Source organism: Platalea leucorodia (assembly GCF_965183815.1).
Source record: "Platalea leucorodia genome assembly, chromosome: 3".
Classification (NCBI taxonomy): Eukaryota; Metazoa; Chordata; class Aves; order Pelecaniformes; family Threskiornithidae; genus Platalea; species Platalea leucorodia.
Window position 1 is genome coordinate 15,972,057 of NC_138825.1, and position 283,948 is coordinate 16,256,004.

A 283,948-nucleotide genomic window follows, 5' to 3' on the forward strand; every position below is an offset into this window, starting at 1 on the left:
AAGAAAGAGCTGGAAGCCCCTGACTAAATTATACCAAACCGAAGGTATATTTTTGGGCTCAGCCACAGGTGCTATCCAAACCTGTGCTGTTTTATGGAGCCACGCTTTCTTTTTTCTTTTTTTCTTTTAAACTCCTCCATAGAGGGAGCAGAACGAACTTGATCCAAACTAAATCAGACACCATAAAGCAGTATGTTGGTTTCAAAGCAGGTAGTAGGCTAGCATTAAACAGGAACCTTAAACTTTTTAACCTTTTTTTATACCAGTGAATCAGACTCTTGGGGCATTTTCCCACACTGAACAGTCTTAGGAAACTTTTTAAGTAACAGCAAAGCAACATTAAACGCAAGAAACAGATAGGGAATGAGAATCCCTTAACTGATGGGGAAGACTTGTACAGCCTTACCTAAAAGAAGTTAAGGTGCTGCAAGCAGTAAGTGCACACGATCTGTCCACTGAGTGCTGACAAGAAGCTAAAGCGTCAGCAGAGCAGCACTCACAATGCATTTCCATCTGCCTAGGACTCCACCACCCTCTCTTGCAGAAAGTGACCTTGCAATTCCACTGCCAAGTAAAACAGACCCACAGAAGAGAGCACCGAAAGTCATTTAAACCGACACGTTTCACTGCATTGGAGTGGAGGCAGAACAGTCACACTAGCAGCTACCACGTCTCCACAGAAGAGCAGTAAACCGCAGCCAAGGGACAGCCAAACTAAAATCACAAACACTCATTTGACTGCTTCCAACAGCAGCGGATCGAGACAGCGGGAGCCCTGGAGTGGAATTTCAGATCCAAGTTAAATTTCTGGCTCTGACAAAAATTCCCTGTGGAACGACAGGCAAGTCACCTTTTCCATGCTCTACCTGAATCCCCTCCCCTGTAAAACAGGCACCGTTCTTGCTTGTCTGTTCAAGTTACAGAGCAGTCCTAGCAGGGATTATTTTTAGCACGCAAGCATGAAAACCCAGCTGAGCTGGACTCTGATCTCAGCTGGGCCTTCTCATTGGCTTCGTAATATAAAACGTAAACAAAAAGCAAGGCTGAGCCCCCACCAGAGCTCGGCCACTGAACAGCATTTTGATAGCAGAGGACCCACAATTTTCAGAAAAGAGTGAGCTGCAGGTCCAAAGTTGGAGCCAGGCAACAACCTGAGGGATTAAAATGGATCACCAGTGCCTGTATTCATTCACTGGCAACCAGCGAGCTGCAAGCAGACAGGTTTCAAATCCATTTCAGATATTCCACCATCACTAAGCGATGACACAGGTGTGTCTTAAGAGCACAAGTTGAAATAACTCATAACTGTGCTCTCAGACATAGCAGCAAGTGCTGGGATAGCAGGAAAGTACTGAAAGCTACATCCACGAATGGGAACTCTACAGAGCTCTTTGCTTCACAGCATAAACAAGCAGCTCCTCCCAATCTTTTGAGAGAGACTGCAAGTGCCAGAAACTATTAATACCTGCCGAGAAAACCCTCCCAGCTCCCTGTTTTGAGAAATTCACATTTGCTGCTATCAGAAGTGTAGCATAAGGCCACAAAACTGCTAGGGGTCAGGGCCTCAGATCAGAGCTCCCCTACAGAGTGGGCAGTCAAGAAGAAACAGGATGGAGAGGAGCTGAATAAATTGGGAGCATGTTAAAAAACGAAACAAACCAAAACCAAGTCATGATGAATCTCTAACTAAAACATCAGTAATTGTCCCCAGATATGTCAGACTGCAGCTGAATTTCTGTTGTGAGTCAGGCTGGGGTGTTTAGCAGAGAACCGCTGTGGGGGGCACAGGCCCAGCAACAGCGAGCATAAAGAGCCCATGCTCACAGCTCTTCCAGGCTTTCTGTGCCCCAGAGGCACAGGAACAGTTCTCCACTTGGTTTACCAGCCTTAGCATCAATGATGTGTCTTCCTAGAACCATGAGTACTCACATAAACAAGAGCAAACCAGCTCTTTCTTGGAGTACGCTCAACCCTTAATCATTCCCTTTCTATGGCTACAAAACCCTGTTTTATGGCACCACCCGGAATCACAATCTTGTGCAACAGGACACATTTATGAGCCTCTCTTAGGCGACCAGGTTGGTTCCCATCTGCAGTTTTCCAATATCCAGATACTGCCAACTCCCTAAGTACAATCGCCACCTGTTTCACCCACCCTGAAGATGCTCTCATTTTAGTACGCCTTACCCGCCGCAAACACCATGCCAAGACTGCAGCCTTCCGCATCCAGCTAGCCTGCTGCTACCCTCTCCTGGGTTTGCACTGCAATCCAGATCCACTGCTCTGTACCCATCTTAACCGTTAGCTCTGCTGCGCTGGACACAGCCAGCCAGATACCTGCAGCACCATGGACTTGGTTCTAGCCCACCTTGGCCGCACCATCCCAACAGTCATCGTCGCTTCTCTGTAAGCGGAGACGTGCTGCTGCTGTCCGAGGACACGAATCACCTCCTTACTCTCTAATGCTGAGCACACAGCTGGATTCCTCAGGATCCATGTTTCTGTTGGGAGGAGAAAACCCACCTTTTCCTCCCCAAGATGGAAGAGAAAAAGCTAGACTCCAAGCTTTCCGTGTGGAGAGGGAGCACTGTATCCTGTAACACCCTACGCAGCCCAGCGGCTGCGTGCCAGCAGAAACGTTCTTCCTTGGAGGGCAGTTTCTGTACGTTATCTCCCGTAACGCAGGCCACAAGCACAGCACCAAGGTACAAGGGGATGCGCCTCTGCTACCAGCTCTGTTAAGAGAACATATCCTCGACTCCAGGCTAGAGATTTGTACCTGCTGAGCTGCTACTGGGAGAGCCCCTAGCCCACTTCAGGCAACGCAAGCTGGATTAGCAGAGACCTGCTATTTAAATTCTTGGAGGGAGCGTGGCTGGAAGGGATTGCACAGAACTAACCTGAGCACTTGTGCTGCAGGCCGGTGGCATGCTTACCTCCAGGTCACAACAGCATCTGCCTTCATCAACAACACTAGAGCTGGATGTCTAACAAACCTTAGCAAACTTGAACAAACTTTAGTTTTCCCTCTGACCTCATCCAAATGGACGGAGAGGAACTGACATCTGATGTGAAAAGCCACATACCACAGTTACCACCACAGTGATGAGGCTTGTGCCTGTTCTCCAAAGCCAGTTTGCAATCCATAAACCAGAGCAACAAGCTCTTAAAGGTAAACTGCTTTACAGATGTGATCATGACGTCTATGCTAGAGTCAATCTACGAAACTCTGCTCTCATCCCCTCCAACCAGCCTTTTCAATTAAGTCTCAGCAGTATTTCTAAAAAACTTATTTTCACATTGATGATAACCTGCCTTATCACACTGACTTGCCTGTGCTGATCTTTGTTCTGCTAAGGCTTTATTCCAGGCCCTGCTGCAAGGGAAGTCAGGTCCAGTCATATTACATTAGTTAAAGAAAGATTTCTGTCCTTCCTTATGAGCAGACTGCTCACATACGCAACTAATTTCTCTTATATATCAACATATGTCCAGCTGCCAGGTAGGAAACTGGGGCATGCAGCAGCCTTTCCAGTACTTCATTACGACTCAGTCTGAGGGTAAAGGTATTAGTTACGAGCAGCTGTCCCAGCCTGCCACCCAGTGGCCTCCAGGAACGTGATCTGTGCTGTGACTAGTATTTTCCAAGTCAACAGGTTTGAAACATTGAAGCTGACTGCAATGCACTCTACTGGCATGGCTGACACAAAACAGCTTCCCTCAGAGCAACAGTGTCATTGGCAGAGACTTCTTTATAGCTACCATTTCTTGCAGTTATAACTATAACTACAATAACATCATCAGTATAAAGTCATAATTATATCCACTCAAAGTCTTTTGCATACTTTTAATCTGATCGGATTAATACTTTAATCCACGTCAAGCTATGTCAAGAATTCAGAGTGCAAACATCTCATAGAAAAGCCCTAAAAATTCTTAAAAAAAAAAAAGTGTCTCACTTAAAGCTTCAAACACTATTACTGGCAGTGCATGAAGCCCACAATAGTCTAGACTGCTTCTGGAGGAGACACAAAGTGTTGTTTGTCATGTTGATAGCAGCTACAGCCTTTCTCTGGGGAAAATAAGAAAGGCCTTTGAACTGAGTTGAAGTAGCTTAGGATAGACACAGTCAGAGCTCAACTTCTTCAGACTCAGCCCAAAGGCAGTTAGGTATAGGCTGCAAGTATCCTGGCTACTGACTTTGATTCACAAAGACCACCCAGCTACTAGAGCTAGGTTCAGAAGGACCCAGCATATAACAGTATTTTACTGCAAAACAGCATAAGCAAGATGGTACTTCTATGCCATAGGCAAGAGGTGCGAAAGGGCATGAAGCAACCACGGTGCCCGAGAGCCACGGCACACCAGGAGAAGCTCATCCTGGCACAGCTGGCACACCAGCAGAGCCTAGGATGAAGCAGCCAGAAGCAAGGGCAAGAGGCACAGCATGCATTTTTTGGAAAAGCCAAACCTTTGCCAGCATGAATTGCCCAGCTTGGGGCCACTAGTTGCCCCAGGACAAGTGGCTAGGAGTTTATACAACATCTCTGTCATAGGTGACAGCAACGCTACCCATCAGCTCTCTTCTATAGAGGGGCCACATATCCACAAGCAATATACTTATGTGGCTGCTGCTGGAACTGAGTTATTTAGGCAGAAGCTGAGCATGAACTCCAGAAACCTTAATCAACCACAAGTTGAAACTGTTCCTGTCGAACAAAGGTAAAAGGAGACTGAATTCAGACATTTTTCAGCTGGACTGCTGCAGGATTGTGTGGCTGGGAAGAGCTGCACAGTTTTCATGGGGTACCAAAACCAAAAAGCAATAGGTCATGGAAAAAGTAAACTATTGAACAATCCTTAGATACTGCTGCTGAGCTGCCCATTCTCAGAGCTTCCCTGGTTGAAGCTGCTTCAGGCAGTCTGCCCAGAGCATAGCCACATAGTCTACTTTGAGCACGGCTAGAAGTTTAGTCACAAGAAATTAAGCAAGGCTCAGATACCCTTCTTACTCAGAAAGCTGCCTTTAGAAGGGTATGGCTTGCTGACCTATATCCACATATGCCAAATGATAGCCAACCCATAGAAAGATGACCCTGGGGTTTATAGGCTGAGTTGCCTCAGCTACAGCAGTGTACGCCCAGTTGGCCATACTAAGTTTAAAGAGGTTTATCTTACACAAGACTGGCAAGGGCTGCGCTTCCAGAAGCCCTGAAGTTTTAAATAGCCTCTTGTTGCTAGCAGAAGGTGTAAAGATTTGCAAAATATGAAGCATTGTAAAGTAGCCTGAAGAAGTCTAAGCCACCTATACATATCAATGCTTTTGAAAGGCTCGGTTTTCTTGGTGTGCAGCATGTAGGAACTAAAAGTTTGAGAGCTACTCAAACAGCAACATGACATGAAGTTCTCACATTTCATGTCAACACCCATTCCAAGAACAATCCTATTGAGTCAAATATTTATCTCTAGTGCTCTGAATGAAGAGCTCCAAGTGATGAGTAATTTCTGATAGGTCCATGCCTGAAACCTCAGTTTGTCATTTTATATCCCACAAAAAGTCTTGCCATACAACAGCTTGTTGTATCAGACATCTTTATTTGCTGTATTGCCCAAGTGTACAAATACTGAATGTAGTTATAGAAATTCAAAATATATTGTAGTAGAAATCTGTCTGGGAAGTGGAATGTTAAGATATTTACTTTATAAAATTACTACACTTATAGAAGTCACTCCCACTTGCAAGTTTTAAATATATCAGGGCTATGAAGAGACAGATTACTTTATGATCCTGCAAAAAAGGAGTTCTTCTCAGAAAACATTTTCTGCTAGATGAAGTCAGTCAATAGCAAATCAATTTCTTACATTTGACTCATTTTGAGTTATCAGCCAACAGGATGTTAGCTACATCCAGACAATTCATACACAATTCAGCTCTCATTTATACCAAGAAAGTCAATGTATCACTATCAACATATTTAAGTATTAGTCAAACAGAATCTCAGTGACAATATTTATTTTAAGCTAATGAAGTCAAGCCAATAAGTTGCCCCTGGCCATTGAGTGCAATTGATGCTTTTTTCACATTTTCAGAATAAGGCGCCTTAGTTCTTGAACATGTCAATACAGCTTTGCAGGAGAGAGACATTGTTCTGGAAAGGAAGAGAATTAGTTTCAGATGAGTATGACTGATAATTTAAATCCTGCCTTCCACAATGAGGTAGCTTCCAAAATAGTAGATCCATCCCAGGATTTTGTAGCCTATGACAATGCTGAAGAGCTTATACTGCAAAGACAAGCATCTAAGCAGTAAAGCATCAAAACCAGATCATACCGTCTGCAATCTGCCTCTTCCTGCAGGCCTGCAACCATGACTCAGTTTGTGGGAAAGAGAGGGGCAAGAGACAGAATAGTAAGTTTTTAAAGTGGGCCAAACTGAGCAGCATTGTCAAGCCTTTTGTGTGTCACATTCAAGCTCAGCAATGAAGTAGCTACCTGTGATGAAGTCCAGGACTCTCAGAGTGGCAGATTAGACTTTCCTTCTTCAAAAGAAGCAGAGGATGGACAGTTACCTCTTCCTGAGGCTTACTGCTTTGTTCTATACACTAAATTAGCACACCCTGTAACCTGTGTCCACTTTCCTGGCTTAAGCTGGCAGTACATGGTGTGGTCTCCGCAGCAGACTTCAAGCCTGCTCAGTAAAGCTTGGCAGAGGCTGCTACAAAGCCAGTGTCCCCCTTCACTGACAAGCCAAGTGAGAAAGGTTGACAGCTAGATCACAAGCTGCAGGATGTGCTCTCACAGCGCTCAGGAACACCTGAAGCAGCAGCTGCCTCTAGATGCAGGAGGGATCAAACCCTGTGGGCTGAGGCTGCTTCATGGGAAGTCAGGTGAGCTGTTGTGTACTACGTGCAAAACTGAGGCTTCTCACTTGCAGTGTGATAGGCTGGTGTCCTAGGAGTGACCAGCTGAAAACAGGCTTTCTGCATGGGACAGGTAAGACTGCCAGCATTTGTTTTTTGTATGTACTACACCTACACCTTCACACTTCTCTCCTTCTCCTCTTCAGATCTCAGCTAAAGGGCCCAGCTGTTCTATTTCACACTTCCTAGTTTTAAAGGGAACCCAGAAAATCCTCCAAGCTACACAGTACTCACTTCTCTCAAGCTATGCCTGTTAAATTCCAAAAAGAACACACCTTTGCGTGTTTTATTTCCAGTTCTGCCATTTCAATTAGGTTTTTGCGGAATGCTGCTATTCTCTTCTGTTTGAAGCTCATCAGTTCTGCAGGAAAGAAAGAACAAACAAAGATAAGATAGATGTACAAAGTGTGACTGAATTTTCAGTAATGCCCCTTACGTTTCATGAATTCTGTTGTACAGCTCTAGTTACAGTATTTGACCACAAAAAGGTTCAAGAGTTAGTCTTGCTGTTTCTAGCCAGAAGATGCATTCATTGCATGACACTAACTGACATCTTGGTGAGGAAATGGACACCTTGTCTAAGACAGAAAGGCTTTACAGGAAGACAACTGGTATAAAACAGAAGCAAGCCACACAAGCTCTGTGAGAACACAGAACATTTAAAAACCAAGAACATTAAAGGAGTAGTGTGTGTACCATGAAAGCATGTTTCCTCTGTTTTATATTGTTCAAAGGCATCTACTAAGAACCAGTATTTGAAACTCTGTATGAGGCACTCAGCTGTACTGGAACAGAGCAAAAGCCTGTTTACACACTAACTGAGATAATCAGAAGCCTGAGTAGTTACCTTCAGGTGGAGGCTGAGAAGAAGAGTGCAGTCTGGAAGACAAATACTAGGGGCTTATAACGAAGGCTGGTCTAGTACTGACATTGCTCTGCTTCAGACAATCATTCTTAAAAATATTTAGATGCATTAGTTTTACAGGCATCTATACTGCCCTTGGGATGTCCAGACTACTTGCTTCAGGAAAACACTTCAGAAGCCTTCAGTAGCTGAAGGTCATATTGCATTGCACCTGGACTGCATTAAGATCTCCCTTCAGCATAAATACAGCAAAGCTTGTTTTACCTTGTTTTGCAGATTCTGAAATCTTTTCAAACTTCTGACAACAATCCTGTTGGTGTGCCTCAGCCAGCCTGACGTCCTTGCTCTTTAGTCTGGCTTTATCTAGAGCTTTGTTCGAGTTTTCATAGTCAACAAGAGCCCTTGTACGTCTGTACAGAAGATCCTGAAAGTAGATAGGAATAGTGCATCAAAGCCTTAAGAGGACTACTTCCCAAATTGAGGTTACAACTACCTTAGCAGCAGGGGGTTTCACTTCTTTCAGCACCAGATTCTGCTTTTGCCAACAAGCTATTATAACCTGCTATGCTGTTAGCATAGCAACCGGAGCCTTTCACCAGTGCAGTATCAAGTATTCAGGACTGTCACTTGTGCCTTAGTCAAGGAAGTCTGAGGGCTACTGTAGGCATCGCTTCTTCCCTTAAAGTAGCTTTATCCTTCTATAAGGTGGGCCTCTCCACTAAGGAGTAATAGCACTTCCCAAATTCCCTCAGTCTACTTCCAGTAAGGGATACACTATCATTTAATTGATTGGAGATCTGACAGTTTGACTGAAGCACTGTACTAACCCAGACGTGAGAAGCAGTACAGGTCTCTGTGCCAATTCCCTTCTAATTAGCAGCAGTATAGTCTTGATATCTAAATAGCAGTACACCACACAAAGGGAGCCTGTAGTGAACGTTCCAGGGTACGTGACATCAGAGGTATGACACTAGATGAAGAGGCCCATCAAGTTATACCTAGATACCACTTCTCAGCATAGTCACCCCCTTGCCAAGTCAAGTATTGGCTAGAAAAAGAGTGGCTGGCAAGGCTTTTGCAGTCACATCAGTTTAGCAAACCCCTCTTGGAAGTCCAGACTCCAATAGCCTGCACATGTTACCACATATTCATGATAAAGTACTTTAGTAGTTGGGATTTACTTCAGGATTTTTAATTAGTTATCATTGGTTTTACTGACAAGTCATGACAACTCAGGCAGGGGAAGGGTTAGAATGCTGCTGCAGACTCAAATTCAGTTTGCACTAACTTACAGAAATCTAATGAGTTCTTCCTCTCTACATGCCAAAGAAAAACTGGTTGGAGATCTTAAACAGCCCTTCTGTAGGCGGGCTGGACTGCAGCTAGCCAATATTTAGTTTCTGTATTCTGCTGTGGTTTAGGAGTGCCAGGTTTCTCAGGCAAAAAACAAGGGTCCAGCTTCCTGTCTTCTTAAAGCACAAAGAATACCATGAGTGAGTCATGGTGCCCGTAATAAAACTAAGCTTCAAAAAGAAAACTGTTCTCACCTTAGCAGCTTCTATATTGAGCATGTAGTACCTCAACAGTTCAGAGAGCTTTAAGTCTTCATCAGACGAAACTCTATTCTCTACCTTCTACAGAAAAAAAATCAGATAGTTGGTATGTAACAGGAAGCAGCAACATCTAGATTCAGAGATTCTCCCCCCCCCGCCCCCCAAGCTTCTCTTACCCTGAGTTTCTCAAAGAGCTCAGCAACTTTCAACAAGTACCTAGGGGAAAAATTGCATAAATAAGTTTCAGATACTTCTTAGTCTGATAAATGCCAGGATCAACTGACAGGAAACCAAAAAGCTGAAGGCTGGAGTTTACTCCTCCATAGAGATGCAGACAACAGCTTGAAAAGAACTCAGGTCTAGGCAAACACCCAGACAAAAGGTTCAATGCAAGAGGTGCCGATTCCAGCCTAACAGACTAGTACAGTTGAGCAGCTAGACATCATTTAAAATAACAAAGCTGATCTCTAGATCAGAAAAGTCTTGTGGAGAATTTCCCCACTGTTACTCTCCAAGTGGGGTGAACAGTCTTGTTTATTCAGCTATATAATCTGTTTTAACAAGGTCTTGGTAAATTGATAGCCAAGTTTAGAGAGGTGGAAGAATTCACCTCTGAAAAGGTGACTAGGCTTTCATAGCTTAAAAAAACCTTATGATTCTGGAACTTCAAAGGTCCAGAAGATCATACAGGCATAGTACAAGTTGTGGTTGTATTTAACAGCACATTAGAACACAGATGCATAACCCTTTCTCCCATATTCTCTGGGAATTTGTGACCTGAAAAAAATTCAAGGAGACTTCTGTTTAGAAGGAGCTTTGATGACCAGCATGATTCAGCTCTAGGGCACACCTGGCAAAAGATCAGCTAGTTAAGAGTCAGATGCAATTGACAATTTTAGGTCTGTCACACCAGGAGCATCAGAGAAAAGAAAGTTTCAATGCCACTTGCTTGAAATTCAAGAAACTCAAACCAGCTATGACTCAGTCCCCTGGATTTTACAGAAGGAATTTGATATTCCCAGACTCAGGATATGTTTATGAACAGTTAGAATTGCTTACCTTTTGATAACTGTAGGTTCTTCTAATGCCAGGCTGTTCAAGCAAGCTGAAGTATAAATATAGTCATCTGCAACATCTGCAAGAACAAGACAAGGTTTTCAGGCTGAAATCGGCAAGACTGCCAGGTCTTTACAAAGGTCTTTGAAAAGATTCACTTTTGTGAGATCTTGTCATCTTATCTGCTTTTGCACATGCATCCTTGATTCTGTTGTAGTAGTTTACAAGAAAAGTCTTCTCTTGCTCAAAAAAGTCTTCTACTTCCTGAAAGAGAGTATGACCTGTTAAGTCGGTTACATTACTACAGAATACAAGCTCTTCCCTGTTTTGGGAAGGGCCCAAGAAATAACCATAGCCACCTGAGCATTATGCCCATCAATCTCTACTGAAGAGCAGAGTTTGAGACAAGGTCCTGAGCCAAGGGTTTGACAAACCAAGCCATTTGGCAAGTTTCTTCATGATGAAGTGAAGATGGACTTGACACTCAACTATTCAATGCTGCAGGTTGTCCAAAGCAACCAGTAAGTTGGCATTAGAGGGCTACCAACTGTTGGAATTTTATTTCCTGGACCTGCTGCAACGCAGTAGCTAAGCAGCAAGCAGTTTACAAGCTTGCTTCACATGCACACCAAACATTATGTGTACTGTGATGTTTCAGGACATTGTGTTTAGGACAGCAAGTCTACTAGAAAGAGCTACCATGGTAACATGACAGAAAAGCTGAAGCTGGACCAGTTACAGGAGTCTTTGGTATTTGATCTCATCTAGTGCAAGCAGAAACCCATAAATCATGTTTGTTCAGAGCTCCAAAGTAGACAAAAGCCACAAGCACATTTGCTGAAGGTGTAATTCCTTCCTTCCCACTAGTATCAGGTGTTAAGGCAACTCTTGTTCATCCACCAGAAACTTTAAATATACACTTAAATTTTTAACAGCCTATAGCTTCAATGCCTTTTTCTATAGAAGTCAAAATTAATATAGGCTACTCCACCCAACTCAAGACAGCAGTAACAAGGAAGGTTAGCATTAGTAACTGAGCCTCACACACATCAAGCCTGAAGCAGACATAACTAACTTCCCTGGAGCAGGAAGCAAGAAACAATCAAGACTAGGCTAAGTCAGAGGTAAACCAACTACCTTACCTTGACTCCAGAGAAGAGGACTTCATCAGCACTCTTTACTACACTTTTTAAAAAGCCACCAAACATCTCTTTTGTGTTTTTCCTCCGAACACTCAGCTGCAACAGAGAGAGCAGGACAGCTTTAAACTCATCCCGAGGGGGGTAAAAAGTGACTATTTTGACACTTGCAGTGTTGTAACATCATTTATATCTAGCATATGACGGAGCAGGCTGATTTCCAAGCTCTCCGTAATACCCGAATAAGCTGTACAAAGATGGCTCATGTAACAAATGGCTTGACTTGAACTTGTTCAACTACTCTGTGCCACAGATTTTTCCCATTCCCAGAAACAGCTCAGTTTCTCCTTACATATCTTGGATCACCATCCATCACTCATAATTAGGTATAACAAAACAGATGCAGTACTAACTTTAATACACCTCTATCCTTCCATTTTAGGACCATGCCACACACAGGACAGGTACAGCTGAACCATACTTGTTCCTAAAATGTCAAGACATACAAAGTTGGGTTCCTAACCAACTTGACTAGGATTAAGAAACACTATGAGATTTATAGCAGAAAAAGGTCTAAAGGTCAGGCTTTTCATCCTTTAACCATCTCGCAGAAATACTGGCAATATCTGCTTGCTTACGCTGCACATAGATTTACATAACATCCTGACTGTGCCCAGAGAAGTGACAGCACTCCTAATACCTTGCCTCACTCTGAAAGGAGAAAAAAAAAATGTGTCTTACATCCTGGTCATACTCCAGGAAAACATGAAAATTGCGATCTTTGCTGAGCACAGGATGAGAAGAAATCCGCTGAAGGAAGATTTCGTGTGATGATACAGTCTTCTTGAAGACAGCGAGGTATTCACTGAAAGGAAAGAACAGACTGAGATCCCCTCTGGTACTGCCTTCTTCAATATACAAAGAATTGCTTTAAGTTTATTCACTGAAAATATTCAACAGCCTGCTTCTGAAATAGCTAGCTAGTGATAGAGATGCTATTTTCAGTCCTTTTAGCTAGGAAGTTTTCCAGTTTGAGAGAAACTTTTGGCAACACCACAGCTCCAGGACTTTAAAGATTATGCAGCAGCAGACACCCTTCAAAACAGTCACACTCAAGATCAGTTCCCACCAAATAAGTTGCTCTCCCAGAAGGCTTCTCTAAGTGCAGCTTTTGGCAGTAGATTAATTCTACTTACGCTTCTAGCTCTTGCTTCATTTTGGCAAACTCTTCTTTTGTCATAGACACTTCTCCTTCCCCTAACTTCTGCATCTTCTCTCTGGGACCATCAAAGTCAGGCTTTGAAGGTGCTGGAGGTATCTAGCCAAGGAATTGGTTAGCGATAGATGCTAGCAAATAAAGTTTTCCAAAATCACTTCTAGCATTCTCTGGAAGGAGGCCCTTTTGCCTGGTCATGGCAAGCCAGCAAGGCTCTGCACACAGGAATTTAGAGGCACATTGATGTCTAGGACCCTGTTTGCGCCTCCCAGCTCTGTGCTACCCCTGCCCCAGGAGGGAAACCAACCGAGAGGAACAGCCTCTATAATCCACCCTGTAGCCAGCCATCTCCTGTGGCCCACAGGGCCTACTAAAGAGTCATGACAGAAAAGAAAGAGTATATTTAATAGAGTATTTCACTGTGTTATCTTCAGGCAGATATTAATACCACCATAGAATCAGGAATTCTCAAAGCATCGAGCTATTTTTGCTGCCCCAAGCTATACGGAAAGTGCACACAGAGCCATACCACTGAAGTTGTTTGGAAATTAAGGCAAAAGGAAGCATAGGGAATACCAGAGTCATGAAACACTGGTAACACTGGTAAAGCAGACTTCATGCCCTTACTAGTATGCACTTTATATCACCATAGTCTTTAGTTTAGAATTACATTTTTTGGGAAGTACTTACAATGAGTCCTGCATACTCTTCGGTTTCAGTCAGTGTATCATGGAGCCACACAAAGTCTTCATGCTGCCTTGTAACTGAAAACTCAGAGCTTTGAAAAGCTGGCAGTGTAGTCTGGAAGAGAAGATATAGAAGCCCTACTGTTTTGTAAATTAGTGCTTTTAGAAACAGTTTTGTCTGTTTCCAAAGGAAGCTATTTTGCCTAGTAAGAGCCTTTTGCCTACTCCCTTTTAGCTGAGCTGGCACTCATTTGAGAGCCTTACTATTAAGGAGACTATTTAAAGAAAATGCACTGTTGTGGAACAGCATTAATGCAGTTTATTTTGTGAAGCTTCACAGTAGCTGGTTTCCTCACCCCTACCCCCCAGCCTTCTGGTGTCAAGCTAGGATTCCTCAGCAAAGCCAATCTACTGTATCAGCTAACTTGTCTCTATTTAGAGAGTGTTCAAGTCTTAGGAAATCTTAAGTTTCACACACACACACACACCCCCCCTCAGGCCACCTTTAAGTGGAAAAGCTCCATCTAATTAGATTTCCTTCATTGCCAAGACCATCTTTACAGGTATGTGTATTGCAAATACACATATTACTTGCATAACATTTATGAAGACCACTTTCTACTCCATGATCTTACCTTAGTATGCACAGTGAACTTCACTCTGTCCTTTTCACTTAGGGCATCAGGTATATCAATTTGAAGAGAGGGATCAACGTTCAGGTCTACAGATACAGACCTCAGCTGCAACAGAATTCACAGTATAAGCCTTAGTCAAGCATCAAGTAGGTTTAGTGAAGTTAAACTGGCTGTCAACAAGAGCCACATTGCACTAAACCACTGCCTCCAGGAACAGCACATATGGACAAGCGTGACAGCCTCAACACTACCTGCACATCACTGTGACAAGCCTTCCCTTCCAAACACAGGAAAGGAAAAAGCCTTGTTAGCTTGAAGTCTGAAGAACCGATTGTCAGAGCTCACACTAGAGGTATTTGGGAAGTCTTCTCTGAAAAGAAGCATCCTCCTTCCAGTATTGTCCAGCTTGTTTACTTGGAGCATATTAAGCCAAAGCCTATTATGCCAGTTCAAAGATAGCAACAACCCTCGTAGTTCTCCATTACCCTGTGCCTCCACAATATGTGGCAGAACAGCTGACCTTTGGGAAAAGTGGGGCATGAAACCTCTTTAGGCTCCCATAAAGAGCCCTAAGATGCTCTAAGAGCCAACTGTCTGCCAGAAACAGGACCAAAACCCAAGAACATTGTGGCACTAACACTACACCTGTTTAATCTTATTTTCAGGATACCTGTCATCATGTTATTCACTGCTGCTAGAATGCACATTTGCTGTTAAAAGAAAAAGCCCCAGTAAGCTGGTACAAGAACCAGCCCCAAAGATATCTGAACTTTGCTTTGCAAAAAGTTATGTATTGCTTGTAACTGCAAGTCTCTTCCCCTCCTAAATCCAGGTCTTGTCTTATACTTTCTGGACAGAGCTTTGTGTCTGGCAACATTTTAATGCTATTTGTTTCCACTTAGCATGCTCAGAAACCTCTTCTGAGCTGCTCTATGTGAGGAACCCTTTACAGGAGGCCTCAGAGCATACCAGGTTCAATAAAGACCAGACTTGCCTTCCCGGTACTTCAGACACCTTAAACAGAGACAGCATCTTCCTTTGGGGACTTATTTCTTCATTCCAACAGCCTACATGCAGAAGACAATTTCAACCATACTTAAACTTTTCTAGAGCAGTGAAATAGCCTTCTCAGTGGAAGATGCTCTAGGTTATACACCCCTAACATCCTCAAGTCATAGTCCTACTGAAATTCCTTACAAGGACAGCGCTTTCTGACTCAGAGCAGACGAGGCCTTGATGCTCAGCATGCCATCCTGTTCTGGGAAGCCAGGGAAGTGGCCAGGCTGCACTCAAGAGCAGTAAGATTCAGCATAGCCCCCAGCCCATTTCTCCCTCTGGTTTACGATTTAAACTTCCTTTACCAACTTGTACTTCACTGCTTGTACCCAACCATTGAAGACAAATGGCTTCAATTCCCTACAGTACCTCAGAAGCAAGCAAAAAATGTTTAGGCACATCCAGCATAGATTACTAAGATTAATGCATACATCCAGTTCTTACATCAAGTACAATCATATATTTAGATACCAAGGAATCGACTTTTGCAAGCTATTAGGCACTACTGATCACCAGCTTCAGTCATCTGTATTCCAGAAGCATGCAGGAACCTTAGCCTATCACATTATGGTGGTTCCTGTGCTATGAAACCAGCCTTCTAAGAGGCCCTCCCTTCAGTGCTGCAGCCTAACAAATCATTCTTATTTTCTACATAAGGGAGAAACCGCCAGAGATCAAGGTCACAACACAGGAAGTTTGCTGAAGAGCCACCGTCAGAGCCAGGCTGAATCCCAAGGTTATCCTTTATAGAGATAATTCCGAATGCCTTCCCAGGAAAGCAAGCCAGAGAACTGGGCCACAGCTGATGTTGTTTCACCACCCTGCAGCATACTAGGGTACAGACAGACCCCACCAGCCAGGAGCTTGCCCCAACCACCCACTAAGCGCAAGTTTCAGCGCCAAAGCCCACAAGCAAACCGTGCCAGACAGCATCTGAGCAATCCTGACGTATCACAGATAGCTTGAACGCTGCCTTAAGCTTCTGCAAAGCTGCACAAGAACTGTTGAGAGGTTGCCCTTTAAAAAGGTAAAGCTTTGCTTCCAAAAGCTTTGGAAACTCCCTCCCCCTAGTCTGGCCATCTGCGTACTGCAGCCCAGGTCTGGTAGCCCTCAAGTCTCTCTGGCTGCCTGCAGAGGACACAGCTGTCAGGCTAGCAGGCATTTGCCTCTATCCAGCCTGCCCCCGCCTAGAGTCCCTCTACCACTGATGGTTACTGCTATCATCTACGACCAGGCTCTCGTGCATCAGTGAGGGACACCCCAGTCACTGTACCCTCATCCTTCCAGCCTCGCTAAAAAGACTTCTACCTGCTGCACACTAGCTGTTAGCTAGATTTAGAAGGAGGTAGGTAAGAGATACCTTAGGTAAGAGCCTTTTTAAGCTTTATGACTATGGAAAGGCCTTGTATGCAGCACACTGAGCTTCCCATTCCGACTTCCGCAGGACAGGCGGCTTTTATCCCATTCTGAGTATTGCCTTGGCAGCAAGCGAGGACGTTGAGCTTACAGAGCACGCCCTGGAACACAGTTCTTAACAGTCCCAGCACTGCTTACGTGCAAATGGACATAGCGGGACTCCAAACACTACAGGGACTCCAACAGGACAGTTGCTTCTCTCCAGCTACCTTATGGGACAGATTATTATATCCCCCTACAGGTATGTGATTCTGGGACTCGCTAGGAAGGCACAGACCAAACAGCACAAAGGTGCATGGTTCAGGGGTCACTGACACTGTTTGGGCAGACGCTACCCCACTCAAGCACTAGAGGAAGGATAGGTAGAAGGCCACCATTCAGACATTAGTTTCACTGAGAGCAAGGCTCACTGTCTGTTGCCAACTGAATGAAAAGCAAGTTGGTCCGTGCTTCCCAGCCAAATAACACTAGCAGCCAAAGCAGCGAGATGCAGACCCCAGTGTTTTGCATCCTGCTTACTTATCTTTACTGTCCAAACAGGATCAGCAGTGCTAACAACAAGAACTGCTGAGTCTGGAAAGTATGATAAGCCAAAGGAAACCGCTTCCTCTCAGCTAAGCTAAGGAAAGGATTACACAAATCAGCCACTCCTGAATTTGTGAACTTTCTTATTAAGTGTTGTGGAGAAAGTAACCCGTGATTAGATGCTGTCCGCACACCCCTCCATGCCTAGTAGTTGCCTGCACAAGAGATGGGGAGGTATGGACACAACGTGGTACTGCTTTGTCTGATTAAAGCAGTTCACATGTCACGAGTGTTTCTCCCCTGGACTAGCACCATAAACTGCAAGGCAACGGGGCAAGAACACGTAACCTACAGCTTCAACAATCCCCAGGAATGCTACTGCAGGAGAGCTTATTGCCCCAGCAGGGCCTTATTTACACAGAAGCAACTGGGAGTCAGCAGCAGTGCTCAGCTGTGCACTTTAGAGCAGTTTGTACTATACATAGGGCCTGAAGCACGAGATCAGCCCTGAAACAGGACAAGAATCAAGAACACCCCTATATACAGTGGTGGGATTCTGCCCCTCAGGACTACATGAAGCCACTTGCTAAAAAAGTCATGTACCTCTCCTACCGTAAACATCTACTGTAAATTTACATGATGCAACCTATACTTAAAGGCCACTGCAGGCTCAAACATCAAGCATATGACTGTTTGAAGACAGCACAGGATTATCACCTCTACCCTTCAGGAGTCTGGTCTTCAGTGAAGGACCTGGAGCCACATGAAATAAGGGATTATAAAACCACTGGTCTGCTCTAGTCCTGTGAAGGTCACTGTGGGCTCCTAACTCCAGGCCAGAGACCTTTAGAATTGCACAATCACAGCAGCAAGGCTCAGACTACAAAGAGAGCATTCACACTGTCTGACTTGAGGGGGACAGAGCGCTTTGTTTCCCTACAGAAAGTGCTGGGGCAGCATTGCTCCAATGAACTGGAAGCAAGAAGCCCCCCCCTCTTGTTACCACAGCTCTATAAGGCATTAACCCAGTGCACCCAGAGCAGATGTTCCACACCAACCCTTGATCACCACAAGCACTTGCTCCTGCAGCATTTAGCAGCTCATCATTCAGGACCTTTCATTCCACCATCCCTCCTATACCCATCCTACAAGTAGGAATGAGGACCAACTTGCTTATGGTCACATGAAAGCTGTGCAGAGCAGAAGAATTAAACTTTCATCTCCAGGCCCCAGACTTTTTCCTTTAGCACAGCAGGCACCCAACCCAAGACCTTCCCAGGAAACTACTCCGTTTTAGCTCTCTATCCTGCTGTGCCTGGTAGCTCCTTTGTATCTGGAGGCATTTCTTTGCTAGGACATCATTGCTTCCTCCCTGCACTCAAGGCAGCGGGCAAGACAACTGAAGTTTCCCTACCCCAGTTACCAGAAACCAGTCTATCCCCCAGCACCCTCAGGGCAGGTGGGGAATATAATCCAAGCTCAGCAGCTGGTGAGAGATTCTTCCTCACTTGCAGCATATGCCCAAAGAGGCACAGAGGATGGTGACTCCTGGAGCAGCACAGCAGGGAAAAAGTTGGGTTGGGCTGCAAACTGAAACACTTGCCCAAACCCAGCACTTTCACCTCTCATTTCCCTTTCTCAGAAACAGCTTAGAGACTTCTGGTTTGCAATGACGAAGCAACTGTTACAGCTGCTCTGATGCCCTCCACTTCTAGGCTCAGGCCTCTTCAGTGACTTGTATTGGGATCCCCAGGGTTTTGTGAGGATTCAAGAAAAAAAAAAAAAAAACAAAAACTTTTCCCTGTTCAGAAAAGATACTGTCCACCACAACTGTCTGACCTGGAAATTAGAACAAGACATCAAGCAGAGCCCTCCAGCATAACAGTCAGTCATCATATTGATTAATGTTTCTAGCTTTGGGACCAGAAGACTAAAAATAGCTATTATGGTACTAATTAGGGCAGTATGACACTCACCTGATCTGGAAGCTCAAGAGAAGAGACTGTACAGAGCATTACTCTGACCAATCCAGGTAGAGTTTTACAGCACTTCCTTTTTTTTTATTGCTTAGAGATGTTACAAACCTCCCCCCGCCAAACAAAAGAGCTGGATTATTTAAATACACTTCAGCGATGACTATCAGCTAACCAGGCTTCAACTTGATAGACATAAGTTTGAGCAGATGTCACCCAATGCAAACACATCTTCATGCTTGCAAGCATCCAGTGGAAGGCAATGCCCTCAGCCACTGAAGCCCCTTAGTTCTGTTGAGTGGCTTGAACTGCTGCTTTTAAAATTACACCCTTTGCAGTTTTAGCATCAGTTCTAGATGACTCAATGTTACTTCTGCATTCTAACAAAAGAATCTGCCAGTGCAAGCAACTGTGTACAACATCCGATTCCTAGCAAAATAAGAATCCATATTTGTTCTCAAAGTCAGATTAATCCAGGGGTTTTCCACATAGCCAGGCTCCCAGAAGGAGCAAGGAGCCCTTCCACACGAGTTTACATGTCACAGAGCTTTCTGCTTATTGTCAGCTACCTTATAAAAAACTCCTCCTCTTACTCATCACCTCCCTGCTGTCATTCAAGTGACAGCCACAAACAAGACTTCAGTGGTAATTACATCTGCCACTACCCAGCATCCATTACTTTTTACAGAGTAGTCTTTCTAATTAAACCAGTTTAAGTGCTCTCCAGAGAGCGCTAAAAGATCATGATGTTTTCTGGCAGTTTATAGAGTCCTCAGTTCCAGAGGGCCTTGTTTCAACACCCAGGGGTTAACCAGCAGACTTCCAGATTATCTGGCCAGCAGATATTAGTGGCATTAGTTGCTGGAACTACATTTCAGTCATATTCAGCACAAGTAGCTTAAGTTTCCCTTTAATCAAGATACTAAAAATATGTCTGAAAGTACCCTGCATGCATGCAGCAGTAAAGAGCTAATACAGTAGATGTGAAGCTTTGATTTTGCAGCCTTCGTGATAGACTTGCTGTTAGCTCTCTGACATTCAGCTGTAACAGTCCTGAAGTAGTCCAAGTTACACATAACCAGGAAAACTGAACCAGTTTTCTTGCTAACAGTCTTCATGTTGCTACTGATGCTATAGCAAATTTGTGTCTTTGACTGTAGAACTCCAGTGATGCAATGGTTTAATTATTTTGCTTAAAATAAAGATAAAGAGGGAATAATAGCTCAATTTAGTCACATTGAAACAGCATCCCTCACCAAGTGCAGTGCTTGCCAAGTAAGCAGAAGGCAGCCTCTATAGCCAGAGCACCTGTTGCCACTGGCTGTGCAATAAGCTGTCTTGATCACTTAGCTCTCCTGTCAGAGGGATCTCTGCATCGCTCTCTGCGGAAACCAAGCGGTCACACATCTCCTTACAGAGGGAGGGAGCCGTGGGAAGGACACTATCACCATTCAAGGATCCCATATTCTGAGCAAAAGCCTCTCTAGCTCACCTTGTTCCACCTAGCAGCACACAGGACAGCTCCACCTAACCCACTGCTTCCTCAGCTCGAGGGGTCGAGCAACACCTCTGGTAGTTTAAGTCAAATCCACCCTGCTGCGTCTGCCTACAGAGCACAGTCTATAGCTAAGCGCTTTTAGCCCACATGCCATCTGTAACATGAAGCATGCCCAGCTAAGGTGAAAGTTGTGCAACAGAAGCAAACCCCTAAGCCGCAGTCAGTAGCTACAAGAATGTTTTGCTAGCCTCCCGCAGCAAGGCCAGAGCTGGTGGCAGGGAGTCTCAGCAATACAGCCTCACCGTGCTCTCTTCACCTCCCATGGATTTGAAATTGTGTCATCAGCCCAAACTGCTAGGCCAGCTCCATGGAGGCTATATACCCTTCACAGTACATTATCCTTATCCAGTAGCTTTCCCCTTGCTAGCAGTTCATCTCCCTACTTGCTTTTGGGCGCAGCAGCATGCAGAAGCAGTTTTCTTGCAAAGCATAAGATCTAGTAGGCCCTCATTCTTTCCAGAACATGTAGAGAAGTTGTCTAGCACCAAGAACCACTGTTCAGGAGTGGTAACAGCAAGTCATTTTGTCTTCCACTGACTGTTCTGAGAAAGAGGGGCTACAATACTCACTCTCAGTATTTTGATCTAGAACAGTTCAACTGCAGACTGGAGCCTTTAAAATATTATCAAGCCATTGACATTAAGAAATACCAGGTTATTTGCACAAGCTTGGCTTGGCAGTCCCAGTACTCGTTTTACTTTCTGAAATGCCTTTTCTTCCCCATGACAGATTACACCATCTTTCCCACTGCACTTCCAATCACCCTTATCCTACCCTCCCTTCCTCTTCCTACATATCCTGATCCCCTCCTGCTTTGCCACCTCAGGGTCAGTTTTTAGTTTATACTTACCAATGATTCCTATTCAAGGTTAATACCTAATGAAGCTTCCTTTATAGGCATAGGCTTTATCTACTGGCCACATACCAGTTCCATGTTGCTGTTTCCTTACCTAAACAGGAACAGACAAGATAAAAGTATTTCTATCCTCCCCCCTGCTGCTGGAATCCCAAGACAGCCCTACTACCTGAAACAAGCTAGTTAATCTTTGTCTATTTAGCATTAGAGTGTAAAGCTACTCCAGCCCTCACCGTGGGAACATTTCCCCTCCCCCCAATATTCCTGCCTGCTAAGTTAGAAAGGGCGTATAAACACTCGCAGTTACCAATTGCTGCGAGACAGTTGATATTTTACCTTCCCCTCCACCCACCACCTGCAGGTCCTGCGAGCCTTTTATCTATAAAGCCTATAAAGACTTTTACTCAGTATTCTCAAATGGCAGACACTTTAATACTAACAGTTTCACATGCAGCAGAGGAAGGTGAAAGCACTGGCTAGTTCACAGCTCAAAGCAAATAACTAGAGAACACTTGTTCAACAAACTTTTGCCTGTTCTACTGGATCAAGAGTGTTTTAAAAGATTCATATGCAAAAGAAGCAGATGAGAGCAAGTTATCTAAAAAAAGTTATTCAAGGCAGGTGTATTTCTAGCCCTCAAGTCAGCTAATATACACCTTCCAAAAGGCTAGAGAAGACATAGACTGAAAGGACTTAAGCACCCTTAACAGCTTAAAACACAAGTCATCCTCCTGCAAGTTTAAGCTTAGTCACAATGTGAGACTACATTCAGATGCAACAGTATTAAAGTCAAATAGGCAGCTCACAGACTGTTAAAGGGCTGTCTTACCTTCTGTTCAAGGTGTGTTGGGGGTGGTTTTTAAACCAGGTAGACTAGGTAGGTTAAGCCAGGCAGCTTGTCCAGTATGCAAAACAACTCCAAGCACTGATTACACACACACACACGAATACACAAAGTTCCTGTTTTAGCATTTAATTTGCATTTCCTCTGAGAAGTTGAGAGTCTTAACATTGGGTAACACCCCATGCTCCCTCAAAGACCAGACATAAGCCTCCTTGGCACTTAAAGCTTCAACACTGCTACAAAGAAAAGAAAACCAAGTCAGCTACTGATGTGACAACCAAAGGAACGAGGCGTCGTAGCTGAAGTGACAGCTGACAGACTAATTAACACAGGCCACACAACCAGGAAGGCCGGCCACAGAGGCACAAGGCAGACCCCCTGAGGAAGACCAAGTTTGAACGCCTCTAGCAGAAGCACCTACAGCACTTCACAGCCAGTGCCCAGCCGCAGGTCCTGGCCAGCGGCTCCAGCTCCAGCATCCCCCCAGCAGGCCCAGCTCCTGCAGCTCCAAGGCCGTGCTTGTCACCCTGCTCCCGCCACAAATCAGGTGCTCCGCTCACAGCCCGCGCTGCCTTGTGGCAGCTGCAGAGCCCTCTCCTTCTCCTCCTTCCCAGCCTGGTTTTCTTTTCCTTTTTTTCCCCCTTTTTATCTCTCTCTAGGCACCTCTTCCTTCAGGGCAGCACCCCGCGCTCACCCTGGGCAGATGCGCCCTGATCACCTGCCCTCGGAGGACCCTGGGTGCAGGGAGCAAGCAGCGCAAGGACTAAGAACCCTAATAACTGAAACACAAACCTTAACAAAAATAAAAGCCTGTCGCTGCCCCGGTGCTACCGGCGGGGGGGGGAAGAGAGGGCGGGAAGCTCCCTCACACCCCGCAGGGCCAGCCCGGGGCTGAGCGCGGCCCTCAGCCCGGCGGGGCACGGCCGCACCCCCTCAGCCCGCCTCAGCCGGACCCGGGCCGCCGCCCTCACCTTGCTCTGCGCGTCCTCCCGGAGCAAAGCCATGTCGCCCAACGCGGCCAGCCGCTCACCGCCCTCTTCGCCACCGCCGCCGCCGCCGCCTCATATAGCCCGGGGCGGAGCCGCGGCCGCCTCACGCCGCCAGCGCCACGCCCCCGCCCTCCCGGCGGTCCCCGCTCCCGACGGAGGCCGCGGCGCCCGCCCCCTCGGGGCGGCGGCCATCTTGGGTGAGGGCAGGGTGCTGCTTGCCTTCATCCAGGATGGTGGCGTAATGGTTTAATCTTTTTTTTCCTTTTTTTCCTTGCTTTTAAAGATTAGAGGTTTTTCAAAGAACGCTCAAAAAAAGCGAAAGAGAGAAGGCACGCTCCCCTCACCGCCGCTCTCGGGGGCTCCAGCGCCGAGCTCCCGCAGGCCGCAGCGCGGGGAAGCGGCCGGGGCCGGCGGCGGGGAGGGGCGGAGAACTACAAATCCCGTCAGGCCGCGGGGCGCGGCGCAGGGAGGGCGCTGGCGGCGGCCGGAGCGCGCCTGCGCAGAGTCGGCCGCGGCGGTGGCGGGAAGCGCGGCGCTGAGGTAACGGTGGCCCCGGGTTTCCCGCTCCGGGGGTGCTGTTCGTAAGGGGGCTGGGGCCGCCTCGGTGGGCACCTGCCCCGCTCCGCAGCGTGGGGCGGGGAGGGGAAGGCGGGCTGGGGCTGTCCGGCCGCTGGTAGCTGTGGTGGTGAGGCGAAAGGGCGCTTCCTCAACGCCGGCCTGTCCGCCAGGCCTGGGTTAGCTGAGGGAGAGCCGCAGCCTGCCCCACCTGCTGAGCCTCCAGCTCCCTCCTCCCGTGGCTTACCCCTGCACCCCAGCCAGGCAAAAGTGTGCCCAGCCCTTCCCCCGGGTCTGTAACCGATCGGGCCTCATGGCAGGGCTGCCCGGGGCTGGGTGGGCATGCCCGCTGAGGCAGTGGGGCAGGCCGGCGTCCAGGAGGGCTTCTTGTCCAGAATGACTTACCTCTGAGGGAGTGAGAGGGAAGCCCCGCACAAGCGTAGGCTGTCCAGCGCTATCCGGGATTTTCAGGCACCTGGTGCCTCTGCAGAAAGGCTGTCTGTCTGCTGGAGGGCACTTGCTGGTCACCAATATAAGGCTAGTGCTTTCACAGATTGCTTTGCCAAAACCGCTGACTTTGTGTTACAACCCTGTTTCCCTGCAATTCCCTTCCCAGTGCTGAAGCTTCTTGTCCCTTTGGTCTAGTGTAGCTCTGTGGGTTTCTGCTTTAAAGTGGGTTGCTAAATTTAAATCTCCTTTTTCTCCCCATGCCCTCAACTTCCCAAAAGAGGGAAGTGTATTTTTAACCTGGATAGGTTCAGCGATTTAGCTTACAAACTGCAAGGAACCAAGGAAGAGAGGTTGGGGGCAGGAAATGGGCAAATGTGCAAAGTCCTAAAAGTGTTACAGCTGTCAAAGCCCTGCATTATTAAGCTGTAACCAGAAAAAAGAGACAGTGATCATTCCGACCAAGAAGGTAGGTTACTGTTGTCTTTCTGCATCAAATAGTAATACTTCTTCCCAGAGAAAAGCCTGTGATGTTAACTTAAAATTACACCTTCGTCAGTGGATTTGCTCCCCTCAAATTAGGGACACAGGGCAACAGATCTTTACCTATGTTTAGCAGTGCTCTTTCTTATTATCTCTGAAATAAACTAGGGCTTTTGTTTGCTTGATAGGTGACAGTAGAGAAAGATCTATACTTGTTATTGCCTGAAATCATAGTTGGAGGAAGCTTTTTATGGATGTGAACATGTTCTTAAATGACCCTTTTTGTTTCCCTCACTTAGGCCACTCATTCCTATCCTGGAAAAACTTCCTCAGTTGTGTTAGTGCAGTTGTTGTTGGAGCTGCAAAGTCAACTAGCTTGGAGAACTTGAGAGAAGTCCTCTTTTTTTTTTTTTCCTCCCCCAGGTTGTTTTATTTTTGTTCAGTTCTTCAGTGTGGCTCATCATGCAATACTTGAAGCAATTTTACCAGTCTTTGAACACAAACTGTTTCAGAGAGAAAGGAGAAACTTCACCTGAGAGAAATATCAATTAAATTCTGTTCTTCATATATGAGAGTAGATCCAGACCACTCCAACTCCGTTTCTTTCTTGTAAGTTATTTGTACAGAAATGACACTGATTTATTGAAAAACACATGATTCTTTATTCTGCTAGATACAAGCGTTCTCTATTTCTTAGCAATCCTAGAACCTCTTTCCTTTTGTAGAACAGGACAGCAGCTGACAAACTCTCCCTTTCCCAGTGGTTCAGTTCAGAGTGCACAAATGTTTCCACAGATATTACTCCAGAACAAAATAGGCTCTTAATTTAAAATTCATACTAGACACTACTGAAACACTGCATCAGTGTTATAGTAAATTAGCTCTAGGGCTCGTAATATTGCATATTTTAATAGCCCTATGATTCAAAGCACTGACCTGGTATAAATTTATTCCTTAAAAAATATTGAGGGGGCAGCTTACTAGAAGTGAACTTTATACTCGATCAGGTATCATCTTACTTCCTGCAGCTGACACAAAGCCAGAATAAACTTTTTCTTTTGTGCTCTGGCTAATGTAACAAATACACAGTCATTGACCCAGCATTTATTCTGTTCTTATTAATGCACTTGGGTAAGCATATTAATGGTCATCAAACAATAGCCTGAGAAACTACAAGCTTGGATACTATTACACTGGAATGAGAGGTTTTTTTTTTCCTGTTTTATTTTAAATTCCAGCTTCAGCAGCTCTATTTAGAGGTAAACCCCAAGAGAGGAGAGATTAATTTTTCTGCACTGCTTTTTATGATGAAAAAATACGGTGAAGCAATTTGCTTATGGTATTAAAGACTGACCTTTATGTATCCCTTGCTGCTTTTACTGTTTTTGTGTAACTTCCTGCAGCAAACTGACACCTGTGGTAATGGGCTAACATTGTTCATTATTTCTTTTTCAGCAAGGGGCAGATTCTATCAGGTAACTGACCCCATTCCAACAGCAAAAAATCTATTAAAAAATGTGATTGTCTTCTGAGAAGAATGAGTTACTGTAAATGCTGGCATAGCAGCTTTGCAGAAGTGAGCTGCTTTATGATAGTCAAATGACAAAACATGGGGACCTTCTTAAAAGTAAATTTATTAGAACAATTGGTAGTAATAGTGAAGATGTACAAAACTTGCTGACTGAAAACCCAAGGAGAACTGAAAAATTGAAACATGTATACTTCATAAAAAGTACCTCTTTATGCTGTTACAAATTTCTAGCAAGCTGTAGAAACAGCTTTTTGACACCATATAAGAAATGAGAGGTAACATAAAATTTGGTTGTTTCACCTAAATTTGTAAAACTTCCTCACATATTCACGAAGTGAAGCAGGGCAGAAATTAACTTCACTTACAGAACATAGGTTACAAAGCAGCAAGAAATTGAACTGTCTGTCTAAAGCAGGTTGTTCTGTTTTTTTTTTTTTGGCAAAACTCGCATACTTTTGTGGCATTAAATTGGTAGAAATTGTCTGGCTTGTCCTTTTGTAATGCACCCGACTGCGCTTTTCTCATGTGGAGGCAGGAGAGTAGTTTTGACAGGAATCTGAAGGTCAGAGGATGCTCAGTGTGAGAGTCATGTCCGTTCTTGCTGTTGAACACTGGAAAATGAGAAAGCAAGTGCAACTCCACCTAGCCCAGTTCTGCTGGATAAGGAAAGCAGATTTAGATTTGGTTCGATATTAAGTATAATGTAATGATTAAAAAAGGGAAGTGACACATTCAAAGTATCATAAATGGTAAGGTTTCCCTTGTAAGGGGCTTGCTTTATATCTAATCAGACTGTTAAAAAAATCAGTAGCAGAATTAACCGGTTGGTACTTTCATTGTTTTCCACTATTACTCTCTTAGGGACCATGAAGCAGTTTTAAAATCATTAACTAGTTTGATTGATATACATTGTAATTGTAGGAAACTCTTACTAAAGACGGAGTGAGACCATCTGACAAATAGCAAATCTGGCTGTAGGGCATCTGGTACTGGGTCCGAAATGCCACTGCTGTGTGATGCAAAGTTCTGATCCAACCTAAGTGTGTTTTTCTGGTTCAGATTTGCTTTTCACACGTTAATTTTGTATCAGTTACATGCCATCAGGTTACAGAACAGTTACTATTTGCCCAAACCGTGCAAAGTCAGCGTGAAAATGTAAAGCCAGTAAAGAAGAAAAGCAGTGTATCTGCCTGCTCCTGATTAAACGTCTACAGATGGAGGGTTTTGTCCTTCACAGATGAAGAACAATATTTACGGAACCCGAGTCCAAGGTCACAGCCTCCTGTTACAAGATGCCTTGATCTCATCAGCCGCAGCCGATCCAGCCCCATTTTTGCAAACTGTTCTGTGTGACAGATGCCTGCACCCGCACATTGGTGTCACTGCAGTTCTGCATGAGCGCAGGATCTGTCCGTACAAAATAACTCCTCCTCCTACATTTTTGTTTTCTGTGTCGCCTACGGTTTGGGCAGTGTATGAAGTGCTGCGTAAGGAGTGTGGGGAAAGAAAAGAGTAACGTTGAAGTATTTTCATGAACAAAATGCTGATGTTAGTTGGCAGTGTGCATTGCCTGTATTCTTTGTTTGCAGTGGATGGAAGGGAACTTTGTAATGGTAAGCAGATAACTTTCAGTAGGAGAATTGGGCCTCAATTCTGCAAGTATTTAGTGTTGATTTAAGTGCCACTATTCAAGTGCTTGCATTTTATCCATGTGCATAAACTTTCCTAGGACTCAGCACTGCAGTTACAATGGAATTTTGAAAGCTATGCTGTGAACAGTAACTGGTATACTGGTTTTGCTTTTAAACTTCCTAAGTGTCTTAGAACACAGCTATGTTTGAAACTCAGTTTAGAAAAATACTCTTATATTTTACTCTGATCTTTAAAAGATTTATTTGAATCTGAAGGTACTTGCAGTACATCTGGTTTCTCTTTGGCTTTCCCAGTCTCGGGTCTCCCAATTTCAGAATGCATATGCTGCTGCTGTCTGCTTTGTCCTAGGTATACAGAAGAAAAATATGTTTTTAGTCTCCAAAAAGTACTTTGTTCCTACAGTCCCCTTAAGTTGGGCATCCACTATAAACTTACATGTTTTTAATACCTCACAACAATGGATTTGCTTCATTCTCTTCTGCATAGCCTTTTTTTTTTTTTTTTCTTCATTTCCCCCTCTTTTGGGGGGGTTGTTTGTTGCACATCATTTTTTTGTGTCTACTTTCATGACAGTTCTGATCCTGTTGCTGCAAGAGCATCCTCTGCTGCAGCTTTTGCTACTTGCAACATCTTTATGCGTTTGCCCCATTTCAGATTTTGCGGACCAGCACCGAGTCTTTTTAGGATCATTTCCCCTTTTCACTGCTTATTGGTTCTTTCTTTTATTGTATTATTTATCTAAAGGAGTTTTGGTGGCATAAAGTGTATGAAGACACTTCATGACTGTAGCAGTTCTTTCTTTGGCAAAGGGCAAAAATGGTTGATGGTAGAGTTTTATGACTCTAGAAATCACAAACGTCTTTTTCCACAGGGGGAAAATATGGTAACCTACAGACTGTTCCTAACAGAAGAAAGAAAATTCTAACTACCCACAAATGCTTCTTGTCAGAATGAAATTCCTACAGCTACTGTCCAGGAAACCAGGGAAACTGGAAATGCTTTTTCAAATACCTTTTTGCCAAAAGCAATTCCCATATATGTGTCTGGCTACGTCTGCGTGTCTTTACAGCAAGAAGAAAAAAGTGAACAGTTATGAACAAGTTGACCAAGAAAAATACAAGAACTTGGTCTACTCTGTTACATCTTACAAAACCAGTGCCCAAACACCAGAGACAATATTTGAAGAAGACAATTTGTTATATGGGCCACCGGATAAACACAGCCCTCCAGTTAAAGCTGAAACAAAAGCTCCCAAGAACTGGGTTCCTTTAATAAACCCCAACAAGAGAATTCCCCTTCTCAACAGCGATTCAAACCTCCCCGTGAAAATCGCTTTACAAAAAACAAAAATGCCCAGTGTTACCCGTATTCTTCAACAGACCATTTCTCCGCAGCAAGCCTTTTATCTAGAAAGATGGAAGCAGAAAATGATACTGGAACTTGGAAAAGATGGTTTTGCAGAGTATACTAAAAGTAAGTCTAACCACAATGTGATTGCAAAGTAGAAGCGATAGTCTGGATAGCTGGCTGGGACGTGCTAGCATAGCTGCAGTATCTGGCCCTACAAGTCAAGTGTTTTGGAAATCCATCGAGTTGTTTCCATTTCAAGGGGTGAGAGCGTATTATGAGCGCACCTGTTAGCAATGAATCTAAGCTCTGATATTTGTTCTAGGACCGCTAAAATGGATTCAGAAATGTGTGGGAAACAAGAATTAGACTGTAGACATTCTTTGCTCTATCCTATCTGCCTCTCCTTTATTTCTCTGTTTGCTAGTATCTATTTACAAGTAGATATTTTCCAGCTGATGTTATTGAGCCTGTTTGCAGATACAAAGCTACTTTGTAACGAGATGGAAATACGCATTTTGAAATCATATCATCTTGAGTGTTTAAACACCTGTGTGTCTTGCTGTTTATGTTGTTCTTCAGTGACTATTTTGTTTATCCAGTATATATAGCCTCTTCTATGAAATTGCCATGCATTTAGACGTTTTTGTTTCCTAAGACCTGCAAACGTGACTTCCTCCAAGCTGCAGGACTGAAGGGGATTTGGGAGGACCTGGGGGATAGTAGGTAGCCTCTTGTAGCAAGGTTGCTAAACACCCAAGCGCTCCTTACATGAATTACTATGCTTTTAAAACTAAATATCCCATGTTTATGCTTTTTGAGTTACTAAGCACATCAGTGAATAAGGCGGCATAACAAACCTTGCATAACTATTTAAAATTTATCTTTCTTGGAATCATTTCTGAGATAAGCCCTTACTCCTAGAATATGCCCACCCATTCAGGAGGAGATTAGTTCCATTCAAATGAACCAATAGAGCAAAAGAAGCAAATGCAGCCTAGAATAGTATTTTTAATTCATAGAAATTCACAAATGCCTGTGAATAAACAATAAATTAAAAATCATATTTTGTTTCTGAGTAATTAGTGAGACCAAAAAAGTAAAGTAAGCATTAATATAAGAGATACTAATTTCACTGTTGACAATTTATTTTTCTGTCTCATTCCCGTCTCCTCGCCACATCCTCAAGCTTTCAGTACAAAAAACAGGACTGGTTTAAGAGCTATGTTGTGTAATATCTAGAACACCAGTCCCTCAGGTATTATGAGTAGTGTCTAAAATGTGGGGTTTTTTTTCACATTTTTCTTAGATCTTTTCCTCCAAGGAGAGCTCTTTCATGCAGCTTTGGAATCTATATTCCTGTCTGAAGAGATGGCAACTAAGGAGCAGAGAGAAGACGTCGCTATTTCTGGCTACTTATCAAGTGTGCAGCACGTCTTAGAAGATATCAGCGAAGTGAAAGCTCTGGAAAGTGCCGTTCAGCATGAGGCTCTTCAGTACCTGGGCCTGGTAGACTGCGTGGCTAAGTATCGGTGAGGTACTGGTTCTCTAAGAAACCTGGTAATGCCCGCGTTGGGTGGCGCTCCGTGGCGCATGGGAGGCTGCATCCCAGGCTGGGGCAGGTGTGTTGCTGAGCTGTTGGGGGGAAGCTGGACAGATCTTTAAGGGCGGCAAAACGGACTCGGAGGTGAACGCAGTGACAGAAGTTCTGGTGTTTCTTGTGGAGAATTCCTTAATGGAGCAGGGCGTGAGCGGGGCAGGGTTAAGCGCTCCTCAGCAGTTACCAGGATCTGCAGCAGGCATTAGTAAGTCTTGATTTTTTGAGATCTAAACTACCAGTGTGGGAGAGACTTACTTAGATGTAATAATGAGCAACATGACATCAGGGTGAAACAGGCTGAAAGTGATACGATTTTCTTTGCTGTCCCATCCCTTGTTTCTTACTATGGCTAAACTGAAGTTTAAAACATTGTCCTGTCTTGTTCTCTTATGCAGAGGCCAGTTGTGTGTGATTGACTGGAAAACTTCAGAGAAACCAAAGCCGTCTCTGAAGAATACTTTTGACAACCCATTACAGGTTGCAGCATATATTGGAGCCATAAATCACGATGCCAATTATGACTTCCAGGTCAGTAGGCCTGCTACCTGCCAAGACAAGCAGCAGTGCCCACGTTATTTTCATTTCTCCTCACCTACTGCCTTTAGCACCTGCTGTCCAGCATGTTACTGTTGGTAGGATTTGTAACAAAACAGCCCAGTCTTAAATCAGGTTAAGCTGAGATACTGTGCAATAACTCCACTACTCTCGCTAATCCTGCTGCCTTTGCCTGTCAGCAGTATATTTTCAGTGGTTTTCAGGAACTGCTCAGTGGGACCCAGGGATGCTCAGCATCTTAGGAGGTCAGATGAACTCACAGTGACTTGGCATCTGGGCAGCCCCCAGTGCTTTGTTCTGTGTGGTTTTTGCTTGTGTCGAGTAGGAAGAGGGAGGAGAGGGAGTAAAGGAAAAGAGCGTGCAAACGGGGAAATGGGGTGAGAGGGCGTTGCTCACATCATGTGTTGCTGTATCCCACTAGCGAACGAGGGACTAAGTGATTTACTTAGAGTGTTTGGAAGCTGTACAGTGTTTCCTCAGAGGAAAGCAGTGTGTTGTCAGTCGCTTAATCAGAAGACAGTGGAATAATGTTTTTAAAGACTCCAAACGCAATTCTAGCCAGTCCTGCTTGGCCTGAAGGACTGTTATTTCAATACAAAGCATTGAAGGGGGGAAAATAGAAAGCAGAAGAGAGCAGGGTAATTAGGTTCTTCAGAGGACTTTCTAGCATATTATAAAGATCACTAAACACAAGCACTTAACAGACATGGTCTTTACAGAGTGAAATATAGGCAGTAGTTCTAGGATTCTGCTATTAGCCTCCTGTCCACCACCACTTTCTCTTCACCCCAGCAGCTGTGTGGGGTTTGGATCAGAGCTGTTTGTCAGGTATGAAAGATGCCAGAACACACCTAAGTAACCATTTCCATTTAGGCTGATGCTGGAGAATGGCATCAGTCTGGTTATATGACCCCAGGCAAAACCTCGTCAGTCTCTGGGAATTTTACCAGCATCTGGAAGGTTTAAATAGACCCTATCACTCTGATACGCAGAGTTTGAGTCCTCCATTTTTCACCAGTCAGTCAGAGCTTTGAACTCTCAGCATTAGAATGTTAGTCTCCAAGTATTTTATGGTAAATTATTGCTCTTTTTGTTCCCTGTTTCTTGTTTAAGCTACATACGTGTTAAGGATGATGTTTTGCAGTGAGGTTTAGCGTTCAGAATTGCTGACTGAAGTTGCCCTGTTAACATTGAATTTCTGGCAGCCTTCTGTTTTTAACTGTAGGTTAGCTGTGGACTCATTGTGGTTGCCTATAAGAATGGCTCCCCTGCACATCCGCATTTCATGGATCCCGGTCTGTGCTCGCAGTACTGGAATAAATGGCTTTTGCGCCTTGAAGAGTACATGGACAGAAACGACCCAAACTAAGCTACGCAGAGGCAAGTGGTCTGAGCACAGCGCCAAAGCAAGAATCCTTTGTTTAAGTCTTCTATTTTAATACATATTCTTTTTTGAGTAACTTTGGTTAATTTCTTAATATCAGGGGTTTCCCCCTCCCCAAAAAAAAGAAAGAAAAATCGGAGTGGGGAATGTGTGTTTGGTTATGTTGTAGGTGACTTAAGTGGACCTCGCAGGACAAAGCCAACTTAATTAATCTCTGTTTTTCCCCACATTGTTTATACAACCTGAGGTTGATAGGAAAGTTTCTATTATCAAGTAAGACTGTTCAATTAAATCATCCTTCTTCTGTCATTTTAGAGAAGAAAACTGTTGCAGAACTGAGACTTTGAAAATGAAGTTGGTGAACTAAAGCAAAACGACCTCTGCATTGTCTGAGCTGAGAGAAATGCAAACGATAAACAAATGAATATAGTAGACTGGGTTTCAGTCAGCTTAGTTCTTGCTCATCTCAAAGGTATCTATTAACAGGCTTGTTACTATTTGTGGTTTTTCTTACAGCAACAACTGGAAAAACTGCGCTAAGAATTATAACCAAAGTTCTCATAAGCACTTATTTAAAATGCTACGGCAAAGTGATCATTTAACAGAAGTGGCTTAGCAAAAGAGGAGCAGAATTGCAACGGATGCACTTAGAAATTTCCAGCAAGTGTTCTGAAAGGTGGGAAGTTTGACAACTTCTAGTGGCTCCTCCTGCAGGTTTCTTAACAGGCTGCGCGGCCCGCGTAAGGGAACTGTGAGAGTGTAAAGGGGCTTTGTACCTTGGGTCGTGAGGCTCTGTGCAGGCCAGGTCTGCAACCGTCTTGGGCTCTCCTGACTCTGCTGTGGGTCTGAGCCCACAGGGAGCCTGCCCACATGGAACCATCTCGTGTTGAGTTACAGCCTTTGCCAGGGCGAGGAAGTGTCTTTATAAAAGGCTTGTGACTTTGAAGCCGGGCCTTCTGAGGAATGAAGAACTGCGGACTGGGGTTTGGGGGTTTTTTTTAGGTGTGGGGTTGTTGTTGTTTTGTTTTTTTTTTTTTTAAATAAGTTTGTGAATAAATGTTCACAGAAGAGTTATTTTTGAAGCTTGTTTCTCTGTCTATAGACTTGTTTTTATGAATAAGCCCTGATGATGTCAGGCGATATCGCTTTGTGTGTTGCACACCTGGAAAGCTTTTTTCCTCATTCTCTTTGTTTTCTGTGAATTGTATGTATGAGCTTTCATAACAACACTGCAGATTACAAATAAAAATACGACCAACCCATAAGCTTCAAGAACATCAGCCAGAACCATACATAAAAAAACCAATGTGCAGGCTTGCTGCTGAAGAAACTTAAACCTCTATAGTGCTTAATCTCTGCTCCTTCAGGGTACTGAACTGTGGAAACCTGTGCAGTAAAACTTAGTTATAGTGGTACTTGCTTATTCAAACTTAGTCTGGTGATGGTATGATTACTCTGTGCTTAATTAGATTTCTATCTAAAAAGACAAACAGAGAGACTGAGAAACTGGGTTCAGAGATGACTAACCACGATGGCGCTGCGTGAGCGCTCAGAAGTTCTACCTGTTTTACAAGTATCTTCCCACATCACAGAATTTTAGCGAGTGGGTGGTTCAACGTCACTGAACACGGTCAATTTTCTGTGAAAGATAGGTCCGTGGATACAAAGAGGTTGGGCATAAGCAAGAGGTAAGATGCCCTGGGCAGAAGCAGGAGGTGATGAAATGTAGCGAATTCCCTGTGTTGATTGGGATTGGATAAATCGAGAGAGTGTAGAACAGCTGGGCAGCGTTTGGGTGGGATTGCCGCCTTCATCGGCACATCATACAGCCATTAGATGTCTCTGAACCACGTAAGGTGTCAGCCTCGTCCTGCCTCTGAGTGAATAAGGACAAGGCTGGAGCCTGGGCAGCGCGGGCGCCTGTTGGCTCTCCCTGTGTTCATTTGTTTAACAAAAGCCTTGTGTCTGAGGAAGGCTGCCAGCGTCACTAGCAATCTTAGTTTGTAAACCTGGCTTTAAGTCTCGGACGAGCCTGTACCATCGGAGCGCCAGCAGAAGGCAGGCAGCCTTCAAAGAGTAGCGGTGGAAGCTACTGGTGCCTGGCACGTCTGAAAGTCTGGCTGCCTCCGGCATCCCTGCGTCAGCTCTGCAACGCTTCTGCACAGGCATGCGCTAGGGCCAGTTTTGTCCCGTACCAGAACTGGCCGTTGCCAACATCACGCAAACTCAAACCCACTTTGTGACCAGTTTAAACTAACTTGCCAGACTGTTAAATTGACATGCCCAAGGCATCTGCTACAGGGCAGATCTGTCCTCTGCAGAAAAACCAGCCAGACAATCAGGGCAGTTACCCCAGCTACAGCATCCAGCTTGTCAGACCTTTGCTCTCCATCCAGAGTGTTTTTTCTTCTGCGTACTGTTACCTGCTTCTTTTCTCTGATGCAGTGAACGCTTTCTCTGACTGAGGTCGCATAGATGGACCACCTTAACGTGTCTGCGGTTTTTTTCAGCAGGGACATGCTTTGGCAGTGATATTGGAGGGAAATCAAAAGCAATGCGAGCTACAGGATGGGGGAAAAAAAAAACCAACATGCACGCACACGCACAAAATGTGTCTCCAGCTAGATAGGGAGGGTTCCGCTGCAGCCCCACGGCTCCAGCGCAAGGGCTGAGGTTTCAGCGGAGCTGAGCACGCGAGCCCTGGGCAGTCAGGGGAACGCTAGTCGCTTTGCTCCGATGGACTCTACAACAGTCCCACCTCCGCGCTGAGCTCCAGAGCTCAGTTCCACGACGGAGCCCTCGCTGCGCGGGTCACGGGGGAGCGTCGCCAGCGCAATGGGCTGATCCAGCTGTTAACGCTTTTCTTCGCCAGGCAAGTGTGTCGATGTATTTGTGAGCACGCAAGCTGTGCGCAGAGTGAGCGACCTTCTGCTTATCCTCTTCAGTTTTAATGGCACGATCTCAGAATGACTGGGGATCGCTGCGTGGGCTTTAGCTCTTTTTGCAAAGTAAGGATCTCTTTTATCTACCTCAGATGTTTTCTCCATGGACTTCCCATTTATTAAAGTATTCTGCAAACTTTCCCGTTATATAGGATGACAAGTTTGTTCTTTACGCAGTAGCGTCACTTTATTATCCTCGTTTTCAAGGTCCCAAGCACCAACAGTTGTGCTGAATAAAGTATTAATATTATTAGAAATGCTTTAAAACCCCTGGAAGCTTTTCCCCACAAAAACCCAAGCAGATGCCTGCACAAAACTGAGGCAGACTGAGAAGATTTTTACGATTCTTGCAGAGACGCTCAGAATCTGTCATTTTAGTAGTAATGACTATGAAGGTCCTGGCTACGACTCTGTATTTTAGGTGGGTTACTTTTCGGCTGTTGTTTCAACGTGTATAGAAAACAGCGCATCCTCCCCAAACGTACAGCTTTATTTTGAGCACAAAATGAATTTTTGGAGTCTACAAATGAAATCCATTAATCGCTATGCATTTAAATTGATGTAAAACCTGTTTAGCGGCCGTGTCCATTCAGTTAAGAGACAGATGAATAACCCGCGCGTGGACCAGAGCACCTTCTGGTTGCCGGGGAAGTTACCACCCCGCCCTGTCGCTCCTAAGGTAGACACCCAAGGGCCCAGGGACGGCTGCAGCAGCTTCTGAAGAGTCTTAAAGTGTGGTTTCAGCGACACGAGTTATATGGGCATCCCTCTCCCCCTTTTTTTTTTTTAAATCCCTATATTTACACTCGCTAGTCCCTATAGGCTACCCGCTCAGTTGTCCTGGGTCAACAGGAGCTGGAGCAGGATAGAGGGGGGGTCCTAAATGCACAGAGACGTAGTACCAGTCCCTCATCATCATCATTGCCACCTCCTTCCCTTGCAGCATCAGTCTCGCGAGGAGCCTTCCACACTGACAGTGGTTGCAGACCCGAGGCCACGTTCGTGCCCACCGCTTTGCGCTGGTCTCAAGAGGCAGAGACAGGCTAAGTCCCCCCCCTTCACTGCATTGCACCGCTCGGTTGTGTTAGTGAACAGGCACTTGATCATTAAAGAGAAAATAAATCCCTAAGTGAACACACACGCACACATACACACCATAAAAATACACAAAACACTGCATTTCATCATGACAGAAAAATACATATCTTCAAGTCATTAAAGTGTTTTCCTTGTGTTTCTGGGTTGCTAGTGATGTATGTTAAAAGGATGTAGTAATAATCCCCAAAGTGAGCGTGACAAATCCAGGAACATCAGAGTTAAGGTTCCACTTAAATCTAAACATGATAAAATAAGTTCACAGCTTAAAGTACCTAAAACACAACCGTAAGTCTGCCCTGGAGTAATGCCATTCGCTAGTAAAGAAAGTTTGAGAGGAAAAAGTTCTGCATCCTTTAAAAAAAGTTTCAGCTCGCCTTGGATCACGCTTCCATAAATCGTTAGTTTACTGCACGGGGGGGCAGAGTTAAGGTTATTTGCACATTTTATCTTATTTACCGATACAGCGTACTCCCGCTCTTAAGACCATTTTAATTCATTTTGCATAGAACAATGTACTAGTAGCTGCTCTTACACGGCACTTTTCACGCAAACCTCTCAAAAATAATTTGTACGGGTGGTAATGGTTATTATCTTTACAAAATACACTGGGGAAAGGTGAACTTATTTGTAAGTGGCCACTGGGATGTGTGGTGGAGCTGAAACAGAAAACAGGTTGCCCAATTGTCAGTTCAGTAAATACTCTATCCAAGAGGTGATGCCTCTTCCAAGCTTTCCTTTTTTTTTTTTGGCCAGATTAAAAAAAAAAAAAGTCTGATGTTTGCATCATGTATGGGAATATTTCTTTCAAGTTGAGGTTCTACCGACATGAAGAGAGTCCCGTTAACAAAAGCATCCCTTTCATTTCAGGGATTTCTTTCAAAATTGTTTTTAAAAAAATAATATATATATAGTCCTACATGTAAACTTCATTCCTTTCGACCGCTGTAATCCACCGTGTTACTCATCTTTGTCGTCATCTTTGGAGTTCCTCTGCAGGACAGGGCTCAGTTTGTTTTGCAAAACCGCTGCGAGTTTTTTTGAGGTTTTTTTCAGGAAAGCGCTTCCGGGGTGAACGTTGCTAACGTGTAGGTACAGGTCCTCCTGCGTGGGGCCCGTGTAGCCGCAGTCTTCGCACACGTAAAGTTTATCTCGCCTCTGTTTGTAGGCGTACTGCTGCTGCACGCCGTGAATCTTCTTAAGGTGGGACTCCAGGGAGCAGCGCTGGGTGAAGGCTTTGTTGCAAACCTCACATTTGTAAGGGCGAATTCCTGCAAGGTTAAAAGACAGCGATTACCGTTCGGATTTGCGTTTCTTACAGCCGGCTAAGGGACTGGCTAACAGCAAGGCTCTGGCCTATCGAGCAAATACCTAGCAGCAGACAGCTACTAGCCCGAGGAACTGTCTAAGTAAAACATCTTACTCTTGGGCTAAAATTTTCAGGAATGGGTTGATATATTTAGGAATAGAAAACCTAGAAACATTTTGAGGAGATGTAGGCAGATGCTGAGGATAACAGGTGCCCATTGGCGCTTTGGTCCTAAAGAAGCAGCTCTTTGCAGCTCTTTTCAGCTCTTGCAAAACTGACTCCTTTAGAGCCCCGACTTTTTGAAGTCCTGTGATTAAGTAAAACTATGGGTTTTAGCCAACCTTTCCTTTTGGCTTTGATAAGGAATGAAATCTTGTATCTCAGTTAATTTTTCTCTTTTAGTGAGCAAAGCTTAGCGAGGCTTCAGTGAACGGCAGCCCAACGCGAACATAGAGCAACCACAGTACTTCAGACGAGTGGGAGCGTTTTCACAGAATGCAGATGGGACGACTGAGATCACAAGCTCGAGTTCTAGAAGAGAAGTGCATCAAGACGAAAGAAATAGGTATTACCTGTGTCCCCAAAGGGGGGAGAAGGGGCTGGCATGTGATTGGAATGCCCAAGCAGTTTCGGTCAGTACAGACAACCAACATTATAAAAATACTGAGCCGTAAAGAGTACCCATTTTCCCATCCATCAGCGCTGATTTAACAACAACAGCCTCCCAGTACTTGAACGACAGATAGCTGAGGGTTTATCGACACTTGAAAAAAACTAAAAAAGTTGTGATTTTACTTACTAGACTGGCTCCATAAGTTTTCAGGCAAAGGCCAGCCTTAAAACTGAGTTACCTAAACCCCTCTCTTTTCCCAATGAAAGGTGAAACGCGAGTGTGTGGAGGATTGGACCTATGGCGAGTAACAGCCCGGCAAAAAGGGGCAAAGCGCCCGTGTTCATGCAGACAGCTGTACCTTTGTGACCGGATTGGGTCAAGTTCACCTCTCGGTCGCTGATCTTTCTAGCAGAAATCCAAACTGATTAGAAGTTCCCATAAGCAGCATCTCGATTGCATTTTTGCAAGTCTTGTAAAAAGCGGTTATCCCAGGGCACTGGCTTAAACTGGCAAGACTAAGGTTTCCTAACGCCTACTGCTGTGAGGCTGCTTCAGTTACGTTAAACTGCAATTGGAAGGAAACTCCAAATCTCCATACGAATTCACACACAAAAACGTACCTTTTGCAAACAGTATTTTGGGTGCCGTTTCATGCTCATCTGAAGGCAATTTAAACCTTCACCGTCCTTGGTTTCTGATGCCCACAGTGCTCCACAGGCGCGAGTGCGAGCGCAAGAGGGGTAGTGCCAGGGTGGCACAGCCCATCGGGGCTGCGGGAACTTCTTCGTTACTCAGGAATCATTTTAAAATCTGATATTACTGTGCATATTAGTTACTTTTTAATGTTTAAGTCTGCTCATGCCGTGAAGCTAGACTGGGACGTTTGGCTTTCACTCTGCCTGACACTACCCTGCTGTTGCACAGTCTGGTTACAAACACTGCACGACAATTTCCACTGGAACACCGCAATTCAGTAAAGCACATGTAGATGAGCACCCGTAGCTACAAAATAAAGCCAACGCTACCACTTCCAGCTTATTTGTTTTCTTTTTAACATTCAAATATAGCCCAGCTTTCCTGACAGCAATCCACTTTGACATAAAAAAGGCCACCGCTTTTAGAGATGCCATATTTCAGCCTGGAAAAGATACATGCCAAAACGCTATCTGTACCGCTGCTGCAGCCAGCCTTCATCCCCGCTATGACCCAAGGCACCAGGCAAATACAATATATGTGAGAGGAGAAATAGTGACGCCAGATTTCTTCTAGTAAATTTGGGGACAATCTAACCATAAGATTCACACTTCCAGGACAGTATTTTTTCACTCCTGTCCAGTACAAAGATCTTTCCTCCCTTCCAGAGTTTTGCAAAATTGGCTCCACTCCTGCATAACAAGTTCAACCCTACCTGCCGCAGTGCAGATATATTTTTAGCTTCTGAACAGAGACCCCTTTGGCGTTAGATTCTGAATCTCAAAGGATGAGGGGACAGGTTGAAAAATGACTTCTTTCCGAAGCACCGACTCCACACTTCAGCCATACCCCAGCGGCAGCTCCCTGCTCGCAGCCAGCGGCTTTCCTTTCCGCATGAAAGCTTTGCAAACAAACCAAAACAGTCCAAAACCTTGGCTCCGGCCAACGCTTTCCCATCGAAACGGGCAGCATTGTTTTTGTGAGCTCTACTGCTAAGAAACAACTCCTGCCCACCAACATACTTGCGTCACCTCTAGCAGGGCACCTGGTTAGCGGTGCCTAAGCCAAAAATGGGACGTTGCAGAGCGAGCCCAAATAATCGGCAGGTCCCGCAGGCGACACAAATGTGGAAAGCTGGAACATGCCCAGCAGATGCAGTGGATGCATCTTCTGGGTGCCTGACAGCGCAAATTCAGAGCCTCCCAAGCACAGCCAGCTTGGCCTGCCAGAAAGCGTCTTGCTTGGTGAGGACGCGGTTGGTAGGTATTTAAGCCATCACTTCCATTAAGAAGAAGAAACAGGAACAAAAAGGTGGCCTTCTCCCTGCTCCAGGTTAGGATAAGCACTGGTTCTGTGACCAGTAAGCTGGACCTGAGGCAACCGGTCCGATTCAAAGAAACACAACCGCTGCTGTTTGGGGTGGGCTCAGGAACCAACCCCACTGCAGAGCGGCCACGGAAAGTGCATCCCCCTGGCCCGGGGCAGCAACTGGGGAGCAAGAGTGCGCAGGGAAGGGAAAGGGATGATTTTTCTTTCTTCCAGTGCCATCCCGGGCTTAAATCACAGTGCTCTCGGTTTATGCCTGTACATCTGGTGTAGATGCAAGCAGAGAGCAGCCCAGGTTACAGGCAACTTTTTTACTCCACCTCAATCCAGAGCAGGAACCACCGTCAGGAGATTTTCAACCCATGCTGTGACCTGCACGGTAAGTGAGCAGAGACGGTTTAGCCCGGTGGCCAAACTGATCTGGGTGGCTGGATATGCAGAGGGAGACAGCTCCAAAAGGGGAGCTGGTAGCCCGAAGCAGGCGGGAATGCAGCAGGCAGGGTTAGCAGAAGTCAGATGTGTTGCCTAGTTTTCCTAAAGAAACCAGAGGCACAGCACAAACCACGCTCTGGTTTCTCCAGACAGTGCCAAAATCAAGCCATAACCCCATCCCGTGGGATGGCCAGCGGGGAAGGTTCGCAAAAAACCCAAGAAACTGCTGCTCATTGCCTCTAGAGGGCAAAGCATTTTCATCCACGGCCCGCCCGCGCTCGCCGGTACACGCTGGACTCGCAATAACGTGCGGCGAGTTATCCCGGGTGGGTTATCCCGGGTGAGTCACCCCGGCGGGTCTCCCCGTCCCCGCTGACCCAGGCACAGCAGCATTCGTCCACATCTCCACCGGCCCTGCATGGCAGCTCACGCACCCACGCTGCCTCACACGGATTTCATTAGTTCTCCTCAGATTTCATTAGTCCCAGGGCTTTTATCTGTCCACACTCACGTTTTTCCCTTTCCTCCAGCGCTATTTTTTGCAAATCCACGCTGTTTTTTTGCAAATGTCGTTTACCTGGGCTTTATATTATTGTCTTGCCGGGTTACCCTCCGCCCCGTCCCCATCCCGTCTCACCCCTTCTCCCACCTCCCGCTACCCAGAGCCATCCACAAGCCGCCGGGGAGCGCGTCCTCACCGGTATGGGTCCGGACGTGTCTTTTCAGATCAAAGGTGTCGTTGAAGCCTTTTCCGCAGAAGGTGCACAAGTGTCTCTTCACCTGGCTGTGACACTTGATGTGACGGTTGAGCATCCGCTGCAAGCGAAAGCCTTTGCCGCACAGCTCGCAGCTATGCACCGTAGCGTCATTACAGGTGCCGGTGGTGAACTGAGGAATGGAAGAGGACAGGGCGAGTAGGCATCGAGACGACAAAGACCAACAGAAAACAAACAAAATAAGGAGGGATGGCTTACTGTGGCATTAAAAAATTCTTGGGATGTATTCAAAACGAAAAGTGAAAGCGTTTGGGAGATTCTTGCTGGGTGAAACCTTCACGCTTCCCTTGCAATCAAGTGGGTGACTTAACGCGCACGGTTTGGGACTGCTGCAACGCTGGCCAGCTTGGCTCCAGGAGTTAAACCAAAGCCTGTGCGCTGGATATACCTCCCAGAGGCAGGGACCCTCGTCCAGCTGCACCCACAAGCACACACAGAAGGCTACGAGCACCTCTCCGTGGGGCCGCACGTGTGTTTGCTCCTGCACTCAGACTCCTTGTCAGAGGCGGGAGGCCCTCCCTGGCACGAGAAAAGTCATACCCACGCGGTGCCTTCGCTAATCGTGCTTCCAGCTGCTGTGCATCCCTCAAAAACCAGCCAGCGGTGAAAAAAAAGGTAGGTTTGGCCAGATAAACCAAGGCGCATTGCGCTGACTCAGCAGAGACTGAAACAATGGCACTAATCTCCTCCCGCTGGTCTCCCGGGCTCGTTAATTTACGGCAGAGTGTCATTAGGGGTTAATCTCCTCATTCCCGCTCCTAACACCAAAAATATTGCACCAACACCATGACCTAACTTGACTAAGGGAGACACTGATGATTCAGCTCTTGGGAAGAGCGTTCCTCAGAAGGCAGGCTTAATGTCTGGAAGATGCAAATACTTCGCTATTAGTTTAATTATTGGCGGGGAAGCAGACGTGCTCGCCACTAGCCGCTCGGGCCGGAGGAGAGCCAGCAGAGCAGGCGGCCCCGCGCGCGCACGTCCATCGGCTCTCGTGGTGCTTTTGGGGAGTTTCTGTGGCACACTGAGAAAACCCAACTCTGCCGAAACGAGGTTTCGCTGTGACTGTTGCTAATGGCCCAGGTTAAATTATACAAAGTAGGTTAAGGTCAAACAGCAGCGGGGCAAGCTCTTCATAAAGAGAAGAATACGTTTGGGGTTTCTTTTTCCCCCGAAGAGCCACTCATTTTTCCCGTCCTCCTCCTTCACTTACTACTGAAGCAACGCTACCTGAAATTGTAAAGAAAGGTTTAAAAAAAAAGCAGCTGCGAAACTACAAGGTGTGAAACTAGAGGGGGAGCCGGCTGGGAAGTATCTGTTGGGCAACAGGTAGGGCTCCACCTCATGTGGCGGCATATAAGCAGGGTGAAAACCCAGCGTTAATCATGAGATTAATAACACGGTGGCCAAAAGGCTGTCATCCCAGCAGAGACGGTGGGAGTTTTTACAGCTCCATCCGGCAAAGCAACAGCCAGGGTTTAACGAGGTGTTAACTAGCCACCGGTAAACACATCTCCTCCTTCCTAGCACTGGGGTGGCCTGGCTCCACCTCTGCTGAGGGGAACCCTGGATGTTCAGAGATGGATGTGGTCCTCCCACCCCATCTGCATCACCACCAAGCTTTGGGAGCTCGGTCTTGGGTTCTCCAGTACCCGGAGAAGCCCATGAGCGATTCCTCTTCTCAGCCCGGGGACTGAAACCACTGCTCTGCTCTGCTCTGCTGGGGGTCACCCAGTCAGTACGAGCTCCTGCCTCTGCAGCAGAGAGGCTCTTCAGCCAAGTTAATGGACAGATAACTGCTTCATTTCACCCAGGCCTGCAGGCCCATCTCAAGGTGGCAATGGCCTGTCACAACTCTGGAGAAGGACCTTTTCCTAGCTGCTATCTCGATAAGTGGCGAGGGCAGGGGGGCGTCGGGAAGATTCACCACAGCCCCCCTTGGCGAAGGCTCTGACTACAGCCTAGAAGGCGGCCTTTTAAGGAGGCCCCACGTTAAGGAACGAGATCCACCCACGCACCGTGGGGCATGACTCCTTGCTGCCAGGGCTGGTCCTTCTTGGCTGGGTTCAGAGCTCCTGCGGGACTCGAGCCAAGCAGGTCAGGGGCAGCATGTCCCAGGCGGGGATAAGGGAAGGCAAAGGGCACTGGAAGATTACGGTACATCGCTTATGAGGCTTGCCCTGCCGCTGCCATCCCACCGCCAGCCGCTCTCGCGGGCCTCCGTCTCGGCCTGTGGGACAGGAGCTGTCACCTCCAGCAGAGAGAGCCCCAGGGGCTGTTGTCACCCGCCGTCCCCAGCCGTGCCCTCGACGTGGGGTCACCCCATCCCCGGGGAAGAGAACGCAGGGGCGCGGGCCGTTACCTTGATTTTCGACCTGACCACGGGCCGCTTGACGGCCAGGTCCAGCAGCATCCCCCCGGCCGCCCCCAGGTCGCCGGGGGCGGGCTGGGGCGTCGGGGGGTCGCTGGGCTCCGCGTCCCGGGTGCCGCTGCTCCCGCTGCTCTCCAGGCTGCAGCTGTCCTCGTAGCCCAGCAGCACGCAGCCGATCCCGCCTGCAGCGGGGAGGGGGATGCGATCAAGGGGGGGGGCCGGGAGCCGCGGCCCGGGGAGGGGAGGCGGCGGCGGCGGGAGGCGGCGAGCCCCGGTGTTTAACCTGCGGGCGGGCCGCGGCGGCGGGGGAGGATCCCCCGGCTCCCGCTGCAATCGGAAACTCAAACACGAACGGTCCCAAAGTTCAAACAAGCCAGCTCCGCCGCCTTCCCGTTATACCCCGGGCAAGGGCAGGAGGAGGGAGGAGGAGGAGGAGGCCAGGAGGGCATCACCCCCCCGCCCCGGGTCCTGTCTTCTCCTCCCCCCCGCCACCTTTCTCATGCAAACGAGGTTTCCCACCTTCCCCGCCACACGCACACGCACACACACGCACACACACGCACGCCCACCCCCGGGGTGTGAGATGGTGCCAGGCACCGGGGCGGCATCGCCCGGACCCGGCGCCCCCGCCGCCGGCCGGGGAGGCTCCCCCCGCCCTCCCCGTCCCGCCGCCCGCCCCCTCGGGGCTCCCCGGGCCCGGCACAGCCCCCCCCCAGCCCGCCCCCTCCGCAGCCCGCGGGGAGCGGGGCGAGGGCTGGGGTCCGCCGGGGACCCCCTTCCTTCGCTCCCTTCTCCCTTCTCCCTGCCGGCGGCGAGCGGTGCCGGGGGAGGGAGCCCGTCGGTGCCGTACCTGGGATGTAGGTGTCGGCTCTCTCCTCGTCGGGCAGCCCATCCCAGCTGCGCACCGCCGGCTGCGGGCTCCGGCGCTTCACCAGGAAGGCTCTGGGCATGGCGAGGGCAGGGGGGGCACGGCTGGGCACGGAGCGGCTGGGCGCGGAGCGGAGCGGAGCGGAGCGGCGGCTCACCCCGCCGGCCGCCCGCAGCCCGGCGGGGCGCTGGGCTGGCGTCCGCGGGGAGCGGGACCGCAAGGCACCGGGCAGAGCCGCCGAGGAGCGGGGAGGGGAAGGGGAGGGGAGGGGAAGGGGCGTGGGGGGGGAGGAAAGTTTCATAAGGTGGAATAGAAAAATGCACCAGGAAACTTGGGAAGGAGCATGCGTGCTGCAAACATAACGGTGTCAACAAGTCTGCTTACCTGTCCGACCGGTTGGAGCAGCTGAGCTTTGTTCCAGCCCTTCCTAAGGCATGAATGTTTGCAAAAGAATTTAACGTCTGAAAATTAAAAAAAAAAAAAAAAAAAAAATAGAGGAGGGGAGCCCCGCCGCCGCCGCCGCCGCCCCGCTGGCGGGGACCCCGGCGGGGCCCGGGCCGCCCCCCGCCGCCGCCGCCGCCGCCCGGGGGTGCCGGGGGTGCTCCCCACCCGCGGGTGCGGGTCCCGCCGCCCGCGGGGGGCTGCGCTGAGGGCCCCCGGGGCGCCGGGGAAGAGGCTGAGCTGCCCTCGGGGCAGCAGCAGGCAGAGAAAGTTGTGGTGGTTGTTGTTATTTTTCTTAATGACAAGCCTTTCTTCTGTTAAAAAAAGGGATTTATTCTGTTTCAGTCATTTATTTAAAATGAAAAACGTGTCACGGCCTCAGCCTTTTCTCTCCCCCTCCTTTTTTTTTTCTTAATTTGCCTCTTGTCCTCTCCCCCTCTTCCCGAAGTGGAAATGAAACAAAAGAGAAGAGGACGGGGTGGGGGGAAAGGAAGCAAAAGAAACAGAAGAAAACCCACAAAACTGCATTCGGTCTCCGAGCACAGCGTGGCGTGTCCTCGGGTATTTAGCAGCGTTCAGGGGTGCCTTCTCCTGCCTCGCGCCTGCTATTCAGTCTGCTTTTTTATTAAACGCAGCGGAAGCGCGCTGGGTGCCTTCCTCCCGGCGCACATCCTCGCAGGGGAGCCGGCACCGGGCTGGGGCAGTTGTGGGGCTGAGCACCAAGAGCTGTTTCCCCGCCTGAAGAGGCCTTTCAAATGGCATCGCTTGTCCCTACGGCCACCACTTTCCTCCCAAAGAGCAAAGTGCAGGCCAGGAGGAATTGATGGGAGTTTCACCGTCGATTTCATCAAGACGAAGATTTAACTTCAGGGGACAGACCTGGAGCTTCCGGAAGGGACGCGCCTTCAAACACAGCAGCCAAAGGAAAGAGCTCGGCTTAACGCACGTCCCCAGTTATTCCACCTGGGCTCTCCGGGCCAAGGACAACCAGTGTGGGGCTGTTGGGGGCTTTATCCAGGGTCAAACTGGTGCGAGCTCTTGAGGGGGTCTGAGCCCTGGGGGCGTGGGAGCGGCTGGAGCCCCAGGAGGGTGTTGGAAGGGAGGAGCCCCAGCCCCGAGCCCTGCATCAGGTGCCGCACCGCTGGAGGGGTCCTCCAGGCTGAGCATCCCAAAGCGATCCGTGTTTCCAGCCAGGAAATCCCAGCCGGGAGCCGCAGCAGCCCTACCCGCTGTCCCCCATTTCGGTAGGGCCTAGCGGAGCGATGCCCGGGCGCAGACATCTCCATCCCATAGGCTGAAGCAGCGGAGGAGTTATCCCACCAGCCAGCGCTTGGTCCTCCGGGAAGGCTTTTCAGCCCTGACCGCTCACCCACGGGACAGGCCCCGGGAGCGACGGCGAGGGCCGGGGCACCCACTCGCTCCCACTGCTCCTGCGGGGAGGTTACAGTCTCCGCAGGTACCGGGGGAGAAGCCACCTCAGCGCAGCTTCGGGCAATACCTCAGCAATACCACACGTAAAACCTTCTCTTTCTTTCTTTCTCTTTAAGGCTATGTAATTCCTCTGTTATGTCTGAGATTTTGCTCCGGGTCAAAATGCAGCTACATGGGTTTTAATTGATTTTTTGCAATGCTTTCAACTTGAGGTTTCTTTTATTTTAACCACTCCTTGTCTTTTAAGCCAAAAGAGGTAGCAAATGACATTAATCACAACACTCCTGAACCAAGAGTTTGCTGTGACTACTTTAATGTCTCCTTGGCTTTTTCAAATCCTGCTTTGAGGTTCCCATTTAGCGAGGTCCTGGAGCACACACTTCACTTTAATTGGGCGCTCCAAGTCAGACGTGCACTTACACGCACAGCTGAATCAGGAACTAAATTATTATTATTATCAGCTCTGGAGGCCTGACACGAGTGGTCAGGGCTGTGGCGTGCCCAGCGCCGTCGGAGGCACAGGGTGAAGAGGAGGTCCTGCAGCCTCCGGCGAGGCACGAGGAGCTGGATGGACAGGCACCACCTACGCAAAGCAGAGCATCTCAGCAGTGGCGGGCTGCCTTCCCCTTGAGCTAGCGGGTGGAAATACAGACTGCTGACCAAGCCTTGGTGTTGCTTGGCCATAGTCCGGAAGAAAACGATGCTGCCTTTCCTAAAAATACCATTCCTTGGTATTTTTTAACCCGAAGGAGCATGCTCACAGCATGGCCCCACCAACACGGTTGCAAGGAGCCGCACGCGGCGCCGTGAAGCGGCGTCCTTGGGGCCACCCCGTCGTCAGTGAGGCAGCCCACGGACACGTCACCGGGCGGCCGGCGTCCTTCTCCATCCACCCGCCGGAGCAATGCTGCACGTACAGCCCGAGCGCTGTAATTACTCAACAAATAACAACGCTAACGAGATAATGGCACACAAACCTTTCTGTAGGATCTTGTTTAATTTGCAGCGTTAGTTGGGTGTGGGAGAAAATCAGTACGTTAAATTAACATTTTGGGTGTAAATCAAATTAAATGTACAAAATGCCCTGTAGGGTCAAAGCACAATGGGACCCACCCTTACAGATTTGACTACTAAAATGTGTTTCATTTGACTCGAACCATTTGGGGGAGGGATTGGATCAAACAGTGCATCAGCCCTGTGTCGCTGTCGCAGTCGCACCCTCCCCGCTTCCCCAACCCACCCCAGGTGGGGGACGGATCGATGGCCACGTGTGAGGGGCACGGGGGACTCGTCCCTTCCGGAGGACACCCTCTCACCGCCAGCCTCACCCCGGTTGATACAGCACCTAGCAGGGAGTGGGGAAAGCGTGCTGGGGGGCAAGACCTGGGCGTAGGGAGCGAGGGAAGGAGCTGGGCTTGAGAACAGAGCGGAGGAAGAGATGCTCAGTAAAGGAGGTGTAAGCAAAGGCATATGTCCACTGCTCAGGGGACGGCGACTCAACTTTTTCTGTGACCAGGGAATATTTTAGCTGCCCAGTGACCCCGGGGAGCCATGCCATTTCTTCTTCTTGCCTGGGCTACATTTCACCTCGATCTGCACCGTGCGGCTGCAGAAGCAGGCACGTGCCCGCGTGGTGGAGGGACGTGGCCTGGGCAGGGACGAGGGTTTGATCGTACAGCCAGGCAGAGCTGAACACTGCTGAAAGGCACAGTCCCTCGGCAATGCCGTGGTGATGTCTTGGAGCTGTGGCTTTAGCATTGAGTCCAGCGAAGGGACCTTCACGCTCGGCCCCCCATGGGACCTTGCCCGCAGCCATCACCCCTCTGGCACGGAAGCGGAGGGACAGGGGCAGGTACAGCTGCAGGGGCTGCACGGGGATGCTCTGCCCACAAGGCTGAGAGCGCAGTCACCCAGCGCCCCTTTTCCAGTGATTTCTCACAATTTTGAGCCAAACTGGGCTGGATGGAGATGAGAGCCTGGCTGGTACAGGAGCCCCGCAATGCAACAGCACAGCCTTTGGTCTCTGGCTCCCAGCAGAGCTCAGATGGGGGGATTTATCTGAGTTTACTGACCTTGCAAGAGAAGCCACAGCTTCATATCCTTGGGAAGATGAACCTTCATCTTCTGGGGTCTGCGGTGTGCCTGAAACACCAGGGCTGGGACATCTGGGCTGCTGCAAGTCACCCAAACGCCCAGCTGACACCCCCCGGCTGGCAAACCCCCACGCTGCTCCCAGAGGCGTTTTGGGAGAGTCAGGGAAGAGGCTGGGTGTCAAAACATTACCCAGTCTTCTGCAAGAGGCATCCCATTTTGACAGCCCTTCCATGAAAAGATCCACGTTTCCCCACGTGAGGTGGGATGGTGAGCACGGAGCCTGCGCCAGCACCCAGGAACAGGTGCCACAAGGCCACCAGGAGCCCCGGGCTCGCATCCCAGCCACATTACAGGGTGAGGGTTTGCAGAAGGAAGATGCTCCCATTGCAGCCAAGGCAACGTGGGAAGAAGGGAGGGTATCTCCTCTGCAGCCTTTCCCAACCTGCTGCCTTCCTGGATTATCTGGTGGAGGTCCGGCATGCCGTAGGGTCTTCCCAGAAGGATTGTGGGGACCTCTGAGGACCACGGCTTGAAAGCTCGCAGTGGAGCACAGAGGAAAAGTCCCCTGCTTTAAAAAAAAGCACCTCACCCAGGGCACGTTTCTTCCAGCCCCAACCTTCCCTCTACCCAGACGTCTGCCCTTGGTCTCCCTGCCCAGCATCTGCCTGCGAAGAGTGGACGTGCTCTCGGGGGATGCTCCCTCCACCCCGCCCCGCGCCCCATAGCACACCTGCAGCACCAGGGGTGACTCAGCTGGGTTTCGGCAGCCGCCTGCACGCACACACTGTGTGTTGCCGGAGGGGTTGCCATTGCCCCCGAGGGCAGGTTCCCACCCAAAACGTGGCATCTCCAGTGCCGACATTTGGGTGAATACCAGCCCATGGTCCCCTGGTGGAGCGGGGGATGTGAGAACGGCTGCGGGTGGCACAGGCTGCCAGAGCAAAGCTACTGCCCTGGTCACGCCTGCGCAACACCCCCTGTGCCGCCGGCCGTGGGACCAAGCCCAACCGCCAGAAAGCTCTGCTTCCAAGCCGGGTTTTGGCAGCTCTCCTGGTTAGATGAGGAACCACTTCACCACAGCGGATGGAGCCAGGGTGGCTCCATGCCAGCGTTAGCTCAGAAGGAGAGAGCAGCTCCGCAAGCTGCCCTGGTTTGGAGGGCGATCTGCTTTCCTTGGCTGAGGAGGGAAGGAGGGATGGAGAAGGTGCCAGCCGGGGGAAGATGGCTCCCCAGGCTGCAGCAGAACCTGCCCTGCCTGTGCTTCCCTGCCGGGTTTCAAAGCACCCCACCAGGCTGACTCACCGGGCTCCCGTCTCCCTGCCTCCCACGGCCCCCGCCACTCCCAGCGTCTCCCTGTCTTTCTCCACCGATCCCTCCGCTTCCTTCCCGCTCCCCCCCGCCAGTTCGGCGCTGTCTCTCCAGCCGCCCACTCGCCGCGGCTCCGCTCCCTCGGGGCTCCCGGCGTCACCCCAGGTTGCCTGGCTGCTCGTCAGCGAGCCTTCGAGTCCTGCTCCCCTCCCCGTGGAAGTGGCACCCAGCTGTGCCCGCGAAGCCCATGCCAGGAGTCAGACCCCAGCAGCACCCCCCGAGCATCCTTCTCGGTGGCACCCATGTCCCCGAGGCTTGGAGGAAGAGGCTGGCACAGGACCCGCGCCCACCACATCCCCGCCACATGGTCCAGCACCACTCTGGGAGGACAGGGTGACCCCCTTGGAGAGGCGTCCGCTCTCACAAAGTGGTCAGCAGAGCCCTGAGCTCGTAGAGTCTGCTGCAGAAACACGACTGTGTGAGCATGTGTCTCTGGAGGCCCTCTGAAGCCCCTTCCCCAGTTTTGCCTGCGCTGCCTAACATTTTTTTGTTGCTTGGTTTCCTGCGATCCCACTGTCTGCCCAGTGTTTCCTCCCCGGGAACTTCAGTGCGTTCTACCAAACCTGATACAGCAGCAGAGGTTGCAAAGGTAATGAAATCCCAGGAGTTTCCTGCAAATCAGTAGCTAAATAGAGGACAGAAAGCTACTCCCTTTTAATATTCCTGCTGCGTTTCAAAATACATCACATGCACAATCTGTATTAGACACCAGTGAATCCACATGGGCTCTAACCTCTAAAAGCCACATCCACGCAAGTCAGAGCCCCTCCAGCTCCTCCAGCAACCAGTCGCTGGTGGTGGCGGTCCTCAAACCCCGGAGTTTCTCTGATGTTTTCACAAGAGACATCTCTCTACGCACCAAACCCAACAGCTGCGTGAACAGCGAAGAAACGGGGCGGCAGCCACTCGTCCTTTTTGACCGGCAGTTTGGATCCTGGGTTCCCTCTGGCAGGAGGTCGCGGAAAGCTTCGGCCAGGTGGGTCCAGCCAGAGCGCGTGTTGATACCCACGAAGACGAGCAGCTTCCCCGTCTGAGCCTGATTCCATCTCCCGAGGGGACACCAACGGCTCGAATGCAGTGGGAAGGCTACCGAGGGTGGTCTGCCGAAACCCCACGCCCTGGCTTTATCCTTGAGAGAGACGTTTTCCCTCCCCGCGTTATGCTCGACTCTCAGCATCAACACATCTCCATGTTCCCATTTTGCTGCCCAGCCGGCGCCTGCTTCGGTGGGGTGACCCATGCAAACGCGAGGCATCGCCCCGGAAAAGACGCATTTTCCCTGCCATTGGGATGCGCTGCACGTTGGGATGTGCTGCTGTCAGGATGCGCTGCACATTGGGATGCGCTGCTGTTGGGATGCGCTGGACACCAGGATGTGCTGCACGTGCTCACGGAGGCTGAGAGTTCAAGCAAGGAGCGCGAAGCCCGGCTGCCGCGCAAGGCCAGCCTGTCCCGTGAGCTGCCTGGGACCACAGCCTTTTATCGGGGCTTGGGGAGCCAGCAGTCACCCAGCTCGCTTGGGAAAGCTCTCCCCGAAAAAGCAGGTGTCGGCTGGTGCTGGGCGAAAAAAGCTGGAGGAGCCACAACTGGGGTCTCACCCAGTCAGTCCCTTCCCAGGTTCCTAAAAACAACGAGAGCGCTTTCGAAACACCTTTAAAATCCCCGCTTCCCGCAGCTGGCCCAGGCCGATAAGCTGCTGCAGCGGCCGGGGGCGGCCGGGGGCTGCGCTTCCCCCCTCCCGCAAGCCCTGCCAGCTCTGCCGTCCGCCTCCGAGCTTAAACCTCAGTGGCAGAAAATCCCCTGTCCCCTCCCCAAGGACAAATGGCACCTCTGGGGCCCCCGAGGCTTCCTCATTCCTGCCAGATGACCGCCGCCATAAACCCCATTGTATGCGTACGGGGTTACGCATTTCTTTACCATTTCAAGAGGCAATGGTAAAGAGAGGGGCAGGCTGGTTGGTAGGTGCTGTCCCTGCCATCCCTCTCCTTTTAGGGGGGAATGGGAAGATTAATAGCGTGAGGGAGCAGTGGTAAGGGCGTAGGGGCTCAGCGATGAGCTGGAGGAAGGAATAACTGTCTCAAGCTGGGTGCTCGGGGACGGTCCCGCCACTGCCACCCCTGGCCAAGCACCCTTGCGGTGCAGCTCCCTGGGGGTTTTGGCAGCAGCAGAAAGAGAAGATGAGGTCCATCTAGTCTCCTCTTGGCTCCTCTCCAACAAGGAGGACTGCCAGGACAGCCTCGGCCATCGGCACTGCTGATGCCAGCCCGAGCACAAGTCTGCTGCAAGCCAGGCCAGGGGACGGGTCAGGATGTCCCCAAGCCCTCTTCAAACGCTGCCATGTTAGCGATGGACCTTTCCCGCTCCCCGTCCTGGTGCTGCGGGTGCACGGGGAGGGCTGGCTCCCAGCGGGGACCCAGTGCCCCTGCCGTCCCTGCCCGCCCCGCCTGCGCCGAGGCAGCGCATGTGCTCCAACAGGCCCAGGGTGAGTTAAGCATCAGGATACGCGCCCGCTGCCTACGAAATCGCCCAGGGAGCTCAGCGGTGCCGCTTCCAGCCGGGCTCCTTTCCCTACAGCTGCGGTCTGACGGCCGGGGGGGCTCAGTGCTGGCTGCAGCACCCGTGGGTGCCTCTGTCCCCTCCCCACACACCCAGCGGAGGCCAAACCCCGACTTTAGCCCTCCTCTCCCTGCTCCCCACACGGCTGCACTGCCACAGCCCAAGAAGCCCTCATCCTCCTCCTCGGGGAGCCCCAGGAGGGTGGGAGCCGGGGATGCAGCACCCTGCAGGGCTCACCCCGCTGTGGGGGCCGGGGACCCACACACCACTCCCTGCCTTGCAGCGGCCCCGGTGCTGGGGTAGGGTTACCTTTGCCATGCAAGCTGTGGGGTGATTGCTTGCAGAATTGCTCTGCCAACGTTTTTTTTTTTTTTTTTGCACAAGGGTTTTTATCTCCTGGTGCCTTTTACAATGTTTGCCAGGAAAAAAAAAAAACCAACCCCCACACCCATAAGTGTCTCTGCCCTGGACTCCTAACTGCACTGCCTCCCGCCATCCGCGGGCAAGGGTCTGTGTGATTGCCGCCAAAATAATTATAAAGTGCTGGGTTTACATCCTCCTCTTGCTGCCGCGCGGGTAGACTTTGGCCTCCGCCTGCATTTCAACCGCCTGTCCCCGCTCAGGGGAAGCGTGGGAGGGAGGGAGCCGGGGTGCAGCTCCCCGGGTCGGGTACCCGCTGCGGTGCCCCAAAACAAAGGACACGGACAAGCCATGCCGTGGGAAAAGCAGGACGAGATGTGGGGGGCAGGCAGCACCCAGACCGCCCTCCTCACTTTCCCCCTGTCCCAGGGATGCTGGGGAAGGAGCCCGGGGTGGCTAGGGCCACGGGAGGCCCCTTCACACCCTCTGGCCGGGGCAAAACGAGGCCACGATGGGGCGAACGGCGGCGGCGGAGCCCACACCCTAGTTTATTTACCTGGAGGTGACCCGCTGGCGCGGCCGCCCCCCGGGCTGGCTGGCTAACGTGTAACCACACATCGCCCCGCTATAAAACCGTCAGGGCTCGAGAAGGCTGCCCCGCGTTTCTGCCCTCCCCGCTGGAAGGAGGAAGTGCACCGGGAAATTAAAATCAAAAGTAACTGTTTTGCAGGCTGCCCTGCAAAGGGGAGGGAAGCTTCCTTGCTCCCTTGCTGGCAAGGGAGTAAAAGAAGGGTTCCCCCTCCCCAGTTTTCCCTTTTCTCCATCCTTAAAATTTCAGGAGGATCAGAGTCACTTCCCTCCGGCTCCCTGAGAAGATCTGTTGGGGACCCAGGGCTTGTCCGCAGGGGACGAGCAGCAGAATTCATCTGAATTGATGGTGAGAGCAGGTCAGAGGCTTGTGAAGCCCATGTACAAACGTTGCGGGGATGAGCTATGGGGGCTTTCACGTCATTCGTGCCTGGCAGAAAAAAAAAATCGCTCAAGTCAGGCATACCTCCGCCTGCCTGGCAAGGAGGCTAACCCAGTTGAAATAAGGCATTTTGAATACATACATTTCATTAATTTGAATTATTTTTTGAGCCCCTGCACGCAGAGAAGCCCTCAGCGACCCTACCTCTTAATTACAGAGGGGGGACACAAAAACTTTAACACATTTCCATTTTTGCCTCTGCATTTTTCAAGTTTTTGAATACCAACACCAAGACATCCCCCCAGCAAACCCAACCGATAGAAACATTTGCTGCCTGGCCGGGGCGGCTGCACCTGGACAATGCCTACGCTGCCACAAGCAGGTCTGCAGCTATCGTGGGGGGGGATAATTACGTTTCTCAAAGTGGAAAAAGCATCACGGTGAGAAAAAAGTGCCGGCAAGACAGCAATGATATTTTTTTTTTGCTGCTATTATTAGCGCTGCCATAAGAAGAAAATCAATGCTAGTAACACCAGGCACAGCGTGCTCCCCTCCTCGGCAGGCTCTCCCGCGTGCTCAGCTCCGTATCTACCCCGAGACCGCTGGCCGAGGGCGTGCAGGCACACGCACGCACACCCGCGCTCGCCGGCCGCGCGCCCAGATCCCCCCCGAGCCCGGGGCCAAGCGTGCGAGAGAGGGTGGCCGGGCGCCAGGCGCAGCTCCCCTCGCAGCGCCCGGGGAGGACTGGGCTGGGCTGGGATCTCCCGGGCGAATTCCTAACAGCAGCGCCGGCAACCTCCTCCAGCGGCTTCGCGGAGCAGATGGGAGCTTGGTTTAGGTTGGGTCCAGGGTTTGGGTTTTTTTTGGTCTTCTTTCCAGTTGAGGTAGCCGAGCCGTTGTGTCTGGGTGGAGCGCTCCGGGTGTGTGCAAACTCACCCGTGCGAGCACACGCGCCCGCATGTGCGCGCCCGCCCGGGAGGGAGCAAGAGCTGGCTCTGCCAAGAGGGAAGGACAGCTAGCTCACCAAAACCCCTGGAAAAAAACCCTGAAAGCTTTCCAAAAACACACCTTTGGGATTTTTTTTTTTTTTTAATTATTTGTTTGTTTGCAGTTTGATAAGAGAGATTGGTTCCTCACGTTACACGGGAGAAATGGAGCGGGAGAGGGGCTGTGGTTCAGGCCATGAACCTGGAAATGGGCTCAGTTCAAACTTTATCTCCATCCCCTGCCATACTTTGCAGGGTTTTCCTTAGGCTTTGGTGCTACTGGTGACCCTCTAAGGCACGCCACGACTGAGCGCCCTGTTTTGTGGATTCTCTGGTGGCTAATATAGGCTTGAGCTGACACTGCCACCCCTTCCCTTCATGGGATGCTGGCCTTGCTCAGTGTAACCACCCATTACACAAAGCTTAGCCAGAACTCCTCCATGTCCATCAAAATAGTTGGAATGGGCAAATAAACGTAGAAGTCTTACTGAGACAGGACCTGCAATGAAGCCCTAGCAAGGTGGCTGGCAAATGCCCGTGTAAGGGCACGGAGGGGAGGGAAGGGGTGGATGAAACACAGAGGTTGCACAGGCTTCATTTTCTTCGGAAACCAGGATAAAAATGCCCCCTAAGCATTGACTTCAGACATGTTATCCAAGATCACCACAGAGATCTGAGCGGTTTGCCCTGGGGAAAAATGGCCTTCAGCTTTCCAGTCTGCTTCACGCGTGAGCCAGCCCCTCCTTGACTGCTGCTCAGCCCCGCCTCCATGAGACGACGCGTGCCGCTACACCCAGGCCAGCAAAGGAGGAACCAAGGCACGGGAAAGAGGCCATCAAAGAAAGGTATGGGCATAGCACACCAGGAACCAGCTACTGGCAGCCAAGGCGATTGTTTGAGGAAACCTCACGTGGAGAGCAACCAGCAGAGCCAGCAGAAGAGGCCCTCCTGAGTCACGTTTCCCTCAGCACAAGCTCATCCTCTGCCTCACTCTCTGTTTGAGAGCGTCAGCAACGCAGCTCGTCTCCTTGCAAGGAGTTACCATCGCTTCGCCAGCCACACACACACCCCGTCGGCCCCATGAGACGCCTCTGCAACGGGGATGGGGCGGTCAAGGCTGTGTTCCTCGGGGGGAACTCTGAAATCTCCTTCTCTCGTCCTTCTGCCAACCGCCAGCCAAACAGGCTTTCCCCAGCGGTATCAGCGCCGGGCACCCCTGCTTCCCTCCTCCACCACCCCCACCTCCCGGCCTCTGCAGCGTGCCTCTGGCTTACCCCACCCAACTAGAAATATCTCTCAAAAAAAGGAAAATGGGCTTTTCTACATTGTTGCTGCAGGGTTTTAAGCCAGACCTGGCTGCTAACCTGGTCCATGGCTGGGCTTCCCAGAAGGTTGCCTCACTGAATGAGCACGGGACGGGGCAACCACCCAAAGCCGGAGAAGAGCAGGGCCACGGCAGGGAAGGCGAGCACTTCAGCAAGACCTAGCCCTCGGGAGGGCAGGGGGGACAGCGGGCACACCTGAACTACCATGGAAGAAACTGGGGCTGTGAAAGCGCAGCCTGAACGTTCCCCGCCCAGGGTTTTAGTCCCTCAAGTGATTAATGCCAGGCTCGGGTAGAGGCGCTCGGCTCCCAGCCGGGGTGAGCTGCGCCCTTCCACAGTGCCGAGGGCGCTGCGCTGGCTCACATCCGCCCTGCATCTGGCCCGACCCTGTTCTTGGCACTCCAGTGGCCTTGGACGCGTTACAAGCACTTATGCATAGTCTTAATAACAGTAAACACACCGATGTGAGCAAAACTATTAGACTCAATTGAAATATTATCATTCCCACTAATTTTGCCTTTCATTTTAATCACATTCATTCAGCAGATGAAAAAGATTATAACGAGCAGGGACCGGCTTCACACGTTTGGTTTTCCTCTTTCACTCTGGACGGGGCTGGGGATGCGACCCCGCCATCCTCTCTCAGCAACGGCTCTGTAACTCATCTATGCTCTACCTGGAAAGATCCAAGCCTGGTTTTGAGACAGGGACTGTGGTACCTGCTGAGGCTGGGATTCCTTGTGCCCCACCACCCTGCCTGGCAGCGAGCTGTGGCAGATGCTTGGAGAAAAAAAGTACAGGAAGGAGCCGGGAATAAGCCTACACCTTTCACAACAAACCTCCCACCTGCCCATTCATTTGTGGTTTAAGGAGTTCATGAGACAAGAGCAGCATCCAGACATCAAGGGCACTCTGGGAATTTGAAAAGTTCCTTTCTGAATCCACAGGTAAGTTCAGCTCCTGTAGCACCAGGGGCAATGACTGCCACAACTCGCTCGCATGTGGTGCGACCTTCTTTTTGCTTGGTTTAAGCTTGCTTCCCACACGCCTGCCGGTTACCCCTGGACTGTGGGAAACAGTGAATGATAGTTCCCTGACCTCCCTCAGGGTTTTATAGACCTCGGGGTATATCCCACCTCCCCACCAGACATCCTTTTGTTTGATACATTCGTAAGTCAGTCTTCTGCACCTCTGATGTGCTCACTCGGGTGGTAACGCAGCAGATGATAGTGACTGCTGACAAGTTCCCTGCTTTTCAGGAGCGCGACTTGAGCCTCTGTTGGCTCCACAGTAGCCAGGGGGAAGTTTGCTTTAAAGTGTTACAGGGTGAAAGTGCCCTGAAAGGCTGAAGTCCTCCAACTGAAGCCTGAAGCGCATCCGAACATGGCGGATCAAAGTCATTCACGATAGCCATCTGTTGCCCTCACACGGGAGCACTGGGAACATAAATTTTTCTCTGCCTGTAAAGCACTCGGATACTCTAGTGAGGAGGTGCCAGGGAAAAGCCCCCAGGGAGAGGAATAATGCTGTCTTCGGAGCACGAAAAACTGCCAAACACGAGGCTAAGGCCACACACTGAACAATGAGAAGAAACCAAACAATTGAAGAGCTGCTTTCTCCAACTGCTTGTCCTGTGCAATCTGGGTTTTCTGGGCAAGGAAAGTGCAGAACTGGAGGTCTTCATGCAACAAAAGCAAAAATCTTTCTTCAACTCAGAAGAAATCGCCTTTTGTTTGCTTTTCAGAGCTGCAACCGCACTGGAAGCGCAAGCGCGGGCCGGCAGCAAGCCCTGGCGAGCAGCCCCTGCGGAAAGGCGGGCACCGGCCCGGCCGGCCGCGCTCCCCGCTGCGGGGGGCTCTCCCCAGTAGCGGCGTCGATGGGGCAAAGCCCCCTTTTCAGCCGCCCGCCGGGGCGCTTCTGGCGGGAAGGGGGCGAGGGCCCGGCCACGGCGGGCTGGCGACCCGCCGTCGAGAGCCCGGCCAGCCGGCGAGGGGCGGCTCGGGCGAGCGCTGGCTGCGGGGCGCCGCTCCCGCCGTCGTCCGGCCGCGACGAGGCCGAGGTGCCGCTGCCCGTCCCTCAGGCGGGCGGCAGGAGGCCGCGGCCTGCTCCCCGGTCCTGGGCCCGGCGCTCAGCCCGTGAGGCGCCGGGGCACCCCGAACCCCGGCGGGAAAAGCCGGGGAGCCCCGGGGGCCGCTCCACGTGCGGGGCAGGCGCCCGGGAGCGGCCGCTTTCCCCTCTCCCACCGCCCCGGGGCGCGGCGCGGCCCTTCCCCTCCCGCCCGCCCGGCGGGGACGGGGGCGCCGCTCGGCCCAGCCCCGCATCGGCGGTCCGTTGCTCCGGCCTGGCTCGACGCGCTCGGCGCTCGGCTGGGGGCGGGGCGCGCCTCCTCTCCCCCCCCGCCCGTCCCGGCCCTTCCCCCCGCGGCGAGCAGGCGGCTCCGGCACGCGCTGCCCGCCCCGCCGGCGGCGATGTCGAGGAGCTCCCGGGCGGTGCTGGCCGCCTCCGCCCTGCTCTCCGCCGCCACCGTGGTGGCCGTGCACGTCCAGCAGCGGCGGGAGCGGGAGGTGAGTGGCCCGGGGCGGGGGGTGGGGGGAGGGGGCGAGCGGGGCCCCGCCCCGCCTCCACGGCGGCCCCGGCGCCCGCCGCCGCGCCCACCGGCAGGGCAGGCCCCGCCCCCGCGCCCGAGGCCCCGCCCCTGGCGGCCCCAGCCCCGCCCCCTCACCTGCAGGCCTGGCCCGCGGCGCCGGGCTAAGGCCCCGCCCCTCACCTGCGGGCTCGGGCCGGAGCCCCGCCCCTCTCCTGGCGCCCCGCCCCTGCCTGCCTCAAGCCCCGCCCCTTGCCCCGAGCCCGCTCCCGACCCCGCAGCTTCGCCGCGTGTCTCTGCCTCCTGCCCGCACCCCTGCCCGCACCCCTGCCCGCACCTGCCCGCCCCTGGAGACGGGCCTCTTGTGCCCGGCAGCGAGCCGGGTCCCCAGCGCCTTGGCACCTCCCGAGCCCCTGCCTGAAGCGGCCAGAGCCCTGCCCAGCCCTGCCCGCCCTGCCCTCCGTGTTTCTCTCTCCACCAGCTGCCCCGTCCCCGCTTTTCCCCGCCTTTCCGTGCTCCCGTGGGGCAGGCAGCAGGTGGGAGCTGCAGGGAGAGGCGGGGCAGGCTCAGCGGGGAGGCTTCCTCCCCCCCTGCAGCAGCCGGGGGTGGTGGGCTGCGGGAAGGGTGTCGTCCCGCACCCTCCCGGCCCCAGCGCGCCGCCCTGGCTGCGCTCCCAGGGCTCTCCCCGCCCCGGCCCCGCTGCCCCGCTGGCGCTTGTCCCTCTGGCAGCGCACCTGCCCCCTGGCAGTGCCGCTGCTCTGCTTTTCCTGGGCTCCACAAACGCCTCCCGCTGCAGGGCCGGCGGCGCTGCTCTGTGCCGTGCAGCCAGCCCCGGCTCCCTTCTCCTCCTGAGGGGACAGGCAGAGCGCACGCTAACAGAAATACCATGCGATAATTAAACAGGGAAGTTTTCTGCACTGCCTTTACAAAAATCAGGTAATTCCTGGCAGGCACCCTGTGTGTAAGAGAGCCCCGCAGCCAAAAGTGTCAGGTCAGACGATGGTGAGTCCGTATACAAAGAAATCCTGCCCGGGATGAAAAGTCGTGTGATTGCAGAACGGGTAAGTTGTGCATGGCAGAATTTTGGGCAGTGAGTGTGCAGGTTGAGACCCTGCTGATGAGCCCAATGGGTACTGATACGAGGGCACACATCTGATTTTTTCCCCCTTATTTACAAGAAAATGCACACAAAAAAAGCCTATGTTAAATGACCGTTGTTAAAGGTCTGAAGTGGTCAGAAGTTACAGAACACCAGGGTTCAAGTTGCTGGTCCATACCTCAGCTCAGTTGCCTGTTGCATGGGCTTTACGATGCAGTCCGTAATTACAGGATTACATTTTTTTCCCTCGAGGGATTTTCTCTGTCAGTGCTTGAGAATGATGGATCTTGGAGGATGAGACTGATCTGGCTAAGGAAAGAGGCAGGTTAATTTGCTGCAGAAGTTGGAAACCACAGTGAATGGCACGGGCAGTAGCAAGAAGAGGAAGGCTGCTCTCTTGGCCTGGCAATGGGTAATGGCTCTGCATTTGCCAGAGCTGACATACGTGCTGGGTAGATCACTTAAGCTCAGATTTTGGTAGGTGGTTGCTAGCTAATTGAGTGTGCCTGCCTTGAGCCACCGAAGGCCTGGCAGGAATATGTGCTAAATGCCTCTAAACTACAGCTGAAATAAACGGGAGCTGTACTTTGAACATGTGCTGCAGGACAACGCGTGCTCTGAAAAAAAGCACCCTTGGGTGTTTCAGTGAGACACCTAAACTTAATGGGTGGTTTTGACCTTGGTCTTTGGCTAATATCTCTCCTTCATCTCATAGAGAGACTGTGAAAATAAATTAGCGTTTACAAAACGTTCATATTCTATAGGGACAACAGGCATAGAACAGTCTACATGTAAATGAGTAATGCCACCGCCGGAGCGGGATCTGTGTATCATGAAGTAAGTAACGCCTTGGGCAACAGGCTGAGCAAGGAATGTGAAACTAAACACTGAGTACCCAGTCAGGATCCGTGCTGAGCACTGAGCAAGACAGCGGTTCCCTGGTATGTAGAGACCGCATCATAACTCATGTGCAAAACACGGGTAAATTAAGGGCACAACTGCAAGTTTACGGTGTATGAAATATGTCTCTAGTAAAAGGAGCGGTGGATCAGCCAGTGAGCCAATGGTTAATGCCCTCTGGTTGTTTCATATATTTCTAATGATAACGGGAAGAAAAATAGGGACTTGCTGTCTTTTGCCTGTTCCTGTTGCTCTGCTGTAGTTGTTGCTTGGTTTGCAAAATAATGTTAAATTGCTTTGGTTGTCACACCCGAGGTCGCTGCTGCAAGCTTCTGCCTGGGGAGATCCCAGGTTTCCCAAATGAGACAACGGGGGGCAGCTTTCTCCCCCTGGGTCTGTTTTAACTTATTTTTCCACAGTTGGAAGCGACCACTGCTGTGGAGGGCATCAGTGTCACTGCTGTCAGGCTGCCGGTAGATGGGCAGTTTTACTGAGTGTCCTAGAGGTGGAGGGGTCAAAGGATCCAGTTGGTCAGCAACAAAACCTTTTGGGGGTTTTGGGGGACAAATCCAGTGTCTACTCTTTGCTATCCATCCTAACACCCAGGTGTGAGCAGAGCCTGAGAACGCTGCGTAGGGAACTCATGACTTCAGAGGTGCCTGGACCTGTACATATGGGGATGGGTTCGCAAACCAGTCCTCTAGAATTAGAAGTGATCTCCCCAAAAGCTGGATTTGATGCTAGTCTGTATATGTTTGCAGGGATATTAGCATTCCTCAAGATGCTGCTGCTGCAGAAGCAAAGCCAAAATGATCAATTCTTTTTTTCCAGCAGCTTAACTCGCTATTCAGAAGCACTAAGGCTCAAAGCTTATCTGTTATAACTGAAATCTGAGATTTTCTCTTTATAATTCATCTTCAACTCAGGGAATAATGGCTTCAGGTTTAAGGAACCCAGTTATTTAGATAATGTAATGGAAATAAGTAACGTGGATATTCTGCAGTCCCAGCGTAGGGATTATTTCACATTTATCTTTATGCAAATTAATAAACCTTTGACTTTTATAAATTGATATGCCAGGCACAAAGTGACATGAGGTTGCGCACATTTATCTAAACTGATGCAGCAGACAAGCAGGCCTAACTTCTGAGAACAGAGGAAGGTGAGATGATGAACTTTTTCATAGCTCTTTGTCACTCGTGGTACTCAAATTATAAAGGTCTCTTTTGCAAACTGTGCATTTTCGAAGTAAATGCATTCACCATCTGAGAGATTGCAGAATAGCTGTGTTTTGTGAAGGAAAAAGAATCACATTCTTGATGTAATTGTTCAATTACTGTGCATCTCCCTACATCATAGTTACGAACTTTGTCTTTAGTGATTACTAATTTGTAACCTGAGTTCAGTTTGAAGCCAATGGGAAGGAACTGGTTTTATTAGATTGATTTCCAGAGAGAGTTTTGATTATTGGCTGACATGTGTCTGTGCATTTCCTTAACAAGATAAATTATTTCTTAAACAAAACCTTACTATTTTAATCTTGACAGGAGAAATAATGGCCTTTGAAATGTGCAGTTATTGGCATTCTAGATGAAGAATAAAACCCTGTGAGAACTTGTCAAATAATAATCACAAGCATCTTCTAAAATGGCTTCAGGGTCAGCTTTCAAATAAATTATTTGCAGGTGCATTTTAGCATCATTCAAACAGGTCAAATAAATTATTCATCTTTTTTGCCATTAGGCTAAATAATTTATTCATATCTCCAGTATCCAATGGCTAACCTTGGTACCTGTGAAACTTTCTCATTCTTGAGTCCATGCTGAGCATGAGTTGGTAAATGAGGCAGGTGGATAACACTTTAACTAAACCTTAACTTCAGCTAAAGATTCTAATCTTTAATTGGGCTAAACCACGACTGCGATCACATGGCTCGATTTAGATGTGAGCCAGGGTTGGCTCTCAACAATAATTTCATGGGTTTTACTAATTTATAATATTTTTGCCCTCATGCATCATATTTCCTGATAAGCTTTTGACTATTGCTTTGAAATCTAGTAAGTGCCTGAGTATCTAAAAGCGTATCGCCTGCCCCAGGAGTTCAAGCCAAACCGCCGAAGTGGGCTGGGCGTCCCATGTTCTCCTTTCCACTGGCACTGTATCTCAGCTCAACTGTCTCTCTCTATCAGCTGTATCTCACATGCACAACCGATTAAATGCTTCACGTGGTCCCCGTTTCCTTCCAGAGTTAGCGTCAGCCTTGCCATCTCCTCCATCCCGTGTCTGATCTCATCACCCCGCCGCTCACATCGCTCTGCTGCCTCACCTGTCCCCAGAGGTGCACATCTGGAGTAGAGCAGCTGGTTCCCAGCTAGTCCCTCCCCTCTCTTTCCATATCCCAATCCGTGTCACCAGTTTTGGTTTCACTTATTTTGTGTTCCCCTGGTGAGAGGTAAAGGTTAAACATTTCACCTAATGATCGGAGTGAAAAAACCTTCCAGGTAGCAGAGAGAGAGAGAGAAGGGTAAGGAGGAAACAAAAGCCAGCTGGGATTATCTTAAGGCTTTTTACACCCATTAAGGGGCTTACCCACCAGTCTGAAAACTGCTGGTTTGCGTTGCACGTCTTATTTATAATGAACATTTTAGGTAAAGGGGATGTTTTTTGAATGAAGTGCCTTGCTTTTTAAGAGCTTGGCATAAGTAGGCTGTGGGACTTTGTCAGCCTTGCAGCAAGAGTTTACAAGGTGTTTTTTTTAAGAGTAAGACATGAGCAGAAAGAAGCAGATGAAGACACATGGCAGTTTTTCTTAAAATCATTTCCAATTCGCCACCAAATTCTCTCCAAGCAGAGGAGAAGTTTGGGGGAGATTAGTTTGATTTAGTAAAGATTTAGGGTAGAGGTAATAGGATTTTATAGATCATGTCCATCCTGCACAGCACGGGAGTTACGGGCGCGTAGCATTTATTTGCTCGATAGCTTTACCTCTTAGTAAAGCCACCCATCTGAAGTGAGTACAAATAAAGCGCTTTTTGGTGCAGTACAGTTAGCTTACCGGTATTGGATATCAGCTCTTGTCAGTTTAGATTCAAACCATGTTAAGTGGCTGTGGCTACAGGTGGTGGCAGAGGACTTGCAAAGGCAGCATGGTGAACAGCCCTGCGGGAGGGATTACAGCTGGGTGGGTGTTAGTGGCATTCAGCATCCAACAGGCTGTGGTGAACGCTGTCCCTTGTGTTTCCAGAGGCTGCACAGTGGAGTTCTCAGAGATCTTGAGCGTCAAAATCAGAAAAAGGAGAACATTCGCCTGCTAGAAGAGCAGATTGCTTTGACAAAGCAGCTTATGGAAGAAAGAGACAAGGCGCTAATGGAAAAAGGGTCCCAGCAGTCCTAGGCACAGCCCTGAGTCGCTAGAGGTTTGATTAAAGACGTTTGGAGGTCATCGGTATCTAACTACTTGCAAGTGTTTCAGCTAACAGAGGTAATCTGTGAAAGACTGTTTCTTTTGTACAGGTTATAATCCAGTCCCAGAAGCTGTAGGGCGGACACAAAATATTTCCTCTGTCATCGGTACTTTGACTGTGAAGACTTGGCCAGCACATCCAGTGTGGATGGACTTGTCAATGTGGGGAGGAGTAGCTCCTTGTTATGCAAACGCCATCTAGGATGGCTAATAACGTTCACATGAGTGGGCTGCTGAGCCGCCACGATGACGAAGCCACCAGGACCTCCACCTCGGAGGGCCTGGAGGAGGGCGAGGTGGAAGGGGAGACCCTCCTGATCGTCGAGTCTGAGGATCAGGCTTCGGTGGATTTATCGCACGACCAGAGCGGGGACTCTCTGAACAGCGACGAAGGTGACGCATCCTGGATGGAGGAGATGTCCTATTACTGCGAGAAGTGCCAGAAGTGGATTCCAGCAAGTAAGCCTGCCGGTTGTGTTGTGTTGTTTGCAAGGTGGTTGCAAGGTCTTGCATACCTGTTTTACGGGGCAGCCCATGTTTAGCTGTATCCCATCCTATGTTGGAGGAGAAAGGCTGTCTCGGTGCTGCCTGATGCCAGCGGCGTGCGTTAGGCACTTTGATCCATGAACTGTATGGGTGTCCGAAGCTGGCATTCCCCGTAAAGAAATGGGACTGTCTTTAGTTAGTAAAGAACAAGGGTATGACTTCAGAAACATGCACGCCCTCCCGAGTCTTGCTGGTGTGTTTAGGGGACTTTGGCCAAGCAGCTTGGCCTCTCTGCTCACTCAGATAAAGATAACGACCCTTGCTGTAAAGCTCTTCCTGTGCAGGAAAAGGGCTTTGGGATAGTGTTACTTTTTTTATTTTTTTTTTTTTTTCCTGGTCAGTTTGTCACATCTGTAGAGCATATGGCTAAATCTCGACCTTAGTGGTTTCCTGATAATGTGAATTTAATTTAGCTTTCACAGAAGCGTGCCCAGCCTGTAGCAGCTAGCTCTGGGAGGCATTTGGAGCAAGCTGCAGAACTTGATCTCTCTGCTACTGCTGCTCGACATAAGATACATGCTGTTAGCAACATAACAGACTAGACTTTACTTTCTAAATTCTGGATTATCGGATCTGTTATTAGATCCAAAAGCTAGATATTGCTAAGCACTGGTTGGTTTTTGTTTTTTTAATTTGGGTTTTTGGTTTTTTGGTTTTTTTTTTTGTTTGTGGCTAGAAATAGTGAACTCTTCAGGTGGCACCTGCCTTGCAGATATGTCAGAGCTGCCCTTTTTGCCATCTTAGAATTTGCCACAAGTTACGCTGTAGAAATCTCCTCTCAAGGCATGTTAGTGAGTGTTTTGATGTTAATGTAATGGAACCAGCATCGTACTATTAAGGTAGTATGCAGTTAAAGGGACATATTAACTTGAAATGTATTACTAAAAAAAAAAGGAGCTGACTTAAAGGTAGCATGAGCTATCTCATCTTAGGGCACTTCATTTAACATTCAGTTTGTTTTATTTTACAAAGATGTTCCTTTCTCTCGTTGCTGTGGAACAAATCCAAAAAGCAGAAAAGGCCAATCACAGAGCAACAGTAACTAGATATAGATGTGCAAAGTAAACGAGCTGGAAAAGGGAAATGCCGCTTTTTGCTAACTGTTCAGTTGTACGGATATCAGTTGTCACTTATGAAAGTCACCCACATGCTCAGACAAATGATCACTTTTTACATTTAGTTGCCATCTAGAAATTCTGTTCATCTACTAAGTGTGGGGAGTGTTCCCCATCAGACGTAGGTGCAACATTAATAGCTAGGTTCTGCAGTTCACTACGGAAGCAGAGCATCCATATACAGCAAATGCTTGATCTGGTGTTGTTATACAGTAAAAGAGATGTCATACTTTTAGAGAAAGACCTTTTGTGTGTGAAGTTGCAGAAATGCTGTAGTCTTAACTGTTTCCCTGTCCTGTGATTTTATTTTTAAATTTTTCATACTTGTGTAAATGAACCTCTGGTGAGTTTAGAAGTCCCGATTCATATGACTTTTTTTTTTTTTTTTTCTCTGCTGCAGAAACACAGAATTAGAGTCTGTAACTTTGGATGCGTGGGGTTTTACAGGTGGCTCTATCCCAGCAGATTGCTTTTGTTCAGACAAACATTTATGCAGGGTTAGCTTTACACAGCAAAGCATATGCTGAAGTGCTTTGCTGATTTGGGATCTAATGCATCAACTGCAGTAAAGAAGTGTTTCCTGATAACGTTGGCCCGCTCTTTTGGCTCTCAGTCTCAAGGAAAGAAGATCTTCCCCTAATAGGAGAAATAAATACCTTAAAGCTTCAGACCATGTCTGCTGTAAACAGGGACTGACAACCTTACTTTAGTGACAGTTTGTGGGCAGGGAAAGAGAGAGCTGTAACGACATGTAGCAGTGAGTGGAAAGATGACATGGAAGATATACATCATTGTATATTCTGATAGCCTTTGCAGTAGCATACCTTTTTTTAACAGGTCAGCTTTTTTTTAAAGTAGAGTGGGAAAACAGTTATTTATTGAAGTATATAGGTTATCCTGGGGAAGGAAGAAGGAATGAGAAATGCAGAGGAAACAAGGAAATCTTTTCATTTGGTCATTGATGGCTGCTGCAACCGTGAAATGAATCTGTGCTTTCCATCACAGTGAGTTCTGACGCTTCCTGGGAAATGTCTGGGTCTCTGGACTCTGGGGGAAAAAGGCAAAAAGGACTTTTCTGCCTGATACTGTAGGAAATCCAAATTTCCTTTGCAGTACTTTTTCCTGTAAAAGAACCAAGGAATTGATTTTTGCCTATTCATTTTAGGTCAACTGAGAGAACAGCTCAGCTACCTCAAAGGAGATAACTTTTTCAGATTTACTTGCTCCGATTGCTCAGAAGATGGGAAGGAGCAATTTGAACGGCTGAGATTAACGTGGCAACAAGTAAGTAAAATGTTTGTGCCAGCAGAACAACCACAGGACTTTCTAAAATTGTTGTTTGTTGTTTATGTCCTACCTAGAAAAGGAGGATCAGGTACAGGTAACAAAGAAACGTATACATGAATTTCAGAAATTAATTAGCTAAGGATTGCCTGCATATTAAAACTTCGGCATTTGGCAGGTAAATTGAAAGATAATCATACAAACCACATTCCTTTTTTTTTTTTTTTTTTTTGACTTTTTATGTTACTCATGAATTCATGGCTTCAGGCAGGTTTGGAAAAGCAAAATGAATGCAATTTGGCTGCTAGGCATGAACAGTTTTTTGTGTATATGAGCAAATGTAAAACTAGTGAGGTGGCAACACACACACAGAAAGCTTGCCAGCTCCCTGAACGCAAAGCTCCAACTGGCTGCTTACTCACTAGCAACAGTCCTTGCTGGAATTTGCTATTTCAGTCACTTGCACACCTGAGCAATCAAAATAATTTGCATTATATGGCAACCACCATATGGGTAGACTGATGCACATCGTCTTGCTCTAAGCAGGGCGCTGGAGGGGCAGGCAGGCAGTGCTGGCTGCCTCTGCATAAAATGAGTTTGATCAGGCGGTAGCTGTTGCTCAGCATTAAGTGTTTCCACATGCTGAGCATGGGGCAGTATGTGCGAGACATCTATTTGCATCCTTTGGGACAGTAGTGGTGTGTTGTCTCATAATAGATAATTTAAAACATCAGTTGTAACTCCGACAGTGCTTTCTCATGGTGCCCAGTGCAGGGCTGTGCAGGAGAAAAGGTTGCCGTAGCAGCCTGTGGCTCGCAGACCGGCAGTTTCAGCAAGTTACAGGTCTGGAGAGCAAAGGCTGCTAGCGTTGCACCCAGGTCTCTTCAGAGTGGCATGGGGAAGGGACAGACAAAATCAAAATGGGTGAGGAATAAAGTTGACTAGTGAAGAGACTATCTCCCTGGGCTTCTAGCAGCCAGAGCTGCTGCTGCTGCTGGGTAAGTCGAATTGAGGGAAGTGGTCAAATCAACTCATCTGAAGTAGGAAAAACAGGGACAGTGATTTCTGGATTTTTTTTGGAGTATGCGGCCTCAACAGATCCTTATCTTTAGCCAGCTGAAAAGAGAATTGTTTTTGAAGTCCTGAGACACTGTCCCACCTGACTTAAAAAACAGAAAACCCTATATAAATAGTTATCAAGCTAAGAGGAGTTGCAAGGCAGAAATAGGGTAGAGGGGACATTAAGGCTGTCTGTACTTCCTCAGTTTGGCATCTTCAGCAATACATTCCAGAAAGCTATGGCCCACTGCGAGGAGACCCATCTCCCTAAGAAAAATACATTTCAAACTTCTCTGACAGTGAAGATCAAGTCCCTATTGGAAGTAGTATCCGACCAAGGCTGTGTGATTGTTGAAAGATGGTCCCAGCCCAGCTGATTTTAGGTGTATTCAAATGAATTGGGTAAATGTAATTAACAGTTGTTCACCTAGGATTTACTTACAAAGAGGTGCGATATTTTTCGAACCTGCCCTTTAGTTTAGGCATGTCATAGGTCAGACTGAATTTGGTTGTGAAGCATGTGAATGAGCTGTAAATGGATTGTGTTTAATGAAGATCACCTGGAGACAAACTTAATTCTTGTATACCCAGAACAATTAGTAGATATTATGTAATTTTACAGAGAGATTAGTCTGTTCAGTTTGAAATGTAACAGTAAGTATTTAGAAGAAGCATTGTCACTAGATGGATTAGATAGTGGCATTACTTATGACCATTTTTTTGAAAGACTTTTTCCCTACCTCCACACTACATTGAGATCCCAGTTGTGATATAATTCACTTGTACAACTGCTGCAAAAGCTTGTATCATCTCAGCATAAACCTGCATAACGAGGCAGCTTGTTATTCCCCTGGGATGGAGAAATCTCTGGGAGAATGTGCATCTAACAATAGAAAGACGAGAATGGGCAGTGTGAAAGCAGGAAGATGGATTGCAGAAGTTGCCTATGAGACGTTGCAAAAACAAGATATTTATGAGGGAGCAAAGATTTGTGTGTGTGTGGTGGCTGTGGGGGGCAGTTCAGATGAAACAGAAAAGATTCACTTGTATCCAACACTTTCTGTTCCAGGTTGTCATGCTGGCAATGTACAATTTGTCTCTGGAAGGAACGGGCCGTCAGGGGTACTTCAGATGGAAAGAAGATATTTGTGCTTTTATTGAGAAACACTGGACTTTCTTATTAGGGAACAGGTAAAGGTGTGATGTTTCCCTGAAGGTCTGGTTGGGGAGCCAAAGGAATTAAAACCTATTATGCAGATGGACAAGAATCCTGGTTCATTTGGTGATGTCTCTATTGAGCCTCACTAGTGAGAAAATTGAAGAATTTAATACTGAGAACCTGAATATAGGCATGAGGGGTACTCTTGAGAAAGAATAAGCATTTCTTAGCAGGGAAAAACAACCCCAAGACTGTCACACAAAAGCAATGTAAATGCATATATTTTGGGTTATTTCTTATCTTCCTGTAGGTAGCGTATGAACCTGCAAAGCCTTTGGGTATTTCTAAATAGACACAACGGACAGGCTAGTCCTGATGTCACTGGGCTTTAAAGAAAAAAAAAAAAAAAAAAAAAAGAAAAAGAAAAAGAGGTCCAGCAAAGTACCATGTTACTTGGCTATAACTTGCATGGACCCAGTTCTCCAAAAAGGAAAATTGTGCCTTGTCTGTTAGCTTGTTTTGGATCTTAATAAAATAGCTTTTACATAGCAGGCACTACAAACCACTGAAATGTTTTTCAGTGTGTGTAAAGAAAGAAGCTGTCAGAGTAAGAACCTTTCATGTAAAGGGCAGCCTTCGTGGCACGATGAGTTGTGTACTGTATAGGCGAATGGTGCATTTTTTATGAGCGCGCTGAAGCTGTCAAACCCAAGTCTCTCTGTTAACGCATGTGCTACGGAGGCAGGAAAGGAACTGAGCAAGCCTCCAAAGCTGTAGATTTGATTGACTTCACAGCTTCTTTTCTTCCCCGGGGATTTCTCTGTTGTGGGATCTGGCCTTTCCCCCTAACCAGATTTGCTCTTTGGCTTTGCTTTCATTGCTTGTCTGTGCCTCCTTGCTCTGTTCTCAGACATGTTAGTATTTGTCCCCTCGGGAAGCAACGGGAGACCCTGACAGGAAGGCAGCTGATGGCCCATTGTCCCTCGCTCAGGGAGCCATCACCTCCCAGGGTTTGCTGCTGCCTTTTGAGACCTGCCCTGGGAACTGGGCACTCCTTGTTCTGATTAAATTCAGATGAAGTGGTTACTGGCCTCAGACGTAGTCTCCCCACTTGCCTGGACAAGCCACTGATGGAGCAGGGACAGCTGAACCGTGTGTGTAGCGGTTCACGGTGTGACGTGCTTTACTTCCTTGGCATATTAAAGCACAGCTTATCCAGACTTACTGTAACGCTCCGGACTCTGATCTGGGGCACTTGAGTTTAATCCCCCACATCTGAGGGTCAGTACCCTGAGGTGTGTAATGGGCAACCCTCGGACAGCGGTGAATACCTGCTTGGCCAAGCCTAGCCCGACGACTGAAGTTTTTGCAAGTTGGAGGTGTGCAAAGGCAAGAAGGAGTCCCGAGATCCTGTGCAAATAAGGGTTTAGACTCTGTGCCATGAACCTGATTCTCCAGAAGCCAAGCGAGTACCTCAGTTATTGGCTACAGGGGCAATTTTTTAATATTTCTTCTCACTTCTTCCCTAAACAACATTTTAGTTAACCCTGTGACCAGTTCTTAGAGGAACAAAAAGTGCTCAGATGCCCAGTAGAGTACATTGCCCTGCAGAGTGAAAGGCTTAAATGCAGCTCCCTGCCTCCAAGTGGCCAAAAATGTGCTTCAAAAATAGTTCAGTAAGTGTGGCTGACTCGTATGTTGATTAGTAGGGATCCTCTTCCCCATGCTGCAGGAGAAGTTTTATGGCAGAAATCCCGAAGCAGAGAGAGGGCTCCAGCATATATTGCATGCATGTGTCTGTGGCACAAGCATACATGCTCTGTTACCTTGCTGCTTCCTGCAGCTCCGTTGTCCTCGGTGATTTATTTCTCGGACCCCTAACGCTGCTTCTCTGCAGTGCCTGGCAAGGCTGCAGCTATGGAGGGCAGAGTGGTCAGATCCCGACTCTTTATGAATTCAGCCTTAGGGATCCTGTCCTACAGCTCTGGGAGCACGCTTTGCTAAATGAAATCTCAAAGTAGTCAAGGCAGGCAATTTAAATTAAGTTTGTCTTTCCTTCTGTGTGAAGTGACACCTTTATCACTACCTTTCCCTTGCCTCTCCCATCCTGTACACCCAGAGTCCTGTTTGCCATCTTCAGTAATGGAGTATGGCTCTGCAGTGTCAGGTCAACACAGCTATCACTGGGATCCTGTTCCCGTTCTTGTATCGTCAGATTGCTAACGAAGGTAGCCACATCAGCATTTGAAAGCTTGGGTGTTCCAGTGGCAGGGTAGACCTCTCCTCTGTAGGCTCGGCATATGGCGGCTCATTGACAAAAGAAAAATTGTGTCTCGCCGTGCTGCATTTGCATTTATGGAGCATATGTACGCAGCGCTTTGTGCATCAGAGCTCACCAGCACATTGTAGCTTGCCCTTCAGAGCGGTTCTCTGTTTGAGAAGAAATCAATTAATCTTTAGCCTCTTTGAGGATGGGGGTGTAGGGAGGACATCACCCCCCTGCATCAGTGCCAGAAGCACTCTGCCCTTTCCATCTCGGTGGAGGGAGGAGGCTTCAGGATGAAAGCACAGCTGGCGAGTCGGGACCTAACACTTGTTTTTCCCTCTCCCACCATAGGAAAAAGACCTCAACATGGTGGAGCACCGTTGCTGGCTGTCTCTCTGTGGGGAGCCCCTTGTTTTTCCGCTCAGGGGCACAGGAATTCGGAGAACCGGGGTGGTGGAAACTGGTTCATAATAAACCCCCAACAATGAAACCTGAAGGAGAGAAGTTGTCTGCCTCTGCACTAAAGGCAAAAGGTAACTCTTTCCCCAGTGGTGTGTAGGTTCCCATCTGGGCCAGAGCTGACAGAGCTGGAAGACATGAGAAAAGTTTACTTAAAACAATGTGGTTGTGTGTATGGACAGTTACAGGGCATGCATTTTTTTTTTTCTTAGTTTAGCTCTGCTGTAATGCTTGATTTAAGAGGACTATGTTGCATATGCTGTAGTATGAGAAGCCTGTTATATTTTATTGCCTTTTTGCATTGTGCTAACCGATTTAAAGGCTTTTGAGATTTGTTCAGTTTTTTTTGTATCTGAAATCTACAATTTCTCTGCTCCTCTTTACCTCAGGGAGGGTTGTTTTATGTTTTGTTCACACTAGATGCAAATACCCTTCTGTGCAGAGGAGCAAAACTGGGGCTTAAATGAGGCTTTAGTGGTGCATTGGCTACATGTCCTGGAGTGAATTTCTTGTATATTTTGAAAATACATCTTCTAAGACTTGTAGTCAATGCGTTTTTCTGACTGCATAGTATGTGTCCAGTGACTGCAGGAGCTCAGTGTCCGTTAGAATAAGCAAACTACTTCTTTAGCAGCTTCAAAGCCGCCTCTGGATCCCATCATTACTGTGGAAGGACTCAGGAAGCGGGTAAGCCGCAATCCAGTCGAATCGGCCATGGAGCTGAAGGAGAAGAGATCTCGCACTCAGGAAGCCAAGGATATTCGGAGAGCCCAGAAGGAGGCAGCCGGCTTCCTGGACCGGAGTACTTCCTCCACTCCCGTTAAATTCACCAGTCGAGGCCGTCGTCCCGATATCGTCCTTGAGAAAGGAGAGGTGATTGACTTCTCCTCCTTGAGCTCTTCAGATCGCACTCCTCTGACAAGCCCTTCTCCTTCCCCATCTCTGGACTTCTCTGCTCCTGGCACTCCAGCCTCACATTCAGCTACTCCCAGCCTGCTCTCAGAAGCAGATCTTATCCCAGATGTCATGCCGCCACAGGCTCTGTTTCATGGTAAGAGATGCCATGTTTTTTCTTTAATAATAAGCCATACATAGTTGTTAAGGAAGATGTTTAAAAAAAAAACCCAATGAGCTGCAGGATCTTTTCAAGATAAGATGGAAAGTAACTGGTAAAATTCTGTTTGTCTTAGTTGCGTGTAAATCTTGATTAGTTTTCCATAGTTGTATTGCCAGCTTCTAAGGCCAGAAGGAACCACCATTATCATCTTCTGAGGGATCCTGAATAAACAGTGGGTAGAAGATTTCACCTAGCAACTACTGCAACACTCAGTATAAACACTTCACTGCAACACAGATTACGCTGTTAGATAGCAACTCTAATTTTGCCTCAGCTGTTTCTTAAATGGGAGAAATTTAATGCTCGTGGTAATGTTCCAGTAGTTCTATAAGTTCAGATATCCCAATTAACAAATGTTACATTTCAGTCAGGTTGCAAAGCAGTGATGCAGGCTGAATGCCTTTAGCTCCTTAAGGAGCCAGACCTCAATCTAATGAGGGAAGTTGAGAATAAAGCACTTCTTGTTGAAAGGAAGGACAGTCAGATTCTGTAGAGGGACAAATCCTGTGCTTCTGTGACTCCTAACTGTTCCCTTAGTTTAAACCGAACTTCTCCAGGGTGTGCTAGCTGCAGATATAGCTCACCAGCTTGACCATTTGATCCCCAGTCTTCAGGAATTTTCAACAATTGAACACTTGTCAAAGAGCATGAGCTTGCAGCTCGCGAGTGCTGTGTTTTTGGATGCCAAACTGCAAGACACCTTAGGAGCAGGATTGATTCTGTGTCCTGAAATTGGACTCCTTACTGCCTCTCCTTACTCCTCTCCTGTCAAAAATGAGGGGGTCCAGAAGTATACAGAAAATGGAGTGTGTTGGGTAAACCCGCATTATTTCTCCTTAGCAGAAAAGTCCTGTGACAACCCTTCTTGAAATGGGGTTTTGATGTTTACATTTTTTTCCTGGATTATTTTGATCTGTTGAACAGATGATGAGGAGATGGAAGGAGATGGAGTCATAGACCCAGGAATAGAGTATGTGCCCCCTCCCAGTGGGACAGCCGGTGCTGGCACTGTGATAGCAAGTAGAAAAAAAGTGAAGACAGCTGAGCAGATCAAGCAAGAGGTGGAGAGTGAAGAGGAAAAAACAGAAAGGATGGAAGGTGACAGTGAAGATCCTGAAGAGTCAAACGCATCACTGCAGGTGAGGGGGCGAGACAAGAGGAAGCCACAGTTGGAGAAGGATGCTAAATCCAGAGCTCCCAAGCATACCTCTGTTAGCATCTATGAGGAAAAGCTGCTGCTGAAGAGGCTGGAAGCCTGTCCTAATGCCATGAGCATGACCCCCGAGGCCCGGAGACTGAGGCGCAAGCTGATAGTCAGGCAGGCCAAGAGGGAAAGAGGACTGCCGCTCTTTGACTTGGACCAAGTTGTGAATGCTGCATTGCTCTTGGTTGATGGGATTTATGGAGCCAAAGAAGGAGGTGTTTCCAGGTCCCCAGTAGGGCAAGCAACATACAGAACTACTAGCCAGGACTTCAGGATCTTGGACAGATACCAGGTGAGCATTTCCAAATCTAAGTGAGCTTTTGGCACTGAGTATTTTAGAGCTTTTCCTGCAGACAGCGGTGTCATGCTGAGGTTATCTGACTCCCAAAGTGAGAAGGATTATGTGAACAAGACTCATTTTGACTTGGGGCTGTGTCCCCACCAATGCCCTCACAAGCCCATTTCTTCTTGGGACATGCTCATACAGCACAGCTGTCTATCAGTGTCAGCAGCACAAATGTCTATGTATTTGTACTCCAGCCCTGCCCAAACACTGATGGTGGAGGCCTGGAAGTACCCAAATAGGCGGCTGCTCTTTCATGCTATGTAGGAGGGAGATCACCTGCAGCACTTTTCTGAGTGATATGTGTGGCTCATAGCTTTGGGCACTAAATCTGACAGTGCACAGCAGAGTCCTCTGAGGTGGGACCGTCATGCTGCACGTCCAGTCCATCCTGTCAGATTGAAAGGCCCTTATTCTGCCTCTGTTGATATGATTCCCCTGTGTTAAGTCATTGACTAATCTTCCTGAAATGTTCTTCATTTTTTGTACATATAGACAATGCTGCCTGCCATGAAGGGATATCGACAGCAGACAACGAAGTTTCTGTATCGACTGGTAGGCTCAGAAGACCTGCTGACAGACCACAGCATTGTCAGTCCTTACACATCCCGTGTCCTGAAACCTTACATCAGGTACACACGGTCAGAGGTTGAATTTTCTCTTGGCTTGTGAACCGACAGCCCACGGAGAGGACACCTTTCTTGGGCAGTGCTCCTCACTCATCCTTGAAGTACAACCCAGTGTACTGTGGTAACCCTGAAGGGACAGTGTTTTATTTAGCTGAGTAGTTAAACTGGCTCTGCATTGGGAAGGGGAATCTCCAAGACAGGGCAGGGCAGAGAGGGAATCACCGTAGTCATTCAATGCAAGTTGCACCTGCTCTTGGGTCAGAACCGTGATTTCCTTGCTCCCGCTGTAAGGAGAGGTTGGCTTGGCATGCTGTGGATCCGGGAAGCGTCCTGGCCCCTGACACAAGGGTGTTTTTGCTGAGCTGCGTGCTGTTTTCCCACATGAATGGAAGACTCTGTTCTTTCGTTCCAAGATGAGCATGTCAGAAAATATTTCATGGGCAGTACCCATTCAGCTGCAGCGGCAGTTATTGTTGCTCACTTGCCTTTTGTGTTTGCTTTTCATGTTACTGGCAGGCGTGATTATGAGACAAAGCCCCCAAAACTCAGGCTGCTGGCAGAAATCCGGGCGTATCCACACAGGAATGATCTCAACTGGAAGGCTGAGCCAGAAGCACCCATTGATTACTGCTACGTTCGCCCTAATCACATCCCCACTATAAACTCCATGTGCCATGAATTCTTCTGGCCTGGTAAGATTGCTTCAGCGCTTGGTTTTCTAAGAAGGAAGTGGTTTTGTTCAGAAAAAAATATTCTTGGGCCAGATTTTTCTTCAGTTGGTGTCTGGCTCGGTTCTTAGAAAACCATTATCTGATGTCATAGGAATGCAGTTGAGATGGAGACATGGGTTTGGTGTCTTTGTCTTTTGAGATCATGTAGAACTGGGCAATTAGGCCCTAATTAGCACAGCGCTTAAAGAAGTAGGTTGTTTTGGGTAACACCATTGATGCCAATAGGAGCTACTAAAATTAAGCATCCAGTTTTCTAGAATCAGGGACTGAAGTAAACAGTTTTATACCAGAGATCTACTGCTCATTAGATTCATGAGAAAGTTTCTTCCTAGCAGCGATAAGCTGGATATGTTGGAGTGAAATTTGGGAATTACAATTACAACAGCAAGCTTCACTGTGATGTCTTATTTCTTCAAGCCTTAGTATTTGCAAGGTATGGGAAAGCTTGGGTATCAATTTTTATGTATCATTTCTTGAACTGTAGGCTCTTTGTGGACAGTGGCTGCCCTTTAAGCGGGCAGTTACGAGGTTGTAGTCTTTAGTTCTTCTGAAACAATAATAATAGCGGTGTTAGTCTACTGCATAGATCAGCTTCTGATCAGCAAACAACGCAGCATACTAATTTAGAAAAGCCCAGTACGAACAGTACACACCTTTATTCCAAGTAACTGTTTGCTTTATGTTTTGATTTGCAGATAGTGATTCAACAGGGTTTGTAGTTCAGCAGTGCTCATATGCTGCAGTCAGGATCAGAGCTCTTTGTGCGACTCATTGTCCAAATTGTACCATTCAGGGGGGAGATAACGTGGCATACCTTCCCTTTCACAAGCTGTTTTGGAGCTCATGAGAGACACTTGCAGTCCCAACAGAGGATGAACCCCTTTGTCCTCTTCTGATAATGCATTTGAAGTTCTGGCCAAGTTGGGTCACACCTTCATTAAGTTCTTCAGGACTCACCCTGTTCTATTTAACCTAAGGAGCGTGGGTGTGTTCCACCCGACTGTGAACTGCTCATCATGAAATCAGAAAGCTGACACTCCCATCAGTCTCCAAAACAGGAATCAAAATCTCTTCCATGGTGTAAATTTTCTGAGGCTGGGATTAGAGGATTTATTGCACCTTGCTTTTGTTTTAGCAGGAGAGGTAAGCGAGGAGGTGATACTTCAGGAGATAAAGCGCAGTGTCTCTGTGGATGCAAAGGGTTTAGCTTCAGAACAGGCTGGTACAGCTGAGGAGGGGGTGGGATATGCGGCTGGGAAGGCATCATTAAGCTAGCACTGTTGCTCAAAGAAATAGCTGTAATTCCACCTAAGTTTAAGCATCCGAAGCATGTGTGCTTGGGGGATGCTATCATCAGTAAATGCCATCTTAGGTGTGCTCAGTTGCCTTCTAATAGCGATGCTCTCATTGACTGAATTCTTAAGTTTTAGGCACTTCACTGGGTGGGGTGAGCCCAGGCCCTAGTTCTTCCGCCTCTCCAAATCCTTACCATCAGAGCTCTTGTTTCTCACAAGGCAGAAACAAGTTTGCAGGTAGTTACCGCAAATGAGCCAAGATTCGCAAATGTGAAGCAAGATTCCCCCTTGTTGCCTCTCACGGTATCTTGTGCCTTCATGTCCTAACGGGAAACATCTCCTGAGCAGACGAGTGGTAAACCATACTGAGCTAAGCATCTTCCTACAGGAATAACTGCATGCTGAGGGGACGGCACCATTTCATCGACGCCAGTGTGCTCAGGGCAACGTAGCGTTCCTGCACAGACATGCTGTAAGGCACTTCACAGTCAATTGCAGCCTTGAGATAATTAACGCGGCTCCCTATTGCCAATCGATTCCTCCCACGTCTTACTCCACCCAGCTTACTCTCGAGCAAGAAAATAATTCACCCGTTTATTTATGCCTGGTGCCTTATGAAGTCTTGCATCTCATCAAGAGTGATAAACATTACTGGAACACATACATTGCTATTTTGTTATCCCACGTTCCAAACATATCTGCGATTGCCAATTTGAGGCTGAAACTAATGTTTATGGCACAGCTCCGTTATGTCTTGCACCTCATTTAGGGCCTGTCCACACAAATTACCAAGCAGTCTTCTGTGCCTTGAACGGCACTGCTTGGCCCTAACACGCTGTGTGGATCCTCTTAGGCTGCAGCAGCAACGCGATTAGGCAAGGTAACAAACTCCACTCAGAAGTCACCAGCCTCAGGCGTTTCTGTCCAGCCTCTGACTCACAGAAGCACCACTGCCTGAGAGGCTGCTTCACGCCCCAGATTAGGGAATTTGCATGCTAAAAGCAAATGTTCTGTTGAAAGCTGTGGTCAGGTTGGCAGCGCAGCTCCACAAACAGCTGAGTAAGCACAAGAGGAAGTGGCAGGAGCTCAAGGCCAGGTGGAGAAAAGAGATAGGAACCTTAGGCAGGTAAGGCTACCAAAGCTGAAGCCCAGTTTCATGTTTGCTGCATCTGGAGAGAGTTTGCAGGAAGAACGGGATGGTTCGTCCAGTGTATCAGGCTGATACACTCTAAACTGCCCCCCTTCGCTTGTCTGCAGGCAGGTCCTTGGCATTTGCTGACTGGAATCGGAATGGTGTACGCCAACCTGGTGCTGGCCCAGCCTAGGTGAAATGAAGCAAACACTTACCCGTTAACGTTACTGCAGCCCTTAGGAGCCCTGGGCAAGGGGCGCAAACTTACTAGGACCCAATCCAGCAAACATTTGCACATGCAAGTATCTTTATCCACACGCATATTTAGACGCAGAGTCTGCTGATACGGCTCAGAATACAAACCAAGGAAAGATTAGCTGGGTGCTGAGATCATGTGATTTTTTTTTTTTTTTAACCCATCCTGTTTTAGAGAACATGCTTTTTGAGTTTTAGTTTCATCCTCGAGTCATCTGGGAGGGAATCAGCTTTGTTAATTTCTCCATGCAAGAATCCCCACTCGTAAGGAGGTCTCGTTTTGTCTGTGTGTTTTGTTGAAGCATCTCTCGATATCAGAGCTTTGAAATAAAGGTAAAAGGAAGGGATCAAGTCAGTGTTTCTAAAAGGCCTTAAAATTCTGAATTTCTGTGCAAGTGTGACACTTTTGTTTTGGTTTGCAGTGCTTTCAACTGCTGTTTCTTTCTTTCTCCATAGGAATTGATTTGTCAGAATGCCTGCAGTATCCAGACTTCAGCGTTGTCGTCCTTTACAAGAAAGTTATTATTGCCTTTGGCTTTATGGTGCCAGACGTGAAATACAATGAAGCATACATCTCTTTTCTGTTAGTTCACCCTGAGTGGAGAAGAGCTGGGATTGCAACCTTCATGATTTATCATCTTATCCAGGTAATGAAAAAAATCCCATGTCTCTGCTAAAGAACTAGCTCTCCCTTCTTCCTTGTGTGCACATATGCAAATATTAGAAAGTGAGTAGTGTTGTGTTCCTCCTGTGTCTTTCCCCTTGTCCTTTCTTTGCTTACACACCTGCACAGATTGTCAGCAGCCTGTGTGAGCCTTTATGGGGGGAAATCACTTCAAAAGCAGAAACTAAAATGTATTTAGAAGAATAACCATACTGGACAGGTCCCCAGAATTAGCAAGGTGCTGTAGACTTTGAATGTCCTGGGATTAACTTTGCGTTCTTCAGTGGTTGATAGTTCACATAACAGTAATACTGTAAATTTGGGGTTTAAAGGAGAAAATGAGATAATAGTGGGGAGGTTCAGTTAGAATCTATTGCAGCTTTCTTGGCTACACCTGGAGGCTTATGCTGTGACCGGGGCCGTTGCATTAAATCACTTGCTGATCTTAATCATTCTCTTTCACTTTTAATACTCTGGTTCAAATCCAGCTGAGTTGAAGATAAAGAATAAGTGTTTGCAACCTCATTCAAATTTGTTCAAACTAGCTTGTACTGGGCTTTGTTCCACAGGGACACTTGGGAAAATTAATCTGAGCTAACTAAACGGGTGGTATTAAAGTAGTTAAACTTCATTAAATCTCTGAATGAATACTGTTATTCAGGTGGCCTTAATTCCATTTGCTTTCTTGAATTAAATTGCAGGGAAGCCAGCTTAATTTTGAGTAAGGATGCAGACAGATGTCCTTTTCAGAGCCCAACTGTGCCTCTTCAGGGCCCACAGTTTTACCACTCCCTGAACTCTCTTGGCAGAGCTGCCGATGTGAAACATTTCTTAACTTGTTTTAGTCAAGATGAGCTGCACTAGCAAAAACTCGCCATTGAAACTCTTTTTCCTCATACTGATTTGGCTGAAGAGAAGTAGGGAGTGCTGGCAGAGCCTTGGGAACAGTGATCTGTGCCTTGGAAAAGCAGTTTCCACTGAGGCTAGCTCTTCTGGGCCACCCGAGGGTAACTCCTCTACCTACACAGCTCTCTGCAGTGTCCACCTCTCTTTGGTCTACGGGTTGACACAGGCCACTAACCAATCTACTTTAAATTCACCCCTTACATTTCCCAAGCGTCTCTGTGTAAAGTGTTTAAGTAAATTGCCCTGAAGTCTGTCAACGTGAGATGTCAACGCCTAGTGAGAACAGGCGCAAGCCATGCGCCAAGGTTTGCAGGGATCCAGCAGCTGGACTCGTGTTTCTCCAGCAGAGCTGGGATGTGTTGGCAAGTCAACTGTAGAAAATCATCACAGCTTTTTGTAGGATATATCACAGCCAATTAATCTAATTCTGCTTGCAGGTAGACTAGCGTAAAATTATCATGTTGAGGAGAGCCAGGCAGGTTTGAGGCTGATTAGGCTTGCTAGCAATGAGAGATCACCAGTGTATTGTCGGCTCATGTTAGATTTATTTTTCCGTTGCCAAGTATCTGTCAGTGGTAGAAGTCATTTAGTCATGGAAGAGAAGAAATGGTGGTTGTGACCTTCCGTTCCTCAGTCGCCAGGTTGTATGTGCTGCTTCGCAGCCTGCCTGGGCTGACACCAGGGTCTGCTCCCTGTAGCTAGAGCCACTTTCATACACTGTTTGGATCAACGGTAATTCTCTGTCTCTTGGATCAGCGTGCTGAGTCTGGGGATGGATTCTTGGAAACAACATAATCTAACTGAAAATGTGTTGATGCAAATGATGCCATGATGACGGGTTTGTTTTCAGAAGTTACCCTCTAATGCATCCGACCCAGAGGACCAAACTGCATCTTCTTAATATCTCATTCCAACTTTCTCTTCCCAAAAATGAATCCAGATTATTTTACTTTTTTTTTTCCTTAAATCCCTGTGAGAGCTTTCCCTTTGAATCATCTACCATGGAAATTTCCTAAAGGGTGTTACTGTTCCCATTTAGAGTCACAATACATTCAGTGTAAATAGAATGCTATGAAAACAGTAGATGAAAGCAAGAAAAAATTATATGGGCACCTTTATCAGAGAGCTGCTGGTTAGAATAATCTAGGATCTTTAAGGTAACTTCAGCTGTGCCATTTGCTGTCTGAACCGAGTTCCCCGTCTTCTCAGGAGGCGAGTGCTGTGCCCTGAAGGATGGGAGAGGAGCTGGGTGGGATAGACAGGAATTCCAGCCTGACAGCCCAGAGGTGCGCTGGAGCTGCTCGCTGGGTCCCAGAGAGCTCAGCTGTGTTTGCTGACGGGGAGGAGCATGGTGCCTGATCCTCTGGCATGTTTTATCTTTTCTTCAGGCCATTGTTAACAAGTATTTGAGATCAGTGCTGTACACCAAGATTATTTTTAATTAACAATTACTTAGCAATTGGCAATGGAAAGCTGACAAATTATAATCCCAAACCTGCTTTCATTGTCAGAGAGTCCATGTTTCCCAGAAACAAAGGCTCAGAGAAACAGCAGCGTTCCCTTCGCCTTTCAGCTGTTGCTATGTGTGGTAACTTCTGTGTCGAGGGCTGTGATTTTCTCACATTTCCTCAGTAACTTGAATACCTGAACTGATGAATCTCTTCACCTCCGCATTTCCCCCAGAGGCTGTCTCATTCTTTTGCTGTGATAATTTTTCCCCCCCCCCTCCCTTGGCAGACCTGCATGGGCAAAGACGTAACCCTTCACGTCTCTGCAAGCAACCCTGCTATGCTGCTCTACCAAAAGTTTGGATTTAAGACTGAAGAATACATTTTGGATTTTTATGACAAGTATTATCCCTTGGACAGCAAGGAGTGCAAGCACGCATTCTTTCTCAGGCTGCGGCGCTGATCCGTTGGAGTTGTCTGGGGCTCTGCAAAAAGCCCAAACTGTCAAGCAAAGAACTACCACGGCTTTCAGCGGAGGATGTTGGCTGCCACGTGAGAGCTGGAACGCGCCGATGCCTTCATCCCTAGGACTTTGAATGTCACCAGTGCTATGTTGTGTGCTGAAACTGCAATCCAAGAGGATTGATTCCTACGCTCCAAGGGGAGAGGCCTGGAAATGACAACTGGGACATGCTGAAACCACTGGAAGACTGAAATTCTTTATGGGGAGTTTTCCTGCCACTGTTACTTTAGAGGGCCTCATTGACAAACAAACAAACAAAAAACCCCAAATGAAAAAATACTTGTAACTTCAGAGGGGCCCCATGGATTTCAAATTTTGAAACCTATCCAAAAAATGTCACAGGTTGTTTGTTTCTTGTTTTGTTTATGGGAAATGAACATCTAAACTTAAATCATCCACAGTGTGTCTGTGATTTGATTGCTTTGTTAGGAACCACGTCTTGAATCTGTGAAGGGAAATAAGATATTGGTACATCTAGCTGGATGCTAATGTTATGAAAGCTCTACACATGCCAGAACAGCAATACTGGAACCATGTTTTAGGAATAACGAAGAGCGTGTGACCTCATGTGATCCCAAATACAAGGCTCAGAGGAGACGTCTTTCTTCTGCTCCTTCCCTACTGCCTTCCTTTCCCCTCGTTGACCTTATGCTCAATGTGAAGTTCTTGTAGTGCGCAGTGTTTTGTGTTCAGGAACAAGATGTCAAGTGGGTTTGTAGCTAGGCGAGGTAGGACACAGCAGCTGCCAAATTAGCTCTTTGAAATCTTACAACTTACCTGCTAGTTGTTGATGCTGCAGATCAGCCCTTTGGGCACACCTCTAACCACAGAGGCAGCCTCGCAGGCTCCAGCATCCACCTCCTCCTGCTACAGATGCTCTGGCTAGAAGAAACGCAGAACAAAAGTCAGTGGTGATGTTTGAAATGCAGGCTCTGGTTTGTAGAAGCAATCTGTTTGCAGCTTGGAGGGAGGAGAGGGTAGAGGTGGGCCAGTTCCAGTTCTTGGAAGCATCTAGGCTGTGATTTCATGGCTCTAAGTATAAGTAAAGAGGAGAGCAAAGAATAAATAGAAATAACCAAGAATTAAAAAAAATACAAACCCCAAACAGTTTCTCTGGTAGTGGGGTCTAGTCCTTTTATGCAGTTCAGCAGCTTCTCTCTCTCCCTGACTTTTATTGCAGATGAACAGTAAGCTGGCAGTTTGCTGCCTGGCCGAAGGTCAGTCAGTCCTTGCATTTTAAATACGAATCACATCCACTGTGCTGTTCCTTACACATCAAGCCCCACGCGGCGCTACACAACAAATGTGACTTCTTTGTTCTTAATCCGCTGTGTATACCTGTTGGGTACCTGGCTATAGTAGTAGTTGCCTTAACGGAGTCTTCATTTTGGTAACAGCAGAGAGATGGGCACAAAGTATGTTTTTGTGTAGCCAATGCACATCGTCACCAAAACAAAAACAGTGTTACTGGGAGGGAAAAAGAACCCATCCAAGCGCTGTCTGCACTAAAATCCATGTGCATTTCTGCCTGCTTTATGACTATGTGAAAATTTTTGATGTTACTGATGTTATGAGTTAGCTGTACTTGGAAAGAAAAAAATATCTGTCTTTATGAATGGAATTAAAGCCCTTCCCTTGGAAAAGCGTACCTGTAGTCATACTGTTTGTTAAGGTGTCTCTCTATCATCTTATTCCATTGAAATCTAGCAAACTCAAGTATGGCCGATAGAGGATGCAAAGCCTGTGTGTGGGAAGCAAGAAACTCCTTATTTCTCTACTGGGCATCCACACAGAAGCCGCACGCATGCAGGCCCTAGCAGGCTGTTTCCTTGCCAGCCAGAATTAGGAGACAAAAGATAGTCTGAAGAAGATGACCAATTCTGTATCATGTTCTCAAAGGTGGCCGTGAAGATTTTGAGGAGCTGCTTGTTCTGTTCTTATGCCTCTGTGGCTTTGTCCCTCAGAGGGAGGATGCCAAGTGAAGAAGGTGTTAGAGCAGCCCTGGGATTCCTGCTGTGCTGCAGACGACTTGTATCCAGGTGGTTCATTTACCCCCAGATCCTCAAAGGCAATGAAGTGCCTTTGAGCCTTTGCACCTCAGCCACTTTGGATCTGTCTGTCACCTGGAAAGGTAGAAATACCAACATTTGCCTTCTTCAGGGAGACTGGTAAGAATGAGCTCATTAAAGGTTACAGGGGATGGAGATCAATATTGCTGCTCTGCAGGCTGCAGAAACACAAAATCGTTTTGCAGCTTCACAGGTTCACCAGCATTTACGTGGACATGGCTTGTTACTTGCTAATTTGTGCATCTTTCTTGGAAAATCAGGCAGTTGACTGCTATACCTATTATATCCCTGCACTCCCTGGACTATAGACTTAAGTTTTGATCTCTTGATGTTATGTGGAGGATGCTCCATGCCCTGTTCCTTAGTGCTGCCTGTGAAAATCTGGCATGGCTTTGAACTGCTTTCTGTGAGATCCTTCCTTCCCTGTTGATCCTAATGGCTTTGGTGAGAACAGGGTGCAAGCATGGCTGGCTCGAGGATCACTTTGTTGATGGTCTGGGCAAAGATGAATAGCCATGACTCAAGAAGACCCTCCTGGCTCACAAAGGGATCCCAGCAAACCAGATCTGAGGACACTGGTGAAGCCTACAGTATCTGTGCATTATTTCCTCTTGGCAACTCAAGCTATCTGTAAGAGTTTCTTTTACTCTGCTGGCTATATGGGTGAGAACAGAGGCGCTGTTTGGTGAGCAGGAATTCACCCCCCACTTTCAGCAAGAGTCTTCTGAGGACAGGAGGTTGAGGCCAGCCTGGTAACAGGCACTACGTGAAATCAGGAGCGCAATCTGATAGGGGCTGGCAGCCCTGGGGAAACGCACCAGGGTTGCCAGGGAGCTCTACCTGCCCTCACTAGGTCAGCACCAGAATTAGGCAGCCTTTGAAGCAGCCATAAAATAGCTGCTGCAGCTCCATCTCTTTTGTGGCTGCACAGGGATCACTTCCAGCCTCCTCTCAACAGAACGTTTCCTCTCCAAAATGTTGAATAATGAGAAGCCCGAATGGCTCGTAGCAGCTTAAGGCCACTGCTTGAGTGGTCACGCACAGGTGGCTTTCCCTGCCACCAATGAGGCTCCTCCAAGGCACGCGATGAAACAAACTGTGTGTGCTTTTAGTCCCTCTGCTTGCCTCTTTGTGCCTTGGAGACCAGTGTGATGAGTTATGTTAGCTGTGATTAGAAAGCCAGCATCCACCCTGCTTAATGACACAATTACTCCACGCTTCCCTGAGCTGCGTGGTGACTGTAGCGGTGATTGTGGTTGCCAAACGCAGCCCAGTTCAACAGAACAAAGTTTTCCTGGAGAATAAAGGTGGAACCTCACCCTTTTCTAATAGAGCAGTAAAGCCCGAACCTTTCCACGTGCCTGTCTGAGCTTTGATACTTCACAACCAGGAAGCTGCCCACTGTGGTCAGCTTATTGTGCCTGTTTATCTACAGTGGCTGAGCTGGGTAAATACTGGGATCATTCTGCATAGTAGTCAGTAATTTTGTAGAAGTAATACTTTGCAGTTTACTTTGAAAGAGAAGTCTCTTTCCTGAGAGTCCTGATGCTGCAGATATACGTGCTGAATGCTTCTTTCCAGGTTTGAGATTCGGTCTGGGGGAAGAAGCCAAAGTCTGCCTGGTCCGTTCGTTGCCACCTATGCTGTGAGGATGTGCTTTGCAGACCCACCTGCCTGTGATGATAAGCTCTTAGCAAGTGATTGAGCTAAGCTGTCTTTATCCCTTGTCTCTTGGCTATTTTGCTTACATCAGCTTGTTCCAGGAGGTAACCGGGTACACAGGGTTGCTTCCCTCTAGCCCTTGCATTTTTTTTGGAGAAGACTGAGCAAACGTTGCCTGCGACATCAGGCAGTGCGGGAAACAGCCCCTGCCCCTGCGATGGATGAGTAGCTGGTTCTTCCCTGTAAAACCAGCTGCCTCCTGCCCCTGTGGCAGCCAGCCAGATTGCCGGGTCCCGCTTCCTTCTCCAGGCAGGCAGCGTTAGTCAGGCAGAGACGGCGAGTTCAGCCGCTCCTGCTGCCTGCGGGAGGGGAAGGGCAGCTGCCTGTGGCAACAGCAGGCGGCCATTGCCACAGAGCAGCGGGAGCATCTCTGTGCGGGTCCCGCCTTAACAGGGCCCTTCCCGCTGCGTTTCTCTACCAGCTCTGTCAACACGGAAACCCCTGGCACCTTCTTATGGGTGTCATTAAAAAAAAAAGGGTCAAACTGGCAAACTTGTCTTCCTTCCCCTTGGATTTAAATAAAAAAGCATCTTTTTTCCTGCGGTACCTCAAGCTCCTCGGGAATTACAAAGGAGCTCCTCGCCTGCCCTCGCTGGCACTGCTGCGAGGGCTGCGCCCCGGCTGATGCCCCTTTGTGTGGGGTGCCGTGGTGGGGGGGCTCGGCCCCCCTTCGCAGGGAGGGAAGGGGAGCCCAGGGACGCCGGGAGCAAGGCTCGCACGTCAGACCCGGGTCCGGCGAGGCGCAAGGCCCTGAGGGCGGTTTGGGCCGGCGCGGTTCCTCTGACGGCGGGGACGTGAGGGGAGGCCGGGGCCCCGCCCGGGACTGCGGCTCCCGCCGGCCCCCGCGGCCGCCCCGCTCCCGCCCTGCCCCGCGCGCCCAACCGCCGCCGTTTGAACCCAGCCATGGCGGCCGGCGCGCAGGAGGCGGCGGCGCTGCCCGAGGAATGGCGGCTCTACCTCGTCCCCACCCGCGCCGCCACCTTCCGCAACTGGCCCTTCACCGAGGGCTGCGCCTGCACGCCCGAGCGGGTGAGCCCGGCGGGGGAGCGGGGCCCGGGGGAGCGGGGCCGGGCCGGGGGCGGTTGGCGCTGACGGGCCCTCCCGCCCTCCCTCTGCCCGCAGATGGCGGCGGCGGGTTTCGTGCACCGCCCCAGCGAGAACGGCCCCGACGTGGCGCAGTGCTTCTTCTGCTTCAAGGAGCTGGAGGGCTGGGAGCCCGACGACGACCCGCTGTGAGTGGCGGGGGGTTCCCCCGGCCCCCTCCCCGACCGGCTGGGCGGCAGCGACAGAGGCCGAGCCGCTGCTGCCCACCGAGGTGCTCGGCAGGGAGGAACGGCTGCGTGTGTCTCGTCGTGAGCGGCTTTTCTTTCTATTTTGTTTTTTCTTGTCCCTCTTTTCAGGGAGGAACACAAAAAACACTCTGCAGGCTGCGCTTTTCTCTCCCTTCAGAAAGATCCCACTAACCTGACGCTGCAGGAGTTCCTGAAGCTGGACAAAGAACGAATGAAAAATGTAATTGTACGTATACGTCAGTGCTCTGATGTTCTCCTACACCCCCGTGACTCTGGAAGAGTTATTTCATTTCTAGTCTTGGGATTGTTTAGCTCGCCTCTTGGTGCCTTCTCACAGTGCTGCCAAAGTGGTTTGTTGCTTCCTGACTCCTGGTTCTCAGCCTTTGCCTTGCAGGAGATGTAGCCCGCTTTCCCCTTGAAGCTGAACAATGCTCAACTTAGTGGTAGACGTTAATGTATTATTTTTATTCTTTGCAGAAAAAAGAAATTTCTCAGAAAGTGACGGAGGTTGAAGATGCAGCCAAGAGTGTGCGTCATGAAATAGAGAATCTGGTCTCCTAGGCTACTGTAGCTTCTTACTTGCCGGTGACATCTGTCTTGTACGTGTGCACTGGCACTGCCAGTTTGACTGAATGACTGTGTTTCCTGAGACTGCTTTCAGAATGGCCGTCTCTGGGAGAAGCAGACTGAATTCTCCTTCGCTCACCTGAGTCTGTCCGGGAAGTACCTGGGGTTTGATGCACTGCCTATATAATCTTTTTTCTGCAGGGATTCTCCTGTTCTTCCTGTTGGTTTAATTAAGGATTACTACTTGTGGGTTTGTTTGTTTGTTTTTTTTTAAACCTAGCTGTTTCCATTTTGGAGATGCTGGTAGCTCTGGTGCAAGAACTTGTGTTTTTTGCAAGAGCTGGCAGGCACTTCCATTTTTATACTGAATATACCAATGCTTTTGGATACTTTTGGAAATAAAAAGGGGAAGGAGTTTTAAAGCTCCTTCAGGGATTTAGAATTGTGGCTAATAATGTCTAATTATACCAAATCTTAGTGTGCCTGGTATCCTTGTAAACTTCTATTTGTAGTTGTCTGCTGCCTCATGTTGGTGCATTTATAAATAAAAGTGAAGGCAAAACATCAAAGTAATTTTAGTCAGTTTTCTGGAGGAAAAGAATCTGACCTTTAATGCAATGAGCTGCACTGAATGCAGTTTTAACTTCAAAATGGAAAATAAGCTCATCAAAGTACAGCTTGTAGTGCTATTGCTCAAGCGTCAAACTGTCTTAAGCAGTGTTCGTCAGGTCTCCTTAAAATGTCCTTGTGCCTTGGAAGGTTTGGTTGGTCCCTCTCCTTGCACAGGTTTGGAAAGGAAAAGAAATCTTGCAGAACAGAGCGCAGACAGTGAAGAACTGTGCTCTGAACTGCTGGGAAGGAATGGGGGAATCTTGTACACCATAGTTGGCTGTTACGGGGCCCGAGTTGATTGTACGGGGTTGTGAAGTCTGCAGGCAGAACTGGACGCGTGCGCTTAGGTGCTCCCAAGCTCAAACAACCTCCAGCTCCATCTTGGGGAAAAGGCAGTTGCGATCACACACTGATGAGCCCAGCGTTCCTGGGTTTTGTAAGTTTGTCCAGTGTGCCCTGTCCAAGCTTACTTGTGAACAATGAAATAACTTCGTTGTTTCCAGCTGTACCAGCCAAATCATATGCTGATTGCCCTTTTGCATTCTTCTTCTTTATGCTTGCATCGCAGCTGTAAATAAAGAACAGAGTGTTTTAAGCTACTTAAATTCATTCCAAATTACTGGAATTACTGAAGTGGCTTGCAGGTAAACGTTGATGCAGAGTAACTTCAGAATTTCTGGGCGCGTCTTCCTGCAGGGACACAACTGTGAGGTAAGAGCGCCGAGCAGTATTGCCAGCTAGATCTGTGCAAGCAGGCTGCGGGTGGCCTGTAGCTGAGCCGGAGGCCCAGCTGCAGTACTTACCCTAACAGGGCTCGGATGCACTCCTCTCCCTCCGATCCGAGCAGAACTGCCTCATGGAGAGCAGTGTTGTTGTGCCTGCATAGAGGAAGGAGCGATGTACTTATTACCTAAGGAAACTGTGCTGGTACACGGAGAAGTGGTCTAGCAAATTAAACTAAGGAATATGAATAGCAGGATATAGAATACACTAGGAGTCACGGTGATTTTTTTTTTTTGTAGGCATTAGTGTGGTTTATGGTATTAAGTTGAAGTGGATGGGGGAAGGAATTGAATAGAACAGCTTTTTTCCTAGCAGAAATTATGAGAAATCTTCAAAGCTGGCAACTGAAAGAAGGACTGTGAATACTATTATCTTTGCTCAGTTGCAGGTTGTTTGTTTTTTTAAAATTTGGCTTTGAAAGGAGCTCCTCAACTACAGATTTGTGCATCAGGGGTAGGAGGTTAGTCCTCTCTAAAATTGGAGCACAAGTGCTTTTTTGGTAAAACTTCAAAAGACCTGAGGCAGAGAATCGGTGCTCACTTACGGCCCTGACTGCTGGTCAACGTCAGCACCTTTCTGCACAAGAAGGGAGATCGCTTCCGCGCGCTTGTTAAGGACAGCAACCGTGAGAGCAGGGCGGTCCTCGTCGCTGATGCAGTTTGGGTCAGCTCCCTAGAACGCACAGGAGGGGGAAGGTGAGCTGTTAAAAGCCATAAAGATTCTTCAGCTTCCACCTTGCTTTAATATTATGCCCATTTAAGTTGGCAAATGGACTTCATGCTCAAGACAGAGAAATGTTCAAATGGTGTGGTATTGTTCCTTCATGTTTCTTCTGAAAATGTCGTCTCCTAGCTCAAAGCAAGAGTAAATTTATATAACAAGAGCAGTCAAACTAGATCCCACAGTCAGGAGGCACCTTACCACACAGCAAAAAGGTAGAGCTTGCTTTTGCTATACAGAGGACTTGACCCTGAACTATAAAATGAATATGTTTTTCTTTCTGGATGGTCTTGACCAACCCAGAGGAGAATGCCTTACACACTGGCCAAATAGAAATTTGCGGAGAACTTATATAAATTTAAAATAGGCTGTTTCTTCTTTAAAATGCTCTTTCAATCTGAAAACAGTCAGTTCTATTGCAAGGATGTTGTCTCCTAAGCATAAAGTTGAAGTCACATTCCAGGCTAATATTCATGCAGTAAATGGTCAAAGAATTGGAAAGGGAAACTTCAGCAAGCAATAACTTACTTCACAGAGCAATTGTTCTACCAAGATGATTCTTCCTTTCCCATTTGGACCCAGTTCGTCCAGTAGTTGTCTGGACTCTGGCTGTGAAACACAGAAAATAGCCAGTAACATTTCACATAGTGAAAATACAAGTAGGTGGGCTGTATTCTGCCTTTGAGTAAAGGTGGAAAATGCACACAGTGGCATGAACGCAGTGTAGCTGAGCCTCAGTGTTACTAATCCATGACCCTTCTGTGGGAATGTCTTTCTGAATGTGAGCAAGTGTTGGATAACCCAGGCTAATATCTCACTACTGAGGTCTTGCTTCAGCAAATGTATCTGCAAATTATTAGCTTTACATCAATGCAGCTCTTCATGGCTGTACAAAGATCTGCTCACCACAGTAAAATTAGACATGGGCACAAGTTCTTTGCTATAGGATTGAAGTTTGAAGCTTCGAGAACTTGTGGAAGTAATTTATTTAAAAAATGAATATGTTTTGCCTCGCTAAAGTTAGTTTACTAAATCTTAAAACAACAAAGAAACAACAAAACCTAAAACCTTTTCCTTTTATTTCTTCCCAGCCTTCCACCTCCTTCCTCTCCCTTTTTGAAAGCCCAATCACTTGACCAAGCATTTTTGTCTCTGGACTCATCACAAAGCTCTATATCTTCTTCCACCTGTTGAGTTGGCTAACTGATCCAAGCTTAGATTAATGCATGTTTCCCTTTTGAAATTTTCCATGCTGTTACTGACAATCCATTTAGTAGGCAGTGCTTCCAGGATATTTGGTCTCTAGTGGAATTAAAGCCTGGCTTCTTGCATCAAGCTAGCCCTCAGTTGTGCTGACATCTCAGCTTGATGGGAAAACTGAGTTGACTTAAAAGCTCGTTGTGTAGCTCACCTTCCCCTGTCTAGTTCGCAGTCTGACTGTGCGAACAGCGGTTCTAGCACAGCCAAGGGTACGTCCTATGGAGTCAAACCAAGTAGCAAGGGGCAAGGGAAGACACTAATGCCTACCTCTGGTGTTGCTTCTGAGAAAAACCTGTAACAAAATCAGTCTGCAACAGTCTTTAGGCCTAATGCTGTGTCAGTAAAACAGAATGGGTCCAAAAATGCGAGCAACAATCTAATTAAGCTCTTAGGAGCAACAATGTTTGGTTATTTCCAGTTCTGTAATAAATGTCAGCTACCAATTTTCAAGTTTTATATTAAGCTGGACTTTTGTCCCCTTTCCCCCCCCACACCCCAATCAGTGTTAAAAGCTTTCTATTTTTACCCTTGGGTGCCCTTCTTCATGTTAGTGCTACTCTGTAGGTAGTTTTTCCTGTACTGGCAGAAGATACGTACGGGGAGCTTGTCTTCTTTTTCTGTAAGTGTTCTTGATTTTGTTCTTTTTATTTTGCCTCTCGAATGGAAAAGATTATGATCTTCTTTGCCTACCAGAAAGGGAAACAAGTGTTAATTCAAAGCAAAGTCAGTATCCTAACAAGAACTTGGGGGAGAGATCTGGAAATAATTTATCCACAAAAATATTTTATTTTGTGTTGAAATGAAAGCAATATTTATCAATTTTCTACAAGAGAAAGTGATGAAATATTTGTTGCACATCAGACTGGTTTTAACAAAAGGTTTACACTCAGGCAGACTTAAAAACTTGCTATTTTGAAATGAAGATTCAATGAAATGTGGAGTTTGGGCGTTTGAGTCTTTTTTTTTAACTAGCTGCAGCTATTCAACAGGCTTGACTCGGATTCCTTAATTGTTTTGACTATAAACCTTACAATTTTTCAATGCTCTTTAGCTCCCAAATACTTAAGGACAAGACTAGAGGACCTTGAGTAGATATGCGCATGCGTTATTTTTAAGAGACGTAATCTACCGATGTGCAGGAGGGCCGATAAGGAAATTGCGCAGCATGTGGGGACCCTTTGAGCTGGTGCTGCTGGAGTGCCTGGAATCACAGCCACATTATTGACGCTCCTGAAAACCAGCCCCTGGTGCTGTGGCTGCCACTTGCCAAGTCCCAGATTAGAAGCACAAACTGGCAGAAACCTATACGTGAATTGAAGTATGTCAAATTATACTATAGGAATTTCTGAATTCTAATGCTGACTTTACGACTAGTTGATTTAATGAAAACCGAAGTCCAATACGAGATGCCTAAAACGTTACTGACACCAATGGGAGATGCAAGTGAAGCATCTCTGAAAACTAGGTCTAGAATTAATGTATGTCATAATTTCTTATCTTTGCCAAATGTGCCAAAGCTGAAGTCCCTGGCACAGCTCAAAAGTAGAGATAATATTGACATTTATAGCTCCTGTTGTAAAAGAATATGCGAAGCATCTAAAGTTGTATCACTATAATAAAGACACTGCTGTGAGCTGTGGCTGCAGTTTACTGGCCTCTCCAGCTGTCCTCTAGGGGTGAAGCGTTCCCAGGAGCTTTTGACAGAGTCTGTACATTGCTTGAATCTCAACTCAGCCACGTTTTGAGACTCAAAGATCAACTTAAGTAGGTGCAGAATGTGCCAGTATATTCGTTTGCCTGTCTCAGTGTCTGACCTTCCAAGCACTACTTCTGTATTCTTGACTATTATATTTATGGTCTATCATAAAGATGGGGGGAAAAAAAATCTCACCCAAACTAGTCTGACTGCCATTGTGTCCACCTCCGACTTCTGTTACTGTATTCAGGTAATGCCTGCTGAACTTCACTGGTTTATTAGTATGAATATCCTGTAAAATCATCAAATGTAGGCAGTTAATCAGATTAGCATGTAATGCTGTTATAATCTTAGTAGCACAAAGCAGTGGTATTGCATATGAAAAAATATAGAGGCTTTTAATATCAGTCTCAAATTCGCACAAGACAAATTATATGTAATTGGACTCTGTTTTGAGGCAAAATAATGTAGCATTTTTTCCTAAACCTTGTTTTAGTTTTTTTTTTTATTTAAAAAAAGAAAAAAGTGAAATAACCTCACTTAATGAAATGAAGATTCTCATCCAAATAAAGTGCGTCTACCACTTGAGAGATCACATTAACTCCTCACCTGTGAAATGATGTGATACACCCTTTCAGGCACCACTTGGCAAGGTAAGCTTTTAAAGATTCTACACAAGAGATACAGTTTGAATTTTGGATCTTTGAAATGGTAGACTTCCATCTTTGAAAAGCTGGAAATGAATACGTGGGTGGTTTTTGGAACATGGTAATTCTGGAGGCAGGGATTTCAAGTGTTTGAATACAGTTAACAGGAGCTCTGGCAAACGTTATCTCCGAACTATTGAAAATTACTAAGCTTGTTTCTTAGGAGCACAATATGCAGACTGAAGAAAAGGAGGCTCTAAGGTCCAGAGCTAATGGGTGCTAGAACGATCAAACAATATCAGCTGGAAGAAGAATGTTAGTATTAATAGCAAACTAATGAAATACAAGATGATAGCAACATAACCATGAAGTCTGGCTTAATCAGATAAAGGTACCTGTTCAGCCAGCTCCAACAGAAAAAGAAAAAGATTGCTTACTCTGAAGTGATGATTTAACACCCTCTGAACAAAAGAATTTCTTGTTTAGACCTGAATTTAAAATATATCAGCATTACACTGACTGGTCTAGCGACAGCTTTAGACCAGCTGCCTAACAGCGGGCCTCATCCCCTGAACTGACCTTGTTAATAGCAAGGGCGTAATTCAATGTAATAGTGACTTCATAGTCATCCTCATGGATGGTAGCAGAATTAATCTAGAGGGAAAGAGCAGCCGTTAGTATCTCTTGCAAAAAGTACACAGAAATAGTTTTAGGAATAAGTCTTGCTGATGTTGTTTATTATGGAGCCAATACACAAAATCACACATGTGGCCTTTGCCTACTTGTGATATTGTACCAACACTTCCCATCTAACTCAGCAACAGGCAGGTGGTATTTTGAGTAACTGGAAATATCAGAATCACTGAAATGCCAAATGAATCCAAAAGATGTAATAATGCTACTTTTCATGAAAGTTCAGTCATTCTCCACCCAGATTTTGCAACTGCCTGAAAGGCTGTGTTGTCCTTAGGACTCCCTACTCCAGGAGAACTGGTTGCTGCTTTAGTTGTACCAGTCTGTAGAAGCACAGGCTGTAGTAAAACATGGGCACCACGTATCAATTCGTTGAGACAGCAGTGCTGGCAAGAAGGCTATTGAAGTTACGCATAAATAAGTGCACAGGGGATTATAAAGAAGTGGAATGCGGCTGACAGGGTTATATTGCAGCGGGTTGAGAATTTTGAGATAAGGTTAATTATATTTCTAATCGGCAGGAAAACTGAAAGAGCAGCATTAAACCCAGATAGTTGGCATCTACTTTGAATCACTTCTGTTACTTTTGGGGGCAGCGGTTTCAAGACAATAGGATGACAAAAGGCCAAGAAGCAGCAGGAATAGCCTCCTCTAGGCAATTTAATATTTTTTCAGGCATATATTTTTGAATCCTTTAGCAAAGGAAACAAGTTGCAGTGGACCTGTACTTCATCTCCATCAATATCTTTTGTATTTATACTTGTACTACAGCTTCTGAACATGTTGGTGGACCCAATAGGTTCCAAATACCTCCCAAAAGTGTGATCTGCCAAATGACAATTAGATTCCTGACCCCCAGTATTCATGAACTTTTCTGTAGTTGTTTCTGTGTGCTAAAACTGTTTTTTTTTTGACTGTATGTCACAGCAGTCAGGACAGGCTAAGAAGTAGTGAGCTTGAACTGTAACAAGGGAGACTTAGGTCAGACACTGGGAAAAAGCTTCCCAGTAGCTATGCCAGTTCAAGGAGTTCCCAGCCCTACTTCTGCCTGCATCCCACTTCCAGCTGCTCACTGCCAACCTACTTTTCTACTAGCACTGATACCCTTTTTTCACTCCAGAGCTATTTTTAGCCTGGGTCGGTCACCAATCCAGTCCACAGAACATTGCCACAAGCAGTTGTGCTGGCAGCACCTAGGAAGCAGCATGAGGGGATGCAACTCCTTAACCCAGCAGGACTGCCAAAGACAGCAATACAGTACTGCAGCTGAACAGCAAGGATAATTGAGTGCAGAAATGGGCTGCCTGGGGCAATTGTGAAATCTCCATTGTTGGTGAGTTTGAAAAGCTTCAAGGCAAGCATCTGTCAGGAACAGTTTAGGCAGAGTTGATCCTCCCTCAGGACAGGGACCAAATGATCTCTCAGTCATACCAGCCCTATCTTCTTGGACTCTTTAGGAAGAATCTCCAGTTTCCACCTTCTTGCTGTCACCCCTTTAATCATTTTAATGCAGTTTGGTGACATCCTGAAGACTACATCTCCAGTAAGAAAAGCAGTACCCTGTTCCTATCATACTGGTATAGTTTATACTAGAAGTAGACTATGTAGCCAAAGAGAATTGCTGCTATCTGCTGGTATAATCCAGCCTGGAGCAGAGGCAAGCATATCATTACATCCCATTTCTAGCAGGGCTTATTTAACTGACCAACTACACAGATGTCAGTGATCTCTTCTCTTTCTTGATTGCCTGTTGGGGGATGCTATAAAAGCAGCTGAGCAAGAGCTTTCTGGCTTCTATCGCTTCTCTTACAGCTGTGAGGTGAGAGAAGAATAGAAACTGCCACAGGAAAGAAAGCAGAAAAAAGTCTTCAGTAAAAGACTGAGCAAAAAATGAAACAACGAAACAAAACAAATTACACACACAAACAGGTCAAGGTATAACAAAAAGGGAGACATTTATTTTTCCAGTGTTTATCTAGCAGCCACAATAATCTTTTCATCAAGCTGCATAAGAAGATATTACTCACAAGCTCCTTCCTACCTTTCCCATTCGAGGTTCTCCAATAAGTGTTCTGAATTCAACGTTGTTCTGAGCATAGCTTCTAAGGTGAGCGCAGACATGATCCAGCTGTTTCCTCCAGTAACCTGATCAGAGAGAGTTAAGCAGGAGAAAAATCCCTGAAACTGTGATTAACGTTTCTTCTGCTCACGTGATAGATGATTTAAAAGATAGCATATTTTCACTGAGACAAAAAAAAAATTGAATTTTTCTTTCGAAAATTCATCTGATCAAGAAAAGGAGAAGCAAGTTATACCCTAAAAAAAGGTGAAATGCTTTCTTATCCATAGGTTATAAGTCATTCTTAGGGCACCTCTATTCACAACAAGACCATGTCTCAGAATTGTCCTTTGGAATCAAAATGGCCCCGTGTGAAGGCGAATCTCGCACTATTCCAGATCATAAAAAACCCCCCACAATATCACAACTAAGCAATTGTGCATTATTGAACTGATTTTCAGTTGATTTGAGATCACTGACAGGTTACAATAAGCCAAATCTGAAAAGTGCAGGCATAGTAACTCAACCTGTACAGCATTCTGGTCTGTGTAAATTATTCCCTAAATAAATGCCTTTCAGTTATATATGGGAGAGCATATTAAAAGCTTAAGCATTCCTGTTCTTTTGCCTGTCAGGATCTCTGGGAGAGAGTCACAATTCCTTTATGCTGATACAGGGCATGAAACATGAGGGGCTCAATGCGCCTGGATTCAAAACTCATCTTAAGCCATTTAGAGTTTTTGCAGTATTTCTAAGTATTTCCGAAGCAATGTTGTATTTTCATCAGAGAAAGAAACAAAAGGACTTGTTCTCATTCTTAAGTGATTGTTATCAGGATCTGGCTAATTTTATTTTTGAGCATAGTTATGGAAAGTACAGAGTATGATTTATTTTGTTGTAAATAAATTGTGTAGGCTTGGTAACCTTGTTTAACTTGCACAATGAAGTTGCTCTGACCTTATCCTTCCCTTCATGTTAAGTGAAGCTCAAAACAGTGAAAAGAAGCCAAGTCAGAAGAAAAGTGCTGCTCTGACTTTTACAAGAAAAGGCAAGTGCACAAGGATTTTTGTGCTTGGAGGACTCTTCCAAGATCGAACTGGCAGAAAATACGACAAACTAAAACAGCAACTCGTATTTGTTAGGTAGCTTTAAAGGAATATAAAAAGAAGGATCTCCAGAGCAACATAAATTGTTCCCTGCTATGGTCTTACATGCAAAAACTAATACAAATTGAAAATAGTAATTAAAAAATCTAAGCTAGACTACTACTTGGTGAGTGATCCCTCCAGAGAAGTTGGTATAACTAGCCTAGATCCCCAGATTTTATTTCAAAAAAATCCAGATGTCTGGGAACATATTCTTGCATGTTTGACATTTTATTATATCTAAAAGGATTTTTGGCAGCACTGATGGAATACTTGAATTCATGCTGTCAATAGTTGATTACACCTATATCCCACTAATTTACTGTTTGTTACAGTAGAAAAGGAAGGCTTCTGTCTAAATTTTACCTGGTAAATGACTTGGCTTCTGTTCAAAACACACTGAAAGTACAGCAAAAAAAGAAATACAGTACACATCAGAGGATTAGTATTTTGGTACTGCTGTTACTTCCCCCTATCCTAACTGTTTTTTTTTTTAATCTTCACAAAAGAAAAGAAGGTTAGTTAATGGCTGATAGGTCAAGAAATGAAAAACAAACAAACAAACAACTTATTTAATCACTTATATTTAAAAACTTTAATATCAAGTGTCTGATACTATTTGAATTGAAATAATGGACGTTTGGCATATATAAACAGGATTTTCCTGGGTGATAGCATATGGTCTTGTTGATACACGTAGTTTCAAGCCATATATACAGCTCAGCATCAAGGAAAGGGAACAGCATGAAAGACTTGACTGTAACAGACATTTATTGATTTATAGAATGAAATATGTTCCTCAGTCCTTGGCAGGGTCTAAAGGAGAATACATTACACAGTGCAACTTCAACAAAGTTACCTCTGCCAAATGGATGAAAATTAACATAGTTCAGAAGCAGTTCGGAATTTCTTCCCACCCTTTCCCAGTGAAAGGAGCTCTCACTCACAAGTCAAGAGCTGTACTTCTGATAGAGATATATGAATGTTCAGTGTAACTTTTTTTTTTTTCCCCAGCACTATTCCAGGCCAATCCTTTATTATCTCTGACTAAATGAAGCTCCCTGACATGTTGAGTCAAGTGGTGTATTTCCTACAGTGATGTCTAAGACAACACACCACATTTCAGAGCAAAGGAGTAGGAAAACAGATTTCCCTAGTGATAATTTAAAAAAAAAAGGTGCATCATCTGGATATTTATACACAGAGTCAAACCAGGAAATTCTAACATTCATTAGTGACTTTTTCTGCCCAATAGATAAATAACTGATAACAGCCTGAGGGGTTGACCCTCTGATTGTAGAAAAGAGCTCGAGATGGGAAAGCAGATCAAAACAAGTAACCATGGTTTGATGCTGTAGTGATTTAGAATTAACTTATTCTCTGGACTGCCCTGTGAGATTAAAGACAATTTTGCAAATTCGGCCATTTATTACGTCCCTAATTAATACTGGTGGACTGTCTTCAAGGGTTTGGGATCTGGAAAGCTGAAGTTGGAGTTTTCCCAGAATAGTAAAACTAAAATCTCTAAAAATTGCAGACTTTTTAATGACAGCAAACAGTCAAGTGATTCCACAAAGAGCTAGCTGACCAAACCAGGAACTGTGAAACAAAATCATTTGTAGTACTGATACAGCAGTCTGTGCATGGACGGTCTCTGCAATGAGCGATGTAGATGTACTGATACCTTTGCGGGGCTGGAAGATGGGGCCTACAAGAGCTCTCAAGGTTTCTACCAACCCTATTTTTTGTAATCCTGTTAATACCTTTCTCTAGTTTAGTTTCCTTTGCTTCCGAAGCTTCTATAATTTATTCCACAACAGCACCCCAAACAAGTTCTTCACGTAGACAAGCCTCATCATATTTTTTAAGAGCTACGATCCCCTGTGTCTCAGAGTTTTGTTTAACAATACTCCCAGCAGGCACTACCGCAGTACTAACTGAGCTTTACATTGCAGGGGGTGGGGAGATGGGGTGGCTGTTCACTGGTTTCCAAGTCAAATATAGGACACCTGCCCCTGATCTTGTAGGATCTGAGGAAATCAAACTACTAGCAAATTAGTAAGGCTGCACAGGGGTCAGTAACCATAATTTTTATATTGCTGATAGGCTTTCTTTTAGCTATTGATGGAGATCAGTGATCTGAATTCTAAGGCACTTCATTTACAAGTGACTGGTGGGAAGAGAGACTTGTAAAGATGTACATCAGTGTCCTACTGATGCCACATTCCACAGACTATAATTTTTTTCAAGAAAAAGCAAGGTCATACATTGCAGCTTTGTTTAGAAAACATAAAATCAAACCTCCTAACCTTTTCCAGGACTAATGGCTGTCAGGAGAGGCTTATGATCGCTCATCTTTTCCAGCTTTTCTTTTTGTGAAATCAGCTCAAGCTCCTTCTTTTCCAACAGTTTGCTAGATGGGTAGAAAAGTCCAATAGTTTGGGTTCCTTTATCTTCTCTTTCTTTTAGTTCTGCCCTTGATTTGGGCAAAGAAATAGGAAGAGGCTGCCAGGCAGCTTGAGCTTGAAATCGTTTAGCCTGTGTAAGTAATATAATTAGATATCATTAAATGGCTTACAAGCAGAAATTAACTAGAACAGTATACAAAATTGTAAAGGAATGAAAAAGCTGGTGGGAAGAATCAATAACAATTCTTGATTTTATTTACCAGTCTGTAACAATGAAGCAACTTATCACAAATATTCAAGCAAAAGCAAAACTCTTCATGATTGCCAGCAGAATGATATGTACGATTTTGTAGGACAAAAGCTGGCCTTGCTAAGTATTATGGTCTTTCTTAAAACAGAGTTTTCAAAGCACTGTTACATATGCATGGAAGAATGCCTTGTATCAGCAGGACACAAATAATTCACAAGTAATAAGATAAAAGTACTTAAAGAGCTAAGACTTTTGAAAAGCTGACTGTTTCTCACTTTCCTATTTAGAATAAGGCTGGATTAAAGCCTTTGGCTAAGGCTACTTTTTGGCAGAAAGCAGTTCTCAGAATAAACATAACCTCGGTTTTGCCCTCAGCATGCTCACAGACCACAACATTGCCTCAAAGAGGAAATGAATGGAGTTGTGCCGATCTGTACCCACACTGGACTAGCCTTTTAGCTCTGTTCAAGCCCGGCTTTGTAATACTGCGTGTCGTACCTCAGAAAATCCCAGTGAGTCCCCAGCATCCGTGAGACTGCCGTTCTGAGAAGCCACCCTTGATGGGGGCTCTATGTAAACACCACAGGACCCACAGAAGCGAGCGTATGGACGGTTGCTTGTACCACACTTGACGCAAGTAAAGTAGGATGGAGGAGGTCCAGGCTGGAAAGTTGAATGAAACACTTGTCACTACAGCAAGATATGATGCATGGTTCAGGAAAGATAAAAGCAGTGGCATGAATTAAAAGGAAGTAAGGTAGCACTACCTAAAGCTATTAGATTAGAAATATTCACCAGGATACCACACTGCTAACACACAGGCAGATGCAAGACAGTAAATCTTCAGCTATCTCAGCACTGTGCTATGGAGGCAAACATTTTTTTCAGACAGATCTAGCATTTTGGTATGTTATTTTTTTAATGTACGCTTTTGAAAATATTTCTTTTCTTTGGCAAAGCCCTGTCATTACTAGTGTGTGCTCCGATATTGAATATTGACTGCAATTCTTTCCTGTTCAATTCTAACACTTCCCCCACCACCCCAAGTCCCCTGGTACGGTACAGGACCAATGGTTATGTATGCATGTAGGGGAGTGTTTAAAATTTTATGTAGACTCAGCTCACAGAAAAAAAAAAAAATTCTCCCCAAGTGTGGTCTTAGCTTGAAACACTATACTTATAAAAGTATATGCCAGAGGAAATCGTTTACATTGATTGTACCATGCAAAAGCTCTACCAAGCAGCAGCTAAGAGAAAGTACTTGTCTTCAGTGAAGTTAATGAGGACTTCAGCCAAAAAAATTGCATGCAGCATCTCATCTCTGGTGATTACCTGTATAGGTGATCATAGCCCAGAGTAGATATGGGAAAACTTGCATTAGGTTAGCCTACACTTTAACCTTTGATGGATAAGTTACTTTGGCAGAGTACATAGCTATTGCATCTCAACTGATGCAATGAGCTGATGCTTATTGACCCATGGTAATTTGTTCACATCTCTAAACCCTTAAGTCACTGACTGACGTGGGGTCAGGATGTCACCTAAGCCTTTAACTTTTCTTTATATATAATCCTATATGCTCTAAGCAAGTATTTTGATAATAATAAGCTGTGTACTAACTGACAAGAGTTTTGCAAAGACAAGTTTGAAATTGCTGCAGGTCACAGATGAGTAAAACCAGATTTGTCAACACAAACACCGAGAGCACGTGCCTTGGCTCCACACCAGTCACAGAAACGGGCATCGCGTTGGTTAACACGATTGCATTTTGAGCACGAAACTGTTTTCCTTTGCTGGCTGGGATAAAGCAGGGGGGTGTCTCCTCCAAACATGGGCTAATAAAACAAAAAAAGCATTAGGGAGAAAATACTTCCTATGAAGAAAGTTTCACAAGCTAAATAAGGTGAAAGAGGAAAGCAAGCTACTTTGATAACATAAAGTAATATTCAGCCTAAAAGAATTATTTCAACTTAGAATAAGCAACAGACTGACTTGGATCTAACCTGTAGGGTTTTTTTATTACAAAACCACAGTAAAATGTGGCATTAATTAATTTTTAAATATTTTTAGCAGAACTGAGTGCAAAAAAAAAAATTTCCTTATCAATCATGTCCTCTTACACTGACTATTTATTAATATGGCCCCATGTATAAATACACTTAAAGTTAAGAGGGAGGTTTCTCTGCTGATAAACTTATATTTTCAAATTCAGAACACAAAAGCTATTTTTCTTTGTACCTTTCTTTGTAGTAGTATGGCAGGGAGAGTGTGTTCAGACAATGAGTTTTCTCTCAGTTTGATATTTGCTACGTAAATATTTTGCTGCACTCTTACCTCATACAAGTTATATATTACCTACCTTTCCTGCTACAATTAACTTGTATGGGTATGCAAAAGAAAACAGATTTTTCAGCTGAAACTTCTAGAGGTTGATTATAGATCCTAGTTAGGACAAATAGGTCTTAAAATGTTTTGTTAGGTTTTGCCTCAGGGCTTATGCAGTTTATTTTCTCTACAAGTCAGGAATATGGATAAGGAACAGAACCTGAGGAAAATTATTTTGATTACAGACACCACAACAGCACGTAAGCAAACAGGAGATAGCCCTATTTTCATCTATGGCCTGCATTGCAATTTGAGTGATGTAACTTGGGGGTTCATTTGGAAGATAAAATTTACAAGAGCACAAGTCTAAACACATTTAAAATCTAAATTATTTAATAACTATTAATAGTAACATCAGCATTATTACTAATTATTATTTATTCAGGAATTACTATTGTTATCACTAATTAATCAGTATTATTAGTGACATTTCTGATTATTATTAATAATAATTCAGTAAGCATTTGACTTTATCTCTTAGCTACTACAGGTCTCACCATTCAAGTCATATGTCTAACTACATATGCAGCCACATATTAATATCTACATTCAGTGAAGCAGTTAAACATATGTTCATCTTAGGTGAGTACAGATTCCTGCTGAAATTCACTTTGAAATGACACATCAGTGGCTATACAAGAGACCTTTGCCTCTAGCTATTGACAGTATTAGAACTTAGGATGTTGCCAATATAATCAGAAGATTTTAACTTGCAAATCATTATTCTTCTCTCATTTCTGTATTTCTCATAACCTGGAGAAGTGAAATGTACCATAAGGTTTTCATACAAGACTTTTCTCTTCAGAAGTGAAAGTAAAATTCTTCTAAGGAACCAAATGAGAATGCTAAATGGGGAGTTGAAACAGACAGCAATATTAGGGGGAACATTTACTGTTGCTTTTCTCACCTCTGTGCAGAGTCTCAGCCAAATACAAGCATAGTAGCTGTATGCACATAGAGGAAGCAGCAAATGGAGACAAGAAAAATAATGTAACAGAATATTTTATTTTCACAAAATAATTGAAATTAACAAGGATGATCTTCCTGGTGTATATACTCAAGTTTTCTATTGCAATTTAAAATAACCTGAACACAAACAAGACTCCCTTGGAGCCAAGACTACCCGTTTTCTCAGAGCCTTCTGAGCTTTCACAGCGGCATTTGCAATCCTGACCTCCACAGGAGAAACGTGAAGGTATACATACACTTATGTTTAGCTGGACATTTGTGATGGAGCATCTGTAGGAGTACTGGGCTTGAATATGGCATGGGGGAGGGATTCTCTGCTTTTGTAACATAGGCACACAGGGATATGACTTCAGTTTTCCAAAGAAAAAGAATGTTATGCTTTGATTTGGTTAACTCTAGTGTGATTGATGCAAGCCTTACCATCTCTATTTCAGGCAGTTTGCTTTCACAAGTCACACAGTGTTTATGGTGAAGAGGATTTCCTGTGCCACACGCCTGACAAATTACTTTACCCTTTTAAATAGAGAAAGAATATATTTTACATTCGAAAACTGTGACCAACAATAAGAAGAAGAGGACTTGATCTTACAAAGTGCTGTGGTTATTCAGCCCTGCAGATAGAAGAGATCCTTCAAGTCTGTGCTGTGGGCTTCAGACTTTAGTTAGGCCATATTACTTGGTCGTCATAAATCTACATATCTTGGTGACAATTTTTTTTAAACTATGGTACAGTTCCCTCATGGGATCCAGCATCAATACCTCCAGATCTTTTTATGTATTAGTGTCAGTTTGCTTAGTCACTGCACTCGCACAAAACAGATAGTCCTGTATCTGCAAGGAATAATAATAATAATAATAATAATACCACCACCACCATGAGGGTGACCTGAAAGACCTTAGCACAGTCACTATCAACAAGTGAGATTCCACCAGGGCTAAGAATAATGAGTCTGATATTTTGATTGTTGGCACCAATTAGTTCAGGTTTGTCTTTGCACCTACGTGAAGGTTATCATAAGACATCAAATTTGGGCCAATGTGTATAACCTACTTTGACATCAAGCTGATAACTGCTTCAGATTATGAATCTCCTTTGTTATCTGATAGTCCTCAGTCAATAGTTTCCTTTCAGCATCCTTCTTTTTCCAAAAACGTTCCCTTGCAATTAGCACAGAACCACAGAATGGCTGAGGTTGGAAGGGACCTCTGGAGGTCCAACCCCACCCTGCTCTAGCAGGACCATCCAGAACAGATGGTTTTTTAATATCTCCAAGGATGGAGACTCCACAACTTCCCTAGGCTAGACAGTCCCAGCTCTCTCAGTCTTTCCACCAGATGCTCCAGTTCCTTAATCATCTTAGCATCTCTTTGTTGGGCTCTCTCTAGTATGTCCATGTCTCTCTTGTACTGGGGAGCCCAGAACTGGACACTGTACTGGAGACACAGCCTCACTAGTGCTGAGTAGAGGGGAAGGATCACCTCCCTTTACCTGTTGGCACCACACTTCCGAAATGCAGCCCAAGATATCATTAGACCTTTTCAAGCAGATCCCTGAAGAGGCCAAAGTCTGCTCTCCTAAAGTCCAGGGCATGACCTTGCTTTTTGCCCCTGCTCCTTCCCCTCAGGGTCCTGAACTCCACCATCTCATGGTCATTGCAGCCAAGGCCGTCTTTGACCTTCATATCCCCCAGAAGCCCTTCCTTCTCTGTAAGCATGAGACCCAGCAGAGCACCCTTCCTCACTGGCTCCTCTATCACTTGTATCAAGCAGTTGTCATCAATGCTTTCCAGGAACCTCTGGATTGCTTATGCCCTGCAGCATTGTTCCTCCAGCAGATATCGGGGTGCGTAAAGTCCCCCATGAGGACCAGGACTTGCAAAAATGGTTCTGCTTCTAGCTGTCTGCAAAAGGCCTCATCCACTGTTCTTCCTGGTCAGGTGGTCTACAGCATGAGAGCCATCCCTCCATGTCCCTGTGGTCCCATCAAGATCATAGCCCTGCAACTGCACACAGATCTCTAATTCCTTGAGCTTGCTCCCCATACTGCCTGTGTTAGTGTACAGGCGCTTCAGAGAGGGACCCCAGCATGCTGATTTCACAGAAAGGGTCTGGGGGGGGGGGTTTCCCCATCATGCTGCCTGTCCTGGTTTCAGCTGGGATGGAGTTGATTTTTTTCTTCCTAGTAGCTGGTATAGTGCTGTGTTTTGGATTTAGGATGAGAATAATGTTGATAACACACTGATGTTTTAGTTCTTGCTAAGTAGTGCTTACACCAGTCAAGGACTTTTCGGCTTCCCATGCTCTGCCAGGTGCACAAGACGCTGGGAGGGAGCACAGCCAGAACAGATGACCCAAATTGGCCAAAGGGCTATTCCATACCATATGACGTCATGCTCAGTATATAAACTGAGGGGAGTTGGCCGGGGGGCAGCGATTGCTGCTCAGGGATGGGCTGGGCATAGATCGGCGGGTGGTGAGCAATTGTGTCGTGTATCACTTGCTTTGTATATTATTATTGTATATTATTATTATTATTATTATTATTATTATTATTACTACCATTCTCTTTCATTTTACTTCAATTATTAAACTGTTCTTATCTCAACCTACGAGTTTTCTGACTTTCACCCTTCCAATTCTCTCCCCCATTCCACTGGGGTGGGGGGAGTGAGCGAACAGCTGTGTGGTGCTTAGTTGCCCGCTGGGGTTAAACCACGACACTGCTGTATAGGCACTTCCTTGCTTACATGCAAATCCTTGAGGCGACCTCACTTAAGCCCTGTTCTGTTGATTAAGTGTTCCCGTTCGTCCACATCACCCAGACTCTTTGCTTGTCAGTCCTGTCCATCACTCCCTCACAGGGCTGCTGGTAACCCTCCCTCCCCTGTAATTTCTCATTTAAAACTCTTCTTACCAGCCTGGCTCTCCTGCTGGCAAAGATACCTTTGCCCTGTCAGGTGGATCCCATCTCTCCTAAGGAGCTGTTGAGCCTCAAACAGGTTCCCGCTATCACAAAAACCAAAACGCTGTTGCTGATGCCAGCTCTGCAACTAATTGTAGACACGCAGTATCAGTCCTCTCCTCCTCACATCCTTTCCCCTGACCGGGTGGATCGAGGAGGGCCCCTCCTTGGGTCCCCATACCCCTGCGTAGGGAGTATTTTGTGGGGCAAATTTTGTCTGGTTAAGATCACCAGCACTTTTGGATCACTGATCAAGACTGCGCTCTAACATTTTGGGCATACACCCGCTGCCCCAGTCCTGTCAGCTCATCTGTACTAAACACTTAAATCAAATGAGGTAAGCAGAGTAATGAGGACATATTTAATAAACTTAAAATGCTTAGTAATACTAAGGCTGTAAATCATAGAATCATAGAATATCTCTCTACTGAACACAAGTGCGTACATTCCTGTCATTCAGACTGCTACATCATGTGCTCTTCAGCATGCCTTCCTGAGCTTATCTGGTTTACCTTTAATGATTATTTCTATTCAAGGTGTTTTTAATCCTACTAACTCTTAAAGCTGTCGTAATGTAATTACACAAACCCAAGTCGGATCAAAATATTTGTAACGAAGTCATCTGTTAGAAAAATGCATGCCAGGAGGTAAATTGCTATTTTGTTATATTTATTCTTAAGTACCTTTACGCAGTTGTTGGTTTGGGGCTGCAGCTGTGGAGCTATTGGCGACTCACATACAATGCAAGTGGGTGTATTCATTGGCACAAGATGCCTGCATTCAAGACATGGTGCCATCTGAAGAAAAAGCCACATCACATCATGTTAAGGACCATAATGAGATCATCAAGGTTACAATGAGATTTTCAGTATTTTCCTGGTTAGAGTCTACATCAGCAGTAAAGTCACTGGAAACATAGCAACTGACAGCAACAGATGCTGATATTGATCCCAAAAGATCAAAGGCTACTGAGAAAATATGAAGACAACTGGAAAGAGAATGCTTCACTGACTACTAAAAATATGCCAGAAGGGTACTAAGTTAATTTTCAGTAAATTTAAAATGCTACTGTAAAATGTGTGCAGGTAGTTCAAATCCTCCTAATTATGAACCTAATCTAAAGAGGTGCTGAATATTCTCATTCATCACTTGAAACTACTGCATCACCCCAGACAAGACAACTTTCTGACGATACAGGAAAAAAAAAGACACCATTGCCTTGTTAGATCAGGTTATTATCTCTTGGGAAGAGCTTAGAGAAGATAGTTACAGGCATCACTGTAAAAACTCGGTGCTCTTACATATGCCCACACATGACACTGTTTAAGGTTTCAAGCATATTAGATGGATCTTCTACAGCCATGACATAAGCACTAGTTACTAACTAAGTAACTGCACTAGCTAGCACTGGAATAAGATGCATATGGAGGTCCTGAAGATGTGGTGGTGGTTGTTGCAGGATGAGGAGGAATCTGAATTTGGTGATGTTTCCTGGCACAAGTAAATAAAACACAATTTACTTTTTCATTGTTATCCTTATTAAAATATATGGCACTTGAAGCAATCTATGGTAAATTTTGCCCATCATTTAAGAATTACATAGGGTCCACTGCTAAAGGTATTGACCAAAATAAAACAATCACAACAGAGCTTCCCAAATGGAAGTGTGGCTAAATAATGGTTTTGCTAGCATTGAATGTGTAATTTGCTGAGGAAGTTGGTTTCTCCAAAGAGGATTTGTTGATTGTTATGATGTTTTGCTGACCTGCGCTCCTTCAGGGGGTGGGAAGCGATGTACTGGCACAGGTGGGATAGGAGATCCACATTCCTGACAGAAGTGAGCCAAGGGGTCAGACAGGCGAGGTGCAGAACAGTGTGCACATCTGAAAATAAGAGCAAACTGGCTGAGCTTGTTTTGGTACGTACTGCTGCATAATAATGATTAATCTGGAACCTGTTGTGACAGGACTTGGGCCACTGGTTTCTCAGCTGTAGTTTCCAAGCTATGGTTGTCCACCAGACCATGCCCCAGCGTCCATGATATGAGGTTCTGAACTCTAAACAGCTTTGCAAGGTAGAAAGCTCTCTGGCTGCTATGGGGTTTCATTCTTCCTTCCTCAGCATGTGAGGTAAACAAGTCTCCTGACACGCAATCTGTATCAGGCCTCCCTGCTACAACATGGAGAACCACTGATGTAGATCACATAACCTTTTCAATGTTGACAAGCACTAATGTTCTGTGAGACTACTCCAGTGAGCAGTTTTCACCTACAGCAATGACGGCTGTAATCTAATCTGAAAAGACAGCTTTTCTCTGATCCTACAGGTGTAAGGATTTTTTTTTAAAGGATGATAATATAGTTGATAACAGTGTATGGTGAGATGTAAATAAAACTATATGTAAGAGAAAGAATTTTCAAAGCCCTGCCTAGATCACATTCTCCAGTTATGAGCCAGTGTCTGTCTTTGCTTTCCTCATTTTTATAGAGCCCCACAGTATTATCAACTTCATTGCAAAAGGCAATTGCTCAGTTACTTTCTAAGGACAAATATGTTAAAAGGAGAAGTCACTTACTTGAGGAAATCTGTTTCCCTCTGGATCCTTGCCACCCGTGTGCTTGCTAAGCTTTTCCGGCTAGTCACCGCAGAAGAACTAGCAAACTGAAATAAAGGTAATTCTTTAGCCCCAGTAAGCGAATACTTGCAAAATGCATATAAGAGTAGCAAAATCAGCTAAAGATGTTATTTGAGACAAACTGCACTGAAATGCATTGCTTCAAGGAACACCTACTACACTTGATTCCCCCATTAGCTACATTAAGGACCCACAGATTCTTCCAATAAAAATAAATCAATGTCTTGCTACTTACTTCCAAGACAGCATTACTGAATAGTAAGTTTTAAATATCAACTTGCCAACCTATAGCAATAATTATTTGCTAATTGACGCTTCAGTAATGTACTAGAAGAGAATTAGTAGAAATGCAGGCATCATTAATTTGCTTTGCCTGGTTTTGTCCTTACTGATAACTGTGCACTGCTTTGGGCGTTCCTATTCCACTGTGTCATTACCAGTAAATTTAAATTAGTACTATATAATACAGCCAAAGGCATTAATTTCTGAGAGATTATATGAGAATGATCACAAATATTCTCATCTTTATTTTTTTAGAGTGCAGTTCTGATAACAGCCTTTTATAGTTTTCCTCAACACCCCTTTGCTTACCTGTAACGACTCTATTGGTGGTGCTGAGATGGATTCCTCCCTGTACTCTGTTGTTTCCAAATGACTGGCAAGGAGCTGTGGTCCTTGCAGGGATCTGTGAGCAGTCTTCCTTTCTGTTTCCAAGTCTAAAATTGCAATCCTGTTATTCCACTGTCATTGACTTCATGCAGTTAACATATATCATAACGTGAATATTACATAGTTGCATTTTAAATTCCAATAGCTAAGCATATTTAAAAATGTATTTGACATCCAGATTTTGGGTTCAAATAAACTGCATGGAATTACAGGAAATTAAGCTAGAAGAAACCTCATTCCTCTCTGAAAGAGCTTACTTTTGTATTTTTCGTTTACGGTTTTCTTCCTTCCTGCATGCTCAAAGAAACCCCAGCTCCTAAGACTAAATTAATGAGTAAACATTAATATGATTCCCTGCTCTTAAACAGTGCCATTGCCGTTACCATGGAATAACAGGCTTCATCTGTAGAGAAAATCTGGGTCAAGCTTTCATTTCTGCTTTGTGTACTTATTTTGGAATCTTACTGCAAGCAAACATCAGTACAGAACTCTGTAAAGGATTTGCAATCCCATCAGTTTAACAGCATTTTCTGGCACAAAGGGAAATACAGACTGGGCCTTGTTATGTTGCTCAGAAATTAATGACTTTTTAGTATGTTTTAAGAGGTAATGTGATATGTATGGAAGTTAATTTTTGTTCTCTATTTGCAGTGTTGAGCAACTGAAATTGGAATTCCCAGAGGATGTTCTGTCTTCTGAGATGGTTTTGAAATAATTACCCATATTTTACCAATGATACAAGAGAAAAACATTATACTGCCTATTTTCAGCTAAGACAGAAGTCTATTTCAGTCTGATGAAGTAATACTATACCTTGAAAATCTTGGGGTGCTTCACTCCAGGCAGGCTTGATTTCCACATTCACTGCATTCTTCTTTAGTTTTGTAGTAAACATCCCACCTTCCCTCTCCTAAAAAGTAATTCCATTTGAATTCCAAATGAAACATTTGTGTTTGCTCTAATCCTGTCTTGCTATCATTATTTGTTATGATTTTAAAAGTAGATGCTTATTTTCAATGCAAGCATTTGAAAATCTTAAATGATAAATGTATTTTAAAAATATTTGACCTGAACTGGTAATGAAAGACCAGGGAAAAAGAAAAAAAAATTGTCCCCTTGAAATGTTAGTATTACAAAAAGGACTGAGGCAGCAAAGATGAGCAAACAGAGGTAATAAAATATATAAAAAGTATAGGCAATCGAGTTTTAATCTCTAAGTAATACCATACACACACCATTTTATATTCAGACAAGGAGTTAAATTTGCTAAAACTTGCCTGTGTGGCGATATCTTTTAGGAAATTCTTGTCATTGTCTTCAACAGAGAAGAGGATGTTTGGTTGCTTGTACTCTACCAGAAATACCTTTGTTACAACTGTACTCTCCCTGGAGTCCCTGAAAATCAATGTTCATAAAGCTATATCCATGCCACAAACCCATGTGCAGCAAAAAGTAAATCACTGATGAAGATGGCTCGTTTGCTGGTACATCTCTTCCAAGCTTGCGAGTCATTATTTCAGTTAATAAGTATAATCCTGGGCAATACTCCCAGTAACTACTGCCTTGTTTTGTTCTTTTTAAAATTTATTTTCAGTTTAAAATGTGCAGACTAAGAAGTTACTAATAAAACGTATGAATACCTTAATGCCTCAACATCTTCTGCATGTAAAACTCTTGATACTCCTGTATGTGCTTTCTGGGGTAACTACTGTTTGCCAGCATCACAGAAAACAGAGGAGAGCAAGACTTTTCTTCCATTCATAACAACATATTCATTTTCCCAGTCAAGCAGCAGGTAGCATCCCATTCATTTGGTGTAACAGCTGTCATGCTCTACCATTTATTAAATTACAGCAGTAACATTAAGATGGCTGTAAATGACCAAACCATTCATTTAGGATTTATTGTCGTTCTAGAGCATCTATTTAGCCCACCTGAAAATGTCTTAATAAAAACACACTGGGAACAAGCGTTAATCCAGGTAGTGATATCAGAAAATACACATGGGCCTAGGTTTGTGTTGTTATATTCCAGTGCAGACACAAGCAAAGGCTACCTGCGGGTGCTAATAGCAGGGAACAGCAAGCACAAATCCCTAACTGGAGTGGAAGCTTCTGCTCCCTTGGAAATAAAAGACAATACAACAGGGTACAGACAGAGAATGCACGTGTCCCCTCTCTGTCCCTAAGCATGAAGTTAGTTTGGAGAAACTCAGTGGCTGTGCAGCAAAATCCAGTTTTCTTTCTGTGTATTGTATTTTTACTTTACCTTTGTACTTTACCCCTGTACTAACATTGTACTTAAGCTGTGAGGTTTAGCATTCTGTGCTCCTTCAGGAGAAATGAAGCAGACTCCTGGGAAGACCAACTTCTATAAATCTGCTGAATCACGGGGTGACCCCAGAAAACACCATACTCGTTCCTCTGGCATTTTTTATGATCACGCTCAAAAGGATGAGCTCTAAGTATAGTATGTTATTTTCTCAGCCTCTACGAATCATTGGCCTACATCCATAGCCCAGGAGATAAACATCCGAGAGATAATCCATCCGTGCAAACACTTAATGGATAAAAAGTGTTACAAGAAAGTGAGGTCAGTGCAACCCATGAAGATCACTTAGATTGCAAACTGGCTGGGGAAAGGGGCGTCTCTCATTTGCAAGGTATGGAGTGCTTTACACAGCATGGCTCCAAGCCATGACTGGGATATCTGTCCCTTGTCAAAATACGACTAAAATAAAACAGGATACCTACTTTGTAACTGCCAGTGCCTTGACCATTATTTTCCCAACTGGTAATACGATAGGACCCTTATACTTAAAAGTGTTATGCTCTCCATAGCCCGGTTTCCTAATGAGTTCTGGTTTACTTCCATCTAAAGTGTAATAAATGGAGGCCTCAGGTGTATCTGAAAGACACAGAGAAAGTAATTAGACAAACTGTATTCAATCTGTGAAAAACAAGCTGTAAGCTTCAAAGTACTCACTACTGTGCTTGATTTTTCTCACATAAACAAAATAAAGCAGTTCCATAAATGATTGAATGTTTGGGACCAAAGCTGTTTCTCCCATGAAAACTTAGTTACTCAACAAACGTAACTTCATTATAAGCAGTATTTCTCATCATAAAGTAGCTGTGCAATGGTTTTGTATGAAAACATTGCAGCAGCTTGTCTGTTCTAATGACAGGAAAAATATTTTCTCCCGTGGTGAAAGGCGGCATTTCAAAAATTGTAAGGAAAACCTTTGGGGTGAGCCTGGCACATGATACTTTCAGGCACTGGTTTTGCAGTCAAAGCGAAATGCAACAGCTTAAGAGCTTGATCTTGGAAGCACTTAAGACTGCTAACATATATGACATAACTCATGGCAGTGATATTGTTTGAATGCATAAAATTAAGTGCAAGTATATTTGGTGTATCAAAACTTGTTGGTTAATTTTATAAGTTCCTTAAGGAAGTGGGCACTCATAAAATCATAATTAAAGGCAAACAAAAGTATAGAGGCTAAAAGTTTCAAATGAACATATAAGAAAAGGTTTTACATAGAGTTAAAGCTCTTATTCATACCTGATTTTATTTCTATGAGAGTATTTGTGTCTATTTCATGTTTAGCCTTCCCTGGAGGAGGAATTCGAAGTGGTATGACCTGAGGAACTGAGACAGAGCCAGCTGTCATTTTTCTCAGGAGTGATCTTTAAAAAAGAAAAACAAAAAGGCAGACAGTAATTTTTCTAAACAGAAGAATGCACTGAGAAATACAGTCTTTTAATGTGATTCCTTGTCTTCGTTTCTCTTAAAAGAGAGAACACCAGATTCTTTAAACCATTAGTTCTCATTAATGTTTGCATGATCTTCACATTGAAAAGGAGCAAGATCCTAATGACCATCACACTTCTGACTTATTCTCCTGTTTCAGAACTGTGAACAAAGCTTGAGATGAGCACTGTCTCTTTCATTTCACTTTGGCCTGCCTTGCTCAAGTCTGATTTCCATGTATTCAAGTGAAACAGCTTTAGCATCATACATCAGTGATACATGGTAAGAGTGAGTAACAGCGAAGTATCTCGACCCTAATCATGGCAGATGTTGTGTCATTTTCTCTGCAGGAAGAACCAGCCTCTTGTTTCATTGTGCCCATCTGAATACATACAAGATGTCCTGAAAAGGACTAAAGCAAGACAGCTATTCCTAAAGCTTATCTCAGCTATCGTATGCATTAAGCATATACCTATAAAACAGGTGCCAAACATGATTTATCATAATTTACATAGTCATTATCACGTCACACAATTCAAGAGTGAAATATTGCATTTGGATACGATAACATTTTACAATACCAAAAGACGTACTCCAGATCTTGGGAATTGATACTCAGGGCCAGGAAACATGTCTACACTAGAAGGATTTGGGTTTGTAACCAACCCTTCAATCCTCCAGAAACGTCTCTTACACTACTCATCAATGCAGAGAGTAATGATTCAGCACGGGAGGTATTCGTTAGCCCACGCTCTCACTGGGGCTGTGACAAGGTATGCCACAGTGCTGCCTGCAGCTGCCCATCGCCTTGGCTGTTGCCTGAAACAGCAGTTAAGGAGTGCAGACAGTTGGCAGCCAAACTCCCTTGGGCTGCACGCAGCGGCACAGGAGACGCAAGGATGGGTGGATCAGATCTTTACCTGACGTGAGGGGGCAGAGAGTATTTTTCCTCAAGGACCCGCCTGCTCTTGGCACACCTGGACCAAAGGCACAGTGCCCTGTTTCAGCTTTCTGGGAGCCCATCAGCGGTGGGACACAACTGGTCCTGCCGACATCCCCTGCCCCAGCGTGGGCTCTGTCCTTGCCTGCACGTACCCTGCCAGGTCAGGCCCCGCTTCCCGTCCCCTCACAGCACAGCCCACCCCACCTCACCCCACTCCATCCCCGCTGTACAGCCCCTGCCACCCTGCTCGGTCCCACTGCACGGGCCTGACCACCCCGCTTGATCCTGTCCCACAGCCCTGCCCACCCCACACGGTCCCAGGGCAGACCCTTGCCCACCCACTCAACACCCACTCCTACAGCCCCTGCTCACCCTGCTCGATCCCATCCCACAGCCCTGACCACCCCACTCGATCCCTGCTACTGAGTCCCTGCCCACCTCGCTTGATCCCAACCACAGCCTTGCCCACCCCACTTGATCCCACTCCACCCCACAGCCCTGCCCACCCCACTCAATCCCTGCTGCTGAGCCCCTGGCTCACCCCACTTGATCCCATCCCACTTGATCGCATCCCACAGCCTTGCCCACCCCACTCGATCCCATCCCACAGCCTTGCCCACCCGACTCGATCCCTGCTATAGAGCCCTGCCCACGCCACTCGATCCCATCCCACAGCCCTGCCCACCTCACTCGATTCCTGCTACTGAGCTCCTTGCCCACCCCACTCGATCCCATCCCACAGCCTTGCTCACCCCACTCGATCCCTGCTATAGAGCCCTGCCCACCCCACTCGATCTCATCCCACCCCACAGCCCTGCCCACTCCACTCGATCCCTGCTATAGAGCCCTGCCCATCCCACTCGATCTCATCCCACAGCCCTGCCCACCCCACTCAGTCCCTGCTATAGAGCCCTGCCCACCCCACTCGATCCCATCCCACAGCCCTGCCCACCCCGCCCGATCCCTGCTGCTGAGCCCCTTGCCCGCCCCACTCGATCCCATCCCATCCCATCCCATCCCATCCCATCCCATCCCATCCCATCCCATCCCATCCCATCCCGTCTCACAGCCCTGCCCACCCCGCCCGATCCCTGCTATAGAGCCCTGCCCACCCCACTCGATCCCACCCCACAGCCCTGCCCACCCCGCCCGATCCCTGCTGCTGAGCCCCTTGCCCACCCCACTTGATCCCATCTCACAGCCTTGCTCACCCCACTCGATCCCTGCTATAGAGCCCTGCCCACCTCACTCGATTCCTGCTACTGAGCTCCTTGCCCACCCCACTCGATCCCATCTCACAGCCCTGCCCACCCCGCCCGATCCCCGCTATAGAGCCCTGCCCACCCCACTCGATCCCACCCCACAGCCCTGCCCACCCCGCCCGATCCCTGCTGCTGAGCCCCTTGCCCACCCCACTCGATCGCCCCCGTCCCCCCCCGTTACCACAGACGCCGCGCGCCCGGCCGCGCCCCCGCCCTCCCTCCCCTGGCCCCGCCCGCGCGGCCGCCCATTGGCCCGCGTCCCGCTGCTTAGCAACCGACCCCGTCCCCCTCCGCCGCGCGGCTCTGGCGTCATCTCGCCGCGCCGCTGTCGCGCCGGGGCCGTGTTGGTGTCGCGGCCGCCGGCCCGGGTCCGCTGCGCCATGGCGGAGGTGAAGGTGAAGCCGGAGGTTCCCGACCCCATGGACATCGAGAACAGGTGGGGGGCGGCGGGGCACTGTGTGTGTTGGGGGGGCGGCTGCTGGGCGGTGGGGGCCCTGGTGGGCGGGGGGGAGAGGGCCGTGCGGGGCGGGGTGCGCTGGGGGTGTGAGGGGGCCGGCAGGGAGGCGAGGGAGGTGTCCTGGGCTGGGGGGGGACACAGGCGGCAGGGACGTGAGGGGAGCAGGCAGGGCACAGGGCGCGCCGGTGCCCCGGGGGGTGCTGGTCAGGAAACCGGTCCTGAAGGAGAGGTGTGCTGTTTTGGGGGCACTGTGTGCTCCGTGCTGGGGCCGAGAGGTGCTTCGGTAGCAGTGGGGGTTGGGGTCAGGTTACCTTCGGCTCCCCTGGTGTCTTTCTGTTCTTGGAAAGGGGAATTGTGGCTTTTCTGTGTCAAGTAATTTTTTCCTAACAGGTATTTCATCAGTATTTGCATTCTCTGCCTAGCTAGCAATTCCTTCTCATCAGAACCTTTTGTATAATGGAACTGTACAGGGAGCTCTAAATCCATGTTGTGAATAATAAGAGCAACATAAAAGTAAAATGGAGCACTGTGTTCAGTGTTGTCACAAAGAGCAAAGGTAGTTTGTCCAGCAGTTGGAAAAGCATATTTGTCAGCACAGGGAGTAGATGCTAAGTTCCTTCAATAGACGTGACTGCGAAGCAGTTCATGGATAATTTTCCCCTGAGTAGTTCTTTTCTCTCTCTTCCATTCTGGCTCTAATACTGTTTTGATTTGGTTTTGGATGCAGTAGAACATGATTTTAAACTTGCTTTTCTCCTCCCCCAGGATTATTGAACTGTGTCATCAGTTCCCTCATGGTATCACAGACCAGGTGATTCAAAATGACATGCCTCACATGGAAGCCCAGCAGCGAGCCATGGCGATCAACAGGCTGCTCTCGATGGTAGGGCGGTCTCAGCTTCCTTGTGTTACTTCAGCCAACCTGGAGCACTCTTCATACACACAGTCTGCATGGTAGCAACCTGTTGGGCAGGGCTAGCAAATTAATCCTTTTGGATTTAGCAGCATTTGCCATAATGTACAGTTAGCCTGACTTACTTTTGGTTGCCATAAGCACTCATGATTGCTAAAACCAATTAAAACATTCCTCAACTTACTCTTTCCATTTCGTAATACAAAGTTGACATGAATGTGTATATCTATGTGGATTTCTAGTGAGGAAGCTACCACCGACAAGTACCACATTTGTTTTTTTGATGTGTCTCGAGTTCTTTGGTCTTCTTTTTCCTGTGTATTACTTTGTAAAGCAGAATGTGATACAATGGTCTAATGTAACAGTCAGGTGCAAGTGTAGTTGCAGTGGTTCAGCAGGTGGAAAGACGGCCACAGGTGATAATAAGGCACATTAATGATGGGGAATGAATTAGGTAGAGATAAAAGAATGGATGTTAGCCCATGCTCTTATATGCGAAGGTCTTCTCCACACCCCTCACAAAATCCTGAAGTTGTGGATTACTCTGATAATATGCAGGTGAAACATCTCAAGGAATTTTTTGCATCTTCTGTAAACTTCCCACGTCTCACTTTACTGTATCAGGAGTCAGCCTACGATAAGAGTGAGGACCACAGTAACTACTTCTGCCACGTGTTCAGGAATAGATAATAGCTGTTTAGTCTTGCTGGTTCAGTGTGGCATAAACTTGAGTATCAGCTAAATGTTCAGAGTCTTTAAAGATCAAGATTCCTTTTGGTTCCGTAGCTAGCTGCTTCATGGGCGTGTGAAGTCAGGAAATAAAGCAGACTGAGTGGTGCAGTCAAGAGAGCACTGTTGAAAAGAGGGGCACCTGCTTTCTCAAAAAGAAGGATGTTGGAAAGTATCCAAACTGAGTAGTGTGGTGTTTTGGGTTTTTTTAATAACTGAAACTTTTTAGCTTGGATCATTTTAGGTGGCAGTGGAAGTAATCTAATCTGTCTCTTTTTGGTCTTTCTGTTTATAGATGTGAGGTTTATCAATACATTGGATGTGAGCTTGTGTGTTCAATAACTTTTGAAAGGGCTGGCCAAATTTCACAATGAGGCTTCAAAGATAGTTAGGTCTCTAGAATTTGTTTAAAATATGATGCCTTGGGGAGTGCATGGGGAGATCTAGTAAGTACCTCAAATATGGGGAAAAACTGCAGTGAGAGCTCAGCCTTAATAAGCCTCGGGTACTTCACTTGAGACAAGCTGCAGGTACTTCATCTGTAGAAAAGCGTTGAAGGGGATCATCCTGAGGTGTGAGCTCCAATCAACCACATAATGCAAATCTATAAGAAACAAGGCGGTAACTGTGGGGAAAGGATTAGGTGGCAATGAAAGACTGAATGTTAGTTAATGCTCTTGTACACAGTTATGCTCTTGGGCTTGTCTAATTGCTTGTCTCTTCAAAATAGGAAATAAGAATTTGCCTGGCCTAGGCACAAGTGTCAAGTTGTGGAGGACAAATGTTTTTTGTGTGTGAAATGCCAGTAATTTGCCTCTCAGAGACACTGTCAGTCCTGGCTGGCAGTTTTCCAATGATCTCTACTTAGTGAAAAAGTGGAACTTTGCTACTGGAACTCAGAATTGTTCAAAACTTGTTCAGTAGAGCTCCAACGTGATTCCTGGGTAGCCATGCACACAAGTGTTTTGGTGGAAAGGAAGAGCAAAGTTTACAAGAACCTGATGTCCCTCGTGCAATGGTGAAGGTTAGGAGAAATAATAGGAAGTGCATAGATGTTGTGGGGAAGTCAGGAACTGTATTTGTTATTTTTCATAGCTGATGATAAGTGGATACTTGTCAGGGGAAAAAAAAGTCCTCAAGGGTATTACTGTACTTACAGGGGAAAAATATTCTCAAGGATATTATTGCTTCCAGTGGTTAGAAATGTTAGTTTTCCTTTTTCTTTATTCAGTTAACATGAAGTAAGGTTTTTATTTTAGAAGTTTAGAAGATTCTTGCCATGTTCTGAAACAAGCTATTTGAAGGAAACTAAATGCATTGTGCCCATCTCTCCTAGGGGCAACTGGACCTTCTCAGGAGCAATGCAGGTCTCCTATATAGAATCAAAGAGTCTCAAAATGCAAGGTAAACCTGACGTTTGCTGGAAAAATATATTTGGAACACAACCGCAATATGTACAGCATTGCTGAGAAGACACTCAGCAATGTAATATGGATTCTGTAACATGGATTTTACAGAACATAACTGCATGTTTCAGGAGGGTACACTTAACCCCCTCAAGCTGATCCTGAAAACTGTTTTAGATATAGTGGTTTCTACTGAACAGAGGGTGCCATGGGACTACAGCTCTCACTTGCCAGCAGAGTTCCTGGTCCAGATGACGGCACAGTGGTGTGTGCACACATATGTATATGCTCAGGTGGAATCCAGCTGAAGCCCGAGCATACAGGCTGCAAACTGTGGTTCTGTGGTCTTCCTCACTGCTCGCGTTACAGGATCAGCGCTCATATTTACAGCTGTTCCAGGAGGGCACTTGAACTGCTACTCATGCTCTTTGATTTATTAAAATGTACCTTCAAACCATGTCTTGTGATGCCTATATAAATCTGAGTAAAAGATGCCTTAGACATACTTCTGGAAGGAAATAGCCTTCAAAATTATCCTCAGTGCAGGCGTGTCATCCTCTTTCAAATGCTTTAGAAAAAGATTGCTGAGTTCAGGCTTTCTCAGACCAGTGAAAAGGCATGTTTTAGAGTTGGGAGCACACTACTATCCCTTTGTAGATGTTCTGTCTAGAGACGGATTATCCTAAATTATGCTCCATGCTGTGTTCGACCTTCCACAGTTGTGTTAATACGTGACTCCAAATTCCCCATTGTTATGACAAGTTGAGTGACTCCTGCTGAGTCACTTTTCTTTCATACTGTGCTCTTTTCTCTTTACTGTGGCTTCTCACTGGCAAGCTTGGCTTGATCCAGAGAGGTTTAGTGTCATGTATTATATTTGCCAATGGCTGGCTTATTGTGTGGGTTTTGGTTTGGTTTTTTGTTTTTTTTTTTTTTTTCCCCTCCTTTGTGCATTGTTTTTTTCATGGTACTTGTTTTCAGTTTAAAACAAATCAAACTTCTTTCAAATTTTGGACCTTTCAAAAATCCTGATGTCTGTCGTATTTTACAGTAAAATGAAAGGCTCTGACAATCAAGAGAAGCTGGTTTACCAAATTATAGAAGATGCAGGCAATAAAGGTACTTTAAATTATGATTGTGAATGGTATTGTGTTTACTTATGGAACCATTCCTGTCCAAACTTTTAAATGCTTATCCAGACAATACATATAATATAAAATCTGGAGTCCCCATATCAGGTCTGTAGCTAATGTTTCATGTGTCCACTTTTTAAAAACAAAAGAGAAGATGACGTATTTCTCTATTAAAATAACAGCCTGACCTGGTTGGCTTTTGCGGAGGGCTCTTTCAGAATATTTGGAATATGAATTACGATTTATCTATGGGACTGTCAAGCTGAGGCATCCCCAGAACACTTACTGCTTAAAAGAAAATGTAATATCTATATCGGATTTAACAAGCGTACTGCCAGCGAAAACAACTGCTAGTTAACTGGGCTTTCTCAGCAGTCGTTGCATACTATGGTTGAGAGATGGCAGGTAGAACGGGCTGTCATATTTTTATTGAAGCAAACACTAGTTACCTAAAAATGCAAGAACATTTCTGTGATATATTCATGTTGGCAGTGAAATGGGGTCCTCGGAGGAGAGGTAAAGGGCAGAAGGACAGTATGGTGGTTGTGGTATGCATTTCTTGTTTTGTCAGTTGTTTTTTTGTCCCATCCCCTTCTGTCCCTTCCCTCCCTTTTGCCAGGAGTGGTAGGATCAAGGATGCATCCTATGTTGGCAAGCAAGTCAAGCAATGTTGTGATGTGACTTTTGGTTTGTGAGTACGTACAAAAACAAATGGTTTCTTCTATTCATTTCCATTCACTTCTCTGTTTTAAAACAGGTATTTGGAGCAGGGACATTAGATACAAAAGTAACTTGCCTTTAACGGAGATCAACAAGATACTGAAAAACTTGGAAAGCAAGAAACTAATTAAAGCAGTAAAATCTGTGGCAGTGAGTATTTTGTGACTTTTTTTTAAAACCATTTCAAATGTCTGCTGCATGCTGTGTATGTCTGAACAGGAGACTGGGAGCAGAGAAACCTCGTTCTGCCTCTAGCTTTCTCACTGACTATGCACCAGCCTTTGACTCTTTGCCTTTAGTGTGCAGGTTTGAGGTGCAACAGGTACGAGAGGCTATAATGTTTACTAAATAATCAACATACCACTAACAAACTGATTAATAATGTAATTCATAAACACATCACTATTAATACACAGTTTTATCACTCTTCCCACCACTACTAATTACACACCATTGCTATCAAATTGCAGTTTTAGTTCTCTTAATTCTTTATTGCACACAACTGTTGTTATAGTTCTGTTACCCTTCACTTCTGTTACCTCTTACACTGCTTACTACTAATCTGCAGTTCTGTTATGATTTTCTCTGTGCTTCCGTACCCGGTCTTTAGGACATAAACCTAGGGAAGAGTCTGGTGGGTTTCCCTCCAGAGTACCAATGGGCTTGGGTCCGCAGGTCAGCTTCTCTGCTGTCCATAGGCACACACACTTCTGCTGTCTGCAAATCCTGCCCTCTCTTGTTCTCTGATTTTTATACCTTATTCTCTTTTTTTGTTTCTTAACTTTCTTTCCTACCACCCTTTTCTCCTTTCTTCACACAGTCTCCACTCAAATAAGCAACCTGCCTGTAATTACTTTTTCTCAATTGTTTCTCAATTACTTTTTCTCCATTGGTCCCAATGTTGCTGTACCACAACTGGGTATTTCTGATGCTGAAGCAATCTCAGCCTTTTATATGGGACTCGTGATATGGTTACCTAGCTGCAAGTGGCCTTGCAACGTTCCTCTCCCCTGGAGAACCTGAAACTCCCTTCAGTTATCTGGTTCATGCTGGATTTGTATTGTTTACTTTAAACAATTTCTAAGACATTTGATTCTGTTTTAGTCTTGGTTCCTCTACTTTGTTCTAATTACTCAAGTACTCTCTTATCTTATGTGCAAACAGTCCACGTACCAGAGTGGGGCTTATCCTTTTCCATGCTTTTTCTCACTCTATTGTAATGCTCATGCAGCATCCTGCTTTCCCTTACCCGCTTAATTACAAATCATTGGTATTAGCATGGTCTTTGGGCATTCTCCTGGTTTCCGGGACTAACTTTAGCTGCAGGGTTTAATCATGTAAGGGTTCTCCTATCATCAGTGCATGGGTTGTCTCTTGCAGAAATGGTTGTAAGCTTCTCTGTTAAGTTTGTCTTTGCTGTCTTCTAAAGACACTTTCCTGCCCTCCTTCAACTGTGGAGGGGGATTAGAGTCAATAGGTTAAACTCTGAGATCTTCTTCAGTGAGGTTTGTATTGTGTGCACATTCCTAGTAGGATTCTCTCTTCCAACACTATGTTACAAAATTATTAGGAATTTGAATGTACTGATCTTCTCTTTATCTCTGTCTTACCTGTGGGTCAAACATGTTAATGATAGCTTGAGTCAGCTGGATTGCTGTGCCCCAGGTTTTAGGAGTAATGAACTATCTCTTTTGCAGATATCTTTTAAAATCTTCCTTTCTTATGGAAGACTTAGAGCTGTTAAGAGCTGTGTGCTTTTCTCTAACAGGCATCCAAGAAGAAGGTGTATATGCTATATAACCTGCAGCCTGACCGGTCAGTGACTGGTGGGGCTTGGTACAGTGACCAAGACTTTGAGTCTGAATTTGTGGAGGTGTTAAATCAACAGTGTTTTAAATTTCTACAGAGCAAGGTGAGTGCCGCTATGAAAGTTACCTTCTCTTTGTTTTGTGCAAGTAATTCTTGTCTTAATAAAACTAGTGACAGGCAAGGCTTAAGTTTTCCCTAGTGTTTTCCATAAGTGTTGGCCATTGTTATAACTGGATTGGCAAATCTGTACTGGATTGTATTTGTCACAGTAAGTGTGATGGTGTTGCATTTTAATAACACATATTTTCACATCCTGTACAGGGAGTGAAGCCTTCCGTCTCCAAAGTCTGATGACAAGCTAGGCAGCAAGGAGCACAGGACCAAAAAACCTAGCAAAAGTCATGGTTTTCCCTGCAGAGCTCCTAATTTCTGAGAGGGTGGAAAGGCACTAGTCAGTCAGCTCTGCCTAGAAGACACTTTTCTCTAGTATAACTGAAGGAGAAGCCTGCTCTTTGTTAAATAAGTCCTATGCAGATTGCAACATTTCTCTATTCAATTAAAATATATTTTAACTGTCACTAGGGATAGCAGAAACTTCTTCTGCGTCAAAAAAGGCCAGATGCTGATATTCCTTTATATTAATCTAAATCACTGTGTAAATTTTGTGTCATATGTAGTATAAAATTATGTTTGGTTTTGCACTGTGTTGTCTCATGCACTTCAGTCTTAAGGGCATAGCTTTAAATGCTAAATAAAAAACATGTCCCAGAAATGGTTTGGAAATCAACTTTTATACTTCAGTCTGCCTGAAACTGAACCACGAAGGAGGCTCTTGGCAGTCAGTACTGACTATAACTCATCTTTGCTTTTTCTCAGGCAGAAGCAGCTCGAGAGAGCAAACAGAACCCCATGATACAGAGGAACAGCTCATTTGCCTCATCCCATGAGGTGTGGAAATACATCTGTGAACTGGGTATCAGTAAGGTCAGAACAGATTCATCTTACTACTCTCAAAATTCTCAGTGCATGACTAGCTGCAGAGTCTGGGTCCTGAAAATTTGGTGAGGGCCTGATAAGTGCTACAGCTACTGTACTGGAAGTGGGCTTTGCTGCTTTATTGCTTTTTGAAGAGGGTCATTGGTGCTGCATGGGACTCCAGGGTAGTTTGTACATGTGGGTTTTCAAAGACATATAGAAGAATTAGCATTCACATCCTTCTTGATGGGAACTGGAGTAAGTTTTCCTTTAACAATCTCAACTGCTTTAATTTCTCTCAAGTTTGCCTATGCACCTCAAGCAGTTTTAGGGGAGGGGAAAAAAAAAAAGGAGGAGAAAACCCCCACAATTATTGGTCACCATCAACGGGCATCTCTTCAGTAGTCTGTCTGTCTTCTTTCACAATTGTTTTCCTGTAAAACTGGAAACATATCATGCTAGGGTAATGTAGACACTGGAGGTGCATAGGGAAGTTCTTTTTGGTAAGCCAAGGATAGCGTAATCCAAGAGTACTTGGGAAGTAGGAGGTATTGGTATTTGCTTTTCCTTTTGTATCTGCACAACCGTGTAAAGTGCCCAGCGAGAGCGGTGCCTTTATCTGGGCTAGATTAGAACTCTGAGGATTTGTTACTCATGGTGTTTGCTCGTTTCCTCCTTGCAGGACTTATTGGCATGCGTCTTTCCTAATATTTATTTTACGAATTATTTCTTAGGTAGAGTTGTCAATGGAAGACATTGAAACCATCTTAAATACGCTAATATATGATGGAAAAGTGGAGATGACTATTATTGCTGCAAAGGAGGGGACGGTAGGCAGTGTGGATGGACAGATGAAACTGTACAGAGCCGTTAGTCCTCTCATACAACCCACTGGATTAGTCAGGACGCCCTGTGGACTCTGCCCCGTAAGTAACTAATTCTGTGTATGAATAGGTGGCTGCATGCAAATTTTGAATACAATCCTGCGAACAGCCAGCCAGCACGTTGCCAGGTTATGCCCCTGAGTGATCCTCGTGGCTTTCTAAGCCAACTACGCTTAGGAGTGTTATCTGTGATGCCTTAGCTATGGTGCAAGAGGCAGGTTCTTTAGTTTAGACCAGGACGTTTCCCACTTACATCCTGTCTCTTTACTGGACTGTATGGGAAAGGGTGCTGTCAAGTGTAGCCTGTTCCGAATTATATTTCTGTATTTTCTGACCCCAAGTTTGCCTATTTATGTTTTTTAACAAGCTATTTTATTTGTCTAGCTTTTGGTCCCTCCTGCTTGGATTGTAAACTGATATGCAAGTAAAACTTGCCAGTGCGTCCATTTGCATCATTTACTACAGTGGGGTCTGTTTTGCTTCTCTTCCTCAGAGCTGGCGTAGGCCTTCCTAGATTTTGGCCTCTGTTAGACTACTGCTTTTCTACGGGGGGAGGAGCAGAAAACATGCAAGCATGTTACTTCCAGTTAGATCGTGCTTGGTCTATATAATTACTGACACAGGGCTTTCTTTTGCAGGTTTTTGATGATTGCCATGAAGGTGGTGAGATTTCTCCATCAAATTGTGTTTATATGACAGAGTGGCTGGAGTTTTAAAGTGAAAGCAAGCTGTAAACTGGATTCATGCTTCACAGCCAAGGTCACAAAGCAGCTTGCTTTTTTAAAAGTGGACTTCTAAATTTGTAAGCAACTTCAGGACACAGAGTGACTTTGTTTTTAATGAAACATAAAGCAGCAACGTATCAGTTGCGTGAGCAGTCTTGAGAGTGGACTGGAAATCGAGTCAGCACTGAAGATCAAGGCTGAAGTGGAAATGTAGATCCATTCTTGTACCAAAAATTGGTTGTGTGACTTGAAAACTGCCATAGAACAGCTGGGTGGTGATGCATCGCTTCCAAAGACTGTGTTGAGTACTCCACAGACACTTATTCTGAATGAGAGAAAATAAGTCATTAGCCAATCAGAAAAAATTGCTAATGAGTGTTGCCAAGAATGAGATCCCAAACTTTGCTTTCAGACTAATGCTACTGGTGAGCGCTTAAGTCCTAAAGCTGACACTTTTCTCCCATGATAGCTACCGTCTAACTGAAGACTACAGATCTGACGTGGGAAAGATCCTAAATAGGTCAAACAGAACTCGCTGATTCTTTATTATCTTTCTTACCTGCTAATTTATCATTAAACCCCTGATTTTTCTCATGTACATCTGTGCTTCATTTCGTCCATTGCTGCCATTGCCTGGTGATGCATCTGTTGTATTTATTCTTTCATCTGACAGCTACAAGATCATCATCAAATGTGGAAGCGTGTGCTGGCAGCTGCATCATGTACATGGATAGGTCAGCTGAAATTGTGAGTAGAAGTATTTTGGGAAGATGTGTTTTCCAGAGTAGAAAAAGAGTTCCTCTGGCCTGATGGTGCAGGGAAGATTTTTATAGATTATCTGAATACCCTCAGGGTTGAAAAAGATGCCAGTGACAGTTGTCTGTACATAAATATGGACTCTGGCCTTGGTTTGTGGTCTGAGAAAGGCATGATACTGGCATATCATCAAAAAGCACAATCTTCTCTTCCTGTGATGTGGAGCCAATTTGTGTTTCTCTTAAGTGTGACCTCTCTGGCTCCTTCTGTGTGACGCTGGACTGACGAACTGGCAATAACGTATAGACTGTGGTGTTGTCGCAAGCCTCATGCCCAGGGTATGCTGGGCCACAGACCTCTTAAGAGAGAGCCGTGTCTGGTTTCCTCTGGCTATCGATGTCCATCTGGCAGTATTAGAGGGGTAATACCATCTTTGGAAAATGTAGGTTCAAATCCCACTTGGGAAGTAAATGGATTTTTGTACCAACTGTGCTATGCTAATTAGTTATTCAGCCTCTTCCTTAACCTGTAATCAAGCAACCTCTAGGAAAAAAAAGCTCCTTTTTCATAAATGAGAATATTGTGCATATATGGTACAGCCAGCTCTCCACCCTCCAGCATAACAGAGGGCTGGAATGAGGTACTAGCAGGCAGGGTAGTGTAGACATGTGGAGGGAAGATTTTTATAGATTATCTATAATAATAGATAATAGACTACCAGGGGCAGTCTGGTCCCAGTACAGCTTGCTCCTGTGGCTTAGCCTTGCTGCGTCCAGGCTGGATCTCTACACAGCTACTCAGCATCTTTGTGATAGCCTCCCAGCACTGGGAAACAATTAGCGGGTCAAGCACAATGCTGGACCTGTTGCATCTAGCTATTTTCAAAATTCCCTGTCTGAAAATAAGCCCTCCTGGACACCGTGTTGGGAGGGCAATGGTCAAGCACCTCTACAGCTGAGTTATCAGCATGCCAGGTAATCTGACCATGAGTAGTAAACGGTGGGCTAACATAAAGAGATTTTGGAAGACAGTTTACCTAATAAGGGTAGGAGACTTTACATCAGCTATTTCAATACTGTCCAGGAGTTTGCACCTTCTAGAAGCAGTCTGGATCCCATGGAAGTGTTCAAATCTTGCTCGATTCCCCTTTTCCTACTTATACCGTGGGTTATGGACAGAAGGCCAATGGTGGTAAGTGCTGTATGAAGAATTAAAAAAAAAAAAAACGTTCCTGCCCCGTACAGGGACGGTGTAGATGCAGAGGCAAAGGCTTCTTGTTTGCAAGTAGGCACGCTGTCTCTGACAGGAGCAAACAACTAGTACTGATAAGCTGGCATGTCCGTGGAAGGGGTTTGATTGCATTAGCTAGTGTGAGCACCCACAGCTCTTTTTTTTTGTTGCAGTGTTGTCTCCAGGCGAGAGATGCATATCTCTACAGAGGCAGAAGAACTCTTACAAAAGAGATGTGGGGGTGGAATGATCAGATGTTTGTTCTTTCTCTGCCCCCTTTAACCACTCAGCACCCTGAAGCCTGGGGAAAACGCTGCTCACTTCACTGGAGGGAGCCTTAACCTCAGCTTCAGACATCCGTTATGTGGCCAAAGGTGATTTCATTGAGGTGTGGGGCTTTGTCTTCCTGCCTTCAAAGAGGACCTAACACAATGGGGTTCTGAATCCTGCTGCTGCAGAGATAACACATTGTTTGTGCTCTACTGCAGCTAGAAGATAGCTTTCAGAGAAACAACACGTCTTTATTGTGCAGGTATGTTGCTTTATGCAGTATGACCGTATTCATTGGCAATAAGAAAAAGGAGAGAGCGAGCTTGTCGTCAGTGAACGGCTTTAGGAAGCAGAAAGCTGATTTATTAAGCTCTCTAGATTCTGGCTCATTTGTATTGGGTTTATCTGGTTTAGACGACCTTTGTGGTCTCTGAAGCTTCTTAGTGTTCCAGCTTCTCAAATTTGGAAAAAAACGTGCCTGTAGAGAAAAGTAAAGCCATTTCACTTTCCTGTCTGTAAAATAGGAATCCATCTGATCTATTTCTAAATGCATTAAAGGAATGATCTTTCTGTAACTCTGGTTCTTCATGAACCTGGCTAATCTATCAGCCTGTAATTCTTTTTAAAAAAGGGAGTAAATGCTAAAAGATATCATTAGAAGTCTAGTCTTTTTTTCCTCCCTGAGTTCCTTCAGTCTTCTACCTAGCAAAGCTGTCCCCTTTACAAACTGGTACGAAATGTGACATTTCAAGGAAGCTGTAATACTAGCTCCAGTACTGAATACGAAAACACTTATGTGTAGAAAGCTGAGAGCTAAAGTTAACCCTCAGAACATGGGTGACCACTTGGAAGGATGATCCGCTCATTTCTTCATGCAAGCCTCATACAAGAGGTCACAGTCCAGCTGCTGCAGGACCACGAGGGACCTCCTGGCTGGGAGAGCCCAGACCCGGCTGTGAACCTACCCAGCCGCTCTGCGCGGTTTCCTCACTAGTGGTGACCGACTGTACAATGGCAAGTTGGAGGGTGGTCACACCCAAATGGCATTTTCACATGGAATCAAGTGCAAGATTGCTTTTTATTTCCAAGAGAAACATTAACCACAGTACCAGGCTGTGTTGTGAACTGAGCCAGAGTACAGCTAGCAGCTACTGTTTAACATGTCTAGCCTTTACAGTCCAAAGTTTAAAACATTAACATTAATGGTAAACTTGAAGCTTTGATAATGAAAACATTTACCCCCCGGCTGAGTGGCTGTTCAGTTTTTCCTGGTTTTGGTTTTTTTCTGTCCTCTTAACTCTGGGCCCTGTTGGAGGTGTTAAGCGTGATGGTTGTTCATCTGGTGCTGTTCGAGTGCCATCTTCTGTCTCGTCCTGGTATGGCTACCCGAGGGCTCAAGAAAGAAAAGAGAAAGCTCTTAAACCCTGCTCTGGTTTCCTGTTTTGCCTCCGCGTGCGGAGCAGTTTTTGGGAAGAAACAACAGCGAGTGGGGACAGCTGGGTCTCCTATTGCTGCCAAACACTTCATGCTTTGAAACAGGGTATAGACACCCTAAACGGGGCTGTCCTCCACCACGCACAGACCGCCTTCCCCTCTCGCTTCGTGTGGCTGGGACTTTCTGCCATATCATCTGTGAGAAATGGGTAGCCAGGCCCGCAGCCGTGCTGAGCCCAGCTTAGCCTGTGGCCTGGAGGGGACAAAAAGGTACTGTGAGAAGCTCCACGGATTATGCCCAAGTTCTTGTTGAAAATATTCACTTCCTATTTATTTATTATTATTTATTTAGCTAATTATTGCACTTCGAACTCTTCAGGAGATCCTGGGGGGAGTGGGGAGAAGGGGAAGCGGAGCTCAAAGCATTCTCCTCTCTCAGCTGTTAAACACAAAACAAGTTGGGGCTTATGTACGTAGCCTGTGTTTTTCCCCCTCTCTCGCGCTTTTTGAGCAAGCTTGCAATTGTTCCAGGAAAACAGAAGAATGGGAAAGCTTTTGCTTTAGTTATTTGATCTAGAAACAGAGGGCTTTAGGATTTTGCTCCTCTTGCAAACCCACAGTAGTTGCTCAATGTTTTAATTAATCTAATGCTAGCAGGGTGTGCGCAGCATGGCCTTGAAACCCTGGGTCCCAGTAAGGTGCTGTGCTTTGCTTTTGAGACATGGCAATGTGAGGAAGAGGTAAAATGAAGGATAAAGTAATTGCTCTAGAAGAGCAGATTTACTTTGTCTCTTCCTCATACTGCTTGGAGAGCAAGTCCTGGGTCTGAGGATGTTAACAATAGTAGAAAAGTAATTTGAATTTTATATACTTTAGCGTATAAGTGTAGGTAGCATTCTTCTTCTTTTTTATTCCCACTGAATTTGTGATCTTTCTCCTCGTGTTCAGACTTTACACAAGCGAGTTTGACCCCTGCAGAGCACACAACTTGCCTTACGTTAGGAAGCTGGGAAGGCAGTATTAATGTTCAGCTCAGAGAGCATCTCGGTTTGCTTTGTTTTGGACCTGGAACATTGGTCTCCACTGTTGGCTGCTTCAGTAGAAAATACACCTTTTCTGCCCTGGGAGGAAGGAATGAATGGCTCCTGGTTAAAGCAGTTTCCTCAAGCATTCTCTGGATAATGCCAATCTCCCTGTGGAACTCAGTGTTCTGAAAACAGCTCCTATCTCTGTACTTACGCAGTTCTGCCACATTATCTGTCAGCCAATTCCTTCTGCCCTTTACAGAGAAGGGAAGAAGGCCTGCCGATGGATCCAAACTCTACAATAGCCCAATGGCAGTTTCATTGGATCTTCTTCCACTGCCAGGGTCTGTTGAAGTACCTTGAGCGACACAGAGAACAAAGTTGAAAACCTTGTCTTTCTCTCCTCAAGGGTTTGTTTAACTTCTTGCTATTTCTAGTATAAACAAACTCTTAGCACAGATTGCGAACTGGGAGCAGTCACAGATTTTTACAGGTGCTTGAAGGCTGAGAAGAGATTGCCTATTTTTTTTTCTCTTTATAGCCAAGCATTCCATCATAGACTGTACAGTAACATTTAAAACGTATTTATTTATATTCCTGATTGCTTAGTATATGTCAAAGTTGGCCACGTTTCCTATGCACGGTTTCACCAAAACCTTCATATAGCTAAGAAAGATGTAAGATGTGTCCCACATAGCTCATAGAGTAGAAAGAATGAACATCACCCTGCGGCTGGTCACAACAGAGAGCCTCTACAGGCAATCATCTAAGCTCCACAGTTTGGTTAGGTTTTATGTTTCTTGTGCTAGTTAACTGGTAGGAGGCAATTCCACCTGGATGAGTAGGTCTCCATACCACTGCCTCTCTTGGTTCTTTTATCTGCCGTATCAGAGCTGTAGGCAGACACCAACATGGTACCTGGGTGAGTTCTGACATACCGGAGAAAAACAGGAGCCTGGGGATCAAACCTGTGTGGAGGACCACACTGCTGCACAGCATTTCAAACATGTCGCGCCTGTTGTTTTAAGCTGAGTGTTACCAAGGAACTTCAGAATGAACTTTAGGCTTTCTTCTAATCAAGTACTTTAAGAAAAAGATAAAATATTCATAATTTCTGTTGCATTTAAAAGAGAGAAAACAAAAAACCCCAAAGCTTAACAGTGCATAGGTGAGCGAACTTGGTCACAGGCCATTAATTTCCCTTAAGGAAAAATGGGAGTGATGCTCACACAGAAGCCTGGGAAATATTTATAGACTGACCACCACATGAATTTAAGGCAGGCACCTGAACTGTTAGAAGCTGGTTGAGATGTTTCGCTACACTGTCTTTGCCCCTAGAAGTATGTGTGGAAGTTTGCAGCGTTCAGAGATGGATTTGCATGCATACATTAAGACAGGAGAAACCCCACTTACACAGCATTACATGAAGCTGCAGTGGAGGATTCATGTCGTTGGTCTCGCTAGGAACAGGCTTTGCCTCTGGCTTCAGGAGAGACCGTGGGAAGCAACAAGAGAAGGAAGCAATGAAAGAGGGAACATATTTGCATAGTTTCAAGGCACAGACAAGTTTCTGGCGCAAGTCAGGCTTGGTCAAACCTCTGCCACGCGTCCACAGGCAGCATGTTGCATTTCTGGATATTGCGGCCACCCCCAGATCTCTCCTCCCCAGAGGGTCTGGGCCCTGGGCTTTTCCCAGCAGGCCGGGGTAGGGGTTTCCTCACGGAGCGATGAACCACTGTGGCCTCAAGCCAGCCATGAGGGCAAAGCTGGCTCCCACGTCTTTTCTGGGAACAGCAAGGGAGGAAAATCCAATTTACTGGGGTCAGGCGTATTTGAAAGCAAACACCAGGTACGTGAATGGCGAGAGATGTGCTGTCGAAGGGTGCGTGTCCTCAGGGCGAACCAAACCGGGTAAACCTTGTGTCCGTCCTCCTCGCCGCTTGGCCCGCTGTGCTTCCCAGAGCCAGCGTGCCCGGGGAGGGTGGCCGGCCTGACGAGGGGGGCTGAGAACGGAGGCAAAGAGGAGGCCGCTTGGGGCTCGCAGTTTATTTTTTTAAAAAAGCGTCCGTATTATTAGTAAATTGTTATCGATAACCTTTTCCCAGAAGATTCTACGGTTACAAAGTCGACCCTCGCTGCCGAGCACCCTGAGAGCCGAGCTGCTCCCCCGCCCCGCCTGTGCCGGTGCGGGAAGGCGACGCCTCCCCCCCCATATTTAGTAGGGGCGCCCCGTTTGGCTCCATTCCGACGCCGCACCTGGCGCCCTTAGTCAAGATGGCCTCCCTGACGCCGCCGCCTCGCCATGTTTGGTAGGGTCACGCCGCTTCCCCGCCTTCAGAACGGCGCGGAGGGTGCCCTTAGCCAAGATGTCGGCGCAGCCTCGCCGGGGGAGGGCGGGGCGTGCTGGCGCCGCCATCTTGCTTGCGGGCAGCCCGGTACCGCTGAGCTGGCCTTGCCGGGCGCGCGGGGCCTGCCGGGAGAGAGCGGCGCGGAGCGGCGCGGGCAGGTGGGCGCGGAGGGGCCCCGCGGGTCCCCGTCCCCTGCGGCCGGGCTTGGGGACGGCGGGCGGCGGTGGGTCCCGTGGCGGGGCTGGCGGGTCGGCGGCGTCTCCTCTGAGGGGGGCCTGGGGGGCGAGTGGCGTCCCCTGCGGGTCCCCGCTGTGGGGATCGGCAGCGTCCCGCGGAGCAGCGCGGGGGCCCCGCGGCCTCCCCTGGAGCTTTGCCCGGGCGGGGGCCCGGCGGTGTCCCCCGGGGCGGAGCAGGGGTGAGCCGTGTCCGCGGTGCCGTGCGGGGGTCAGCAGTGCCACCCGCGGCGGCGCAGGGAGCGGGGCCGCGCTTGGCCCTGTGGCGGTGCGGGGGTCGGGGGCGTAGGGGTCGGAGTGGCCCCTGTGGCTTCGCTGGCCATCTCTGGTGGCCATCTCTGGTGGCCATCTCTGGTGGCCATCTCTGGTGGCCTCTGTGTGCTTCCTGGGGGAGGGCTGGGGACGCGTGGTGTCGCCTATAGCTGTGCCGAGCGCAGCCGCGGGGGGATCCGTGCCGTCCCCTATAGCGCTGCTCGGAAGCAGCGGCGTTGCCTATAGCTTTGCTGGAGGGAGCGGGTCAGCAGCGCCCCGCGGCAGATCCCATGCGGAGACGGGAATGCTACCGCGGCTCATCTGCCGGGGCTTTGGGAGGGTCCGTCCTCCCCTGGACGGGGGCCCTGGGACCTCCCCACCGCCGGGACGGGCCCTGGGGGTTGCTGGGGGACTGGGGCCGGAGGGCCCTGCGCTGGTGGGGGGCTGGCAGATGGGGCAGGCACCCAGCACTAAACCGGCCCTACGCAGCCTTCCCTGGGGTGGGGACGCCTCTCCTCCTGCTCTCCCGACCCCAAAGCGGGGCCACAGCCCCTGCCAAACCCAGCTGGGCAACCGGGAGTGATGCTGGGCTGCACTTGGAGGGACATGGAGTAAATTTGCACTGCAGTCACACTGCATACCTGAGGTGGCAGGTGTTTATCTTGCTGTTCTGGTGTGCGGGATCTTTTACAGAGAGGCTCAGTTCTGCCTTTTACCCTGACAGACCCATTTGTGGTGGGGATGTGTTGCTGAACCCTTCTGTTTGTCTGCCCAGAGGTGGGGGGTGGAAATCCAGGGCAATGCCCATGAGCTTGATTTACATCCTTAATAGCACAGACAAAGAAAAAGGCAAGGAGTTTTGGAGGTTTGTAGGAAAATGTTACATCAAAACTTTTCCTCCTTTGGAGGAGGTGATGCTTCTGATTTCTCATGCCTATGGCCCTCCTGAATCTCCCACCTGCAGTGAGGACCAGCAATAAGGTAATCCTGGAGCATCTGCAGCCGCAGGTGAACCTCTGAGTTTCCTCGGCTGGACCAGGTCATAGCGCTGCTGCTCTTGGCTCTGTGAGTTGCTGCCAGTGCTGTGTGGTGTTTGTGGGCTGGATTCGACAAGTGAGTTTTTCGGTAGGCTTGTCCTTCCTTTTCTCAGAGACATCAAAGGTAATGATGGCCTGGGAGCTCTTCCTCACATTGTACTCTGAAGAGTTTAGTAATACAGCGAGTGACTTCTCTGGTGCGTTGGGCATGTCCCTCATTGAATAGCATGTCTTTTGTGAAGTCTGCTGGACTCTCAATTCCTCCCTCACTGTGAGTGGGACACGGTGCCATGCACAGAGGGTGTCTAAAATCACCAAAGACCTTTTTTGACTTTTTTGTCATGTACTTCTTTCCATCTGTAAGCAGGGCAGGCTGGCAAGCAGATGACATTTGTGCTGAGTGTTTTGGTCTCAGACTTGGCCTCCTTTTCTCTCCCCCCAAGGTTTCAGCCGAAGGCTTCAGGATGTGTTGCAAATCTGACCTGTTTACTGACATGAGTCAGGCAGGATTGCCTTGAGGCCAGCCTGAGGCTGACTGGGGATTGGGATATTAAATGTGGATCACAAGAGAAAAAACTTGCATTCTGGCTTTGATGTCAGATTTTCCTGTTTCTTCTTTGGATTTGGTGGGGTTTTAATTGTCTGGGATGTTGATGAGAGCACTGGACAGAAGAGATTAATGTAGTCACATGGTTCATTTGATAATGGGATTAACTCATTATAACGTATTGGCTTTGTCCTGCAATATCTTCTGCCTACCTGTAGTTGATCTGCTGACCTCTTCTGCAGGACTGCTGTCCAAACAGGTGAGCACTGTCTGAACGCGTGTTGCTTATATCCTTTCAGAGCTTCTGCAGTCCCATGGCGACGTACCTGGAGTTCATTCAGCAAAATGAGGAGCGTGACGGAGTGCGTTTCAGCTGGAACGTGTGGCCCTCCAGCAGGCTGGAGGCCACGAGGATGGTTGTCCCCCTGGCCTGTCTTCTGACCCCACTGAAGGAGCGTCTTGACCTGCCACCCGTGCAGTATGAACCTGTGCTTTGTAGCAGGCCGACTTGCAAAGCGGTGCTCAACCCACTCTGGTATGAATGTCTTGGCTGGGGATGTTAAGAGAGGCTGGATAGTACCTAGTTTTTATCTGAACTTCACTACTTCCTTATTCCCCTTTTTCTCTGCCCGGTGCCTGGCAGCCTCTTTCATTTAGATGTAGTGGGTTTGTTAAAATCCATGTGTGCCTAATGAGATACATTGAACGCCAGCCCGTTACTAGAGCTGCCAGAAACAGAGGAGAGAGCAGTGCCTTTGGGGACTCTATTAAGGCAGAGGTGATATGGAAATGGCCAGTCCTCTTACCATCCCAGAGAATTTTGTGGTGAATGATGAAACTTAAAATAAAGATGCCGATTATACCAGTATTGTCCCCTGGGCTGTGACGTTCACTTGGTTTCCTGCTTCCTACACATCCTACTGCTTGTAGGTCAGTTCCAGTATGAACATCAAGGTTTTCTTTGAAGTTTTGCTGAGAATTTAAGAGGAATAATCTTGGTCCCAAAATCATATGATCATCATGTGATGATCATACATACTCGGAGCATAGCATTAGGCTGAGAAAAAGCAGGGAAGGCCAGTAAGAGGAAGTAAGAAGAGATCAAGCCCATGAAATAAGAATATGGCCAGGATTTACTGCACCAGCAGTTACAGGATGTCGTAACGGGCTGAGGAGAGTAAACTGTTTGGGGCAGGGAACAGCCTGTTTGTTCAGTGTTTGCGCAGGATCTGGGTGAACGGCTCCTGCTGCTCTGTAACTGGAGTACTTGAGTGCTACAGCTGTACAAACAATAAGGTGACTGAGATAAGCCCAGGTATAGTGGAAGAATGATTAGACCCAAGTCTTTGCCCAAGGCTAAGCTCTGGAGAGCTGTCAGTGGTCTGTCATTCTGACAAGCCTGGAAGTGGCAGGGCTGGATGAGTTAATGGACTTTCTGGCAATAGAACAAGAGTTTGAATCCCTAAAACTCTTGTTGTTCAAGTTGGAGTGTCTGATATTCTGTTTCTTCCTCAGTGCTGTGAACCAGCATAGATAATTGTGAAGCTGTGAAGCTGTGCTGTAAAATCGCTTCTATAGTTATACTAACGCCTCATCTTTCCCTTGCAGCCAAGTTGACTATCGGGCCAAGCTCTGGGCTTGTAACTTCTGTTTTCAGAGAAATCAGGTAAGATGGAAAAAGCATCAGCCCTTCCATCTTTTCAGTGAACATTTTATTGATGGCCTCCCTTCTACATTCCTTCCCGTGGCCTTTTTCTCTTGCTGAACCCAGGCCAGAGTACTTGTTAATGGGTCTGCTTTACCTGACGTCTTGTCTATTTTCAGTTCAGTTTTGCCAGTGATTTTACCAGCCTGCAGGGCATAGGAAGGAGATAAAAAATGCTATTTTCTCTCATATGTTTCCAGTGTGTTTTTTGCACTTGACGTTTACTGTTCTTGCCGAGTATGATATTCATTAGGTTTGAGTAGACTTTTGCCATCAGAAACTCTCGCATGGCTAAATGAATTTCAACTAACGCATAGTCGCTGCTTTAGTCCTAGCTTTTATTTAGACTGGATTGAGCAGCTGTCTGTACTGCTGGCCACTTGTCTGTGCTTAGGAGAACAGCAGTATGGGTCTCTTGTCATGAATTAGTCAGGTTGGTGCAGTGGCAGTAAATAAAGAGTTGAATAACCACACAGTGAACAAGGCAGCCTCTGTACTGCAGAGGAGGGCCCTACGTTTCTGTCCTGCAACTTCCTTGTCCTAATTTTTTGTTCTCTTTTTCAGTTCCCTCCAGCATATGCAGGCATATCTGAAGTCAATCAACCAGCAGAGCTTATGCCTCAGTTTTCAACAATTGAATATATAGTCCAGGTAAATGAATCATAGGCAAGTTTGAAGCCTCCAGAATTGTCTTGTTTGTGACAGATTATGTATGTGTTAGATTTACTTAAGATAATGCAAATAAATAACTTTTCTGCAAGGTGCTTACGATAGGGCTCATTTTATTCCTTGGCTGGAGGCATTATAAAGTGTCACCTGGCATATGCACACCCTTAGTAAATCTATCTCTTTCTGCATTAGCGAGGTCCGCAGACGCCATTGATCTTCCTGTATGTTGTCGACACGTGCTTAGAAGAGGAGGACTTGCAGGCGCTGAAGGAGTCCCTGCAGATGTCCCTAAGTCTGCTGCCTGCCGATGCTCTGGTGGGGCTTATCACTTTTGGCAGAATGGTCCAGGTTCACGAGCTGAGCTGTGAAGGGATTTCCAAGAGCTACGTGTTTAGGGGCACAAAGGACCTGACAGCTAAGCAAATACAGGTATGTTCTGCCATCTCTTAGGCCAGTGGGTTGTTCCTGTTAGCTCTGTTGACACCACTGCTGCTCTTTCAAGCTCTGGGCTCTCAGGGAGGAAGGAGGGTTCAGTGCGCTTAACTGTTAGCCTGTTTCCCTCTCAATATCCGTCCTGTCTTTTTGCCTTTGTAAATTCCTTGGAAGCTTGTCCAAAATAGAGTTTGTTTGTGTATCTCACATAATGAACCCATTGATCCATTCCTAATGGGAGTTCAAAGATTAATAATTTCACAGGTTTTAATGTATTTAATGCTACAGTATTGCAGGCCTCAGGGTGTATTGCTTGACAGCAAATAATATGTTTAGTGTGTGAATAGTACATCTTCTCTGCCTCCTCTGTACTGTTCTCTAGGATATGCTTGGGCTTTCAAGGCCAGCTGTCCCCATTCAACAGGGAAGACCTCTTCAAACTCCAGAGCAACCTGTTATTTCAAGCAGGTAAGCTGTACCAGCACAGCAGAAGAGCAGGGCAGATGTTTTATGCCCCTTTGGGGTCACGCTTCTAAACCTGGGTTTCCCAAGAGGAGTCGTCGTAAGAAGATTTAAATGATATTGTCTTGTCACAGTTATTTCCCTACATCAAGTGATACGTATGGATAGGATTTACTAGAGCTGCAGGCAATGTGTTAGACTTCTATAGTATCTTGGTTTTGCAGTTGCAAGAACATGATTGCCATCCAGGCTAGATTTCTACTTGAAAAACAGAGAGTAGCTGTCTTCAGAAAGCATATTGCTCAGGAGTTGTTTGGAGCAAGGGCCTGTCTTTTTGATTGACCAGCCAGCCAACGAGGGGTCTGGTCTATGCATAACAATCCTACATACCACCTCCTACCCCCTGACCCAGCAAGTCCAAAAAATGATTGACAAGCAAGCAGTGACCCCTGAACAGTAAAGATGCATTTGCCTCTGTTGAATATAGTTTTCCCTTTCTCAGCTCCTCTTTTTCAGTGGCAGCTCTTGTGCGTTTTGGTAGACTAAATCACCATTGAAGTTCTTTCCTATGCTTTATGTGACTTTGCCTTCTTGTCAGTTCCTGATGTCTTGCTTTGACCAAATTTTTTATTTTGCACAGGCCTATTATCTTGGAAAGTTTGGATGTAAGAAGGGAACACGCCATGTGACTTTTTGCTTCTGATAACTATCTCAGTGCAATTTATGTGTGCCAGGAACAAAGAGGCATTTTCTTCTCTAAACTGAAAGGACTTATAAGGAGGAAAACATTTTATTTGAATTTTTGCAGGTTTCTGCAGCCAGTACATAAGATTGACATGAATTTAACAGATCTGCTTGGAGAACTGCAAAGGGACCCATGGCCAGTGACCCAGGGAAAGAGGCCTTTACGTTCCACTGGAGTAGCTCTTTCCATTGCTGTCGGCTTATTGGAGGTACTCTTAGTGCTGTTGTTTGAGACGAGCCGGTCAAAGTAGGCACCTGGCAGTCTTTGCCGAGACATGTGCAGGTGTCAGTCCAGCTTGGGCTGCAGGGGTGCCATTTGTCTCTACTGACATTTGACATGAATTAGCACCAAGTGGTATAGGGTGGCCTGGGAGTTTACATCTAAATGGTAAAATATGCAGGTGTTTCAAGGTCTCTGATTCTTCTGCGGATCGCCATGTGGAGGTGATATTATGCACTGGGTTTATCTAAGGGTTGTCTAAGACATAAGTAAAAAGAACAGAAACTTCTTGTTTCCTGTTACGAAGACAGGAAGCTTGACCTAGCTCGAGTCTAAACTTAAGAATGCTGTAACTGTCAGGAAACGCATCGCTATTTATCAAGGCAGCCTCTAGCAGAGACAGGTCCCTAATGACATTGCAGAAACATTCAGATGCATCTCTAAAGAAAGCCTTGTTGCCATTTAATCAGTCTCTCCCTTTTTTTCCCCCCTTTTTTTTTTCCCCACTGTCTCTCTGATATAAGTCTTTATTTTTATTTCAGGGCACATTTCCAAACACAGGGGCCAGAATAATGCTGTTTACAGGTGGGCCACCAACACAAGGACCAGGTATGGTGGTAGGAGATGAACTGAAAACACCCATCCGTTCTTGGCACGACATAGAGAAGGACAACGCAAGGTTCATGAAGAAGGCCACTAAGGTAGGTGCTAGTGCCTGCTGGGTGTCTTTAAAAACAAAAACTGCATATTGTGTCAGAACACTAAATGGAGCGAAAGGACATACACTGCTACATACACTGCTATGTTGACAGCTGTCCAGTGTCCTTCCCCAGGGAACAAACATATCCCATTCTCTCGATGTGGGAACAGTATGTCCAGATATTTGCATAGTAGTCCTTGAAGTGCCTGAGCCTTTTGTGTATGTTAAATTGTGAGAATGGTCAAGGGAAGGGTAAAAAAGACTTCCTCCTAGTTACTTCTCCAGCACAGTCTTGTGCCTTCTCAGAGAAAGAAGTATTTCAGTGTTGTTTCTTAGCTGATGGTGGGTGGAGAGTTTGTTCATCAACATCATCGTTTCTCCTTCTGAGGAGGAAAAACCTGTGTTCCAAGAATTGGTCACTTCCAGAAAGCCTCCGTTGTCTTCCTGGCATATGAAACAACAGTTAAAATAGTTAAAATGTCAGTCATGAAATGTCCCTGTCAGCTTAGAGGAAGCAGTCTGACACCTGTTCTCTTAACTATCACCCGGAACCTTTGGGTTTCCACTAGGTTATCACAGACAAAGATCCCGTGCAGTTCATGCACTCTCTGTATTTGCACCATGCAACTCAAGCTTATCCAAGTGCAAACATCCTAGAGAGAAGTGTGCTCCAGCAGAGTAGTAGGAGTAAGCAGCTATTTTCTTACTACAGCACTGGTAATTGCTTCATTTGTACCTTGTGTTTCACGTATTGGCCTCAGCTGGAGAGCAGAAGAAAAATTGCCCATTGCAGCACCCTAAACATCATGTATGTTTTCCCCAGCACTATGAGACTCTGGCTAATCGCACTGCAGCCAACGGGCATTGCATCGACATCTATGCCTGCGCCCTGGATCAGACTGGACTGCTAGAGATGAAATGTTGTGCAAACCTCACCGGGTATGTTCGTAGCAGGAGAGCACAAAGTTGGCACCTGGTTTGTGTTTTCTTTTTTGGAGTGGGAGAACAGTTCAGAAAGCAGTTAAGTTTGCTGTCAGGGCAAAAGGGTGAGATTTTTATTGTTCTATTCTAAACTGTGATTTGAATTTGCCAGGAATTACATGGCAAACCTCCTGTGATCCCAGTCCACATTTCTGAAGTCTCAAAGCAGCATGTGAATTAGCACTGCTGGTAGAAAACTCCATGTCCTGCTTTGAGAAAGGTATTCTAAAGCATGGTGCAACATGTCTTCTGCCTCCTTGGGAGATAGCAAGTGTCCTTTCCAGAACTGATGGGATAGAGATGCCGTGCTCTGTGGTGTGTGCATGACTGAAGTCCCATCAGAAAAGCAGAGCTTTGGGTATGGTCGGTAGAAGCTTTCCTTGTGTGGGCCAGATTTTCTTTGCTTAACAGCTCACTTGGACTTTCTCCAAGGATTCTTGGCTTCCCTGGGTCTAGTTTTAAGTGATGTCTCTAAGAGGTAAATGTCCGTGTTCTATATTGATGAAAACCTTGTGGTCTCTGTGAGGAAGGCTGTGTGCTAAACTGGGCCTTTTAGGTACTCATCATGTCTTTTATTGGCCATTTTAAATCTGCTGCGTCTAGGGACCAAAGAAAGGTTTGGGCACATGCAAGGTGTTTGTAAATAATCACGTAATCCTCAGTAAGCAGAAGAGAGATTGTTTGACCCTTTGGTTGTGTTACTAAGCCCCATCTGATCAGGCCTGGGTTTACCAAGGCAGTCAGGGGAGGCGCAGCACAGACCCATGCACCCGTCCTTGTGCTGCAGCGGTGCAGCCATCCTGTCTGTAGTGTGGGTGGTTCCAGCCGTGCGCCCAGCCCTGCTCAGGGGAAGCAGGCTGAGCAAAGCTCTTTTCTGGGTTGAGATGTTTCTAACGTGAGCGTTTTTAAGGCAGCTAGAAATATAGTTGAGAAAGCAAGCTGGCAAAGATGGAGCATTAACTTCTCTGGCTTTGGAGGAGGCACCCGTGAATCTGCGTTCCCTGATGTGAATTCTACCTATGCAAAGGCATGCTTTAAAACAGTTTCTTCATGTGTTTGCATGCATGAGAATTGGAGGAATGTATCCTTTGTGCTTTACTTCTAGTTCCCAGTTGCTTCAGTTCCCTTGTGTATTGTTTTTTCTTTCCCAGAGGACACATGGTGATGGGAGACTCCTTCAACACTTCTCTCTTCAAGCAGACCTTCCAGCGGGTATTTAACAAAGGGTTCAACGGGGAATTTCGAATGGCTTTTGGTGCAAGTTTGGACGTGAAGGTGAGAGATGAGTTTCATTGGATGACGTTAACTAGGAAATACAAGTGCTGTTCATTCAAAAGTCAATTAAGTATCTGGGGTGTAGAAAATTCGACATGTTTGAGGTCAGCCATAGTGCCTGTTTTGGGAGAAGCACTGTAGTGGAGTGAGTGGAGGGATTTTTGTTTGAAAGCTTATTACATTTGTGTTTTGTTTTGTTTTTAGAAAAGGCAGCTGAGCTCAGCCTCTTCTCAGCAAGGAACGTTTCGTACTCTTTTGTGGCCACTATAAATACGTCTTCATTATTAAAACGTGACTATGTAGATTCTCTTACGTTCTCTAATTGCAGCACTAGGTGATCTGGGAAAGTACTCAAGAGATACTTTCCCTGACAGCCATGTGTATGCATCATCTGATCAAAGCTGATTTAGTCTGTGTGTATTCTATTTGACTGACTTGATCTAAAAAAAAAAAAACCAAACCACAACTTTTTTTACCTTGTTCTAGACCTCTAGGGAGCTGAAGATTGCAGGAGCTATTGGACCATGCATATCCCTGAATGCTAAAGGGCCGTGTGTCTCTGAAAACGTAAGTTTCTGACGTGGAAAAGTCTTTAATAAAGAAGTAAATAAACAGTGCAAAGTTTCTGTCTAGACTTACAGCTCAGCTAGAATGTCAGAGTTTTCAAGGAGAAGAACAATTTGGAAACACCCCTAGGAAAAGACAGTCTTTCCTAGACTAAATTCTTGTCCCATAAGGCTTTCTTGTAACTATGTCCTCCAGTAACTTCATTCGCACCCAAAACATAGGAAATCTAGAAGGCCTGCTGTAACTTGTACCTCTGATCAGGATTTAACGTAAGCTTGCCTTACGTGCTGCTACAGACAAATATGCTGCTTTCTTTTCAATTCTATGCAGGAACTTGGAATTGGAGGAACATCTCAATGGAAAATTTGTAGTCTGGATCCCAGCACAACTCTGGCCATTTACTTTGAAGTGGTAAATCAGGTCAGTCCTGGCTTTGCTTTTTTTTGTCGTCTTTTTTACACACCAAAGTATTTGTTTATAACAGGGCCAGGAAATGCAATGACATCCCCTGTGCTGCAGATGGATGGTTGCAAAGCAACCAAGTGTTTGTGCCAAAGAAATAGCCTCAGAGGTTGTTTTCATATGCATAAATTGCCTAATATTTTTGTTCTCTACAAAACCTGCATTCTTCCCTTATTTTCTTCCTATGGTATTTATTTAACAAAGAACAAATTGTCTTTTTGCCAGTAGGTGCTGTGGAGAATAAAAGTATAAATACCTTCAAATTCTTGGAGAATTGGTCCTTCAAGTTGTAATAACTTGATGGCTTAGAAACAGCTTTTGGCTGAGGAAGTTTCTGAGCACGTGGCAGCTAGAAGCTAGGGAGAGCACCCCAAAGAAATTCTATTCCATGTGTGTCTCTCTTTGTCTTGTCTGCTGTGTGGGCTTGATACTGTTGGGAACAGGATGGTGGGCTCGCAGGACCTTAGCTTAGACCTTGTACTGCCGTTCTTATGTTCATTGCTATAGAGATGATAAGTTGCAGTTGTCCTTTAAGGGACAACCTGATGAAGTGTCGGGCACAATATTAAACGGGCCCAGCAATGCTTGACTCTGAAGGCTGCTGGAAAACACAACACTATCAGATATGTCTCTCTTCTCTGGTCCATCTCCAGCTTGTACTTATTTTATGATTGCTTAAATAATGCCCTGGAGTTCTCTGTAGTGCACAGAGTTATGGAAAAGCTACCCCGTTTTGAAGGCTTAACCTTGTTTCATTTGTAGCACAACGCACCAATACCGCAGGGAGGCAGAGGGGCCGTGCAGTTTGTCACTCAGTATCAGCACTCCAGTACGCAGAAACGCATTCGCGTCACCACCATAGCCAGAAAGTGAGTATCTCGTGCCAGTTCTTTGGCAGAATGGCAGAAACTTAGGCCACAGTGGGTGCTGGAATTTTGATAGCTTTTTTTTGCATGCATTGGCTGCAGAGTATTTCGCAGAGGGAGGCTGAATCTGGTTTGGGTTTTGCTGAAGGTGAATTGCACGTAGCACTAACACTTTACTAACCCTATAGCTGGGCAGATGCACAGACTCAACTCCAGCATATAGAAGCTGCGTTTGACCAGGAAGCAGCTGCCGTGCTGATGGCACGACTGGGAGTGTACAGAGCTGAATCTGAGGAGGGACCTGATGTTCTGCGATGGCTGGACAGACAGCTGATCAGACTGGTAAGACCAACAGACTGCAGCTGGGTGCATTCTTGATTTTAGTAAAAACGGTCTCTGGAAATGAAAACACTGTTCTTTTTCCAGATTGACTAGCTTCGTTTGTGCTCTGGTCATGGTCACATAGTTGTAGTATGCGATAGCTCAGAAGCCAGTATGATCAGGGCAGGTAAACATCCTATCATGCTGAAAGGGTTAAACCTGAGATTAAAGAAGTGATAGTGAAACACAGAACAATGCAAGTGGGAAGAGACCTCTGGAGGTCTCTAGTTCAACCTTCCTGCTCAAAGTAGGGCCAGCTTTGAAGTTAGAGCAGGTTGCTCCAGGTCTTGTTCGGTTGAATTTTGAAGATCTCTTGCTTCTCTTGACAGCCTGTTCCAATGTTTGATCACAGTCACTGTGATTTTTTTATTTTTTTTTTTCCTCCTTTTCTCCCCCTCACCCCTGTCAGAATTTCCATTTCTCCAGCTACCCACCAGGTAGCTGTAGATAGTGATATGCTTCCCTGATCGCATTCTTCACCAGGCTGAACAAAGTCAGCTTCTTCAGCCTCTCTTTCTACATGAGGTGCTCCAGCCCCTGACCAGCTTGGCAGCCTCTGCTGAACTCACTCCAGTATATCCATGTCGGTCTTTGACTGGGGAGCCCCAAACTGGACACAGCACTCAGATGTGGGCTGACTGGTGCCAAGCTCAGGGTAGTAATCACTTCCGCAACTTCGTCCTGTCTCTTTCTATGAATTTTACAAGCCTGAATTGCCTAAATTGGTTCTGGCTTTGTCCAAACATCCATGTGGAGTTGATACTAACAGGTATGGCACATCAGACACTGAAAAAACAGGGCCAGTATCAAATAAAGGTTTGAGCACCAAAACACACACGGGCATGCTGCATGCTGAAATGATTACGGAGTAATTTATAGTTAAATTGCTAAACTCATTGATGCTGCTTGTTTTCAGTGAAGCAGTTGGTGAAATGCCAGGCTGCTGCTGCTCTAGAAGGAAGCAAAGTTGCTGCAGAAGTGTTTCATACTATACAAAGCAGCTTAGGTATAACATAGTATCCCTGACTTAATGGAAAAAATTGGGCAGTACTAGAAGCACTACTTCTTTCCTTCTTAGATAATTTCAAATCTAGATTTAATATATATTAAAAAAAATAGATAAATAGATTGAATCATCATTCTCATTCTAGTAAGATGCAGAAACCCCTGACATAAAAAAAAAAAAATAAATTTTATGTTACTTGTTATTGTCACTTTCATGTCTTGGTTGCTGTGTTTAAAAACAGCCAAAAGAACACGCTTCCAAAAAAAAAGTGTTAATTCTAAAAAAAAAAAAAAAAAGAGAGAAAAAAAAAGAGAGAGATAACCAAAGTATCCATTTTTGCTTCCAACAGTGTCAGAAATTTGGACAATACAACAAAGATGATCCCAACTCCTTCAGATTGTCAGAATCATTTTCTTTGTATCCCCAGGTAAGCACATCACTTCCCACAGCCGTGGGAAAAGCGTGCAAGGGTGAGTGAGAGTGATGATAAAACATCTTGTGCCATTTATCAAATTCAAGAGGGGAAGAACAGATGCTTTTTTTAAATTGGTGGGCTGGTCCTGTGGTTCAGTCCTGCAAATGACCGATAAGGGAAGAACTCTGAGGATTTAATAAGGGGTAGACTTCTTTTCAAAAAACTTGCTGTTCAGAAAGATTGGACTTGGGTGCAGAAGTTTTGGCAACTTGCTGACGTTTCTCTTCTCACTCATCTTTCTGGTGCAGTTCATGTTCCATCTGCGACGCTCCCCATTCCTGCAGGTCTTCAATAACAGTCCAGATGAATCTTCTTATTACCGTCACCACTTTGCTAGGCAAGATCTGACCCAGTCTCTCATTATGATCCAGCCCATCCTTTATGCTTACTCTTTCCATGGACCTCCTGAGGTGAGTCCCTGTTTAACAGAAAGAGGTGGATCAATCCAAAATAATGAGTATTTTGTCAGAGTAACACTATTTCAGCAAAAAGGCCCCTATATATTTTTTTTTAATCAGGGTAATTATTAAAGGATGAGATGGGGCAATGTAAAATATGAATTGTGTTCTCAGTAAGCTTACAGCTTTGATTAAAAAAAAAAAAAAAAAGCAGAACCAAAATGACCAAAAAACACCCCAAAAACCAACCTCCCCTCCCTGCCAAGCCACAGCCCCCGCCCCCCAGCATCCGGTGAACATTGCGGCTGTCAGTATCACTTTTGCTTCTCTGCCAGAGGCTGCCATCTCCACTGCGTAAGTCGGCAAGCCTCAGCCCTTCCAGGTCATAATCTCCCACCAGCTGCTTGTTTTCAGTTGTTTATGCAGCAGTGTTTAACTATGTGCAAGTATTCAGTGGACAGACACGGATTCCCTTATACTGACAGCTTCCTTGAAAGGGGTGTGTCTGGCAGGAAGGAAACGCAGGAGCTGCTGGAGTAACAGTTTGAAACCTTCTTGGCAGCATTTGCCAGAGTTCAGATGTTATTCCGTATTATTCTTGAGATACTTTTGTTCCAGATCATTTCAAATCAAACTTGGATAGCCATAGAAATTGCTCTCTCGCATCCTGCGCTTCATACAGTAGCTGATAACCTGCCGCTCCGTTCAGCGGTGCTGCAGGAGGCTGACCGCGCTCTGCAAGGTGTCCACGTGGACTGAGCAGCCGTTGGTGGAGTCGCGTCTATACGGGCAGGGCTGAGCAAGCTGTTCGGCTAGCCATGAAGGTTAATACAGCTCTGGGGGCTTAGCGGTACCTGACTTTCTTCTTTGTTTTCCCCAGCCAGTGCTTTTGGACAGCAGCAGTATTCTTCCTGACAGAATCCTACTGATGGATACTTTCTTCCAGATTGTTATCTACCTTGGTGAGGTACGGTGAAATATGTTCTCTTTCTCTGTTTGCACTTCCTCCCTCCTGCCGTGCATGCAGACAGTATCACTGTTCGTATAAAAAAGGCTGCTGGCAAAGCCCACACCAGTATAATGACATCATATACATGCTGCCAGTTGTAATACAATTACCACACAGGCCAACTTAAAAAAAATTCCTACTGGAGTCGCTAAGGATGTGTTCTGCACTGAGGAATAGCTGTCATGTTAGCTTGGTAATGAACATGGTCCCTTGCCATGCGTGGAAGAGGACAGAGAAACTTGAAACTAAGCAGGGCAGAGAGCTGCAGTTTGATTTTCAGATACGTGACGTACTTGGTTGCTGGGTTTTGACACTTAAATAATGCTGCTCTTAAAGAAATCAGTTACAAATTTTTCCGGTTTTTGCTTTTAAATATTGGACATTTTTTACAGTTGTTCCTATATTCCTTCCATCATGACTGAGGTAAGTGCTTAGGCACTGGCCGCTTCTGAACATCCAGATTTATACCGATATTCAAAGCCTTGGCTTTCCAGTGCCTCTTCAGTATGCAGACCTGTATGTCTGTATTTCGGTCCTGTCAGGTTTTGTAAGGGAGCGGTATGCTACTGTAGCTGCAGAATGGAAACGTCTCACACCCTAAAGTAGTTACGGGGTAAGGGATGAAGAGGAAGCTGGCTTTCTGCTTTTTTCTCTGGAAATCTCGCTGTTCTTTGATGCCTTTTTCCCCCTCGTATCCTTTATAGTCTTGCTTGGGGAGTGGCCCTCATCCAATTTCTTCTACCTAAACAGGGCATCAGATTGGAGTAGTTTAAATAAACCCATCTTAGTTTATGGTCAGATATTCCTATTGAAAATATTTTGGGAGGCATTTAAACTCTTCCCTTTGTTTTTCAACTAAGCTACTTCATTTGACGACTGCTATTAGAGTGCTCGAAGTTTGGCGTGATAGTTTGCGGCAGCTCCGTTATTAGATCCTGACTTCACCCCATGTAGGATTTGTTCCCTTTGAGAAGTGAGCAGGGATACCCGATTGATGTGAACAGGAGTTGAACGCTTGAGTCAACAATGACAATAAATCTTCCAGAGTTAACTTAAACAGTTTCTACCTACTGTTGCAGTAAAATTCGGACAAAGGAAGAGCCAAGCGTGTGATCTGCGCAGGTACAGAGCAATTGTTAGGTACCGTAAGGTAATGGCTGCTTCATTTAAGACCAAGTCAAGATTCAAAATGTCAGTGATTTATAAATGCTTTGTGTTTTCTATGTTGGCGCAGGCTGAAACATAAAGGCTTGAAGATCACTTTCAACAAATTGCTCTTGCACTGCACAAACTGCTACCAGCTCCTGTTTCGAGTGCCTGTTATTAAATTCAGGAACAGACAGAAACTAAATAATGTTATTGCCAGAGTAGTGAAAGCGTGCATTTGCCCTGTGCTCTGTAAGCAGAAGTACATGTAATGTTCTGCTGCCTTAAGACGTGCAGGTTAACAAGTGGAGGTTTGCAGAGATCTCTACTATTTTTTCATTTCCTCCCTGTCCCATCAATAGACTATTGCACAGTGGCAGAAAGCTGGTTACCAAGACATGCCTGAATATGAAAACTTCAAGCACCTACTGCAAGCCCCGCTGGATGACGCCCAGGAAATCTTGCAGACTAGATTCCCAATGCCGCGTTACGTCCACACTGAACATGGGGGCAGTCAGGTAAGGAGGTTTATCGAGGAACGCTTTCTGTTGTTGAATAGAGCAAATACCTGTCTGTTTCTGTTTTACTGAAAGGATGGTTCTGTAAGTTAAATACAGTGATAATTTAGCTCTTCAAAGTACAGAGCTTGAGTATTTTCTCATGAGTTCTTACTACAACATTGTCTTTTAATAAGTCAGTCACTCGCTTGATATGCTTTTGAAATCTGAGGATGGAAAAAACCCTGAAAAAGTCAGCTTAATTATCATTTTATTCCCCAAACAGTTGGGAGAGAAATTATTTGGCTACGTATCTAAATTTACCCAAGATGGGGAGTGCAGTTAGCTTGCTAGGACAGTAAGTTACGCTGAATGATTGACCATCTGCTCCCTTAGTCTCAGATGCCGAGTAAGGATATAAAATAGTTCCTGGTTTTCCTCTTCCTGGAATTGCAGTTGTGCAGTGCTTGTCTGTGTCTGGCTTGTTTGTAGCAGTGAAGAGGCAGGAACTGATGCTCCAAAACAAAAATTCAGTATTAATTTCTGATGCGACAGTGTTAATGCTGGTTCTCCGCTGACCTCTTTTCTGAAGAGCAGACGGGCACGCAACTGCGCTGGCAACGTGCCCGTGTCGCCTGGAGCCAGAGCTGCTCTGCCAGGCGAGCACCCCTTGCTGTAGCAGAGCACTCCGTGCCCCTTGGAGAGGGTTGGGAGATGTTTTCCTTTTCCAAATGGAGGTGCCCACAGAGTACTGCCACCACCTCGTTGTAAACTTAACTCCAAAGTAATAGCAGGGAAGGGAGCGCAACCAGCATGAATTCCTGCTCTCATTTTGAGAGGACAGGAAGATGCCCAGAGCTTTTAACTTGATTCCCCCCTCTCCCTCCCCCAAGGTTTCTTCCTCAGCCTCGTTCTGTTGTACGGTTCCTGAATATTGTTTCTTGCAAAGCAATTTGTAAAATTATAAGCCATTCAAGCAATACTGTTGTCTCTGCCCTGTGGGAGTCACAGTGGAGTCATAGTATCCTTTATCTTTGCAGAACACATGACCATTCAAAGTAAGCAGATGCTTGCTTTTAAGTCCAGCAAAAAATTGTGGAGCAGGGCTGTTTCTGGACTTGAAACCTGTTTAAGTTAAACTCATACCTTGCTTGCAAAAGCAGAGGAACATCACTAGTCATGTATCTAAGGCGGTAAGAAGTCTTGAGGGAGCAGACAGGTCTGTCATTTTACAAAGCTACTTCTCTAATGTTTTGTCTTAATAGGCCCGGTTCCTCTTGTCTAAAGTGAACCCTTCTCAGACCCACAATAACCTCTATGCGTGGGGACAGGTAAGCAATGGAAGAGCTGCTAGTGTTTGGGATTACTGTAAAATGTACATTTACATATTTGTCTATGCAGTAGCCATCCTGTTTCAACATATGGCCACAAACGGTGAGCAGGTTACGTTTGTCCTCTATTTCTTACTTAAGAGCGTTTTTGCAGACATTTTTTTTGTGACTGGATTTGAAAATCTTACAGCGCTTTGCAGTGCAAGGAAACGAGCTTATTTCTATGTACGAAAGGATCTGATAATGGAATTAACCAGCTGGGACTGCAATAATTGTAGCATTTTAAAAGACACAACTGATTCATTGGACTTGCCTCTAAAGCTTAGGCAGGTTAGATTTTTATTCAACCTGCTGATTCAAGTCCGTGGTTGTTGGTAAGATGAACAGTACTGGTGGGGAGCACTAGATGATCAGAATACAGTTACAGAATACTGGATGACTGAACTCGTGTTGCTGTTCTTGTACTGAATCCCCCCACATTTTCAGCAAAATCCAGTTGACTTTGGGGCTATTTCTCAATGGATCCAAGGAATGGCTGTCCAAATAGAGGTGCTGCCACGAGAGCTCAGTACCTCAGCAGCTTGATGGCCAGAGATGAGTGGTCTCCACAAGGAGACCCTTGAGCTCCCTGCTTTGCCCCTTTGAGCTCCCTTCCTGTATCCCAGCTGCACGTGGGGCACAGGCAGACCAGGAGGATTTTCTGTGGTGGCTGCTACTGAAGGAAGCAGCTGATTTGATGTAGAATATGCTCTTAGAGGTTTCAGATGACCTGATGTAGAAATTTATCATCTTCACCCTTCCCTACAAGTATGATTTAAAACTCTTAGGTCACGGTGTACTTAGTATTCTGGAAAAAGTAACTAGCATATGGATACATATAGATCTAATTTATGTGAGACTACTAGACTTTTATATCCTCTTTCTTTACCTTGTTTGTGTAGAGCTTTGGGCAGCAAAATTCCTAATGCTTTAGAAAAAAGAGACTTTCTTTTTTCCAGTAGTTCAGATTGCGCTAGAGGATAGTGTCAGTGCTGTTGCCAAAGAGTAGCATCTTTCCACTAGATCTGTCCTTTGCAGGAAAAAAAGGTGGTTGATTCAGCAGGCAGTTAGTTCAGAGTGCTGACATCTGATTTGCTTTCAGTTAGTCCCCAGTGTTAACAACGCTATTTTGGGCTCGTTATTTCTTTTTCTGCAGGAATCGGGCGCTCCAATCTTGACAGATGATGTTAGTCTCCAGGTATTCATGGACCATCTAAAAAAGTTGGCAGTTTCAAGTGCATCATGACTTTGATCTAACCGAGAAGAACAGAAGAGGTACATAGATCATGCTGATGACAGAAGTGGAGCAATTTATTTACATTTCCTTCTCTCTCTTTTAGACTAAGGTTTTTAAGTATGACATGAAATAAATATTCAGGGAGAGTTTTGTACTTGGCCCTTCTAGATATTAATTTATTTGTATTCCCTTTTGTCTATATTCTGTTTACTCTACATTTTTCATACATTGTAATTGGAGCTAAAGGCTGTTTTAGCCCATATAGATTTTAACAGTCTTTATCTTAATTTTTAATGTTGTATGTTCTTAAAAGGTGTCTTTTAGCAACCAGGGACTGTATTAATGAAAAATAAAACTGGGTAAGAGCATTACTGTTTCGTGCTATCCCTAATTCAGCTGTATGCGCAATGGCCTTGACCTTCCTGCTTTTCATTTTTCTCTTCTTTTCTTCCTCTCTTTTCTTCCTCTCTTTTCTTCCTCTCTTTTCATTTCACCGTGACGCAGGGCCTGAACGCCAGCCCCTCCCTTCTCTCACTTGAGCACAGCATTACTAGGCTTGAGAACTGACGGGAAAACCGGCGCTGCGGCCGTTGCTAACCCGGTCCCGGCGATCCGCGTCGCCTCACGCCCCCTCCGCCGCGTCAGTCGCCGAGCTCCCGCCCAAGCTCGGCTCTCGGCCGCTGCCGTGCCACCCGCTGGCCCCGGCTCCTGCCGGGCTCCTCGCACCGCAGCCGGGCGCGGTGCTCTCCGGCAGGAGCGCAGCCTCGCCGCTCCCGCCGCCATCTTCCGGCGGCTCCCGCCCCGCAGCCGGGGCGCATGCGCGCCCCCGCGCGCTCCCCCGCCCTGCCTACCGCCCGATTGGCGGCGGGGCCCGACCAATGAGCGCGGGCCTTGCTGGGGGGCGATGCGGGCGGCGGTGTGGAACGCGCGGGCGGCGCTGCTGTACTCGTTGGGCGGCTGGACCATGCTGGGGGCCATGCTCCACTACCGCTCCCGCGGCGGCGGCGGCGGCGAGAGCGACGGCGCGCCCGGTACGGGCTAACGCGGCCCCGAGTCCGCGGACGCCGCCGGGGGTCACCTGGGCGGAGCCTGGTGGCGGCGGCGGCTGCGTGACGTGGCGGAGGGCGGGCCTGGGCGAGCGGGGCTTGGCTGAGGGAGAGCCTGGGGGCGGGGCTACGCCGCGGAGCGGGGCGGGGCTTGCCCGGGGGCGGGGCTTGGGCAGCCTCCAGGGCCCGGGGGACCGGCGGGGTACCCCCAGCCCCGGGCCCGGCGGCTCCCGCGGCCGAGGAGGGCAGCGCCGGGTCCTGCCTGCGCTGAGCCGCCCTGGCAGCCGGCCTGCCGGCCTCTCGGGGCTCTCGGAGCCGTGCGGCTGCTGGGTGCCGGGGCTCTGCGTGGGAGGGGTGAGCCGGGGCGGGCTCCCGCTGCCTCGGTGTGCGCCCGGAGCCTGCTGGCAGCCCGAGGGGGTTCGCCCTGAAGGAAGAGAAGTCCTGTGTTGATGGGAAAAGCGTGTGCTTTATCTCTCGTGACAAGAACAGGGTCCAGACCCTTTCCAACTCGTTGCTTTTATTTGCAGCGTGGGAATGGTTCAAAGCTGCACTGGGGGGGATTTAGACTGGACATTAGGAAGCATTTCTTTACCGAGAGGGTGGTCAAACACTGGAACAGGCTTCCTAGAGAGGTGGTCGATGCCCCAGGCCTGCTGGTGTTTAAGAGGCATTTGGATGATGTGCTTCATGACGTGCTTTAACTTTTGGTCAGCCCTGAAGTGGTCAGGCAGTTGGACTAGATGATTGTTGTAGGTCTCTTTCAACTGAAATTATTCTATTCTATTCTATTCTATTCTATTCTATTCTATTCTATTCTATTCTCTCTCTGTGTTCCTCTTTCTCTTCCTTAATAAGCCTCTTGCTTATTAAGGTGTAGGAATGTGGAGCAAGCTGTACTGTGGGTAACCTGGAAGCCAGTTGTTATTGCTGCTTCTGTAGTACTGATACTAGTTCAGTACCAGTGCAGCAACCTAACTTACCCTAGTAAATCACTTTTTCTGTCTACACAGTCACTAGATCTTTGCTGTCTGTTTCTTAGAAGACCAAATTGCCTATGTGGATGCTGTTTCACTATTATGAAGGGATAAAACCTTTTTATTGCTGTGCCTTTTTTTTCTTCCCCTTTACTCCCCCCCTATTCCTTAGAGAATGAAAGTGATCCTCAGGCAAAGCAAGGACCCCACAAGGAAGTATACACTAGAGAAACAGCTTTAGGATTCCGAGTGACAACGGTAATAACATACAAGGACGTTCAACCTCCTATTACTCGACTGCTCAGGCGTGTGAAATCATTCTTCTGTTCTGATGACAGCCCTCCTTCTGAAAACTGAGTGGTCCAGAAGCTCAGGACTTTGTGCTGGAGCTGGCTTGTCCGAGAAAGTCATCCTGGCGCCTGGCACCAGACCGTTGGTGGAAAACTTTCTCTTGCATTGCTGAAATGACAGCTGTGTCTCTGACTTGACTTCGCAGAACTCGCACGCCTCCTCGTCTGCTCGGATTGCTGCTGTTCTTTGCACGTGTACTCAAATTATTAAACGCGGACTGGGTCGTGAGACGTTAACGAATCTGCGTGCTGCCTGCTGTCCCGTGCCTGGCCGTTGCGGCCTTGCTGTGAAGCTGCTTTCCGAGCTGGCGTGCGGGACGTACCCGGCTTCTCCGCCATCCCCTCCTCAATGGGTCACCTCCATCACGGAGACTTTAAGAACAACTAGTAAACGGGAAGGATCGTAGTTTAATCTTTGGGGTATGAGAGTTGTTAATTGTCCTTCAAATAAAAGCTTACAGGAGACGAATTACAAGTGCAGAAATACTACTGTAAGCTGAAGACTTACTAAGTTTTCTGCTCCAGGCCCTTGTTTCTATAGGGGTTTCCCTGATCCTTATACGTGCTGCCTCCCCTTGTAGGGTACTGCCCGCCAGCTGCTGTGGCTGCAGCTAACTTTCGTTCTATAGGGTTTTCCCTTATGAACGTCACCTCCCTTCACAGGAAGCTGCTCCTCGCCACTGTTTTCTATAGGTTTTTCCCCCAGCCTCTCTCGCTGCTGACCCTCGTTGCTATAGGGGCTCCCTGGAGCCAGCACTTCTGCTTCTAGAAGGCTGCCCCCAGTCCCTATAGACACGGCCTCCCTCCAGAGGAAGCTGACCCCAGATCCTGTGCAGACCTTCCATTCTGTAGGGGCATGCCCCTGCAGATACCTCCCTGTCTCTATAGGGGCTGTCCCTATAGCCCTTTTTAGGACACCACCCCCTCCAGCCCCGCCACTGGTTTATGTAAGGTCCCACAGTCCCTGCAGACACCACCTTGCTGTATAGGAAGCTGTCTCCAGCCCCTCTGTCCACACACCCCAACTTCTATAGGGGCTTTTATACCACCTGAGCCCCACCTCATGCACCTATAGACCCACCTTTGTGGGCTCCTGCAGTCCCTACAGCCACCACCTCCGTTTCCAGAAGGCTCCTCCCAGCCACTAGTTTCTATGAGCACTCCCCCTCTGTGTCCCTATAGGCATTCCTATAGAGGACACTGCTCAGGTTACCTGTATTTGCTCCTTTCTGTAGGCGCCCCCCCCCCGCCAAAAGACCCTATAGGCTCCTCTGAAGGGAGACCCTCCAGGCGCAAACCATCTGTAGGCACCTCGCCTGCCTCTACGCACACCTCCCTTTTCTATAGAGGCTTCCTATAGGGGAAGCTCCGACAGGCACCACTTGTGCCCATGCTATGCCATACGCGCCCCGCGTCTCCATAGGGTCCTCTCGCGGGGAGGCTGCGTCAGTACCTCCCAGCCGCCAGGGGGCGCTGTGAGGGGAGCGGGCCAGCAGGGAGCGGCCGCCGTTGCCTAGCGCCGCCGCCTTTCCCCCACCGGCGCCGGGCCTGCGCTGCGCGGCCGCGCCACCACCATGAAGGCCATCGTCCAGCGGGTGGCCCAGGCCAGTGTCACAGGTCAGTGTGTCGCCACCGGGAGGGCCACCGGGGGAAGGGGGAGGCGGGGGCGGGCGGAGCGTGGCAGAGCCACGCTCCGCCCGCCCCCGCCTCCCCCTTCCCCGGGCTGGGCCTCCCTTCCCCGCCTCGCTCCCCCGCCGCGGCCTCCAACGGTCCCTCAGCGCCTTCCCCTCAGCGCCGTCCCCTCCTCGCCTTCCCTCTCTGGCAGCCTCCCAGTCATCTCGCATTGCTTGCATGTGTCGGCAGTGCAGTCGCGATCCCCTTCTATGGGTTGCATGTGTCGGGCACTATAATAAGAGTTGCCTCCTTGCGTTGCTGCCGTGTGTTGGCAGCGCAGTTGCAATCGCCTCCTTGCATTGCTTGCATGTGCTGGCACTACAGTTATCTTGTATTGCTCGCGTGTGCCGGCAGCGCCGTCCCAGTTGCCTTCGCCCATGGTTTGCATGTGTCGTCTCTATAATGAGAGTTGCCTCCTCGCATAGCTTGCATACATTGGCACTATAATGGCAGTCATCTCCTCGCATTGCTTGCTTGTGTTGGCAGGGCTGTCCCGATTACTGTTGCGCATTGCTTGTGTGTGTCAGTGGAGCCATCCCAGTTGCCTCCTTGCATGGCTCGCGCGTGCTGGCACTGCGGTTGCAGTTGCCTCTTTGCATTGCCTGTGTGTGTCAGCAGTGCAGTTTCGATCACCTTCTTCCATGGCTTGAATGCATCGGCACTATAATCAGAGCTGCCTCCATGCATTGCTTGTGTGCGCTGGCAGTGCGGTTGCAGTCGCCTTCTTGCATGGCTTGCATGTGCTGCCATTACAGTTGCAGTCATCTTGCATTGCTTGTGCGTGGTGGCAGTGCCATCCCAGTTGCCTTCTCCTATGGCTTGCATGCGTCAACACGACAATCGCAGTCGCCTCCTTGCATTGCAGGCATGTTGGCAGTGCAGCCTGACTCACCTCTTCACGTTGCTTGCGTGTGTCGCTGGTGCTGTCCCAGTCGCCACCATGCATTGCTTGCGTGGGTCATGGAAGCCAGTGATACCCCTGGTGCTTGCTTAGCTGCTGGTAGGAATGGTGTGTCCTGACGGTATGTCCCTGCTATTGCACCGGTTGGACCTTCTGCATTCCAGATGCTTAAAATGCCCAAGCAGTTTGCTTGTGAGGCAGTAAGCGTGCCTGCTGTGGGGCCCAGGGGCAAGGTGGTGTGCAGCGGGATAGCCTGCACGTTAAATAAGCAGCTTCTGCTTGTGTGTGGCTGGTCAGTAAGCACTGGAAGAGCATGCCTGTGAATAAGTAAGGAGCACAGCTTTTGTGCACAGCTGGTACTGCCGGTACAATAGTGGTCAAACCCCATCAGCACTGGGATTGTGGCTGACTTATTGCCACATTTCTGGGTAGAATTTAAACTGTTGTTTCTGGCTGTTAAAGAGTTTGAGATATCCCGCTGTGAGGGAGGCAGTGCTGTGCTTAGCAGGAGGATAGATTTCTGAGCTGGAGGGCTCGTACCCATATCGGATGGAAAGGAAGAGTTTTTGGGAGTAGTTTTCCCCCCTGGTTCGCTTCTGCCCTTTGGGAATAGTCCAGATCTGGTCACTGGTGCACAGATAAAAGCTTTCAGCTTTCACTGGGGACCTGCTCTCCTTTCATTTTACAGGATGTTTGGGGCTTTTTTTCCCAGTTGCATGAGCCTAGATATAGTTTTAACAGCTGGTGCTTATCTCAGTTTTAAGACCTCATTTAAATCTCACTACAGTCATCTCAGGCTCAACTATGTTAAGATAATTTAAAACATTTCTTAGGAAAACACAGTGGATCTGCGATGGTTTGTGTTTTATTGTAAATGTCATTAAAGAGGTTGTGTTCCCAACTAGGGGGGTGGAATTTGCAGGTTGTTGCAAGTCTTGTTTCAAAAAATCTATAAGGACTATATCAAGTAGAAATCACCTTTTCACAACTAACGCAAAGTACGTAGGGACTGGTGGAGTAGAGAAATGGAGTACAGTTATTGGTATCAACCAGGTGGATAATTTTTACAAGGATTGGAGAGAGTTCTGCCACCTCTCTCGTTAGTGCTGCTGATCCAATTGTAGTAAAAAATCTTTCTACAGTGTTTTTAAACGCTGGAGTAAGCATCTTGAGCTAGTCCCTCACAAATAAGCCACGACATTGGGAAGACTTTTGAAAGAGGGCTTCTACATGATCTTTACTCTCTACCAAGCTTAAGACAGCGAAGGGTTTAGAATGATGTTTTCTCTGGTGGTTGTACGGTTGCCAGCTGAAATCAGGCAACCTGTGTCATAAAATGAGACAGTGCATTTCGCCTTACTTTTGTTTTTTCCCCGCTTCCCCAGTGGGTGGTGAACAAATAAGTTCAATAGGACGAGGCCTCTGTGTGCTGCTGGGCATTTCTTTGGAAGATACGCAAAGAGAGCTGGAGCACATGTAAGTCCATATTTCCTTTTGCCTTGCACTCTTTTATTTGTGTGTTTCTGACACTGAATCAGTGATACCTCTGCAGTAGCCAAACAAATGGGGCACTCCTGTTGGGAAACTCAGGTTTGCTTGTTAGTTCCTGTTCAGATTTTCCTTGAATACAGGTTTCTTAGTTAGAGTTTTCTTTTTATGTTCCATTGAGAAAAATCTGTTTCCATTCCCTGTCTATATGTTTTTTATCAAGAACAGACTCAAAAAGGAAGAATCAACATGTTGGGGTTTTCTGATCTCCCTTTTTCAAATGTCTGTCCTTTTTACCATATGAATTTACCCTGAAGGACTCCATCCTTCAAGGATGGGATGTATCAGAAGCCTCAAACCCTCATTTTAGCTTGCACATGAGAACTTTTGTTCTTCCAAAAGGCTGGATAGTCTCATCAGTTACTTTTCTCTAAAAGTGAATCAATTTTGGCAGCCTGGAGAGCTGGCTCTGGCCATTTGTCCCATGGCCACAAAATATTGTCATTCAGCCTGCAAACACATGCAAGAGAGAGTTCTCCAGGGATGACTTCTGTCTCCTTCGGACTGTTCATTGTTCTAGGGCTGACCTCAGTTTTTAGGAAGGCAAAGAAGAAACAGGTAATAGAACTAACTGATGTCAGGAAGAGGAAGGGCAGTGAAGAGAGAAGAAAGTGAGTGAGGGTGAAAACAGCGCTTAGCAGATGTGGAAGAGAAAGTAGAGAGTGGGGATGTGAACTAAAGGTCACCAAAGATCTCACAGAAACACATGAAACTTGTAGAGAATTGCAGCAAAGCTGAAGGTGTTTTTATTCTGACATGCTCCATTGGCTTGCCTTACTCTTTGCCTCCTCAGTGTGTAACATTTGCTCTGTTGTTGGTTCTCATTCCTACTTCGGTGAATGTGAAAGATGCTTCTGAATATTGCAAGTGGGTGATTCGTAGCGACTGTGCTTTCAGCACCAGGTTGTTTGGATGACTGATGCAGGAAAGGCAAGAAGCGAGCATCTGAAAAAAAGGAATGAAAGAAATCAGCTTAACCAGGCTCTTCAAGTCCTATTAAAGGAAACTTTGGTAATCCTGTAAATGAAACAACAAAATCTTTATCATTAAAACACAGCAATGACGATGATTTAAGCCTATGCGCTGGGGCCTTCCAAGCCTTTTAACCATCCACGTCATTCAAGAGTCAGTTCTGTTTGTCTTTGCACAAATTGGCAAGGATGGTTTTTGTGACTGTGCCTCAGAGGGCTCGGACTAGATGACCTTTAAAGGTCCCTTCCAACCCAAACTATTCTATGATTCTATGATTCTGTTCTATGACTATAACAAAGTCTCAGCTTTATTTTATACTAACTCCCTCACCTCTGGTTCGGAGTAAAATGTCTGGCTGATGGCTGCAGTTGAAATGCTGTGCACTTGATACGCTCCCTTGTTTATAGATGCTGCAGATTTGTAGAAGCTAAAAGAAGAAGCCAAAGACAGGAGAGTGGCATGCATGCAGTCTTGTTATCAATCAATCAAAGTCCAGCCATAGACTGGGTTGCAAGTCTGCTTGCTGCTTTTCAGGATCCATTTGTGAAAGTCTCCTTATCCTCTCTGAGTATTCAAACCAGACAGTTCTGCCCCTCAGATCCAAAAATCAGTCTTAATACAAATACAAATGAGTACCAGTCACCACTTTGCTGCCACCTGCAGTTCTGCACTGTTCCCTGCCTTCCTCCTCTCATCCATGACCAGCAGGTCGAGGGAGGTGAATCTCCCCCTCTACTCTGCTCTGGTGAGACCCCACCTGGAGTGCTGCGTCCAGCTCTGGAGCCCTCAGCACAGGAAGGACACGGACCTGTTGGAGCGGGTCCAGAGGAGGGCCACAAAAATGATCAGAGGGATGGAGCACCTCTGCTATGAGGAAAGGCTGAAAGAGCTGGGGTTGTTCAGCCTGGAGAAGAGAAGGCTCCAGGGAGACCTTATTGCAGCCTTTCAGTACTTAAAGGAGGCTTAGAAGAAAGATGGGGACAGACTTTTTAATAGGGCCTGTAACAACAAGACAAAGGGTGATGGTTTTAAACTACAAGCAACCTGATCTAGTTGTAGATGTCCCTGCTCATTGCAGGGGGGTTGGACTAGATGACCTTTAAAGGTCCCTTCCAACCCAAACCATTCTATGATTATGATTCTATGATTCTATGATCCTGATGAAAAAGTGCTGTCCTCATCTGGCTTGTGGGGCCTGGTTTAGAAAGAGTGCCAGGAGGTGACAAAGATGGAGGAATATGTGTGAATCATGTTTGGAAACAACCATAGTTTAGGACGATCTCATTTCTTACTGAGTGTTATTTCCCAGTGCGGTGGGAAGATTAAAATTCCCAAAGCTATTCACATGTTAAATAATGTTGTGACACATAAAATGAGATAGTAAAGAGTAAGTTTTCTTACTTCCCATGCCATCTTTATGTCACCCTGTAACTTGCAGGTATTCTGTCCTGATCTCATGCTCTGTAAAATGATGATGTTAATTAATGGTCTGACAATGTTATGTGTAAGGGCTTTCTTGGTTATGGCTCTGCCTTATGTGACGAGATTCCCATGGCTTAGGAAGGAAGGGACAGAGGGAGATCTTGTTATGTGGAGGCAGAATGAATATGCATCTGCCTTCCCTTTTGTCTTATCCTATGTGGTAGGCATTAACTTGTACCTGTTGATCCTGCATTAGAAATTATCTTTTTCTCCTCCTAGGGTTCGAAAGATCTTGAACTTGCGAGTATTTGAAGATGAAAGTGGGAAACACTGGTCCAAAAGTGTGATGGATAAACAGTATGAAGTGTTATGTGTGAGCCAATTTACTCTCCAGTGCATCCTGAAAGGAAACAAGCCCGACTACCACATGGCAATGCCCACAGAGCAGGCGGAGTGTTTTTATAACAACTTCCTAGAACAGCTAAGAAAAGCCTACAAACCAGAGCTTATTAAAGGTAAGGGCAAAAAGTTGGTAAGGTCCTTGATGTGATCAGAGGACCTTGTTTCTATGTGCTCTTCCCTGATCGTTACTTTCTTTATTCTGTGGTTTTCTGTCTGTGTTGCAAAGGAGCTGTCTTTCCACGGCAGTAGATGGGGGGATGTTATGGTATTTTCACTAGCAGCCCGGCAGGGTGATCACTCCAGCTTTCTTCTCGCCAAGCCGTTTCTTGGTGTTCCTCTGGAATAGTTTGACATGTAGATGGTCTGGTGTTGTTATTGGCTGTACAATGTGAGCAATGACTCTGACAATGTAACCCAGAGAGGCTGCAGCCATGAGAACAAGCTCGGGGGTCAGGCTCCCTCAAAGGCTGGATGTTTTGTGCTGTGTACCTAGATTAACCCAGGAGGAGCATTTTTTCTGAGGCATATGTGGTTAGTCAGGCTTGAAGGTGTCGACAGTGTGTGATGGACAGTGTAGCTCCATCTGTCACTTCAGTTTTACATTCTGTTAAATTATAGTGATGTCAGTGGGAGGTGTAATGTGCTACTTGAGAACAGCGTTTGATTTAGATGATCTTTTCTCAACTCGGTGCCATGTATGCAACAGTTTTCTCTTTACCAGAAAATGCCTGGCTTCCCTTTGCATTTGTGCTCTATCTGCCCTTAATCTTTTCTGTTTGCTTTTCTGTTTGTTTCCTTTCTGTCTGTTTTCATATTTAGACTTGAATTTTTGATACACTTGTCCAGAAGACAAGTGTCCAGAAAAGACTATTTTTTAAATGGGGGCTATTAATAGACTGAAGTGGAAAAACAGAGATCATGATAATGTCAGCCTTACTTTCCTTATGAGGAAAAAAAAAAGGGGAAAAAAGGCAGAAAACTGGTAGCTGGGGAAGGATTTAGAGGTTAATCTCTGTATTGACAGTAGATGAAAGATAATTATCCCAGGTACCCATATCATGAAGTGCTTTCCAAAGAGGTGCAGTGAAATGCACACATAAAATGCCCATCTTGTGTCAACTTTCCAGTAGCTTGAAACATTCTTCCAATCAACATTCGTTGATGATACGGAATGCACTTCTCATACCCCTTCCATGCATCCCTTTTGGTCCGTTACATCAAAGGCTTCTGTTCTAATGAATTCGGAGTATGTGCTTTTTGAATCTTTGTCTTTGTTGAGTTATGGACTAAGTTAGAACCTGTTTCTGTGCCTCTGAAATTGATAACAGAACTTCCTGTGAAGTCAACAGGAATAACGTTTGCTCTAATAAGATTTGATTGAGTTGGATCCTTATGTCTAGGTAAATTAAAAGCAAGTATGGCCTTGCTTCTTTCACTTAAATGAGGTGCAGAAAAATGTACATATCTCTGTATATCTGCATCTTTGTCCTCGGACTTTGAAAAATGCTCTGTTTCTGAAATACTTTCAATCATTTGCTATTTTGACAGCAGTTTTTTGAATTTCTCTTTTCAGTGGATAAGTTATACACCTGAAATGAATAGCCACTGCTGTTAAGTGCCCATATTTTGGCAGCTGTTCGCCAGTGCTTCCTGCAAAAAGAACTTTCACTTCTGCATTTTCTTCTTTTCATGCTGAAAACATAGATCTAGAAACCCAAGACTGTCTGCCGGTGCTATTATGTCAGATAACGCATGCATTCGAAACTGCTGACAGCACTGGAACCACCTGTTAGTTTATCATTTTGCTTTCTTTTTAGGCTGTGCTAGTCTGCCAAGTCTGTTAGACTCTTACGATTGAAGTTTCTGTTGTGCCAATAGCTTTGCCAGTGCTTTTTTGTTTGTTTGCGTGTTTTATCTATTTATTTTTGTGTGTGCAAAGTTTCTGAAGCTCAGTGGTTTCATGGATAGCATCAACAGTTTACAATTTCCCTGAGCTGAGGTGGATTAGAACACTGAGCCTTTACACGCTGGCAGGCCGTGTGTGAGCAAGACTGCTTGAGTGTGAGTATAACTTTGTGAAACTGTAATACCTGGGCTGTGATTTAGTGTGGCACACAAACATACTGAATTCTGCCCTGAAAAAGTCCTAATGAGGTGAGAACCTGCCCTGCTGGGGGCTCTCCTATGTGCTGCTGTGTTCCAAAGGGTGATGGGAGGGCCCTGGGAAGGAGCACTGATGAATGAGCTGCTGGGCTATTATAACAGGCTTTAGTGTATCAGCATGAGGCTCTGCCTTCTATCTTCAAAGTCTGTACTCATGTATTTGCCCTACCTATACACATATGTACCCATAGGCCTGTAGTTATTGGGAGACTAGAGTTAGATTCTCTGGATTGCTGTAGGTGCCCTTCCCTTTGATCTTACAAATTGCTTAATGCATTTTAGAAGAATCATTTCATCATTTAAAGTGGAATTTGTGTACCTGAGTCAAAGACAGATCAATAAATGTCTCGCCATGTTACTTAAGAGCCTTGTGTTTTCTAGTCCCTATGTTTTTTCAATAGACTACTTTGGCTGTTTGAAGTTGAGCTGCTACATGTGCCACTGTTGTAGGTGCTGGGCAGGCAGCTCCTCCATCTGACATCTGGTCTATCTGGAGCTTGCCAGCTAGGAGCTCAGAGTGGTAAGTGTTCCCCAAAGAGAAGTGCAAACCATTCTCTCACACCCAGAGCAGGGGGACGTTTGACAAACAAAATCTTGGAGAAGGCTCAGAGCCATGGTTCCTAGTTTCACACAGATGTCTTAAGACTGCAGATGGACACCTACGTCTGGGAAAGAGAAGGCCGCATCGGAAATCCTTGCTTGTCTTGCTTCAGTGCTTTCTTGTTGTGACATTCATTCCTGAACACCTCACTCCACTCTGAGGACTCTGTTGCGCAAGCTAATATCCAAAATCTGGGTCTACCAATGCTTCTCCTTGTGTGTCAGGGCCTTCGCTCTCTGTCTTGAATGTGGATTTAGTCTTCTGAGGCAGTAAGGATTAGCATGGCAAAGAGTGTGAAATATCTCACTCCCTTACTAGCAATATCTGAGTAAATATGAGAGGACTGTTCCACAAGTAGGAGTTTAATTCAGATTAAGGTTTGGTGCAAGCTGCTGGCAGAATTATTCTCTCTGATGAATTCCCTTCTTGAGCATTGTCACTTTGGAATACGTGCTCTTATCTGGAGCAGGAGTACCTGCATGGGGTTAATTAGGAATAACTTTCCAAGTAGACAAGCTTAGCAGTAACTTCTGAATAAAACCGGTGTGAAGTTTCTAGGTCATGAGGCTTGAGGTATGTCCAAAAAATATTCTGAAAGTAAATTATGTCTCATTTTCAAGTCTTCACATCTCAGATGTGGCTTTTCTGTCTCACCTCTGATAAAGATCTTCTTTGCCTCTGAAGAAGGCATGCGTGCCAGATTCTAAGGGAAAAGGAATTCAAAGAGATGGGTGTCCAGCAGACTAAACTTGTCACTTTAATTATACTTGCAGGATGCTATTTTATTGCAGAGGATGTTGCAAGGAGGTGACTTGATCAGTCAAGAAGTCTTAAAGTGGGGGAAGGTACTTACTACATATATTGAAGAGCATTGTGGTATAAAAAGCAGGTTAAGAAATTGTATTTAAGGGTAAGTTGCTAGTGGACAGTACAGGGTCATGTGATAAATTTACCCAAAGTTGCTGGGGTAACAAGCAACATCCAAGGAGGGTGGATTCTTTCTCCTCCTTTCCTTCTGACTGAAGAATGAAAATCAATCCAGACAGACTCTTGGGACAGAGAGACAGAAGAGATGATGTCTTCAGTTTCCTTGCAGTCCTGTGCAGAAGAGGGATTTGTCTGCCTCAGAGTTTCAGAAGTTGCATTCAAGGGCAGAACAATCAACTCCTTTGCAGCCTGTCTGCCCCAGCGCCACAGAGGTGAGGTGTTCCACCCGTGTGCTCTTAGGTGAATGCAAAATGCAGTGGTACCACAGATGTCAGTCTGTTTGAGGGGAGTCAGGCTTGTCTCTCAACTTACCTCTTCAGGAAACCATAACGCACAAAGGAAAAATGCATTCTCTGAAAGGTTATATGAATTGCCATATACTGAAACTACAGTAGACTGGGACAAGGCAAGGAAGGCAGGAGCATGTTTTTGAGGCAGGCAGCCAGCACAGGGAGATTCTGCTGAAGAAGCATCTCTTCCTAAGGAGCAATTAGGCATTGATTTAAGAAGAACTTGTGAAACTAGGTTTTAGCTTTCCCTTGTTCTTTCAGGCAAGACCAGACCCTGAAGCTGCAGAGAAAAAAAGCTGTGTTACAGTGAGGAAACTTCTTGAAAAGAGCTATGAGGACCAATGGACTGCTAGAACCCTTTGGTTTTGTTGTATAAGGGAGCTGCCAGCACAAAAATCCAGAAGCGTCCCATGAGGAAAGTGCATACTATGCTTTTGGATTTTGGATTAAGACCAATAAAGGGATTTTGGAATGTGTGAAGAAATTCTCCCTCAGTTGGCTTTTTAAATTCTTTGAGAGAATGAGGTTGCTGAGACTGAAACCTGCACTGCCTTTCATATTGTGGTGGTTGCAAGGTGCTGAGACCCTTCCTGTCTTGGAGCGGAAGGTCTGGAAGAGAGAGGCTATAGAGGAGGGCAGCATTAACAGACATTTCTGTTTTAAGTATTGTTTCCATTAGTTCTAAATCTTAAACTTTCTGAGCTGTGATTTACCTTGACCTGGGGTGACCTTGGGTCAAAATACTGCAAGTTTAAGTATGAGCAGGATGGGAGGAAGCTGTTACAGAAAGATGTCCCTTGGTGGTAGTTCCGATGCCGAAACAAGATAGAAAATGCTTTTGACATGGGAGTGCTTTGAGTGTTCTGGTAAAGGCGGGGGGTTATTTCACCACTTTATCAGCCTTTGAAAAAAGGGGCCTGTGAAGTTTACTTTTTTTTTTTTTTTAGTTCCATACATGTATGGGGAGTGCAAAAGGCAGTCCTTTTCTGTGAGTAAAGTACAGCAGGGGGATGATGATATGTAGAGAGCTATTTGAAAAGTTGTGCTCCCGCTAATGAGGTTTAAGATGGTATTTTTTTTTTTATTATTTTGTTAAAGAAAGATGCATTAGTTTTGACTGGTTTATGTGATCAGCATATAGGTACATCTCTTTCCATATACACTGTAAATATAAGAAAAACCCTTCTAGGAGCAGCAGCTGAAGTAGTGTCTGTTTGATCTTCCTAAAGAAGCTATATAACCACTTTGTAAGCATGTCAGTAGATCCTTCCCTCATTGTCTGCATGAAGGTATAGAGTCTTGTTTTATTGTGCTTGTCAGATGCAGAAACTGTCTGTTTCTGTGCAGGAAACAATTCTGTGAGATTCCTGCGCTGTAGTCGGTATTTGTTCTCTAAGAGACTCTTACACATTATGGTAGCTAGGCTTCAGGTGTGCAGATACAGCTAATCAAAAGCAAGCATTCTTCAAGCTTTTATTTCTCAACTGAGAGTCATTTATAGGCATCTCTGAAAATGTATGCCTGCATGATTTACCAGTGAAACCATAAGCTACAGGTGTAGGGAAAAACTACCTGGGTTTTCTCTGCAGGTTCTGATCTATCATGGGTGGCAAGGGGTTTGAAAACTGTGCTAGAAAATTGTAATCACTATTTTTTTGATTGCTCTGACATCTTTTCTCAGTGAGACCCTTTACATGTTCCAGGCTCCTGCAAATGAGAACAGATCTTTTTGATTTTTTTCATTTGCTTTATAATACTTTTGTCTTGCGAATTTTCTGTTATTTCCTGCGATTATTTAGTAACGCTCTTCTTTTTTTCTCCTGCACCATTAGCTAGCATTCAGAACACACTGATCCTTTCCTGAAATACCAACAGCTTCATGGTATCTCTACCCGATTTAACCAATCAAGTCAGCTGCACCTTTTCACAGCAGTAACTGTTGGTGTGCCAGTAACTTCTGATGTGCCATTCTTTGATGCCACCACAGCCTCAGTTGTCCCCTCCCTCCAGAGGGTACTGACCCTACAGTGGAGTAGACAGATGGGAAGGTGTTTTCACTCCTGCTGTAGTAGTTCTTCTTAGGTTATGCGATGCAAAGCCGGTCTGCATGCACAAAGGAGCACAGGGGCAGGTAGGGGAACCCAAATTCTGGACTCAAGAGGATCGCAAACCCTGGGCTGTCCTGGAGGACCCTGATTCCCGTGGTCCGGGTGTGATGCCCATCCTGGGGAGTCAACGGGAGTGGCTCTCCAGAGCACCTTTCGGACTGAGGGGGGTCACTGCCTAGAGGTACAGGACACATGCAGGAGGAGAGCATTTCAGGGTCGCACAAGACTTATTATGGGATGTTTAGGTGAGGAAGCAAAGGCCGGGAAAGGGGTGGATCTAGGTGATTTCAGCAGGAACAAGCATGGGAAAATAAAGGGATATGGGTATAAAAAGGGCCAGCCACATGTAAGTAATGACTGGTCAGTATGCTTGTGGCCAGCTGCTGGAGAGACTGGGGGTCTCTACAGATGAGACCTGTGTGTGTGCGTATGTGTGTCTATAAGGGTAAGATGGGGGGGGGCAGCAAACTGCCATAGAGCTGGGGGGAGATGTGTGTGTGTGCGCGTGTGTGCGAGGGGGTCTGTACCAGCAGCTGGAGCAGCGCTGCTGGCCTCAGGGACTTGTATCCCCAGGTGCCAGCATCTGGGGAGGCCAAGATCCGTGGGTAGCTACTGGTCAGACTGAATGTCTAAGCCCAGCTGCTGGAGGGGTCCACATTGTATATATGTCCATATTTCCCGCTAACGGACCTTCATCCTGATCAGCCAGTGAGGGGTTCAAGGTGAGGCTATTTGTGTTCACGTGAGTGCTGAGTGTGTCTGTGTTGGTATCTGTGCAGCTGGCTCTGTGTGTGTATGTATATGTGTGTGTGTGCCTACTGGGAATACATGCTCAGCCTTGCTCCTGTTTGGACCTGGGGGTGTGCAACTGTGGCAGCCATGCCTTTGTCAGGTTTCTAGATTCGACACCCATAACATTTCTCAGCCCACATGAAACACTGAAGAAGATCGATTTGATCAAAGGAGCCTGTGTAGAGACAGTGAGCTGGGACGCTGGGCACGCATTCTCTTTTGTCACCTCCTTTGTGGGACAGAAAATGTCTGAGGAGTGCAGCTGGTAAAATTGTGCAGCTTTTTGTTCAGTAAATCGCATTCCTTTTCATAGAAATACTTCCTCAAATCATGCTCTTGCCCCCTTCCCATTGGCATTTCTGTTGCTGTGACTCTTCAGTGATCAGTCCAGGGACCTTTTCCTTGGCCACTGGACCATTGCCAGCAGACTCTTGTGCAGTGCGATAGTTTTTGGCTTTGCCAGAGCTTCTATCTCTAGCTCATGGGGTGGCTCGTGGCATACAGCCTTTGGAAACACAGTTGGGCAGTAGATCTGTTGTGATATGACCCATATGTGTTGGACAGGCCTGAACATGCCTTTTCTTTTTCCTTTTTCTTTTAAGCAAATACCAGACTTCTGTCTGACTTAAAGGACATGACAGGGAAAGACTGAAAACTCTTCCAGAGCTATTTGTCCCCAGTAATATGTTCTTGTAGAACCAGGACAGTTTGGTTTGACCTCTGTTCAGTCAGGGACATCGCATGTTGCCATGGAAAGCTACTGTGTAGCTATACAAAGTCTCATGTAAATATTCCCAGTGGGTGGTTGCTCCGCTGAAGTTTGAGCCTACGGCTTTCAGCATGTTCTTGCTCACTGTCCGAGGTGGTACTGGATGTGGTTTTGGTTGTGTTGCTGAGCAGGCTCCAGGCCTGCCGTCCCAGTAAGTGAGACTGTTCCAGTCTTTGGATAACTGCTGTCTGCTTGCTGCAGTACACCTTTTTCTCTTCCATGCATTTGTATTGATATGGTAGCATCTGTTCTTGTTGCTGTCCCTGCAGGAAGGTCTAGAAAGGCTACTCAGGTGTGCGGGACAGGAGAAGAGAATATGTGGGAGTGAGCAGTCAGGTAGGCTCAGCCAGGGGTGGGGTGAGTTTGAGGAGTAGAAAGCTAGACTAGAAAAAATGGAGCAAGGAAGTTTGCACAAAGAAAAATGAGATGTGAGGAGAAGACAGCATACAAAGGGATGGCTTTTGTAGATTATACCGCATAAAAATGTCATGGGTCTGTTGTGATGGAAACTTCTCAAACGTTTACCAAAAATGTGGTCTGTGCCTCAGCTGGTGTGCTAATAAATGCCATTGATGACAAATGACATAGACATTTCTGATTTCAGAAGTGTATTCCTGTGAAGTAGGCAGGGTTGAGGGAGTAGATACTGTCTTTTTTCCCCGCCCTTTTTACCAAACTCTGTCAAAGAATGGCCTAGGTTGCAAACAGGAATGTAGAAATTGCTGTAGCAGATTGAGACTGAGTTGCACACCAGTGTCCCCTGCTATAGAGTATTCAATGTCCCAGAGTAGTCTTCAGGTCTTTTTACATTTTGCTTATATATAAGATTTCTTCAATACATCAACTGGTTAGTGGGACTGGATCCCTGGGCTTAGCTGTTACATCCTTTAAAATTTCATCTCCTGCCTGTGAGAACTATCCCGCCTATCCTGAACTGTGAGCACCTTGGTTATCTGTAGACTTGGTTTGTTTTGTTGTCATTTCTGTACTTAGCTGCGTATTTATCGTCTCTGAATGTCAGACCACATAGCTGGGTGCACACGGACTGTTTTTTTCTTAGTAGCTTTCTGCATTTTGTTAGTTGGCTGTCCTTTTATGTATTTTTTTTTCTTTTTAGTAGCACATTTGATAAAGATTTTGGTATGTGTTATCTTTCCAGGAGCCCTCAGCACTTCTTGTTTCTTCCCTTTTCAGATGGCAAGTTTGGTGCCTACATGCAGGTACACATCCAGAACGATGGTCCTGTAACAATAGAATTGGAGTCCCCAGCTGCCACTGTCGACCCTAAACAGGTAAGTGAGCCAGAATGTCTGTCTGTAAAGGATGGATGTATAGGCTGTGCCACCTCTGCAGATTTGTAGCACTCCTGTTATGAAGCAGTAGAGCCTTCCTTAGGCATGAGGACCTTGTGCTTCCTGTGCAGCCTCTGAAAAGTTAAATAACTGCATTATCTTCTTCAGTTCCCTGGCCTGTTGGTAGCTGTCCTGGTAAAGGTTGTGCGTGTGGAATGCAAAACAGATTTTTTACAGTTTATTCTTGCTCATCATTAAAGCTGCTGTTTAATCATGACTCATTAACGATGTTTTTAATGTGTCTGGACCCCTCCCTTTTTTTTAGTGAAGTTTCTTGACATTTAGGAGCTTTTGTGTGGGTGGCTGGATGGAACTGGAGAGCTGCCTCATTGTCAGAAACAAGAGAACAGCAAATTTAAGTCCTGAATTTAAGTCTGGAGTGGAGAGGAGGGTTAGCTCTGCTGAGGAACAGCACAAGCTATACTGAAAACCAAATGCAGTGATGAGGTTTTCTCATCCTTGAAACACAACAGTGACCGACTTTTCCAGGCTGAAAGAGAAGGGGGAGGCATTGTTATTACCAGCTGTGCTTCAGCGAGGCCACACTGATCCTATTTGTATAACACTTCACTTAACCTTGTTGAAATTGTTATTGCAGTTGATAAGAAGGGCATGAGGGAAGAACCAGGAAGCTACAAACCTGTTAATCTAACCTCAGTACCTGGAGATACTTATGGAGATTATACCGCGTGCTATTGAAAGGCATTTAAAGGACAATGCAATCATCAGGCACGGTGAACATGGGTTCACAAAGGGAAAGTCCTGTCTAACTCATTTGATATCCTTCTATAATAAGATCACCTGCCTAGTGGATGAAGGAAAGGCAGCGGATGTAGTTTTTCTGGATTTTAGTAAGGCTTTTGATACTGTCCCTCACAGCATCCTTCTGGACAAGTTGTCCAGCTGTGGGATGAGCAAGTTCATGGTGCACTGGGTGAACAGCAGAGCTCAAAGGGTTGTGGTGAATGGGGCTACATCTGGCTGGTGACCCGTCAGGGTTCAATTCTAGGGCCAGTTCTGTTCAATATATTTATCAATGATCTGGATGCAGGAGTTGAATGCACCATTAGTAAATTTGCTGATGATACTAAACTGGGAGATGCTGTTGATTCTCTTGAGGGAAGAGAGGCCTAGCAGAGGATCTGAATAGATTGGAGCATTGGGCAATCATCAATGGCATGAAATTTAACAAGAACAAATGCTGCATTCTGCAGCTGGGATGAACTAACACTGGACACAAGTATAGACTGGGAGAGGAGTGGCTGGAGAGCAGCCCTGCAGAAAGGGATCTGGGGGTGCTGGTCGACAGCAGGCTCAATATGAGTCAGCCGTGTGCCCTGGCAGCCAAGAGGGCAAACTGCATCCTGGGGTGCCTTAAATACAGCATAACCAGCTGGTCAAAAGAGGTGATTATCCCACTGTATTCAGTGTTGGCATGGCCTCACCTTGAGTACTGTGTGCAGTTCTGGGCCCCACAACTTAAGAAGGATGTGAAGGTCCTTGAATGTGTCCAGAGGAGGGCAACAAAGCTGGTGAAAGGGCTGGAAGGAATGTCCTATGAGGAGCGGCTAAGGACTTTGGGCTTGTCTAGTTTGGAGAAAAGGAGGCTGAGGGGCAACCTCATTGCTCTCTACAGCTTCCTGAGGGGGGGACGTGGAGAGGGAGGTGCCGATCTCTTCTCCCTGGTATCCAGAGATAGGACGCATGGGAATGGTTCAAAGCTGTATCAGGGGAGGTTCAGACTTGACATAAGGAAACATTTCTTTCCTGAGAGGGTGGTCAGACACTGGAACAGACTTCCTAGAGGGGTGGTTGATGCCCCAAGCTTGTCAGTGTTTAAGAAGCATTTGGACAATGCCTTTGATAATATGCTTTAACTCTTGGTCAGCCCTGAAGTGGTCAAGCAGTTGGACTTGATGATCATTGTAGGTCCCTTCCAACTGGAACTAAACTATTCTATTCTATTCTATTCTAGTCTATTCTATTCTGTTGTGTTCTATTCTGTTCAGTCTTTCTAGCTGCAGTTTGTCCCATGTGCAGTGATCCTACCAAATTACCTGACCAGTTGACCAGCAAGATAAAATCACTTTGCTGATTGGGTCAATCCTTGAGTCGCCATCTGACCATCACTCTTCTGAATTAAAAGTCAGACATCTGGGTTTTTCGGCCAGCCATGTATGTTTATACCTGCTCTTTTAAAGCCTGCTTATAGGTTCTGTGTTAACTGCAGTGTAACTGGTGGTTGTAATTGGTGGCAATTATGCATCTCCTGGGAGTTCTGCATATCTCAAAATATCATACTAAAGGCATTTGTAGCCTACTGGGAAAAGAGTGTGGGAAAGCCTAAAGAAGCATCTCTTGTTGCCTTAAATAGCAAAGGTATCTTGTTTTGGAGTCGGTTTCATTTCACCTCCAAATTATGTTCTGTATCCTTTTGTGATGTTTTAGCCCCTGAAAGAACTACATCTGGTCCTGGTCTTTCTTTCTGTACCCTCACAGCTTTAGCACAAAGAGTTCTCAGGCCAAATCATGCATAATTAGCAGCAGCAGCTCTGTCTTTGGAGTGAGGAAGGATTATAGATGTAAGCACTCGCATCCCTACTTGGAGGAATTGAGCTACTGCCTGATTTGCCTGGGAAACAGAGTCTGCAGAAAGCCGGATTGCAGAGAAGCGGAGTGCTTTGATGTGCCCTTTGAACTGTTCATCAACCCTCAAGAGAGCTAAGGCCCACTCTTTTCAGGTGCCATGTTTATGGTATAGACTTGTTAAGGCTGAGGTTTAGTTGTGGTACTTGTGGCAGTATTGACCCTCTGCTTTTGCCACACCAGCTCTTCGTGAAATAGGAGGACATGTTCCCTCCATGCCACCAAGCAATGTTTACTGCACAAATTCTCCATGCTCTTGCATGGCTCTGTCTCGGGTGCAGGTGGCCATGTCCTTTCTATAGCAGCATTTATTGTAGCCTGCAGTTGAGGGCATTAGTGGTAGGATGGATGGCAGCATCTTGTCCTGCTGCCTGTGGCTATGAGATGGAGCCCTGTGGTGTCTTGGTCTCTAGGGAAAAGCTGGTGACCAGTCTTTTTTGCTCAAGCAGCCTTGAGAATCATTGGTGTAAGGGTAGGTGGATCACTGAAGGGTGGCACGGTGCAGTTTCTGACTGAAATGGAGAGCACTGAGAGAGCTTTTACCCCTTCTGTCCTGTGTGTGGGTGTAAAATAACCCAAGAAGAATCACCAGGGCGTGCTGGATTTTGCAAGTTTCCATCTCTTTGTTGGGGAACATTGGCTTGTTTAAGGGTTTTGCCATCACAGTTGCCTGCTTTTCCCATCTGACAACGCCTTCCTGGTGGCCATAATGGGGGCTGAAGACTGGGAAGGATGCTGGTTTTCAAACTTCGTCTGGCATGAATTCCCTGTTTCATGTGAATGATTCTGCTTCAGTCTTGCCTGCTGATTGCTCTCCGTTCCTCCTTAAACCTCATTCTTCATCAGCAAAGATGAGGCTTCTTGTGCAGGATGTGCTTAGAGCACTGTCATTTTTCCTAAGGTAAGGTTACACCAAGTATCTTCTTACTGAGTCTGTGTCTGGACCCTGTGAAAGGGAAGACAGACAGAGTCCTTCTGTGGGCTGAGTGGGTTCCAGACGGTCCTTATATGAGAATAAGAGTAATGTAAATTTGCTTACCTTCCTTCTGCACTGTGTTGTCCACACACATTTCGTGAGCCACCCTCAGTTCTAGCTCATTGCAAGTCCTGATGTGGGGGATTCTTGTCTGTCACAGAAATGGATGAGCTCTTACAGTGGCACAGACATGGATAAAGCAATCCAGCCGTGTGCGCTTTGGATGCATAAAGAATTTAATCTATCCCACGTTTTGAAGAACCCCATTTACTTGAAAATTGGCAGCTCTTTTAACTGTTACTGCCTGTCTTTTCCACCTCATATCAGGACCTTAACACACACTGTCAGAGCACTCCTGTTTCTGACACTCTTAAAACATCCTTTCCTGATATTATTTGATGTGTGCCATCATCTCTCACCCGTCATACAAGACATGGGATGAGGAAGAAACAATTTAAATTTGTCATTCTCTTCTCTTTTCCCTGCCTGTTGCATTTTTTTTTCGCTGTCATACAGTCTGTTGATTTCCTTGTAGCATGGGAACTAAGGCTTAGAGATGGTGTGTTTTTTATCTTTTTGCTTTCTGCTTTAGCAAGAAGAGATAAATAAACCATCCTGCCGTGTTTAGTGTGATGTTAACAGAAAGAGATTAGACAAATAATTGCTGATGAATAGCTCTTCTATGTCATTGGACGTGACAGTGAAATACCTCTTCTTTTTGAGTGATTGTCTGTCGTTGTAATTGGTAATCTGATCTTTATAATTCCTTAGCAATGTAATTAGTAAAAGTACATTTGGATTAATTAATCCAAATGTATTTTTATATTCCTTGTACTAGAGAGGTATAAGTAAATCACTTGCAGAATTAATAAAAAAAATAAAAAAAATAAATATGTCCTCCTCATACAACAAATACATATGTGTGTGTATATATATAAAAAATACACGCATGTGTGTGTGTGTATATATATATATATATAAAACAGAGAATATCCCAGCTGTTTGTGAAACTCTAGCAGGGGAAGCTAGTACAGTTCAATTTGTTGTGAACTCTTCAGTTCTGTTGTCTTGATTTAATAGTAAGCAAATGAATTGAAAGTATGAAGTAAATCAGACGATTCTTACACCAGCAGTAGTTAGTGATTGCTGGGCCTTTTCTGAAGACTTGTGATTATTTTGGAATTTGGACATGTGAATAGAATAACAGAAAAAGAAAAAATAGCTGGCATTTAATTGAGCTCTTAAAGCACCTTTTTGGTAAGTCTGATGTACAGGAAGTTTTGCTTGACAGGCAAAATAAAGCCACGGATTAGAAACTGGATAACAAATGTGAAAACACAAAGGCATAAAATGGGAGAAAGTCAATATACGCACGTGGTGATTCTGTTCTGAGTTCAATAATGGTGACTACTTTTCCTACATAGTCTTTGAGAGTGAGGGTAGATCAAGTATTGCTCTTCACTCCTGGCTATGATGCAGAAAACAAAAGGATTTTTCCTAATGTTCTAGTACAAATCACAAGCATTGTAGTTTCCAACCTTAACCGGTGAAGCAATTTTGGATAATTCCTTTTGAACTTACGTGCATCCATTTGGACAATTACAGAGGTCAGTGCTAAGAGTGTAGCAAACTTCTGTGCTGTCTTGATGAAGTTTGTTGTGATAGTTGCTCAGATTAGGTTAGCTATGCCCAGAATGCTTTGTATGTTTATATCCTGTTTTGGGGAAGGTTAGGGAGATGTACTTTGTATTTTTTTGTAGGAATTTTTAGCTAGTAGAAGTAGCCAGGCAGAAATGGAGCAGGAAGAGGTTTTAGAGAGTGCCTGGGGAGGTGACATGGTGACAACTCAAAAAAAAGCCCCTTGAACTTTGAAAGCATTATGGATAATTATGGAATTCAGATTGGAAATATTCTGTGCATTTTTATTTCTTCTGCTAGGGGAAGTGGCGTAGCAGTTTCAGTGTTTAATGCGTATATTCTAATTAGACGCTGAACTGATCTCTGTGGTTCCATTACTGTCCAGAAGGAAATAAACTACATCACTGTATTTTAAACCATATTTTGGAACTGGACACTGTAGTGGGAGGGATAAGAAGAATGAAAGCATTGGAGCAGATCTTTGTTACTGAGCCTGCCTGTATCAGTACTGTAAAGCAGCATGCACATGCTTCGTCGATATGAGGAGTAAATAATAATGAAATGCCCCTTGGAAATGTCCGTGTTTTGAATGAGAGAGGAACTTCTCAAGACTGACATTTAAGTAACTTACATTTTTAAATGGCAGGAGGATCTTGATTATAGAAAATCCATTAAATGAATTCCATATAAGTATTCTGTTATTTATGCCTTAAAAAACTTCTCTTAACTGTGTAGCCAAAAGCGATTTCTCTGCTGAATGTGGAGAAAACCCAACTCTAGTATTTTAACTTTTCTATCAGTTTTCAGTTAGAACATTTTACTATAATGTAGGTGAAGGTGTTTTAAGTTCCCCAAGTATGGCATTGCTTCAGCTTGCATTTTCATTTTAGGGAGGGATGGGGATTGTTTTGGAATTGTGTGATCAGTAGCACAGTCCTGATGCAGCTGGTGTCAAATATTTTATGATATTAAACTATGGTAAATGACTGTACAGTGAGGGCCTCCGTCTGCAGCGAATGGATTTTTTCTGTTGTCTTTGAATTTGTTTTTTGTCACGTAGTTTTTCTTCCTTCCCATGTGAACATATGCACTGTTATGAGAAATAAACTACAGTCTTCTCCTTGGCACCGTCGGCTGACATTTTTTCTAGATGCTGTGTTGCCAGCTTTGGTGTTTCTTTTCTTCCAGTTGGATTGGTTTTGAGCTTATTTTTGAAGAAACAAATCCAAAACCTGTGAGTTCATGTTCTTATGCTGAAAGTTTTGGTGAGGAAAATGAACCAAAGGGAGCTCAACTGGTTATCTCTATCAGTGGTGATAAAGAGCGGTTGAGGAAAATGAGTGGGGAAGCCATGCAGCTGATAAACTGCTTGGCTAGGGAATTTTTCCAAGACCGTGGGCAGCGAGTTAGACCAGGCTAACTGATGAAGGGCTGGTAGCGCTTTTCTTGCCTCAGGCTTTGGGCCTATATAGCGTAACTGCATTGTGTGCTGCTCATGTTTCTTCTAGAAACAAAATGAATTCCTTGCCTGAGCTGCTCATTGGCCAAAAGGATTGTGTCCTCTTCTCAAAGAGAAAAAAGCTCCTAGTAACACTTTGATCGTGAGTCTAAGGTATAGATATGTGGAAAGGAAAAGGAAAAAGTCAGATGATCTGCCATCTCCTTAAGAGATTGTGAAGACTACCCTTCTTCTGTCACGACCTTTCATTGATTTATTTTTGCGGTAGACCTCTGATAATCATTTTATCTCAGTGCTATCATTTGCTTAGTGGCATTAGTATTAAACTGCTAGATTTGTAAAGCCTTACAGCAGTTCGAAGGTTTGGCCTCTTCTTGAAATGTAACCTGTCCTTAAAGTTATTGTGATTTTTTTTTTTTTTTAATTTGAAATTGTAGCAGCTTGGCACACCACTACTGAAATTTAAAATATGCATCTGCAGATCTTGTTGTGGTTTGAGGTTCCAGAAACATGAACACTGCCACTGATTTTCCAGCAGACTGCTAACAAAATGATTCTCTTGTTGGTGTCATTCACTTCTTCCTGGTGTTATTTATGGCTATCCCAAAAGGAAAAGCTGTCTCTAGAGCAGCAATCAGCCTCTGTGTACACACTGATCACAGAGAAAAAGGAAAACAGTGGATATGTTTCTGTATTCAAGAAGGTAGAACTTCAAGGAAGGCTGACACTAAAGCATTTCTGAATGTGGGAAATTAATTAACTTCAGCAAAACAAACAACGTGGAGAATTATTAGCATTTTCAAGCAGGGGACTTGGTGTGGCAGTTTGTTTGCATATTTTTGCTACAGCAAATTGATTGCAAAAGTGATGTGACATAGTATTACAGCTGACATAACGACAGACATTTCTGCCTTGGTGAAACCTTCTTTCACAGTGCAGTCTAGCTTCCCACTGTGATTATTCAATTTTTACAGTTTCATGTCTGTGGTGTACTATTAAATTGCATCAGGCTAGAATTTGTCAAAGAAGTTGTCAACCCAAATGTAAATTTTGGACTTTTTCAAAACTATTACTCTACATGTTGGTCAGTCTGTTGGGGATGAAGCAGTGTCCACATGGTTTGAGTTTATTGGTTCATAGGTAGTGTGTCAGCAATGTAAAATATCGATATTACAATGGGAGAAAAGAAAAGTTGCCTTCTGTGGAAGACTCCTGCATTTTTGTGTGTTGTCATGAGGCAGATGGTCTTAAACACTTGAGATGTTTCAAGACTTTTCTGACTTCTTTCATGCTTCTGAAATTTAGCAGTTGGGTCAGACCAGGTATTGATCCCCAAAGCACAGATTTTGACTGCTGGCAAGGGACCATAAAGGACTTCTGAGCAGCCAACCGATTTGTGGGTTTTGGTCCTGGCCAAAGTTGTAACACAAAGTGATTCCAGGGTACTGTGGCTTGAGATAAAAGGATTGACATGTACAGGTTTACATTATTTTCCATGTGAGTTTTCAGGCTTAATTACTCCTCTTATGTCTATAGTTAAGGCTGTTTTAATGGATTGAGTGGCACTGATTGTAATCCTGTGCACAAATTTTTGCGTATATGCATGTCGTAGCTCACTGTGCAGGATGTCCGGTCTTGTGTTATAAATGTGAATATTTCAGCGCTTGTGCAAAGGTAACTGCTACATGCTGCTGACCAGCCCAGCGTTACATCTGAGGCACACACAGTACTTTTGCTATGAGACAGTGCTGCTTCTGCTGTAAGATGCCCACACTTTGAATCCTTAGGAGCCTTCCAAGATGTCACAGAAAAGAATGAATTTTAATTTATAGGTGTAAAGCTGAGTTAGACAATTTCTGTACTGGTGCACCATCTCCACAGCTAGCCAGCAAACATCATAAGGCAGTAGCCACAAAGAGCTCAAGATATTTCTGCAGATGAGATGATGAGTATGGAACACACTCTGTGCTTATATGGAAAGCATTAAAGGTATGTTTCATTGAACCAGACTTGTGTGTCTGAAGATTTATTCACTATAATGCCAAAAAGTTAACTGTTGTAACTTCTCTCAACTCACTGGCAGGTCTTTTGTGGTGTACTGTACTCCTATAACACATCCTTTTGAATTACTCAAGCACCTTATAAGCATAGAAATGAAAAAAATAAGAGATGTGTAATTCTTTTGTTGCCTGCATAATAACAATGAGTCTACATTTTCAGTAGAAAGAAATGCATTTTAATCTTTGTGTCGGAACTTAGATTTTAATCTTTGTGTCGGAACTGTTCATAGGTTGATCACGGTGTATGCACAGACTGGAGACCATGCATGTGTGTGTTTATGTCCATAGGTACACACAAATCCTTATCTATTTCAGTATTATTTGAGTTTTAGATGGATGAAACAGTTCATAAATGAACTTTACCTTTAATTTGTTATAATTTAAAAAAAAAAATAAAATCCTGTTCATATGAGACATGGATAAATACATCTTATCAAATTATCCTCTCCCCTCATCTAAATGAACTTTTTGTGCCATGTTTCTTTGAGCTGGGTGAATACTGCTGTCAGATCATGCCAACCTGGGAGTTGTTCTAAATATTCCAAGGTTATTCTTGCTCCTGTTTTTTCTCCATTTATTGAAGATGTTGCCCTGTGAGAAAGAGAAGTAGTTGAGTAGTCATGAGTAGAGCTTTGGGTCTGCTGCAGAGCCAGATGTAAAGATGGATCTGGATTTATCTCTGCACATCTGCTGTTTTGTTTGCCCTCTGCACTACATTGTTCTCAAACTAATTAGTTACAGAACGAGGTAACTTATGAGGTCCTTCATGATAAATATACATCATAACTTTAGAGACCATCTGTTGCATACTGTTTACTCTAGGATATGAATGCTGCTCCTATTTCTGCAGAGAATATGGTTCCCTTGTCCATCAGACTATATGTACACATATATATGTATTTATAAAACTATATATAACTAGATATACTTCAGAAGTCTTAGTGAACATGCTATTTGCCCCCAAGACCATGTTGGAAAATGGCCAGTGTAGGCATGTTTGAAATGGTAATATGACATGCTAGCATATATTGAGCCATTTCTGCCTCTATATGCAAATTATATATGAACAAATATACATTATGGATGTGGATTCTGTGTTGCATAACACAAGGTTCACAGCATGAATACACTACTGTTTTTCATGTTTTGAAAATCCAGGGTTAGCTTTGTTGAGTTATCTCACAGCCTTCTCAAAGATAAAGGTAACTCAATTTAAACTATCAGTGTCGTGTGTCTTAGGATTTTTCTTCTTTCAAGTAATAAGACACGCCAGTTAGAGAAGAGGGGATATCATGTAATTCAGTAATCACATTATTTATAGAAACAATGAAGTTTCATGGAGTTATAAGTTACAGAACTACAAGGAGCTGTCACTGCTAGGAGCCTTGATGCTGCAGTAAAAGAAAGGGGTACAGATTGCAACAGCTCTCTATACGTTCATTGCTGCAGGTTTGACTGTGGTCTGGCTTGGTGTTGGGGGGTAGTTGTGTTGGGGGGTGCTTCGCAATTACTGCCTGCTAGGTTGAGGGCCAGGGAGGAATGATGAATATACACTACCTGCTCATGTAGTTATTTAAACGTGTACAAATCTGTATTTTGAAACGTAGGAACTGTGCTTTCGGGTCTTTGCAGCCTGCAGCTAATGTAGTGTGCCTTCCCTCATCTGGTACCTTATTGTACCATGAAGATCACTGAAACCCCAATTTTGATTTCAGCAGCTGGATGACCCCAACACCATTTGCAAAAATAAAACCCAACTGCATAGAGACCACGGGAGTACCATTAATTAAGGTTGAGTACCTTTGATAATCAGGGCTCACAAACTTTTGTTTCCTTTCCTGCAGATGAACTCACTTTCTCAATTACTTTTAACATTGATGTGCTGCGTATATAGGCTTGTTGGCAGAAGAGTAGTGTGCATGTTGTCAGACATGTGAGTTAAAATATTGCCTGTATCATGCCCAACACATTTGTTACATCTATGCAAGTGACTTGAGGACTGGATCATGCTAGACAAACAGATACATCATATTCTGTCATTTCACATAGTAAAAATAAACTATTTTTAGTTTTGGAATAGCCAGCTGAGAATATTCTGTGTTAGGCTAGAAGTCCCTGTGTGCGGGTGTTCAAGGAGGGTGTGTATATGTGGGATAAGGTATAAGGGGATGCTGTGCATCCCGCCAAGGCTCTGCAGTCTGCACTTGTAGCTCTTACTGACTTGGAGCTCAGATTTATGTCTTTGTATGCATCTTCCATGAGCCCGTCTAATTCATAATCGACACACATAATCTAGCTTATTTTATTCTATGAATATTTCACCTCAGAAGAGATCTTCTGGCCATGAAATTATGATTTATGACTAGCATGCTTTATCTTGGGGAAATTGTGGAAGCCGTAGAGAAAATCAGTAGATTACAGAAATTATCCAAACAGATAAACTGCACAAAGTGTAGTGATTTAAGTGGCTATCAATATGTAGTGTCCCCAAAACTTACTGCAACCTGCTTCTCTGAAAAATGGGGAAGAGTTGTAGAAGTGACAGCTCCGTGCAACTTAGTTTGACTCTTTGTAGCATTGAAAGCATTTCTACTGAGAGGTGGCAAGGCAGTGTTAGCCAAGGGTTTTGTCCAAGCTGATTTGAAATGGTTACCTATATCCTAGTTGATGCTAAGGCTCATATCTCTCTTTCTCTTGATAAAGAATAAAATAAATTTATTCTTGTGTGCTGGATGGCCGAACTTGGGATACATCTGTTGTCAGCAACTTTGAAACTACAAAACTGCCACTTAAGACCCAAAACAGAAGAGGAGTTTGGTGGAATCCAGCTCCCCCTTTTGGTCCTTGTGTTTTATTCTTTTCCATGTTTGCAGATTGTGTTAGGCGGAGAAGGAACCCTGGAAAGCAGAGGATAGTCCTTTGAGTATGTGCACTTCTCTTTTATACTCAGGGGGTGATGATGTTAGTGTATGATGATAATTTACTGTATTCTCCAAATTTCTGAAAATCTAAGCCTTGGGCTTTTTTTTTTTCTTTTCTGTTTTATTGATATATGTATGGGTGTTGTGAATCTGAGTTGCAAGTTTTATGCAAATGCTCACATTTATGATTTTTTAGAAATAGTCTTCTGAAATTATTTTATTCAATGAAGTGTTTTCTCGCTTTCCTTACTTTGTGAATAGCTGACAAAACTTGAAAAACAGCAACAAAGAAAAGAGAAGACCAGAACCAAGGTGCCCTCTGAGTCAAGTAGAGAAAGAAATGCCCCCCGTAACAAGGATGACCCCAGCGCAAGCAGTGGAGCAGAAGGAGATGTGTCTTCAGAAAGAGAGCCTTAGCTCATCCACGGCAGGCCTCAGGTTTGGCTTTTTCACTCCTCTGTAAAGCTGTGTCCTCCTGCTTGGCAGTCTCTAACCCTGGGTGCTTTACTGAAGCAGCGCATGCAGAGTTGCATTAGAAGTGCTGGGGGGTGAAATTCGGATAATCTTGCTGGTGGGTAACCTCTGCTTCTACCTGTAGTCGGCACACCAGAATGTGGAAGTGGGTGAAAACCTTTTCCCAGCTTTGTGCGTGGCTGGAGGTGTGTATCTGTGAGTCTGGCCCAGCATGACTGTTTCCAGGTTGACTCAGGAAATCTAAAATTTTGGTCTTGTAACACAGCAGTCACTGTACTCAGAATCCTGCTTTGTATTCTTCAGAGTAGAGATACATGGTTGTGTTTCTCTCTCCGTCTTTACTTTGCAGGCAGGTCACTCTGGAACAGCCTCCACCATTTGTAATACCCAAATAACACATAGTCCCCAGCAATGGAAGTGGAAAACATTTAAGAAGTTGGAGACAGGCCAGAACTGCAACTTCCCATCATGGTTCCTACCCCTCCCTCCTCAGTTTGTTCTTTCCCAGGATGACTTGATAACAGGCTATTTCGTATCCCTTCACCATCTCACGAGAACATTAGGCCAGGCATTGAGAGCCAGACTTGCTGCTTGAATTCAGTATGAAAACTGGGATTTTCTCTCCCTTCAGGCACTTGACCTGCAGGACATGCCTGGACATGAGTGAATGGAATTAGACTGAATATAGACCTGAATCCTTTGTCATGGATTATCTACATATGTAGACATGTATTGATCATACTCTTCCAGTCAGTTTTAAGTCTTCAGGACACAGCTTTCATGGCCTGCCTTGCCCCTGCCTCCCAAAAAAGCTACATTGCTGATTTTGAACTTTCAAACATATCTAAGCTTGCAAGAAAGTATTATTTCCTTCATCTTCACACTGAAGCCCTGAGCTGGCTATGCAGTTTAATTATTAACAGCTTTGCAAAGTTAAGGTCTAACCTTTCCCTCGTCTTCCCATCCCTAGAGTTCAGTCTGGCTTGTGATTTATACAATTCAATATCATGCATTGCTCAGAAAGTTGCTTTTTAAAAAAAAAAAAAAAATCCTTTAATTTCCCTGGTGGTCAGACATTGGGGGATGATTTCTGTTTTATAGAAGTTTGTATTATTGGTGTGGTACTAATATAAATGAATTTGCATAAGGCATTGAATAGATTTCTGAAAATATGCTGATTTGACCTGGAAAAGGGATCAAAGAAACTTTCAAGTCCACAAGCTTTTTTACGCTGGCCTCATGGAGAGAAGCTTCAAGACTGGTGTGAAATGGTTCTGTTCATTAATTGGGTTGCTGTCAAAAGTGGATTGTCATATCGTACAACAGCTGGAGTCACATGAGTTCTGCTCTCTTCAGCTTATGCTTGGTGCACCGTCCTGTTTTCATACTGGAGATGAGCAGGCACATTGGGAAGGAGAACATGTTCCTAGAAAATAAAGCAAGGGTGTGCTATTTCTCAGCAACAGTTGGCCTTGCTGCTACGCTACAGGAACATGAGGTTTCCCCCACTGTTACTGGGTTGTGTGTTGAAATAAGAACATTTTACAGAGCAGGAGTTTGCAGGCCTTCTGGAGTGCTTTGGTCAGTCTGACCTTTCTAATAGCATTTGAAATTCTAGGGAGCTGAACATTTCTGAAATGTGATATACTGATAACCTAGCATTAATTTTCATGCTGTGACAATAAGTAAAGATAATTTTCTCTATGGGATTTGAAGGAATCATACTCTATTTCTATCCTACTTATAGTAATGTCCCTGTTTGTTTGCCTTCCACAGTTTCTCATATAAAAGCTACACTGGATTCTTGAAGAGAGACCCAACAGACATTCACCTCAGCACCACGCTTCAACGACTTCGGAAAAGAATGGAAAATGGGAAAACAGAACTAAGACATTAGAAACCTATATCATTCTGTATTGAAACAACCAAAGCAATGCTATCAGATTCAGTTGTTAATGTGTAGTACCAGTAGTAAAAAGGACTTGTAACATTTTTGTGTATGTGTTTTCACATGACTGCTGAATAAAGGGTGACCGTAGGCAGATTGTAGCAGAACATTCACTCTCACTACATAAGCTCCATTTCAAAGATAAATCAGGGTTTTTCCTTAAACTTACACTTGAATTCTGAAAATTATCAAGCAGGCTTGTATTTTGATTCTCACTCTATGGTGTCACGTGCTACCTGTTTCCATGGCAGCGTATAGACCTGTGTATATTTTGGTATATTGTTCAGCTCCTACGTAACACCAAGTTAGGCAGTCCAGTCTTTCTGCATGGATTAAGTGATTAAAAGGAAAGATCAGCCGCTAGTCGTTTATCATGTGGAACACATCTGTCTTGTAAACTTTTTTAAAATCAGAAAAGACTTTATTAAACAATTGATGCTAGCTGAGTGCCTGCTGGTGTTTGTGTATTGCATTTCCTAAGATACAGCGATGTGTTTAACAATGCGAGTGACACAGAGCAAAAGTTACGAGCCAAGAAACACCTAGTCACGTAACTCATCCACCTCTCCTTTGGAAGTTCGGAAGTCAGGTTGCTGACCTCAAATCTTTGCTCTTTCCAACACATCTAAGTCCTTTAATTACTTTATGGTGGCCATCAAAATGCCGCGGCAGGTGCTCCATATACTGCATCATGCACCTGCTGACATTTCTGTCAGATTCATCAGGGTCAGAACAGCGTTTGGAAGCTGCTGGCAAACAACAAGAGCTGAGAAGCAGCTGCAAAACTGCTCTCCTGTGGGTGTTAAAGCCAAGGAAGTTTCAGGGGGAATGAAAGACTGAAGATATTACGCCTTTGACTTCTTTCAGAGGTGGTGGTGGTACATTTTATACAGGGTATTCTCCAGGCCAGCCTTGGCCTTGTGGTCTTCACTAGCCATCTGCTGTGGCCACCATCAGAGCCAGGGTGCTTACTGCACGACTGTCTTTACCTGATTATAGGGCTAACTCACTGATGATAGTTGTTCTTAATCCAAATGCATATCATATTTACAATACTGCAGACTGTGCAACCACTGTGTTGATTTTTTTTTTACTTTTCTGTTTTAGCTTTTTGCTTCTAACTGCTTGTTTACCAAAGTATTGGTCAAACCAAGACAGGAGAGTTTCAGAACTGCACCCTGACACGGCTTTTTAAAATACATGAAGCTTAAGTAAAGATTTGGCAAGCCACACACCTTTATTAAGCCACACACATTTATTAAGAATAGCGAGTAGCTGGGTTAGGTTGAAATGTTACACTTACTTAGTCTCGCCTTTAAGAATTTACATCATTTTTCATCTGGCCATTACACGCAATTTAGCGTGCCTGAAGCCACAGCCTTGTCACAAGCAGGGCTTTTTCACCTCCAGGTACAGGTGTTTTATCTGGTCCCTTCAGAGCCTCCCTCACCTGGGACTGGAGCCTGATAGGCGGCTGTCAGATCAGTGCTTAACAGGCTGCGAAGGGCAAATTCAGTCAGGAGGATACCTCTCAGGTGTTGATATGGTCGTTGACCAACCAGCCGTCAGACCTATCTCATCTAGCTTAAGTGTCCTGCTTGCTCCAGCGTGTTTGAAATCTTGTCTTCTCCTTTGTAATTTGTTCTTAAGAAGGTAATGATGTGAAGAAAGTCCCAGAAGAAAGTGTGTGAAAGAGCTTGAAGAAGTCTCTTTGCATCCTAAAAGGTAAGCTGGTAGAAGTCAAACTAAAAAAAAGAATAATAAAGGTTGAAAAGAAAAAGTAGTATAAATACATCTCAGGGGAGGCAAAAGGTGATATTCTAGCTATGTTTAAGCAGAAATAAAGGGCAAAGAAGTGGTGGCTGTTGGTCAAAGATGAGGTGACCTAATGCTTGGCTCCCTGCTGAACCACGCTTTGAGTGGCCAGACTGCATGGTCTTTCTGAGTCTCTCTAATCCATAGCGTTGTCCTGCCTCGCGTGGGAGATGCGAGGAGAAGCTCACCCTAAGTTGGGATGTGGTCATGGCCGCATGTGGTGGTGGAGGTGTGGGAACTGGAAATACCCAGGAAAGCCGTGTGCTTCGGACAGATGCTTCCTGTTGTCCTGTGCCCAGCGTATTTTCACGCACCATGATTTGTTTCAGGATTCAAGAAAAAAACCACCGGCCAAGCCCACTTTGTTAAAAGTGCTGGTTACTTTAACAAAAGTTATTGCCCTTTCTACTGGCAGCAAAACTTGGGAAAGGCTGCTTTTTCCAAGTGCATTACATGGCTTAGAAACTTGGTATCTGTCCCATGGCTTTTTCTGCTCGTACTGAGCTGTAAGCAAAAACCTGGAGACTTGAATTCCTGTATCTGTTCCTCTGCCTGGTATTTCTTAGGCTTGGTTGGTTTCTAGAGCCTTGGTGAGCTTTTGTTGTCTGTTTGTGAAATAGATGAGGTTTTTAGGTGGAAGGGATGTTACTTATTTTTTCCTAAATGCTGAAAACGACCTTATTTTAACAAAAAGGCGTGTTTGCTTCATATGTTTATAAAGTGTTAAGGGATGATATTAATGAATGATAAGTTGCTGCCCATTATTCCCTTTTCTACAGATTTAGGCTTATAGGCTTTTCTCCATTTTCCTGTCCCAGCTCACAGGGCGGTTTTGCCAGAGTTTACTTCTTTGTGATTTAGGGGCTAGAGTCAGAAGACGACCATCTAATGTTTGCTAGCTATACTACAGCAGCTCCCGATTCAGAGGCCCTGCAATGTCTGATCTCCAGCTGCACGCTGGCTGCCCTCGGGTTAAAGTCCTGCAGGGAGAACCTATGGGGTGGACATTTGGGGAGCGCCCCAAAAATCAACGTCCTGTGGCCATTCGTCTCTGTGATAGTGCTTCAAGGATCCTGGTCAAATCTTTCAGATTCCTCTCTGCTTCCTCCTGTGTTGGTGCTGGTGTCTCTTTGCCTCGCGTTGCCTCGTCAACTTGGGCAAAAGTCCTCCTCTTCATGGAAATGCCTGGGGAACCTCTGAGTGCCATGAAAATAATAAAGATGACAAGCGAGGGTCAGTATTGCAGTCCTCAAGCAAAGACACTCCATTAGTCTGTTGTTTTGTTGTGGCTTCAGTTGTACGCAATTAAATTTTTTTTTTTTTTTTTTTTTTAGTCTCTATACGCCTACAGTGTGGTCAATGGCGATTCTGCCTTTACAACAAATGTGCGTAAAATTGCAGAAAATATTCTTGGTAGGATTTCTGCAAACCTGGTAGCGTTTGTATGTGAGCAAGGTCTGCAAGAAAGTAATGTTGGGTTTTCCCATTTGAAATTGCCAGCAGGTATCTGGGAGACAATCTAAATCTGAATACAGATATTTTCCATAACTGTTTATAAAGTACAAGCTAACAAGGGAGTGTCCGCAAACCATTCTGTATCGAAACTCTCACTTAGACACTCCACTGCAGGCCCTATTTTTCTTCCGGCCTTATTTTCTCAACAGAAGACTCCCCAAGGACATCTCCCTGGTAAGCAGAAATTATGCTAGCACTCCTTTGAAAATTTACTGCTAATTTTCATTGACTGCTGTAACCAGAAAATACAACAATTATAACAGTAAAAAACTGTTTTGTTGGCATTTTGCAAACATCATCTTCATTCAGATACTGAATCTATGGACTACATTGCTTTAAAAAATAGGATTTTAAGAATGGAACAGTCAGAGTAAGTGATGGTCCTACAAAGCTATTTGGAAAAATGATTGGATAATTTTAATTTGGTGTGTAAATACAAATGAATCAAAGGCAAAATAACTTAGAACTATTGATGCAAATGCTAAATGGATAAGCTCACAGTTTCCCATTTTAGAAGTTAGTGCGGACAATGAATTAAAAATGGTCTGATTTAGAGAGACGCTAGTTCCTGGAGAATCTTTGTCTGAACATGTTGGCAGTAGCTCCCTCTCTCTGCTCTGATCTGTGGCCGTGTGATGACAGGTTTCAATCTCAAAATAATTTACTGCACTTTGCTAAAATACACCTTCCTATGGTTCTTCCACAGGACCAGGGGAGTTCCAGTCCATTGCAAACCACGCTTCAATAGCATGCCAAAAATGCTGGATAGTGGTGCAGGGAAACCACTCGGGTGCATTTAGGGCCTTGCAGTTAAAGCAGATTTGCAATCCTTTCAGTGATTGCAGCGCTCTCGATGGAGCAGAGAGAGGCAGCGTTTGCAGAACAGGAAGGAGGGCAGAAGCACCTCTTCATGGTGTGGCACAGAAAAATATAGGGCTCTAAGAAAGAGGGAAACCCGCCCTGTCGGCAGTCTGGCAGTTCCCATTTGCCACCCAGCACCCTCGCTCTGGCTAACGGAGTTCCCATCTTGCAGCACTTGCCCAGCAATGGGGAGCCAGACCTCCCAGAGCAGGTTTTCAGCTGGTACAAGGTGTCTGCTCTTCCCTGGCTGCCGGTCCATACCGAGCATTTCCACACTGTCCTTAGAAACACACATTTTCAGTTGATTTTGTGCTTGTGTGGTTAGAAATGCTTAGTCGTCAACTCAGCTGCAGGTAGCTATGGACCCTGCAAGCAACAAAGGTTTACTGACAATCAAAAAAGAGCCTCCTAAACTTTTTGCATGTATCTGGTTGTCACTGAAAGTAAGATGGCAGACCCCTGGCAGGAAGGAGAACAGATGGTGTGAAATTACAAACCAGTTGTCTGAAATAAGGCGTGAAATCCTAAGGCTAGTCACTTTTCCGTATTCTGGAGTACCCATTCATTTCCATGCCAACCTCAATTTTATCCCAAGTAACACTATTCCCAGTGCCATAAGAGGAGAGCACCCTGTCTCCTCCCCGATCCACAGTTTGTGAGGGTGAACGAGCAACGTCCTAATCCTTCCTATGAAAACTGGCCTCCTGTTCTCTTGTTCACCCTGGCACAAATAGCTCCAAGCTGAAGTCTTTTAAAGGGGCGAGGAGCCAGGCTGAAGCCTGGGGGGTTGATGACAGTGTCCCTGTCCCTGAGAACGGATCACGGAAATGCTGAGCTGCGGCTGACCTTGGATTCTCACACCCAGCATGAAAGGACTGATGGAGCAGGTATAAACCCAGCCAAAACCCCCTCTGTTTTCCTTGTAGCTACACCATGCAATTTATTGGCACGAGGTGTTTTAGGAAGCGACGGATGTAAATGGGACTGAGATCAGAGCAGCATAGCCTTGGTGGATAACAGATACCAGGGGCTGGAGACAGCCCGTGGCTTAGTGGGGTCTGAGCATCTCTGCTTGTGCTGCCTGGGGCAGGTGGAGAGGCCAGGACGTCTCCATGTGTGCTGTCACCCTCCTGGGCAGGCTTGTGTGTTCACTGCAGCCCCGCGAGAGCGGGGTGTGCTGCTGGATGCCTGAATTTTGGTGTGGGCTCAGTAACTTGATATTATTTGTGCCTGCGCACCCCTGTTAGCTCACATTCCTGTCAGTGCTCTGTGCGTGTGGTACCCATTGCAAGGACCTTTGCCAGGCCCGCCGATGCTGAGGACCCCTGCTCTTCCTTGAAAGCTTCTAGGGTTTTATCCGTGCTGCTCAAACAAATCACTCCCAGTGTTTCAACAGAGACGTGGTGCAATTTCAGCACAGCAGGGACAGCTTCGGTATTTGAGTCAGGATAACATCAGTGAAACTGCAGGATTTAGGGAGAAGGAGGCAGTGCATCTGTGAGGGAAACACCGGTGATTCGGGGGCCATGAGTAAGTCAGTGGCAGCTGATCTGCCCCCCGCCTGTCCCTGCGCTGGGTTTTGGGGGGAAGAAAGCAGAAAAGCAGAATGCCTTTGTCAGGGTGTTCTCTCAAGCTGGCTCTTCACAATTCTCTGAAGGCTTTTGATCTCTAATTTGTGTATGCTCCGCGTGTATTATCATTAACCTACTAATCCTTGTTAAAGGAATGCTTGGTAACGGTAATTAACACTAAGTGCTTACACAGGCCAGGCTGGACCAGAGAAACAGTCCTGGGGTTGCATTGCCAAGAGATTTTATAAAAGGAAAAAGTGTGTGGTCAGGTTTTCTGGGCTGCAGCACGTCTCTGTGATGGACACCCGGTGCTACGAGCCAGGGGTGCTCGCTGTGTGAGCTCTGGGGCTCTGGAAGGGACGTGGATGGATGGCCACAGCCACTGTCGCAGGCATTTGTCTTTACACAAGAAATGTGTCTTGGTGGATTTGCTGGCAGCAAAACCCTGAGGATGAATCAGGATGTTACAGGAGGCCCTGTCAAGAAATGTGGTAATGAAAAAATTAGTGTATACATGAAAAAGTAAATCTGAGATTGGTGTTTAAAACAAGCTTTGTGAATAACGTCAGAGTTGCTCATAAACCCTTATACTGCTGAAATCTCAACGAGATTGCTGAATTGCAAGTGCCTGTTTTGTGATCTGGGATGTGTTGTTGAGAATCACACAAAAATACACTGCAAATATCCTTATAAAATATTTATTGAATAAATGCACCGCAATGTTACTGAAGGCATTTGTGTACCGAGTAAATATTTTTTCAAAATATTCAAATATTTTATTTTTCCATGCTAATTTGTTTCAAAGAGCTCCTCTGCTTTAATAAATACTTTAATACTTGCAGTCAACATCATACTCACAATGTTTTAGAGTTGCTCCATTTGTTGCATTGACAACAAAATACTCCTGTTGATATAACGAATATATTGTAACATTGGTGTATGGGGAGTGTGGCTTAGTCGCGACGTAAGGAGAGGAGATTTATTCTTTGGGTAAGAGAGTACTTTGCTATCTGTGCCTATTTAGCTTTTTTCCCCCTCTTGTGTTTAGGTTATCTGGGGGATGTTAACCAGTGCCAACGGAGGTATGATGGCAAACTTTTTTTTCCTGTTAAGAACTGGGATTCATTTCATATGGGTGGTTGAAAAGCTTGTGGCTCTAGGGAGTGAATATATATCTGGTTTTTAATCCTTTTGCACTAACACAAGTGTATGCAAAAGATTGGAGTACTTGGGGGTGAATAGTTTGTATGGTAGATGTTACTATGTCAAGGCTGAACCTGTAAAAGGCTTCCATGGCAGTTCTTCTAAAACTTTGAGTATATTGGCTTGCAGTAATAGAAAGTAATAGAAATGCCAAGTCATTATTCAGAGAGGTTAAGGTACGATGGAGCTGGTGGAGCAGGAGCACGTAGATGTTTATTGCTTTCAGGCTCTTTCCCTGCGTGCCACCAGGTGTCAGCAAAACCTAAGAAACCGAAAATCACTGCAGTGGATTAAGGCGGTTTTCATTAACTTCTCCTTCCTTAAAGGAAAATAATGATTTTGGCGATAATTAGATGGTTGTTTTCTTTAGAGTGTATGTATTTGCCTGTAAGCGGGATTTGTATCCTTCTCCAGATAGCTGCTCCGTTCAAAAACTGTAGAATAGAATCATTTTTTGCATATTCACGGGATGATCTGCATTACATTTGTTGAAACCCCTCAGCCTTGCAGGGAAGCCGCAGAGGGAATGAGCAGTAACCGGATCAGAGGCACCTGGTGCTACCCGGTACCATAATTTACACTGCCGTGGTGCTGGTGCCGGCGTTTTCTCTGCTACCTTTATGAAAGCCTTAGACTCTGGGTTGTCTTTGGTTTAAAGCATTCATCAAGATAGACAGCGGTGATGTTGGCACTGCCAATATATATGGCACGGGTTTCAAGGCAGGAAGTGTTTTTTCCTGAGATAAGTTCGATGCTTACAAATACTGTAACCACTCCTTGTGACTGACAAATTACCTGGCTAGCAAAACAGGAGTGTGCCTTTTGAATAAAAACAGAATAAGCTTGTACTCAAATACATGTGTACAAGTTCTGTGTCAGGGGAGGAGGTTGCTTTTGTTCCAGGTAATCTTCTCTGGACATTGTATTTTCCCTCTGCTTGTGCAGATGCATTGCAGTTTAAATTAGGCTACAAATACGTCTTTTGTTGTTGTTGCTCAAGAGTTTGTTTGTTTGAGATGCCCTTGCTACTCAGAAGCCAGACACCATTCATTGTACAATCGATTTTATTTGTATGTACAGAGAAGCTTGGGATACCTGCAAATCAGTGTTCTTTAAGTGCTTTTTTTGTTTTCCATGGGTTAGAAGGATACAGAACAGGAATATATAGAGCAAATGCACTTGTTAATCCTAAAATATATTCATGTTTTAAAAGTTATGATTTCAGGATAATACTTCAAAAGGGCAGCTAGATGGAATATTTCTCTCTATGGAGAGTTAATTGCTATCTTCTTTGGGATGTTTCGTCATGGTCTCACGATGTTGGGGTTTGCTGTTCCTGAAGCAGGCATGTTGTAGGGCAGTGGAGCAGTATGGGCAGCAACCTTGCGAAGCCTGGCCCAGCCAAGGAACTCCTGGCCAGTGTGGAAAATTTCAAAGTAGTTGATAAATGCTCTTAAAAAAGCAACATGAACAAAAAACCCAAACCTGCTAAAATCATTCCTGATATGCTAACGCATAGTGAGAGCTCTGTGAAAGGGGAGGGAGGCTGGAGCAATGGGGATGTTTATTATTTATGATTTATTATTTATTAAAAAGAATGACAATGAAAAGTTTAAGTTTTAGGGAATTTGTTGGAGCATAGCCAGTGGGCTTCATAAGCTCAGGTGTCCACTGCAACCATCGAGTAGCTGTCTGCCTGCTGCAAGACTGCCTCTGTGTTTCAGGGGGAAGAGACAGGTGAGAAACTCACTTTTATTTTCTCTAAGTTTAAAGTAGGTAGATTTTTAACAGGACAAGCAAAAAATTTTATGACTGAATTTCCATTCCTCTACCCCTGTTTCAGGGAAATCCATGTTGCTCTGCTATAAAAACTGATCAGAAATATTATGGATAGTAGGAGGAGTTGTATATTTTCCATTATGTTCCTTTGTTAAAAGTATATTGAGCTAACCAGAATGTTCCTAGAAATAATTACGCTGACATATAATGCATTATTGATTAAAAATCCATAAAGAAAAATGATCAGGTTATTTATTTCCAGACTAATGTCCTCTGCCTAAGAGAAACATTCATTGAGAATTACATGGAGCATGTAGTCGTACGCTGATAAGAAAACCGTCTTGAAGAACAGCGTTCTGCATTGTGCAAGGGTAAAAATGCTGAGATTAAAATGGGAACTGATTATGTTCATGAACATGGTTTAAGAAAAAGGTTTCAAAATTAGCTGAGAAGTTTTGGCTACAACCTCTTAACTTCAACTTCGAAACTTGTTTGCTGCTGTTTGCTTTGGTGTTTAAACTGCGCTGTGTGTTCATGTGGTTTCACTTGTTTCTTCACCTGTACCAGCTCTAGAAACCTTTCAGGGTGAATAGGATCTCGAGCCAGGAGAAGTGGTGCTGTTCCTGATCCAAGTACCGCTGTTGGTTATCCTCTGATCTGTGCTGGAAAAGGCAGAAAGATTTTGCATGTCTTAATATGAGGGCAGTCAACAATTTTTTGCAAGTGTTTCCTACTTGAAATACTTGTCTTGGTAAAGATAAACACAGAATACATTTAATTCCTCTTTTATGCCTAGGGCCTCATAGGGAAGGTCCCAGATGCACTGATTTTGAGTACATTTTATCTTGCCTTCCAGCATCCCTTCTTTCCCCAGGATCAAGCTGATCGGCTCCTGTTCCTCCATAGTGCTGTGTCTATTGTAATCCCACACTGAAAGGTGGATCCATCCCACTGGGGCTTCTGCATAAGCACAATTTCCAGCACAGCTCGCGAAGTGGTTTTTGTGTTTGTTTTGGAAATATTTGGAAGGGTATAAAAATAACATAAAAGGCTCTGTGAAGGAAGAAAAGCCACTTTACCTGTGCAGTCATGAACCATTTCGATGCCCTAGTGGGGTAATGAGGAGTAAGGGGAAAGGGAAGCAGCTGGAAGCTCAAGTGGTATGCATGAGGTTTTTCCCTGGAGGGAACCAAGTGGAGTAAAACATGCTTCGTGTATGAACTTAATATTTCTAGACTAACAGCAGCGTGCCCAGTACTGTCAAGTGTAAAGGCCATAGGAGATGGATTAAATACACTATAATGGTGTTCCCAGAAAGGCTGTTGTAAATAAAGTATAAAATACATTGACCCGTGGTCTGAAGATCTCTGAAGTGGGATCTGTAGGTTGACCATCTGTTAGTCTCTAAATGTACATGTAGCAAGAATTTGGAGCATCAGCATTTTTTTGTGTCTTGCTAGAATGCTAATTTAATGCAATACAATCATTTTCAGCAGTCAGTCCCCAGTAACTGTATGTCTCTGAAGTGTGATATTTGAGCTCTGAGGTTCGTTTGCTGTCCCATCTATGCTGCTCTTGTTAAGTCTATTTTATATCAAGCCCCAACCTTACTTTGGACGTGTATGCTTCCTATGGAGGCTAAAAATCTGGTGGTGAACTGGTGACTCCTCAATGACGCCAGAGGGATGAGGAAGAACATACATATCCTGACCTTTCATCCCCAGTGTCTGGTACAGGTTCTGCTATTGTTCCCTGGTTCAGAAAGCACAGGAGATGCTGATGAAGACCTCTTGGGCCATGGTGTTATTCATATGATAATGATTCTTCTAGCTCTTCTGGTCATCTGATTAATTTCGTCCAGTTTTCTTGTGTCACCAGCATCTAGGCAAAGTGGAGATTTGCTTCATGAGTGTGGGTTGGCAGAGGATTAATTTAAATAAGATGAAAATGTTGCTCCTGATGGGGAAATTCAGAGACGCTGGTGAAACTGCAGCCACTCTTTGCATTCAGGAATTATGCTGTGCCTTTGTCAAATCAGCTTGGGTTACGGAATATGAGGTATCTCTTGGATCCTCATGGCAGCAGGGTTTCATACAGCATTTCTCTTTGTTATTGGTTTGAGTTGCCAACTTTTCTCCTTCTATCAGATCTTGCTGGAAGATGCATCCATCTATCTATCTATCTATCTATCTATCTATCTATCTATCTATCTATCTATCTATCTCCCTCTGCATCTGTCACCTCCAGGCAGGGATAGTCTGGTACTTTCTTATTAAGAACAACCTTAAAGAACACTTGGCAGCTTCAGCTTGTGCTGACTGCATTAGAGGTGTGCTTGTATAATAGACATGAGCAGCTCCAGCTCGTTTTTGCTTCACACGGTGTGCTGAACTCTGTTTCTCTTTTCCAGTCTGTTTTGACCAACAAAATCCTCTCTCAAAGAAAATTTACTTCCACCCTTGCTGGAGTCTCCCAAGGTGTGTTGCTCAGCGCAGGGTTTTCCCTGAAGTTGCACTGCTCACTTCTTGGGACCACTGGCTTCAGCTCATCCCGTCTTATCTGCTTCTCAAAGAGAATCCAAAAATGTACTGTATAATATAATGTAATATAATATAATAATACTCTGAGAGATTTTGACCTAGACCTATATTTTCACCTATAAAAACACTGTTTACAGAAATACTGAATAGCCTTTTCTTTAACAAAGCAGAATATATAGAATATATTTAAGCCCTTTATGTTTTGCTGTAGTAGCTTCATTTATCGGAGAGCCTGTAGGAGCAGTTCACTCCAAAGGCTCCAGAACTTGGTCTCCTTGAGGGATGCAGTGCACATCAAAGTTTGTGACGTCTCGTTTTATTTTATAATCATTCTAGTTGTCGCTCATTAAAACCCTGGTATTGCTAAGGCAGGCTGTCAGTTTTTGACTCTGCATTGTGAGCCATGCTGGTCCCTTGCTTTCCCAATTCAACAGGACAGATTAAAGGGAGAGATTCAAAATGATTGAGGAAACAGTTGCCCTTTTCATATAAAAATGGGTATTTTTTGCATGTTGACTTTCCAAGACAGTTGCATGGGCCCTTAGGAGGCTGTGGTCCGTGGTGGTGGACCTTGGCTACTGGACTGAGCTGCTCATCAGGGCTGGCTGGGTTGGACCCAGCACTGTGCCAGGACGATATAAGGCTTTGGGATCAGTGCTTAGTCACGTTTGCCTACTGATGCCTCTTCAGGCATCTCAGTAAGGCTCAAGTTAGACTCGTGGGCTGAGGGTTATGAAGTTTTCATGCAATGAACGATACCTTTAGTCTTTATTGGTCTCTCTGGGAAAGCCTTCAGTGTCTAGGAGAGGTCTTATCAGACTCTTTAAGAAGGCTGTGGCTTCACAGAGTCTGATCCCTTGCCTCAGCTCTCAGGTTTTGCCTTTTTAATCTCTCCTAGTAGGTCCATGAGAGCTTGAATGGCTGCGGGATTGGGGAGTCTGTCACTGTTTGCAATTTTTAATACTCCTTGTGTTACACAAAGCATGTTTTTTGACAAACCTCTGCATAAAATGACATAGTTCTTCCTTTTCATTTTTTTTTCTCTGTTAATTGTTCCTTGGGTTTACAAGTGTTTGACAAAGGCTCCCGTTAGTAGGCACGTGAGTGAGCGGCTTCACTAGAGCACCTGCAGGAGCTCCAGCTATCAGGAGGAGACGCTTCTGGAAGCAAAATTGAAGAAGGAGAAATGTCATGTCAGGAGACATTAACTTTAGATAATTTCTGGATGGTTATGCATACACTTGTATTTTTTTCTAATTCTTCTCTGTTGATCCCACAGTGAAACCTAAGCTTCCTTGGTGCCTGTCCTAGAGACTTCTTGGAGTTACAAGGCTTCTTCCATGCAAATATTTCTTAACTTCCCTCACAGACTACTTTTGGTGAATTCCTTGCTGCTTGCTTTGGCTGCTAGTACTTTGAATTTTTTTTTTTTTTTCCTAATAGAAACACGTCTACTAGAGGTTTTATTTTCCAAACATGTGCTTATATAAATTCCAGAAATGCAGCATACCAAACCAAAACTGTAGTTAGCTTTCTACTATTTTAACAGTCCTATTAAAATATTAGCTTTCCCTTATAGTAATGCATGCTGATAAGCTGAGGTACGAGAAAGATAACTGTCAGCATTGTTGGGGTTCAGAGTATTTTAAGACAAAGGAACATCTTGTGAGATGGCATTTACCAGGGTGATCCCGTGACATCCATTGTGGACTTCTTACAAGTCCTGTTGCTTTCCACTTTCAGGCCTTCTGAAAAGCTGCACAGAGTTTATTAAGCTTATGCACCAACAAATACATCTTAGATTTGCAAAATGCAGAGAGGTTTAACATTCGTAGCGTCTGATAGGGTAAATCAATAGTAGATCTAATGAGAGAAGGGTCTCCCCTTTTTTCAGTGATCGCTTTTTGGGGACTTACACAGTAAGCAGGTTTTTCTCATATATTGATTTATATCTCAATTTGTATTGGTAAGCAGATGTAGTTACATTTTACACATCCTCTTTAATATGAGGGTAAATAATCATTTCTAGTGCTAATGGGACTGATTCTGTGCTCACCACCTACGATGTAAATCAGAAATAAAACCCCTTGTTATGCGCAGTTTCCATTGGCAAGATCTGGGTCAGCCGTAATGAACGTGAGGAAGCTGGCTGATCTGAACGGTTACTCACATACATATTTGGACCATTACATCCCACACCTAAGCCTAAGCAAGTTCCTACAGTTTCAAATTACTTTTTACATGGTCTGACGAAATTCTAATTAATCAGAAAAACAGCATTTTTATGAACCCACACAGATAATGTTCTTCTAAGTACTTCTTAAATATCATTGAATGGCACTAATTCTGACTGCTTTGCACAAGTGATTGCTTCTCTTTATCTGCGGTAACCTCCACATATAAATTTTGTGTGTGTGGGTAATGAGTGTTTTTAAAATAAAGTGCCTTAATTCTGAGAGTAAGAAATTAGGTACTGATGAATTTACTTGACTGTGATTTCTATTGCTATGCCTCCTGAAGAAAGGGGAATGTACTTGCCTTTTCTCCATTCACTGACCATACCTTAATTTTCATCTCTGAGCCTTAAATATTTTGTCTTGTCTCTAAGCAATGTAGCAAGTAATTTGTTTTCTGTGAAACACAATAGAAGCCAGGTGTGTGTGTGTGTGTGTGTGTTTGATTTTTAGATCAGACTACAAACATCCTTGTAATCAGTGCTGCATGATCTTTTAGGATGAATTAGTTTTGGTTTTGAGAGGGGAGGGTAAAAGCAGAAGAATTATGATTATTGCAGTGAGAATTTAGTGATGAAACCATTGAGTTCTGCACTGAATTATTTAACTATATCAATTATATCTCCTTATTAGGAATTATTATTTTTTTCCCTGTTGTGTTTGAAGGTGCCGGGCATGCAGGCATTACAAAATTTTTGTTCCAACTTGGAGTGAATATTAATGGACACCATCCTTGGTGTGGTTGAAATTCTTTGCACCAAGCTTCATTTCAGGTAACCCGTAAGTCTGTCTTCTCATTTCCATGTACTGCTGTATTCTGAATGATAATTTGTATACTTTTTGCGCTGTTATCAGGTGATTTTTTTCCTAACCTATCCTGACAGCCGTAAGGCAGTCTAAATGCTAATGGAGTTGAAATGCACTAAAAGAGTGTATTGAGAATACATCAGCTGTTAGGAAGCAATAATTATTTAAGTATTATAAATATTGCATGTACTTATGAGTTCATCTATTATATTTGGGAAGTGAATCTGTTATGAGATTTTTTGAGAAAGAGTTCTGTTTAGTATCTCTTCATAAGTGAAATATATGACCTGTTTCCAGAACAGAAATATATTAGCTTAATGTTTCTAATAAACTAATTTAATTTCCATTTCTATTTATTGGGTAAATGAGCAAATGTGAAAAATTAAATTAAATTTGTCTAATTTGTTCCACCATTAATTTTTCAGCTTATATTTAGAGTATTGAATATATTGCATTTTTCTGATTTCTGTTTTGAATGTATGGGAAAAAATAGCCTATGTCAGTTCCCAGTGTTTTTTAAGAGCAATACGACTTATTTTAGGGATACACTGAAAAAATAAGAATGCTCCTGGAGAAAGGAGCAAGCAAGGAATGTGAGGATGATTCTGAATTATGCCTTTGTTTGTTGCTGCTTAAGCTGGAGAATTTATGAAAACATCTATCACATGGTAATGGTCGTCATTCATTTAGCTTGGGTTTTTAAACTTGCATTGAATTGTCATCAGATACGCTTTTACAGTTTTAGTTCTACTTTTGGACATTGTAATGTCAAATTTCAATATTTTCAATTTAGTTTTAGTTGTAAGCAGGTATGCAAAACAATTATTAATTATTTAAATATTTTTCTTTCAGTAATTTGACATATTTTCCCTTAAGTAATAGCAAGAAATAGGAAATCAAACCTGTGAATAGATTAAAGACCAAATTTCACGGTATTATTAATCACCGTCAGCAGCACTAACAAAGCAGTTTGATTCTGATGACATCGCTCTTGTAATAGGATATTTTTCAGTGAGGATAATCTCTCTTTGGTCCTTAAGTGACAGCAATAGTTTCATTCACACAGACATACAAAACCTGTTAAGTGCAATTATTCCTTCCAACCAAAATTAAAGGTATTTCTATTAAACTTGAGGGTGCCTTAACCTAACCAGAGAAATCATACGAACTGGTCTGTCAATACCTGTGGGGGAAAATATATATATATATATATATATATATATATATTTTTTTTTTTTTTAAAAAAAATATATATATATATATTTTTTAAAATATATATATATATATATTTTTTAAAATATATATATATTTTTTAAAAATATATATATATATTTTATATAAAATATATTTATATATTATATAAAATATTTATATATTTTAAAAAAAAATATATATATAATATATATATATTTATATATATATATTTTTTAAAATATATATATATTTTTTAAAATATATATATATATTTTTTAAAATATATATATATATATTTTTTAAAATATATATATATATTTTTTAAAAAAAAAAACAAAATATATATATATATATATATGTTTTTTGTTTTTTTTTTAAAAAAAAAGGACAGCAAAAAAATACCATCCATCCTGTTGCCTTTCCTCCACTGTGTTTGCCAGTTTTTTATCTGCTGTTGCCCTCATCCTTCAGGGGGCTGGACCGGTGACCCCCTGGTCTCTCTCCTTTCACAGTAGGAGTAGAAAACCACATGTAACGCTTTAGTAGGATTGTAGATGGTAATAAGTAATGAATATGATTTAGAGTTCCACTTCTTACATATTTTTTTATTGTTAACATACAATACACTTCTAGTAATTTGCAGCTATATGAACCTAACAATCTGTCAGCTGAGGAAGATTATTGGCATATTGAATAATGGCAGTGCCTGCTACAGTGGATAAAGTGTTTCTCCTCTGTAGTATGTTATTTTAGTGCAATTTTAATAGTGCAGCACAAGTAACTACTACCTTAGGATTACATTTTTTTGCTGCACTGCATTTTTTAGTATGCTATGATTGATTAACTTAAAAACAGGGTGATCAATATGGTGGGTCTTCAGCAGACCATTGTGCTGGTCTGGAGAAGGTATACAGCCCGAAGCTGCCTTTAAAATACTCTTTTTTGAAGATAAGTTACTTCTTTCCTGTATAGAGAAGAGGAAACCTGTTGCCACAAGCCACATGTACAGAAGTCAGGAAGGTCGCTTGCTATGCTGGTATGTCATGGCAGTAACAGCTTAAACAGCAGGAACCTACTAATGGTTCCCTTATTACTATGGGTAAACTGCTAAATGGTGAGGTCACTCGGTGAAGTCACTAACTAGCAATTAAGGGGAATTTGGTGTTTATTTTGTGCGGTGTAACAGTAGGGATCTACCATGCAGGGTATTGGCTGTTTCTTCAAGTGCAAACATCAACTGCCAAGCCAAGGAAAAAGCTACCGCCCTACGGACCGTGGCATGGGATGGCCACGCTAAGGGGCAGATCCAGACTTCCCAGATCTCTGCTCTATTTGTAGGTTTGCCCAGTGCCTATGAAATAAGTAGCTTTTACAGCAGAAAACTAAGAGTGGAAGGCAATTCCCAGAGTAGCAAGTCACCGCAGAGAAGCCTTTCCTGGGAACCCCATGATTTGCGCGTGGCTTGCAGCACTTAGGAACAAAGATATTTAAAACTGCAAAATTATCAGCAGATGATTGATCTTAACCGTGAGCAAAAAGGGATCATCAGCTGAACTGTTATTGAAGCTGTGTGTCAGACTGAGGACTCTTCTCAGATTGATGAAGAGGTCAGGCTTCAGCAGGTATTGAGAGCACTGCTTTTTTGCCTTCAACTTTTCAGGAATGAAAGATGGGTTGGCAAAGTCGTCAGTACTGGAAACGTCTTTTAATCAAATACTGCCTTCATAGCCCTTCCAACAATGCGTAGCTTGCAATCTCTGGGCAGCATCGATAAATCTGAGTATCAAAGGAACCAGTGTTTGTCCACCAGTCCTCATTAGCTGGGAAGGATGGAGGTCAGAGGGATGAGTTATGAAATCAGATGATTTTTCTGCTTCAGTATTTCGGTGAGTACTGTTCAACAGAAGGAAATATTCATTTTGTCTGCAGCTCACATGTTCACTTCACCTCCAAACTCCAGAGAAGCCTGGATCTAAATGCATGTCACAGGCACTCAGTATTGTTGTAAAAGGGATTGCTGGGTAATATAAAATACCAGTCTCTGGTTCTAATTAAAACACATTTATTGCTTGCCTACTTAGAATAATAGAATACAAGATTTTAGAGGCACCTGAGCCCGTATGTGGCAAGGTAATTTATACAGTCAGTCAGCGATGTAAATCAGTGCCAAAGCACACTGTTTGTTATGATCATATTATTGAATGATAAATGCTGTTCTTTTAAGGAAATTCAGTAGTGGAAATAATAGGTAGGAGTTTGTTCTTAAGGTAGGAGTTTGTTCTTAATGACTGTATGAGAAATGACCAGAAAATTAAAATGTAATTGTTTCATAATGCCTCACAAATAATTAGTGACTTTAAATATTTGCAGCATTCTGGAGTTGCTAATGCTGATGGGATCTGTGACAAAGGAGTAGACAAAGTGATCCCCATGTGTTCAGCAGTGGTGCCGAAAAATGTTTGGAAATGTTACTTAAAGAAGGCTACAGCCCAGATGCTTGAAAGTGCCTAACATTTGGCTGCAGGTCACACGCCCAGGTGTGTGGCTTTCCAAAAAGAGTAAGTTTACCTCTTACATTTTGAAATTATTCATTACTGTGTTGGCCTTTCTTTATGTAACACACCCCCACCCCACCCCACCCCCCCCACCCCCCAGTTTGACGTGCAGAGTTTTCTTGCCCTCCTTCCTTAACTCTTGAGATGACAGAGTTTACACCTTTAGTACCTGGATGATGTGCAGGGTTGAAGTCACATGCAGGAGCTAAACCACCTTGCTGAAACCTCCTCTGGGAAGCTTGGCTTTTTGAAGATGAGTCTTGTAGAGCATAATTGCAGTCTAGTTTTTGTGGTTTCAAAAGGCCTCATCAGCCCATCTCTGTCTTCTGGGAACTTGGCTTGATGCTGTAATTGAATCAGACAGACTTAATTAGTTAGATCCTTTTCAGTAAGGACGAATTATTGGAAAATACTGATTTACTTTCTCTGCATGTGTTGTGCATGAAAACAAAGCTACATAAGTTTTAGACACACTTTTATAACTAAAGTTTCCCCCCACACGTTTCATACCTTCCTTGCTTCATTATTCTTGCAACAAGACCACCGTGCCATGCAAGCAGAGTATCAGTTCAACACAGTAACTCTAACAAGGACTTGAAATTATTGAATGATAAATTCATTTAGATCACGGCCCAAATAATTTTTTGCATGGCATGTGACGCACACACCCCTGCTATACAACAGAAAATAAAATAATGGTTGTTTTATAATGCAAAACCTATAATTGCAGAGGGAAATTAATAGAATATAAAATACATATATATGCATGGTAGGTCAGTGAGCTGCCTTCATGTCCTTATTGTTGACTTTTCCTTTAATAATACAGGTTCCTAACTCTACAGGAATTAATTCATGGCAAAGTACAGTATTATTCTAATAAAATTGTTACTGTCTCTGAGCTCTCCTTGTCCTCCAACCAAACAGGTTCAATGCATAAAATATTATTCAAAGGATTAAATACTGTCACAGCTCAGATCAAGATCTAGGATCAAATCTCAGCCACTTCTTGGAAGTTTTGACCTTTGTATACTGTCTAGAGCTATAGCACCAGTGAGTTTACAGATTTTATTGCAGAATTGAGTCAACGCACCTGAGTCTGCTTTATGCTGGAAAACAACAGAGAAACCCAGAACTTTCATGCAGTAGAGAACACATTTGCAAAATTGTTTGTTTAGTCTAGAGAAGAGGAGGCTGAGGGGAGACCTTATTGCTCTCTACAACTGCCTGAAAGGAGGCTGTAGCGAGGTGGGGGTCGGTCTCTTCTCCCTAGTAACAAGTGATAGGACGAGAGGAAATGGCCTCAAGCTGCGCCAGGGGAGGTTTAGGTTGGATATTAGGAAAAACTTTTTCACTGAAAGGGTGGTCAAGCATTGGAACAGGCTGCCCAGGGAAGTGGTTGGGTCTCCATCCCTGGCGGTATTTAAAGAACGGATAGATGTGGTGCTCGAGGACATGGTTTAGTGGTGGACTTGTCAGTGATAGGTTAACAGTTGGACTCAATGATCTTAATGGTCTTTTCCAACCTTAACGATTCTATGATTCTATGATAATAATTTTTTGTCTTTGGCTACTGGCTGTCTTTCATTTAATATTTTGCCAGAATTTAATCTAGTTCACCCTTTACAGACAGTTCTCGTCAGCATTATGAAGTAATGCAAGTGGCTAGTGTGCCTCATGAAGAAAAACATCTTCATAAAGGCTTTTAGATCTTCTTTAAACTCAAATTCTAACATTTTTGATAGCAGTGAATTTAGTTCGTCCACCATTAATAAAAAAACAAGAAGTTATCCACTTGATCCAAAAACATAGCTCTCAGGGCTGGCTTACATTTATGAATCCCAATTTCAGTGCCTCATTTTTTCTTCTTGTCTTCCACATGTGACTGGGTCTGATTTCCTTTATTGAAGGAAGAAAAATCAAATTAAGGAACATTTTAACCGTTATTAGATTCCAGAACATTTTTACCTGCAAAGCTTCTTAGGCACTTACTTTAAATTTTAGTATTTTGGCTCTTGCGACCTGACTCCTATAACCAAACGAGGTCTGAATGCAGTAGATGTGGAGAGGCTATTTGAGAAATTACCTGGTACGCAAAAAGCCTGTTCTCATTAAAAACGGTGGTCTTGAGGAAAGCCGTTGAAAGAATTAGCATGGCTGGGATATTCTTTGCTGAATTTTTCAGTTGCTTTTGAAGTTCCTCTAGTGGATGTGGATATTGAGTCTGTATTGATCTCAAATGTTAAATAAGAGAAAGCACTTATAAATAAATACGTTTGCAAAGTGATTGCATTTCACTCAGATATTCTTGAGAATTACCTGCTAGTAATTAATAGAATTGCATATTCTTACAGTTGGTTTAGGAAATATTTTAAAAACTCTACCAAATATTGACCACCAGTCTAGGGATCATATCTGAATTTAATAAATAACCTGCCAGTTTTGCAATTTTTCCTAAAGGGAAAACTGCAGTCATATTTTGCTTGAATTTCTCCTACTTCAACTAAAAGGGCTTATTTCAAGGCAGAAAATCAGCAAGGGGACAGTGTGGTTTTTTTGGGCTGTAATGGGCTCAGTCAGGGGGTCAGGGGTCAGGCTGCGAGCAGCAGTGGGTTGCTTGAGGCAGGAGCTCATCCGCATCCCGAGCTGTGCATGTGAAATCACACATCTGGACAATAACCAGAATGGGCTTTACCACATCTGCTATAAATTATACATAACGTTTGCAGTGAAGTGAAGGCTTAGGATTTATTGTTAATGATTTTCACTGCAAACTCCTAGAAAGCGTCTTTAAACGTCCCTGGACATCATGTCCTGTCCTACTCTGTGTATGATAAAATTTAGGAAAGAGAGACCTGATAACTGTACTAAAAATGTGCTATAGATGAGGCAGGTAGCTTCCAAATCACTTCATAGAAGTCATGTGCAGTCAAACTGTTAACTAAAAATGAACACAAATTACTGGTGTTCACACAAATTCATCCATTATTGTATTATAATTAATGCAGAATAATCAACAAAATGTTGACCTATGATTTGCTGCTTATTGCAGTGAGGACACAGGAAAGCAAATTATTTTGGCAAAATTCTTCTGTCTTTTATTGGGCACAAAGGAAGGAGTTACTATGTGAGTTGAAATAGACTCTGTGGATTCAGTGGTCTTGTGGGTAAGTATGACCTTCTAGTCTGTAGGCCTGGTTATAAAACTGAGGGTAGAAAGAAATAGTACTCAAAAATCAACCTCTTGCTTGACAGCTCCTGAGTGCTTAAACACCATCACTTTCATCGCATCCTGTACAATTATTTCAATTTTTTTAAAAATAGCAATTTTTTTTATAAAAGTTCAGTGGGTTGCAGAGCCTCCAACAAACACAGCTGAATGTAAATCCTAGAAAAGTTCCCAGTATTAGGATAGTTCCTAATTCTGCAACGCAGCACTTTGATATTTCATGTGACACAAATTTAAGGTGAAATCTAAGCAAGCAGGCGCAGCGTTGTCTGTCTAAGACAAGCCCGCAAGAGGCGACGATTGCGGTAGCATCCCCCAGTTATGGACATGGAGGTTTGCCACTAAAGGAGGACTCAATGTTGTTTCCCTTCTCCACGCATCCAATGCGGAGGGTGGGAATTTCAGGAGCTCCAGCTCACCCAGACAGCCCCGCTCGGACACCGTCTGAGCACAGCTGGCGGCTGCAGCCCTACAGGGGCAAGGAACCGAAGGGATATTTTTTTTTTTTGGGGGGGGGGGGGACGGACGGACGGACGACAGGGGAAAGAACAAATGTGTTCAATGGAGTCTGTGAAACTAGTTTTTCATTTTAAGCTGATGCTGCCTAGAAATAACTGCAGTCATGAGGGCTTGGTGGGTTTATCTGTGGTTTGGGGGAATCTTTGGTAAAGGAAATTATCTTTCTTGGTGATAATCAGCAGAACTGAAGCGGCAGATGCTGTCTGTGATGCACCAACAGGATGTGCTGTTCCTTGTGTTTCCAGGTGTTTTTTATTTAATTAATATACTCCTGAAACATGCAATCACCCTACTTTGGATTAATTTAGGATATTCCTTGTAACATGAAAAGTTTTGCTCTATTTTGACGCTTCTTAAGTTAGGCAGTTGAAGCACACGAGCAGCACGAGGAACGGCTGCCTTATCTACTGTCAGATGGTTTAATGGTGAATTTACTGTGCAGATTCTGGTAAGCAGATAATACTACGTTGCTTATTTAAATATGGTATGCTAATCTCCAAAGCTCTTGTCCGGCTAGTTCAACATGTGCTTTCAAAGGATGGTACATGATAATTAGTTACCATGATGAGGCATAGTGAGGGTTACAGAAAATCTGGAATAAAAAAATTAATGGGTGAAGGCTAGATTCAGGAAAACAAATTTCTTCCCCCTTTTTAGGAATAAAGCAGTAATGAAAAATGTTTTATTACTACCGTGAAGAAAAGCATCCTTTCTCTGTTCTTATATTGAACATCTTGTATTAGCACCCAAATTTTGGTGAGCCACAAGAATAATTTCAAATGTATAGAAAGAGATCTGCAGAGATAGGAGAAGAAAGTAAAGGGAAGCTGTGCCAAGGGTAGGAGGGAAGGAAATGTGTACAGTTAGAGATTGTGTGAAACAAAAGAACAAGGCAAAAATACCAGTCTGATTTTTTTGTATTTTTTCTGCATACAAATAACTGCATGGTAAGGTCTAGCTCTTAATTAGGCCCTATAGTATTAAACTTGTATTTAAAATTATGGATATTTGTATTTTTTCTGGTTTTTATTATGCATGAAAAAGATGCTTAGACTTCCATATTTATAAGCTTTTACCGAAATAATTTAAGATGTATAATGCCATTAAAATTATTACTTAACTATATGAAAAGGGCAAGATTTTAAGATTTACTTAGTTTTAAATATGGATTTATATTTCAGATACCGTTAAGATGTCAAAATGTATTTCAATAAAACCTTTTTTAGCTAAAAGTAACATTTAAAAATCTTTATAAGAGCTTGATGTTATGCTCTTTGTAGTTTTAATTGCTTTTAGTGAAATTCTGTCATACACTGGCATTCATGCTTTTCTAAGCAGTAGTTAGAGGAGCATACTTAAAGCTTGGTATGTCTTTGGCTCTGTAGGTCATAATTATACATAGAAGACTAAGTGTAATTGCAAAAGAAAACATACTACACAATTACAATTCCATGACAAACATACCTGGCTGCCTATTTATATCATATATAATGCTTTTTAATATTTTGTTCTGTAATCCACAAATGCTTTTATACAGATTGCTTGCCTTGTTGAAAAATCTGCTTTTTAAAACAGTACTTATCACATCATAATCTAGAAAACCGATGTTTTTGTAAGCTCAACTGCAATATTGGCTATTTTGTCCTGGAAAATAACAGCACAATTATAGATGATAAATTACATTTATGCACATGGCTGATTAACTGTATCTCACTCGCTGTGCAAAACAGTTGTATAATCATGTACTGGTCAATCTATTGCACTGACAATTTTAATGGTGCTGTTCCAGTGGCAAAGGAAAATCACCATTTGCTTAAAGAGAGCTAGGCAATCAGATCCCTCCCCTATATGTTTTTTGGTAATTGTATAAAAAATTATTTTCTGCTGGTTGCAGTTAAACATGAAGTCCTTTAACATTGAAAAAAGAAATAATTTTTAAAAACCACCCCAAAAGTGCATAAAATAACTTTTGACATGAATCTCTTGAAAAAAGCAAATTATTAAAGATTTCTAGTCTGATATTTTTGTGCACTTAGAGCATTTAGTTTTCCATTTAGATGGAAATTCAGGAATGCATACATCTAGGCAGAAAGCTATTCTGGGAAATTACATGGCTTTTTATCATACATAATACTGTAACAGTTGCTCATACCTGCTATGTTACCCACTTACCCAATTAAGCTATCGTTAAAAGTTCTTCACACATTGTAAAGGTTTGAAATGTAAGTCACGCTGATTTCTGAGTATGTACAAATGCAATCTCTGGTGGAAAGAGAGTTTGAAACACTGGTTAATTCTATATTAAAAAACCCACCAACCTAAATATACTTGATCTGGCTTTTTTTTTTTTTTTTTCTTTTCCAAATGTGATGGAAACACTTAATGCCCTGGTAATAGGAGACCTTATAGGTGGAATAACAACATACTGCAGAGGAGAGTGCTGCCTACTACTGAGGCATACACACTTGCAAGCAGATACCTCTTCTTTCAGTCTAACTTTTAAAAAGTCACAGAGGAAGATCTAATTGCATTAGTAAGGGTTATGCTGTCAAAATTACTTTTGAATTGCCTTTGATGGTTTTCTGTCCTTAGGATGTAGATTAGTAAGAATTTGTTAGAAAATAGCAAAGCTTTCTATGTATTGTTCCTGTTGTTATTTTTATGCTATTGTGTAAAAAGTTACAATTTTAAAGGCGTGTTCTGTTATGTAGGATTTACCCCGTGAATGAGGATGCCCTTAATTTCATTCTGGAGTTAATGAACTGGGAGGGACTCTGTACAGCTGTGGAGCAAAAACTTTCAGGCCACAAAGAGAATGCCACCGGGGTGCCCAGCAGCGGTACAATCAGCAAAAAACCCCTCTGTATGCACTGGTTTCCAGAATTTAAGTGAGAAACAGCTCTTTGTGCTAATGCACAATACTAACAGAAAATCAAATAGTCAACAGTAGTTTTATGCCCAGAAACAGTAGTTACCTTTCATAGAAAAAAATATATTTGAATGCATTTCATTCATTGTGGCATTTAATTCATATTTGGCATGTTTCAAGGGGGCATTTTTAATATGGGTGATTGTGTCTACTTCAAATTAATGTGTGTGCACCATGCTGAATGCTGTGGAAAGTCACCGAGACGCTGTGTTATAAGCCCCCGTGCATGTGAACGCCAGGGGATGGTGTCGTTGTAAGCATGTCTGTACGCGGACGTACACGAACTTATGCTCCAAGTGCAAATCTCTGAGCTTAGATGAGGTGAGGAACTGGGAGATGGTGATGTGGCCTTGCTCTTTATGGGCTACCTTTGATACCCCAAGGGAGGTGGGCGCTGCTACGGAAGCACTCCGGGAACTAGGTGGAGGAGTTCAAGTGGGAAACACAAAGCACGGGCAGTGAATGTCAATTAGCGCTGCACCTTCCTAACATGATTCGTTCAGCCCCTTGGAAGATTTAAGAGAAGATAATGAATATTATTTGATTACATTTTCTAGACAATATCCCACTGACTTTGTTTATTAGTTTTGGAATTTGATTTGTATTTCCAACAAAGTGTCTATCCTGCTACGTTAGCACTTGATAGTAATCAAAATACAAACCACATAAATTATCATAATAAAAATTTACAGCTTATTGTCACTCCTATAAACAAAATGAGGTTGGCCAAAAAAAATTCAATAGCTGTTCACCTGCAGATGCCACCCTCTAGAAAACAACTTTAACATACAGGCTTTGCAATACGACTTATGTAGTGTTATTGAAAAATTGCACACAAATGTCTTTGGTACTGACTCATTTCTAACAAAATTCTTCTTTGAAAGGTACTAAATTGTGTTAATGTTATTAAAGAAGAGTTTCTTTGGAATATTATATTTAATGCTAATTAGCATAAGTTTTTGAAGTGACAAAGCAGGTTGCTTGGGGAAATTTAATTGGGGTTCGTTCTTTGTTTCCTTCGCAATTTGAAACTCTACATGTGAAAAGTATGATTATTTACATTCATCTCTTTTGTGTGTGCAGGTTGCCCACCTCAGTGACAAAAGCCATGAGAGCGAGTCTGTAATTAATGTTTTTGAAGGAATGTGTTCCACGAGAAACAAGGATGTGGTGGGCAGCTGGTATCGCCCAGCTTTTGGGAACCATCCTTGGTAGGCTTACTGAAATTATAGCAGACGAGCAGCTGCCTCCTTGTACAGTGGGCTCAGCATCCAGTAACCAAACACAAAGAGGAGGAGGCAGAGAGGCGGGGGGGAAACAAAGTCAAAAGAGTTTTCACTTTTTAGTTCTTTCAGGCAAGAGCAATCAGGGTAGGCAGGCCAGCTGCTGTGCCGAGATACAGCCTTTCCCACTTGAAAAGTACTAAGCGCTTGAGTCGAGGTAAACTCAACATGTGGCTGAGCAGAGGAAATTAAAAATGAAGGGTTCAAGCTGACACGTTCAAGAACTAGCATTCACACCTCCAGCTGACGTGCATCCCCAGCACACTGGATTTACAGCCTGACGGAGCTGCACGCCTGCTGTCGTGACCCCTGAAGGAGCTGCAGGAGCAGCTGCTCTTCACCAGCTCCTTGCACCAGCTTGAGACGGAGTTGCTCATGGGCAGCCTGGGCTCCGCTGTAGCGAGGATGCCTGCAGCTCTCTGTATACATGCTTCAGGTTGTTGCAGCCTTTTCTGCCCAGACTTGGCACCCAGCCCCTGTCACCCAGGATGATGGGAAGGCAGTGACCCCTGGAGATGTGTGTCCCCCAAGAAGTTACGGAGTCTGCATGCAGCCAGCTCAGAGATCCTGTGTTACTTGTTAGCTCTGGAGTGTGGTGGACACTGACATCCCTGTCCTGGCTCCTTCAGACCTACCCCAGAATGTCTGCTTCAGCAGGCATGCGTGGAGTTAGCAAACATCCCAGCTAGCCAGATGCAGTGCCAGATGCTCACCCTCTGTCACACAGCAGAAGCAAGGTCTTCTCCGGTTGCTCACTTGGGGATCAGTACATGTAAGGTAACCCGTAGAAGAACGGTGATGCTGATGCCTAATTTTTTAAATATATTTTTATTTCTAGAATATGGTGCCTATGCTAATAGTAAATAGGTGTTGCTTGTGGCTTGCAGGCACTGGAGTATGTACCAAAGAGAACACGGTGCAGCTGGGGTTTAAGAGTAAGCCATCATCCAAAGTTAAAACTGAATATTATTTACCATTTTAAAAAGGGAAAAATCAAGTTCTAAAGGTAAGGAACTGTGAAATATTTCAGAAATATGATTTCTTAATTTGCAGGAGCTATTTAGGGCATTTATCTGCGATATTACTAGTTGTTAAATTTTCCTTTTCTTCTTTGACGTCTGACTCTCTTAGCATTGCTCTTCAGAGATGATAAATAAATCTTTGTCTTACAATACAAGGAAGTTACTACAGAGGCTGCAGTACTTTTGTTTTGCTTCTCCATCAAGATGCCTGGAAGTGAACTCCCATCTTTATAATAGAAAACACCATTTTGTTTCATGTGTTTGCTGTGCTATGCTTCATATTGGCCTTTCCCTATCCTGAAGGTTATTCAGTGAGGTTTAAGGGTAAAAGGTGACGTAATAAAATAATTTATTTTTTTAGAACAGCTTTTTCTTTGAACCCCTACAATATTGTAAAAAAAAAAAAAAAAAAGTTAGTTTTGCTTTAAGGAGATACTGACTTCTTGCAGCTGTTACATTGCTCACCATTGTCCTTGTAAGAATGAGTTGATTTTCTGCTCGACTTTGGGCTTTTTTAGGAAGAAGAGGCTGTGTTGTTACAGGAAAAGAAAAAAAGCGAACCTCTTCCCTTTGTATTTAGTGTAACTTTTGAGCTGCACAGTACTTGAAATTTGATAACAAATTGAAAAGTTTCAGTGCAACCTCCAACTTCTTTTCTGCCTTAAAACAACTGTGTTTAGTGATTTGATATGTATGCAGTTGTCTTCAAAGTACGCTATTATGATATGAAATAGCAAGTGTGCAATGGAAGTGTTTCCCAAGAAGCTGAATTCTGCTGCAGTCCAAAGTAGGACTTTCATTTTACAACACAAAAGATACTGTAAAACATATGAATATTATAATTGAAGTAAGTAAGTGAAGCAAACGTCACTTCTAAAAACCTTTACTCATGTTTTTGACCACAAGTATGGCTGGATGGAATTGTTTTGTAGAAGGAGTGAACAAAGTTGAATGCAGGTCACTAGGGTGGTAGGCTGGAGCTAAGATTTACATTTGCAAAGCTATTGCCTTCTTGTTTGAAAACAACATCAAGGCTACAAAAGTGCTTTAGTGCTTTCTGGGGACTACCATAAGAAGCCACATTTTTGTTGGTGAGAATGTGCTAAAATCCCTAGCTTTTGATTCACAGTATGATAGAAGTATAATTATCCTACACTTCTTGCTGAGACCTCTGTACTTTATTGATAAGTGCTACGACTTGATGTTTGACACGGGGAGTTCCGGCATTAATCCTCTTGTTCAACATGGAAAAGTAACCAGTACTTATCTGTAGTTATTACATAGTATTAAATGTGCAGCACATAATATATAGTTCCTATACAGAATCACAGAATCGTTTAGGTTGGAAAAGACCTTTAAGATCATCAAGTCCAACTGTTAAGGGCTATTCTCACATGTATTTTATATGAAGACTATATGCAATATTGTATTCAATTATGTATTAGAAAAGGTCCCGATCTATGACATGGACCCTGCCTTAGTTCCTGGGAGCATGATTATGAGCTCTTGGCCAGCTGCATTGATTGTGTTTTGGCTTCTGTAGCAATAAAAAATGTTCTTGTTGAAATCAGGCCAGGTATAACTTATGTACTGGATTTTGTTTGCAATGACAATGCCACCAAGCTTTGCTGAATGTTAAAGATTTTCATTAAAAAAGGGAGACTAGTCTAAATTCTGTATCATTCGAATGATGGCATAGATTGAGCTATAGATAACAGTAGTAACTTGTTCTTAGTGCACAGTGTTGTCTGCAGATAAACTCTGTCCACATTTCCTCTACCAGTCTTAAATTCAGAAATATTTTGGAACACAGGAGCCATTTTAATTGAAAATTATGATTTTAAAACAATGGATTGAAGAAATGAGTGTGTGTTTCTTCATGCTTTGAATATTTATAATTTATATTTTCATTTTCTCTGATGCTAGGAACTATACTTATTCTCACGTGATCTATCTCAGGAGCTAACTTTTTAAAGAATGTATATACCAAATGTTATATAACATGTTCACCGAAAGGGCAGTCAGGCACTGGAACAGGCTGCCCAGGGAAGTGGGTGAGTCCCCATCCCTGGAGGTATTTAAAAGATGTGTAGACGTGGTGCTTGAAGACATGGTTTAGTGGTGGACTTGGCAGTGTTAGTTTTACAGTTGGACTCAATGATCTTAAGGGTCTTTTCCAACCTAAATGATTCTATGATTCTATGTAATAAATGCCATGAGATTTTTCAATACAATAGATAAACTTAGTTTGGATATCAGAAGAATTTGTCTTTTCTTTTCTTGGGAGGGGTTGCAGCCTCTACAACCACAGTTTCTTTTATGTAATTAGAATTTCAAAAAAATGGGTGAGGTATATGGACTTACAGAAAGAAAGTCTGGGAACAACTGATTGTCCAGCATAGGCAATATATTGCATCTTTAACATCTAAAAAAAATGCAGTAAATAAATAAAGAGTGCTGCTTCCCTTAGAAAGAAGATCTGCAAAGCAACGATTCCAGGTTTCCTTCTTCAATGAGAATCGCTCTTTGCTGTGGGAGCATCACCACCTGAAGGTGCTCGTTCCACAGGATGAGCTTTCTGACTCAGTGAGGAAGACTGGCTCAACCACAGCAGGCTCCTCTCTAGCCTGAACCATATAAAAAGTAAACTAGATTTATTTTTTTTTTTTTTCTTAAGCGAGGCAGAAATGATTGCAATAAATATTTTAGATCACTTTGGGATAACCTAAATAGGGAAGCAATTCTAGAAGGGTTTAGAGGCACTGGAGTGGTTGTTGGTGTTAACTGGATCCCAGAAATATGTAGTGTCAGGCTTGTGCACAACAAAAGCATATATATATATATATATATATATGTATACAGGAAACCACAGATGCCATTTCCAACAGAGAATATGTATTAAAGACTGCTAGTTTATTCTTGACTCATACCATATGCTCTAGTTTTTGCTCAGATGTGCGAGTTATTTGTCGTGCCTGGAGTAGTATTTTAGGAATCAATCTTCTTAATTTTAGATTATTCTTTTTAATTATCATTTTGGGAAAAACGGCTAAATAATATATGATTTTGGTCTTAGATGAGCATTTGTGAGGATGATAGCTTGTATACCGAGATTAGCGCACTCCTTTGGGAATTGGGTGCAGTGACCGCCTGCAGCTGCTACCCTCGCTCCTCATCAGCCAGGTCCTTTTGGCTCCTGGCGGTTCAGTAGTTGCTATGATCAACACAAAATAGGTTCATTTTTGAGAACGACCGCTTCCTTGGGCTGTCGCACTGTCAGGGGAGGAGGTGCTTTTCCCACCCAGGTAAGCAGGCAAACCAAGGGCCATCAACAAGGTGGTACGTGTGTGTAGCTCTCGTTGATCTTGGGAAGAGAGACTAAAGGTAAGGTTGCGGCAAAGGGGAAAAGAACTCCAAAGGCAAGATTATTCTAACTATTCTACTTTCCTGTGCTGTATGTCGGAGACAACGATAGGGACTGTCCCCCTGCACCCTGACAAAAATAGAGTGAGTCTGCTCTGAGATAGAAAGGACTTCAGGCTCATCCTATCTGGGCATAGGGGACATACATTCAATTTTGTTTTCTAATTAAAGCTCTCAATTACATGCATTGTTGTATTTTATAAATGCTCTTGTTGCTCTGCTGCACTCCTGTTCTTGAAATAAAGGTCAGTCAATTACTTATGGAAACCACGTAACCGCAGACCAGGCGTTTAGGGGAACAGGTAGTGAAGATGCAGTGTGTGATCATAAGTTGCTAAATAGACCAACAAGAAGATGAAATACCACATTTTAATAATGAAAAGGTTACGTTCAATTCTGATCAAAAATTATTTTTATTTTCCTGATGGCCAGCAGCCATGAAGTAATGTCTGCACCTGAGTATTTTGTTAATTAAATTAACCTTTTCTTCCATAACTTGCCCCTTTGTCAGTTCACCGAAAAGGCAGAAGATGTCCTCTGCTACTTTTGATGCATTCTCCTCTAGTTTCTTTCCTTCTTATTTGAACTTTTCTTATATCCAGGTTCTCTTTTCCAGAAAGGTAGCCCTGACACCTTTTGCTGGTTCTCTTGTTCCCCTTTTTTTCTGTGCCATTGAATGCTGTTGGCAGAAAGCCTGGAGCAGATTCCTTTAATGCTTTTCAGCCTGCTCAAACTTTAGTTCAATCTATGTTCTTTGTTATTGTATCGTACTTATAACATCTAAAGAAACAGAAATCTCTTTTGTAGGTAAGTTTTAAGCAAGCCTTCCTTTTTAAACAAGACTTTTTTTTCTTCCTGCAGTCAAATTTAAATCAACTTTCTAAAAGTTATCAGGCTTGACTGGGATGTTACAAGGTACATTTAGAAAGAACTTGATACAATTTCTTTGTTATATATTCCTTTAAATATATTCATGTTGTAAGTGGAAAAAAGGCTTGGCCTAATCTTTCTGATTTGGTTTAAACCCTTGGGTTATTAAAGGCGCAATATTATTGTGGGTGACCGCAATCCTTCTACACAGGCAGAGGGCTGCCAAAGGGGTGTCTCTGTAAATGGGGGCCGGGCACATTGATGTCTAGCAAGAGACTTCATAGAAAATAGTGAGAAATTAGACTTTTCTGTGAAGCAGTCAAAGGTGCGAGTGGAAGAGAAGCCCTTCTGGAGGCTGCAGTCTGGTGAAGTTTTGCTAAATCTGCTGTCAGGTCTCTTTGACCGTATTTGAGACAAAAAATGTCAAGCCTGCATTAGGATATGCAACTCCAGAATATTAAAGTGGTTTGTTTTTTGTTTGTTTGTTTGTTTTTTTTTGTTGTTGTTTATTTGTTTTTTGAGTGAATGCACCTTTACAGACATGTTTGTGTATTTTTTTTAGCATACCGTGTATGCTTTGCCCAATTATTCAGCAACGTTAGGCGGAATGAGAACACCTGGCATTATATATCATAAGACCGAGACAGAAAAGGTTCCGATGGACTGGTTTCTCATTTCACCTTGAAGCATGCAAGCTAACATGATTTATACGTGTTCTGTACAAAAATGTAATTAGGAGTCTTAGCAGGTTTTAACACATCAAGAGAAGTTGGGTTAAAATAACTTGAGCAATAATAGATGACTCTGGCTATTATTTAATATTTATTCTAAAAGTGTCTTCCCTCATGTTGGGGTTTTTTTTTGTGGTTGTTGCTTGATTTGCTTCTTTCTACGCTTACTTATTTTTGATTTCTGATTAAGTGGCATGGGCTTCTCTCTCCCCAGGCAGCTGGCTGTTTTAGGCTGGTTGGATGAAACTTTCTGATGAAAGATAAAATGTTTATTTTACTGCTTCCCTGTCTCATCTTTGTTATCTGGTCCATTTTAGAGAGTGAGCACTGACGAGGTGACCAGTTTGCCTGGGAGCTGCCATTCCCGGCTTGTCTCCAGGACTGCGTTCCCTGCTGGCATTTACCGAGCGTGAGCGCTGGGCCACAAGCGGTGGGTTTTCGGGGGGTGGTGGAAGCAGTTCTTGGCAGTTGCCCATGACCCAGCGCTGGGGCTGCAGATGTCATTATGGCAATTTGCAGACACCAGGGAAGAGCTACTGGAAATAATTGTTTGCAGTAATACGTCTTCTCATGCTGCAGTTTTATACCATGTCTGGAAGTTCACTGCAAGTTGTACCATGTTAAAAGGTCTGCTTTAGTTTTCTAAGTCTGCAAATGTTTTCTATTTCTGAAAGGAATTTTTTTGTCCTTCTAACATGAACTCATGTCACTTATAAACCTGATCCATGTTTCTTTTTACATGTTTACTACAGTCGAATAAACAATGCTCATATCAGTGTCTGAATTAAAAATTACTCCAATGATATTTTGGAATGATTGTACAAAAGAATTTAAGTGTTACAGAATGACTTCAGACTTCATAGTTAGGTATTCTAAAAAAAAAAAAAAGGATATTTAAATGCTTTTTGAAAGAGTGAAGCACCTATATAATGAGTCAACCTGTGCATACATGTATTCTATACATTTATATCGGAGAAAAAAACTCAACCCACAGGAGTGAATCTTTTGGATACATTTTTTTCCTTTAACTTCATAGCAATTGCAGTATGTGTTCTGAATTCTGATTAGGTTAAAAACTGAGCCAATTTCTTATATCCCTGTCAAAATAATGTCTGTTATTGCTTGTTTCACTCCACTATTGCTTTTTGTCAATATTTTTATACTTACCAAAGAGCGAATCATTGTATTTGAACATTATTAATAAATCAGCATGACTTGAAGTCAAGAGGTTTCGTTGTCTGTTACTCAGTGACTAGTATATCAACATCATAATGCATTCAGAAAATTTACAACTTTGATTTGGAGTAATGTTTTTTTAAAGAATGCAGTTTGCACCTCAAATACATAGTTATGGTTCTAAGCAAAGCCTCTATGAGTTGCATTTGTGAACTGGAGAAACGGAACTAAGCCTTGTAACTCACATTAAATCCCAGTTTCAAATGTCTCTCTCATCCTGAGTGATATTTTTGTTACTTAATTTTAATGTGACTTGCAGTATACTGCAAATACCAGCTATAAAAGGAACTTCTGTAAAAATTTTGGTCTCCTCATATAGAAAAAAAATCTGTTTTCCCAGTACCCACCATGATAGCTGTGGTCTGTGCCCCTCTTTGCAAGGCAGGCAAGGGAGGGATGGCAGGCCAGGAATTTCAGAAGTGCAGTAAGTAGAATGTGATTATAAGGCCTGACACTTGCAGACAACACCTTGCCATTCAGCCACACACATACTGCCCCAAAGCAGGACTAGAAACCAAATCTGCATCTTCCTTTTCTTCAAGAGAAAACAACTGATCTGAGATATGGAATATCGAATTATCTGACAGTGTTAGGAACCAGGATCTGGGAGATATTTGAGACTAATCAAACACTGGGAGATGCATAATAGCTGCTTTATGAAAATTTTCCAAGATCGGCTTGTTCTGTTCAAAGGCTGTCCTAAAATAACTAACTGCATTTTGCCAGGCTTATGAAAGCAGTTTATGTTTTACCTGCTACATGGGTGAATTTACAGAGTGGTGTATTTTGTAGCTTTAGTTTTCTATTCCTGTTTGCTGAAGAAGGCGGTTCAAAGTTTCTGTTTCCTTCACAAACAGACAATGAATTATGGAATCAATAGGATCCTCTTCTCTGTATAAATTGCTGCATAAAATCTAGTTAACTTGTGAATTTTGTATGTTTAAATATTTGCTTATGTACTAAGCTGTACCAAACTGCAAATTTTCATTATTAGTGAATAATACTCATTTTGCAGTCACTGACATCAATGAATTTTCATTGTGCTAGCAACCACTTGATTAATAAACAACATCAGAGAAAAAAAATTCATGTTGGAGAGCTCTCATCAGATCGACTATATTTTTATTTTATTGCGTTTTTTCACTTTACGCTCCTCACATTTCAAACTGGAAAAGGGGCAGCTCTGAAACCTGTCCAACCAATCTGGCTTTGGAAGATGCATACTCTGTTCAAGCCGGTTGCCTACGTCTGTCCCTAGCAGGTAGCAAACCAAGAGACATCTCAGTTTAGGACAGACCGAAATACTCCCTGTTTGTGGTATTCCTTTTTAGTTGAAGGGATGCCTGACTACTAGATGCATGAATTGAGATGAAATATCACTAGCAATGTTATTTCATTTCATGGATCGATTTATTTTCTTGCTCTGTTGTTTGACTCTATGCTGCTATCCACATATGACGCCAGAAAAACAAGGGAAATTTCTTTTGGCTGTTCCTTCCTAGTTACCCAAAGCTGCTCTAAGCTTTGCCTGCACATCAGCTGTGTGTCTAAGATGTTCCTCATGCTGCTTTGCAGTTCTAATTGGTGGTTTTGGGTATTTTGTATCCATCTTGTTTATTGACGATCTGTCCAATCCTTTTTTCTTTAAAGCAAGATGATATAAAAACAAGAAAAGTAATGTGCCTCATCAGTGGAGAATCGGTGTGTGGGGGATATGAAGTTATGTTGTTTCTAAATCCTGCAGGTTGTCTGATGCTCCAAAATGTGAAGTTGTGGTAGTTATCTTAATGGTAGTATTACAAATACCTCAGGGACAACATAAAGAAGTAGACTGTGCAAGAAGGCAGTCTCAAGACAAAATGGGACTGCTGTGATGGGGCACCTGGACTCCACATATGCAGCCAGTAAAATGTGCCTCAGAATCTGAATAAAACACCTCTCTGTCGGAGAGATACCTAATCTTCTCATAACATCTCCAGTGAATGACTCTAAAGCTTCCCCTTACAATCTTTCCCAGTCCCTAATTGCCATTACGTGGCTAATGGCAGGAGCAGATTTATTTCAAGGTTGAATTGGTGTCGTTTTGTTCTGATTCCAGCCACGTGGCTTCGCTGGCTCTTTGTGAGATTAAGAAGTCCCTTGCTATCAGATACTGTTTCCGTATGTAATTACCTATACACAATGATTGAGTCACCTCTCAACCTCCTTTTCAACAAGCTGAATAAATTGAACTGCACTTTGTAAGACTGTATTGAAGGAAATATCCAGAACCTTTTTTTTTTACACATTTAACAATGTCAGGGCAGACATGAGCTGCTCTGGTTGCCATTGATATATTTTCTTCTGTATATTCTTCCCAGCTAGTGAGTTTGTACACACATTTGGAGAGATATAACACACCAACTACTCACTTTCAGCAACATCCCCCTCAAGATATTTAAATATACCTTAAAATAGGGGAAAATTGTGCATTGTTCCACGGCACTTGGAGCTGTGTCTTCATCCCCAGCATTGGATTGACCTTCTCAGTACTGGGACTTGACCGATGGAAAGCAGTTTGTCTCCACAGGGGAAACAGCGAGGCACTTCCTTGTGGGGCATTAGCATCAAAGGCACCATACGGGCCAGTGTTCCTGGTTTTGTGGGGTTTTGCTAAATGGTAACTGCTGCATTGTGTTTCTGCTTTGGTCATGTTAATCAGTGGGAATAAAACCAACTTTTTGCCATGGTTGAAATTTTGTGGCACGTCTCTGGTGGCTCCTCCCTCCTCCTTGCTCTGGGCAGGAAGATGGTGTTTTTGTCAGAGGTGGACGATTTTCTGCACTGAGGAAGATACTCTTCAAGAACATAAAAAGTGAAATGCCTTTGAAATAGTGCAATTAGTGCAAATATAACGTAGAGACTCTTTAGCTTTTAGGCGCTTAATTTCCTGAAGAGCTGCCTGCACTGAGCATGTTCTGGTTGGGACAGAGCTGGACCTTTCCTGTGGTTATGGTGGCTCTGAACTGAAAACAGGGATTCTCCCCTGCCGTTTCAGTGAAACTTTCCAAGCAAGCAAAAGCTGCTGGACATACCACAGGAGGAAGGCTCAGGCAGGTAAAGGTCTGTGGCATGGGTCCAAAGATTTCAACACTGGTGCTTGCCCATATGAATAATGATGGAATTTAGTTTTGACTTCCTATGAAAATCTTAAGAGAGTTACACCCACACAAATGTATTAAAAATACTCAGGAATGAAGTGAGGGAGAGAGTAAGATGGTAAAATAAAATATTCAAGATACTGGGAAGGGGTAGACCTTGTCTACCCTATGCCTAAGTCCTGTGTAGTTTCTCAGCAGAAGACAGGTTTCTTTTTCCACTCTATGTTCTTTGGAGCTCAGTTCTCTTCCTCCAGCTGCCCGGGGTTTGAACCCAGTGTATTGTTCAGAGGTTTCTTCCCTTGTTGAAGAAAAGCAACAAAGCCGATCCAGGCAGCAGCACTGCAGAAACTAAGCAACATGAGCAAGAGACCCTACTGTAGACAACAAAAAATAACATGCATATATGCAGGCATTGGCAGCAGATGTGAACAAAATTCCTAGTCAAATGTCACAAAGAACAATATCAACCTTATGGAGCCAACAAAAAGCAAAATCTGCTTCTACTGATACCCCTTAGAGGAACTCCACCTGAGCCTGTTATTAATCCTCATGAGGGTCCTGAGTTTTTATTCTCTCAGTCTTCAGCTGTCTTCCTGCAAAAGGTGATTTGCATCTCAAACTAGGAGGGACTTTGCAACTACAGAGCAGTCATCTTACAATGAGGTACAACTCTGGGGAGGAACTGCAATGAGTGCACCTTTCCTCTAGCGTGGGCTTCAGATTTGGGAAGAGGTGGGGAGACTGGAAGAATGGCGGAAACCATATGGGGAGAATTTTAACCTTCAGAGCACGTTGCGTAGAGTTTCCTGATGTTGCAGAAACTGTGAGGTAAGTCTGTGCCTGAAGAGAACAATTTTAAAAGTCATGTCTCATGTTACAACCTGGCAATGCATAAACATATCAGCAGAAGTTTCAGGGTTAGAAAAAAGAGTGGAAACCACATTTATGCTGTCACTTGACACTGACTGTAAGCTCAGGTACCGTCTCTCTAGCTCCGAGGGGCCGGTAGGGCTGTGGTGGGACCATGCCTGCCTCTCTGGAAGTGCAGGGGGAAGCTGTGGGGTGGCACAGTTAATTTGGGGCTGGACCAGGTTTCTGAAGCGAGACACTACCTTCACTTTTTTCTTGTTTGCTGTCTCCAATGTCTTCATTTCGACCACTCCAAACCTGGGCAGCTCTCACTTATCTATCAGCAGAGACATTAGACTTTGTGAGCAAGACATGCTCTGCAGAAGGGAAAGTCCTCCGCCGGCCAGCAGAGCATTGAAAACTAATAAAACTGTTATTACTGTCTCAGTAATAAAAATGCTACGGCTTGTTAGCTGTTCAAATTGCATACTACAAAATTTATACGAGTCCATATAGTTGGGGTGTTACTAAAAGGCAGGGGTTGTTCTGTGTGTAATCCCTCCTGGAACCAGGGTTCGGTTCAGCTCTGCTAACTTCACCAGGAGTCTGTCCTATACCCCCAGCTGGGCCCAAAAGGGGAACAAGAAAGCCTACTGATGGTAACCTGCCCTCCTTAGTAACTGACTGCCCCACAAGCTGAGCTCAAATGAAGACTGTAGGATTCGGCCTTTGCTCTCAGAGCAGCTGCTACAATGCTCATATGAAAGGCAATGGTCAGGGAGGGACACGGTCACTGACACTCTGGTGTCAAGCTGTGATGGGGCACCTTCAGACAGCTTTTTTCTGCTTCTAATTATCTCCTATGAAGAGCTGGTGGGGTCAAAAGTGAAAGATTTCTGGGGGCAGAAGAAGGGACTAAAGCATACAGCCATATGCTACAAGAAAGCAAGCAAGCACAGAGCAGGGTGTCCAACACTATGTTCAGTCCTGACGAGTGACAATAAAATAATCTTCAAAGAGACAGGCTGACAGGGCCCTTACCTATGGTGTTCAAACTGCAGCAGGCAAAACAAAGTGAGGTCTTACAGGAGAAATACTTGTAGGTAGGGACTTAAGCAAGGAACGTACCCAATTCTGTGGCGGGGCTCAGCTCAAGCCTCCAAACTCTGCAGTGGGTTTGCCATATAGAAAGGTGGCTCCTGAGCAGTACGAGTGAAGTCTCAACCCTGTTAAAATCCAGGGAGGTTTTGCTACTCCTAATAGGATCTCAGAGTTCATTCCAGGTTTCTCCACAATAGGGCCACTGCCTGTCTGCAGGGGAATACAGCAAAAATGAACTCACAGCTCAAACGGCTTTCATGCAACAGCAGTTATAAAATAGAGCAGAGAGAATTAAAGATCAGCAGCATTAACTCTAGGTAACTTTAATGAGCTCTGTTAATTCTAGAAACGATGAGGAGCTCAACATTGTTCCTTACTGGGGTAGGCAGAATAGTGGTGTTCGCAGAAAAAAATTAGCACCTACTCAGACAGGAGGGCAAAAGGCTAAGGAGAACGGCTGTGCATTGCTTTCACTCTCTCCACCTCATTCTTATCCATGAAATCTGAAATGGCTTTGAGTTCCTGCTATTTATTTTTTTTTAAATGCCAGGTTAATATTTTTCTGCCTCTCTTTCTTGACCTTTCGTATTTTCAGAGAGGGAAGATGCACTTTTCTGAATCGGGGTGAAAACTGTGCTAACTTGCAGCATGCACACCTACACCAAACTTTTGGAAACCAGAGGGTAGCTGTGCTGTGACTATGTAGCAGAAACTGCCTTAGAGCATTTGGCCCAGGGAACATGTCTGATGGAGAAATAATTTCTCCCTTCTTTTCTCTGCTCAGACAGCTTTGGTGTGGAGGATCACCTCTACATAGCTAGGAGGGCAATCTGCCTTTCAGGGTCTGAGCTAAACATGGGCAGGACCCTATTGATTTCTCTGGGAGCTGGATGGGCTCATAAAGGCACCTTTGTAGGTATAATTTGCTGCTCTGAGCTCTGGTCACTGCTTTCAAATACTTGCAATTTCATTAAATCAAGAGTGCTTTCAAAGAGGACATAGTCTTTACTAGTTCTGGCGTCATCTCTGGCTGCATGATCTTGAACAAATCACGCAGGTCAGAACCTCCTATTTTGTATTTTTCAGCCCATTTTCAGGTGACATCAATGAATTGTTTGACTTTCCAAGGTGTGGAACACCCACAGGGTAAGGCTCCCATACTTTTTAAAACCAGGAGAGTACATGTTCACTAGCAGACACCGAGTTTGAAGGACTGTCCTATGTGCTCCATGCTGCGCACATCCTAGGGTTATCATGGTAAGAAATGCCTGTGCTGCACACAGGCTTTACCCCATGACAATGGCCAGAAATTTGCTGCTTCTTGGGTTGGCCAAGGAGAAGAGGGATGAGTTTTGGAGCTCAGCAGTTGAGGTGAGGGCACCTGCACCCCCTTTTTCAAGCAACATATGTGAGGAAGAGGGTTTGAAGGAGTGTGGCGGCTGCTGACAAAAGAAAACTGTCCCTGCAAGATTACAAGAAATGTCTCTGTTTTAGCTTATCTGAGTGGGTCAACCTTGCCAGAAGAAACCAGCTGAGAGATCTCACAGGTGTTACTCCTCCAGATTAAGTAAGCAGGCCTCTGCCCAGAGCAACAGCATCAGGAAGGGTCCCTGGCTTCTGAAGACTTGTAGGTAGTTTTTAGCTCTTGTGGGTCACAGGGTGTTGCTACAGGTCTGGTCTCCCCTCCCCTGTGAAGATAGTCATGCCATTTCACAGGTCTCACATATTAACCAGAACTAGACCAGGCTCTCCCAGCTTTCCTATATCACTCATCAGTGAAATGGGCATTAAATACATAAACACACACAGCGGTGGTAGCTCTTATTTTCATGCACCTGCAAGCAGTTGTCTGGTGGCTGTTGTGGTTGCTCTTAGTAGAGGGTGAGACAAGTTCCCCTGGTCTGCACAAGCTACCCCTTGGCTAGGGGACCTCTGTGTCTTGGCTTTCCAGGGGGTGAAGGGTGCTGTTGGCTTAGGTGGTGCCCCCATGAGCTCTGGAGCAAAAGGTGAGTTTGCTCCTTAGTGAGGAGCTGCTGCAAAGCGTGCTATGTGCTGTAGGCTCCTTGGAGGGAGGAGCAGGAGGAAACCTTCTGCATTTGAAGTCAATGCTAAAGCTCGATTTATGTGGTGCTGGAGAGTGGCCTTATCTGCCTTGCTGGGCACTGAAACTGTACAGACCTTCTCTTCTGTGTTGTGTGTGAGTATTTGGGGATAGACGGGAGTTGCATTGATAACAGGGTTCCTGAAGCATGAACTGTGCTGACTTGCAGCAGACATCGGGTCTGCAAACATGCCTGTGGGCTTGGAAACTTTGCTGGATTCAAGGTTAACATTAGCTAACACTTACACAAGATTACTGGGTCTCGGAGGGAAAGCACCTTGAAAATGGTTGTACTTTATACGTGACTGTACAACGTCTGTGGTTATGGCTCTGTGTGTGTAATTGTTCCAGAATAGGAGTGTGGTTTTGATAGCTCAATGTTGTATCAGGAAGAACTGCAGCACGTATATTATAGTTGGTTAGAAAACGTAGTAAATTTTATAGCTTATCTTATTAAGTTATAACTATTCTACTCGGGGGATAGGACTGTAACTCTGACTTATGATACAGACTCATGTGAAATATTTCTAGAGACCTGGTACAACATCCTCTGTCCTGTGTTGGATAAAAAGACAGGTATAAGCAAACCTGTGCAGGTGACAAACATGACATACCTTGTTTCAGGTGGATGTATGAAGATAAGAACTGAGACCACACAAGAAGAAGAAGTAAAAGTAACATTCAAATTTTGTTCTTCTGGTGAGAAGCCATCTCTGTGTAAACGCTTACTATGCGGTCCATGTGCAACCCCCAGCCCCATGTTTGAGGTGCATCTTGGCAGTGAGGATGCAGGTATGCTATGGCTGAGGGTAATACAGCAGTGTTTCCAGCCTGCGCTCTATCAAGCTGGAGTAAGGGCTCCAGAGTTTGCCTGTGAAGATATGTAAAACAACAGCTTCAATGGTATTTTTGATTACAAGCTTAGAGGGGAGGAATGAATGCAAAATAGTTGGAGGGCTGATGGTAAAGCAAAAAGTACGTGCTCTGCTACTGGAGGGCTGTAGGCAGTTACCAGAGAATAGTAACAGGTCCTTGGTTTTAGTTTCTTGGTGTTAATCCTTTAGGATTTGGTGAGGTGCTGGTGATGGTACAGGTGTTGGCAACTTGTCTGGAGGGGTTAATGGACTTTATACTCTTTCCTATTGAAATCTCACTAAACTTTTATGAAATTAGTAGTATGTGGGTAACTTATAATAAAAAAAAAAAAAGAGAACATACCTTAGCAATGGGAATAAGAAAGGAGAGGAAATGAGGTATGAAGCAAACTGAGAATTTTTTTGAACAGATAGATAAGGCTCTTGGGAATTTTGGAAGTTCATATTTTTCCATGTGTGAAAAATTTATCTCCTTTTACTAAGAAAAAAACCAACCCCAAACCAGAAAAAAACCCCAGTGTGAACCTCCTGCCCTGCTGCATGGACTGGCCCTAGTCAGACAAGTCCTTTGACTCATGTCAGCAGGGAAAAGCCTGCAGCTCAGCAGAGCATATCAACCCCAGTGTTTGAGTCTGTCTCAATTCAGCCAGGCCCACTACGGATTTAGCTTTAAGCACATGCTTTGAGTCCCACTGAGGCTTCATATTGGCATGAGTGTAAGTACTGCTGGGATTTTAGCTTATGCTAAAATTGGTGCTGGAGTGCCTGGCTGCATAAGTGTGTTTGAATTGTGGCTTCTGAAAGAGCATGTTTATGTAATGCAATATCCTGATGTATGAAAGGAGGGGACGTAATATTTATCTGGGTACTGCAGGGGTCAGGCTAATCTTTGTGCATCCTTAAATTCTTTTATGAATCTTTGCAGGACTTTGGGCTCAAAGACCCCTGTGCTCAGACTGTAAGAGTGCTGCCATTTGAAGGCAATCATCCATAAAGTCTTTTTATTTATGTTAGGTAGGGAGTTCATATCAAAAACCAATGCGTTTAGAAAAGTAAAAAAACCCTAAATTTATGCAGCATGGCGGTTTTGAAGTAAGCAGGCAGTCTAGACACTTACAGCAGTTATGTAGGGATGCATTGAGGACTCATTAATATTTCACAAAACAATGAAATATTGTGTATTAAAGTATTAAAATATAATGTTAGCTATTTAGTTGCCTTGCAATGGAAAACAATCTGCAAGAAGGCATCCTATAGGAAAAAAACATCAGGGTAGACTTGCAATTTACATTATATGTGAGGCTTTGTTGGTATAAAAAGATGTTAGAGAGCAGAAGAGAAGCAATTTTCAGGGTCTCTTCTAGTTTTACAACCATACATATTTAAACTATATATTGTACCCCGGGATAAACGTACAACAACTTATATATGTGTGTGTGCGCGCACCAGCTATGACAGTCGTGTTCAGAGGCCCATTGCTGGCCTCCTGAAGGCAGAATTACACACTCATTTTCAGAGCTGTTGGCTCTGCGAGCATGCGTGGCTGCTCAGCAGCTGAAAATAAAGATGCTTTAGTGGGGTGCTGATATCCCAACTGCTGAGTAGTAACCGAAGCCAGTGGGGTTACTCTTGTGAATGACTGCTCCCTGCGTGAAGCTTTGGGCAGGGAAGGCTGAACAGTTTGTCTCTGTCCTTTATAAGACACCAGCTGTAGCACAAACCAAGCTTCATCCCAAGCGTAGGCACCTCTTCAGGCTACTGTGGTGAAAATGTGCCATGTTTGGAATGAAATACCTTAAGCTGCTGTGGCCGCCTCCTCTCCAAATGGCAGAGAAAGTGACTGGGGAAAATATAGGGCTTCTTGCTTATTTTTACTGGTGATTCACAACCAAGAGTTGTCAAGAAAGACCAAGTGAAAGCTGATAAAATTAATTCGTATCTGTGGCACTCATTTTGTCCTGAAATTAGAGCTCTGATTTAAAAACCAGCAGGTTAGATTTAGGCTACTGGCTTTGAAAAAAAATGTTTTCTTTTGTCCTAGGCGTATAAATAAGAGAAGAGCCTTTGCTGTGTGTTATTAAATATGGGATCACATCCCTGCAGTCTTCAGGGGATTCCAAGTCCAGATCTGATTTTTGCAGTATTGACCCATTTCTAATACCAATTCCTGTCACTTGCTCACTTTCCCAGTAGCGATGGGGGGAGAGTAATGAAATATTAAATGTCTTCTTATGTTTTGGGCAGCCTAGGATTTTTAAACTTCTGTTTTTTAAACATTGATTCAGTTCAAAACCATCAAGGGCTACTGCCTGCATCATATATCTAGTGACACATGTGTGAGTGCCACACACAAACAGCTGTCCCCACAGCTGTCCCCACCTGAAGGGCACAGAGAAATCATCAGCTGAGATCTACCGCTTTTGTTTCATTCAGATACACTGAATTGCTTGTTTTATGCGGAGGTCTGGGAAGAATTATCCTTTATTTGTTGCTAAAAAATGTTACGTTTGTTTCTCAAATTAATTTTTGTAAGCACAGTTGTATGTTTGGAATAAGATAGCTGTAGGCTTTAAAGATATGATGTTTGGAGGAACTGGGTGCTTAGCTCGCTCTCCAAATCCCTTCTACATCCCTTTGAAAAGCCGAACATCTAGGGAGAGTTTCATATGCACAAGTTGTGCTTAACTCCATTAAAAAAAACCAAAACAACACAAAACAAAAAACTAAACCACCATGAAAATATGAATAAAATGCATTCTGTCTTTTTGGCTTTGGAAATCCACTCTGTAAGCAGTCAAGAAGACTAGCAGTCTCTTAAATAGGCCTTTTCTCAGTAGGTCCTGAAATACTATATGGAAGAAGTTCAATGTCATCAACTGGTTTTTAGGTAGAGAAACTGAGGCAGTGCAACTTCTTCACCTGTCGGTTGTGTGTATTGCTGGCTGTAGGGCTGAGGGGCATGGTGACTGTGGCTATTGGTCACTTGGCCATCAGAAGGGAACTATCCTGTACACCAGGCCCTACAAACAAGAGTGCTCACCGTCAGTAAATCATTTTGATTTATATTAGCAGTTCCAAATAAAAATAAAATAATTAATGCCAACCCCTCAATACAGAGAAATGATGGGATTGCTTAACTGTGATACACTTCTGGTTTTACTGGGGAATGGCTACACTGAAATTTCGAGGTTACACATATGTGTGAAATTAGATTAATGCACTGGTGAGTCGACCCTTAAAATAAATAATTTTGATGAGAGGGGAAAACCAGAGTGTATCTTGGGTTTTGGCAATGAGTTCCTTTGAAATGGTGGAAGCATTTATATTATTTTATTATTATAGCTCTTGTAAGGTGCTTTTCATCAGTGTTTCAGAGTAAAAGTGTTCTGTAAAGTGCTTACGCAGGCAACTAATATTGATTACAATCAAAGTCTCTTATTTGAAGTTGATTTAAGGCATGCCAAATATGACAAGAGACTGTTACTCTGTGATTGATACACATTTTTCAATGGCTAACATTGGCCTGTGGCTGTTTAAGAAATTGATCTTGTAAACAGAGTGCATAAACATTTTATATGACCGATGGCCACATTCTAGATAACTTAGTATTATTAATTTATTGTTGTTTTCATTTTGTAGTAATGGAGATAAAGATGTGTTGGGTTTAATATACAAGTGGCTTGTGAGTAGACACGTCTATTCTTTATATGTATGAAGGTATTGCTATATTTTTAACTTCACTTCATACATCTTCTGGGCTAATACCATGCATATGTATGTACATTTAAAGCCTAATGTAGGTTGTGCTTAAAACTACTAGGTAGACAAATGAGGATTTCAACATTTAATTCTATGGAAGATGCCCCTCAAACATAATTAAATCTGATCTCTCTTATTTGCAGACAAATGAATAATTCATGGAGTTTAGGCATAATCAGGATATGTGTGTTCTGAAATTCTTAGATGATGCGCAAAGGTTAATTTTTATATTAAAACCAGAAAAGCTTGGATGGCTGTATCTCCAAGATGAAAATTCAGGTTGCCTAGGACACCATATTAAAGGGGCAGAAAGGTTCAGGATATGTATACATCCTCTTTACACAGAGTCAAACACATCCTAGTATTTATTTAATCTAATAGATGTATGGATTTTTATATCTGAATAACTCATTATTTTCTCTTGAAAAACAAGACGTACAGTGAGGAGAAAGGGATGAGGCTGGGGGGAGCTGAAGGGGGAAGGGAGAGTGACAGGGAATTGGAACTGAAAAACTGAGAAATGGCAAACACCCAAGAAGACAGAAGGAGAAAGAAAGAGAAAATGATAAGGCTGGGAGGAGTAGCAGATGCCTGGCAGGGTTAAAGAAACCTGATGTAGATAAAGAGGAATTAAACTGATCAGCCAGTTGTATACATGTAGCAAACAAGAATTACATGGGCTGACGGTGATTTTCTTTTTTTCCTTGTGTGCTGCCAGGAGTAGAAGCTAGATGTCTTGAAAAGGCTGCGTCGTGTTTCGCCTCCACGTCCTGGTGGGGCCACGGCCAGGACCCGCAGTGTCTTGGGGGAGCTCTTCACATGTCAGAAAAACAAAAGCCAGTGGGGCCACTTGCCCGTTTGGAGTGAGTTGTGGCAGGGGTAGGGTGTAATGCTGTAGATCATTACCAGATATTACAGCAGTAGCCGTGTGCTCTTATATAGTCTGTGGCCAGACTTACTGACTGATCCTTCTCTCCCCCAGAGTATCTTCACTTGTGTTCTCTGCTGTGCTGTGTTTCACCCAGCATCTTGGCTTCCTTTTGTTCTTCTCCTTGCTGCTGTTAAAAATCATACACTTCAGGAACTCCTTTCCATCACGGATTGGATTTTTGAAAATATTTAAGCGAGTCCCCAGTGAAAAAGAAATCAGTGAGTTTGCTCAGCTAAACAACAAATAGATCTTCCTTCTATTAGTAATATGTAATAAACGTGAAAGAAATTATTCTTTTTGTTCCAGTGTGTATTATCTCTGGGATACTTGCTTGAAATAGCAGCATGCTTAGTATCTTAACAGAGGGGAAAGTGGGCTTTGCAATAGTAAGTCTCAGCACATAGCTCAGATGGCTGTCGCCATGCGTATTACGAAAATCCCAGTTTTCTTTAACATGCCATGCTAATTTGCAGTTGTCCAGCAGCTGTGCCATGAGAACCACCAATGCAGCGCAGTCTGGGATCCCCAGCTGTGGATGGGGACCTTAGCCTGAAATTAATCTGGCCTCATCTGTGTGCAGGAACATACAGGTGTTTAATCCCTAGAAGGGGTGATGTTCCAGCTTTCCCACATGCTAGCTTTAGAGGGTTCCCTGGTTTGCATGCAGGTGTTGAGGACCAACGTGACATCTTTCTTCCTCCATCATTGAACAGGCCAGTAGTAACAAGAAGCTGCAGCTTAATGTTTTTGGCTGTGTAGCCACCAATGTGGTTTTATGCAAATAATTATATTGCTTTTTTTTGCTGCCCTTATCAATATGTTGGCTGCGTCCACCACCATCTTCCATTTCAAACATAAGCATGTTTTTAGGATAGTCTTTATTTCTGCCTGCAGACTCTTGCTAACTGAAGCTGGCAGCACCCAGCCATCCGGAGTGCTTCTCACAGAGCTCAGAGCTGTATTTGCACTTGATGTATTTGCCCAATTCAGCTGAGCTCCGCAGTGAGGAGCACTGTCATCCAGGGTCTTCCTTAATTTTCATGAAATGCACCTGTACTGATTCAGTCCATCTTTATGACAGCTTCTTATTGAAAACTGGTGTCTCAAATCCCTTTCTGACTGGATAATTTCCTGGGTGTATGTCAGGCTAACAAGGGGTTGAGAAAGGGGAAATGCCTGCTTTGTAGTTTGGTGACTTAATTATTCAAATAGGCTTTTTCATTTCTTATGTCTCTTGAACTACTTTTGGGTCACCGAAAACATACTGTTTCCTATCAGCGTGATGAGTCTTTTTATAATGAGACCAGATTCTCGAGCATGTATTGCTGTTTGGAGTAAAGCTTGCTGTTTTCAGCCTGACCAAGCAGAGTTCTATGAGTGTTCAGTGTAGTGCTGATATCTGGAGAAAAGAGAAGCATTAAATGTGTTTGTCATGGGCTTTGTTTTTCTGCTTGCTGGATGGGTGTTTCATGTCAGACAAATACAAAATGCTGCATCTGTTAGACACGTGGCGGAACACTCCTCTGTGAGATGTACCATCCACGTTAGTATTGCAGTTGCTTTCTTCTGACACAATACCACCGTATCTACCAAAAACAGCCCCTGGACTTTTATCTTTTGCATATTGTAGATTTCTAGAAACGTGTTGTATTTTGTAGTTTAAAATACCTGGGATGCCACTACTGAAGTGCAGCACACCCGTTCTCTGAAATCATGGGTCTGAGGCTTGAGGCTGACCCTGAGAAAGGCTGAGTGTTGGCAAATCAGGCTGAACACAGCTCCCATTCCTGTAAAATGTATCTGGATGACTTGTCATGATGACCACAGGAACCAGAGCTCATGCGCTCTCTCCCACTTCCCATTGCGCCGTGTTAACACTGAAATGTGATAAATACCTTGTTTTGTGATATTATCTTTTCCCTTGTTGTAGGGCTAACAGCAGCCAGCCCAAAACCTGTTTGATCGCTAATGGTGTTGTGGCAGGGGGATTTTGTGCACAGCTTCTCATCCCAGGGGAGTGCTTCCAGAGCATCTGCTTACGCTGTGAGGGAGCAGCGGCTGCGGTGGCAGTTGCAGTACATGGTAGAGGGCTGCGAGATTGCGGGGTTCCTCAGACCAGCTGCTTGTCAGGGTGTCGTGGGTGTTCTGGAGCCCTGTTGTGCTCTAATGAGCTGTGCTGGATATGTCCTTCCTCACAGTCTAATTTAATTAGACAGGAAAATGGCAGTAGGGGCTGGTGTAAAAACCAAACAACTAGCCAAACAAAAAACCCACAACAAACTGACATTATGAAAAGAGAAGCAGGCATTAAACTGCTCTCTTAAATGTATTTTCAGATATTGCCATTTTATAATAGGCCAGTGTTAGAACAGAAACCTTTCTAGAGAGAGGTGATGCAGGACAATTCAGTGAATTGCCTGCTGTTGCTAATCCAGGTGGATGTCAGTCATGGCTGCGAAAGTCATTGCATTGCATTATCCATTTGAGCAACGCTAATGTCTCATCTGGATCGTTTCATTTTCTACATCTGGCTGTTTGTGCCTGGACCTTCCTCGTCATTTCTTCCTGTAGGCTTTGGTGTGGCCCTTCTAAGAGGGTGTTTATTGCTATTAATGACCCTTCTCCTGCCCAAGTGGAAATTCTGTCTTTTAATAGCCTAGTGCCTTACTGTCGCTGCTTTTCCATGACTAACTGAATCTTTCTCCTGGCACAGCTCAGTGGCTGTAATGAATAAGGCATATAAGGTGCTAGCCTGTCAGGTATCCTATACTATTGCAAGAAATCATTTACTGCCTAGCATCCGTGCTGTTACTGCTTTCTACAGCCTAAGTGAAACCATAGGGAAGGCTGGAGATCAAAACTTTATTTCCTATTAGGTGTATGCTGAATAACATAGCCTAATATCTTGCACAAACAGGAGAAATTACCTCAAATGGGGAAATATCATGTAAGCTGTTCATATGGGCATATGATTGGGTTATGATAGTAGAAAAAACTGAAAGCTTCCCTGCAGTAGCTTAGCTTTCCTATCAATAGACATGTACTATAAATGAGCACGCAGTCAGGGCACATCTTTTCAGTTTCTTTCTGGAGAGCAGTGTTAAATTTCTATTTTGTATCAAATTTTTCTGACTGGCAGGAAATAAATTTCTTTGCTTAGAAAACCAACACATCTCTACTACAGAATTAGATTATGAAGGTCCAAGATGAAAACACCTTTGAAGGATGAATTAACTTAATAAGCTTCCCAGTTGGATTTTTCCATTTCAATCCTGTTTCTTAGAAAGGCACATCACAAATACTCCTTTGGCTGCTGTTATGGGATGGGGTAGTTGTTCTTTGGCAGGAAAGGGAGTGGAGGGAGGAAAGGGACAGATATTAAGACTGCAAAGCCAAGAATGCTAAAGGGATGAAGCTTGTCTTCATAGTCCTCGTGTGTGTGATGAAATGTTCTCTTACTAGTCGCAGTCTAATGGAAATGTTTGTCCTGCTCAATGAATGAGTGATTATTTAATATTCCTTTTTGTTTTCCTCATTCAGTTGTGATTCAAGGCCTTTCTGTATGGCATGTCTGTGCCCTGACAAAAATAAGTTTTCATGGTACCCTAAGACGCTGGAGAGAGTTGCACAAACATTATTGCATGCATCTTCAGTGAAACCCTGTGAAACAGCAGAGTCCTGTTTTGCATCCAGGAGACTTGGGGGCTGTCATTACTTGCTAGGTTAGGATGCTGAGCTTCAGATGTCTAGAGTCATAAGTTAGAAATTATGCTGAAAGTGTGTCACCTAGCAAGTGTGTTTAACTGTTCCTCTGCCATGTGGGCATCTAGACAGGGGTCAGATGAATCTCCTCCCCCACTTACTAACCAATGTCTGAGTTTCGTTAGTAAGACATAACAGAGCAATTCTTCAGTTACGTAGTTTTCTTGTTGAAAAAGAGATATTGATGTAATGAGAGCTGTGGTGTAATGCATATGCAGCTAAGGGGCTTTGTCATCTTTTAGTGCTGGACTTAAGCTCAGATGCTTATAAAAGATGAGACTTTTGATCTGGAGAGACTTTCAAAAATAAAAAAAAAAAGAGAAAATCCCCAAACCAAAATAATGGAAAAACTGTGTTGCATCAGGAGGATTTTTCCCCTGTGGTCATATTGTAACTGATGAGCTGTCTGAACACCAAATAATGGTAACAGGATATCGAATCACTATATTTGACTCCAGCTAGAGGAAGATAAAATATATTCCCTTCCAGCCAGTAGGTTTCTTATCAATTTATTCCCAGCAAAAGAAAGTAGAGACTTGGTGGTCCTAAATTCAGCTGCAGACTTTGCAAAGGAACGTGTCCAAGCCGTTAGATCCTCATAATATCATAAGCTGTCCCTCCTCTGCATCCTGTCTCCTGCAGTCCTCCAGGAGGTGGGGTGGTCTGCATTTCCACATGTCACCTGGCATGGATCTCCATCTGAAGTTGCCCTCAGCTTGTTTGCTCAGTCAGCTTCTGTCTCCATGGCAAGAGTGTCCTTGTGGTCTTCCCCAGGAGCTTGTATCCAGCAGTGCTTCTGCATGTCCCTGGGAGCAGCTGCTCTTTCCTTTGGCTTGCACCATTCATTCACATCTTCCCTCTTGCCAGCCTGGAGCACCCACCTTCCCTCTGTCCCCAGCTGCAGCTACCAGCCCTTTGTCTGCATACCCCACTCAATGCTGGGGTATGCGACCGTGAGCTTTAGCATATAAAGTGTTGGCGAATGATTCCACTCCCCCCAGTATGTATAAATACCACTTGCAAATGAAACAGGATCATGTGTGTTTGAGGGGGACTGATCCTGGAGCTTGAGGTAGGCAGGGAGAACTGTCTGTTTTCACCTGAAAGGAGGGAAAGGACAACCATGGGCGAATCTGAATGATAGAACAGCCCAGGAGAGCGACTGAGACCACTGAAGTTAGGGGAGAGACTATGCCAAGTGTTGCAGGGTTAGTGAAATGTAAGGAGAAAGCTGCCAGGTGTTTTGAGCCTGAGGAAGTACTGTGAGGATGATGCAGCCATGTGAATGCCTCTTTTCTTGAAAGAGTAGCCCAAGGTTGGGTCTTGGACTGAGGATCTTGGATGAACCCCTTTGTAGTTTAGCCTTGGAGGGAGCTGGAAAGGATGTGGAGGCTGCGACCAGTGTTTAAATTCTGTTTATATCTGAATTTCACTGTAAGGCCAGTCCACTGCTTGCACCCCACTGTCCTCACAGTGGCCTAGACATGAAGTAACTCCTAATGTCACGGCAGCTGAATAAGGGAAGGGACAAAGTCCCTTAGTGTAACATGGGATTTTTGTACTCCTGCCTCGCATGCGATGCCACAAAGCCAAGATAGGATTGCTCTCACTCCTCAGAGAAATCCCAGGACCTCATAAGCACAGCACTGCCTCCATACTACGGTGGCATCATTTGCAGTGTCCAGCACACTGGATTCATATCTCTTGGGTTTGATACCTTTTTCTTTTTTTTTTTAAATGCATCACTAGGGAGATGCTGCCCTTATCTGTTATTAGGGGCTGGTTTGTAGCAAACTGCCTTTGTTTCTATGTCTATTTTTAACACCAGATATGCTACATGCCTGTGGCACTCAATAAATGACTTGCCAATTGCCTGCAAACCAAGGTACTGTAAAATAAAATCTTTGCTCTTCTACATTGTATATGAGATGTTTGTAAAAATCCATGTATGCTTTTAGTTTTTTTTAGCTCTTTAAATGCTCAAGTGAAATTTATGACTATATTTTAAACTACAGACCCATTGAAGCCTGAACCTATTTTTCCTGTTAAGGAATGTGATTAAAACTCTTCACATGTAAACTGCTTTTAAGATTTTTAGATGTGCTAAATTCATGTGGGGAAGGGGACTGTGTTCTACTTTCAGTGTATCTGTCTTATCTGTTGTTCAATGGAAGGGAGTCTTGCAATTTGCTGGAATTGTGAGGGAAGGGCGAAGCTGGTTTTGAGCTGGAAAGCTTGAGCAGCTCATGGAGGTGATAGGGAGGGAAGAGCTGAGGAGGGCAGGGAGGGTGTTGTGGAGGGCAATTCAGAGCAAGAGTCCAGCTTAGATGTGCCAAATCGTGCTCTGGAAGAGCTTCTTGTTTTCTCTTCCTTCCCAGTCCCTTCGAAACTTTCCCTGGCTCCTTTATTTGACTTGGGTGCTTGCAATAGTTTTCTTCCAAATCCTGTGGAAAGAACTTGCAGTATTTCTGCATGGTGGCACCTGAATTGTACGTCCTTCTGGACTGAAGTTCCTCATCACACCAACATATCAGACTGTGCTCTCTTTATACTCTACAAATCTCTGTTCACGGCACTGAACTATTAGGATGGTTTCTGGGCAATAATATTGTGAAAAGTTATAACAAAGATCTAGATTCATTTTTCCAACCCTTGCATCTGGCTTCCTAGCCCATCAATGCTGGGTTCTCGCCATAGAAAGTGCATATGCCATTGGGGGCAGACATCTCTTCCTGCTCAGCCTTTGTGCTTGCACTGCCTGTAGCCTGATTTTCAGTTCCTTTCAGTGGTTCTTGAAGGTAATCCTAGTATCCCTTGGTTTTTTTTTTTTTTTTTTTTTTTAAGAAATGTGTGAGTGTTTTATGTGTGAAATAAGATGTTATATATGAAAGTATATTCAATTTCTCAGTATGTAATCCAAGGAGGAAAGAAAGCGTGGTTCATGGGGAGCGTGATGGAAACAGAGATTCTGATAACCTCACAGTAAGCACATGGACAAAGCATACGCATGTATAATGGCTCCTTGATGTGAGTTCATTTGATGTGAACTTAACATTTCCAGAGCTTCCCTGCATTGCCTGTTTTATTTTTGAACCTTTTGTTCATGAATTGATCAATTTTGGCCATGGCAATTAAATATGTGACCAATAACACACGTAAGGTTGGATAAGAGAATTCAAGTCACCTGTGATTGAAAGAAAGTAGGTGGGGTGGAAGCCTGATGCCTACCAAGTTAGGCAGGACAAGAGGAACAAAAAACCTTTTGTAGCATGCCTAGAAAAAAACATGTAATTTTGTCTGAGTCCATGCAGATGCCAACGATACTTGGGGAGGAGAATTGGTTGAATTGAAGGTATGTGTTACTACTGAAGGATCTGAGGCCAGATTCAGTAGACTAATGTCTTTGAGGTATAGTGGCTGCTGAATGGCCTGGGAGAGCAGAACAGGCAGACCTGGAGACAGGAGTGGTGCTAATAGCATGGAGCTGATGGTCCATGGTATCATCTCGTTGCCTTTTGGTGATCCCTCTTTCTCTTTTCTACTATGACATTGCTTCAGCAGAGAATGACTTTTTGTAGCCTTTATTTAAGGAGCTGGAGTGTCCGTCTTTGAAAGGGAAGACAGAAAAGCCACGTTAGCAGCTGCTTAGTGGGGGAAAAGAACTTGCAAGTGGAAGGTTTGGCCTTCACTGGACACAAGAAGGTGAAGCTGTTGCTATGAGGAAGCTGGATGTTAAAATAGGCTCTTGCTGCAGTGGAAAGCCGATAGATGGGGAGGGGAAAAGGAGAACAAGCAAGAATGATGTTAGTTAAGTATGACCTAGTAAGGATAAAAGACGGTTGTTTAATATTGCTGAGTAGTGGCTGGGGAGATGGGAGAGATGGATTTGGGTGATGCTACAGATGAAGGCTCTGCACTTTGAAGCTGGGCCCTGCTGCCAGTTTCAGCATAACTCTGGACCCGTTGCATGGGTCACAGATGCCCTCCTGTGTTGGCTTCTCATGATTGCTGCTCTGTGTGCAGCATAAGAGATGCTTAAAGAGGGAATTGGTTGTAAGCTCTTGCAGGAGGTGCCCTACTGCATGCAAAATATATGCGTAAACACTATAAATTACAGTTTAGTGGTAAAGTGTAGTCATTGCCTCTAATGAGTTGACATTAAATAATAGAAACGCTATACACACTTTGCATAGGAAGAACATGATATCCCAGAGTCCACTGTGTGTTAAAGGCTGGCAAATAATGACTTTGCAGAGCTGATCTATGCGCTGTGGTTAAGGCAGGTGTGTTTTGCATGTGATATGGACATACCCACGCTAGAAGAGCAGGGAAGAGGGTTAACTTTTTGGGTCATTTTATTAAAGAAAAATGAATTTCCCTGTTAATAGTATTTTTGGAAGTAGATAAATAAGCCAGTGGCAAAACCATATTCTGCTTATGATTTGAGAAGAGATGACTAAGCATGTGTATGTATCAAAGTTTTATTCCAGACTTGAAAGCAATTTGAATTCGGTATACAATAAGCATTGTTCTTAGTCTTCATACACAGAAGCCTGTGACCCTAGAGCAGAATCTATTTGGTAGATACTATGGGGATAAAAATATCTTTTTGTTCTCCAGTTGTAAAGAATTTACAATGTAGTTCACTAAGAATATCTATGAAATAACAAGATAAATTTCTTGATATATTAAATTGATATACCGTACAAAAACTCAAGTGTGTTAAAAAACAAACAAACAAACAAAAAACAACAACAACAACAACAAAACCAAAACAAACCACCCAAAACCCTGACTCTGAGAAATTAGAAGGCCTAATGGGCAAAGGTGGAGACACTAAAACCTGCCTGTGTGAAAGTTGTTTTGCCTCTATGCTCATGGTATATTTTGTTTTATGTGTGGTTTTTTCAGAGTGCTTTTTTTAGGGAACTTGTGCTGTGGGCCTGTAAATACAGGAAGCATAGTTTTACCTGGCCAAAAACTTCATTACAAATCTTTTCCTAGGTATCCAGGATAGTTGGATGTAAAACCCTGAGACAATTTTTTGTGCTTGCAAACAAGAGAAGCAGACATTAAATTGGCATGTAATTTGTTTGCATTATCTAGGGTCTCTGAAGCAATTACTTTTGCATATGTTAGCAAGTCTGGAAGTCTTTCAGTTTGCATATTTACAGGGTAGAGACGATAGCCGCAAGGTCTGATACTTGAAGCAGCTGAATTAGTACAAAATTGACAGGATCAGGCCTCTGCTGATGCCTATAGTGAACACACCAGATTTTTTTTTTTTTTACCATTAAAAGCTACTTTACTTCCAGTGATGGCTCTTTCACCTCATTTATCTGGCAATAAGGCTTGTGCATAAGTGTTGTCTATGGCAGCCTCTAGGAATTTAATATTAATTTTACCTGGGCAGTTTCACTACCTAGGTTGGTAATACTTTGTTATAACTACAGTGACATTTTTCCCTTTGGTCCAGAGATTGTTCTGGCTATTTTTTCTGCACAATAAAAGTTTGTTTTACAAGTGGCTGATAACAAAGTAGATATTGCATTTGGGTGATTATATGTGTATGATCCAGAAGCTCTCCTTCCGCCTGCCCTCATTTCTTCATTGCTGCACACAGCAGGCAGAGCATTCAACCAGTGAAGGCAGTCCTGGGGTTTGATTTTTTTCTTTCTGCTGGAGGACTCTGAATGCATGTTTTCCACTTCTAAGTGAACCTGACCATAAGGAGTCCTGAGATAGGCTTCTCGTACTCCCTCTCTTGCTGAGAGGTGCTCTTTATATAGGATACGTAAGTACCAATTGATCCGAATAGCAAGAGAATTACTACATAGCTGAATCATTCAGGTGCTCCATAGAGAAAAGAAAGCCTTGGGTCAAGTCCATCAGTAGGCCCTCTGATGAACGGATGAGTGTATGGGAATGGGCCGCAGGTCTCCCATCCTCCCAGGTAAGGACCACAATCACTAAGTATCACTGTCAGGTTTCCTTTCCCAGTGAAGGAGGAACAGATGCTTTGTGTCTCCCATCCTCAGTGAGCACAGCAAGGACTGGCTCCTGGATGGAGGGCAGGGCTAGCTGAAGTGTGGGAGAAGTTGGATAGTTCAATCTTTATCGCTGATGTTTTAGTCTGTGGATAAAAAAAAAAGTAAGAAAGTGGGGGGGGAAATCCAATTTAGGTAAAAAAGGAATTGTAGGAAGGCACTGTAAGCAGGTAGATGCAACAGCACTCTGATGCTTTCTACCCTGCAACAGGGTCATCTGCCCTCATTTGAAATAATGATCTTTATTCTGAGTTTCAGATGGAATAAGCCAACTAGGAAGCAGTGTACAATCAATTGAGAATAGATAAGTTTGCATCTGCAGATGTGTTGTGCACAGGCAAATATGTGGGCATCAGTACTTCATTAAATCAAGACCAGTGTTTGTATGGACACTTTGATTACAGATATTGTTCAGTTTAGAGGTTTTTTTTTGGGGGGTGAGGGGTCCTTCTCTTAATGTTTTCTGCTGTAAGCACAGTCAGTCCTTCAGGAGAGGGAAGGGAAGATTTTGAGCAGTGTTCCTAGAATTATTTTAGTATGCTACAAAAGTGAAGCAAAACCTGGGGCAATGGAAAAGAAAGCTGCAAGGCTGTAATGCCCTGAACCCTACTGGAGATGTGACCCAGGTCCCTTCAACCAAAGAAGGAATACGTGGTACTTGCATGCAAGTGATGGCCTGACTTGAGTAAAGGGTTCATGGCTGTTGCTTCCCTCTGGTCTGGAATGAATTCCTTAACTCTGATCCTCATGCCTCTTCTCTGTCTGTCTTGATGAACAGCCAAGGAAACTCACTACTCCTTTGCCAAATTTTGTGGATCCTACACACAGACAACCAGCTTCCCATGTCCATTGGAAATGGGATTTAGCATATAAAGTGGGATTTTTAGATTCCAGTAGATTTTTGTGGTACCTAAAAGTTAGGGGTTGCAATTCCCCACTGGCAACTGAGCTTCTGGAGGGACAAAGTACATCTAAGCCCTATAAATACAAAGCTCCAAATGAACTGTAGGATTTCACTGTACTTCTGGGATTTAATTTTCTTTTAAAGAATAACTTGGTGCTTGCAAGAGTTGTGGCCTGGACCATGGAGCAATGATGTTCTTGACAAACATGAAGCAAATTGAAACCTCATCTCTTTGCAGCGTGTCTCACCAGCTATCTGCCTTAAGACAAGAAGGTGGTGGTGAATGTGAGTGCAAGAGATGCAGGACGTGCTGTACACAGGGCCCTGATCTCGCATCCATCCACCCACTCTTAACAACCTGCTAGTACTATGGGAGACCACAGGGTGACTTTTTGACAGAAAGGAAGTTAGTGTTGCTATATACCTACTTCTCCACTTCTCTATATACCTACTTCTCCACTCTCTTTTAGAGTCAGAACCACCCATTTGCTGATGAAGGCAGTAGAGAGAAGATGCTCTGACATGATAATGTTGGTCGTTTGCTGCAGACAGTACCTGGACTATCCAGTTTCTTGCTGAGGTAGCTGAAAACACAGGTGACCCCAGTGAAAGGTGTCCTGGTATGCCTGGAAGGGAAGGCAGTAGGAATTTAGATGAAACATTTAAAGCCATTTATCTCTGAGCCCAGAAAGCTGAGGCTCTGAGGTCAGCTAAGCCAGCCAAGTGATGAGACAGTTTAGCACCAAATCCCTGTGCTCTAATTTAATGCTGAACCTATCTCACTATGAAGCCTGGTACCCACTTCTTTTTCAAGGAGCACAGAGGTATTACTCATAACACCACCCATGGGGTGCTGGAGAGTAGCTTCTCCAGGCATGGGGAGTATGAGCAGATAGGCTGATCATGCTTTCTCTGTTCTCTCTGAGAGTGCTGCTGCCATGTGCTGAATCAATTATTCAGGTTTCATGAATTAGTGATTGATTAATTAAAAGCCTTATCCAGAGTCTAGGAGTTCACTAAAAACCACAGTCCTTTCTTGGCTGAAATACTTGCTCAAATAGCAGTCTATTTTTGTAGCCTTTTCTGCTAAAGAAGGCTTTCTCCTCCCTGCCCACCCCACCCACCCCAAGATTTAGGATGGAAACAGAATGAAGAATAACCTCTGTTCTGCAGACATCTTCATATGTGAGGCATGGAACAAAATTATTCTGGCCTGTTAGCAAGTGCAGCTGTCTCCTGTACATTGTACAGGGTCATGCTTGCTTTTGTCATTAGTGGTGCTTGCTTGTGTATTGAGAGAGAAAAAAAAAATAATTATCCATTAAATCCAGTTACTACAGTTTTTATGGACCATTTCTAAATGTGGCATACTTAATAGACCATCTGAAATTCTTCCTTTTTGTTACAAGTCTCCTAGTTTTAAAATGTGACCTTAACATTTTCACAGCTACAGCAGATACAGGGTTTTAGCTTGTTAGGAGGTATGCAATACTTCTAGAGGTCCAAATGACGCTTAAGCCAAGCATCTTAATGGAGGTGCAAATAACATGTAATTACCAACCTGAAAATTGTTCCAACATGATGAATTATTCCAAGGTGTGTTTTTTTGCTCTAGATCTCCCAGTACATTCAGTTTTGTATTATTCTGCATGTGATTTAGCTGCAGTTGTAACTTGCTGAATGCGATGACACTGCCAGGGTTGGATGGAAACACAGAAGCAGTGTTTTGTGTGGTCCCTCTGGGGTGCCTCTGGTGTTCAGTCCCTGCAAGCGGAGCAACGTGGGTGCTTCTTGCTCACCCTGTGGGAGTTTGTCTCGTATTGCTACTGGTCCAGCTGGGGCTGTGGAGGATGTGATGTGTCCTAACCTAGGTGGAACCAGGGAGGATGTATCTTGGGGCCACTACCTCCTTCTCAGTCGCAGGCTGTCTGTCCATGAGGCCAGCCTCATGGAGCAGGCAGGGGACTGGCAGGGCTCAGACCATGTTGATTTTTTTTTTTCTTCTCCATTCCCATGACCCAGGGGCATTTTGCTGCTGTTTTGGAACTATCTATTCTTTGGGGTTTTATTATTTTTTTTATTTTGCTTCCTTAGCCATGCTTGCTTCAAGAAACAGCTTTGTAGCTAACCTTCGGCTCAGAGCAGCCTCAGCACAGAACAGGCATCCTGCTGTTTATCTATCTTTCAGATGTAACAGATTCTGAAACTGGCTGTATAGCTTACATTTTATCCTCTGACTTCAGCACTCACAAGATAATTTTAATCAAAATCTTTCTAAATCCCAAATAATAGGAACAGAAAGCTGCATCAAGGCCATGTTTGTTTCCCAGAGCCCAGTGCTTGCTGTCTTGAACTGAATTTTAAATATGTATAAATCGGCATTGCTGGTAGTGCACTACACTGACCGTTTGTCTGAAGTGCAGAGTGGATTTGCCTCTGAGGAAAATAACTTTATGGGAGGGAGGCCAGGAGCAGCCGTGAATAAATACTTGGATGTGTTTCTGGACTAGGATATTTACTGTATAATGACTCTATTCTATACTGAAAAAGAGTGTGCAATAAATAACTTCTGCCAGTAAGTATGAGTACTTCAAAACCAGCTATTCTACTGATTCTCAAAAGTAAGAATATGCTTTCTTGTTCATACTAGCTTATTTTTTAAGAACTGCATACATTTGCAGTGGTGGCCGGCCACTCATAGCAAGAAACATGTTTCTTGTCTTCTTCCTGGCCTCTTGGAGCTTAGATTTCAGACCCTTTGTGCTTGGCAGGTTCTTGAACTTGTTATGCTGCTTTTTGTGCCTGGAATTGCATTTTTAATATCTTGGCAGATGGTGTTCAAACACTTATGAGTTTTACACCCACAGTTCCCTTGGTGCCAGTTGGGCATTTCTTCTGAGGAGCATTTTTCTTTTCTAATTACACCATCCTGCAGGGTTTGTGGGGGTTTTTTGTGTTTGTTTTTTTGTTTGTTTGTTTTTCCCCCCCTTCTCCTCCAGCAGTAGTGTATTTTGCAGTTTCGGGTATGTTACTTCTATCCTATAGTTTGGAAGGTGGAAAGCCCTGACCTTCAGAATTGTTGCCCCTGTTCTCTCTCCCCTCCCTTAGTTTCTGCTAATGTAAAACTACTTAATTAATGTTTTGCAGCCTGTTTTGCAGCTTGTGATGCATCTCCAAGTGGTTCACAGTTACAGTAGAGGGGAAGAGATTGGAGGTACTGTAACTCTTTTGTGGACGAAGCCTCAGTTGTATAGGTTGCACAGTGAATAAATAAGCCCACCAACTAAATCTATCAGTGCATGTTTAAACATGAGGGTGGGGGGCAGGGGGGAAGAAGGGCTTCTGTTGGAATATAAAGAATATAGAAATGAGGACATCATTTTTCTAAAGGTTAATGGGAGCCAGATAATGTCACTGTCATATTAAGGAGCTTTCATATCAAGAAAAATGAATTTTTCTGTGCTTTGGCACACTAGACAACAGTCTCATGTTTGAGTCACCAAAATGCACCTATAGGAAGTCTTTTCCAGTACCTGTTTGAAAGCCTGAAGCTGTAATTTGTCAGGTGGAGAGAATAATCCCAGTGCTGCACTCTGCTCTGATTTAGAAATGGGAGAGCAGAAGCTGCAGAGTGATAGCCTGAATTTTTCCATTGCCTAGCCCTTCCCTCGTCACTCCTACCTCTCAGTGCCTTTAACGCTTGCCTCACTGTACTTGGGCATAGATGGCTACTGAGGCTGCAAAGCAGTGCAGCACACTTGGAAAAACCCTGGTGTTTTCAGGCTACAACAGCCAAATTCCACAAGGACCTGGGAGAGCATCTTGATTCTCAAGAAGTAGCTCCAATCACTAGAGAAGTCACAGATAACTATCCTTAGATATCATCCAGGTGTTTCAGAAGTCAGTTATTTTTCCAAATAGCAGCTGTACACTTAAGGACAGGGAGGAAGCAACAGAGGCAATAAAATGTATGAGGACTGCAGCTGGGATGGTGCTGTCATGAAGCAGGGCTGGAAGAGTAGCCTGATGAAGGAGCTTGCTGGTTGCACTTAGGTAGGGTGTCCGCAAAGCAGCCTCACACAGATGGCATGAGCTAGCTCCAAATGTCCTGGAACCACATTGTTCAGCTGCCCCAAGTCATTAGCTACAAAATGTCCCATCTCAGCACCAAGGGCTGTCTAGCCATCAGGACCATCTCAGAGATGATGATGGCTGCAGTCCAGGGCCAGCTGGTGCCTGTGTCTCTACATAAAGCTTATACCTGCCTCCTTCTCTCGTTCTTCAAGCTATCACCACAGAACCCAGATGCCAGGCTGGGGCAGTAGATGTTCCTGCAGCAGAACTGTAGCCATAGGGGCATCTGCAATGGCTGTCTGGGAGCTCTGTTCTGCTGGTGAAGAAAATGCCCTTTGTTTTTAAATTAACACCCCTAGTTTTCAAATTAACATAAAAAAGCCTGTGTATAATGTGTCTTTTGTAGATTAGGTGATAAGCACAGTTGATTGTAAATGAACTGTTTTACAACAAACAGGGCAAAACTGGAATTTAAATACATGTGGGTTTTTTCTTCCCTTGCAGTGTTTGCATTTTTTGTTATTACACCTTTCCTCCTGTATCTTCATTTAAGCCATTCCCAAATAAGATTATGCATGTTAAAGTGGGAGGTTAAAGCTGTGCTAAGTTTACATGGTTTTATTTATTCTGGATTTAGAAAAAAAAAACCCTCTTGATAAAGGCAGTATATCCAGGCCTTTCTGTTTCATATTATGAATTTTGCTGCTATGCACAGTTCATTCTATTAAAAACTTGAATTAAGATTCCAAGTTGGGATTGCTCAGAGGGGACCTTGGGAAACATTACTGGATTTCTTGCGAACTACAGAACTTCTCTCCACAGCCTTGAACAACAGATCTGGGAGACTCATAAGCTGCAAAAGTGGAGTTATTTAGTGTTACGGTCATTTGTCTTTTGTTACTTGCATGCTTGTGCAACTGTCTGGTTATGGAACGGTTGTTCAGTTTTAGGGACTAGGGGGGAGAGAGTAGCAATGATGGCTTCAAGGGGAGGATGTGTATATTTAATGTCCAGTTTTTCTCTGAAATGCTCTTCTAACACCTCTGCTGTTAGGAATGAAGCAAGAGAAACGCATTTCTTATCTTGTAGGTTTTTGGTGGTCATTTGAAAACATATAACAATGTTAATTTTTTTCAAGTATGAGGTTAATATGTGCCAGCTCTCCCCGATGCACCTCTTCGTCATGGAACAGATCTATTTGATTAACTCTTTTCCAGTAATAAAATAGATTGCTATGATGCCTCTATAGTGTTCTGATATTGTACATTATTTAAACTATTTCAGTATTATCTTCCAAGGGCACTGCCCAACTGAGATGCAAAGTGTGAGCCACCCTTGCTATAGCAGGAACTACGGAAAGTCCCTTTTTTAAGAACTGGGTAACATCATGCAGCATTTTCCTTCTCTGTATTGCAGGGATAAACTAAAAAGGCAAAATGGAGCAAAAGGATATTTGGCTTTTTTCTGTGTGTGAATCTCTTCGTTGAGGATGTTTAAAACCTTTTCTGCCTTGATCTGGTAGCTAAGATCTGTTATACAGAGAAATCTCAATACTATGACTCTTCTCTTGATTCTGGATGTGAGTTGGTTTATCTTCTCTATTCAGGTGGCACACTGATCAAATATGTGGTTTGAAGAAATACAAATTTTGATAGATTCAGAAGATTGTCCATAAGAGATGGAGCATCTGTGGGTATATGATTGCTGAAGTTTCACACTCTGAAGAATCTGGAAGAATATGTTATTAAGGTGCCATCAATTTTATTCTTCTACCTAAAGATGATGTAAACTGGCCCAGTGGACTAGTGTACACAGTAGCAGCTGGTCCTGCAAGGTACTGAGCACTAACTACTTACCCTGCAAAAGCTAGTGCTTGGCTTTTGGCCTGTGAGCGGTACCTGTGAAGTCAATAAGACAATGTACGTGCTTAGAGCTCAGCATGCACTTGGCTAGGTTGTATCTAAACCTAGTCCATCTTACCCAGCCTAGGGTGTGACATCTTGCCAGCTGCAGCAAGCTGCAGCATATGATGCTGACAGGTCAGCTTTAGTATAGCCAGCTCATGCTTGGAGTAGATAAAAAAAATCAAACAAGTGCATGGCTGAAAGCCTGATCCTCTGGACTTGCTTGTGCTTTGCAGATTAGGTCTTGACTCTAGATCATCTTGAATCTTGTAATTCATGCTGTTTCTAGACATGTACAGTAGTGTAGGACTGAGCTGTTACTGCTGTCTGAGGGATCATCTTGCAGAGAATACATACAGCAAAGTGTGGTATTATGGACATTATGTTTGTATCAAATAACACTTTGACAGAAAACAATCCAGTTAAATTTGTAGTGGAAAATATCTTTCCTATGTGATGGATTCCCTTCCCTGCCTCAAGTGGAAGCTGGGGTTGTGTTATTCACCTCTGTTATTTTCACTTGCTTTCAACTGTGATGCTCATTTTAACAACATTATAAAATGCTCACTATTAATATTTCCATTTTATAAGAGTCCTGTGGGTTCCATCACATCAGACAACTTCTGTGAAAACCAGCAGAATTTTAATTGGCTTGGTTTGTTCAAGTCAGTGGTGGATATTCTGCCTTCACTTGTACTTTACTTTGAATTTCAGTTTTGTTTCATTTGTACTTTACTTTGAATTTCAGTTTTGTTTCCCTGCTGCTGTTGTGTGGCTGGCTTTGTTAGGGCATATTGCAATAAATTCAGATGAATGCATTTATGACCAGCCTCATGTCTAACACAAATTATACTATAGTTAAAATAACTTCCAAAATGTGTTGATATCTGTAATCAACCAGCAACTTGAGCTATTGAGATACTGTATCATCAAAACTTGTTTCATGATTATTTGTTACATTTAAAAAGTTGGTCCCCATTTTGTTTCCCTGGATTAAAATTTCATGTGGTTGCTGCTGGTTGCATTGTAATATAATCTGATCTGGGGGTCTCTTATACAAGGCAATTTACAAACAAGTCCTAAGATGCTACAGTTTCTGCCCCTGAGATTTCTGATCCAGTAAATACTTAAGCCTTGTGTGTGTGTCAGGACACCGACTCTCATGGTTATTGAATGCTGCATGGCTGATGCAGAGAAGTTCTGTATAGAGAAGGTTGGTCCAGGAAGATGATGTCAACCTGGGTGCTGCTGTGGCGTAACTATTCTGGCCAGCTTTTCCTCTCAGAAGTACACGTACACACAAGACACTAACAAATTATACTATCTGCACAAATAAACACACTCAAATGTGTGAATGTCTGATTGCAGGGTTGGGATTTGGAAATATAATCTCTGACAGGGTCTCTACAACCAGTTATGTACTCTTGAATATAATATTTGTTTTGGAGCTCTCATGAATTTTTGCAAATGCTTACTGATCCAGCCTTGGAAGTAAAATATCTAAAATAGAAAGCATTCTCATTAGAGTGATGCTGCATGGGATAACTTTCCTTGTTTAATTGGGGACACATTTGTTGTGCTTGTGCTCTCTATGTATCTATTTCACTCAAAGTATGCTTGGTATATTCAGTCTTGATTCACACTTGCAGCTTCTGAAATGTTGCGTTTCCTTACTCTAGTTCTTGTTTTTGCTTTTCTGCAGGTTGTCTTGAAGTTACTCATGAGAAGAGGTAGACGCCCTGAGAGGGCAAAAGAACCTCGGACCTCTACAGCTTTACCTCTGTTGGAATCGGATAGATTCTTCACATCTTCACTGTGGCGTGGGTGATGAAGTGCCTTTCTAGTGCAGCCTTCAACCTGCGCTTGCTTGAGGTAAGAAATCCTAAAGGGCGACTGATAGATATGTTGGCTGTGGCTATCCAACAGTGTGAAACAAATTGGTGGCATTGTACCTTCATCTTTTTTGTTCTTAAAAACCAAAGGACCTGATCCCAAGTCAGCATAAATGTTCTTCATGGTTTCATCGTTCAACCACAATCTTGAAGGTTTTTCCAACATCTTTTCACACGCAATTTATCTGTGGAACAGAACACTGAACAGGATCTTAACATGCTTTTTTAATCACTAAGCATGTTAGTTCTCCTTTTCAGTCAGAGCTCATTCCTCTTAAGAACTTGGCAGTGGCTTCTCCATCTTCCTTTTAAAGGTGCTTTTTCCTGCTAGAGAACTCACCAATAGATCCTGGCTTACATCAATTCTACTGCTTTCTTTTGGAAGCAGTGACTTCTGAGCCATAGGGTACATGTTACCATATGTGTTTGTCGAAAGCAGCTGGGAGTTAGTTATGCTGTGGTCTGTCCTATCATGACCTTAGCATCTTCATTTGTGTCAGGAGTGGAGAATAATTTATATCGATGCTGAGAAGTGCGACTTTTGTGTGTCTCCTCTGTTATCTCCTGCTGACAGTTATCCAGTTACTTATCACTTTGTGTTGACATTTTAGCAGCTGGAGTGCAGAGACTTAAGTGAAATCTATGTGAAGAAGGATTTGGAGGTAATTAAAAGGAAGGCGATGCAGAGGAACAGGACAGGGAGGAGGAGGAGGAGGAGATGACAGTAGGGAAACTTCTCCCAGTTGGGAGCATGATACTCTCACTTGATCTTGCCGACTCTGATGCTCAGGTACTGAGCCAACATCTGAAGTGAATAAAAGGGTTAAAGTTCTTCGTTGTTGCTACACAGATTCTGCTCAAGCCACATGTGACTGGCTGCTAAGGTTCCTCTGCAATTTGAAAGTCGTCTATCATCCTAAGCTTCAAGGCAGACTCTTTGGTCATTATAGGAAGAGGGATTTTTGGCGTCTACGAGTGAGTTACCGCACCTCATCTATTCACAGTGATTTGAAATCCCAAGCACTTTCTGGAATTTATCACTTACTTATTCCAGATGGATGACTTCTTTGTGCCTGCCCAATTTATAGCCCATGCTGCAGATTTAGCATCACTTAGTTTAAAACTAGGCACTTTCCTTAACCATAAATATCTTTAGAAAATAATCATAGGGAAATGTTTGGGGGAGATAAAATATAATACCATGTTATCATTATTTTGTGGCATTTTCCTGCCAGTTTTATTTCTGTATTATAGTTTGTTCCTTTTGTAAGACTCTGGTGAGCATAAATAGAGTGGAATCAACAGATGTAATTCAGTATAGTTCTTCCATAACTCAAGTAATGCAAATTTAACCAATGCTAGCTTACATTTATAGCCTTGTATGTTTATACACCTCCATTTAGAATGAATAAACTATGAAATCTAACTACTGCTTCCCTTTCAACCCTCTACTAATTGTCTGAAACAAAGGAAGCATCTACATTGGTCACTTCTCACTTTCAGCATAAAGTTGGGCATTTGTGAGTGAATGATACATGCATTTTACAAGTAAGCAAGCTGAAAAAAAGAAAGATGTAAAAGCCTTGCTATTTAAGGCTAATAATACAGCAGCGCTCCTTCCCTGTAACTTAAAATGCTTTGCAAATAACTGTTTCACCCTTTTATTATGGTTTCTTACTTATGCCATCTGTTATTGGTGTAGAATTGTCTCTTGGAACAAAAATAAAATTAGAACTGTAACAGCATGGATTTAACGGCACAGACTAATAACTTCTAATGTATCCAAGAGTGGGCATTACTTTGAGAAAGCATGGTTTTGTAGCTATTGCAGATTTGGATTCCAGTCCTTGGAGTAGCACAGGCATTGTTTGACTCTTGCTATGCATTACTTACAACCAGCCTTTCAAAACAGGGGTTGAAATGAGTAATGTGACACAGATCTACAAAGACTGACCATGTAGGGAATTGCTTCTGGTTACAACACCCTGCATAAGCCTGATTTCTGGGGAAAAGCCTGTGAAAGAAACTGCATAGACATCCTTTTATGGTCTGCTGTTTACGAAATGTGACAATGGCTATGTCTGCATGATGGCTTAGTCTTGTCCTAAACTTGAAGAGCCTTAAAATGCCCTGTGGCCACACAGGGCAATACCTCGGTCTCTTCAAGTTTTATCCCACTGCTTCCACTCCGCTTCTCTGTGAACACAAGGCTTGCACTTGATAGTGTAGAGCTGTGCTCCACAGAGCAACCTGTGGGTGTAAAATGTAGCCAGGATGGAAGTCCTGAGCAGGAGCTTCCCTGATCTGTGCTGTGTTTGTGTGGAGATCGCTGAGGCAGAGCGCTGGTGCTGCTCTGTTCCCCATGGGCAAACACTGCTTTCTGCTGCTGGCCAGGAGCCCAAGGTGAGCAGTGAAGGAGCTCGCCTTCCAGTGAAGGAGCATGACTGAATCTGTGTTTCAGAAAGTAAATCAGGAGAACAATTTTGGAATATCTGGTGTGGTTTTTTTTTTTTTAACTCCCTTGGGGACTCTTTAATCCTAAAATTACTTGTATATATGTATTTCACCTTCTTTTGTAAGATAAGTCATTGTCAGCAGTTCATTGTGGAGGTATGAGAGGTGAGAAGGGTGCATCATCAACACTAGAGCAGCCAGTACCTGCCACCCAATTGGACTTACGCAATATAAAATGGAAGGCTTGGAAACAAATTCATAGTGCTTGATTGAGAGCTCAAGCTGAATTACTTAAAGGCATGCCCAGGTAGATGCAGTCAGGGTACTGATGTGTGGCTGCTATTTGTACTGGGGAGGAAAAGATAAACCTGAGTGAGCCGTCAGCATTTCAGCAAATCTCTTCACCTGTGAAATGTCATTGCTAAATATGCTTGCCAGTGCTCCCTTTGTAATATTGCAAATACCAGACTGCTAAATTAGAAGGGGATTTTTTTGACTGAAGGATAGGGAAGAAGAGACATTCTGGAGATGGGCTTTCATGCTTCATAACTTCCTGATCTACTCCTGGGAAAGGAGACTGATACCAGGTATATCTTAAGACTTTGTTTATTGTTTTTATTACTTATTAAGTTACTACTTATTACTTCTATACTCAAGAACTTTTCTCTCTACTTTGCTCAAATCAAGCTCTTGGGGGGGTTGTTCTTTACGGTCCTCTCTGGAGTAAACTCAAGGGGATCTGACAGCTTTGGGTGCTCTTGTTGACAAAGAAAAAAAAAAAATTCCAAAAGGAGGTGCACGTTAACTCCTTGAAGTGCCTGCAATGCTGGACAGCTTTGGGGGGATCAGGAGTGATGGAGCCTTTCTCACGATGCAAGACTGACTTGTATCCTCAGGTGTTGGTCACTGGGTAAAATGTTCACATGGTCATTAAGCTGGATCTCTGTCTATGAGTAGCAGAGATCCCACAATCAAGCCAGCTTGTTCTAGACATCCAAAGAAGAGCTCATTTTTCCTTCTTGAGTGCTCACAGCCTGTCTTAGTGGGAACTGGTGTAATTTTTTTTCCTGGTTCAGCAGTTGTGAAAAATTAGGTTAATAGTGCAATTTCCATGCCTTAGCACCACTAAAATGAATGTGGTGTCTGTCTAAGACCCATTGCAATGAAACGTGCTGTTAGCAGATGCTGCGTACAGCGCTTGTATGAATCCGAGGTGCTTCTGGAGTCAGGCCTTGCAATCTCTTGGTAAACCTCTACCTGCTGATACAGCAATATGTGGAGCTCCAGGAGGCATGATGATTTTGTTATGAAAGAGCAAATCGGAAGAAATGCAATTTCTCAACCTGTCCCCTGAATCTCTAGTGGGGTAAAACACCTGCCTCTATTTCCAGGGGGCCTGGCACTCAATGTTTTTGAAATGTACAGGAAACAAAACTGCCTTCCCTCTAGTTTTCTTGCTGCTGGCTGTTTTCGATGGATGTGCTTTCCATTTGTGTTAGGGCAAGAGCAGACTAGGTCCTTGCCTAAAAGGTGAACGCTGGCTGCCAGTGCCTCCATTCCTTGTTAGCATGTCAAGTCAAAGGACAGCTTTTTCTCAGCAGAGAGGAGGTGGCTGCTTCTCCTAAAATGACATAGAATGATGTATATCTGTTCCTTTTGCAATGAAGACTGCTGAAGTGCTCTATTTACCCATGACTTTTCATAGCAGCCTTATGCAGGATTACCTGTGATTCTGTGGTGCTGTACTCTGTTCCCACTATGAAATCCATTATATCCATTTCACTTTAATGCACATGGATTGCTGTGGCAATCAACCTTACACAGAATTATATCCTTTTTTGGTTCAGAAATCACTTATATCACAGAGTGCAAAACTGCCTTGCACAACCTTGTCCACTCTATCTGAATAATAGACCAGAGACTGCTGCTCTTCAAGATCTTCAGTCATTTTTGCTGTGCAGAAAAATGTCATTCTTGTGTTTAGAATACTTCTCTGCTGTTATTAATTTATGTCCTATTGAAATGAGGTATCAGAATTTTGTGTTTGGCCTGATGGGTTCTGCAGGCTTTCAGCATCTGGGAAGTTTCTTGGTATAGGCACTGTTTTACTTCATACACTTATTTTCATTTGTAAAAGATAGCTGACTTTTATGGCAAATGCGTTCTAGTCTCAACTGGAAAATTTGATAGTAATATTCATAATAACGGGTAGATATGCTTCCCAGATGGATTTTTGTAGTTCTCTTCCCACCCCTCCTTTTCTTCCACAAAATGACCTTACTGGACACACACACCACCACCCCCACCCCCCTTACTGTTTGGAAGCCCAAAAGAAAAGCGAGAACTCTTTGATTCTTATCGTGACAGTATGTCTGTTTAACCCAGCTCTGAGAATTCATTACCCTACTGTAAGCAAATACCTTCTTTTTCTGTCATTGATTTCTTCCCCCCCGCCCCAGTGAATGTACTTACTCAGCCTGTTTGCTGTCACTTTGAAATGTCAGAGATGCCATTTGGACATTACTTTGCAGGAAAACAATGACAGTTCAAGAAATCCATAAGTTTTAAAGGAGCAGAGCTCTAGTATGGTTCAATGTATCTCAACATCTAAATGACATCAGGTATCAAGTTAGACAAGGATATACATTTCACAGTAACAAAGATGAAATGGCTGAGCCAGATTGTGCTTGCTGCTTGGGTATGTAACATCCTACCTATTTAAACCTTTTTTTTTTTTATTCCATGTTCAGGTTGAAGAATAGTTCATGGCATGAATATTAGCTGTTGTCAATAAATCAGAAGCACTCTGAAAGTTATTACTAAAATTATCTATTTCTGCTTTTTGACTCAGGTAGACACCGCCTGCCCCCCAACAGGTTGATAAATATGTAATAGGTGCGATCCTTCCAAGGAAGGTATGGTATTTATAACTATTCTCTGAAAATAAAGCATAGAAGTATGTAAGCTTACCTAGCAAGAGATAATAAGAATTTGATATTCTCTAATTATTTTCACTTATTTCTACCAGGCTCCAAACAGACTTAATTAGATTATTAAAATTATAGTATACAAAGACACTGAAATTCCTGCTTTGTAGCTTGGAGGCAACTTTTGAATCTGCCACTAATTAAACACATTCAGTCTGATTGCATACTCCCTGGGATCTGAATTTCTCGGCTTTGATTTTTGGCATAGCAGAATAACACTGCCAGTGTAAATCCTGGTCAGTCTTGCAGTGGAGAAAGTAACTATGTGGGTCACAGGGGAAGAGAGAACTGAGGCTTGACTGTTTCCTTCTTCCCTGGAACTGAGAGTTTGTGTTGCCCTGTCCTCAGGGGCCTCACCTTTGCAAAGAGATCTGAGGAACCATCTGAGATGCTGCAGTCACTAGGTGGTGCTTTCAACCCAGCAGTGAGGTGCTTGGCAGGCAGCAGAAGGGCTTGAGAGGCTGCAGAGGCAGCTCCCTGCCAGCCTCTGGTCTGGGAGTGGGGTGGGTGGGTTGGATGGTTAAGGCAGCTTGCCACCTCTTTTAAAAACCCTGCTTGGTGTCCTGGGCTTAGGCAGAGTTCCTCCTGTCCTCCCTTCCCTATGAAGATGCTCCTGGCTGTTGCCCCTGTTGGCAGATGAGGATGGAGATTAAAGCATGCTCTGATCCTCTGAAGATGATCCTTCCAGTTTCTCTTGGAGCCCTGGGAGTGTTATCCCTCTAGAGTTGCCACCTGCTTTGCCTTGCTGATGTCTTCCACCCCTTAGATCACACTGGCTTTCTAGACAACTGGATGTAAGCTGATTTCTCTTAAAAGGTGTTTCACATCTTTGAATTGAAAATTTAAAATAGCTCAGGATAGTTACAAAGCGTGGTTCCAGTGGGCTTTGCTCCTCCACTGAGACCTGCTGCCCAGACAACACAGGTCCGGCTTTGGCTGATGCAATGTCCGTTGCAGGTAGTAAAATAATCAGTTATTCTAATATCTACTCGTGGAAGAAAACAGTCTAGAAAACTTATGTTCATCTATAGAAGGAAGAAACAAACATTGAAATGATAGGTGGACTTGCAGCCTGAACACAGCAACCTCCAGCTGCAAGTCTGTCGTAAGTGACAGTGCAATGCACGTTTTGGAGCAGTGATGACTCCTTGTCAGTGACAGCAAATTAGTAACGCAATGTTGTCAGGCTCCCTTTACTGATACCATAGGCTGTAGAAGCCCAAAATATGACAGCTTTCATTTTACTACTAGCATATGGCTGTTGGTTCACTTTCACCTCTGATTTTGAAAGGACTTACCATGTGTGTTCGAGTCCATCAATCATGGTCTAATTTTTAGAAACAGAAGTGAGCTAGGAATGCAAAAATGAGTGTTTCGACCCCAGTATGCGATGGCAAGCTGATGTGTGTAGCCTTGGGAGAAATGCATGAGGCTTTGCTACTCAAGCCAAGGACTTTGAGCGACTCTCGAGCGTTGTTTGAGTGTGTTAAGCTAGGAGCATGCTCCGGAGGAAACTGGTTTTCCAGAATCTTATCAGCAATAACCTGCTGAAATTCAGGCACCTCAAATGTGTTTGAAATCAGATGCTAAAGTTGCTACCTTAAAAATCTCAGATGTGCTGTTTTCATTTTTTAGTGTATTTCAAAATGATCACATTTTCTCTCTGCTTCCAAGCTCTGAAACTCATTTGATGTGTTTCTTGAGTTGGTTTGAAAGTGTTCTCGACCTCTTCAGATCAGGTATCACTTTCTCTGTTGTGTGAGAAGAGTCAGCTGCTTGGGCTTGAAGTTTGAAATTTATACTGACTGGCTAAGGCTTCTGTATTGGGAGAGCAGAAGTGTTTTCCTTGCTGAGTGACTGCTGGCACTCACTGTGTAAATGTGAACCAGCATCAGAATGTGATTTTGGTAAATACCTGAGCATTAAAATGCATTTGTCATATGTATTCACACTTACTGCAGTAATTTAATGAAAAGAAATATTAAGAATTATGACATGAAAGAATAGAAGGTGTGCTTCTAAACACAGACAGGTATTCCTGTACTAGTCACATTGCTTAGCTCTATCACATACCTTCGAAAGTCTTCTAATGTCTTTAAAACCTTTTTTCTTTTTAACCCAAGACTAACGTAGGGAGTGAGTGCCACTAGGGAACGAGTGTCCAGGTAGGGAGTGATTATGTATACGAGGTGTTTCAAGAAGTGGGTGGGTGTAACTCACGGTGCCTGTGAAGGGTTTGAAGTCTGCAGCATTTGTCTCTGTGGCTGGGTGCAGACAGGTCACTGGATGGCACTAAACAGTAAAGCACAGCTTGGGATTCAAAGGGAGGACATGTTTGCTTGCCTGGCCCCATGGCTTTTGTTCGCATGAAAATCCTTTTTAACCTTTTATGAGTTATAGAAAAAGGAGAAAAAATTTGAAGTGCTTGAAAGCAGAAGAGAATTTTTATTTTGGGGGTGGGGGAGGAGGGGAAATCTATTTTGACAGCTTTTTGAAGTCCTGGTGTTAGAGATGGTTATATCTAACCTTTGTCTGTGGAGGCACTGAGAAGAAAGTGAGCTGAAGTGCCTGTTGCTAAAATCTCATTTTGCTTTTCTGAGAGCAAAACAAGAGAAACTGGTGAAAGAAGTGGGAGCAAAAGGATAAGCCAAAGGCAGAAAGCGGAGCTCCTGTCTGGGGCGTGGGCTCTTTGTCACAGCCTGCCTGCTGGTGCAGAGCCTATGCTGTTGGTGCTGTCACCAGCCTTCTTGAGACATGGCAGCAGCGGTGCTGGTCTGCCAGAGGCGCTGCTCCGGGCTGCCCCTGTGATGGGCTTTCCCAGCCAGGGTGAGAGAGGCAGCCTGGGTCAGCGAAGCTGGTCTTCTGTGAAGTTTAAAAAAGGGAAATAGGGGAAGAAACAAGGAATGAAGCAAGGAAGAATTGCTCCCCTGGAGGGCTGGGGTGACTGCATGAGTACGTATCTCCTACGGCAAGTTGTGCTGGAGGTCTGGTGGCAACTAGTGGAAGTGGGATGGGTTCTGGGTCAGTCTCTGGTCTGGCTGTGCTGGGACATCCTTAATGATTGTGAAGAGAAGACAGTCATGGTGCATCTTTGATTTCAGTGGGTAATGGAGTGGCAAATGGTGATTAAAACCTGCTCCTCTCATTCCTTCTGCTCTCCTGAATGATTTGGCATAGCCCTTCTTTCCCTCAAGCTTTTCTTTCTGTTCCACAGAAAACTCCCCAAAAGTGGGATGGGCCCAGAAGTTGGTTTTGGTTAATGATGAGGTCTAATCTCCGATTCACAAATTGTAGTCTCTGAACTTTCATTCTCTTTTATTTCATGTTTCTGGGGCTATATTAATGTAGCAGTAAACTTTTTGTCTGCACTAATTATCTAGTTTTCTTTACATAACTTCTGCGGTGCTCACTTGTTACAATTGTCTGTGATGCTCTAGGAAATAACTTTTGTTTTCAATGTTACAACTGCTACGTTTTATTTTTGCAATGGTGGAATAGGTTTTGTTTAAACAGAACTGTTGATTCGCCTCATTTACTCCTCACTTCCATCCATTTCTCCCAGTTGCATCTGGAGCTCAGTAACTAAATTTAGCTAAAAGTTCTTGTTCAGAAAGCAGGCTGCTTTCTGGTGCTGGTCTTAATTTGGACCATTCTTTGGGATGAGCTTTTTCCAAATGCTTTATTTGTAATCGGAATAATCTGAGTTAATTTGGGGCTGTTGCTTTTTGTTGTATTTATCTCTTCTAGATGGAAAAACCCCCTTAATACCTAGTATTAGCTTTGAGAGGGACCGTTTTGAAACTGAGGGCTAAGGGTTGTTACTGGCCTGAGAAGTAGGGATGGGACTGGAAGGCTGGAATGTGGGTAGTGAGGGCTTGTGCTCAGTGCAGTGCTGCACCCGTAGCTCCTGACAGGGAAGCAAGTGCAGTGTGTCACCTACAATGCAAGGTCCACCCACTTTTGCCTTTTATCCCTGCCTACCATAATTAGTTTTCCTGTCAAAATTGTAGTAAGTAGTAGCAAAAGTATGCCTGAATTAGAGCTTATGCAAATATCGGCCTTCCAAAAGACCAGTTCTCATCATAAGCTTTGTAGATACTTATACCTCATGGAAAATGGAGACACTTGTTTTGGTCACTGATGTCTTAATTTTTCACCACTTAAATTTTCAATGGGTGACCATGTTTTTTTCCTTTGTGCTTGTGAAGAGATCTCTTGCTAGCAGCTGTGCCTTATTTAGCCTCCTTCTTACTTTTCCTAAGTGCAAAAAAACCATGGTTAAGTGCAGGTGATCGGTTAACTGAACTAAATTAATTTTTTATTTAAACTAAGGGAAAGCCCATTATTATCACACTACTGATATTGCTGTGTTTGCTGCACTACATGCATATTGCCACTCTGCTGTGAAATGCAGAGGATGGGTTGTCCTCATGCTAGTCAAACATCTATTCACATCCTGTTGGAGACAAAAGGTGCTTCCTATCTTCTGCTAGGGACAGATGAATTTACTTTCTGAAATTAAGCTTAGAGTTAAGTGCGGGTGAATTGTCTGACTATCTAAAAGGATTGAACTAAGATTTTTAGAGCAGGTGGTTATAATCGCTGTGGGACCTGTGAAGTCTGGGGATGTTTTCTCCTGCAAGGGGAATACAACTTTCTGGAGAGTTCATTGCTGAATTTGAGGTGCTCCTCTGTGGCTCTGCCTGTGAGGGAGCTGCTCCACAAGGCAGGGGATGAGCTGGGACCCAAGGGAGACCCCAGCACCTGCACTGGCCAGGGTGCAGCCCCACAGGATCTGAGCAGGGTGGGCAGGGAAGGGAGCCAGTAGCAGGGTCCAGCAGCCCCGGACAAGGCAAGGGGATGAACCGCACTGGGGTCCCTCTGGGGCATCAGCAGCAGGAGGCAGGGACAGGCGCAGGGAGGTGGGGAGGGGGGAGATGGATATACCATATGCATGACTACAATGTAGGTCCAAGGTCTATCCAGGAGATGGGGCTGAAGACAGGCAATGACACAGCTCAGGTGAGGAGTAGAGGTGCAGCCTGAGCTTATCCAGAGCTTCTGTACTGTGGGCGAAGGTTTTGTTGGGGGTCCCAGGTGGGGCTGGTCAGCATCACTGAGGGCCTGCTAGTGCACTTGGGCTCTGACACTGTTTAGTTATGCTGTGTGTGTACGTGCACATGTGTAGGGAAATGTTTTCATTAGGTCAATTACTTGTGATTGATTTTCTGATTGCATTTAAGAAAAGAATTCTCTTAAAAGGAACTAAATAGATACAGACTCCTTCCTGCATGGGGGCCATGCAGGTCTTGCTGGCCAACTCCCAGGCACAACCTCACCCACCTCCTGTGGGTCAGCTGCTGAGTGCAGCCACCGAACTCCCTGGCTGACACCATAACAGCAAGGTAAGTCCTGGGACTAGATGGAAAAAGAGATTCAGCACAAAGCTGGGTGAAGGAAATAGCATTTCAAGCAAAGTGAATCTCTGAATTTAGGGATAAGCATAGGAGAGGAAATAGTGTTTGAAGTCAGGTGGAAAAAGGAGAGTGTATTCAGTGCAGAAGTATTAATTTGGCTTGTAATTACAGTGGGTATCTCTTGTATTGCTTCTTACTCTTTGATTTATTGTTTGCAATTACAAGCTGTAGTTAACAATTCTAGGTTATTTTGCATGCATGATTTGAACCAGATCAATGGGCTCGCCTTTGTGGAGTCTGAAATAGGTAATTATTTGGGTCATCCATATTCCAAAGAACAAAGTACAGGCAAGGAAGAAACAAAGCCATTTTGGTTATCACTAGTACCAAGTAATCCCTCCTACAAATAATTACTGGTTTTCACCTGCCTCTCTTGTGGCTTAAACTAATTGCTGTGTTGGCAGACTACAGGCTGAGTTCAAAAGGCTAGTGCTTATGCAGCTGGTTCTGGAGGGAAGGAAAAACAAGAAAACTCAAAGGCAATGAAAGGAGAAGAAGGAATTTTGGGATTATATTGCCACGCACACTTGACGTGAGAGGTTTTTGTCGATTCTGAAATGAATGGCTCTTGTAGATTATTGCTAGCTTCCTTTTTTGGTTCGTCAGCTATTTTCAGCAACTGGTGAAGTATTGTGTCTTGCTGTCCTTTCGCAGCATCACTGCCAGACAGGTTACTGCTTATTTTCAGCTCCCCAATAAATATCTAGTGAGCTTTAGCGGCATTCTAAAATTTTACAGGGGCATTGCCAATTTGTGAAGCAGGAAATAAGCGCCAAGCTTTGCTGTTGAAGGCAAGACACGCTGCAAAAGCAGGGAGCAGAGAAAATGTGCAGCAGAAGCAGCAAAGATCGAATGATGAGTGTGTGAGATGATAAACTAGCCCTAGCTGATGCTGTCACGAAACTCTCGGCAGTGTGGTTATGCTGAGGTTTTTGGGATGTGAGGAATAATGATATGCACATAGGGCACTCCGATTCAGTGTCACATCCATGCTTGACATGCAGGGTAAATACTCGTCAAGAATCCAGTACTATGTCCATAGTAATGAAGGGCTTTGTTTGGAAATGGTAATGCACCACCAACATGAATCAACAGTTGGGCACGCTTTAAATTAATCTGGGAAAGGGTAGAATACTGTGGTAACTTGGGAGCTATTTTGGACTCTTGGATGAACACCATTTAGACTTGTGTAACTTTGTAGGAGTTATTTTGACAAAAGTGCTATTCACTGAAGTTAGTGTGTGCTTTACTTTGGTGCATGCTTTATATGTACTTGATCAATCTGTATACTGTTTATTAGACTGCACCTCTAATGCTTTCAAGACATCTTAGACCACTGGATGTAGTATATTTTTGGTTTGATCTCTGACTCGGATTTTAGACAGACAGTGCTAATGGATCAAAATCACCTAACATGGGTAATTTAGGGACAAACGGATATTCAGTCACTCAAGAGTCAGGACAGTCATACGGGAGAGGCTCCTTAGATGTTTAATCCATTGCGTTAGGGTCTCTCTGCTGTGTGAGAGAGGTGATGTCCCGACCCAATGTTGGGGGAGGTTTCGATACGATCCCAAGGACGAGATTAAGACGCTGGAATCGGTCAGATGTCGTACAACCTTTCACTTTTGAGGGGAGAGGAGAACGGAGGGAGGAGGGAGGGCAAGGGAGGAGAGGAAAAGAACAGGGGAGAGAGAAAGAGAAGGAGGAGTTTGTCACCACCACTTCGAGCCCGATGATGTTCCGCAGGGTCTTCGGTGGCCTCAGGCTTCGTCGGGACCGAAGCCGCGGGGGGGGGGGAGCACCTTGAGGATGCTGGAACGTAAGGAGCGGTCTCGCGCGCCCTGCCGCCGCCCCGGGCCACGTGCGCTCCTTATGTAGGGGCTCCCACGCATGCGCGGATCACAAATGCGTACGTGCGGCTCGCCACGGCCGTGCTGCCCCCGCCTCGGCTCTTCTCGCGCCTTCAGTCCCTGCGCAGGCGCACGAGGCTGTTTTTCTCAAAACTGTGGGGAAGGGGGTCTGGTCGAAGCGCGACGCTGGATGGCGCCGCAGCGGCAATGTTGAGACAAAACCGTATCTGCTACCGGTTCTCTACAGGTGAATATGCCTGGTGTACTGTTTCCTTCTTTTAAAATATGTTATTTGTTTCCTGGGACTGTTGGTGATTTGAGGTCATAATTTAAAGAGAGCTTCTTAAGAGCTTTATAGGATAGGTGAAAGAGAACTTTAAGATAGGTGAGGAACACATCCTGCCCCAGAGAGCAAGCAGAAGTCAGTACGGGCATTGCAGACCAAGCAGGAAGCAAATTTTCAGATATTAGACATGTAAGGATGGGGAGAGTTTAAGCATGGAAGGGGAATAGTTAAGAAGAATAGGTAAAAGATTAGAAACTTGAAAGAAATAAATAAATTATGCAAAATGTGGATTAGTGATGGAAAGAGTGATTTCTTTTTTAGACTATTATCAAGCCTTCAAAGTGCCTGTGCGCAGCATAGTGGACCTTTACTTGGATAGGTGCTTGCAATACTGCCCTTAACGTACATGTTAAAAAGCCTTTGCTAATATTTCTGATAGATGCTGTTCTTTTGCTCTATTTTTCTGGAAGTACATCTTCTATTGGTGGCCCTTGGATTCTCCTGAGAGTCAGGAGTAGTCTGTTTTATACTGCCAAGAATATTTATTGGGTATTAAACTTGCTAGAGTCATCTGTCTTGCAGGACAATCTTGACAAGCCAGCCACAAATATAGCTTAGTAGATTATTAATTACAGGTCAGAAAGAAGTGGGAAATAATGGAGAAATTCACACTTTTTATTTTGGTTTTGGGGATTTTTGTGTGTGTGCCAGTGAATGGAAGAATAAGAGATGCCAGAATAGTCCTGGTGTGTAGTGTCCTTCACCCTGTCCCACCCCTCACTATTCATCTCATTTATCTATAGGAAAGGACATTATTTTTTTTTCTTCCAGCAGGTTTCAGTTTTGTCCTGTTTTTGCAAGAAGTTGCCTGGGAAATGCTTAGCAATTTTTGGTCGAACTAAATTGTTTTCATTTAGCTCAAGTGCCTTGAGACTCCTACTTCACCCAGCTACTGATTTTGGAGCTTGTCCCTCTCAGCTAGTCCCATTTGTTTGTTTTTCTGTGTCTATTCCTTTTTTGATGGTTAAACTAATTCTGGACTGATTGTGATGGGACTACAATGAGGGCTGGTAGGTAATGCCATAGATGACTGTTCCTTTGAATGACTCTGCTTTATATAATTTATTGCTTTTCAAGTGTTGTGTGCATGTGAGAGATGAAAAGGAAATGCTCTGTAGGCTGTTTCATTGCTTGGTTTGCAAAGAGAAGAATTCAGTTCAAAAGGAAAAGGTATAGTCAGCCTATGGCTAAAGCATCCAATATCAGCAGCTGATGACAGGTAAGGAATCGGCAAATGTTTATCTACCATAATTAGTAGGTACTAATTTCTACCATTTTAAGCATTCATTTCTTTGCTTATTCCCTCTATCGACATGATCAGACAAATCCCAGTAGATCTTACTGTTCCTGCTTAAGGCTGTGTCAACATCCAGTGATGAGGCTCCAAAGGTACGGTCTCTTCCCGGATGCAATTATATTAAAAATAACTGTCAGAGTTGCCTCGTAACGAGCCTTCTTGTTGTTGACGCAGCGGCTGGCACTCTGGTTTCTTGGAGCATAACACTGCGAGAGGTTGTTCTTGTATGAGATGTGATGGCAGGCTTTCACAAACTGGGAAACCCTGAGCTGCCTTGCACTGCACTGAATTCTTGGAACACCTTTTTTGATCAGCGTGACTTCTTGCTCACTGCTGATAATGCCTATGTGGGGACTGCAATCCCTGTGAAGAAGACATGAGTAAGAGACACCAAACATAGGAAAAGAGTCAAATTTAAGTCAATGTCAGTTAAACAATGGGACAAATCTCACCCTGACAACTCTTTTGCTCATGAGAAAGCAAAACAGTTGCTTAACTGTGTAGCTGTCAGGTAATGTACTAAATAGCTACCAAAATAGTTCTGTAGTCTTCTGAGCCTCAGCAGAGAGGATGACATGTCATAGCATGTGCTGAAGCAATTAGGCACTGAACCATGATGATGGTGAATACATCTGATGCCTCACACTGGCTAATGAGGGGAAGAGCACACTGCAAATGCGGAGGAAGTGATGCTCCAGCTGTGGGCTCTTGGTCAGATGCCACAGCTGTATTTTTATGCTGTTGGTATGGCTATATGTGTGCCAGCTCCTCCTGAACCCCAGCTTGGAGACAGACTGGGATGGTGGAATAGTTTCTTTAATTCTTGGTTTAAAACATCATGTTACTTGGTCAGGGCTCTGCATGTAATATGACTGGTTGCTAATATTATGCTCCTGGATCTGAGTGGTATTTTTTCATCAAAATTAGCTCTTCAGACAGTGCCTCATTTCACATTTATTTCACAATCCCATTTCTAGTACTTCAGGCAGGCTGAAAGGTCCTGTTTATCTTAACTCTGTGGCCCAAATAAAGCTGCTAGAGATACCAGCATTAGCCTTTTGATCCACAGTCTTTCAGCAGAAACACCAGGCTGAAGGACCACCTTTATTGGATATACAGCCAGATACGAGGATCAATCTACTACTTGCCATCAAAACATCTTGAATAAAATCTTCCCTCTTTTAGGCTTAGTTATTTCAGTCTGCACCCAGGGGTGCCGTTCTCTGTCTCCTGTGAGTTAAGCTTTCCCTGCCCTACTTCTCCACCAATACCAGCTCCATGTTCCTTGTGCTCTCAAACCCTTTAGCCTCTCCTAGCAACTTCTGGCAGTGCAGAACTGCTACATTCCCTCCTTAAAAAAAAAAAAAAAGTTATAGGGACCATCAGGAATAGTGTGGCCAGCAGTAACAGGGAGGTGATAGTGCCCCTCTACTCAGCACTGCTGAGGCTGCACCTCGAGTGTTGTGTTCAGTTTTGGGCCCCTCACTACAAGAAGGGCATCGAGGTGCTGGAGTGTGTCCAGAGAAGGGCAACGAGGCTGGTGAAGGGTCTGGAGCACAAGTCTTATGAGGAGTGGCTGAGGGAGCTGGGGTTGTTTAGTCTGGAGAAGAGGAGGCTGAGAGGAGACCTTATTGCTCTCTACAACTACCTGAAAGGAGGTTGTAGTGAGGTGGGGGTCGGTCTCTTCTCCCAAGTAGCAAGCGATAGGATGAGAGGAAATGGCCTCAAGCTGCACCAGGGAAGATTTAGGTTGGCTATTAGGAAAAATTTCATCACTGAAAGGGTGGTCAAGCATTGGAACAGGCTGCCCAGGGAAGTGGTTGAGTCTCCATCCCTGGGGGTATTTAAAAGACGGGTAGACGTGGTGCTTGAGGACATGGTTTAGTGGTGGACTTGTCAGTGCTAGGTTAACGGTTGGACTTGATGATCTTCAAGGTCTTTTTCCAACCTTAACGATTCTATGATTCTGTGATTCCCCAGACTTTGTGCTCGAGTGTGTTTTTCCTATTCTAGTGTCCCTAAAGCATGGTGTCAGGAAATCCTAGTGTTTTTCAATTGGTGCTTTTTAAATAGGAAAACTCAATTCTTTTTGCATCCTTTTTGTAACTTAACAGCAATATATGTATGTTTACTTCTCTAATGATATCTGTTATGGGGGGAGACCAAAATGTTTTTCAAGCTACATATTGTTTCTATCATAGTGTGCACATGGCAGAGCTATAAAGTGGGTATTAGGCCACACAGCATCTTGTAAATCAGATTGGGTGGAAACAAATATGGAGATGGAAATGTCCTGAATTTCAGACTCTGTCTCATTCAAGCTTCATTTATAAATCTGTTCTTGTTAATGGCACAGACATTGACAACTCTGTATTTTAATTATATTAATTTAGTATAGTTTGTCTACATTTATAGCTGAAACTATCAAACCCCAAATGGAGCTAAATGCCTGTCTGTCATGTGTGAAATTTGTAATTTATTTAATTACAAGTTTTCTTTAACCTTAACCTGGGCTTCTGACTGCAGTTTTATCTGTTCTTATGCCAGTTCTGATTAGTAACTCAGCTTGTCATTTGTATAATACTGTCAATTATCTTTTCTTTTTGAAAGAAGTCAGGCAATAAATCAAGTTTACTTGCTTGTAGAGAAATAGATTAACTAAAGGTTTCTTTAGCATAGAAATTCTTTAAGAATGTACATATATTGCCATTGGTATACCTCAGCCTTTGCTTTATTGTCCCTCTTAAAGGCTGAGTAAAACCATTGTGAATCAGTTTTTCAAAACTAATGTATTTGAGGAAACTGGTGGGAGCAACGTGCTCAGAAATATTATAGCTGTTTAATGTTTTAATATGTCATTAAATGCAGAATAATTAGGGTGTAATTCAGGTAATTTTGAAGATCAGATAGTCCAAGTCCTCAAAAGATTTTTTCTTTTTTTTTTTTCTGGCGGGTGGGGAAGAGGGATATGGCGGGTAGGGAAGGGAAGCCATGCTGATGTGAATGACAGTGGGAGGCTGGCGTTTGCTAGAGATCTAAATGTAGGATTTAAAATGATCTAACAGGACAAACTTTTGTGTCTCTACTATTTATACGCAAACTGTATTATAGATACTAGCCTGTGTCTTGATGACAGCGTAACAGAAAATGATGGCAGTTTTTCAGATGTTGTGGAGTACAGAGAATGGGATATCATGTTTCTGTGATTCTCCAGCAGTTTTCTTCCTTCCTGACATATTTCCTGATCCATTGCCACCTGTGTTTTTGCAGGACTTTGCCTGGGAGGCTGAGGGAGGCTTTGGAAGATGAGGAACATGATCTGAATGGGTAGGTGCACAGAATTTTAGATAAATTGATGAGGCAACGTGGAACTCTGGCTCATGATGGCCATTACACAGATGAGACACAGCTTTAGTCAGAAGTGTGGGCAGTGCCAGCTGAGGGCAAAAGATGGGAGATGGCTTAAAGGTCTGGATCAGAGGTAAGGAGTATCCTGAAGAGAGGGATGAGGACTCTGGGTCAAACAACAAGATGGATTTGGAGCCTGAGCTGCCAGGGGTTGGTACCTAGCTAGGTACTGAAGTGACAAACCAAATTCCAGATCTGCTTAAGAAGTGCTTAAATGCTATGTGTGACCACCACATTTGCCACTCCTACAAGATAGTCTGAGGCTCCTGGTAAACTTTTCAAATCCAAGAGTTGTGAACTAAATACTGAGAACAAATTATAAGAAAATTTTTTTTGGCTTATTTTGGAAACCTCCTTTTGTAATGATCCTTGAGGTCCCTTCCAACCTGGTATTCTGTCATTCTATAATGTCACCAGTCCGATAGCAGTGTTTAAATTTTCTTAGTCAGTACATCCTGTGATATAGTCTCTCTGATGTCCTTGTGCCAGCACAGGAGGTCTCTGATCTTCTCAGACCAAACTAGCTGCTTGTAAAGGCACTGTGTACAGAGATATTGGTTTCAAACAGCACTGCAGCCACCTGCACACAAATAGCCCTGCTGATGCCCTGCCAAACTCCCCGCTTTGGTGGTGTTCATCTTCCTCCTGTGACTGCTGCAGGTTGCTGGGAATGCAGCATCTTCCTGGGCATCCTCCTGAAAAAGGTTTTTAAACTCCAGCCCCTCTAGCAGAGGCTTGTGAGGGTGTTAAATAAGATGACACATCTCTGTCCCAGCTGGATCAATATTTGAGTTGCTTTTAGGTCTGCCTGTCACAGAAAAGCAGGTAGATAAATGGCATGAATTTCTAAGGAATATTCACAATACCAGCTGCCAAGGATGTCGCTTCTGAACACAGCATCTGCTTGAGTGCGATGCCTCCCTTGGAGACCTCTGAGGCATGGGATATGTGCCTAGGCTGGTGGGAGTCCCAGGTTATGAGGTGCACGTTTCAAGTGAATGAGTGACACCTTCAGGGCATTGCAGAGCAGGTGGAGATAGGGTTTTCTTTCATCTGGGAACCTTAGCTGCAGTCTGTAAATTAAAAAAAAAAAAATCCTCACAGGGAAAGAAAAACAAATGCCTGCTAGATCTGTGTGCTTTCACTGATAATTGGCAAGATATTAGAACTTCTGTGGGGGGAACAAAGTCCTTAAAGAAGTCTGTGATGCTGGGCTACAATGCTTCAATACATTTAGGTGGGTCTTCAAAAGTGATGTGAGGTGGGTTTTTTTTGTTTGGCATTTTTTGTGTGTGCGCACTTTTTTTTTATACAGTATCACTTTAACATTCTGTTGGTGAGGCTACTTTGGGCTGTTTCTTATCACTCACTGGATCTGTTCTCTATGGAGAAGGCTTCCTGGAGTAGGAGATGGGAAGCACGGGCTTGCCCAGAGCTTGCTGAGCACAGTGGGAAGCCCCATGTTGAGTTCAGTGTTCGCCAGGTGCTGAGCAAGGGCAAACCATGGCAAGGTGCCTGATGAGCTGCATCTCTGCCTGCTGATGTGAGCTCCTATGCTGGAGGGGCTCTGCTCCCCAAACCAGCAGCTCTTTGTGTCTCTTTTCCCACTAAGAGCCCAGATATGTGACTCCCCCTCTCCCTGAGCAGTTATAAGGAGTGGAGACCATCCATACCCAGTGACAGACCACAGAGCTGCTGTGAACAGGGGAGAGGTGGGCAGCAGGCAGGCAGACAAGGAACACGGAGACACAGGATTTGCCTCTTCATCCTTGGTAGGCTGCCACAGTGTGAAGTTTAGATTACGAGTGCGCAGATTTATACGGACACCTACACCTTAGAAGCTGCCTGACAGCTTGATTACCTTTAGTCCCCGATGTGGTTTTGTGTCACGTTAAACCAATGGCATTTTGGCTGGAAAAGGCTCCAAAATATGCAACTACATTTATATCTCCCTGCTTAGGAAATGTGAATCAATTTGAATTTCAAATCCGGGAAGACTCATCTGCATTTACCCTGACAGGTGACATACACTGTTGCTTGAAATAGACTTCATGATGAATAAAAAGTGTTTGGAAAGGAGTAGATCACCATCTGGTTTGATTTTTGGGGTCTGACACATATTCCAAGCGGAAAGTGGATGCTGTCCTTCAGGTTTCATGCCTTGATTGCATCTGTGTAGCAAGATGAGCTCTGAACTTCTGGTCAGCTTGTTCTGAATTGCTCTCCCCTGACCTTCATCTGCGCTAGCAAATGAGTACAGGAGGAAAGAAGTACTAATAGAAAAGAACCAAACCTGGAATAGCTGTCAGGGTAGGAATTTTAAATGATGCTATGGGCACTGTGTATTTGCAGTTGGGCTTACTGCAAACCTGTTAAAGTCAGAAAGGCTGTCCCTTCATATCCAACACTTCTGCAGTTACAATGTTTGTGATGGCCTGCCTGCCTATATGTCACCTCTCTATCAAAGAGCTAAAGGTGATTTCAGATCGAGGTTAACTCTCCCAGCTGCTGCCTAAGAGTGTAATGGGCTTATCTGTGGAGCATGTGTTTAGTTATTTTCTTTTAGCAGATTTAGGGCTCAATCCTGCCTGAGCAGGGGAAAAAGAGAAATGTCATGTCCTAACTGTATCTCTAATCACAAGAAGGATGCTCTTCTATTGGAGCAAGCAGCTTGCTTTTTTGGGTTGTTTCTGAAGCCAATGTGTGGGGCAGGAGTTAGGATATTGAAGCTGATTTGGTTTTGGTTGCTGTGGGGAGTGATCATTGCTGCTACTGTGCAGCCACAGCATACAAAGCCCCAGAGTAAGCAGGGGAAACGTTCTTTGGTGTGTCTCAGCAGCACCTTGTGCCAGAGACCAGCAAGGGCTGGCTGCCCTGCAAGGGGAGGTGACCTGGGAGCCCAGTGCAGGCTGCAAAGCAAGCAGGGCAGACCCGGGGTGGCCACCAGGTTCAAGCAAGAGTACACCTCACTAGGGAAGTCTCTGGTGATGAGGCAAGCCCAAGGTTGAGCTGGGTGGCCAGGGTGCAGATCAATGGGGCACCTGCTCAGGCACAGGGATGGTCACAGTGTAGCTCAGGTGAGGATCAAGGGCATGAGCCTCAGCGTTTAAGTAGTTCCCAAGCAAAAGGGAGAGAGCAAAAGCAAAGCAGTTCCCAAGCAAAAGAGAGTCCCTACTGGGGCATCTCCCAGCACTTTCTGCACAACAGCTTTTACCAGGGAGCAGGTCTTGGGCAGCAAGCTGAGCCAGGACTGTCAGGCTGTGCAGCTCTTGCATCTGTCGAAAGGGATATGCCTTTTAAATAGATCCTCAATAGATTTATTTACTGTTTTCATATCTCTGTGCTCAGTCTACTTTCTTACAGTTCTGATGTATGTAATAAAGGTAGCATTAATGCTTGTGACGGTGATTTGATCCTGGCTCCCAGCATTTTTCCTTACTGCTGCGTATCCTCTACTCCCTTCTCAAAGAGCCACAGCGTACTGCTCTGTATGACAGAGGCAGAGGTTTCTTCTTGAAAACAGGTGACTTATACTCAGTGGGCTAATTTGTCATGCATTACTGGAAAAGAGTATATAAAAGAAGGGAACAAAGTTTTACTTATCTTTGTTTGTCTACTTACACATTAAAACACTTGTATTTTTGTCTTTTAAGCAAAAAAAAAAAGTAAACTACTTACAGGCTGATCTAGAAGGTGGTAGCTATTAGACAGTCATTAGTATTCCATTTACTTGTTTTATTCTTTTTGAGCAATCATTTTATCTTACTGGGCCATCAGTTTTGGAGAAATTTCTTGACTCTAAAACTACTATTCATCTCTTTCAGCCACATTTATTGCATGTATCTGATATTTTCAAAGAACTTGTAATTGTTAGAGAAGCAGACAGTGTCATTTTGCTTAGCATTGTGTTTTTCTTTCCAAATTTTTTCTTTGGTAATTACTAATTACTACACTACTTGAAGTAATTATTTAAGGGTTGCTTTCCATTCCTTGCTGGCTGCAACTTGTTCATTTAGCTGTAGAAATTCCGCCAAACTTATGGAGTCTCCTGCTTTCACAAACTACCTGACCTGTTATTTCCAGGGTATAAATGGCTCACTTCTTTGATTGTAGCATGGATGAAATCACTGGGGGAGAGTCTTTCAGAGGTGTGGGAAATGGGGCCTGCTGTATAGCAGAAAACAAGATACCTCCTCTTAATTGCTAGAAAAATTAGAGAAAATCGGAAACAACGTTGTTGAACGTTTTTCCCCTCTGATTCCTTATAATTGTTTTTTTCCATGGAACTGGCTCCTCCACAGTCTATATTAGGATTTTCTCAAGCTGCTAAGTTTGTTTGAACTATTCAACTTGATACTAGCTTGTCTTTTTGGTTTCTAAGTTATTTGGTAGTCTATTCTTTCTAAAAACTGTGCCTACAATATACTTAATGATGAACGTGGTATGAACAGCTTATGGCTTTCTGAGGAAACATGGCAAACAATTTTTTTTTCTCTTTAAGGCATTAATTCTGTAGCTGCAGAAAACACCATAATTCATTATCCTTTTAAAAAAAAAAAATCCACGAGAGGTCCTGTGTTGTACTTTTCTTGTTCGTGGTTGACGAGATTGTCACTTTTGTAAGAATATTCCTATACTTCTGCTCTGGCTGAAGTAGAAATGGAGTTGAGTGGCTATTTTGCTTAGCAAAAATCGAGTAGAAATTTGGTCTTTGCAGATAAAAACAACTTGTCTACTACGTGCAATAATTTCATGTTGGCTTCATAATACTTATTTTCAAAATTTCTTTTAAACTTAATAGGACTTGGTCCCTCTCATGTAACCAAGGCCTCATTTCCTCTGTGGTGTGAACTCAAATCTTCTGTGCTAGCTACTGCAAAGGAGATACTAGGCAATATATTGCCTGTTATAGACAACTATTTCTTATTTCAAAATTATAGAATCATAAAATCATTTAAGTTGGAAAAGATCTATAAGGTCGTGTCCAACTGTTAACCTAGCACTGCCAAGTCCACCACTAAACCATGTCCCTAAGCACCACACCTACCCATCTTTTAAATACCTCCAGGGATGGGGACTCAACCACTTCCCTGGGCAGCCTGTTCCAATGCTTGACAACTCTTTCAGTGAAGAAATTTTTCCTCATATCCAATCTAAACTTCCCCTGGCACAGCTTGAGGCCATTTCCTCTCATCCTATTGCTTCTTACTTGGGGGTTGGTCTCTTCTCCCACCTCGCTACAACCTCCTTTCAGATAGTTGTAGAGAGTGATAAGGTCTCCCCCCAGCCTAAACTCTCCAAACTAAACAACCCCAGTTCCCTCAGCTGCTCCTCATAAGACTTGTGCTCCAGATCCTTCACCAGACCTGTTGCCCTTCTTTGGACATGATCCAGCACCTCAATGTCTGTCTTGTAGCGGAGCAGTTGGGGTGGGGGAGGTAAGTCCCACAGAAGTAAGATGCTTTCTGAGGTTAAACTGGTGCTTAATCATTTCACCTGTTGCAATAAAGTATAAAATCATTAAATGTTTATACAAGATATCCAGGTGGGCTTTAAAGATTCTCTTGAAGAGTCCTTGTAATGTGTAAATGCCGAGTACCCGCTTTGTGCTGATCCTGGCTTAGGAGCTTATCTGGCACATCCATCACTTATGCAAGCTGTGAAAAGTGGTAGATGTGTAGAAGAAGGTGAGTCTTGCTGGGCTATTACAGATCAGCTTGTTAATTGCCAGAGTGCAGCCTTGGCGTTTTCTTTCAAACTAAGCTATGTGACGAAGGACAGTTACGGGTTGATCTGTAGTCAGTTTGGTGATACTGTACTGATCCAGCAGTTTGCAGCACAATGATGTATGTTTGGTTTTTTTTTTTTTTTTGCTTGAGTAACAATTGGTCCTATTATCACTTTAGCAGTGTATTCTGTGTTACCAGTTTATTCATGAGTAAAACCATAAAGCATGGCCTAGCATAAACACTTCAATATAAATACTTGTGTTTACTCGTCTAAAACACCATTCAGAATTTGCAGTATTTGCTTTGTAATTAGAAGTAGATTATAATAGGTATCACTTGCACAGAGGGAAGAACTGAAGATATTTTGTATTGACGATCATGAAAGAGAATACATCACCCATGTCTCCAAAGTAGAGAGGTTATACAAATAAAGGGAGTAGGCAGTGAAGCTCAGGCTGTCATATGGTAATTTATTAGTGAGTGTGTGAAGAAGTGAACAACAAAAGCCACAGGAGCCCTCTTTCATGGAAAGCGTGCAACACCTAAAAGACAAATGCTGACCAAAGAGTTTATTTTCTGTTAATGAGAGGCTTTCAGGATAATCCATGGATGTCTTCAAGACATTAAAAGAAAAAAAAACTCTTCTTGCCAGTTTCCTTCCTAATTTTTAAAAACAGATTGATTTTATCTTTCCCTAAATGACTGCTTTATTGCAACAGAAGGAGTTGCACAGTGTTATACTGAATGTCTTTGAGTAAAAAATGAGTTTTGTTATCACAGCAGTGAATTGTAAAGATGTGCATGAAACTGTCTTTAGCTAAAGTGGGTCAAATATTTTTTGGAAATTACTGATTGTTTTCTCTGATACTATTAATGACAGTCATATAAAAAAAGTGTGCAAAAAAATCATTTTTAGGGTTTAAATAAAAATTTGTGGTTAGTTGATCTCCGTGTGACCCACACCAGACAGGACTTGGGCACAGTCTGTTTAGTGCCTTGCACAAGTCTGTCCTGCTGAGCTTGAAGCCAGCGCGAGCAGTACAGCGTTAAGCGTGGAATAGCTGTGCTGTGTGTCCTACCTCCTGCACGCCACCTTGCAGCATTTCTCAGGGAACTCCTGAGAAGATGGTGGCTCATACTGTTAGTGTCAGAAGACTCCCCTAGCACAGATATGGTTGCTCCTAACGTTGCACCTTTGCCTGGAGGCTCTGGGGGAGGCATGAATGATGAAAAATGGAAAAAGATAGCAGGGGGAGGTAAGGCAGTTCCTTAAATAATTAATCAAATTAGGCTTATAAGGAGAGCATGTAAGAGTCTCTTCTCCTTCAAGGTGAATAATGTGAATTTTACTCTGTGTGTACAGACTTAATTAAATGGTGACTCATTTCTGCCTCACTAGTGCTCAGAACAGGTCCCAAGCACAAGCTGGGATAGAGATCTGTGGGTGATCAGTTATCACAGGATCACCGATCAGCTGAAGAAAATGTTTAAGTGTGGTATTGGTGTCCATGGATTTGACACACTCCTGGCTATGACAGTGTTTCACAAGTCAGGAACTGGAGTCCCCGCTCTGGTGAGCGACCTGTGTCGTGGTCTTCTCTCCACTCCTTTGCTTGCTTGCTTGTTTGTTTCTTTTTAACAAATAATTTCCTAAAAGGTGTTCTTGTGCCATAGCATGCAAAGTTGAAACAAACCATAAAACGCAGTTTTATGACTTGAAACTGCACCAGTGTCCTCTGCGTTTGGCGCATATTGTTGCTTACCCCAATGGTTTGTACCGCTCAGAACCTGGAGAAAACACTGGTGACCTTGCACAGCTGCCAAGGCAGCTGGAGAGGAGCCCTGACCTCTTCACCCAAAACCCTGTCATGTATCTCTAATACCAAACTGATTAACCATCACGGTTTAGGCATTTGTACTGAAGTGAACTAGTGACATTGCAGGTGAAAGAACAAGTTAATAAGACTTCCTGATTATATTTGGCTATGTATTTTAAGTAGGAGCCTTTATGTCATGGCGTTTGAGTTGCCTCAAAACACCACTGTTTCCCATCCTGTATTTACTGTCATCTAATTAGTGTAGGACATGTGGAATTTATGTTACTACAAGATAACAGAAATATCACTTCTGTCCTCACTGACTTTGCAGCTCTCCTTAGGCAGGTGTAGGTTTGTTGTACTTGTGGATATGACTATATTTCAGAGATGACAATTCTCACTATACATGTTGGAGAGGTCAGAGCTGCAGGAACTTCCTGAACAGACTTGAAGTGGTCTTACTGATCTACTCGAATAGAAAGTACAAAAGTACTACAAAACTATCCTTGTTTACAAGCCGCTTCGCTTTCCAGTGCTGCTTACCTAAGAGTGAAAATTGGGCAATTTGTAAAACTTCCATTCCTGATGTCCTCCTGCTAGCAAAGGCTGTGACCCATTCCCCATGTGCTACCTGAGGCCAGAGCATTCAGGCGGGTTCAGAAACACATGCTTTTGCCTTGTTGGTCTGTCACCCTATTAATCTTTCAGACATGATATGGTGATGAATAAACATATGGCATTTATATATAGTCTCCTTTGAATATAAAGCATGGAAGTAATTCCTGAAATAAAACAGAAGTGTGGGAGGGCGAAGATGGGAGAGTCAAATCCTGTCTCAGAGGAGTCCCTTTCCTTTGGAAAGGAGCCAGCCACTGTGCAAACAGAGGCAAAGGCAGGTAGGTAATGAAACAAGAAAATGGAGACTGAATCGAGCTCTCTTGGAGTTTTTGTGGCAAAACTAATTGATGTCCACGGGAGGTGGATCAGCCTACTAAATCAGCACCAAAGCCTTGTGATGTTTTGGTAACTTCTATCAAAGATTTGGCTTGTGGCTCAGGGAACTAAAAGCTTGATTAATAACTTTTCCTAGACAGTGAGGAATCGCATGTTTTTCTCTTATCTGTTTTCCAGTTAACAATAAAAGTGGCGGTAGCTACTTTTGTTCTGTTTCAGCTTGGAGTAGTAGTTTACATAAAATATACAGGTTAATAGATGGATAAGGCTCTAAGAAGAAATCACCCCACATGTTAACACAGAGGGTTGCTGAGTAATCCCTTACAGGCACACAGATAAGACTCATAAAATAGCACGGGCATCCCTCTGTGTATACTTTCTGACTTTCCTATAAAAATCTTTTCTTTTTTTAATTTCCCCAGAGTTTGCAGGTGCACTGCCATTTTCTGGAGATAAGCCCACACAATTGTTCAGGAGAAAATTGTTGGTGAAGGTAAAATGTCCTATGGTGAGCTTCTCAAAATCTGCTACCTGTGACTTTCTATCTTTAGAGCTGGCTTCAAGCTCCGAACTTTCTGTCGAACCCTTAACTTTTCCAAGGCTCAATGATTTTCACAGTTCAGAGATCTAGGGGTTTAGCTTGAGGTGTTTTCTCTTGATTCTTATTTTAAATGCATTCTTCAGAAGAAGTCTCTCTGAGATAAGAGTGCAGCCAAGAGGCATGTATAGTGTGAAAAAAAAAAAAAAAAAGCCCTGTCCTGCAGCTTGAATGTTGCATCTCCTTCAAAATCAAGAATGGTTTCCTCAATGATTTCTAGAAGCATTAAGGGAAGCTTCCCCTGATTTTGCTCTCTTTTAGGACCACAATCTTCTCCTTTTTCCATTCTACAAACCCTCCGCTATTTGCTTTCTAGGAACAGTGTGGGGTTTTTTTAGGACTTGCCCTTTAATGCTTTCTAGGACTCAATCTGTTTTTTGTTTCTAGGATTCTCCTCTGCTTTTTGATTTCTAGGAATTTTTCACTATTTGTAGGAACGCATTCTTTTTGCTTTCTAGAACTCCTCCGCTTTTGCTTTTTAGCACTGCTCCTTGATGATTTCTAGGAATATTTCATGTTTTCTAGGACTCCTGTGACTTGTCTGTAGGAATTGTCCACATTTTCTAGGACTCTGCCAGTTTAATTTCTAAGACATTCCACCCCTCTTGCTTTCTAGGAACTTTCCACAGTTTCTGTGGAGAGGCACAGGTTTTGTTTTTCTAGAAATCACCTCCTTTGCTTTCTAGAATTTGCCCCTTAATGCTTCCTAGGACTTTCCTGCACTTCATAGGAAACATTTGGGGAGTATTCCTAAGAATTCTCCAGTTCCCTTCCTAGGAATTACCGCTCTTCCTGGTATATACCTTTCCAAGGAATCCCCTCCTTAAGGTTTTCTATTAATCCTACCTTTTAATGCTTTCTACAAGTACCCAATATTTTCTAGAAATCCCCTGTCTTAGTGCTTTCTGGAAATTTCCTGCATTTCCTAGGAATCCCCTCTAAAAGCTTTTCAGGAATTTCCCCTTAATGCTTCCTTGGATTTTTCCAAGTTTTCTGGGAATCCCTTAATGTTTTCTAGGATTCCCTCTCTTTTGCTTTCTAGGAATCCCCAACATTTTGCAGCATCCTTCTCCCCTTCCTCCCCTCCCCCCACTTTCTAGGACCCCCCCGAGCCCAAAGCACATGTGCACAAATGCTTTATAGGAAATGTCTATGTTTTTCTAGGGAACTTCTCCCTAATACTTAAGCATTCCCTTGGAATGCTTCCTAGGAATGTTTTTCCTTAATGCTTTCTGTGAATATTCCACACTTTCTGGCAATACCCTCTTTTGGATTGTATAAATTGTCTGTGACTTTTAGGAACCCCTTCTTAAAGTTTTTCTAGGAATTGTCTGTGCTTTCTAGGAATCCTCCCTTCTGCTTTCTATGAATTGTTTGTATTTTCTAGGAATCCTCCCTTCCCTTTTCAGCTTTTTAGAGGGTTCCTTCCCCCCCCGCCCCTCCAGAATACCCTGTGAATCCTTTCTGGGAATCCTCCACTTCGCTTTCTTGGGATGTCCAACATTTTCTAGGAACCCCTGCCCTCTCAAGTGCTTTCTCGGAATGTCCCTTTCCTCCCTGAACACTTTTTAGGAAGTCTAGCCCTCAAAAATATTTTCTTAGAAATCCCGCCCCCCTGCTTTCTAGGCATTTTCCAGAATTGCTAGTATTTCCCCACCACCAATGCTTTCTAGGAATCCTGTCCCCTCCCTGCTCTGAAATGCTTTTTAGGAATTTCCACAGCTGCTGACCGCCCCCCCCCCCCCCCCCCCAATGCTTGCTGGGAATTCTCCAGATTTTCAAAGAATCCAGCCCCAATGCTTTCAAGGAGACTTCAAAAAATTTCTAGAAGTCCCCCCTCCAGAGTGCCTTCTAGGAATCCCTCCTCAAAATGCTTTCTAGGAACTACACCCACACAAATACTTCCTGAGAACTGTCCATGTTTTCTGGGAACTCAGTCCTCATGTTCTCCAGGAAAGTTTCAGATTGTTTTAGGACGCCCCACCTTGAAAATCCCTTCTAGGAATCTTCCAGGTTTTCTAGGAATAAACTTCCTTTTGCTTTCAAGGAATCCTGCATTAAATCTTTCCAGTAATCTCTCCTCCCTTTTACTTTTTGGGAATAAACCCAGTGCTTTCTAGGAACCGCTGCTCACGTGCTTCCTGGGAATTCCCTGTATTTTCTAGGAATGCCCCCAAAATGATCCTGACCCAATGTTTCCTAGGGAAACCCTAAAAATATTCTTTGAATCCCCTCTGAATGTTTTAGAGGTGTGGTGTACTGTCCTATGCCCACTCACCCCTGCTGCTTTTTTGGAGTCATCTCAGTTACTTTCTAGGGAGTCATCCTCCTGCTTGTTACAAACCACTTTCTAGAAGTTCTCCACATTTTTTTAGGATATCCTTGATTTCCACTCTAGAAATCCCCTTTTAATTGTTTCTAGGAATCTCTCCCACCCCCATCACCCCTTGGGGTTTTTTTGTTGTTGTTCCAGGAATCACCCCCTTTCTTTTTAGGAATCTCTCCTTTTGCTTCATAAGACACTTCCACATTTTCTAGATCCTGCTGCCACCACATGCTTTCTAGGAGTTTTTTCATTTGTTCTTTCTGGGAATCCCACCCAAAGGATTGCTAGGAATCCTGTCAATATTGCTTTCTAGGACTTTTCCATGTTTTCTAGCAATCTCTTTCTTCTGTAGGAATCTCCTTCCCACCCTTTCTCTGTGTTCCCCTGTTTTTCTCTTGGACTTAACCCTAGAGTGGTTTTTTTTTTTTTTTTTGGTGTTCCCTCAGATTACTTTCTAGGACCCTATTCTGTTTCCCAGAATCCACCCCCAGTGACTTCAGCAATCTCCTTGACATTGCTTTCTCGGGTGTCTCCCAACTATGTTCTAGGAATTCTCCCTATTTCTTTGCAGGAAATGTTCTTTTATGGATTTCTAGGAAATGCCTGGGGGGGGAGTGTGTGTAGGAAGTGTTTCAATAGTGGTTTGTAGGAATCTTCGTTGTTGTTGTTGTTGTTTTTTGTTTTCTGGATATTTCCCCTGTTTTTTTTTTTCCTGGTACTTACCCCATTGAAAGGGGGCTTTAGAGTGTAACTATAGAAGTTGTAACTATTATACAAAAGACTATTGAAGTAAGGAGTCTTGCAATCTCCCAGCGAAGGACAGTTCCTTGATAAGAACAGAAACTTGTCCTAAAAACCAGCTGAAACTGACCCTGCAGTTTGGACAAGAGTCAAGGAGCAACTGAGTCTGCGCAAGAACAAGGGGTTACCAGCGGTGACGAAGAAGAGTCATCAGCCTTAATCCCCACGACCCCCTGCGACCACCACCAGGAGGCATCGCGCAAGCGCAGTTGGGAGGGGTTTATGGAAATGACCTCTGGGGGCTAATTTTAATATGAAGCGGGGACAGGTAATGCATATGTATAGGCGTATTGGGAAACCTTATGTATACGTAACACTTTATTGTATAAATCCATGACAAGCCACCACATGTGCGCGCACGACTTTGGTGGGATGACCCCCCGTGCTGCCCAGCGCTGAATAAACATACCTACTTTACAGCCTTACGGGTTGTGGAGTCTGTTTCTGCACGTCACCATCAGGTTTTGAGAACACCACTTGATATTGCTCCCATTTTTTTGTGCCCTGGTGTCGGAGGAGGAGTGAGAGTGCACTTCACTTGTATGAGAGAAGCAAAAAAACCAAACAAACAAACAAAACAAAACCACAAAACAAAAACAAAAAATCAACAAAAAACCCCAAACAAACAAAAAACAAAACCACCCCAAACTTTATTGATGTTAACTCACTGGTTTATAAAGTTCAGTGGTAAATGTGACAGTGGTTTAGCAAGATTCGATGGTAAAGTACGCTTGATTATTTACTGCATAGAGGACAGGGTCAGACAAAAACTGTCAGGGAGACCCTCCTGTTGAGTCATGAAGTTCAGAAAGGAACCCCCTGCTTTCTAAACTCCTTCTCAGAGAGGAGTCTAGGTGCGGCTGGATCCAATCCTAGTCCCAGACTTGGTCAAGAGTTTATGTCTAAAGGATTATATATGCACAATAAATCCCTTATATCACTTATCTAAGATTTCAAAGTTTATCATGCTATTAGTCGCTTACTGAGGATCTGTTGCGGCAATTAATCTTTCAACCTCAAGGAGTAACCTTGAGAGGCATCCCTACTCAAGGGGAAAACCTGGCGTGCAGCCCGCTACTGTGCAGGAGAGCTCAAAGGGCTCTTGGGCTGCTCACTATTTATGGGGTAAGATGATTGACTCATAGTCACATTTAAGTACTGACTGCATGTGTTAGTTTCTTCCAAATTTGGTGTGAGTTGGACATTGACCAGCACTGTGGTTAGGTGGATGCATTGCCATAAATTAGCCCTTGGCTATTGTGTTATCTGTCTCCCCCAAATCCCCTTTGAGCTGGATGCATCTATTACAACTGCCACTGGTGGTTATTGGTTGAGCAGGGTTATGGGAAAAGGTCAGGTGTGTGTGGGGGAAGCACACCTCCACACCTGGCAGCATTGCTTTGTAGGACCCCTTCCCCCCCATTGCTTTCTTGGGTTCCCCCTAAAAGCTTTTGAGGAATTGCCTTATAATGCTCCCTTGGAAACACATTTACTACTTTCTACGTAGTAAATCCTCTTGTTTACTATGAATCCCTTTCCAGAAATACTTCACACTTCCTAGTAACCCCTCCCTTTTGCATTCTAGGAATTTCCCATCCCCCCTCTTTCCAGTTAATGCTTTCTAGAGCTGCTCCCAACCTCTTTCTAAGCCCCCACTCCCTTTATTTTATAGGAATCATCTTGATTTCATGTTAGAAAATGTCCTTGCATGTTTTCTAGGAAGCGTTGCTGCACTGCTTTTGATCAAATGTTCCCCTTCTGCCTTGTAGGAAGTTCCCTCTCCGCTTCACAGCAATCCCTGTTCTTATTATTAATGAATTCCCCCGCCTTTTTTTGTTGTGGTCTTTTGTTTGTTTGTTTGTTTTTTGTTTTAAGAATTCCCTTTGTTTTCTGGGAATTCCTCCTAGTATTTTGTTCGACTTAGTCAAACAGCTTTCTGGGAAAACTCCTGATACGGTTTTCTGTGGTGTCATCCTAATATAGCTTTCTAGAAATCCTCCCGTTGCTTTCTAGAATTCCCCCCAAACATTTTTGAGAAATCCCATGGTAATGCTTTCTCATACTGCTCCCCAACTACTCTTTAAGACCCCTTCCTCCTGCTTATTATGGAAACCCTTCTATTTTTTTCCACATTTTCTAGGAATCCCCCAATATGCTTTTTAGGAATTCACCCCCAAAATATGTTTTCTAGTAATCCCTTTCCTAATCAAGCCTTCTAGGAATTATCTCTTTTAAGCTTTATTGGAACCTGCCTTTCCTCTGCAAGTCTTTGTGGGAAATCCATCCCCCTGCAAGTCTTTCTAGGAGGTTTCTGCGTTTTTTAGGAATCTCCTCTTAATTTTTCTCTTTAATGCCCCAAATCTTTTCTAGGAATCTCTCCTTAATGCTTTCTAACAATCTGCCACACGTTCTAGGAATCCACCTCTTTTACTCCCACCCCATCCCCTCTGCTTGCTTTCTAAGCACGCCTCTTTCATGTTTCCTAGAAATGTGCATATTTTCTAGCTCCTCTTGCTTTCTAGGCATTCCATGTAATTCTTATTAGGAAATGTTCCTGCATGGCTTTCTGTGCCTTTTTCTTCCTGCCCCCCTCCCCCCTTTTTCCCCAAATAGTTTACTCAGATTGATACCAACAACTTTTCTGTTTGTCTGCCACTGCTTCCTAGGGTTCACTTCAGCAGCTTTCCTGGAATTCCCCCTGTTACTTTGTAGAAAGCCATCTTCCTGCTTATTATGAATCCCTTTCCAGAAAACTTCCACTCTTTCCTAGTAATTTCCCTCACCCCTCCTTTAATGGTATCCTGGAATTCTTCACTTTGGCTAGGAATCCCTCTGCTGTTGCTTTTTAGGAGTTTTCCACATTTCTTATGGATCTCCCATTTTGCTTTGGTATCCCCTTGATATCTTTCTAGATATTCTCCTTGTTGTTTTCTAGGATTTCTACCCACTGCTTTCCAGGAATAATACCCCCTTTTGTTTTCCACTAAAATGTCTCCATTGGTTTTTAGGAAGTGTCGCATATTGCTTTCCTGTGAATTTCCCCTTTTTCCATCCTGGGATTCTCCTGACTGCTTTCTAGAGATTCCCCTATTGCTGCCAGCAAACCCCTACTGCTTATTAGGAAATGTTCCTGCGCTGCTTTCTGAGAAACCCTCCCTGCCCTGCTGTGCTTCTCAAGGACATCCTCAAAGCCCACCCACCCTGCCCCATTTCTTTCCAGCATTAGACTCACACAATCATAGAGTATCTCAAGTTGGAAGGGACCCGTAAGGATCATCGAGTCCAACTCCCTGCCCCTTGTAGGACTACCTAAAACTAAACCATATGACTAAGAGTGTTGTCCAGATGCCGACAGGCCTGGTGCTGTGACCACTTACCTGGGGTGCCTGACCCAGTGACTGACCACCCTCTCTGGCTGCTTTCTAGAATCTCCCCTCCTTGTTTCCTTAAGACATTATTCTCCCTCATTTGTTTGGGAAATATTACTCATAGCTTCCTATGAATAACTTCTTTTTTTCCTTCCTAGAAGTTGTCCTCACATAGTGCTTTTCAGGATCTCTCCACTGCTGCTATCCAGGAACCCCCCAGCACACACCACTTTCCAGGGTTCTTCTCCTCACCTCTCCTCAGGAATCCCCCTCACCACTGTCTAGGAATTCCCTGTGGTTCTTGCTGGGATTTCCCCTCATGGCTTTCTAGGCTTTTTGTGGAATCATACCTGTTGTTTCCTAGAAAACACTCCCCATTACTGTGGGTTTGTTGTGTGGTGCGTTGTTTTTGTTTTGTTTTTTAAGGAATATCTCTTCTGTTTATGTTCAAGAAATATCTTCCTTCTGCTTTTATGAATATTCCTCCCCCCCATTTGCTCTTAGGAATTCCCTCCCCCCCATTTTCCTGTAGCATGCCCACCATTGATTTTTTTTTTTTCTTTTTTTTTTCCCCATGGCAATACTCTCTCCGCTTGCCTTCAGGAGTATGCCCTTCTGCTATCTAGTAGTATCTTCTCTTCCGATTTTTTGAGGAATACTTTCTCTGCTTTCCAGGAATATCCTCCCAAATTTCTTCCTATGAATGCTTCCGATGTTTGTTCTCAAGTAATATTCTAAAGTAATATTCCTGGCATTTGCTTTCTCTATTTTGTTCTCCCTTCCCCGCCCCCCCCCCCCCCCCCCCCCCTTTTTTTTTTTTTGAGTGCTGTCCTTCTGCTTTCTAGCAATGCCACTATTTTCTTTCTAGGACAATCCTTCCCTCTGTTTTCCAGGAATATTCACTCCTTTGTTTTTTAATTTTTTTGAACATAGTCTCCTTTTTGTTGTCAGAGTATTCTCCCTCTGCTTTTTAGGAGTGTTCTCCTCTGCCTTTTTATAAATATCCTGCTGCTTTCTAATACTCCTCTCCCACGAGTTGCTTTCTAGTAATAGCCACATTCCATTTTTCAGGAGTATTATTCCCTCTCCTTTCCATGAAAATGTCCTCTTTTGCTTCCTAGGAACATTCTTTTTGGGTTCTTGAGAACTATTCTCTGTTTTCTGGGGAAGTCCTCTGCCACCCGATTTCTGGGAATATCCCCCCCATCTCTCCCTTTTGTTTTCTAGCCATTTAACAGTTACGCTTTCAGGAACATGCCTTCTCAGCTCACTAGCAATGTCCCCTCTCTGCTTTCTAGGAGTAACACCACAGGTGACGCTGCTTGCTAGCAACATGCCCAATTTGCTTTCTAGGAATATCAAGCCCCACTTGCTGTTTTGGAATATTGCCCAGTTTTGGTTTTCAGGAACTTTTGTTTTTCCAGGAATATACCCCTTCTG

The 283,948-nt window shown here is 44.4% G+C and overlaps 10 protein-coding genes across 25 annotated transcripts; 7 read left to right on the forward strand and 3 right to left on the reverse strand.

Moving 5' to 3' along the window:
* Window positions 1–5,600: 5,600 nt before the first annotated feature.
* Window positions 5,601–23,389, reverse strand: SNX5 (sorting nexin 5). Of its 3 annotated transcripts, XM_082307233.1 has the most exons (15): window positions 23,270–23,359; window positions 22,284–22,379; window positions 21,449–21,548; window positions 14,071–14,175; window positions 13,440–13,573; window positions 12,730–12,851; window positions 12,275–12,398; window positions 11,537–11,632; window positions 10,553–10,658; window positions 10,398–10,473; window positions 9,515–9,554; window positions 9,333–9,419; window positions 8,050–8,209; window positions 7,196–7,281; window positions 5,601–6,149 (listed from the first exon to the last, which is right to left on the reverse strand). In XM_082307233.1, the coding sequence occupies exons 6-15, from the start codon at window positions 12,801–12,803 to the stop codon at window positions 6,102–6,104; spliced, it is 897 nt and encodes a 298-aa protein (XP_082163359.1). In that variant the 5' UTR covers window positions 12,804–12,851; window positions 13,440–13,573; window positions 14,071–14,175; window positions 21,449–21,548; window positions 22,284–22,379; window positions 23,270–23,359; the 3' UTR covers window positions 5,601–6,101. The 3 variants fall into 3 exon arrangements, with proteins under 3 accessions (XP_082163359.1, XP_082163358.1, XP_082163357.1); XM_082307232.1 differs by lacking the exon at window positions 21,449–21,548; XM_082307231.1 differs by lacking the exons at window positions 21,449–21,548; window positions 22,284–22,379 and having other exon boundaries at window positions 5,602–6,149; window positions 13,440–13,550; window positions 23,270–23,389.
* Window positions 23,390–23,456: 67 nt separating this feature from the next.
* On the forward strand, window positions 23,457–33,845 carry MGME1 (mitochondrial genome maintenance exonuclease 1). 6 transcript variants are annotated; one of them, XM_082307239.1, is made up of 7 exons: window positions 23,457–23,827; window positions 25,196–25,381; window positions 28,828–29,429; window positions 30,613–30,835; window positions 31,299–31,431; window positions 32,664–32,838; window positions 33,158–33,845. In XM_082307239.1, the coding sequence occupies exons 3-7, from the start codon at window positions 28,892–28,894 to the stop codon at window positions 33,187–33,189; spliced, it is 1,101 nt and encodes a 366-aa protein (XP_082163365.1). In that variant the 5' UTR covers window positions 23,457–23,827; window positions 25,196–25,381; window positions 28,828–28,891; the 3' UTR covers window positions 33,190–33,845. The 6 variants fall into 6 exon arrangements, with proteins under 6 accessions (XP_082163365.1, XP_082163367.1, XP_082163362.1 ...); XM_082307241.1 differs by having other exon boundaries at window positions 32,684–32,838; XM_082307236.1 differs by having other exon boundaries at window positions 32,664–33,845.
* Window positions 33,846–37,839: 3,994 nt separating this feature from the next.
* OVOL2 (ovo like zinc finger 2) lies at window positions 37,840–45,349 on the reverse strand (the record flags this gene model as incomplete). The annotated part of the gene is made up of 4 exons (XM_082306356.1): window positions 37,840–38,150; window positions 41,951–42,140; window positions 44,391–44,581; window positions 45,250–45,349. 4 exons carry the CDS (start codon window positions 45,347–45,349, stop codon window positions 37,840–37,842), a joined length of 792 nt encoding a protein of 263 aa, XP_082162482.1.
* A 13,876-nt stretch (window positions 45,350–59,225) lies between these two features.
* Window positions 59,226–64,786, forward strand: PET117 (PET117 cytochrome c oxidase chaperone). Its single transcript, XM_082306156.1, has 2 exons — window positions 59,226–59,362; window positions 64,626–64,786. The coding sequence occupies exons 1-2, from the start codon at window positions 59,267–59,269 to the stop codon at window positions 64,773–64,775; spliced, it is 246 nt and encodes an 81-aa protein (XP_082162282.1). The 5' UTR covers window positions 59,226–59,266; the 3' UTR covers window positions 64,776–64,786.
* Window positions 64,787–65,027: 241 nt separating this feature from the next.
* KAT14 (lysine acetyltransferase 14) lies at window positions 65,028–84,602 on the forward strand. Of its 3 annotated transcripts, none has more exons than XR_014227597.1 (10): window positions 65,028–65,303; window positions 67,671–67,789; window positions 69,918–70,039; window positions 72,625–72,806; window positions 73,364–73,783; window positions 74,774–75,345; window positions 75,892–76,028; window positions 76,542–76,717; window positions 78,440–78,523; window positions 79,895–79,953. XR_014227597.1 is itself a non-coding variant. In XM_082306154.1 (10 exons), the coding sequence occupies exons 1-10, from the start codon at window positions 65,030–65,032 to the stop codon at window positions 82,917–82,919; spliced, it is 2,367 nt and encodes a 788-aa protein (XP_082162280.1). In that variant the 5' UTR covers window positions 65,028–65,029; the 3' UTR covers window positions 82,920–84,602. The 3 variants fall into 3 exon arrangements, 2 of the variants coding, with proteins under 2 accessions (XP_082162280.1, XP_082162281.1); XM_082306154.1 differs by lacking the exon at window positions 78,440–78,523 and adding an exon at window positions 82,746–84,602 and having other exon boundaries at window positions 79,895–80,085; XM_082306155.1 differs by lacking the exon at window positions 78,440–78,523 and adding an exon at window positions 82,746–84,602 and having other exon boundaries at window positions 73,367–73,783; window positions 79,895–80,085.
* Window positions 84,603–87,673: 3,071 nt separating this feature from the next.
* Window positions 87,674–89,181, forward strand: BIRC5 (baculoviral IAP repeat containing 5; the record flags this gene model as incomplete). Its single annotated transcript, XM_082305663.1, has 4 exons — window positions 87,674–87,799; window positions 87,893–88,002; window positions 88,171–88,288; window positions 88,540–89,181. 4 exons carry the CDS (start codon window positions 87,674–87,676, stop codon window positions 88,621–88,623), a joined length of 438 nt encoding a protein of 145 aa, XP_082161789.1. The 3' UTR covers window positions 88,624–89,181.
* Window positions 89,182–89,643: 462 nt separating this feature from the next.
* DZANK1 (double zinc ribbon and ankyrin repeat domains 1) lies at window positions 89,644–114,210 on the reverse strand (the record flags this gene model as incomplete). Its single annotated transcript, XM_082307335.1, has 20 exons — window positions 114,090–114,210; window positions 113,276–113,429; window positions 111,800–111,917; window positions 111,336–111,432; window positions 110,445–110,569; window positions 109,794–109,879; window positions 108,984–109,101; window positions 107,902–108,015; window positions 104,677–104,769; window positions 102,615–102,737; window positions 101,401–101,565; window positions 100,554–100,782; window positions 97,082–97,185; window positions 94,927–95,001; window positions 93,896–93,992; window positions 92,602–92,690; window positions 91,273–91,353; window positions 90,569–90,696; window positions 90,045–90,119; window positions 89,644–89,809 (listed from the first exon to the last, which is right to left on the reverse strand). Exons 1-20 carry the CDS (start codon window positions 114,196–114,198, stop codon window positions 89,644–89,646), a joined length of 2,346 nt encoding a protein of 781 aa, XP_082163461.1. The 5' UTR covers window positions 114,199–114,210.
* A 2,594-nt stretch (window positions 114,211–116,804) lies between these two features.
* POLR3F (RNA polymerase III subunit F) lies at window positions 116,805–126,288 on the forward strand. The gene is made up of 9 exons (XM_082307901.1): window positions 116,805–116,919; window positions 117,706–117,823; window positions 119,919–119,986; window positions 121,040–121,107; window positions 121,879–121,991; window positions 123,610–123,753; window positions 124,527–124,634; window positions 125,360–125,551; window positions 126,148–126,288. Exons 1-9 carry the CDS (start codon window positions 116,864–116,866, stop codon window positions 126,223–126,225), a joined length of 945 nt encoding a protein of 314 aa, XP_082164027.1. The 5' UTR covers window positions 116,805–116,863; the 3' UTR covers window positions 126,226–126,288.
* A 2,412-nt stretch (window positions 126,289–128,700) lies between these two features.
* On the forward strand, window positions 128,701–154,294 carry SEC23B (SEC23 homolog B, COPII coat complex component). 7 transcript variants are annotated; one of them, XM_082307896.1, is made up of 21 exons: window positions 128,701–128,752; window positions 135,666–135,901; window positions 136,975–137,032; window positions 137,636–137,722; window positions 137,933–138,169; window positions 138,555–138,640; window positions 139,443–139,587; window positions 140,141–140,299; window positions 141,122–141,237; window positions 142,431–142,554; window positions 143,041–143,121; window positions 143,452–143,541; window positions 144,346–144,452; window positions 144,638–144,791; window positions 146,186–146,263; window positions 146,560–146,721; window positions 147,590–147,676; window positions 149,227–149,382; window positions 150,627–150,692; window positions 151,888–152,006; window positions 154,161–154,294. In XM_082307896.1, the coding sequence occupies exons 2-20, from the start codon at window positions 135,681–135,683 to the stop codon at window positions 151,975–151,977; spliced, it is 2,304 nt and encodes a 767-aa protein (XP_082164022.1). In that variant the 5' UTR covers window positions 128,701–128,752; window positions 135,666–135,680; the 3' UTR covers window positions 151,978–152,006; window positions 154,161–154,294. The 7 variants fall into 7 exon arrangements, 6 of the variants coding, with proteins under 6 accessions (XP_082164022.1, XP_082164020.1, XP_082164021.1 ...); XM_082307894.1 differs by lacking the exon at window positions 128,701–128,752 and adding an exon at window positions 133,386–133,455; XM_082307897.1 differs by lacking the exon at window positions 128,701–128,752 and adding an exon at window positions 133,499–133,520.
* Window positions 154,295–155,815: 1,521 nt separating this feature from the next.
* Window positions 155,816–184,876, forward strand: DTD1 (D-aminoacyl-tRNA deacylase 1). Its single transcript, XM_082307902.1, has 6 exons — window positions 155,816–155,955; window positions 158,299–158,389; window positions 161,135–161,370; window positions 170,162–170,259; window positions 182,281–182,457; window positions 184,270–184,876. Exons 1-5 carry the CDS (start codon window positions 155,913–155,915, stop codon window positions 182,434–182,436), a joined length of 624 nt encoding a protein of 207 aa, XP_082164028.1. The 5' UTR covers window positions 155,816–155,912; the 3' UTR covers window positions 182,437–182,457; window positions 184,270–184,876.
* Window positions 184,877–283,948: the final 99,072 nt, after the last annotated feature.

Excerpts from the sequence above, each read along its gene's own strand:
- MGME1 (XM_082307236.1), top strand. The coding sequence starts at position 28,892 with ATGCTTCTTGTCAGAATGAAATTCCTACAGCTACTGTCCAGGAAACCA. Across the intron at positions 29,430-30,612 it reads TTTTGCAGAGTATACTAAAA|ATCTTTTCCTCCAAGGAGAG; the intron begins GTAAGTCTAACC and ends CATTTTTCTTAG. Across the intron at positions 31,432-32,663 it reads ATGCCAATTATGACTTCCAG|CCTTCTGTTTTTAACTGTAG; the intron begins GTCAGTAGGCCT and ends AATTTCTGGCAG.
- SEC23B (XM_082307896.1), top strand. The coding sequence starts at position 135,681 with ATGGCGACGTACCTGGAGTTCATTCAGCAAAATGAGGAGCGTGACGGA. Across the intron at positions 146,264-146,559 it reads CATTTTCTTTGTATCCCCAG|TTCATGTTCCATCTGCGACG; the intron begins GTAAGCACATCA and ends TTTCTGGTGCAG. Across the intron at positions 147,677-149,226 it reads TTGTTATCTACCTTGGTGAG|ACTATTGCACAGTGGCAGAA; the intron begins GTACGGTGAAAT and ends TCCCATCAATAG.
- SNX5 (XM_082307231.1), bottom strand. The coding sequence starts at position 23,302 with ATGGCTTTGCTCCGGGAGGACGCGCAGAGCAAG. Across the intron at positions 12,399-12,729 it reads ATGAAGCAAGAGCTAGAAGC|TGAATACCTCGCTGTCTTCA; the intron begins GTAAGTAGAATT and ends CTTTCCTTTCAG. Across the intron at positions 6,150-7,195 it reads TGGAAATAAAACACGCAAAG|AACAATGTCTCTCTCCTGCA; the intron begins GTGTGTTCTTTT and ends CTTCCTTTCCAG.
- DTD1 (XM_082307902.1), top strand. The coding sequence starts at position 155,913 with ATGAAGGCCATCGTCCAGCGGGTGGCCCAGGCCAGTGTCACAG. Across the intron at positions 158,390-161,134 it reads CAAAGAGAGCTGGAGCACAT|GGTTCGAAAGATCTTGAACT; the intron begins GTAAGTCCATAT and ends TTCTCCTCCTAG. Across the intron at positions 161,371-170,161 it reads CAAACCAGAGCTTATTAAAG|ATGGCAAGTTTGGTGCCTAC; the intron begins GTAAGGGCAAAA and ends TTCCCTTTTCAG.
- PET117 (XM_082306156.1), top strand. The coding sequence starts at position 59,267 with ATGTCGAGGAGCTCCCGGGCGGTGCTGGCCGCCTCCGCCCTGCTCTCC. Across the intron at positions 59,363-64,625 it reads AGCAGCGGCGGGAGCGGGAG|AGGCTGCACAGTGGAGTTCT; the intron begins GTGAGTGGCCCG and ends TTGTGTTTCCAG.
- KAT14 (XM_082306154.1), top strand. The coding sequence starts at position 65,030 with ATGCAAACGCCATCTAGGATGGCTAATAACGTTCACATGAGTGGGCTG. Across the intron at positions 67,790-69,917 it reads TGAGATTAACGTGGCAACAA|GTTGTCATGCTGGCAATGTA; the intron begins GTAAGTAAAATG and ends TTTCTGTTCCAG. Across the intron at positions 76,718-79,894 it reads CCATGAATTCTTCTGGCCTG|GAATTGATTTGTCAGAATGC; the intron begins GTAAGATTGCTT and ends CTTTCTCCATAG.
- POLR3F (XM_082307901.1), top strand. The coding sequence starts at position 116,864 with ATGGCGGAGGTGAAGGTGAAGCCGGAGGTTCCCGACCCCATGGACATC. Across the intron at positions 123,754-124,526 it reads TTAAATTTCTACAGAGCAAG|GCAGAAGCAGCTCGAGAGAG; the intron begins GTGAGTGCCGCT and ends GCTTTTTCTCAG. Across the intron at positions 124,635-125,359 it reads GTGAACTGGGTATCAGTAAG|GTAGAGTTGTCAATGGAAGA; the intron begins GTCAGAACAGAT and ends ATTATTTCTTAG.